General features: G+C 47.7%; 5 protein-coding genes across 13 annotated transcripts; 1 reads left to right on the forward strand and 4 right to left on the reverse strand.

Moving 5' to 3' along the window:
- Window positions 1-12,367: 12,367 nt before the first annotated feature.
- On the reverse strand, window positions 12,368-60,030 carry UBE2G2 (ubiquitin conjugating enzyme E2 G2). 2 transcript variants are annotated; one of them, XM_064279557.1, is made up of 6 exons: window positions 59,909-60,030; window positions 37,607-37,642; window positions 37,470-37,515; window positions 24,520-24,638; window positions 17,172-17,296; window positions 12,368-14,210 (listed from the first exon to the last, which is right to left on the reverse strand). In XM_064279557.1, exons 1-6 carry the CDS (start codon window positions 59,949-59,951, stop codon window positions 13,983-13,985), a joined length of 597 nt encoding a protein of 198 aa, XP_064135627.1. In that variant the 5' UTR covers window positions 59,952-60,030; the 3' UTR covers window positions 12,368-13,982. The 2 variants fall into 2 exon arrangements, with proteins under 2 accessions (XP_064135627.1, XP_010596983.3); XM_010598681.3 differs by having other exon boundaries at window positions 13,989-14,210; window positions 17,156-17,296; window positions 59,909-60,028.
- Window positions 60,031-64,978: 4,948 nt separating this feature from the next.
- SUMO3 (small ubiquitin like modifier 3) lies at window positions 64,979-76,682 on the reverse strand. 2 transcript variants are annotated; one of them, XM_003419007.4, is made up of 4 exons: window positions 76,551-76,682; window positions 72,927-73,055; window positions 67,970-68,041; window positions 64,979-66,400 (listed from the first exon to the last, which is right to left on the reverse strand). In XM_003419007.4, the coding sequence occupies exons 1-4, from the start codon at window positions 76,569-76,571 to the stop codon at window positions 66,308-66,310; spliced, it is 315 nt and encodes a 104-aa protein (XP_003419055.1). In that variant the 5' UTR covers window positions 76,572-76,682; the 3' UTR covers window positions 64,979-66,307. The 2 variants fall into 2 exon arrangements, with proteins under 2 accessions (XP_003419055.1, XP_023414928.1); XM_023559160.2 differs by lacking the exon at window positions 67,970-68,041.
- Window positions 76,683-94,397: 17,715 nt separating this feature from the next.
- Window positions 94,398-130,639, reverse strand: PTTG1IP (PTTG1 interacting protein). 2 transcript variants are annotated; one of them, XM_010598683.3, is made up of 6 exons: window positions 130,450-130,639; window positions 115,572-115,624; window positions 114,086-114,194; window positions 102,981-103,152; window positions 102,008-102,054; window positions 94,398-96,405 (listed from the first exon to the last, which is right to left on the reverse strand). In XM_010598683.3, the coding sequence occupies exons 1-6, from the start codon at window positions 130,562-130,564 to the stop codon at window positions 96,359-96,361; spliced, it is 543 nt and encodes a 180-aa protein (XP_010596985.1). In that variant the 5' UTR covers window positions 130,565-130,639; the 3' UTR covers window positions 94,398-96,358. The 2 variants fall into 2 exon arrangements, with proteins under 2 accessions (XP_010596985.1, XP_064135632.1); XM_064279562.1 differs by lacking the exon at window positions 130,450-130,639 and adding an exon at window positions 127,732-130,237.
- A 10,464-nt stretch (window positions 130,640-141,103) lies between these two features.
- ITGB2 (integrin subunit beta 2) lies at window positions 141,104-190,695 on the reverse strand. 4 transcript variants are annotated; one of them, XM_064279559.1, is made up of 17 exons: window positions 190,562-190,695; window positions 179,878-179,975; window positions 176,411-176,471; window positions 175,257-175,345; window positions 174,933-175,113; window positions 173,853-174,023; window positions 172,071-172,312; window positions 170,715-170,870; window positions 167,838-167,933; window positions 166,078-166,167; window positions 164,782-164,922; window positions 161,200-161,387; window positions 160,099-160,343; window positions 158,606-158,825; window positions 157,982-158,184; window positions 141,949-142,115; window positions 141,104-141,620 (listed from the first exon to the last, which is right to left on the reverse strand). In XM_064279559.1, exons 3-17 carry the CDS (start codon window positions 176,466-176,468, stop codon window positions 141,558-141,560), a joined length of 2,310 nt encoding a protein of 769 aa, XP_064135629.1. In that variant the 5' UTR covers window positions 176,469-176,471; window positions 179,878-179,975; window positions 190,562-190,695; the 3' UTR covers window positions 141,104-141,557. The 4 variants fall into 4 exon arrangements, with proteins under 4 accessions (XP_064135629.1, XP_064135628.1, XP_064135631.1 ...); XM_064279558.1 differs by lacking the exon at window positions 179,878-179,975 and having other exon boundaries at window positions 190,562-190,690; XM_064279560.1 differs by lacking the exons at window positions 141,104-141,620; window positions 141,949-142,115; window positions 179,878-179,975 and adding an exon at window positions 148,392-148,892 and having other exon boundaries at window positions 190,562-190,690.
- Window positions 190,696-206,306: 15,611 nt separating this feature from the next.
- SLX9 (SLX9 ribosome biogenesis factor) lies at window positions 206,307-270,326 on the forward strand. 3 transcript variants are annotated; one of them, XM_064279563.1, is made up of 7 exons: window positions 206,307-207,508; window positions 214,507-214,612; window positions 238,989-239,097; window positions 252,525-252,593; window positions 260,032-260,182; window positions 266,341-266,409; window positions 269,259-270,326. In XM_064279563.1, the coding sequence occupies exons 2-7, from the start codon at window positions 214,604-214,606 to the stop codon at window positions 269,383-269,385; spliced, it is 534 nt and encodes a 177-aa protein (XP_064135633.1). In that variant the 5' UTR covers window positions 206,307-207,508; window positions 214,507-214,603; the 3' UTR covers window positions 269,386-270,326. The 3 variants fall into 3 exon arrangements, with proteins under 3 accessions (XP_064135633.1, XP_023396797.2, XP_010599600.2); XM_023541029.2 differs by lacking the exons at window positions 206,307-207,508; window positions 214,507-214,612 and adding an exon at window positions 214,671-214,995 and having other exon boundaries at window positions 266,344-266,409; XM_010601298.3 differs by lacking the exons at window positions 206,307-207,508; window positions 214,507-214,612 and adding an exon at window positions 214,674-214,995.
- The last annotated feature ends 18,032 nt before the right edge of the window (window positions 270,327-288,358 follow it).

Below are 288,358 nucleotides of genomic sequence, written 5' to 3' on the forward strand. Positions count from 1 at the left end.
GCAAGCAAAAAAGCAGAGATGGGGATAGACGCCATGTCACATGAAAATCACCAAGAAGCCAGGAAACAGAAGCTAAAAAGAGAAAAGGATCTTCCCCCAAAGCCAACAGAAAGAGAAAGACTTCCCCTAGAGCCAGCACCCTAAATTTGCACTTCTAGTCTCCCAACTGTGAGAAAATAAATTTGTTTGTTAAAGCCACCCACTTGTGGTATTTCTGTTATAGCAGCATTAGATAACTGAGAGACAGTCTAAATACACCAATTAAAAGAGACTGTCAGATTGAGTTAAAAAAAAATTAAAAATAGATAAAAACCCAACTACATGCTGTCTCTAAGAAATCTACTTTAAATATAATGTTATACCCACAGACAGTTTAAATGTAAAAAGACATAAAAATCTGTACCACATGGGATAAGTAAGGCTGTGTGTACACTTGGCTGGGCCATGATTTTCAGCGGTTTGGCAGTTATGATGTAGTTTGTATTATGTAGTTGTATAATGATGTGATCACTTCCAAGATGAGATCTGATGAAATGTGATCACCTCTACAATGGGATCTACTATGAGTAGCTAATCAGTTGAAAGGGAGTTTCCTTGGGTATGTGGACTGCATTCAATACAGGTGGACTTTCTGGCAAGGCTCATGGGCTTTTGCTTGCTCTGGATCCTGCAGCTGGCTCCAGTTTGTCTGACTTCCAGTTCTTGGGACTTGAGCTAGCAGCTTACCTGCCACCTTGCCTGCAGATCTTGGGATTCATCAGTCTCCACAGCCTGTAAGCCAGAGGTCTGCTGTCTAACCTGCCAATCTTGGATTCACCAGCCCCTGCAGCTACGTAAGTTGGAAGAAGCCTCCAACCTGATCCAGGCACTTGGGACTTTCCAGCTTCTACAACATGTGAGCCATTTCCTTGATATAAATCTCTCTCTATATATATATTTACACGCTTTACTAGTTTTGCTTCTCTAGAGAACCCAGCCTAAGACATCATACAAATACTAACCAAAAGAAAGTTGGAATGACCATGTCAATATCAGAAAAAGTAGACTTTAAACAAGGAAAATTACCAGGGATAAAGAGGGACATTACATAATGATAAAATGGTCATCAGGGGTATACAATGAACTTTACCCAAAGAATTTGGGTTTTGCCGTTGGTGCTTGAGAGATAACTTCTAAACCCTTACATTTCCCCAGTGCTTGGAGCCTTTGTTATTCATGGAGGGGTCCCAGATCACACTTGACAGGTGATGCTAATGAGATGACTCAGGTGGGGACTGGCCAAGCTTGAAAAACCCACTGCATGCTCTCAGCCCAACCTCAGGGAAAGGGGGCTGGAGGTTGAGTTCAACCATGTGGGCAACGATTCAATCAATCATGCCTACATAATGAAACAAACAAAAAAAACTCTTGACACTATAGCTTGGTGAGCTTCCTGGTTGGTGAAAGACATCAGTGCACATGGAAGGGTAGTGCATACTTTTTTGAGACATGGAAGCTCCACATTGGGGTCCCTCCTAGACTTCACCCTATGTGTCTTTTCATTTGTATCCTTTTTGCTATAATAAAACTGTAATCATAAACAATGCTTTCCCGAGTTCTATGTGCCATTTTAGTGAATTATCAAATTCAGGGAGGGTAATGGGAACCCCTGAATTTGCAGCCAACATGTCAGAAGCCTGGGGACCTCTGAACTTATGGCTGGTATCCTGAAAGGGTAGAGGAAACCCCCAAATTTATAGACTGGAGGTCCTAAGTGAGGGTGTCATGAGGACCCCCAAGCTTGTGGCTGGTGTCTGAAGTCTTGGGCAGACTTTGTAGCCTGGAGGACTGTGTCTTTTAACTTGTGAGCTCTGACCTAGCTCTAGTGATTAATGTCTGAGGAAGTACTGCATTTGCAGTTGGTGTTAGAGTACATATTTAGGTTTAGAGTTGCTGTGTGTCAAAGAAGGCACATGCAAAGAGACACCCAACATAGGGTAAGACACTAAGAAAACATGGCAATCCTAACTGTGTATACGCCTAAAAAGGGGAGTTCCAAAATATATGAATTAAAATTGATTAGACCTGAAAAATAGAAAACCCACAACTGTATATGGAGATACACAAATACATACATATATATGCAACTATAGGAGCCCTTGTGGCACAGTGGTTAAGAACTCTGTTGCTAACCAAAAGGTCAGCAGTTCCAATCTGCCAGTTGCTCCTTGGGAGCTCTATGGGGCAATTCTACTTTATCCTATAGGGTCACTTTGAGTCAGAATTGACTTGACGGCAACAGGTTTGATTTTTTGTTTTTGTATACACAACTATATACCTCCCTTAGTAATTTGTAGAACAAACCAAAAAAAAAAAAAAAAAACCAAACCCGTTGCCATCAAGTCGATTCCAACTCATAGCGACCCTATAGGTCAGAGTAGAACTGCCCCATAGAGTTTCCAAGGAGCGCCTGGTGAATCTGAACTGTCAACCTTTTGATTAGCAGCTCTAGCACTTGACCACTACGCCACCAGGGTTTCCTCTGTAGAGCAAGTAGACAGAAAATCAGCAAGGATATAGATATGAACAACACTGTAAAGCAATTGGCAGTCAACTCCAGTCAACAACAGCAGAATACATAAAAAATATATTTTAAGGTACAAATGGAACATTCACCAAGATGACTCACATGCTGAGAGATTTAAAGAAAAATTTTTTTTAATAGAAATTATACAAAGTATGTTTCCGACCATAAAAATTAAAATTAAAAAGAATAACAAAAAAAATCTGGAAAATTCCCAGATATTTGGAAATTGAAAAAGAAAAAAAAATTCCAAAAAATCCATGGACTAAGAAAGCAGTCTCAAGGGAAATTAGAAAATATTTTTAAATAAATAAAAATAGAATATATCAAAATGTGTGGGATATAGGTAAAGCAATGCCTAGAATAAATTTATAGCATTAAATGCTTGTATTAGAAAAGAAGAAAGGTCTCATATCAATATCTTAAGCTTCCACTTTAAGAAACTCAAAAAAGATCAAATTAAAACCAAAGCAAGCAGAAGAAAACAAAAATAAGCGCAAAAGTCAATATAAATGAAAATAGAAAATCAGTAAAAACCAAAAGCTGGTTCTTTGGGAAGATCGATGAAACTGATCAATCCCTAACCAGAAAAAGAAAAGATACAAATTACCAATTTCAGGAATGAAATAGAAACTATAATGACAGACCTTACAGATATCAAAAGAATAACAAGGGAATTCGATGAACAACTTTGGAGTCCCTGTGTGGTTAATGTACTCAGCTGCTAACGGAAAGGTTCAAAGTTTGAGTCCACCCAGAGGCATCTTGGAAGAAAGGCCTGGAAATCTACTTCTAAAAAATCAACCGCTGAAAACCCCAAGGAGTACATTTCTACTCGGACACACGTGGATTGCCATGAGTCAGAATTAACTCCACGGCAACTGATATAAACAATTTTGAGCCCATAGATTTGACAATTTAGGTGAAATGGGCTAATTTCTTGAAAGACACAAACTACCAAAATTCATTTAAGGAGAAACAAATAACCTGACTAGCCCCATATCAATTAAAAGAAATTGATTAACAACAAAGAAAACTCTAGCCTCAGAGGGTTTCACTGGCAAATTCTGTCAAAATTTAAAGAAATAATACCTATCTCTCCCAGAAAATATAAGGGGAAAAAATTCTTCCCAACTCATTTCATCAGGCCAGCATTACCCTGATACTGAAACCAGACAAAGATATCCTACTCTGTCCACACTCAGCCTCTCAAGAGACCCCACCCAGACCAACGGCGTCCGCCAAAGACCCGTGTTGTGCATTTCCCCGAGCTCAGGGTCAAGACTAGGGTGAGACAGACACAAAATTGAAGGGGACACCAAAAAACTAAGTAATCTGGATAAATAATACTTGATGCCATATTTTTAAAAATCAGGATGAATGCAAAAGATCAATGATGTACAAAATATCAAAATTTTAAATGAAGACTGGTCAGCTATTACTGATTTTTTTTTTTCTTCATCTTTTTTTTTCCAGGCTCCAATAGCGCTCAGCAGAGCACTGCCTGAACTCAGAATCACGGATCCCATGGCCAGGTCAATGTCCTCCTCTGGATGTCCAGTAGGCACCTCAAACTGGAAAACTCCAAAAGGAAGTACCTAGCAAGACTCGTCAGAGAAGAGAGAAAACAAACAACAGTAATTTATATATGTCATCCCATCACCTTCTTGCCTGCATGGTTTCTGCCGAATAATCAGAGTTTAGTCCTACTGTTTTATCCTCTGTGTGTGACTCTTCATTTTTCTTGAACTGCTCTCAGGATTCTTTTTTTGTCTTTGGTTCCAGCCAGTGTGATTATGATACACTTTGGTAATTTTCTTTTGGGGTCTATCCCATACGGGTTCATTGCGCTTGTATGGTCGGCTTCTCATCTTTCATGTTATTAGGGAAGTTTTCTTTCACCAATTCTTCAATGATCCTTTCTGTGTTTTCCATTTTCTCCCTGTTCTGGAACTCCAATCACTTGTAAATTTTTGCTTTTGATTGTATCCCATATAATTCACAGGGTTTATTCATTTTTCTTTGTTACTTTTTTTAATTTTTCCTCAGAGTTGTATCCAAGTGTTTGTTTTCACTTTTGTTGATCCTGTCTTCCATCCTTTCGAACCTGCTCCTCAGCCCTTCTATGACACTGTCCATTTCTGAAATCTTGTTTATCTTTTAGATTTCTAATTGTTGTTTTTGGATGATTTCTAGTTGTTAATTTATTTGGACATTTTGTTCCTGTATTATTTTCCTGAATTCTTTCATTTTTTGTATTTTCCATGAATTTGTCTATTTTTTCCTCATTTTTCTCTGCTTTTTGCTCCAACTCTTGGATAGCTCTGAGTAGTAGAGATTTGAATTCCCTATCAGGTAGTTCTAGTGCCTTTTCTTCTACTGGAAAGTTATCTGGTGTTTTATTTTGGACACCTGCTGGAACCATCCTGTCATGTTATTTTATATGTTTTGATATTGTCGGCTGTCTTCAAGACATTCAGTAGTCATTTTCTTCATTTATTGACTGAAGATTTGTTTTGTCCTGCTTTTTTGTTTTATCTGGTTATGTCTGAGCAGGCGGGCTGTGTGTTCTTTGTTGTTTGTTTGTCTGTGGGCACGATACTTTTCACCTCCTTGTCCAATGGGCAGGGCCAGTTGCTTAGCTACGGTGCAGCAGGGCAGGTCCAGCAGAAGAGGAGGGGCTGGGATGGGTTGTTTGTGGCACATACTATGGCTGACAGGGCAAGCCGGCAATCACTGCAGGGCAGGTTCCAGTAGGCCATGCCTATGCTGCTCAGGAGTGTGATATTTAGTGCATAGTGCAGTAGGCAGGAAGGAGGGGGGAGGCTGTGATATGTGGAGCTAAGATGGATATGAGAAAGAGGAGAGAAAACACAACACTAATTTAAATGGAAAGGAGCAGGGCACAACTGCAGGTAAAAGTGAGATGGATAAGACAATTAAAAATACTAACAACCATACGGGGAAAATTTTTGAAAACCTAGAAGAAATGGACACTTTACAAATATAATGTACCAGAATTGACTGGAGAAGAAATAAAAACACAAATAGTTCTATAACTTTTTTTTTTTTTAAGTTTTTCCACAAAGAGAGCAATAACAGGTCCAGGTAAGTTCTACCTGTCAAGGAACAGGTCACCCTATTAAAAAATAGAATGAACACTCTCCAACTCATTCCATGAGGTCCCTATAACCTTGACACCAAAATCAAACAAAGACATTATAAGAAAGGAAAAGTCAAATCACGAATATAGGTAAAAAAGCCCCTCAACAAAATCCCAGCAAATCAAATTGAGTGACGTAATTTTAAAAAGAATACACCACAACCAAACTGGACTCGTCCTAGAAATACTGGAATGGCTTAATATTAGAAAATCCAGAGATGTGATCTTCTATTAAATGAAAACTCACTTTAATAGATTAGAAGAAAACAAACGACCATTTGGGAGATCCAGGCAGGGTGGACAGGGTGGTGTGATAGGAGAACCGTCTAAGCAACAGGAGCAGGAGTCTGTAGAGTGTCTTGTGCACGGAGCCTGTAGCCAGATGAGACCGGGAGCACCCAGGGCCTCTTCAGAGGAGCACAGGATGCCAGCAGGGATGGTATGAGCTGAGTGAGGAGGAGCAAATGGCACACAAAATTCTGGGCCCCATTCTGGCCTTTGAGTCCACCCTGGGGCCACCAGGAGCCCTTGGAGATGTCACGGCAAGGGAGTGACACAATTATGCTTATATCTGAAAACTCAAATTACTGGGGTGGGGGAGGTGGAGGCTTTACTTACCTGGCAGAGACCAGAAGCTTCCTCTGTGTTTATCCCCCCCGCCCTCGTGTCCTTGGCCCTGGGAAGCCCTGCCCACTCCCCAAGGTGCAGAGTGTCACTGAGCACCCAGTGGCCACCTTGCAGTGGCCAGGCTGTCCTCAGCAACAATCTCAACTGCACAGAGGACATGTCGGTTCCAGCGACGAGGACTTGAACACTGGGCAGTGAGCTCACTTGCAGCACAGGAGACCCCAGCCAGCTGTGCTCTCTGCGGTCAGCTTGGCAGCCTGGATGCCAGATGTATACGGCAGCATGGGCGGCAAGTGTGTAAGAGCCGGGGCGCTGGGAAAGGCACACGTGGTACAGAAATCACGGGGAAGGGCCTTGGCATCACCTGACTGCCCTGGGGCTGGGTGTCCTGCTGGTTATGAATGGGCTTGTCACACTCCCCTTTACGCTCCCCTGGCTGTTCCCTCTTGCTACCCTTCAGGGCATCTCCCCTCTTAAAACCCAAGCCCTGCACTCTCTGGAACAAAAAAGAAGAGTCCTCTGCGGCAGGTTGCCCTGTGCTCCGTCTCCAGCCACTAGACGTCAGTAGTAGCACATCCCCACAGCTGTGACAACCACAAATGTTTCCAAACATTGCCAATGTCCCCTGGGGGCAGAACAGCCATGAGTAAGAACTGCTGTGAATGGCGCCAAAGGGGCTGGACCCCAAGGCTGACTAGTCAGGTGTGGGTACTTTTTTGCCAGTTTCTTGCTGGAAGCCATGGGGAAGGACGGGTGTTAGCTAAGCCAATTCCAGGATTTCTGCGGAGGCACAGCAGTCTCAGGCTCTCTGCCCTATCCCAGTGTGCTAAGCTGTAACCCTAACCAAGGCCCCAGCACTAGTTTGGATCACTTGGCGCTGCTGGGGGCCAACACCTGCGTGAAGCACGTTATTCAGAGTGAAGCATGACAGCTGTGGCCTCAGTGCCCCATTTCACAAAGGAGGGGATGGGCTAGGGTGACTAGGCCATGAGGGAGAGAGGGGCCAGAGTGGGCTTCTACCCCCTACCTGTTCTGCCCTGAAAAACCTGTTCAGGATGAAGCTCCGTGGGCCCTGGGGGACATGGTATTTCCATCTTGGCCTGGGGTCTTCTTAGGCAGACCCAGCAGTGACCCATTAATGGCACATTCTTCTCTCTCATGACCAGGCCCCAGTGGTTTCAGGGGTTGGGATTCTGCACACCCAACCCAGCAGCTGCTGCGGGAGAAGTAGGGTGGCTCCAGGTGCTGGCTACCAGGCTGTGCTGCTCTGGGGCCTGGGAGCAGTGGCTCCTGGCTTCTGTCTCTGCAAACTGGATACAGTGCTGGAACAGTGTGGCTGTGTGGCCCTAGGTCCTAGGATCCACCTCCACAGCAGGTCAGGCTGATCCGGTTTGACATCCTGTCAAGTACTCCATGCAGTGTGATGTCCCCACAACAGCCCTTTTAAAAAAAATTGTGATGAAAATATGCATAAAACATACGCCATCTCAACAATTTCTGCACGTACAGTTTAGTGACGTTGACGACATTCTTCATGTTGTGCAATCATCCTACCACCATTAACATAAACTCACTGCCCCCTAAGCAGAAACTATGCCCAACCCTCTCTTCAACCCCTGGTAACCACTAAAAATGTTGGGTTCCTATGTAAGTGCTCTACTCCCTGGGGAGTATAAGTCCCTGGAGTAGCACAAATAGTTAAGCTCTTGGCTACAAGCCAAAAGATTGGTGGTTCCAACCCATCCAGAGGCACCTCAAAAGACAGGCCTGGCGATCTGCCTCCCAAAGGTCACAGCCCGAAAACCCTACAGAGCAGTTCTACTCTGCACGCATGGAGTCTTCATGAGTCAGAATTGACTTGACAGCAACTAACAACATACCTTTGCTTATTCCATACGAGTGAGGTCAGGCAGTTGTTGTCCTTCTGCAGCTGACTTATTTCACTCAGCAACATGTTTTCAAGGTTCACCCATGTTGTAGCATCCATCAGAACTTCCTCTCTCTTTAAGGCTGAGTTATGTGCCAGTGGATGTATATACCACACTGTGTTTATCCATTCATTTGTTGATGGACACTTGGGTTATCTCTACCTTTTGGCTATCGTGAACAATGCTTCAGTGATATTTGTGTCTATTTGCATTTCTGCCTTCACTTCTTTGGCATAGGTTGGGATTGCTGGGTCATATGGTTACTCTATGTTCAACTTTTGGAGGAACTGCCAAAGTTATTTTCCATAGAGCTGCACCATTTTACATCCCCACCAGCAACGGATGAAGGTCCGGGTCCCACAATTGTTTTTGAGAAACGTGCAAGAGACATGCACAAGGGCCTGGGCTGGTGAGGGAGCTGCCCACTCGCTGGACACCCAGGGGCCAGACCGCACCAGGCTGACCAGGTGTTCACTGCTGGCCAGCATGTGGGGTGCTGAGCCTCCCTCCACTCCCTGCCCCACATTCCCAGGCACCCTGGCCCTCTGGCTCTGCCAGTGGGAGGCCCAGTGTGTCCCTGAGGCCAGGAAGAAGGATAGAGGGGTGTCAGGCTGTTTTGGCAGTGACAACTTCCGCACCCAGGCCTCATTCGCTCAGCTCCAGCTCAGTAGAGCTGGAGACGCCCCCTCCCTTGCCCTTCAGCCTAAGTCCACCCACACCTGTGCCAACAGGCCCCTCAGTTACCCCAGGAGTCCTCCAGCTGCTCTGGCCAACGTCCATCCACCCAGCGGGCTCCTGCCAGGGAGCCGTGGGGTCAGATGCCCACTGCCACTCAACCAGCTCCAAAAGTCACAGGAGCTTCTTACTTGGGAGGAGTGATTATGTGTGTACATGTGTGTGTGTATGTGTTTGTGTAAGCACGTACATGTGAACATGTGGGTGCTCACACGTGTACGTGTGCACATGGGTGAGTATATGTACATGTCAATTTGAATGTGTGCACTGTAAGCATCTGTGAACACTACATGTGTATACATGTGTGAATGTACATTTGACCAGCACACGTTTGTGTACGTGTGTAAGCATGTATGTGAGCACTGTATACAAGTAAGCGTGTGTGCACACTTGTGCACACATGCATGCATGTGCAAGTGTGTCCGCATCTGTGCACCTGGGTCTTGACCAAGGCCAGGAACCTGCTCAATGACGTGGCACCCCGAGGTCTGGCTCGGTTTGGGGTTTTGGGCTGGGGCTGCCATCTCATTCCCCTGCTTAGCAACTCCACCAGGTGGGAACCAGTCGAAGAGGGAGAAACCGATGAGAATCCCCAAGGCTGTTCTGCCCTGAAGCTGCAGCTGTTTCATGTGGTTCCAACTCATTTAGTACATTATCCAGGATTTCAAAGAGCCATTAGCAAAAGACAATTCCTCCACGTCTCCTGTTTCCATCTGAATTGGTTCCAATGTCAGATCCTCTGCCAGAAAATTGAAAACATGTCCACACGCACGCGCACACAAGACTTGAAAGGAACCTGTCCGGCTGTTCCCAGCCCCTCTCCACCAACCTGGGGGCACACAGGAGCCAGCAGGACAGAGGTGGGGCAGAGAGCTGGTGCTGGGGGCAGGCTGGCATGCACAGTACCCCTGTGAGGACTGGCCAGTCACAGTAGCATCCAGAGGGCAGGACCAAGCACATGCCACCCAGGCTGATGGATGACATAGGACCTCACTCCTGGTGCAAAACTTCTCTCCAGGAGGGAAGGCAGGAGATGGGGACCACCCGGCAGAGTCTAAGCTTCGAAGTAGGGGCTGGGCAGCTGGGCCCACCAGGCTTCTCCGGGTGATTTCCTGGAACAGCTGGGTCCAGAGCCACGTGGCCAGTGGCCCAGCACCGACGCCACCTGCCCACAGTCCACACCCACAAAGGAGTGCCTCTAGGACAGGCTGAGGGAGACACAAAGGGCGCAGCGGTCCTGCCCATCCCAGGCCTCATTCGGTAACTGCTCCAAAGGCAGTCTGGGGCAGGCTTGTCCAGGAGGTGGCTCCATGTCCCCTTCCTGCCCACCTGCAGTCACCCTGGGGCTGATGGAGCAAGGAGGACAGTGAGTGGCAGGGCACCCTGACCAACCATGGCTCAGACACATGCTGGCTTGCAGGATGATCGAGGAGCTCCTTGTGGAAATGGGACCAGGGTGGGCCAGGGACAGGGCAGGGCCTCCTGCACTGCGGGGGGGGGGGGCAGGAGCACCTTTGGGAGCAGGAGCACCTGTGGGAGCAGCACCCTTCCTGGGCCATCAGGGTTCTGAGCGCTTTACACACACAGCCTCTAATCCTCAGAGGACCCTGCGAGCTGAGGTCTTCCTGCCAGCATCCTCACTCTACAGATTGGTTGGCACCAGCCCTCTGACCTGCCATGCCCACCTGAGCTGGTATTGCAGCCTCTGCCCAACACACGCACCCTGTTCTCCCTTCCAGACCCAACTTCCCCGAGCCCTCCCTGCCACCCCATGCAGGCACAGCTATAGCCCCTCCTCAGCAAGGCCTCCCTCACAGCCCCCAGTGGTACCACAAGTGGTAATCAGGTCTGTGGCCCCCCACACACACACAACAGGGCCTAGCCCAGGACACACTTGCTGAAGCTGGCTGGAGACCCAAGGGGCTGGTGAGGGGCAGGGCCAGGCGGCAGGAGCAGGGCTCGGCCTTGGCAGTTGCACCCTCCAGCAGGTCACTTGGCCTTTCTGGGTATGTTTCAGCCTGGGGGAACTCCACGATGTGGGGCAGTTGTGCCAGACTGAGGGGTGCAGTGGGGAGAGGCCCTGTGAGCATCTGCAGGAGCCAGGCAGACACGCTTATTAGCCCATGTCTCTGAGGCAGAGGCAGCAATTGCATCCAGGGACTCAAGCAAGTCCTGGGCTGGCAGGCACTGGGAGTCGGCAGCGAGGGATGGGTTGCTAGGCTCCAGGATGGCTCGTGTGGCCCCTATTGCTGTGGGGAGCCCCCCACTCCCCACATCTCTACTCCCCCTTGAACTGACTCCCACCATCCTGCTGCCCAGTCCAGCAGCCTCGGACAGCTAGCAAGTCCCCAAACCTCCAAGACAGGAACCCAGCCTGAGGGAGGTGTCAGAAGGGTCCCTGTGCTGCCAGCCTCACCTGCCCCTAGCTCCATGATGCCGGGGAGGCCGGAAGGAGGGAGAGGGAGACTGTCTAGGCTCCACAGTCCTCCTCTGGACATGTACATCTGTGGGTCCCAGCCAGACCCCCAGGACTCCCGCTGCTGGAAGAGAACAGCTTGGAACTCAGACTCGAGGTGTCCTCCCAGCACCCACAGTGCAGAAGGGAGGAGCTGGAGAGCCCAGGAGGAACTGGGAGATGAGGCCCCAGCTTGTGCAGAGGGCGCCAAGGCTGCTGTGTGTGGAGGGATGTGGTGCCTGGTGATGCCTAGGGACCTGCCTCTGGAAGATATTCTTAAGTGAATAAAATAAAACACATAGGACTACGAAGACCAACCGATTACACCATTACCAAAACAGTAAAAGCCAACGTGTGAAACAAAACATCTGTGCCTCTCCATCAACACGTTAAACAGTAAGGTACAGGAGCGGGTCCCGTAACAGCTGTAATTTCAAAGCCGTGATGAAGATAAACTGTATCTTGAGAAGTATGACTTGGACATTCTGTGGATGTCTGCACTGACAAGTCACACGTGTCACTCATACGACTGTTCCTTGTTGCCCATGTAATAGAAGAAAACGCTAGATGTCAGTTAAAGATTAGTGAAAATGTGATTTATTTCCTCCTGAATCCTGTCACAGACCTCCAACTGAGAAACCCTGAGAATCTAAGAAAGAGAAAAGGGAAGAAGTGAATGAAGGGGACGGAATTTTCCAGAGTGAGCACAAGTCTTCAGAAGAAAGCAGCACTCGATATGAGATACGGAAATCGACGCTTGCCCTGCAGCCTCGGTGCTGTGGTCCCTGGCCCCAGGGGCCCTCCGCAGCAGGCCTCCGTGTGCTCCACAGCAGCCACCTGACTTCCTCTTCCATATGCTTGTGTGAAAATTCAACAAAGAACATGCCACTTCAGAATAGGGGGAAAATAGATAGCTTTATTTTTAACATTGTAATGAAATTCCACCACAGAATAAGGATCTCATGGGATTTGGATTTTTTTTTTCCCTCCAGTTAATAAATACAAACGAACAAAAATACTTTGCTTTGCAAGGAGGCTGCGGCTCTCCTGTCCCGATTGACCAGAAGCCTGGCGGGCACCCTGTGGAGGCCCACCCCTGACGTGGCTCCCACTTCCACACCTGCTCCTCCAGCACAACCACTGCGGCCCTCGTCATGAGCAGCCCACCACACCTTGCCTCACATTTCTGCAAACACTATTTAGGAACAATGCCTCTCCTTCCCCCACCTCTTCTAAATATTGTACTCAACTTCAAATTTTAAACAAGTCCCTTCTGAGAAGGCAACAATCTGGTTTCCACACAAGCCCAACTGGAGGCCCTTTCAGGCAGTAAGTGTTAACGCCATGAAACTGGGTGGGTGGTCTCAGGAAAACAGACCACTGCCACTGGGTGCACCTTGGGAGGGAAGGGAAGGGTAAAGTGAAATCTACCGTGTATCTTGTAGAACACACCTTATTTCAAAAATAAGAGTTCCTATTGTACGCAGCCTGTGCGGCAGGTCAGGCACGTGGTCCTGCAGGCAACAGACCGTTATTGCTGAGTGTGGCCCCGGGCACTGAGGATGCTGGGAGCTCTGAGTGCCAGGCCCCATCCACACCAGGAATGACAGCCAGTGCACTACCCCCTGGGCTGGGACCCTGGGACCACCTTCCACAACCGCAGTCACGGTAAGGCCTACCGCCGTGCTCCACCCGGATAGCACAGCCCCTGCTACCTGAGGGCTGGAGAATGATGTTGTTCCCATCGTTACAGCTTCTGGTGCAACCACAACGTGCAAACCTCACAACTGCCCAGTGTTTAGACTGGAGAAGAAAAGCTCCTGTCGACCCAGAAGAGATGGTTACTGGAGTCCTGCATCCCACCTGCGCCTGCCCTAGGAACCCCCTGGAAGCCGAGACATAAGCATACATGTTTCATAAACGGGTCAGAAAAGAACCGCTGGTCCTTATGCCCAGCAGTGAACTTTTCTTCCATGTACCCCATTTTTCATTAATACAGATTTTTAAAAAGTGCTCATTTCCTGAAAGTATTTCTGTGTGATGGTTTCATAACAAATGAAAATGATTTACCAAGATGATCAGAAAAGCAGCTGCTTCTAAGATATGAAGTAATGAAACAACGCTGTGCTCCTTGTGTGGCACAGAGAGGCAGACGCCGCCTGCCTAGAGCCGCCTGGCCCCTCCCTACAAGGGCCATTTCTTTGCAAGGAGCATTACAGACTCTAACCACTGAGAGTTTGGCACGGAGCCCTCGACATTGGCGAGGGAGGGGGCTCCAGGAGCCCACGCTCTGAGGGGTCATCAGCTGCGGGGATCAGCGGCGCTTGGTTAGGAGAGGTAGTGCTGACAGCTCTGACCACCGGCCTGCACCACCTTGGAGAGGAATACTTTGCAGTGGCAGTAAGTTGTCATTATTCTACATAAATCACAATCGAAGATAAGCCTATCTGGGGCGAAAGAAGTGGGAAATAAAACAGATGCTGTGATTCTACAGCTTTGTCCTTTTTGGTGCTAGCACAGTGTCACTGTCACCGATGTCCCGGAGGAGAAACACGAAGCCTGTCTGGTGGTGGTGTCTGCACACACGCGGGGCGCCCTGGCTGTGTGCCTGCGTGTCCTGTAGGGCTCAGAGCCCCAGAGACTTCTGTACGATCTGCTTGGCGATCTTATAAAACTGTTCTCGATCGTCCCGCCACATTTTGGAAGCATCCACGTTGGCGCCACTCTCATCATTGGGCTCTGAAAGAGACGGGAAGCTTTCTGTGGTCAAGGGAGTTTCAAAAACCAGCAGCTCCACAAGACCTGCCATTTCATCTAAATAAATTCATGGATCTTTCAAGACATGTGTCCCAGAAATAAACAAACAGAAAACAAAGATGTCTGTGATATTGAGGGGGTGGTGTCTGTAATGCTGGGGGGTTGGGGTGGGGCAGTGCTGCCGGCCAGTGTACCAAGTGTTCCTCTGCACACGAAGATCCATTCTCAGGAACCCTTCCTCTGAGCATCTAGAACTGCCAACACAACCTGTCTTCATCCTGCTCTGGAAATGCTAAGACAACCTAAGCAACGTGGTGCGTGGGGCTCCCTACTATGGCCTGCCTGATACAGGGCGTTTCCAGCACCCAGAGAACAAGCCACACACGATCCACCTGCTCATTTCACTGCAGGGGGACATTCTCTGTGAGCTAGTGCTCTGTCCCCTCCGGTCCCCACTGGAAAGACAATCCTGGGTGGACATACAGTCTCACTGTAGATGTTTGGCCTGGGGTGGATGCCTGGCCCGTGACCAAGTAATCCCCAGGCTAGCCAGCTGGGGCCAGCAATCAAGGCCTGGCAGGAAGGGAGACAGGCCTAACGACCCTGAGAAACCAAAATTAAGAAACTCTGAGGCAAAAGCTGCAATTAAGTGGCAGCCATGAAGTGTGGTGGTGACGCAGTCAGACTAAAGTGAAGAGACTGGATTAGCAGAGAGTAAAGGCCAAGAAGCAAGAGGACAGCAGCAGGCCGACCAGACAGCAAGGAGAGTGCCAACACCACCACGGCCCCGGAGGCTGGCAGGTTCCCGCCGCAGTGGGTGGGCTCCAGACAACCCAGGCCTCCTTTCTCAGGCTGCTAGAGAGATTCTCCGATCCTCCAGCCTGCAAGCGGCCCACATACCATTATCATCCCACCTTGCTGCCTGTGCCTGCCTGCCATTTATCCAACAAATACTTGCTTAGTATTCACTAGGCACAGGGCACACGCTGGAGAACAAGAGCTGTGGGCCTGCCGTCAGAGGGGAGGCAGGCAGACATTACACCAATCAGCACTAACACATCACTGTGAACCGTGGCAGGTGCTGTGGAGGGAGGGAGCAGGCAGTAGGGTGAATAGGACAAAGCAGCAGGTGTGGTGCTTGTGGGTGCGGCACAGATACAGGGAGCACAGGAGCACGGACATGGCCGCTGCCACCTCCCTGCAGAGCACCTGACCTCCACCTCACATAGGCCCATGGGATGCAGACTCCTGGAGCAGTGTGGGACGTCGGGTGGGCTGGGTAGGAGAGGCAGCCTGGGCAGGAGGGCCGTGCAGAGCACAAGCCAGGGGCAGGTCTGGGGGCTGTATGTCGGACGAAGGAGGTGTCATGAGGAAGGACAGTAGATAAAGCTGGAAACGTAGCTCAGAGTCAAGAGGATGTACACTATGACAAGAGTGTGTAAAACATACATTAAACTAAAAAAAAAAAAAAAGTACACCAAGAACATCTCTAATGATACCCCACCACTGCCCCTCTCCCAGATCTTCCATTCCCCTCTCTCATTGGATTCCTTCCACTCAGCATGTAGAGTTTTAAGCGTCTGCCATCTGAAAACACAGCCAAGCCCGGACTTCACACTCATCCTCGACTCCACTGCATAGGAGCCATGTGGTCCTGCTAGGACAGCCACGTGCTCCACTGAGCACCTCCTCGCAGTGGCAGCTTCCCGACCGCTCTGCGGCCTCTGTCAGCTCTCCTACAGCACTCTTTCTCTTCCCAGCTTTCCTGACACTCCTCCTCACCATCCCCTCCTCCTTCCGCAAACACCCTTCCTGCATCATCACCTTTTGCTCACCACTGCCTGACGCAGAGACACTGCACAGGCCTTTTCTTCTGGCCGATCCTTGGCCGGGCCGCAGGCCTTGCAGCAGTGGGCTCCTGGACCATGGGGAACACCAGGCCCCTGGTACTAAACACATCCCAAACTTATCTCCCCAAATCCTGCTCCCTCTGCAGGCTCTCATGTCAGAGACGCAGGTCTCCAGATCCAGCTCCCAGGCTCAGGACCACCCCGCCCTGGCCCAGGCCCTCCGCTCTCCTCTCCTGGCTGCTGCACTGTCAGCAGGCCGTGCGGCTCCTCCAGTCACACCACACTGCACAGTGCTGCAAGGACGGTCCTATCAGGCACAACTTCCCTGCTCCAACCTTCCAGGGACTTCCCAGAGTTGCCAGGCTTGGCTCAGCCTTCCGCACACTTCCACAGCGCCCCCCCCCAGCCCTCCTACACACAGCCTGAGCTCCACCCCTCATGAGCGACTGGCAGTGCCCTGTGCCAGCCACGCTGCCTCAGGCCACAGCACAGGCTCTCCCCTTTGCCCCAGATGCCTCTCCCTCCTCCCACACCTTGTGAAGGCCACGCATTCCTCCAGACTTCTCCAGATGTTCTCTGCAGGGCAGGCCAAGACCCTCTGCTCTTCAAGGTCCCCCGCCCCCGAGCTTGCCCTAATCTCAGGACTTCGCACACTGGCCAGACACACTGGCTAAGCTGGACATTCCCCTTGGGTGTGGGTGCCTTAATGTTGGGGTCTGTCACAATGAACTTGACGCAGGGCCTCCATCAATGTCTACAGAGTGAGTGAAATGTCCAACAGTTAGGGGAGGATGGCTCCTTGTGGTCAGCAATGTAAGGTATGACAGTGGGTCATCTTGAACATTTGTAATTATGAAAAACGGGCTTACCTGGGCAAGTGTATGAAAGTGTTATTCCAGGAAAAAGCAGAAAATAAAGCAGTGTATGTCAATGAATTACCGGTGAATGGAGGTAAATCACAGCGCCAGGGGTGAGAGAGGAAAGCAGAGCGGCCAGTACAGCGGTGTTTTTTGTTTACAGGTCCCTCCCTTACCAAGCCCCTAACAGAAAAGGCCAGGGGTTGCTGGGGAGCCATACCTGCCAGCATGCTCACCACTGACAGCAGGATCTTCTCCACACTTTGCACGGGGCTCCACCTCTCAGCGCTGCTCTCATAGCCCATGGGGTCGTCTCCGGGGGCATGCAGGATGGAGATGCAGACCCTTCCATCAGGGTAGACTGAAGGGTCAGAACAGGGCAGGTAAGCTGAGACACACCATGGAGGCGACGCCACGCCATGCCAGGGACAGCAGCTCTGCACACAGACCCCAGGCTGTTTGCACAGCTGAGCCTGGCCAGGGCCCCGAGAACCGAGCGAGCTTCCCCTTCCACACACCCCGGAGAGGCCACGTCCTAGAACCTGGGCCTCTCCGGGCCTCTTGGGTATTGGTAATGCTCGAAGTCCACCCATTTCTAATCAGCTACAGGACAATTTTTTAAAACATTATGTCCAAAGGGAGTAAGTGGAAGGTTATCTGGCAGTCAGACACTGCATGGAAATATCTAATTAGGATCATCCACAGCTTTCAGAGCTAGTTTCTTATGTTTCTAATTCTACCATAAAATACATGAACTGGGCTGCTTACCTGGCTAGGATGAAGGCTACTGGAATTACTTAACTATCCAGAAAAAGAAAGGGACTGAGATTTCCCTTGGTAACTTATTCTAACAGAAAAATTTTCGTCACACTACCTGCAGATGAACTGTGTCTAAATCTAATCCCCCTCTCAGCAGACAGCAACATTAACAAGACACCCGGGTGGCTCAAGATACATTTAGATATCCAGGGAAATCCATTCGGATACACTCAACTGTAAAATCACAATGCTATTAAAATTTATAATAATAGAAATAAACAGATGATTTAAAATTTATTTAATTCACCTTCATTTATGAGCTCAGAATTCATGAAAACTTAGAAATGCTGACCATTATCATTCACCTCCCAAGAGCTTTTCCTTTCCTACCCAGCCCCTCGTTCATCCTTTGTCCCCGTGGGGACTGCCCTCTGGCTAATCCTCTTCTGAGGAAGGAGTTTAAGACACTGCGTGCACAGTGGTCATGGACATCGGGGCATGGGTCTCCAGTCCATTCACGTGGAGTCTGCACGCCTAGAGCCCTGAACCACCCTCTCCCAGAGAAAGGAGAGTGGTGTCAACAGACTTTCTTGTAAGTGGCCCTTCCTTAGAGTGGTGGCACTAGGCAGTGACACTGCACACCCCAGGAGCACCAAAGGGAGATGAGGCTGTTTCTACATCTCTGTCCCCGCGGCCCCTTTCACCTGAACGTCCAGCACCCTTCATCCCTGCCATCAGTTCCCCCCAAGTCCCTCAGCTCCCTGGGGGCTGGGGCAAGAGTGATATGGCTCTGCACTGCTTCCCTCAGTCCTGCTCCTAAAGGGCACCTTGACCCCTCCACTCTCTCCTGCCACATCCATCACCCAGGCCCATCCATCTCAATACACCCACATCTCTTCATCGTCAGCACTGATGAGGTTCAGGAGCCCAGCACTTCCAGGCTCCTCCAGTCTGCTCTCTACACCAACAACCGCTCTGACCAACTCACTCAGAATCCCCTCAATGGCTTTCCGCTGCCCTAGGATAAAGATCAAATCCTCAGCAGTGCCCAAGAGGCCCCTGACTTCTCACATAGGACGTCTGCACACGCTAGATTCACCCTTCCCGCCACACACACACACACACACACAGAGCTCACTCAGGTGACTGCACACTGCTCTTCCTGCAAAAGGTCAGTTCAGGCATCACCTGTGCAGGGTGCCACCCCTCCCTTCCCTCTCTCCTTCTCAGCAGTTACCAAAGCTGTGACATTAACACTTCTCTGTGTGAGTCCTTTACCACTGTCTGGCTCCCCGCAACACTCTGAGCGGCTGAACGTGCCTGACCCCCCTTTTTACTATTTGCTCACCATTGTATCCCAGCAACTTTTAATACAGTGAATTCTTTCTTAAAAACATTCATTCGCTAATAAATTATTATACTGACAGACTAATACAGTAAGTTTACTCAAAATAAAATCTTCACCAAATAAAAATAACATCAATGTATAGAAAGGAATAAAAATCTCTTTATAACAATCACCTGGACATTAAAAGTACCGCGAGCAGACGGACTCTTCTGGTGCACACACGTAACTCCATCAGCTTCTTCGTCAGGCCTTCTCACACCACTGGGAGTCTTCTAAAGCTTCTATTCTCTTCAGTATAATCTTATTATTTTTACTTTTTAAATTGCCTACAATCCTCTGCATGGTTGTGTTTTATGATTAATCAACTTGAGATCGTTGGCCTCTTCAACTGACCCCTATCTAAAAAAACAAAACCCATCGCTGTTGAGGCGAATCCGGCTCACAGTGAACCTACAGGACAGAGTAGAACTGCCCCACAGGGTTTCCGAGCAGCAGCTGGTGGATTTAAACTGCTGACCCTTTGGTTAGCAGCCGAGCTCTTAACCACTGCACTACCAGGGCTCTGATTTTATCTAGCGGCCGTAATATATTTTTTAACTTTCTATTACTGGAAATTTCAAGCACACAACGCAATAGACGACAGCATAATGAATGTCCCTGTACTCATCACCCCGCCTTAACAGCTGTTCCAACTCACAGCCAATCTTCCAGAAAAACTAGCTGTTTCTGACCATCTACTGTGCACATGAAACTGAATAAATACTGAGATGAGAACAAAGTGCAAAGTGCTCTCTAGACAAGGACATCAGCAGGGAATAAGGATTTCCCAGAAGGTTCTGGAAGCAAGCAAAACAGGAAAGCCTCCTGCCAGGTGGGCGGTACCGAAAGCCTCCCTGGACAGGGAGAGAGATTTGATGGAGCTTTGGAGGAAACCCTGGTGGTATAGTGGTTAAGTGCTACGGCTGCTAACCAAGGGGCTGGCAGTTCAAGTCTGCCAGGTGCTCCTTGGAAACTCTATGGAGCAGTTCTACTCTGTCCTATAGGGTCACTATGAGTCGGAATCAGCTGAACGGCATGGGTTTTTTTTTTTTTTTGGAGTATAGACGGTGTTCGTGGGTGGGTCGGGGGATGAGGGGAGGGTATGCCAAGAAGACTTTTTTTTTTTAATTGTGCTTTAGGTGAAAGTTTATAGCTCAAGCTAATTTCTCATAAAAAAAAAAAATTTATACACCTATTGTTCTGTGACACTAGTTGCTCTCCCTATAATGTGACAGCATACTCCTCCTTTCCACCCTGGGTTTTCCTATGTCCCTCCAACCAGCTCCTCTCCCTTCCTGCCTTCTCATTCTGCCTCCAGACAGGAGCCACCTATTTGGTCTAGTGTAGCTGCCTGAACTAAGAGGCACACTCTTCACAAGTATTATTTTATGTTTTATAGTCCAGTATAATCTGTCTGAAGAGTGGGCTTCTGAAAATGGTTTCAGTTCTGAGTTAACAGGGCATCCAGGGGGCCATGGTTCTGGGGGTTCCTCCAGTCTTAGTCAGACCATTAAGTCTGGTTTTTTTACATGAATTTGAGTTCTACTCCATGCTTTTCTCCTGCTCTGTCAGGGACTCTCTGTTGAGTTCCCTGTCAGGGTGGTCATTGGTGGTAGCCAGGTACCATCTAGTTCTTCTGGTCTCAGGCTGATGGACTCTCTGGTTTATGTGGCCCTTCTGTCTCTTGTGCTAATATTTTCCTTGTGTCTTTAGTGTTCTTCATTCTCCTTTGCTCCAGGTGGGTTGGGACCAGTTGATGCATCTTACATGGCCACTTGCTGGCTTTTACATGGCCACTTGCTAGCTTTTAAGACCCCAGATGCCACCCACCAAAGTGGGATGTAGAACATTTTCTTAATAAACTTTGTTATGCCAATTGACCTAGATGTCCCCCAAAACCATGGTTCCCAGACCCCAGCCACTCTGTCCCTCAAAGTGTTTGTGTTCAGGAAACTTCTTAGCTTTTGGTTTAGTCTAGTTGTGCTGACTTCTCCTGTATTGTATGCTGTCCTTCCCTTCACCTAAGATGATTCTTCTCTACTATCTAGTTAGTGAATACCCTTCCCCGTCCCTCTCCATCCTCGTAACTATCAAAGAATGTTTTCTTCTGTGTTTAAGACTTTTCTTGAGTTCTTATAATAGTAGTCTCGTACAATATGTCCTTTTGCAGCTGACTAATTTTTTTTTTTTAATTTTACTCAGCATAATGCCTTCCAGATTCCTCTGTGTTATGAAATGTTTCACAGATTCATCATTGTTCTTTATCAACACGTAATATTCCATTGTGTGAATATCCCATAATTTATTTATCCATTCATCTGTTGATGGGCACCTTGGTTGCTTCCATCTTTTTGCTATTGTAAACGGTGCTGCAGTGAACATGGGTGTGCATGTATCTGTTCATGTTAAGACTCTTATTTCTCTAGGATATATTCCAAGGAGCGGGATGGCTGGATTGTACGGTAGTCCTATTTCTAGCTTTTTAAGGAAGCGTCAAATTGATTTCCAAAGTGATTGTACCATTTTACATCCCCACCAGCAGTGTGTAAGAGTTCCAGTCTCTCCACAACCTCTCCAACATTTATTATTTTGTGTTTTTTGGGTTAGTGCCAGCCTTGTTGGAGTGAGACAGTATCTCACAGTAGTTCTGATTAGCATTTCTCTAATGGCTAATGATCATCAGCGTTTTCTCATGTATCTATCTGTTAGCTACCTGAATGTCTTTGGTGAAGTGTTTGTTCATATTCTTTGCCTATTTTTTAATTGGGTTATTGGTCTTTTCGTTGCTGAGGTGTTACAGTATTTGGTAGATTTTAGATTAGACCCTTATCAGATACGTCATAGTGAAAAATTTTTTCCCAGTCTGTGAGCTGTCTTTTTACTCTTGTCTTTGAATGAGCAGAAGTGTTTGATTTTTAGGAGTTTTCCAGTTATCTAGTTTCTCTTCTGGTGTTTGTGCATTGTTAGCTATGGTCTGTATTCTGTTTATGCTATATATTAGGGCTCCTAGCATTGTCCCTATTTTATCGTTTTAGATTTTACATTTAGGTCTTTGATTCATTTTGAGTTAGTTTTTCTACATGGTGTGAAGTATGAGTCTTGTCTCATTTTTTTAGCACCATTTGTTAAAGAGATTGTCTTTTCCCCATTTAATGGGCTTCAACCTTTGTCAAATATCAGCTGCTCCTAGGTAGATGAATTTACATTTGGATTCTCAATTCTGTTCCATTGCTCTATGCATCTGTTGTTGAAACAGTACCAGGCTGTTTTGAATACCGTGGCAGTATAATAGCTTCTAAAATCAGGTAATGCGAGGCCTCCCACTTTGTTCTTCTTCTTCAGTAATGCTTTACTTATCCGAGGCTTCTTCCCTTTCCATATGAAGTTGGTGATTTATTTCCCCATCTCGTCAAAAAATGCCGTTTGAATTTGGATCAGGATTGCATTGTATCTGCTGATCGCTTTGGGTAGAATTGACATTTTCACAACATTGAGTCTTCCTATCCATAAGCAAGGTATGTTTTTCCACTTATGTAGGTCTCTTTTGGTTTCCTGCAGTAGTGTCTTGCAGTTTTCTTTGTATAGGTCTTTTACGTCTCTGGTTAGATTTATTCCTAAGTATTTTATCTTCTTGGGGGCTATTGTAAATGGTACTGATTTGGTGATTACCTTTTTGAAGTTCTCTTTTTTGGTGTACAGGAATCCAACTGATTTATCTTGTATCCTGATAAAAAAAACTCTGCTGAAATCTTCTATTAGTTTCAGTAATCTTCTTGTGGATTGTTTGGGGTTTTCTGTGTATAAGATCATATCATCTGCTAATAGGGATACTTTTACTTCTTTCTTACCAATTTGGATGCCCTTTATTTCTTTTTCTTGACTTACTGCTCTGGCTAGAACCTCCAGCACAATGTTGAATAAGAGTGGTGATAAAGAGCATACTTGTCTGGTTCCTGTTCTCAAGGGAAATGCCCTCAGACTCTCTCTGTTTAGGATGATGTTGGCTGTTGGCTTGGTATAAACGCCCTTAATTATGTCAAGGAATTTCCCTTATATGCCTATTTTGCTGAAAGTTTTTTATCATGAATGGGTCCAAGTGGACTTATTTTTAAACCAAGAGGGAAGTCAAAGGCTCAGAAAACATATACAGAATAAATTTTCTCATGCTTAAATTAGCCTTTGGCTATTTGATATTTTTTTTATTTGATATGCAAAAAAGTATAGGAAAAGGCTTCAAATAAGTAAATAATAAGTAAAAAAAAAAAAGTAAAACATAAAAAATATTTTACATCTTCAAAATAGCGTATCTTAGTTGTTTTTCTTCTCCACCACTATTAAGATAATTATTGCTGGCAATAACAATCATTTATAGGAAGGAACATTATTCTAAAAACTACCATTGAAAAGACAACACATTTCCTTATTCACTATCTTATCCAAAACCCCCAGCTATAAAAGGAAAAAATAAAAGCTACAGCAATTCAGGAATTCCATTCCCTGCTACTAAATACTTTTTCAACTACAACAAGTACAACTTTTAGAAATGATCTATTTTTTCCTCTTTTTAAAAGAAATACATGTTCACTTTAGGAAAAAGAAAATGATTTACAAAAAGGGAAAAAAAAAAAATCCACCATGGAGAAAATCACTTCTAAGATTTTTGTGCTTACCTTTCCAGATATATATCCATGTACATGTCAATTTTTTTTGCAAAAAAAGAGAATATAACAAACCTATTGATCAGTAACCTATTTTTCAAGCTTGATGTATCCTAAATATCATTCTATATCATCTAATATATCCTAGACAATTTAACATATCTGTATGGCATTTTTTTTTTTTTTTAATATAGCATTATAGGAAACCCTGGTGGTGTAGTGGTTAAGAGCTCTGGCTGCTAACCAAAAGGCTGGCAGTTCGAATCCACCAGGCGCTCCTTGGAAACTCTATGGGCAGTTTTACCCTGTCCTATAGGGTCGCTATGAGTCGGAATTGACTCAATGGCACTGGGTTTGATTTTGATTTTTTGGTATAGCATTATATCACACGGACTAGTGATTTACTTAACTATTTAACAATCTGCTCTACTGTTGAAAACGTAGGTTGTTCCTGATTGTTTCAGCATCCCAAGTGAGAATGGCAAAGAGGCGTGTAGGGCACCAGAGTATACACACACCGACACATGTTCTCGACAACAGCCCCACCAACGGTAGGAAGGCTGGGCCAAGTACACCCACATATTTAGGTTTTTCGTTTTTTTAATCTACATTAAGCTAGCTCTCAAAACTCATAGTAGCAATACCACCACAGTGTAATCTGTTAAAGTTCAAAAGATAGTATTTTTTAAAGTTCAAGTCACTGATATGCTATATTTCATATGATTACATAACCTCTGTGCCACTCCTGACACTATAAAAACTACTTCAAAGAACACTTACTGTTTGGATGAAACATCTCACAGGTAAATCTCATCTTTGGAGGACTTAAGGGATAATCAAGTGGAAAACTCAGGATGGCAGGAAAAACACCAAACTCAAAACAGGTATCTTCTGGGCCCCTAGAAAATACGTATACAAAAGAAATGTAAGGTAGATTTTTCAAAGCCTACCACAAACCAGAAATCAGGAAATTTTTATTGTTTTACAAACTCATGTTTAAAGTTATCTAAATCATAATGATCCGCTGGTATTTTTTTCCAGATGGAAGTTAATATTTTATCCTCCTATTCCAATCTGGTTTAAATTTTAAGTACAGCACAAAGGAGCCCTGATGGCACAGTGGTTAAATGTTTGGCTGCTAACCAAAAGCTCGAGCACAAAGATGGAATTATGGCACAGATCTTATGTTAGTAAAGGTAAGAGTTGGGGTGGCAGAACCTCTTCATAATAAAAAAATAAATAAATAAACTAATGCCAATGGTGTAAGAGCATAGATTTTTTCTTCCCTATATATACAGTACAATTACATCTTAGAATAAAGATCTGAATTATGGCATGTTATAGCAAGAGTCTATTGTGCTTAGATAAATGAGTGGTTAAGCATTGTTATTTCAAAGGCTATTTTTAATTTTTAAGTGTGCCTAAGAAGTCATTTTTGCAACCTTCGAAAAACATATAAAAAGTATGCACATACTCACAGATGGAGGCGCGTGGGCACATACGGCGACGCAAGCCCAGGCCTGCACACCCATGTAACAGCACCGCATCCTATCTGCACCGACATGGACACCTGGGCACCTTACACGCAACCACTACATACACACAGGCCCAGCTCCCAGATCTGCTTTTCCCCCATTGGTAAGTGGTAGGAGCGAACTCAACCATTCAAAGGTCCTGTTCAAATGTTAACCTCCATGCGTTTAAATGGCCGCTGTCCTAACCAGCACACGGCGCAACAGGGCAGCGGCAGAGGTAGGGTGGGGACCATCAGCTTGTATTTTAACATAAGGGAGGAGCTCCTCCCCACCCTAAAAATTTCACTAATAAAGCATGCATTAACAGTAGTTTTTAAAGATCTCAGGCTATCTTCACTATGTGAATTTTTATAATAAAACAGAAGTACTGAATGGTAGCTATAGACACCGAAACAGCAGAAATTGCTTTGGGCATGGCCTGTCAGTCAATAAAGGAGAAAGTAAACCCCATTCGATTTACAGCAGCTGCAAAATGAGTCTCTTTATAAACACTCTGCCTCTCAAAAAATGACTGCCTAACATATTAACTTCGACAACGTAAAGGGCCACCACAGGAGATCTAGATCATGACCAAATCAGTTCAATGTCAAAGACGTGCAGCCTGTCAAAAGGAGTCAAAGGCACGGCATAGGTAACATATGCTTAGAATACATTCATTCTAAAGCAGTCTGCATTTGAAAAAGTTGAGGTTATTTTTTAAAAACACAAATTTGACTTAAAATCCTGATATTGAAATTCTGGTTCAGGGAACTAAACACACAGATTTGCAAATATGAGGAACAATATTCATCTCTACAATTAAAGGAAAAAGACAAAAACTCATAATACTGAACAAAGGAACTTTAATTTCCATTTGGTGACTGACACTCCAGGGTTTCAACGGCACTCAGCAAGGGAGACCGTCAGCAAGGGAGACCGAAGCTGCTTCACAGGCCTGTAGCAAATACAGTCACAATAAGAATAAGGTCACGAGTACTTCATGGAGCCAGGTATTTTTTTGTTTTGTTTTGTGTTGTTTTTTCCCCAAATTTACAAGATGAATCTTGATTCTAAAAACTGTCCTTACTACTTTTTGGGAGACCAACAGTGAACAGCTCCTGAGAGAGGTTCTGTTTAATCCACTTACACAGGTCCACACTCATGAGCCTGAGAGCCATTCACGACAGCCCAGGCCTTGGCACAGACCAGGACAGGGAGCGCCACATAGAGACGAAGCTCATGTGCTGTGCAGTCGCAGCCGCGGGCCGAATATTATGGAAGGGAGGGGCTGGGGCTGCTCTGGGGAGGGCGTCTGTCCCGGTGCGAGGCTGCAGGTGACACGTGGAATGACCAGACTGCCCGAGTCCAGCTCATTCGGCTGCTGCAGGATCTGCCTGCAGGGACAGGGGCCCTCTGAGCCCTTCTCTCAACCCAGGCCGCCCAGACTTCTGGTGAGAGCCCTGAAAACACACCATCTCAAGCCTGGTTTCCAGTGGAAGAGTTCAAAGCAAATCATAAATGTTCCCCCATTAGCAGTCCACACATCCTCCTGATGAAAGGGTGTCGAGAATTACTGTTTTCATCTCACTGTTAAGCAAAACTGGGAAATCCAGGGATTAAACGACTTACTTAGTCAAGGTCCTAAATCAATCCACTAACAGAGCTAAGTATAGAACACAGTTCAAACTGCTCAATGGCAAAGCTGGCCAGGTAGAGATACTATCTTTAAAGGTAACACTGTTCCTATGTCAGGAGTGCTTGCCAGTGCCCAGGTTATTTCTGGCACTACTGAGTCTCCAGTAAGAAAAAAAAGTCTGGATAGTATTTCTAGAAGGAGTCAAATGGTATTTGCTCAATACTGTGATAACAGTTCTTTGTTTCTCATAATAGGACTTTCTCTAAAAAAAAAAAAAAAAATCATCTGGGCACTAGTGGCTCAGAAGCACGATTACACATTCCCTCAAGTGCACCCACATCTTAGGTATCAGAGCTATCTTCAAACGCTCTGGTTCACTACTGGTTTGAAGCTGGAGTTTCCTCCCTGCGCCAGAAGGCCCTGTGCCCAGCGGCCCGCAGGGAGCCTGTGGAGTGCAGGGAAGGTCATGCTGCAGACGCTGGCAGGTGAATCCCTGCAGCGCCAGAAAAGCAGACACTCAGTGTTCTTTCTGGACAAGCTGCACTGCTGTACCTGACAGTCTTGCTTCCCTTTCCCTAACGAAGACCTCGGCTTAGAATCTTCAACAGGACAAAAGAAAGGAACAAAGAATTCGCTTAACTTCTTAGTGCTGCTGTAGTAGAAATATCACAAGTGGGCGGTTTTAACCAACAGAAATTTATTTTCTCACAGTTTAGGAGACAGAAATTTATTTTCTCATAGTTTCAGAGGCTAGAAGTCCGAACTCAGGGCTAGGGGAAGCCTTTCTCCCTCTGTTGGCTCTGGAGGAAGGTCCTTGTCTCTTTTCAGTTTCTGTTCCTGGGTTCCTTGACAATCTTCCTGTGGTGTGGCATCCATCTTCCCCCACTTGTGCTGTCCTGCTTCAGTGTCTAATCTGTCCTACATCTCCAAGTGACTGGCTTACAACACACCCTACACTGATACGGCCTCATTAACACAACAAAGAAAAGCCTATCCCCCTACGGGATTACATCCACAGGTAAAACCAAACCAAACCCATTGTTGTCAGTTGATTCTGACTCATAGCAACTCTATAGGGCAGAGAAGAACTGCCCTATAGAATCTCTAAGGAATGGCTGGTGGTTTCGGACTGCTGACCTTTTGGTTAGCATCCAAGTTCTTAACTACTGTACCACCAGGGGTCCCCACAGGTATAGAAGTTAGGATTTACAACATATATTTTGGGGTGATATAATTCAATTCATAAGATTCACCTGAGGCAATTATAAGCTTTTCAAAGCCTGCAAATTATTTTCCATCTTGTAGATTAAAATGACATAAATTATTTCAGAGCTATGAGGTAAGGACCCACTAACGTTGTTTTCTGAGACAAGCACGAGAGTAAAGGACAACAACCAGGCTGCCCCCTGCAAAAGAAAGCACATTTCACAGAGCTCACTTTGATTTACTGACTTTTAGGGGAATAAAGTGTTAGAGAACAAATACTGCAAGGGCAACACTCAGGGTCTAAAGCTGACCACTGAGGTGCCAAGGCTGGCTCCTCAGAGGATACCTGACAGTTTCTGCCTCCCCCCAGCCATCCCTGCCTGCCAGGGGGAGTTAAATCTCGGGTTCTTAATAGCAGTCATTTATACTGCCGGGGGCGTCTGAGATATGCTCGTTCAGTGCTTCATCACTGAACTCATGTGAAAAATGGCTCTCCTTCACTTTTCATTTCTGGATCTAGACCACAAAGATGATGACACCCCTGCATAGTGGCAGTAGGAGGAAGGTCCCAGCATGCTAACAGCCAGGTGTGTCCGGGGAAACTAACCACCTGCCCAACGGCTTGTTCCTGGCTCTCTGTCTGCACGTCACTCCCTGGCAGCAGACACTGGGAAAGCAGACTATTTCCACCACTGTGCTTCTCTTTACCAAGTTTGTCACAGCATGTGGACAGAATGTCTCAAACATAATACATGTTATAAAGCTTTATATGATGGAGATTATAAATCCATTAACCTGTATACTTAAACCTGAACTGAATTATTAAGGGTCGATTATTCCACAGAAATCATAGCCACCTGCTCAGGGGCAGATTATCCAATAGGCAAGGTAAGCATGGTGCTCACCTTGCTTACAAGGTCATCTGTAGTGAACAATTTCACATGGGTTTCTTTGACATGGTAAAACCCATGTGAAATTGTTTACTACAGATCAGTAAGTAAACACAAGTAAGCCTGTGCTTACCATGCTTACTGAGTCATCTGCCCATCAGGGATTGTAAATTTGAAAGGAGGCTTTGGTTCTGTAGGAAGGTGCTGTGGGGTTGGGAGAAAGATGCTAGCCATACCTAGGAGCAGAATCTCTGATGTAGTGAAAAAACGTGAAGTTGTTCACTACAGACGATCTGGTAAGCAAGGGAAGCACCACGCTTACCTCACCTATCGGATAATCCACACCTCAGACGAGAAAGCCTCCATCCACACTTCTGCTTCCAGGGAGGCATCCCCCACCCTGGTATACAGAGCACCCAGCAGGTATGTGCGGTGAATTAGGGCCCCAGTCAGAGCACAGGCGCGTCTCATTTCTCCCATCAGGAGCCCAGCAAAAGCTTCTTGCAATGCCCACCATCCCCTCAACATACGGCAGTGCCACCGTGCCAGCCTGCCAGCACAATCCTCCCACAGTCCCCCAGCCCCCACAGAGGAGCTTCAGAGGGCCTAACACACCACGCGGTGCACCCAGCCTTGTTCTGAATCCCTCAGTCATGGATGAAGCCTCCCTCATGACCCTGGCTGCTAGCCTAACACGTCTCCTTCCAGGACTGAAGGAGCACTTGCTGCATGAGGTCACCATGCCAGGCCCAATGGGGAAGGCAACAAAAATGGATGAGGCAAGGTTACTGCTCACAGGATCCTAATACCCTAGTCTGAAAGGGGACACGGAATACAGTAAGTTGTGATTCAGGGCAAAGTGCCCTCAAATGCCTGTCCTTTTGGCCTCAAGCACAGTAGGCAGCGGTCTCACTCAACCCCGACCACACGTTTTGCCTCAGCACGGGCCCCACCTCAGCGCCATTAAACAGCCTCTTTGGGGACGGACCCAGGCACCCATTGGTTTTTCTTTTGCTTTGCTCCAAGTGCCCTGCTGGTTTCAATGTAAAGAACCAATGCTGGGAAGGGACAAAGGAGGAAAAGGAGAGATGCTTTTCATTTTCATTTGGAGAATCATAGTAGTAGCTAGCAAATACAGGTTTCTGCCATATAATTATTTTCATGACTTAAAAAAAAAAAAACAGTTGCCACTGAGCAGACCCCCATTCGCGGCGACCCGTGTGTGGCAGAGCAGAACCACGCTCCGCAGGGTCTGCGATGGATGATTTCTCAGAGGTGGAACACCAGACCTTTCTTCTGAAACGCGTGTGGGAGCAGGCACACCTCCACCCTTCAGGTTAGCAGCACGTGTGTTAACCACGTGCACTACCCAGGGACTCCAATCTTAGTGCAGGGTGATGAAGATAACACGGAATTTCTAACACACAGTGGACTATCACTCAGCCATAAGGAGAAAGGAAGCTCCAAAACATGTCATGACGTGGACGAACCTTGAAGACAGCGTGCTGAGTGAAATAAGTCAGATACAAAAGGACAAATAGTGTACGATTCCGCTTGTATGAAGTATCTACAATAGGCAAGAGAGACAAAAGCTTAGGGGTTACCAAGGACATGGGGACGGGGTGAAGGGAAGTTATTGCTGAAGGGGTACGGCGTTTCTGTCAAGGAATGAAAAACCTTTGGAAACGAACGGTGGCGACGTTTGCACAGCACGGTGAATGTAATTAATGTCACTGAACTGCACACTTAAAAACAGTGAAAATAGCAAACGTCTTGTTATATTTTACCACAATAAAAATATGTATACATCCACACAGTCGAGTATGCAAGCGTTCACAGCAGCACATGAAATAGCAGAGTTGAAACGATCCAAACATCCATCACGTAGTTAATGGACAAACAAGAAGTGATAATATCCATACAACGGAACTCTCTGGAGCTTGGATCAAACTCAAAAACATTCTGCTAAGTGAAAGGAGTGAGACACAAAAGATTATATGCTTTCTGATTCCACTTACATGAACTGTCCAGGAAAGGTAAATATACAGTCAGAAAGCATATTAACGGTTACCAGGGGCTGAGGGTGGACATGGAGACTGACCGGCAATGGGCATGAAGGACCTTTTTGAAGACATTCTAAACTTGGTTTGTAGTGATGGTTCTACAATTCTAGAGAGTTACTGAAATCATTGGCTTGTGCTTAAAACAAGTAACACTTATGGTCTGTAAAGTGTATCTCAAAAAAGCTACTTTTAAAATGTACATCAGGGGAAGACGTATCACGCCACAGCAGGGTATCTCAGCCCCAGCACTACCGACGCGTGGGCCAGCTAATTCCGTGCGGGGACTATCCTGTGCACTGCAGAAGGTTGCTTAGCAGCATTCCTGGCCTCTACCCACCAGGGCTTCCAACCAGTTAGTTCCATTCAAACCCCTGCTGAAAATTTGCCTTTGCACCCCAGCTATACGGAATCCACTCGACAGCACCAGGTATACTGAATAAGGAAACCCTGGCGGCGTAGTGGTTAAGTGCTACGGCTGCTAACCATAAGGGTCAGCAGTTCAAAACCGCCAGGTGCTCCTTGGAAACTATGGGGCAGTTCTACTCTGAACTATAGGGTCGCTATGAGTCGGAATCGACTCGACAGCAACGGGTTTGGTTTTTATACTGAATAAGGCTCTGCAATTTAACCAGATCCCCAGGTGAGTCTTCCACATAATAGATTCTGAGAACCCCTGCTCTACTTAGCTGTTCTCAGAATTGGTCCCTAACCAGCAGCATTAGCATCGCCTGGGAACTTGTTAGAAATGCAAATTCTCAGCAGAGTTTGAAGCCCTGCTGCCCAGTGGATGCCAGCAGCACAGTCCCTCCATTGTGAGAACCGAAAGTGTCTCCAGACATTGCCAAATGTCCCTTGGTGAGCAAAACTGTCCCCAGTTAAAAACCACTGGTTTAGACCTAATGTTCTAAAAAAAAAAAAAAAGTTCTAGATTTCCTTTTTTCACTTAATAATAGTGTCCTTGGGTGATACGAGTGGTTGATATGCTTAGCTGCTAACCAAAAGGTTGGAGGTTTGAGTTCACCCAGTGGCACCTCGGAAAAAAGGCCTGGCGATCTACCTCTGAGAAATTCACCACTGAAAACCCTGTGGAGCACAGCTCTACTCTGACATACACGGGGTCGCCATGAGTCGGAGCTGACCCCATAGCAACTGGTTTTGTTTTGTTCCCCACTTAATAATACATTGTGGACATCTTTCCACGTCAGTATGTAGATTTTACCTACATCTTTTTTAGAGCTACGGAGCCCTGGTGGCACAGTGGTTATGAGAGCAGACTGCCAACCAAAAGGTCAGCAGTTAAATCTGCCGGCCACTCCCTGGAAGCCCTATAGAACAGTTCTACCCTGTCTTCTGAGTCGCTATGAATCGGAAACAACTCGAAGGGCTGCATGGCATCCCACTGTATGGAAAAAAGGATGTTCCATTAATTATGCTCGGCAATGATGTTTCCAACTTTTTATTACAACAAATGCTGCAATAAATTTTCTCCTATGTAGCTCTTACAACATTTTTGTTAAAGAAATTCCTAGGATTGGGAATACTAGATCAAAGAATACCAATTATAAACGATTATTTTCGTATCTCAGGTTTACTTTAACAGCGTACCATATTGACAAGAGACACTGCGACACTCTTCTGTAAACTAGAAAGCCTGATATAAAGGGTGGTTACTGCAATCATAACCTTTGCACCTAGCGTAAGCCAAGCAATGTGGTAGGAGGAGAAGCAACAGCCTGGGAGTCCTATAGCTGATGTTGTAAACCAACTGAAGAACCTTGGGAAAATCACCTCACCACCAGGCCTCCAAGGCTCCATCAGTAACATGTGGGCTGGGGTCAATCGAGGGTCCCCAGCCATTCAGTAAGAGGAGGGTCCTTCTCATGTCGCCTCTGCCTCAAGAGCCCACTGGTCTGGAAAGGTGATAGCAGTTAGGCCATGGACCAGGCCAGGAGGTCACCAACACCAGACACTTCAAGCACGCTGAGGCAGGACGGAATGGGATAGCAAGCCTCCAAGGGACTTCCCACCTTTTCCAGCCACTGCCAGTGAACAGCTGTCCTTCACTGCAGGGCTCTTTCCATTCCACAGAAACGCTCCAATCCTACCGTGTGTCTGCTAACTCTGCCGTGAAGGACCACAGCTCAGCAACTGAGTGGCAACAAGCTGACTCAGAGGCATGGGCTGCGGAGCTGGAGAGACCTCAGCCATCTGTCTAAGAGGATGCTGAGCCTCTGTATTTCTGATCTGCGTAAGAGAAGGTAAGAGGGCAGTAGCCAGCCCAAGATCATAAGGCCATGCCAGCAGCACATGCTTGGGCAGCCCCCAGCCCAGAGTCTGACCCTGTGCAGCAATTACAGCCCTTCATCCTGGGTCCCATGCTTACACTCCACTGTGGAAGCTCGGCAAAGACTTAGTTTTCACTGGTTCTGTACCAATCTCTGGCTCCATACAACAGGCTATGTTGCTGGAAAGAGCTGTGTGAAAACTCCACTTTCAATTAGAGATGCCAGCTGCAGTGACCTTCTTATTTAATTCTTGTCCCACTCATTAATTTGTCACATTCCCCATCCTTCTGCCTTACCCCCATCCCTTCACGGTAAAATATAGGGTCGCCCACAGCACACCTGCATCCCCAAGCACTCAGCATTTGTTGCCTGATTATCTGAAAAGATGTTTTCTTCACTGCACAGCCCAAAAGAGATGAAGGCCTTGCAGGCAAGCACCACTGCAAAGGCAACTATGATAGCATCACACTCCAAGAAAATTATACAACCATGGTTTTTAGAAACACTAGGGTATGAAGGAAACCATTAAAGACTAAAACAGACAGAAAAAACCCTATTGCTAAGACAGTGAAAAACTCAGCCAGCTGTCTGCCAAAATAGCAGGGTAGGACAAATCAAGGGGAGGACAGTTAATTCCTTAATAGATGTTTTAAGTACATTTATAAACGGGCTCTTATTTGTGAAAGGATCTGGAACATGACCAAAACCCACAAGCTCACCAGATCTGGCAGCAGGGGAATTCCAGACTCACGCAAAAGCCTAACTCAAATATAAAACTGCTGTTCCTAAAAGGAGCTCGAATTACTTTTTAAGACAGGTCTTCAAAATATTGGTTTAATTTTATGCTGTTTATATAAAATTAGTAATAGTGTGTGTCACTGTATCCTTTCATCGTACTTATTCAATCTCTATGCTGAGCAAATAACCTAAGAAACTAGACTATATGAAGAAGAACATGGCATCAGGATAGGAGGAAAACTCACCGACAACCTGCAATATGCAGATGACACAATCTTGGTTACTGAAAGCCAAGAGAATTTGAAGCACTAACTGCTGAGGATCAAAAACTAAAGCCTTCAGTATGGATTACACCTCACCATAAAGAAACAAAAATCTTCACAACGGGACCAATAAGCAACACCATGATAAACGGAGAAAATACTGAAGTTGTCAAGAATTTTATTTCACTGGATCCACAATCAACACACATGGAAGCAGCAGTCAAGTTGGCTCCAAAAGACCTCTCTGAAGTGTTACAGGCAAAGGTGTCACTGAGGACTAGGGTGCGCCTGACCCAAGCCATGGTGTTTTCAATCACCTCATACGCATGCAAAAGCTGGACACTGATAAGTAGGACCAGAGAAAAACTGATGCGTGTGAATTATGTATTTGAATTATAAACCACGGGCTGCCAGAAGAATGAACAAGTATGTCTTAGAAGAAGCACAACCAGAACGCTCCTTAGACGTGAGGATGGCAAGACTTCGTCTCACGAACTTTGGACATGTTGTCAGGAGGGATCGGTCCCTGGAGAAGGACATCATGCTTGGTAGAGGGTCAGTGAAAAAGAGGAAGACCCTCAACGAGATGGACTGACACAGTGGCTCCAACAGTGGGTTCAGACAGCGCAACGACTGTGAGGATGGCGCAGGACTGGACAGCGTTTTGTTCTGTTGTATATTGGGTCACTATGAGTTGGGACCAGCTTGACAGCACCTAACGACAATAGTAATTTTTAACAATGAACACTTTAAAAAAACATACTCCTGGAGGGCTAAACTGTCCCTTCACTGGGCTTCTAAAATCCTCTACTGTGGATATGTGCATGCCAAGCTCTTAAAATACGGGAAGTTTTCAGGGGCAAACCCTTGCACAATCCCCACAGACCTCTGCACTCAGAAAGGACTGCCAACACTTGGCTTACCTAATAGTGGGCTTGGTGCCCTGGTCGTATGTGAGTATGAATCTGTCTTAATACAAAAAGAATGTACGCGATCTATTAAGTGCAAAAAGCGGGTCACAAATCAGTTCCTGTAATATGATCTCGTGTTTCTTTAAAAACAAAAAGCTGTTACAACACAGGTGAGCAATACCAGCATCCACTAAACGTAGGACACCAGTGATTATGAGAGGCTCCATCAATTCTACCACTGCTTTTGAGGAGACAAAAGATGCAATACCACATGAGACACAAATATAGATTACAAACACGGCCCTATTCCAGAAATAACATGTATCATACCAAAAAAAAACAAACCCGTCGCCATCTCATAGCAACTACCATAGGTTCACGCAAATAGGGTCTTACAAATTATCAGGAAAAATAATGTACCCAAATGTTAGGTATCCTGTGCTTATCTGGATGGTGTTTATTGGTGATTTTTCTAAACCTTTTGCTTATCAAAAATACTCATTTTCACATATTAACCTCCACAGACAATATTTAGCAGCAATGATTTCTCAGACTGACATGTATATCGTTAACTAACAGGATATAAGCACTAGGCACTCAGAAAGGCTGATGATGTTTAAAACTACTTCCTCAAACCAGAGTTCACACTTGCTCCCATGCACAGAAGGAGTCACCCCCACTCACACTCTGGACTCCTCCTCCCTCCTGTCTGCCTCCTTGTGCCATGGCCAGCTCTAATCCAGTGTAACCCTGTTCCTGTTCCTCTCTACCTTCCCCACTGGAATTTAATGTGTCACCTGAAGCATCCCTTCCCCATCTCTGTCTTTTGTTCCTTTTCTGCTCAACACCTCCCCCCGCCTCCCTCCCCCCCCACCGCCCCACGCAGTCATGGGCCAGCCCCTCCCCACTGGAGCACTTCCCAGTCCAACAAAATGTAACACGAGAATTTTCGAGCTAGATGAAACAGCTCATTTTACTGAGCTTTCTAAATTTTACCTAACTGCACTTTGTTGAAGATACTGTTAGTTTAAAAATGTCCAAAAACTGTACATTCTAAGGTGGAAGGAAGAGAAACAAAGGGCCTGGATCACTGGGCCATAGGTCTCTAGAATCAGGGGTTCATTCTCTTCTCTTCGTTTCTCTTTCCAAGTAACACCACTGTAAGTTAGATATCATGAAATCCAGTTACAATCTTTCTAGAACGGCGCCAGGAACCACACTGCTAATCTTGCCAGTGGCACTAAGCCATGTCTCGGTGTTAGGGTTGATGGAAGGCCTAAAAGCCCAGACAGGGGAACAGAGAAAGGGAGAGGAAAGCGAGGAAGAAATGAATGGGAAGGGAAGGAGGACAGAAAGGAAAGAAAAAGCAGCAGTGGCCCAAATGTAGGTCAGGGCCAGTGCTGTGCTACCACACCGAGAGCAGACACCACATCCTGAAGGATCCTTTCCTCACTGTCAAACTTCAGCTCACAGAGACTTCTCAGAGCCAAAGCCACCATGCCACGTGAGGCTAAACCACCATGACCGCTGGCAATGGTTAAGTTCATGTGTCGACTTGGCTAGGCTACAGTTCCCAGTGCTTTGGCCAAACACTAGACTAGCTGCTGTTTCATACTACAATCCAATCCAATGCAATGTAATGTAATCGCCCTCCATAATGTAATGTAATATAATTTAATGTAATGTAATTAATCAGTCAGTTAAAAGAGAAGTTTCCTTAGGGTGTGTTCTGCCTTCAGGCTATAAATAGATATTTTAACAGAACTCTTTCTTCACTCTGTACTCTCTCCATCGTCTGACCTACGGATCATGGAATGTAATCCTACAGAACTCTCCAGCCTGCTGCCTGACCTACGAATTTTGGATTTGACAACCCCACAGTCATAGGAGCCAATTTTTGATGTAAATCTCTCTCTATATATGCGTGTATCTTTCATTGCTTCTGTTTCTCTAGAGAACTCTAAGACACCACACAACACTCAAAAATTATTTTAAAACTCTGCAGACAGATAATATTTACAACTAAACCTTCTATTGGTTGTAAGGTGACATTTTCATATTGCTTTCTGCTTTCAGATCAGCAGGCTAGAAAAGAGCTGAAAGGAGATGCATTTAGCCTTTTTTCTAATTGGCACTTATAAGCATACTCACAGTGCTAAATGCGACTCATAGGTCTAATTTCCAGTAAAGTCTCAAAAACGAGTAACACATATGATTAACTTACATGATCAAAGCCTCCCATTCAAAAAAATTCTCTTCATTCATGGGGCCTGCAGGGGAAGAAAAAAATTCCACAATATTTTCTTTAACTTTGGCAGTTAGAAGTAAACTATAAAGAGTTAGCATCAATACCCTACTTACCTGCCACAATTCCTTCCGGAGGATTCAGTGTTAATTCTGTAAAAATAAGAAGTGCAACCGTTACCAAACAGAGGGAATGTTATATTGGCATTTTAACAGAACATCTTTAAAACGTATACAAGACTATAAATCATATATTACACACATTAACAAATGAAAAATCTGTTTGCTCCAAGTAAATGCCTGTTCCAGTTATGTTTCGGATACACACTATGTGAATAATTCTTTATACCTGAGAGACACATAACTCTAGATTTATTAATCCTCTCATTTTACAAATGAAGAACAAAAGGAGTGACTGTCTTTCCAAAATATTACTGCTAGGTACTTTCACTAAAGCTCATAGATCTAACACAGTATATTATGTTTCAGTTGAATGGTATTTCCTGTGACTTTGAGAGTTGGGAAGACTTTCTGAATGTGGCAAACTAGAGATATAAACCAGAGCTGAGATTTCAAAAGTTTGATACTATTAAACATATCATTTTACAAGTTACATGTCGATGTTCAATACCATTCTACAAAACCTGTGAGCCTCCGCAGATGTGATATTGTAGAGTATCAGACTTCAGCAATGAAAATAATGAACATAATAAGAAATGAGTGCGCAGTATCATTTCTCAGCAGTTTAAGAAGACTAGTTGTTAAAACACTTGAGGCAGAGCACTGCCACTTAGAAGCTGCCATGAAGAAGTGTCATTTCAATTTTGGGGATCAGAGTTATTTGTTCTGTTTTTTAAAATCTGTTGGTATAGAAGGCTCCAAAATAAAACCAAGCCTGTGGATAAATTCTGCTGACAACTCTCAGAAATGAGACGAGAAAAAAAGCTACGGACTAGAGCGGCAGCCACGTAGGTGTAAGGGATCAAGCCAGAAATTCACTCCCTGTTGGGCAGGGTATAGGGAAATTAATAAAACAGGAAGCAAACACACCAAAGAGAAAATCAACAAAATCAAAAGTTGGTTCCTTGGAATGACTAAGAAAATTAATAAATCGCTACCAAGAATGACAAAGGAGAAAAAAAGGAAAGAAAAAGTACAAATAACCAATACCAGGAAAAAAGACGATATCACTACAGACGCTACAGACGTTAAAAAAGTAGTAAGAAGATATTTTGAACATCTTTATGCCAATAAATTTGACAAAGTAGTGAAAATTGACAGATTTCTAGAAAAATACAACTTACCAAAATAGATAAAAGAAGAAACACGGCCTCATAGTCCCGAAACTATCAAAGAAATTTAATTCTATCATTTCAAATCTTTCCACAAAGAAAATTTGGTCCAAAATGGCTTCAGAAAATTCTACCGAACACTTAAAGTGGAACGTAACACTTCTCATGAATGAAGTGGGATTGCTCCATTTTATAAGGCGAACGTAAATTTAATATCAAATCTAACATTACAAGAATGAAAATTTACAGGCCAGTATCACTCATGAACGCAGCTGCAAAAATTCTAAATTAATAGCAAACTGCATCTAGGGACACAGTACAAAAAAAAAAAAAAAAAACACGTCACAACCAAGTTGGGTTTATTCCTGGAATACGGTACTCATTTAACACCAGAACACAAACAAAAAAACAATGTAATTCATCACATTGGTAAAATAAGAAAAATCGTATGGTCATCTCAATTGATCAAAAAAAAAGTACTGGATAAAATTCAATCCATTTGCAATTTAAAAAAAAAAAGAGCTCTTGGAAAACTATGAATAGAAAGCAACTTCCTTCTCAGTATACAATGCCTATAGCAAACATCATTCAGGAGCGAAATGTCAATTGCTCTGAGACTGGAAGCAACAACAACGATATCAACAATCACTCCTATTTCAACACTGTACCTGAAATCTAGCAAGTCCACGGGGCAAGAAAAATAAAAGGCGTAAGATTAGACAGGAATAAATAAAACTGTCATTATTCACGGATGTTATGCTTATATAAAGTCCAAAAGAATTTAAGATAAATTATTAAAAGTACTCAGTTTGGTAAAGTTGTTCAATATGAAGTTTATATATATATATATACACAACTGAGCTGTATTTCTATATATCAGCAAATTAGAAAATGAAAGTCTGAAAAGGATACCAGTTATAATGAAAATGTGTAAAAAATGAATTGTTAAAAGATATGCAAGATCTCTGACAAAACAGAAAACTTATTTTAAAAAACATTACCTTAATAAATGGAGATTTTACCATATTCGTGTACTGTAAAAACTTAATATTATGAAGATGGGGCTCTGGTGGCACAGTGGTTAATAAATAGCTTGGCTGCTAACCAAAAGGTAGGCAGTTCGAATCCACCAGCCACTCCCTAGAAACCCTACAGGGCAGTTCTACTCTGTCCTATAGGGTCACTATGAGTCAGGATCGACTCGACGGCAGTGGGGTTGGTTTTCGTTGTTTTTATTATAAAGCTATCAATGCTCCTCAAATTGAATCTACAGATTCAATGCAACCAAGATTCCAACAGGTTTTCTTGTTTGAAATGGACAAGATGATTCTAAAAGCTATATGGAAATGCAAATAACCAAGAATAGTCAATCTAAGGGCTATCAACACTTATTACCAAGCTATAGTAATGAAGGCAGTATGATAATGGCACAAAGATAAATAGGCCAATGGAACAGAATAGAGAGAGCCAGACCCATGCAGACACAGATCCTCAATTTCCTGAGGGGAGCACTGCAGAACAGAGGCCAAAGGGCAGTCTTTTCCCCAATGGTACTAACTCACGATCACGACAGTAAAACTTTCTCCCACCTCATACCACATACAAGATTTGAACAGACCCTCCAACAAAGAAGATACACGGATGGCAAACATGCACATCTGAAGATGCTCAACACTGTGCATCTTAAGGGAAATGCAAATTAAAACCGCAATAGATATGGCTAAATATCATTATAAATGCAGGTATGCGCCACATGATGTCCATTTGGGCAATGTCTGACCGCATATACATCCATGGGGCAGGGGAGGAGGGGCTTGCTTGGAAGTGCACCAGGAGACGGGGCCAGCACTAAGGTTATGGCTTGATGGTCTCAGGGAACACCCAGCTCAATTGGCATAACATAGTTTATGAAGAAAATGTTCTACATTCTACTTTGGTGAGTAGCATCTGGGGTCTTAAAAGCTTGTGAGCAGCCATCTAAGATATTCCACTGATCTCACCCCATCTAGAGCAAAGGAGAATGAAGAAAACCAAAGACAAAAGAGAAAGATTAGTCCAGAGGACTAACAGGCCACAACTACCACGGCCTCCACCAGACTGAGTCCAGTACAACTAGATGGTGCTCACCCAGCTACCACCATTGACTGCTCTGACAGGGATCACAATAGGGGGTCCCGGACAAAAATGTAGAACAAAATTCTAACTCACGAAAAGTAAGACCTGACTTACTGGTCTGACACAGACTGGAGAAACCCCAAGAGCATGGCCCCCAGACATCCTTATACATCAGTAATGATGTCACTCCTGAGGTTCACCCTTTAGCCAAAGATTAGACAGGCCCATAAAACAAAACGAGACAAATGGACACACCAGCTCAGGGGCTAGGACAAGAAGGCAGGAGGGAACAGGAAAGCTGGTAATGGGGAACCCATGGTCAAGAAGGGGAAAGTGTTGACATTATTGTGGGGTTAGCAACCAATGTCACAAAACAATATGTGTATCAATTGTTTAATGAGAAACCTGTTTGCTTCTGGCTTGACTGCAGCCTTGGCTCTGGTCAGCAGGTGCCCTGCCTGCCACCCCCATGGGGCAGTGCCTGCTGGGAGGCACTGGGCTCTGCTCAGCTCTGTCCCTCGGGGCTTCCAATTCTGACTAGGCTCCCTGGGGCTGCTCAGCGAGCACCGCATGCCCAGAGGCAGCCAAATGCAGGTGCAAGTTTGCAAACCCCTGAGGCTCTGGGCACTCAGGGAGAGCCCAAGTAGCTTGCGCAGGGGTTACTCTGATGTATGTATATCAAATACATACAAACATATATACTACACATAACATGGTGTTGACACAACGTCCGCATCACGTAACATCCTAGTTCACAGAACGTATCACGGACGTTACGCGATGCATACCTTTATCTTTACTTAGTCACAACATCTAAAATCAGAAAGACTGGTAACAGGAAGTGCTGGCAGGTGGAGCGCCTGGGCCTCTCAAGTACCACTGGTGAGAATGCAAGACGGTGCAGGCCCTTTTGGAAAACAGTTTGAGAGTTTCTAATCAAGTTAAACATATGCCCCATGACAGACATATGAAAATGTTCACAGAAGCTTTATATATAATAGCCCCAAACTGAAAACAACCCAGAATCCATCAACTGGTAAATGAACTAATCTACTGATAAAATGAACATACCATGGAATACAAGTCAGCAATAAAAAAGAACAAACTACTGATACACAAAACAACATGGATGAGTCTCAAAAGCAGTAAGCTGCAAGAAGTCAGACACAAAAGACAACACATTGCACGATTCCATTTATATGAAATTCTAGAAATTACAAAACTATCGTAACAGAAAGCAAATCAAATGTTGTCCGAGGCCAGGGGGCACAAGGAAACTTCGGAGGTGAAATACTCTGTATCATGACTGTAATGATGGCTACACAATGGTACACATTTCCCAAAACTCAAAGAAATATATATTTGAAACTGGTAGATTTTATTGTAAATTTTTGGTAATTTTGATAAACTGGTAATTTTACCTCGATAAAGCTGACTCTTGTGATGGGGTTAATTTTATGTGGCAACTTGGCTAGGCTATGGTGTCCAGCTGTTTGGTCAAACACTAATCTAGCTGCTCGAGTGACATGTGACTAAATCAGCTGGCCTCAAGTAAAGGAGAACTCCCTCCATAATGTGAGTGAGCCTCATCCAATCAGTCGAAGGCCGTAAGAGCAAAAAGGGCTTTCTCCCTAGGGTGTGTTCTGTCTCTAGACAATAAGCAGACATTTTGTCAGAATTCGTTCACTCTTCTTGTCTTGCCACCTGACCTACAGATTTCGGGAAGTAAGACTGCAGAAAATCTCCAGCCTGTGGCCTGACCTAAAGACTTTGTATTTACCAGTCCCCCACAACTGCGTGAACCAATTCCTTAAAATCAATTAATCTCCATCTCTCTATTATGTTCTCTCTCACACTCCCTCCCTTTCTCTTTCTCTCCAAACACAGACACACAACTCTCTCTCTCACACACACGCATTTTACTATTTCTCTAGAGAACCCTAAGACACCATCACTCCAGGCAAATCAACTTTTATGTGAAGTACGATGTTTAGAAGACTGACAATGAGAAGTGCTGACAGAGATGTGGAGTGACAGGAATACTCAGCACTACTAGCAGGAGTATAAATTGGCACAACCACTTCGGAAAGAGTTGGGTATTATCTCCCATGACCCTGCAATTCCTCTTAGACGTATACTCACAGAAACGTGTCTACGTGTACACCCAAAGACATGCATAGGAATCTTCACAGAAACACTACTTGTAATAGGCAAAAAATGGAAATAACACAAATGTCTAGCAACAGAAGAGATAAATAAACTGAAAATAAATGGGCCTTAATTACACACAACTAAACAACGTTGTGCACAAGAATCCAGACATAAAAGAGCACACAGAATATAATTACATTTAAACCAAGTTATGAAACAGGCCAAGCTAAACTATAATGTTTAAGAATGCATCCTTTGGTGGAAAAACAAAGAAAAGCAAGGAAGTAACTCTCCTATAGTAAGGACAGTGGTTGCCTTTGTCAAGGGAAGGAGGAAGAAGCACAATAGGGTTTCTCACAAGCTGACACCATTCTTTCTCTTTACCTGGGTGGGGATGTTCTCTGTGATAATTCTCTGAGCTGGACATTTTTCCTACACTTTTCTATGTGTCAGTTATATTTCATGCTAATAAACAGCTTTAAAAGCTGCTACTACAGCAGTCCAGGCAGGAAGAGTGGTGGCTTGGACTAGAGTAGTAACTGTAAAAGTGGTAAGAAATGCTGAACTTGGGGATTTATTCTCTCAGTAGAAACAGCACAGCTTGCTGATGAATGGGATGTGGCATGTGAGGACAGAGAAGAAAAGTCCTGGGTTTTTAGCCCCAACAACAGAGTGAATGATGGTGCTATTCCTGGGACATACAGGGGCAAAGAAAGGGCTTGAGGGGGAAACCGGTTCTATTTTAAGCATATTAAAGGTGAGATCCCCACACATCTGTCAGTTTGTCATACCGTGGGGGCTTGTGTGTTGCTGTGATGCTGGAAGCCATGCCACCAGTATTCAAACACCAGCAGGGACATCCACGGCAGACAGGTTTCAGCTGAATTTCCAGACTATTTCTGTAAAGAATTAGCCAGTGAAAACCTTATGACTAGCAGTGGAAAACTGTCTGATATAGTGCCGGAAGATGAGCCCCTCAGGTTGGAAGGCACTCAAAACGGGACTGGGGAAGAGCTGCCTCCTCAAAGTAAAGTCGACCATAATGATGTGGATGGAGTAAAGCTTTTGGGACCTTCATTTGCTCACGTGGCATGACTTAAAATGAGAAGAAACAGTAGCAAATATCCATTAATAATCAGAACATGGAATATACAAAGTATGAATCTAGGAAAACAGGAATCGTCAAAAATGAAATGGAACACATCAATATCCTAGGCATTTGTCAGCTGAAATGGACAGGTATTGTCCTTTCTGAATCAGAAAATCATAAGGTCTACTGTGCCCATAATGACAACTTGAAGAGGAATGGCGTTGCATTCATCATCAAAAAGAACTTTCAAGACCAATCCTGAAATACAAGGCTGTCAGAGAAAGGATAATATCTATATGCCTGCAAGGAAAACCAGTTAATATGACTATTATTCAAATTTACACACCAAACACTAAGGCGAAAGATAAAGCAATTGAAGATTTTTACCAACTTCTACAGTCTGAAATTGATCAAACATGCAATCAGGATGCACTGATAATTACTGGTGACTAGAATGTGAAAGTTGGAAACAAAGATCAGCAGTTGGAAAATATGGCCTTGGTGACAGAAACGATCCCATACAACCTTCAGCATATCCCACCTGAATTTAGAGACTACCTCAAGAACAGCTCTGACACATTGAACACTAATGACCGAAGACTAGACGAACTGTGCAGGGACATCATGAACAAAGAAAGCAAGAGGTCATTAAAAAGACAGGAAAGAAAGAAAAGACCAAAATGGATGTCAGAAAAGACTCTGAAACTTGCTCTTGAATGTCGAGCAGCTAAAGCAAACGGTAGAACTGGTGAAGTAAAAGAGATGAACAGAAGATTTCAAATGTCCACTCGAGAAAACAAAGTAATATAATGACATATGCAAAGATCAGGAGTTAGAAAACCGAAAGGGAAGAACAGGCTCAGCATTTCTCAAGCTGAAAGAACTGAAGAAAAAATTCAAGCCTCAAGTTGCAATACTGAAGGGTTCTACAGGGAAAACATTAAACGACACAGGAAGCATCAAAAGAAGGTGGAAGGAATACACAGGCACTACACCAAAAAGAACTGGTCAAAGTCCAACCATTAAAGGAGGCAGCATATGATCAAGGACTGAAGGTCCTGAAGGAAGAGGTCTAACCCACACTGAAGGCACTGGTAAAAAACCCAGCCTCCAGCAACGGATGGAATACCAACCGAGATGTTTCAACAAACGGATGCAGTGCTGAAAGTCCTCACTCATCTATGCCAAGAAATCTGGAAGATGGCTACCTGGCCAACCAGCCCGAAGAGATCCATGTTTATGCCTATTCCAAAGAAAGGTGATCCACCAAATGCAGAAATTATCGAAGAGCATCATTAGTATCACACACAAGTAAAATTTTGCTGAAGATCATTCAAAAGCAGTTGCAGCAGTACATCGACGGAGAGCTGCCAGAAATTCAAGTCAGATTCAGAAGAGGATGTGGAACAAGGGATATCGATGCTGATGTCAGATGCATCCTGGCTGAAAGCAGAGAATACCAGAAAGATGTTTACCTGTGTTTTATTCACTATGCAAAGGCATTCGACTCTGTGGATCATAACAAACTATGGATAACATTGTGAGGAACAGGAACTCCAGAACATTTAATTGTGCTCGTGAGGAACCTTTACATAGATCAAGAGGCAGTTGTTCAAAAAGAACAAGAGGATACTGTGTCGTTTAGAGTCAGGAAAAGTGTGCGTCAGCGTTGTATCCTTTCACCATATCTCTTCGATCTGTATGCTGAGCAAATAATTCAAGAAGCTGAGCTATATGAAAAAGAACAGGGCATCTGGATTGGAGGAAGACTCATTATCAACCTGCGTTATACAGATGACACAACCTTGCTTGCTGAAAGTGAAGAGGACTTGAAGCACTTACTAATGAAGATTAAAGACCACAGCCTTCAGTATAAATTATACTTCAACATAAAGAAAATAAAAATCCTCATCACTGGACCAATAAGCAACATCGTGATAAACGAAGAAAAGACTGAAGTTGTCAAGGATGTCATTTTACTTGGATCCACAATCAACACCCATGGAAGCAGCAGTCAAGAAATCAAGAGACACACTGCATTGGGCAAATCTGCTGTGAAAGACCTCTATAAAGCGTTAAAAAGCAAAGATGTCATCTTGAAGACTAAAGTGTGCCTGACCCAAGCCATGGTGTTTTCAATCCCCTCATATGCATGCAAAAGCTGGGCAATGAGTAAGGAAAACCGAAGAAGAACTGATACCTCTGAATTATGGTGTTGACAAAGAATATTGAATATACCATGGACTGCCAAAAGAATGAACAAATCTGTCTTGGAAGAAGTACGGCCAGAATGTTTCTTAGAAGCAAGGATGGCAAGACTAAGTCTCACATACTTTGGACATGTTATCAGGAGGGATTAATCCCTGGAGAAGGACATCATGCTTGGTAAAGAAGAGGGTCAGTGAAAAAGTGGAAGAGCCTCAATGACATGGATTGATACAGTGGCGGCAACAATGGGCTCAAGCATTAAGCAACGATTGTGAGGATAGCACAGGGCTGGGAAGTGTTTTGTTCTATTGTACATACGGTCACTATGCGTCAGAACCAACTCAGTGGCACCTAACAACAAACAACAGAGGTGAGATGTCTAGTAAACAGACAAGCAGAGACGATGGGCAGGCCACTGGAGAAATGAGTCCAAAGCTGAGAAAAGGGACTGAAGTTGGGGATATAAATTTGGGAGTTATAAACATATGTAACCCCTGGGACTCGACAAGATCCTCTAGGGCGGTGGCTCCGCAGGGGGCATTTGGAGAACCATGGTGCTGCACGCTAGTTTTTCCAACGATGAAGAAATACTACTGTGATTCAGTAGGATGGGACCGGGAGTGCTTAACATAAATGAGTTCTACACAAAGAAAAACTGTCTCACTCAAAATGCCAAGGTGAGAAACCCTGATCTAGGGAATGAGTAAAGCTACAAGCCAAGTGCCATAATCAAGGACATATTAACATTTACCAGTGGAAAAAAACAAAACAAAACATTAAGAAGAGTCCAGTGAAGTAGGGCAAATAAGACTGTCCAGTCCCAAAAGCCAAGTGTATTAAATATTTCAAGGAGGGAGTAATCAGGTGCTAATGAGGTCAAGTGGCAGGAAGTCTGATACCCCCAGATTTGGCAGGGCAGGCCCCGACTGCCTCAGTCCCCCTTGCACCTCTACATACAGCAAACTGGGAGAAATAATCGCAGAACCCAACTCACCCAATCATCTGAAATCTAGTCCATGTTTGTGCCTAAAGCAGAGCCACCTTATTACAAGAGAAAAAAAGAAGATTAAAGCAAATGGATTGCAAACTGCTTAAAGGACACGGGGTAGAGGGGCAGAAGGATGAAGGGAGAAATACACTGTTCATGGGAAATGAAGTAGGGTGCCTAAGAGCAAAACACACAAAGAGTTATACCCGTGGTTTTCATGGGACCACCACAAGGAAGGGCTCATACCAAAAATCTGGCTCCATTCTTAGTGTGGAGTTCCCCCTTGGAACTCCCCTATATGGGTGTCCCTATATGACACCCTCCATTTAGGGAGAGGGAAAAGGTGGTCTAAAAACTGCAGCTCCAGACCTGCTCTTCTAAAGATAAAGGCTGTGCTGCCTCAGAGAACCACCAGGTATTAGTTAGGTAGCCTTCCTGGCATCATTGTTACAACAGCGGCATCTACTGTTCAGTAAAGAATTACAGCAAAGGAGCACTACAGAGTGGAGGGAATGTTTCCAGACTATATTCATACTCTTTTTTTGTTTGTTTGTTTCCAAGACATACACGTGCACAGTTTTATGTTTACTGATAAAAGACAACTTCAAAAATAGAAACAAAATCTTAAAAATATCAGAGAAAATTGCAAAGGTCATTCGTTCCACAGAGTGGAGGGAATGTTTCCAGACTATATTCATACTCTTTTTTTGTTTGTTTGTTTCCAAGACATACACGTGCACAGTTTTATGTTTACTGATAAAAGACAACTTCAAAAATAGAAACAAAATCTTAAAAATATCAGAGAAAATTGCAAAGGTCATTCGTTCCCACTAATTCCTTGATAATATTAATTTGCTAAAAATTTATTTAAAATCGTAGCTTAAAAATAATAGCTGCTACCCAAACAAAGCTGGAAACCACCCCATGCCAGAATGGCCCAGTCCATTCTCCCCCACCATCATCACAACATTAAATGACGCCAGCGTCAAAGACCCTGGCAGATCTGGACTCGGCACTATCCCATAGGTTACAGCCTCATTCCACAGAGAGGGAAGCAAAAGCTCAGAGAGAAAAGTGACAACTAGTCACACAGCTCCCAAGGGAGGTGCCAGGATTCCAGCCCAGGCCTGCCTGCATCCCAAAATCCTTTCCACAAGCCCTCCTACTTGACAGCCCTAAGGATTCCATTCACACTTTTTCCAGGAAGATACGATCACCAGTGACATATGCTTTTGATATTAAAAAAAAAAAAAAGCTAGAGAAAAATAAATAATGCAAATTTGATTAGGAAGAAGAAATAGTAACAGTTGCTATACAAAATGAAATATACATTTAACTTTTGACCTAACAATCCCAATTCTAGGAATCTAACCCACAGATACAACGGTAAAAATAAGAAAAGAGACTGACGGCCCACAAGTACTACAAGCCTCCACCAGACTGAGTCAGCAAAACCAGACAGCTCTAACAGGGATTACAAGAGTGGGTCCCAGACAGAGCTGGAGAAAAATGTAGAACAAAATTATAACTCACAAAACAAAACAAAAAAAGACCAGACTTACCGATTTGACAGAGATTGCAGAAAACCTGAGAGTATGGCCTCCCGGACCCCCTTTTAGCTCAGTACTGAAGTCACTCCTCAGGTTCACCCTTCAGACAAAGATTAGACAGGCCCATAAAACGCAACGAGACTAAAGGGGCACACCAGCCCAGAGGCAAGGACTAGAAAGCAGGAGGGGACAGGAAAGCTGGTAATAGGGAACCCAAGGTCTAGAAGAGAGACTGCTGACATGTCGTGGGGTTGTTAACCAATGTCGCAAAACAGTATGTGTACTGTTTAATGAGAAGCTAGTTTGTCCTGCAAACCTCCACCTAAAGTACAATAACAAAATCAATCAATAAATAAAATAAGAAACAATGTAAGTATTAGGCTATTTGTTTCAGGACTCTGTCATATCAAAAACTGCAAACAACCCAAGTATCTATCAATAGCAGACCAGTCAAATTATGATATATCTACCAATGAAATGGAAGCCCTGGTGGCATGCTGATTAAGAGCTACGGCTGCAGTTCAAATCCACCAGGCACTTCTTGGAAACACTATGGGGCAGTTCTACTCTGTCCTATAGGGTCGCTATGAGTCAGAATCGAGCCAACAGCAACAGGCTGCTTGGGTTGTTACCAATGGAATACAGTGCAGCTGTAAAATGGAAGGATGACTATCCCTATATACTAGCACAGAACTGATCTCTCGGATATATTACGTGAAAAAAGCAAGGTGGAGAAAATTGTGTATAACATGCCCTAGTCTTTAAAACCAGGAAGGAAAGGGCATAAATATACACACCAATCTCCTGTGCTTTTTTTAAATGGAAGGATTAGAGGCAGAGCCAGGATGGCAGAGTAGTCAGAAGCTTCCTGTGGTCCCTCTTAGAACAAAGACCTGAAAAAACAAGTGAATCAATTACATATGACAATCTAGGAGCCCTGAACATTAAAGGCAAAGTTAAGGAATAGGACTGAGCAGAAGGGAGAAGGAGAGATGGTTCAGAAGCAGCGAAGAGTTGCCAGACCTGACCCAGTGAGAACCAGAGCACCACAGGCCAGATCCACTAGCGTGAGCGTGATGAAGCAAGCTGTGGCATTTGGCACACATTTTCCACGTCGGGAGAGACCAAATAGCGGAGAGCCCACTCACACCTCCAGAATGAGTGAAAAGTGGCGCTCAATCAGCAGAAGATAAGTACATGCATCTAATCTACCACGCAGATCAAAAAACATCACTCCCCCATTCACCTGACCCCTCCCCGCTCTGCACCAGGTCCTGAACCGGTTTCAGTGATAGCCGCTTTCTCTGGACCGGAAGTAAGACCTGTCGTGAGCCCTGAGCCATCCTCCTGGCCATGGAAAAAGAACAAAATAACAAATGGGAAAAATAACCTGCCAGCTCCCTAAACTGGGAACTCAGGGCAGAAAGAGCTCCTTTGCCTAAGCACTGGCATAAGCAGTCCATGGACTTTGAATGCCTTTCACCCCGGCACGGGCCTGTATGCGCCCATTTCAACAGCATAAGCCCACATTTACACAATACAACAGGGTATATACCTGAAGCCTAACTTAACTGTTTCAGCTATAAAGTGGAAAGGCAGGTTTGTGATGTCTGACACTGCTCTGCCTATTAAGCAGGGTCCTCACCTACCCACATCAGGGACCTGAGTACTGGTGGCTCCACCCACGCCACCTACAACAGAGGTCCAAGAACGAGTGGTACGTCCCAGTTCTTAAAGCCAACGGCATTCGGTGCCCATACTCCAGCTGCAAAACCCACCCGGCTATGTGCTGTAGGGAACAGGGACACACTTTCCTCACAGACACTCAGGGGCAGTTGTCAGCCACCTGGCTTGATCAGCACCTGACCTCCTACTGCAGCCAGATACCTGTGCCTACACCAATCACCCCTGCTCATCTAAGACTGTAGGTGAGAGCCTACACCACCAACTACCTGGACTCCTGAGTTGAATCCATACAAGAAAAGGAAACAGACTCCGGTACTCATATACCTAGTAACAGCTCTAACCACCTGGTAACAGGACATTAAAACTTGATAGGCACCAATAATCAAACTAGCACACTCAAGCAGCCTATTTGGGTATATCAAAACTGAACAAACATAAAAAAAATAACTTACTGATGGCTTGGAGACAACAGTCAATATCAAAGCACATAAAGAGGCAGATCATGATGGCTTCAGCAAGCTCCCAAAACAAATAAAGAAATCTTCCAGATGAAGAGAATTTCCTGGAATTACCAGAGGTAGAATACAAAAGATTAAAATACAGGGCTCTTCCAGAGATCAGGAAGGTCAGGCACAACAGAGAACAAGCTAAGCAGCACACCGACAATGCATTAGAGGAACTTAAGCAGATCAGACAAGAGCATGATGACAAATTTAATAGGCTGTAAGAATCCAGAGACAGACAGCAAACAGAAATTCAGAAGATCAACAACAAAATTTCAGAATTAGAAAACTCAACAGAAAGTCATAAGAGCAGAATTGAGGCAATGGAAGTCAGAATTAGTGAGACTGAAGATAAAGCACATGGCACCAACATATTTGAGGGAAAATCAGATAAAAGGACTTAAAAAATTAAGATACCCTAAGAATTACATGGGACTCTATCAAGAGGAATAAGCTACGATTGGAGCACCAGAACAAGGGGGGATAACAGAAAATACAGAGAGAATTGTTGATGATTTGTTGGCAGAAAACTTCCCTGATATCGTGAAAGATGAGAAGATATCTGTCCAAGATGATCATCGAATCCTACACAAGGCAGATCCCAAAAGAAAGTCACCAAAACATAGTCAAACTTGCCAAAATCAAAGATAAAGAGAAAATTTTAAGAGTGGCTACGGATAAATGAAAAGTCACCTGCAAAGGCAAGTCAATAAGACTAAGCTTGGACTACTTAGCAGAAACCATGCAGGCAAGAAGGCAATGGGATGACATATACAAAGCCTTGAAGGAAAAAAAATTGCCAACCAAGAATTATAGATCCAGTGTAACTGTCTCTCAAATATGATGGCAAAATTAGGACGTTTCTAGACAAACAGAAGTTTAGGAAATTTGCAAAAGCCAAACTAAAATTACAAGAAATACTAAAGGTAGCCTTCTGGTTAGAAAGTCAATAACATCAGATAACAACCCAAAACTAGAACACAGGACAGAGCAACCAGATACCAACCCAGATAGGGAAATCACAAAAATGAATCAAAGCTAAAATACTCAAAACAGGAAAACAGAGACCTCATTATATAAAAGACAACAACATTAAAACAAAAATAGAGGGACTAAAAAATGTAATCGTAGATCTTTCATATTGAGAGAAAGCTAAGGCAACATAAAGAAATAAAAGACCGGTATAAACTTAGAAAAATTGGGGTAAATACTAAGGTAGCCACAAAGGAAACAAACAATCCTACACATCAACAAGGAAAACATAAAGGCTCAGCAAATACAAAATCAACAACAACGAAAAAGAAGAAAACAAAATATATAAAAATGACTCAACACAGAAAATTAAGTGGAAAAAAGAAACTGTCAACAACACACACAAAAAAACACATCAAAATGATAGCAGTAAACTCATACCCATCAATAATGACGCTGAATGTAAATGGACTAAATGCACCAATAAAGATACAGAGAGTGGCAGAATGGATAAAAAAACACGATCCATCTATATGCTGCCTACAGAAGACACACCTTAGACTTAATGACACAAAAAAACTAAACCTCAGAGGATGGAGAAAAAAAATCAAGCAAACAGCTATCAGAAAAGACCAGGAGTGGAAATATTCATTTCTGACAAAATAGACATTAAAGTTAAACCCACCGCAAAGGATAAGGAAGGACACTATATAACGATTAAAGGGTCAATACACCAGGAAGGCATTACCATAATAAATATTTATACACACAATGACAGGGTTCCAAAATACATAAAAGCTCTAACAGTGTTGAAAAGAGAGATAGACAGCTCCACAATAACAGTAGGAGACTTCGACACGCCACTTTCAGTGAAGAACAGAACATCCAGAAAGCTCAATAAGAACACAGAAAACCTAAATGCCACAATCAAACAACTTGACCTCACAGACATATACAGAACACTCCACCCAACAGCAGCCAAGTATACTTTCTTTTCCAACACACATGGAACATTCTCCAGAATAGACCACATATTAGACCATAAAACAAGCCGTAACAGAATCCAAAACATCGAAATACTGCAAAGCATCTTTTCTGACCATAAAGCCATAAAAGTAGAAACCAATAGCAGAAAAAGCAAGGAAAAAAAAAATCAAACACATGAAAACTGAACAACACCTTGCTCGAAAACTACTGAATTAAAGAAGGAATCAAACACAGAATGAAGAAATTCACAGACTCAAATGAGACTGAAAACACATCCTACCAGGACCTTTGGGACACAGCAAAAGCAGTTCTCAAAGGTCAATTTATAGCAATATACGCACACAACCAAAAAGAAGAAAGGTCCAAAATCAAAACATTAACCCTACAACTCAAACAAATAGAAAGTAGCAAAACAAGCCCTCAGCACCAGAAGAAAGCAAATAATAAAAATGAGAGCAGAATTCAATGAAAGAGAATAAAAAAACAATCAGAAGACCTAAGACTAAAAGCTGGTTCTTTGAAAAGATCAATAAAATCGATAAACCACTGGCCAAACTAACAAAAACAGGAAAGGAAGGAAATAGCCCAAGTAAGAAATGACATGGGAGATAACACACCAGACACAACTAAAATTAAAAGAACCATAATAGAATACGATGAAAAACTGTAACAAATTCGAAAACCTAGAGGAAATGGACAAATTTCTAGAAATACACTATCTACCTAAACTAACACAAACAGAGATAGAACAACTAAATAAACCTATAACAAATGAAGAGACGGAAAAGGTAATTTTAAAACTCCCAACCAAAAAAAAAGCTCTGGCCCTGAGGGCTTCACTGGAAAATTCTACCTAACTTTCAAAGAAGGGTTAACACCACTACTATTCAAGGTATTTCAGACCATAGAAAAGGATGGAATACCCCCAAACTCACTGTATGAAGCCAGCATAACGCTGTACCAAAAGCAGGTAAAGACACCACAAAAAAAGAAAATTACAGACCAATATCCCTCATAAACTTAAAACACAAAAATCCTGAACAAAATCCAAGCCAACAGAATTCAATAACATATCAAAAAAATAATTTATCATGACTAAGTGGGATTCATATCAGGTATGCAGGGATGGTTCGACGTCAGAAAATAATCAATGTAATCCACCACATAAATAAAAGACAAGAACCACATGATCCAATCAATTGATCCAGAAAAGGCAGCTGCCAAAGTCCAACACCCATTCATGATAAAAACTCCCAGCAAAACAGGAATAGAAGGGAAATTCCTCGACATAGTAAAGGGCATTTATACAAAGACAACATCATCCTAAATGGAGAGAGTCTGAAAGCGTTTCCCTTGAGAACAGGAACCAAACAAGGACGCTCTTTAACACCACTCTTACTCAACACTGTGCTTGAGGTGCTAGCCGGAGCAATACGACAAGAAAAAGAAATGAAGCGTATCCAAATTTGTAAGGATGAAGTAAAAGTATCCCTATTGGCAGATGATATAATAATCTTATACACAGAAAACCCCAGAGAATCCACAAGAAAACTACTGGAACTAATAGAAGAGTTCGGCAAAGTTTCAGGACACAAGATAAATATACAAAATCAGTTGGATTCCTCCACACCAACAAAGAGAACTTCAAAAAGGAAATCACCAAATCAATACCATTTACAATAGGCCCCAAGAAGATAAAATACTTGGGAATAAATCTAACCAGAGATGTAACAGATCTATACAAAGAAAATTACAAGACACTTTACTGCAAGAAACCAAAAGGGACTTAAATAAGCAGAAAAACATACCTTGCTCATAGATACGAAGACTCAACATTGTGAAAACATCTATTCCACCCAAAGCAATCTACAGATACAATGCAATCCCGATCCAAATTCCAATGGTATTTTTCAATTGAGATGGAGAAACAAATCACCAACTTCATACGGCAAGAGAAAGGGACCTCGGACAAGAAAAGCATTACTGAAAAAGAAGAACAAAGTGGGCGGCCTCACACTATCTGATCTTAGAACCTATTATACTGCCACAATAGTCAAAATAGCCTGGTACTGGTAGAACAACAGCTACATAGACCAATGGAACAGAATTGAGAATCCAGGCATAAATTCATCCACTTATGGGCAGCTGATATTTGGCAAAGGTCCAAAGTCCATTAAATGGGGAAAAGACAGTCTCTTTAACAAGTGGTGCTAGCATAACCGGATATCCATCAGCAAAAAAAAAGAAACAAGACCATACCTCACACCATGGACAAAAATGAACTCAAAATGGACCAAAGACCTAAATATAAAACCTAAAACAATAAAGACCATGGAAGAAAAAATAGGGACAACGCTAGGAGCCCTAATACATGGCATAAACAGCATACAAAACAGTAAAAATACATAAACACCAGAAGAGAAGCTAGATAACTAGGAGCTCCTAAAAATAAAACTTATGCTTATCCAAAAACTTCACCAAATGAGTAAAAAAGAAACCTATAGACTGGGAAAAAGTTTTTGGCTACAACAAATCCTGTCAGTGTCTACTCTCTAAAATCTACAAAATACTGCAAAACCTCAACAACAAAAAGACAGCCCAATTAAAAAATGGGCAAAGGATATGAACAGGCACTTCCCCAAATAAAACATTCAGGCGGCTAACAGATACATGAGGAAATGCTCACGACCATTAGCCATTAGATAAATGTAAATCAAAACTACAATGAGATACCATCTCACCACAACAAGGCTAGCATTGATCCAAACCACACAAAATAATAAATGCTGGAGAGGTTGTGGAGAGACTGGAACACTTATACGCTGCTGATGAGAATGTAAAATGGTACAACCACTTTGGAAATCTATTTGGCACTTCCTTAAAAAGCTAGAAACAGAACTACCACAGGATCCAGCAATCCCACCCCTTGGAACATATCCTAGAGAAACAGGAGCCTTTATAGGAACAGATATATGCACACCCATGTTCACTGCAGCAGTGTTTACAATAGCAAAAAATGGAAACAACAAAGGTGCTCATCAATGGACCAATGGATAAACAAATTATGGTATTCATATAACTGAATACTACACAGCGATAAAGAACAGCGATGAATCTGTGAAACATCTCACAACATGGAGGAATCTGGAAGGCATTCTGCTGAGCGAAATTAGTCAGTCACAAAAAGACAAATATTGTATGATACCACTATAATAAGAACTCAAGAAAAGGTTTAAACACAGAAGAAAACATTCTTTGATGGTTACACAAGGGTGGGGAGGGAGGGAGAAGGGTATTCACTAAAATAGAGAAGAATTGTTTTAGGTAATGGGAAGGACGACACACAATACAGGCTAAGTTAGCACAACTGGACCAAACCAAAAGCTAAGAAGTTTCCCGAATACAACCAAAAACTTCAAGGGACAGAGTAGCACCAGTGGGGGTCTGGGGACCATGGTTTCAGGGGACATCTAGGTCAACAGGCTTAACAAAGTATATTAAGAAAACATTCTGCATCCCACTTTGGTGAGTGGCATCTGGGGTCTTAAAAGCTAGCAAGCGGCCATCAATTGCTCTCAACCCACCTGGAGCAAAGGAGAATGAAGAACACCAAAGACACAAGGAAAACATATGAGCCCAAGAGACAGACAGGGTCACATAAACCAGAGATTCCATCAGCCTGAGACCAGAAAACCTAGATGGTGCCTGGCTACCACCAATGACTGCCCTGCCAGGAACACAACAGAGAGTCCCTGATGGAATAGGAGAAAACTGGGATGCAGACCTCAAAATCTGACTGAGACTGGAGGGACCCCAGAGGTCATGGCCCCCAGACTTTCTGTTAGCCCAAAACTAAAACCATTTCTGAAGCCAACTCTTCAGACAAACATTAGAATGGCGTATAAGACAAAATGATACAGGTGAGGAGTGTGCTTCTTAGCTCAAGTAGACACATGAGACTACGTGGGCAGCTCATGTCTGGACACGAGATGAGAAGGCAGAGGAGGACAGGAGCTGGCTGAATGGACATGGGAAATGCAGGGTGGAGAGGAGAAATATGTTTTTATATTGGAGGGAGAGCAAGTAGGGTAATATAACAATGTGTGTAAGTTTTTGTATGACAAACTGACTTCAATTGTAAACTTCCACTTAAAACACAGCTTAAAAAAAAAAAAAAAAAAACACCCATTTATTATCTCATTTCCTGGGGATCAGGAGTCTGGCCACGGCATAGCTGCTGAGAGTTTCACACCACCACTGTGAGGGCAGGGCTGCGCTCCGAGCTCATCCAGGTTGTTGGCAGGACGCCGTCCCATGAGGTTGTAGGACTGAGGTCCCTGTTTCTTTGCTGGCGGTTGGCCAGGGGTCATTCTCAGCTTCTAAAGGCCACTTGCATTTCTTGGCCCCTTTCCTCCACCTTCAAAGCTAGCCACGGGGGGGGTGAAGTCCTCCTCCCCTTGACTCCGACTCCTCTTCTGTGTCTTACCTCCTGCGTTCCTCTGCTGCTCTTTAGGGTTCTAATTATTGGGCCCATCTGGGCAATTCAGGCTAGTTTCTCTATCATAATTAAGGTCAGATATTTACTAACCTTAACTACCTCTGCAACACCTAGATTATTGTCTGATTGAATAACCAGGGTATCCTTAGATCTTCAGAGTTCTGCCTACAACACATACCCCAAAATTCCATATATGAACATATAAAAACACACAAATACAAGACACTCTGCAACGTAGCATTTGAAGTCAACTGCTATTCAGGTTCTATTCCTGCAAACTAATTAACAATGTGGTTGAAATAATGGATAAGGCTTCCGTAAGTACAGTAAAAAGAAAGAAAAAAAGCTTTGCTAATGTAAATATTCTTAGGAAATACAAGTTCAACACCGCAAAGGCTGGACTGAAGCAAGAAGACTGGCCTACTCCCCCCGCAAAGCAAAATGAATAAGGAAGTGATATCTGCTCACAGCCTAGAAATAGGGCTAAACAGACTAAAACAAATACAGAAACACAGACCACAATGCTTGTAGTCAGTAAATGGTAGGTGATGTGTTCATACCTGTCTGATCCCCCAGCTTGGTTTCCCATGACAAGGTAGAGACAGTAGCCTCCCACCACCATCCTCTGTCCAGAGTGAACCATCTCCTCCACAGTCCCCTAAAAGTCTGCTTTAAATGCAGAAATACATGTTCCTACCGTAATGAACACAAGGTAAGTAGTGGACCTTATTGAAACACTGACTTTAAGGAGCCTGCATTTGACAAGTTTGGTTTGCTCCTGCCAAACATCAACTCTCCCTGTGCAGCACACAAGCATGTGTATTCACCAATTATTTTTATTATTCTTATTTCAGTTTATTTTCAACTTTCTTCCAAAATTATCCTCCATCTAATTATAACAACAGTAACAACTAACGTTACTGAGAGCTATGAATCCGGGATCTTGCTAAGCCCTTCACCTGCAATATCAACTTTGATCTTCACAGATGAGGAAGTTGTAGAGAAGTTAAGGGATTTGCCCGAGGCCAGAGGGAGGGTCTCAATCCAGGTCTGCGGCTGCAGGGGCCACACTCTTAACCACGCTACCACCTTGTCTCCTATCAGTCAATTCAAAGGTTTCTGGCACCTTCAATCACAATGGCATTCCATAACTTCTCATGGCAGCAGGCCTCTGAGTTTTATTCCAAGAGAGCATTTCACTTTAAAAAGGTACAATAGGGTATTCCTAGGCTTCTCACAGGGTCGCTATGAGTTGGAATTGACTCTACGGCAACAGGGTTTAGGCTTCTCATTTCTCCATTTACTTTCCCCAAAATACTGGAAACACTTTATTTACTGCCTAAGAAAGCCTTAACTAGGTTTTCTGAACACTACCTAGGAAGAGTAACAGGTGACACTATTCAAAATCCCTGATCTCTTATTAGAGAGAAATATAAAATCTGATCTTTCAACTACAACTCATCACAACGAGCTTTTTCCCTTTTAGCAGGAAAATAACACTTTTTTAAAAAACTTTTCAGTAGGCAATTTAGGCTTTCCTCCCCAACTTCTTGCACATTTGTAAATCTGCAACTTAAAAAAAAAAAAACATTGCCACCGAGCGGATTCCAATTCCTAGCGACCTCTACAGGGTTTCTAAGGCTGTAAGTCGTTACAGAAGCAGACTGCCACCTGTCTCTTTGGTTAGCAGCCGAGCGCTGAACCACTGCACCACCAGGGCTCCTTAGTCTGCAGTTAAGGGGCCTCTAAATTACTAAAAGGGGCGGGGGGGGAGGTATTTAAGCATTCTAAACTAACACCACCACAGTACTAATGTATTTATTTAAGTATTTCTCTTTGTTTATACACTAAGAAGTAGGGTAGCTAGTAGGCACAAGAGAGTACCCACATCCCAGACCGTTTTATGACAGTCACAGTGTACCAAACCAAATCACATTTGCTTCTAACACGCGAACAAACAAGCATGACTCAGTGGTTTGGAGAGTCCGGGGCTCCCACATGGAAACTAACTGAAACACCTACACAGCTAGCACAGGGGTCATCTGGAACCTTCTCGGGTCCTCTGCATCCTCAGGGCACCGTCCCATCAGGCCTGGGTGGTCCGCTGGCACCCTGATTTGAAGCCGCAACCTCGGCCCACACCCCTGGACCCAGCAGCGCTGGAAGGGGATCCGCCCGACTGTCGCCGGGACGCAATACCGCGAGGCGAGGCGGGCACAGCCGGACGCGTCCCGCCTCGAGGCCTGCGGCCAACCGGCTATCCCGAAGAAGTAAAGGCGAGGGGCGGCCCGGACGGCGTCCGGGGTGGGGCAGGCCCGCGGCAGGGGCTCGAGCGTCGGGCAGCCCCCGAGAAAGGCCGGCGCGGGGCCCCGAACTCACGTTTGTACTCGGCCATCAGCCTCTTGAGCGCCGTCCCCGCCATCGTCCGGGCAACAGCAGCTCCCTGCGGCCTCGCCTCATAAGGGCCCGTCCCTCCCGCCCCGATGCCGGCGGCTGCTTCCGGGTTGCCGTCGCGACCAGAGAAGCCCTTCCGGGTCGCTGGGCCAACCGAGCGCCCAAGCGCCCCCGGACCCCGGGGCTCGGTCTGGAGGAAGGTTCCGGCCGCGCTCCTCGGACCGAGCGGCCCGGTGTGGGTGGCGGGGAGCGGAGCGGACGGGGCCCTTTTGGGATCGATAACGTCCCGACCGCTGGGCTGATCCCAGCGTGATACCGCAGTTTCCGGTTTCTGCAGGACCGAGTCCTGGATCCGTGGGCGCCCCGGTGTTTGTCATTACCGTGTTGTTTTATTCCGGCTGTGCGCAGAAATGACCGGTTTAGACGGATAACGTCAACGACAGCCTTAGTGAGAGCGCAGGTGTTCCGGCTGAGGCCTGGGGGCCGGCGGCGAGGGCTCGGCTCTGGCCCCGAGTTCAGCCGGCCTTGGAGCAGTGCTGGAGTCAAAATTACCGCTAGCGTGTTGGTCCAGTTCACGGAGATGACTTTCTCTTTATTAGGGGTTTTAATTCTTCAGGCCCAACTGAGGCTTAAACTGTTCAGGAAGGAGACATTTGGTGCGCGTTCGGAACAAAACTCCTCAAGCAGGCCTTAGGTTTTTAGGGAGTAGAAGAAGGTCGGTGATTGTGGTGGTTTTATTCTTCATTCGAGGTGGCCAGGCTGGAACTCTGATTCCCAAAGCTCTGGATCAGAGAAGAAGCTGTGGGAAAACAACGGGGAGCAGAGCAGCCACCCTCATGCCGGGTGGGCAGTGGCCCCCATTCTTCCTGCCTGCCAGCTCTGCTGACCAACACTGACCTGGGGTCACCACCCAAAGCAGAGGCAGCAGCCTCCCAGATTTCCCCACAGGTCCCTTCTGGGTCCAACGGGCTGGAGTTGTGCCCACTCCCCGGTGCCACAGGAGGGCTGATGAGTGACTTCACCTTCCTCCAAATCCCACATGGCCTCTGCTTCTCCACCTTCTCCCACAATGGTGCAAGGTTTATCCCTGTAACCAGTGAGACCTTTTTCTATCGTCTGGGTTCTACTCCCGGTTGACCTGCAGGGATTGGGTGATGTATTTATGCTTCTCGGAACCCGCATCCTTAATGACTTCAAGGAAAATGAGCACACTTAGTACCTGGTGGCTGTGCTCAGTATGTGCCTTTTGTATAAACAGCCCTCACCTCCTGCCTGGATTGTTGCAGTCGCCTCTTAATTTGCCCTTCCCTCTTTGTTTTCAACATAGCAGACATGACCCATTTAAAAGATGTCAAGTCATATTGACACCCGGCTGCTCCCATGTTCCTAAGTAAACACTCGTGTCCCTACAGTGGCTATGATGTTCTGCCTCTGCCTCACCTGCAGACCCCAGCACCCTGGCCACCCCCCCAGCCACTCTCATGACTAGTGTCTCTGTGCTGGCTTCTCCATCTTTGGGGAGCACCCATCTCCCAGTAGCCCTTGTGTCCCCCCCTCCCCACCCCCATCTCTTTCAAGTCTGTTCAAATGTTAACCAAATTGGTGTGGCCTGCCTGTCCCCTACCTAAAACTGCAGCCCTACCCACCACTCGCCCACTGGCCTTTACCCCCACCTCACTTTTTTCTCCCCCACACTTGTCCATTCTATATGATTTATTAGCGCACTATATAACTTACCTGTTTCTTCTAAACAGGAGGGTAGGGATTTTGCCTCCGTACCTGGACATGGTGTGCTCTCAATAAGTATTTGTTGAATGAATGAAATTTAACAGTGCAAACATGATTCATTAAGTTTGCATGTTTTAGGGTAGGAGTGTCACCAAATTTCAGTCCAGCCCTGATTTTCAAAGGACCACCTGTGATTCAGAAAAATTATGTGGTAGTTAAGATACTTTTAGACTGTTTCAAAGAGTAATGGATTTGGACAAAAGGTTACAAAGTTTCCTCCCCCCATCCCAGACAGCAGCCCACTCCTCTGTGATCACAAACCCCAGCCAAGCCCCAAAGCAGTCGGCAGACCCGCTCCATTGGTCACAAGGGGGTGGCCTTCCCATGTCTTCTCAAGGAGAACAATTCAGCTTTTGCAGTTAAAGGAAGTGCAGGCGATGAAAACCATCATCGAAAACGTCAGGACGACGCTCAGAACAGCGGCCCAGCACATCCTGGATGCTTTCTGAGTCAATCCCTTCCAGACCTCACTTCCTGACGCACCGCGGAGCACTGTGCCTGTCCTTCAGTAACAATCGTAGGAAATGGGTTTTACAGTTTATGTCAGGATTCACTTCACATTCCCGTGGCAGAAACCCAAAATAGGAGGTGATTAAACAAGATGAGGAACCCTGGTGGTGCGGTGGTTAAGAGCTACAGCTGCTAACCAAGAGGTCGGCAGTTTGAATTCACCAGCTGCTCCTTGGAAACCCTGCGGGGCAGTTCTCCTCTGTCCTACAGGGTCGCCGTGAGTCAGAATCGACTTGTTGGCATTGGGTTAAACCGGATGAACTATTTCTCCCGGGTAGATGCGTAAGGCTGGCTCGAGTATCTTCAGGGAACCAGGCTTCTCTTGTTCCACTGTCCTGAGCACATCTCCTCACGCTCCAGCTACTTGTTCTTTATCCGAAATTCAAATTTAACTGGGATGTATATTTCTATTTAAGGAATCTCGGTGGCGTGGTGGTTAAAGCACTCGGCTGCCAACCAAAAGGTTGGTGGTTCAAACTCACCACTGCTCCATAGGAGAAAGATGTGGCACTCTGCTTCCATAAAGATTACAACCTTGGAAACTCTATGGGACAGTTCTGCTGTGTCCTACAGGGTTTATATGAGTCAGAAGCGACTCAACAGCAACAAGTTTGGTTTTTTGGTATCGTTATGGATTGAATTGTGTACCCCAAAAATGTGTATCAACTTGGCTAGGCCATGATTCCCAGAATTGTGTGGTTATCCATCATTTTGTGGTCTGATGTGATTCTCCTATGTGTTGTAAATCCTACCTCTATGTTAATGAGGCAGGATTAGAGGCATTTATGTTAATGAGGTGGGACCCAATCTATAGGATTAGATTGTATCTTGAGGTATCTTTTATACCTTTTGAGATATAAAAGACAGAATCGAGCAAAGAGACCTCCTACCACCAAGAAAGCAGAGCCAGGAGTGGGGTGTGTCACTTGGACCTGAAGTCCCCGTGCTGAGATGCTCCTAGACCAGGGCAGGATTGATGGCAGGGACCTTCCCCCAGAACTGAGAGAGAGAAAACCTTCCCTGGAAGCTGGCACCCCGATTTCGGACTTCTAGCCTCCTAGACTGTGAGAGAATCAATTTGTTAGTTAAAGCCATCCACTTGTGGTATTTCTGTTATAGCAGTACTAGATGGCTACGGCAAGTATGTATGTATTTATTTATTGCTGTATCTGGCAACTCTAAACCCGGATAAGTTGGTACTGGTTGTCCAAGTGTTCTGAGTAGCAGGCATGTGATAGTTACTGACTTTCCTAAGCAGCACACACTGGGGAGGCAGCAAGTTCAGAACAAAATTATGACTTTGATATTCTCGGCAACTAAATTTCTGAAGGATAAAAAGGACCTCGCGGCTGAACCCGTGTTACATGGTACAGCTTTAATATTGCACTTTAATATTGCACTTCTCAATGTGCTGCTTCACCTGTGCAGCACAGCTCAGGCGACCCATTGTTCCAGTTTGCCTGGACTGAGAGGGTTCCAGGATGTGGGAGTTTCAGTGCTAAAACTGGGAAAGTCTCAGCTGGGACCCTAGGCTACAGATAACAGGATAAATAGGGCCCATCTTCCTGAAACACCAATTTAACCCATAAACCAAACCAAAACAGAAACCCTGATGGCACAGCAGTTAAGTGCTATGGCTGCTAACCAAAGGGTCGGCAGTCTGAATCCACCATAGATGCTGCAAGTTAGCCGTTAGCCATTGCCCTCGAGTCGATCTCCGACTCATAGCGACCCTACGGGACAGAGTAGAACTGCCCCATAGAGTTTCCAAGGAGCACCTGGTGGATTTGAACTGCCCACCTTTCGGTTAGCAGTCGTACCTCTTAATCACTATGCCACCAGGGTTTCCTAATTCTGTAAATTAGGTTTATGGAATTCAATGTTTTTAAAAATACCAGTCCTAACAGATCCATTATTTCAGATGTACCACTTGGTGAGTTTCCAAGATAAAGACAACCTGGAGGGCATTTCCTGCCCTCTCCTCCACTGCCAGGTGTTGAGGGTGGAAATCCACGCAGCACGGCTGTAACGCAGCCAAGTCGACCCTCAGCCATTCTGCTTTTCTAACTGAGGGCATCTTGGGCACACACCTCTCCTCACACAAACTAAGATGCTCCTTCGCTCAGGTTGTAGCCACCCCTCCCCTCCTAGCAGAGAGGACTTGGCAAATCGGTCAAGCTCTGTAATGCGCTCTGATTTAATCCCTACAGTCTTGTGGTGAGTCAAGTGCCAGCCTGGATGTGCTCAGTGTCCCCACTGCCATTGACCTTTCGCCTTGTGCTCACTTCAACTGACGAACAAAACAGCCCTGGCACTGTCAGCCCTGGTGCTGCCACAGCACAGCGTGCTGAGAAACTGTCCGCATCAGATTAGCACCAGTTCACTTCTGCTTCAACACAGGCAATGAGCGGACTGCCCACGGCACAATTTGAAATACTCACATACCAAAAAAAGTGAGAAGCCCGTTGTGAAAAGCCCAGATTTGCCTACTCCAAACCACCCACTCTTGGCATGGAAACCGGGGGAGGAGAAGTCAAGTCTCATGTGAAGCCAGCAGAACCCTTGTGAAGAGAGGGAGTGCCCTTGGCAGGGAGACCGTGGCCCAGCAGGAGGGCTGCAGGTGGCTAGTCACCTCACCTCTAGGCGACAAGCTGTTCCATCGAAGTTTCTGGGCACTCTCGCTGAGTGTCATACAGACACTGAATTGTGACAGGTATGTCCCCAGCCTTCAGATGCAGCGTTTAACAGAAGCCAAGAGACAGAGTACCAAACTATATTTACTGTTTACAGTAGTAAAGGACAACAAATAATGTACAAATTGGTGAATGAACACAACAGAGCCGACAAACACCCCACCCCCCCCCACCCCCGCCCACACAGCAAACTGCAAAGGAAACAAGAAAATTTTCAGCAAGATTTCAAACAACCAATAGATGACGGGTCATGTCACACCGCCAGGTGACTATAAAAAGCAGAGAATGACGGCAAGCAGCAATCCACTCTTACTGAAGGACAACAGGCAGAACGCTGAGACTTTTTAATTGGTAGAAACCCCAGAATAGTTCACAGAACTGAAATCACCATACTAATGCATAAAGTCAATACATATTTGGAAAGCAGCATAGCAAAAATCCATGAGAATAACATGAAGTGATCTTTCCATGGGATTCACTTGTTACCACACCTCAAAGTAGCTCTGGTACACAACAGAACTGCAAATTCAGCAATACTTTATCTCACTTTTTCATATATAGACCATAATTACGTATCAGAAGCAAATACTAGAAGAAATCTGAGGCCACAATACTATTACCAGATGGGAATTGTGGTAATTATTTTCTCCGATACGAGAAAAGGGGAGAAGCCAATTGAGTTATGCAGTTGTTGTTCGCTATACCAATCAACTGGTACTGAGCGGTGGTGGTAGGGACCCTGGGCCGCGGAGCCCCGTGGGGACAGACTCAAGGGGTAGGGATTACAGGGCCACACTAGTGAAGGACTCCGCCATTTCCCTTTAAGAAGCATCCCAATATTTTCCTGCGACTTTACCATATTCTGCCAAAGTTTAAATTTGCAGTATTTAGCTAAAATTTAATAACCTGTGCCTACAACAAATAGCAAGTGAAATTTTATCTTCCATCCCCACCAGGCCCCCAAAGCACGTGTCCAGGAAAAGCCCCCACTGCGGTGCACGTGAACTATCTACATGATTAGATGAAGCAGTAGGGGGACAGAGGTCACCACACGTGGGGGCAAGGTCTCCACCTGGAGACTGAAAATGGACAGTGAGGACACAAGTTTGGAGGAAAAGTGTTACAGCAGGGGAAAAAGTAAAAACAAACTCAAAAAACCTCGCAACTCATTTTACCTAAACAAAGACAGGAATTTGTATTGGCCCAATTTCAGTTTGTAGGTTCATCCCTGCAGAAACAGTGTTGAGTGTCATTCAAAGGACGTCAAAGAAAGAGGAAAGTAATTTGGTGACCGTCCCCGAGTTTCCGCAGACTCTTTTGTGTTGGTGTGTTCACATGTTTACGACTGGATCTCAAATGCAAGGACAGGTGACACAGGTGTGGGATGGTCCCCCTAGACACTGCATCCCAAGAGGCCTCCGGCCGCCCACGTGCCACCCGTCTGCTGCTGGAACACGTCGATCGTGTCTTCATCCTCCATCTCCAGCTGTCAGGGTCGTTGAGACAGGGACAGGGAGAAAAGGAAGCCGTGTTAGTTTTCTCTCGTTAGCCTGTTTACCCAGGAACAGAAAACACTCGGTTGAACACCAAAGTGCGCTGAAACACCTGCCTCACACCGCAGACACCACCTCATCACGCCTCAGCTCTTTTATCCTTCCCTCCTTAGGTAACACGCGGGGAAGCGACGTCTGACTCTGGATTTACAGTAAGCCCTATTTATTCACCAGGTTTCCCCTAACAAAACTCACAAAAGAACCCTCAGAAACTGAGAGCTTTAACTGACAAACAGAAAGACACGGCCTCATTAGCAAATAAACTGAAATGTCTAAAACTTGTACTGAAAATTACACAAAATCAGATGCCACGGCTACGTGACAGGTGGACAGTTAACAGCACACCGCCTCGGACTGTCGCAAGCGTGGCAGGTCTGATAGCCAAGGATGGCGTTTATCTGGAGCGCTTCTGATCACCCCTGTGAAGCCCAAAGCCAACGGAAGCAAGGAAAGGCCCACCACAGTGAGGAGTCCACTGCAGGCCCCCCTCTACCCTGCCCTCTCTTGCAAAGACCAGGGCGTCGCCTTTTCTGATGTGGCAGGGAGCAAAAACACCCACCCTGATCTTTCCCCGTTCTCTGAATCGAAGGAACTCTGCTAGCCCAGATAGGGATGCACTGAGGCTGGCAGCAGCCGTGTTTCCCAGGAACATTCTCAGGTGTAGAGAGCCCTGTGGCTGGGCCATCCATAGGTTGCGTGTGTGGGCTGAACACCCCTTGCCCTTCGACTCCGTTTCCAGACCACCTATTCCCCCACCCCCTGCCTCTCCCCACCCAGCCTCACCCACAGCCCTTACTCTGTACTAGCAGGATTTGATCTGACGGTGGACAGAAATAAAGTCTCTTTACATTTGGCCCTTTAGGGTTTTGCAAATATATTCCCCCCAACTCTGTAAAGGAGAAAAAAACAGATAGGATCGACGTTTCACAGACAGAGAACGGACTCAGAGAGATTCAGTGGTCTAACCACAAGGTTGCCCAGCTGACGGAGGCCAGAGCAGCCATGGAGCTGAAACCCTCTATATCCAGGTCTAAAGCCCCTTTCAGTACACTACATTGCATTAGAACAGGACACGGCACCTCTTACAGGTGTGTGTGTGCTGGAGGCGTGCTTGTAAACACACTGACGGGCACTACTGTGTGGCTGCACGCTCTCCTTTCTACCCCTGCCCCAGCACAAATGCTCAGAGGATATGAGAAGCAAGCAGTAATTTAGCTACAAATAGACAAAGACTGCAAAGTCACTGCCTAGATGACAAGTTGGCAGGGGCTTCTGCTCGTTCCTGACCCTGGACGCCACTCCCAGGAGGCACACAGGACACCGGCAGGCGTCTGCCAAGAGTCTCCAATTTGAAGGGATGACATTTGACAACTTTCAAAATCAAATCATCTCATAATAATTAAAATACTTCTATATGTTCATCAATCAATAATTCTCAAACAAGGGTATTCAAATGAGAATCAGAGGTAGCCCTTGAACATATACAAAGATGGCTCTCATACCTGTGCTGGGGTGTCTGTTTCATTAATTGGCTGCCCATCAAACCTGAATCTAATCTGTCTCATGGATAAGCCCTGAAAAGAGAAAGCCATGATCAGTAAATACTTCCGGTTAGCGTAGCTTAATTCACAACATACTGATTTACAATCCAGTTAATGAGAAATACTTACACGTGGACCTACAGTCTGTCATGTGAGGCCCCAATACAGACAGCTTCAGAAATCATGTTTCTAACATCCTCCAGCCACTCATCTCCTTCCTGCATTCTGCCTTGAGCTTCTTCCAGAAGCTCAGAAGAATTTCTACACTGTTGACACCATCGTTTCCCCCCTTTAAAAAATTCCCAAAGACCAACAGGTCAGGTAACAGGGAGGGTTTGATAAGAAGGCTATACATCCCACTTTGGTGAGTGGTGTCTGGGGTCTTAAATGCTAGCAAGTGGCCATCTAAGATGCATCAATTGATCTCAGCCCACCTGGGGCAAAGGAGAATGAAGAACACCAAATACACAAGGAAAATATGAGCCCAAGAGACAGAAAGGGCCACATAAACCAGAGACTCAATCAGCCTGAGACCAGAAGAACCAAATGGTGCCCAGCTGCCACCAATGACTGCCCTGACAGGGAACACAACAGAGAGTCCGTAATGGAACAGGAGAAAGGTGAGATGCGGGCCTCAGATTCTAGTAAAAAGACCAGACTTAATGGTCTGACTGAGACTGAAGGGACCCCAGAGGTCATGGCCCCCGGACTCTGTTGGCCCAGAACAATTTCCCGAAGCCAACTCTTCAGACAAAAATTAGATTGGACTATAAAACAAAATGATACTGGTGAGGAGTGTGTGTTTCTTAGCTCAGGTAGATACATGAGACTAAATGGGCAGCTCCTGTCTGGAGGCAAGATGAGAAGGCAGAGGAGGACAGGAGCTGGTTGAAGGACACAGGAAATCTGGGGTGGAAAGGAGGAGTGTGCTGACGTATTATAGGGAGAGCAACTAGGGTCACATAACAATGTGTGTGTAAGTTTTTGTATGAGAAACTGACTTGAATTGTAAACTTCCACTTAAAACACAATGAAAAAAAAAAAGGGCTGTACAAATCTGGAAAGCACCAGTGGGGACCTGGGCCTAGAGAGAGCAGCGGGACAAACAGGTGTGCTCCATTCAGAAGGAGCTGCACAGTCCGTTGGCATCCCAAGGAGTGGGTGGCAGTGTTGGGGTCCATGACCATTTCATCAAAAGAGCATCCCGATTTCACTGCAACAGACAGATGGGACTAAAGCTCATATCCCTGCTCCATCCTGAACCCTGCTCACTGACAGTCAAGGAACACAAGAGCACAGACAACAGGGCAGAGGAAACGGGAGAGGAGATGGACAGACAAGGTCAGGCGCCTGGAGCCACAGGGCCGTGGACAAGGTGGCCTGAGGGAAACTGGACCCTGAGGAAGCAGGTCAGGCAGGGGTCTCCATTTGAGAAGCCGAGATGCAGCATGTAGCTGGTTCTGTACAACTGCTTGCAAGTTTCCATGCAGACCCCCAACTCAGGGCCCTCCCCAGCCCCAAGAGGACAGGCAACTGTCCCTCCCATGGGACAGAGGCCCATCTTCTGGAGACGTGGACTCAGGTCTGGGTTAGGAGATGCTGGCACAAGTGAGGCAGTGCTGCCCACTTGGTCACCTCATCTCCCTCCAGCTGTGCCCCCTGGGACACCAGTAGCTGCTGTACAGCCCAGGCAGGAGCCTCAAGGAACCTACCCCCTGAAACTCAGCGACCCCAGCCAGACAGACTCACAGATACCTGGCAGCCCTTCCACACCCACCAATCCTGGCAGGTCACTCCACCTGTGGCCTGCTGACCATCCCCCAGCTTTAGTATGCAGTGCCTCAATACGTACAGCAAGTCAAGGCCCAGAGGTTGGTCAAGGAAAGGCGTGAAGAGGTGAGAGATCAAACCAAAGAAGGAAAGGAAGGTGGAGGAAACAGGAAAAAGGAAGCAATCAAACTCCGTAGGGCAGGAAGAAGCAATACTACATCCAGAAAATAGCAAGTTGTTACTGGGGGAGATAGAGGAACAGCAAAGAACTAAGGCCTTCCGGAAATCAAAAATCATGACAGAAATAGGGGCTCTAGGAAAGACGCTGGGAAAAACCAAACCAAAAGGTGGCAGCGACCAGATGTCCCTGACTCCATGGAAGAGACTTACAGCACAGGACGACATAGGGATGACAGCCTAATGGGCGCCTAGATGACACACAGCAACAGCAGCAGCCAAAGAAAGATAACAACAGGTAAAGAGTCAGGTATGCGTGAAGGCCACTACAGGCCATCGTGAACAGCATCTCCTCAGCCACAAAGCTAGCGTAGTACCAGTGTAAAGGGAGCAAGGAGGACGGCGTGTGCAGACGTGTGCACGGCAGTACCAGAGAGCCAAGTCCTCTTTCACAGATGGTAATAAATAACATCTAAATGCAAAAGAAGCCAGGAAGTGCTATGGATTGAATTGTTGCTGTTGTTGTTAGGTACCACTGAATTGATACCAACTCACGGCAACTCCCATCTGACACGCTGACCTGCCCCACAGGGCTTTCTTGGCTGTAATCTTTACAGAAGGATTACACCTCAGCATAAAGAAAACAAAAATCCTCACAACTAGACCAATAAGCAACACCATGGTAAGTGGAAAAAATACTGAAGTTGTCAAGGATTTCATTTTACTTGGATCCACAATCAACAACCATGAAAGCAGCAGTCAAGAAATCAAAAGACGCATTGCATTGGGCAAATCTGCTGCAAAGGACCTCTTTAAAGTGTCGAAAAGCAAAGTTGTCACCTTGAAGACTAAGGTGCACCTGACCGAAGCCATGGTGTTTTCAATCGCATCATATACATGCGAAAGCGGGACAATGAATAAGGAAGGCCAAAGAAGAGTCGATGCCTTTGAATTACAGTGTTGGCGAAGAATACCGAATATACCGTGGACTGCCAGAAGAACTAACAAACCGGTCTTGGAAGAAGTACAGCCAGAATGCTCTTTAGAGGCAAGGATGGTGAGAGTTCGTCTCATGTACTTTGGACAAGTTATCAGGCGTCTCTGGAGAAGGGCATCGTGCTTGGAAAAGTGGAGGGTCAGCGAAAAAGAGGAAGACTCTCAATGAGATAGATTGACACAATGGCTGCAACAACGGGCTCAAACATAACAAAGGATTGTGAGAACGGCACAGGATGGGGCCATGTTTCCTTCTGTTGCACATAGGGCCGCCCTGAGTCGGAACCGACTCGACAGCACCTAACAACAACAACAACAACCTTTACAGAAGCAGATCGCCAGATCTTTCCCCAGCAGGGCCAACGGATGGGCCTAACCCTGTACATGTGGATGTAATCCCAGCTGTGGATAGCTTTCCAGATCTTTCCCCAGCAGGGCCGAAGGATGGGCCTGACCCCTGTACATGTGGATGCAATCCCAGCTGCAGATAGCTTTCCAGATCTTTCCCCAGCAGGGCCGAAGGATGGGCCTAACCCCTGTACATGTGGATGTAATCCCAGCTGCGGATAGCTTTCCAGATCTTTCCCCAGCAGGGCCGAAGGATGGGCCTAACCCCTGTACATGTGGATGTAATCCCAGCTGCGGATAGCTTTCTTTGTTACGTTAACGAGGATGTACTGGGGTAGGCTGGGTCTTAAACCAATCACTTCTGAGATATTAAAAGACCAGATTAGGTACAAAAACAAGCAAGCACAGATGGGGATGAGAGATGCCACATGGAGATCACCAAGGAACCAAGGAAAAGAAGCTAAAACAAGGATTTTCCCCCAGAGCAGTCAGAGAGAGCCCTTCCCTACAGCTGGCAACCTGAATTCAGTATTCTAGTCTCCGAAACTGAGAGAGAATAAATTTCTGTTCGTTAACGCTGCCCACTTGTGGTATTTCTGTTATAGGGGCACAAAGAGACTATGCAAGGGTTGACAGTGACTGCCCCTGAGGAGAAAGAGGAGAGCATGTAACCGTGACAATGTTTCTTATCAAATAAAAATCCTAAAGCAAGAAAGCTCAAGCTAAGAGGGCAGCGTAAAAGGGCACCTGCCCTTTAACATGGAGCCCTGGTGGCAGAGTGGCCCTTTAACACCTGTAAGCACTTATAGGAAGATCAGTTGAGATGCCGCCTCCCTTCTAAGGAGCAGGGCTCCCTGGGGAAGGGCCTCGGGAGTGCAGGGCTGGGTGAGAAGTACACAAAGGGAGCTGGACGTCACGTCACACAGACAGCAAGAGAGTGACCCAAGACCACTGGAGCCAGAGGATGAAGGAGTGGACTGGGAGGTCCCACCCTCGAGCAGTGAGTCAACTGGAGCATTAATTCACGAGTTCGGAATGACACTAAAAGTAATAATCAGAAATAAGTCTAACCGGTCACTGTGGAGGATGCTGGTCAATCAACTCATTCCTTTGAGAAGTGGTAAATAATGGGGATGAATCAAGCATTTTCCTGCTTTTCCTAAACTGCCACTGAGGGCCGTCTCCTTATTGATGTATTCCAGTTACTCTGTGAAGAGAACTCTAGAGCTGAGCTACAACTCGCCATTCTGTGACCCCTAAGGAACTAACAGATCTAAGCACCTGTCACCAACACCAAAGAAAAATGTTACCAGGCAGAGAAGGCACCGCGCTGTGAAGCAGTCAGGCCAGGGAATGAAACAGAACTCGAGTCTAATCAAGCCTCTAGGTGTAACCACCAGTTTACAGGACACAGGGACCAAAACGGGACATCAGAGGACACTCTGTGGGGACCACCCGTGAGTAATCAGTGGATGCCGGCTCACTGCTCGTGCAGGGCACAAGTCAGCAAGGCCAAGCCCCACCTGGCTGCCTGATGACATGAGTCACTGTCAATCTTTAAGGCAAAGGGCAGGGTCTCTAGCAAGGCCCTGGAAGCAGCTGGTCAGCTGGTGTGTACAACGCTTACCTGTCGCTCACAATAGGCCTTCATCAGCTTGCTCAGTGGCGTGTGCCTCTTGATTTTGAACTGGACGACAGAGCCATCCTGCCCGGCCACTTTCAGGTTGATGTGGTCATTCTCTGTCTTCACTCCCTCCTGAAAGAAACAGGGGCGGTGCCTCAGAACCACCTTGCCAAGGACCCGGGATCCACAAGGCAAGTTCTGAGGTAACTGTTGGGCATTTTTCTAAGTCATTAAAACAGACCTAATCGTTAAAATCCTCCACAGATTCACAGTAGCTCACGTGATTGCTTTATTTTGTGCAGAATTTATTTTTAACTCTACTAGCTAAACATCACCACACAAGAAAGTCCACTAAATGTAATGCAATTCCAGGGTCCTCCTCACAGGGCATTAGCTCAAAGAAACAATCTGCTGAAGAAATCTAGAGAAAATCCATCTTTGCTTTTAAAATTACTCTTAAATGAACCTAGCAAACACACATATTCACAGATTACAGAGACTTATAAGGGACCGGTAAAGTAAAACAAAAGCAGAACAAACGATGTCACGGTTGGCAGGAGCGCTCTGGCACAGTGGAGCTGTTTGCCATGACCCAATCTGTGCAGAAACTTCTACCACTGTCTTCACCAGGTGCCTGCCGGCTGGGCTGGAACCAGAATGCCCAGGGAAAAACCATCCTTTGTGCAGCCTCTCCTTTCAAACAGTTCCATCTCGACAGTGATAATCCGTAATATTTCATCTGCATAACCCACCAAAAACCCAAAGATACTGGGCAGCAACATGCTCTGGGTGTCCGGTTGCCTGGAAACGCACTCAAATGGATTAAAAAAAAAAAGCTCCTGCTAAGGGCAGCAGGCACCTGGGGCTGCTCCATCTGACCAGAAAGTGAGGCCCCAGGACTATCCTTGAGGATGGTGGCACTGCAGCTCTAAAATGACAGGGCCACTTCATTTATCTGCCACTGTTTGTAATAAAGGGGTCCACAAGACGCTTACTTTCTGAAAAAACAACGCTGACCGTCGAGAAGGTGACTCAATGTGGGGCACTGCCCCACGGTACTGGTGGAGGCACAGAATGGCCCAGGGAGGGGATGGCCCAGGGAGGGACGAAGGTGCCCTCTCACAGGGTGGCACTCACAGGGCGGCTTAGCTCTCACCCCGGCCCAGGGTGAGCTGGCTGGCAGCCTCCTCCCGCTCACGGGGTGACGGGGACTGCCATGGCTGCTGAACTGGCGAGCTCAGACAAGGCACCAGTCCCACTCCCGCTCTCGGAAGCTGGACTCGCCTGTGCAGGAAGCTGGGCCGTGGAAGCAAGGGTCACCCAAACAGCTGGCCAGAAAAGGCCGGGAGTGCCTCTGTAAGCCCCCATCTCTTCCCCCAAAGAGTATGGGAGCGTTTTTTTTCTTTAATGAAAAGGCAAGGGTGTATTCAAGACAGACAGATGCAGGGACCAGAAAATAAACAACAGATAAGCAGGGCCGTGGCTCCAGCCAGGCCGAGGGCCAGCAAGAGGCCCTTCCTGGACACTGGGCAGGTCACATCCTCCGAAGGCCTCTTCTCTCTAGCGTAGGAGGAGTGTGTCAGTGAAAAAAAGAAAAAGAAACTCTGAAAAATCCACTGCAGGTCTGCCAGCCAGCAATCCGGGGGCAGGCAGGAACTTCTCTGCCTGGCCAAGCAGCTTCCTTCCCCACCTTGTCCTTCCTCCTCTCCAGGCCCAGGGAGGGAGCGCCACTAAGACATCCAGGGGCAGCAGGAGGAGGCCAGGGAGGCGGCGGCAACTGAACCATCTTGCAAGTACTGAAGAAACAAAAGTCTATTCGCCTGGAAGCGGCCTCAAAGGATGAGTTAAGTCTAAACCTCACTGAAGAAATAAATACCACATGCGTTTCACTGAACTTGAACGTCATCAAGAGGAAAGCATCTACAACATCACTAAGAAAAGGCACTTAAATTTGACCTAGAATAAACAGGTACTCAAACAACCAGGGCTGCGAGAAGCCTTCGTAGAAAAAGCTCTTCTGCTGAGGTGGGATCCTGATGTCAGAGGAAAGCGGCTTGGCGGTTAGTGGACAGAGGATGCTTTTCTGGGCTCTGGTGCGCCCCTCCAACTCTGCAAGGAAAGGGCACATCCACAGAGGCCCTGGTGCCTGGACTTCAGGCGTCCCCACACTGTGGTTTCCTCATCTGTAATCAGGATGGCCATCCCCAGGCCCAGGCTGGTGTCAGAGAAAGTCCAAGCGCAAAGCCTTCAGCTAAACAGCTCTTCTACTCCGCTATGAAAACACCCCAACCGCTTCAGAAATATACATATTTGTTATTATAAGTAGTTCATGTGTCACAGGACCTCTTCCAGGACAATCGACCTCCTGCACCGCACTGGTTAGGCCCACATCCTGGAGAGCTGTGGATAAGTGAGGTGCACACCATGGCTCATGATGGGGAGTGGGGGCCATACACCCTAAGCGCTGTGACGAGGAATGGGGGAAGAGCACGGGGTCGGGGCCGTGATGGGGTTTGGGGGGGCACACATGGGGGGATGGGGGGGTCCGTGATATGAAGTGGAGAGTGCGCACCAAGAGTTCAGGCCTCTAGGAAGAGGCGCGCTCCGAGCTCTGGGCGTGCGCCCCGGCGGTGGCTTCTGCTTGAAGGTCTCCAGCCGGGTCCGGGCCGCCCATTCCCGGAGCGTGCACTGAGCGGACCTGAGACCCGGCCCGGAGGCGACCCCTGGAGAGAGGGAAGATCCATCGCTGGAGTGAGAGAGCTGAGAACTGCACGGAGACCCCCCCGGCGGACAACGCCAGGGCCCGGTCTGCGGACCACGTGCACGTGAGGGGACACAGGGGCTCAGGCGACAATGGGCTTCAGGCTGACGTGGGATCCCGGGGGGGAAGAGGTTCCGAGCAAACGGGACCAAGCGCAGGGAACCCGAGCGGGGGTGGAAAGGTTCTAGTGAGCACGGTCCCGGCGAGGTGGGTCTCGGTTAGGGACAGGCCTGGCACCCGAGGCGGGCAGACCGCTACGCGTCGCCGCGCGCACCGGCCAGCGCGTCCTCCCGGGCGGCCCCAGCCCTACACCCACCCGGGAGGCGGCTCCAGACGGAGCTGAAAGGGCAGGGCGAGGGGCGGAGCTTGAGATAGGGTGCCGCGTCCAACCGCGGAACTAGGGGGTGGGCGTCCAAGGGGCGGGGCTTAAACTGGGCGGGGCGTTAGGGGCGGGGCTTGTGACGGAGCGTCCCGAAGGCGGAGCTGGCAGGAGCACACCGGGGGCGGGGCTTGGGTGGGCACCCCGGGGGCGGGGCTTGGGTGGGCACCCCGGGGGCGGGGCTCGGACGGGGCGGAGAGTCCCGGGGACGCGGCATGAGGCGGGGCGCGCCCCGGGCGCAGCCGGGCGGGGGAGGGGAGCGCCCCGCGCGGGGGAGGGGCGGCGGGCAGGGCCCGCCTGCGCAGGCCTGAGGCTCCGGGCCCGTCGGTGCCGCGTACCCCGTGGGCCCGGGAAGACCGCGCCGCGCGGCACCTGGCCGCAGAAGGCGCCTGAGCTCCCGAGATGGTAGCGGGCGCGGGAGGCCGGCGCAGCAGGCCGAGGCCGGAGCGCGGGAAGCGGCGCCCTCGCCCACCCGCCGGCCGCTTACCTTGGGCTTCTCCTCGGACATGGCTGCGCGACCGGCGGCGGCGAAGGCAGAGGCAGCGCTGGAGCGGGCGAGTCACGCTCTCAGCCCCGCCGCTCTCCCGCCGCAACTGCTCGCGGGGCCGCGCTTTGCCCCCCAAATCCCGGCCCGCCGATAGGCCAGCGCGGGGGTCACGTGGCGTGCGCGCGTGCACGAGGCGCGCGCCCCGGGCCTCGGGCGCGCGCTCGGCCCGAGACGTGGTTCCAGGCGGTTGGAAATGCGTCACGGGGCGGGGCGGCCGCGCGCCCCCGCGGGCCTTCCGCGTCCCCGCTGGGCCTGCGCCTCGCGCCCCGGTTCCCCGTGTTCTCCCGGCCCTGGGCCCTCAGTTTCCTGCTGCCCTCAGGGCCCCGCGCCTCCAGTCGTTTGCGCCCCCGTCCCTCTCGGCCCCAGCGAGGGGACGCGTAGAGGAGCCCTGTACCGAGGGGTCTGGGGCCCCGCGCCAGGGAGTGAGCAGGGTGGGTTCCAGGTTCGCACAAGCCCATTGCTATAGCGGACCCGAGAGCGCAGCGCCGTGCGCCATCGCTCACCTGGCCATTCTCTCGCATGGTGGCGCGCGAACCTGGGCGCCGACACCGGCGGTCCGAGGGGCCCGGCTATCCTATGTGGAGAGAGCATCTCCCAGGTGGGACGGTCAAACAGCTCCTGTCTGGCGAACCGGTTCCAGCGGCTACAGGGGATCTGGGTGAGGGGTGAGTGGACGCCTCAAGAGGCAGAGAGGCCCTTACTGGAAGAGGCTGTACTCGCCCTACTAGAGTCATGTCACCTGGGGAATCGGCCCAAAGGGGAGACTAAGCATACCTCCATCTGGATACCTGCTCGGGGAGTTGCACTCACTAGGGACACAGTGCATTGGCTTAACTTCAGGGCTTTGAACCAATTCGTTCACTTCGAGGCCCTGCTGAGAATTCGCCTTTCCGCCCCAGATATACTGAATCAGAATCTACAGTTTAACAAGATCCCCAGGTGATTCTTATGTGTAATAAAATTTTAGAATCTGCTCTACTAGTTGGAGCTGGGCTGCTAACCAATAGGTGGGCAGTTTGAATCCACTAGCCCATCCTTGGAAACCCTATGGGACAGCTCTTGTAGTGGTTCTCAGAATTGGTCCCTAACCTGCAGTGGGGGCAGTTCCACTCTGTCCTGTAGAGTCGCTATGAGTCGGAATCGACTCGATGGCACTGGGGTTTTTTGCGGGGGGGCTGCAGTGTTAGCATCGTCTGAGAACTTGTTTGTTGCGATTGCAACTCATAGCAACCCTATAAGACATAAGAACTTGTTAGAAATGCAAATTCTCAGCAGGGGTTCCAAACATAAGGAAGACCTGGTTCACTTAGACATCTCACCTGAATTTCTGAGTCCTTTCCCTGGTGATTAGTGGTTGAGAGCTACCACTGCTAACCAAAAGGTCGGTAGTTCTAATCCACCAGGCACTCCTTGGAAACCCTATGGTGCAGTTCTACTCTGTCCTATAGGATCACTATGAGTTGGAATTGACTCGACGGCAATGTTTTTTTTTTTTAACCTTCCTCACCTAGGGCTCAGGTGGATAGAAGCATAGACAGGCCATCCCTAAAGCAGAGAATAGGGTTGGCGGGCATCCTTCTCTCTGTCCACTTGTCACTCTGGCCTGACCCTCTACACTTTCTTGGCTTCGTCTTCTTTCCTTATCTAGTCTCTATCTCGGTGAAAGCTACAAATGGGAGCGGGGGGGAGGGGGACGGAGCTTGGCACAGGAGGCCACTCTCCTGACCCAGTTTGCTACACTTCCTGAAATTCACACTCTGCCAGATGTTGTCCTGGGCCGTCTGCATTGAATCCTCACAAACACCCATTTCAAAGATGGGCAAACCAAGGTACTTAGAGGCCAAGCAGTATGCTCATGATCACACAGCTGGTGAGTGGCATGACTGAGCCGGAGCTTGGGGAGTCGGTCTGTGAGCTTACTTAGCATGCTCTACTGTGCCTCACATGCAAACCCAGGGTCGGACACTGCTGAGAACAGGAGGGCTCCTGTGGAGAAGGCAGGCAGCTGGAGAAGTCAGACACACGGTCAGTATATCCTGTAGTATTCTCCGAGGAATGCATCCTTGGGAGAAGGCACTGGCTCTTCCTGTCCTCTCTGTCTCTAATTCCAGTGGCCTCAGATGAAATGGACCAGGTGTGTCAAGCACAGTGCCCAGCTTGTGTCATCCCATCAAAGCCCCATCACAACACTCTGAAGCAGGGGCCCTCATGATCCTTATTTTTTCAATTAGGAAATGAAGGTTTAGGGGGAGGGTGGATTGCACAAGGTCAAATAGCTACCATGTAGCAAGGTCTAGACTTGAACATGTCTTCACCCTTTCCATCCTGCATGGGTCAAGCATATCCAACTGCATTCCCCTCATTTCCTGTTAATAGCACAAAGCCACTAAGCCAAGTTCTCATGGGCGTTTTTACAAACCATCTTTGACTCTTAAAATTTCACTTTCCTGGTTAGAGCCACCATTTAGGAGAAGGGAAGGAGGCTACCCAAAATTGGGCTGTCATGCCACAATCTGGCAAAGCATCTCCATGAAAGTTGTGGTCAGAGCCAAGGCCCTCATCCCAGCTAGTTTCAAGGATTTGGTCTCTTTCATCCTGGAATCTAGACCGTGGCCAGCCTCTTCCAGAGGATCCCCAAATAGAATGGCCAGCTTGGATTATGCTTCCAGAAGACAGGAAACTGCCAGGAGTCAGCCCCTTCCAAGATGGAGATGGATGTTGGAGATCAGAACCCCCAGATTGCTGAGATGTGATTTATGGTAGGTAATGTTCAAAAAAAAAAAAAATTTTTTTTTTTTTTTTAATGTTCAAAAGCTGTCATACAGCGCCAACCCTAAGGTGCCATCAATTGTAAAACAACATTATCATATGTACCACATACACATTAAACTGCGACCGACATGGCTTCGAAAAGTCCCCATTTCAGAGTTGTTAAAGTGTAAAAATATGTGCAACTTAAACTGTACAACAAAAAGACAATCCAATCCAAAAATGAACAAAGATCATGAACAGTCACTTTACCAAAGAGGACATTCGGGTGGCCAACAAATACATGAAAAGATGCTTGTGATCATTAGCCATTAAAAAAAAAATTTTTTTTTTTTTTACAGAGATGCAAATCAAAACTACAATGAGATACCATCTCAGCCCTGCAAAAATGGCAGTGATCAAAAAATAAAGAGAACAACAAATGCTGGCAAGGAGGTGGGAAGATTGGAACTCTTATACACTGCTAGTGGGGTTGTAAAATGGTACATCCGCTGTGGAAAATGGTATGGCGCTTCCTCAAAAAGCTAGAAATAGAAATATCTTATGATCCAGCCATCCCACTCCTAGGTACATATCCAGGAGATAACAGCAGTGACACAAATAGACATATGCACACCTATGTTCAATGCAGCATTATTCACAGTAGCAAAAAGATGGAAACAACCTAAGTGCCCATCAACAGATGAATGGATAAACAGGTTGTGTCCATACATACAATGGAGTACTACACAACTATAATGAATAATGAGAAGTCCATGAAACAACGTAGATGAATCTGGAGGACATTACGCTGAGTGATACGAGTCGATCACAAAAGGACGAATACTGTATGGACCTATACTATTCTAAAAAGTCAAGAATAGATATTCACACAGAAAGCAACATTCTTTGATGGTTACCAGGGATGAGAAGGGGAATCATTTTCTAGAAAGTAGACACTTGTTATTTTTTGTGATGGGAAAGGCAACACCAAACATGGGCGAAGCCTGCACAACTTGACTGAGGTAAACGAAGATGCTATGCAAGAAAAAGGGACAACTTCGGTAAAATACAACTCTGCAACAACAGTAATAAAAACCAAGAAGTATGTGTGTGGTTACATAGGTAGGTGTGTACATATATATGTGTACAGAAAGGCATATGTGAGTACATGCATGTACATGTATAGGTGTATCCAGACACATGTACATACGTGTTTTTATGTGTTGCGTATATATCTATGTATGTAATAAAGCACATGGGACATACTTACAGAGACTTCCTAGACATATCCAAACAACTTGTGGTATTGGTTTACTGAGTTAAAAGGTTTGAGACCATAGTCTCCTGGGACAGCTCAGCCAATTGGCATAACATAGTTTCTAAAGATAATGTTCTACATCCTCATTTGGTGAGTAGTGTCTGGGGTCTTAAATGCTTGCAAGCAGCCATCTAAGATACAACTATTAGTCTCAACTCATCTGGAGCAAAAGAGAATGAAGGAAACCAAAGACTCAAGAAACTAGTCTACAGGACTAATAGCCCACACAGAACCACGGCTTCTTCTAACCTGAGACCAGAAGAACTAGTTGGTGCTGAGCTACCACTACTCACCATTCTGACCAGGGACACAACAGAAGGTCCTGGATAGAATGGGAGAAAAATGTAGAGCAAAATTCAAATTCCTAACTTTGACCAGACATACTGGACTGACAAGAGACTAAAGGAAACATCCCAGACTATTGCCCTAAGACACTCTTCTAGCTTGGAACTGAAGCCACTCTTGGAAGTCTACTTTCAGCCGAATAATAGACTATCTTATAAGGTAAACAGTATCACCTGTGAAAAATATGCTCCCTTTTACACCAAAGCAAAGAGGAGAAGACAAAGAGGGGCAAGGGAGCTAGATCAATGGAAACAGAACATATAGAATGGACATAATGAGAATGCTGATGACGTTGTGAAAATCGTTGCCAATGTCGCAGAACAATTTTTATAAATTGTTAAATGGGAACTCAATTTGCTGTGTAAACTTTCACCTAAAACACAATAAAAAAAATTTTTTTAAATATGTAATTTAGAATTGATGAAACACAGGACCTAAATGTGTCATGATAGAAAATTAGTTAAATAAACTATGGTACATTCATAAAATTAAAGGCTGTGTCAATATTAAAAGTTATGTGTAAAAAAAGAGCAGTTGATAACAGGAAAAGATGTTTCATAATATATTGATAAGTATTTTAAAGCAAGTTATAAAACTTATGGTATGAATTCAATTTGTATTATGTGTGCATTTGTGAATCAAATGGAATGCTGCTTCCATGTTCCCACCTGCACTAAATCCTTTAAAATGACAGAAAACATACTTAAACATGTTCAGGGTAGCATTGGGAAACGTGAAGCCATCAGTAAACAAAAATCGTGATGAATTTCTGGATGATGGAAACAAATGGGATTGAATTGACAAACTTGTTCTGGCGAGGTGGCGGGGGCGAGGAGATGGGACATAGCCCACAATAAATATAGGGAAAGAGAACACAGAAATGAGAGCCATCCCAGAGAAACTCCCAAGCTCAATGGGTGATCAGAGGGGGCAAGTGATCAGGGTAGCTGATTAAAGGACAGCATGGGAAGTCCAGCCAGGTTTGCCCTGAACCTTTCCCCTCCCCTGAACTGTAGGCTGCTGTAGAATTTGACCACACCAGCTCCAGGCTAGGACCCCAGAGCTCCCTCCAAAGATGAGGAACCACCTGCCAAAGAAGGGCTCCTAGGGTGGGTGTTGGGGCTGAGAGGAGGGCTGAGCAGAGACGGGGGTTATTCTGGGAAAGGAATAACAGCTTGGCTAGCATGGGGCTAGCCTGGCACTGAGTGCCCTCTGCCAGAGAAAAGCGCTTGTTATTTTGGCAGTTGAGGGATCCCCAGCCTGTCCGCTGGCAACAGGTCCAAACACCCAACAACGAAGCCCGAGGCAGCACACACTACCTGCCTGAAGAGACAGTCATGGGAAATGCATGCCCACCCTCAAGAAAAAAGACTCATACAAAGAAAAAGGATTGGAAAACCAAAAATAGGAGTGTCGACGTTCAAATTTTTACTAAAATGCTGAATGATAGACTAGTCATGTCAGAGGACTTAAACAAAAAAAAAGGCAAGATAAAGTCACAGGGGTCTGCCATTACAGAGCGTTAAAAGAAAGAAGGGAAATGTGAGAAAAGTTGAGACATTGAGGATCAATACAAGAAACGTTTTGTCCCTCAAATAGGAGATTCAGGCAGAAAATGAAGAAAAGGAAAGGATACATTCAAAGACATAATTAAAGAAAATGTCCCTGAACTAAAGAAACATTGGACTCTACAAATTGAAAGGGTCACTGAGGATCAAAGGGCTGAATGAGAAAAGACCAACAGGGGATGTACTGAGTGTGAGGAGCAATCCCAAAAGCACCCAGAGAGGTTTCTCCTTACAATTAAGAAGGACTAGCTTGTGTCAAACAAACCCTCCTAACAAGAACAACCATAAAATCTGTCTAAAATATTTTTTTAAACTTTCATTTGAAGACTTCAGCCAGCTACCAAAACAGGGGAGACTCCAGGGCGAAGATCCCAGAAGAAAGGAAGTAACTTTTCCCTTTGAGGCATTTGGTGATAAGCAGTGGATGATAAGTCCAGAAACAGCAGAGCTTTTGAGCCTCATACAATGGGGGAGACGATAATTGGTCAGAGCCTGCCAAGTAGGGGGGTGGCTCTGATAAATAACCCAGACCTTCGGTTGGAAGTGCCAAGGGTACAACATAGGTGTAAGGCTGAGGTTTAAGTAGATCATCCCACACAAAGACTGAAACCCAGCTTTCAAACAGCTCAATCTCAAATTGCACCAAGGTGGCCTGTCCTGAAGCAAAAGGGAATATCTGCAGGAAAATAGAATTATCCAGGACCTCAAACTAACTAAAATTTTCACACACACTGTCCAGAATTAAATACAAAGAACACAGGAGACAAATGACCCAAAGCCAAGAGAAGATATGTGGTAGGAATAAACCCACAAAAGAATAGGATATTGACATTACCAGCCACAGACTTTAAAACAACTGTGGTTAATACGTTTAAGAAAATAGATTATGAGATGAAGTTTCAGCTGAGGATGAGAAGCTGTAAAAAAGAATCAATGGAAATTTGAAAACAGCAAAATGTAACTGAAATTCTGAATTCAAAGAATGTGTTTAACAGCAGATTAGACACAATGGGAGAGATGATTAATGAACTGGAAGGTAGGTCAGAAGAAAATACTCAAACTGAAGCAGAGAGAGAAAATGTATGGAAAATATAGTAAAAGGTCTAAGAGACATATGCACGATGTTAAAAAGGTTTAACATATTTGTGGAGTTGCAGAAGGAGAGAAAGTAAGAGGTCAGAATTAATGTTTGAAGAAATTTTAAAAGTTGAGAAAAACTCTCCAGCAAACTAGCCTCTACCCTAAACCAAACCAAAACCAAACCTACTGCCGTCAACTCAATTCTGACTCAGAGTGACCCGATAGGACAGAGTAGAACTGCCACGTGGGGTTTTCAAAGAGCAGCTGGTGAATTCAAACTGCCAATGTTTTGGTTAGCAGCCAAGGTCTTAACCACTGTGCCATAAGGGCCCTACGCTTGTTGTTGTTAGATGCCATCAAGTTGATTATGACTTATAGCAACCCTATGTACAACAGAACAAAGCACTGCCCAGTCCTGTGCCATCCTCACAATCGTCATGCTGTTTAAGCCTGTTGTTGTAGCCACTGTGTCAATCCATCTCGTCGAGGGTCTTTGATCACCATAAAAAAACATAGCAACAACAAAATCCAAACCGAGATCAATTCCTAACTTGATTGATTCAATGCCCCACAATAACATCCTAATAGAAGGAGATGTCCATTTCAGATATAAATACTATTTTCCTTGGGCTCTGTTGTTCTATACATGTCTGGTTTTTAATAAAAAATTATGACTAAAAAATTATGAGACACACAAAAACAAGAAAAGACAACCCACAATCAGGAGACAAAAAGTCAACAGAACCAGATTCAGATATGACTCACATTCTGGGATTATTAAACGGGGGATTATGTTAAAGGCCCTGGTGGAAAAGATTAACAACACTTATGAACAGATGGGAAATTTCAGAGAGAAATGGAAACTGTTAGAAAGAGTCAAATCAAAGTACTGGAAATAAAAAAAAACATGGTAACAAATATGAAGCATGGCTTTAACAGCTCATGAATAGATTCAACACAGGCAAAGAAAGAATCAGAGAACTTCAAGACACTTCCATAGATACTACCCAAACCGAAACAAAGAAAAAAAAAGTGGGGGGAAAAAAAACAGAGTAAACAAACCAAACCCACTGCCGTCAAGTCAATTCCGACTCATAGCAACCCTATAGGACAGAGTAGAACTGCCCCATAGAGTTAACAAAAGCTATGGGATAATTTCAAACAGCCTAACATATGTGGAGTTGGAGTAACAGAAGGAAAAGAAAGAGAATTAGGCAGAAGAAATATTTGAAAACACAATGGTTAAGAATTTCCCAAAAATAATGAAGTACACCACACGAAGCAGTCCCATACAACTCAAGCTGAATTAAAAATACCTTTAAAAGGTACATTAAGATGACATATACTGCTGAAAACCAAAGATAAAACATCTTGAAGACAGGCAGAGAAAAAAGACACATTACATACAGAGGAACAAAGATAAAAATTACAGCACACTTGTTCTCAGATACCATGCAAACCAATGACTGTTGTTCTTATGAGAAGAGGACAGGACACAGAGAGACACACAGAAGACCACGTGACCGTGGAGGCAGAGATTGGAGTGATGCTGCCACAAGCCAAGGGATACCTGGGGCCACCAGAACCTGGAAGAGGTAAGGAGGATTCTCCTCTAGAGCCCCTAGAGGGAACATGGCCCTGTCAACATTTTTATTTCAGATTTTTGGACTCCAGACTGTGAGAGAATAAATTCCTATTGTTTTAAACCCCCGATTGACAGTTCTTTGTTATTACAGGCACAGGAAACTACCAGGTGTGGTGGATGCTAGGTGGCTAGGTTAGAAACAGTGGGGGAGAAATTTCTACAATAAGCCATGGGATGGAGAGGAAATTGCAGTCTTTTGAACCACAGGGATCATGGTGATGGCGAACCAATTACAGGGTTCCCAGGATTCAAACAGATGCATAGCCTACAAAGGCGCTGCTCGACCTACATAGGCAGGAATATTCCAGGCCTCCTGGGGAAAACCTATCTCGAGCCATGATCATGAGACTCCCTGGTCCCATTAAGGAAGGACTCTGCAATTAGCCTTAAGTGTAGACCATAAATCTTCTCTCAAGCCTTCCTCAGAGGGGCCTGTATCCATCTGAGAGTGTCCCTGTGCCCTGGGAAAGGGAAACACCCTGATCATCTAGGGTCATTAGATACTGGCTCTGCAAGGACCCTGAACAGCCGCTGTGGTCCACTGGTCAGAGTGGGACTTATGGAGGTCAGCTGAGAATGGGGTCTTGGCCTGATCTACCTCACAGTGGGACCAGTGGAACCAGAGACCCCAGAATGTACAGATAGACAGATAGCTGTCATCCAGTCAACTCTGACTCCTGGTGACCTTATGTACAACAGAACGAAATGTTACCGGATCCTGCTTCATCCTTGTGATTGACAGCATATCTGAGTCCATAGTTATGGCTAGTGTGCTAATCCCCAGGAGGATCGTGGAGATAATGCCCATCCAAAGCCTGGACAACATCCCTGCTGAATCCCCTTTATGGCTGTTGCAAAAGCCAGAAGGGTCTGAAAGAATAACTGTGGATCATCAATCCAGTCACCGCTCAGGATTCGAGGAGGTGGCCTCCTGGAGCAAATTAGCACTGCTCCTGGCACCTCATACTCAGCAAGTAGCCCAAGAAATGACTTGCCGTTTTCTTCTAACTCTACCAGCAAAGATGGTCAGTGTCAGTCGCTTTCATGTGGCAGGGAAAGCAGACTCCCTTCACATTTGTCCCAGGGTACTGTGAATTTCCTGGCTTTCTGTTATAGTATAGTCTGTGATTATCTCACTACCGCAAAGAACATCGCCCTGGCTGGTTACAGTCCATGATGCCGACTAGGCCCGATGAACAGGAGGTGGTGAGAAGAAGTCTGGACACCTTAGTTGGATACCTGTGTGCCTGAGGGTGGAAGCTAAACCTCTCCCAGCTCAGGGGCTACACATCAGTGTGTACCCAGGGGTCTGGGTGTCTGGAACATGTTGGGGTACATCCTCAAGTCAGAGATGGCTGCTGCACTGATCACCATGAGAGCTGCCATGCCTGGCAGGCCTCTTTGGATTTGGGAAGTAACTGCCCAGACCAACTTATTAGACGACCCCTGAGTCTGCAAGCACTGAGTGAGGCCTGGAGTATGAAAAGGTCAGGAATGGGTCCAGGTGCAGTGTGAACTGTCCTGCCTGTGGGCCTTCCAACACAGCAGACCAGTGGTAGCAGACATGTCTGGAAACATCTAGAAGCTTCCAGAAGAAGAATCACAGCAGAAAACTTATATAGTCTTTTGGAGCAAGGCGATGCCCAACTCTGTTGGCAACTGTTCTCCACTTGAAAAGCGGCTCCTGGCTGGCTTGTGAGTGCTGGGAGAGGCTGGACACCAAGTGACCACATGGCCCAAATTGCTCATTGTGGACTACGCATCCCAACTCAGGTGTCCTCCTGCCTCACGAAGCCTCCACCTTGGCCACCACTGGTGTTCTTGCCTGGACACCAACCCAATGCAAACCCAGTGTAAAGCGGACTTGGAAATCTTACAAAAGGGGGCGGGGCTCGTAAAGTCCGCAGCTGTGATACAGGGAATAGTCAGTGTCATGGATCAAATCATGTCCTCCAAAAATATCTGTCAACTTGGCTAGGCGATGATTCCCAGTATTGTGTGATTGCCCACCATTATGTCATCTGATGTGATTTTCCCATGTGTTCTAAATCCCATCTCTATGATATCGATGAGATGGGATTAGTGGTAGTTAGGTTAATGGGGCAGGACTCAACCTACAAGACTGGGTTGTGTCTTAAGTCAATTTCTTTTGAGATATAAAAGAGACAAGCAGACGGAGAGACATGGGGACCTCATACCATCAAGAAAGCAGTGCCAGGAAGCACAGCGTGTCCTTTGAACCCGAGATTCCTGCATGGAGAAACTCCTAGACCAGGGGAAGATTGATGACAAGCACCTTCCTCCAGAGGTGACAGAGAGACTTCCCTTGGAGCTGATGCCCTGAATTCAGACTTCTAGCCTACTAGACTGTGAGAGAATAAACTTTTGTTTGTTGACGCCACCCACGTGTGATATTTGTTATAACAGCACTAGATGATTAAGACAGTCAGTGAAGGACTACAGGGTGAGCACTTTGGATTTATAAATGCTTGGATTCTTCTCCCCTTCCAGTGTATTTATTGCTTTTCTAGTTATGGCAATTCCATACCCGTATAGCTGAAGTTCCACTTTTTAATGCCCTCTTCCCTTTACATGGAGCAGACCTGAGACCATGTGTCAGAAGAACTGGGCTTGCCTTTGAGCTCTGAAGATGCCAGGAACAAGCAGGGCCTGTCTGGGTCCCTTGGGCCTACTTTCCATGACACGGCACTGAGCACCAAGAAAGGACCATGGGACAAGGATTCCGAGGAGGACCCTGCCTGGAGGACTGACCAGTTCCCAGCATCTTTGGCTCCTCTGCCCCATAAGGATCATTTGATTTTTGGTCAAAGCCAATTGGTGACACCGACAACATTATTCATGCAGAGTCACCTGCAGGTGTGATGTTGTGAAACAGGTGACTCGGCTGGTACCTGTGGACATCCAGGTGCTTTATCGCATCTGCTCTCCTGGTGCCCTTGGCCTCGAGAGCTCCTTCCAGTGCCCCAGAGGGGATGGAGCCACTGGTTGTCAGTGCCCCTTCTGCCACACACAGGATTGTCCTGAGTGGTAGAGCAACCTTTCCTGCTCCTTAAGGCTCTCCTGTAGGTGCTGATTCCTCCCTTCCCAACCCCCACTGTCTCCAGGGACAAACTCTACAGTTTCTAGCACAAATCCAGGATGCAGCTGGGGCAGGGCGGGAAGGAAGTGCAGGCGTGACCTGCTCAAAAGCTCGGACAGTGTAGCGCCAAGCACCCCCCAGCTCCAACAGTCAATTCTCACTTTTGGGGGCTACTTCTTGGTCTCAGAGGGGCCTTTGCTGTGGGGATCTATGCTGTGTTCCTCCCATGGCAATTTCTTTATGATGACGTCATTCCAGGTGTAACTCCTGGCCACCAGAAGGCAGCAAACCAACTCGAGTCCTATTCCCAACAGCCACAGAGCTGCCAGGTGAGACCAGGTAAGGTGCTTCATGAGCGTCCCAGAGTTTGCCACTTCTGAAGGAGGTCAACACTCCCTGCAAAGCTCCGAACAGAGAGCTCCAGGGAGCTAGGGCACATGCTTCCTGGACACCAGGCACAGCTATGGAACACGCCATACATTCATTGTGGGCAGGTCCTTCCCCTCCCACTTCCCAGATGGGAAAGCAAGGCAGTAACCACGGCAGGAACATCATTTCCTGGACAGAGGCACCATTCCTGTGGGGCCCCACTATTGTGACACCCACACAGCTGAGCGTGACGGCCAGAGAGACCCCTCACCACTGAGGGACAGGCTCTGCAAGTGTCCCACTGCTGTGCTCTCCAACGAGAATGGTCTGCTTCAGCATGTGTGGCCTCTGATGGGGACACCCAGAATGTTCTCTTCACAACCAGCACTTCTCGGCATTGTTTTTCCTACACAGTATGGTACTTACACCAAAACTTTCATCCTAGGCCTCTGTGTGACCACAGAAGTGAGGTTTGAAAATCCTATGTTCTCACTGTAGTGTTATTTAGAATAGAATGACACCCTGTTTGGTGTTTTTCTAAAAAGATATACCCGTATCGTGCCGCGAGACCATTTTCTCTGTTTTCTGCAGTAAATGGCTGTTTCTCAGCTCCATGGCTGCAGTCTCTGGGCACATGTCTCTGTAGCAAACACAGGGCCCCTGGAGCTCCCTGCTCAGTGCTTCTCAGAGGGTGGTGATCCTTTCAGAAGTGGTGAACCTAAGGCACTCTGTTGAGGGCCTCACCTGGCCGCGCTGAGTCCAAGTTGGTTTGTCGCCCCCCCTAGTGGCCAGAAGTTGCATTGCAGGGCTGTGGTGAGAAGGGGTTCATAGTCTCCTTCACTGCACACGTCTTCTCATCTTTGCCACACCCTAAACCACCCTACAGTACTCATTTACCTAATCCTTTTTTCTTTGTCGCTCTTTTTTCAAAAATGGAAAACTTTACATCACTACCTTAAATGACGTTAATAAAGCAAAACTCCGTCGTTGCCCCCAGGCCCCTCCGCCTCCTTCATCAGAATACGGCCTGGAATTAGACCCCGTGACCCCTCCCCTCCGGCCACATGGCCTCCCTTGGGCCCTTTGACCCAAAGAGCCTTTGCAGGTTGCTCCTGCTCAGCTACGCCCCTGTCCCTGCACCATGGTAGCTGCTCCTCACCCTTACCCGCGCCCTCTGGACCTTCCTGCGGAGGTCAAATCCTCCCCCATCCTGGCCCACCAACCCTGGGAACCCACGGCACACTTCTGGAAACAGGATGTTCACACTTATTCCTGGGGTATTTAAATGGTGTCTGTCTCCCCGACCACTCCTGAGAGCAGGGCCCCAACTGTGGGGTTCCCCACCCAGTCTTCTGGGCCCACCTACATACACCTCAGGCCCAACGCTTTGACCAGCACAAAGGCAGGTTCTTGATGGCGTATTTGTGGAAGGAAGGAAGAAAGGAAGAGGAGGGGGAAGGGGAGCAAGGGGAGAGGAGGGGAGGGGAGGAATGGGGAAGAAGACCGTCTGCTCAGGTTTTGATGATGAAACTTTCCAGTGTCCTCTGACCCCTCTGGAAACCCTGGTGATACAGTGGTTAAGAGGTATGGCTGCTAACCAAAAGGTCGGCAGCTCAAGTCTACCAAGCGCTCTTTGGAAACCCTATGGGGCAGCTCTACTCTGTCCTATAGGGTCACTATGAGTTGGAATTGACTGGATGGCAACAACCCATCTAAATACCAATTCTCTTTCCAGTCCAAGTCTGTCTTTGGTGTTCCACCCCTGGAACACCAAAGTGTGAGTTTGTTCTTCAGCTTGAGGGTGGGAGGCGCAATGGGGAGTGTGGGTAGGTCGGAGGCCAGGGTGCTCATATCTATGGGCCAGCCACGTGAGCCAGGCACAGGGCTCTAATCACTCCATGCAGTGCCGCGACCTCAGAGGGGGCACTGGGCTGCAACACTGTGGCATGGCCATCACACAGTGCCTGTAGCCGTGGGCCACGAGGGCTTCTGGGGACACTGTCTTGTCAATTGCCAGACCGATAGCCCCATGGCTCCCTCTGCCTCTAAGACTTCATGGTGGAGCCCTTTTCCCTGGGAGTTGGGCCATGGCTTCTAACACTCTGCAACGACACCTTGTGCACCTCAGTCAGCCCCTCGGCCTCTGTGTGCTTCTGTGAAGATCACTCTTGCCAGCCTGGAGGAGGTGACATTTGTAAATTAGCTGTGAAATCTTAAAGTCCTGGAGCAACATTAGGGAGGAAAAGGGGAACAGGTGGCCACCATAACGCCCTGCTCTGAGCCACTGCTGGTGCTCAAGGAGCTGCTGCCACCTGTCTGGTCCCCCTAGTTTCTTTGAACCTGTTAGCATCCTCAAGCTGGACAATAGGGATGTGATGGTCAAACCACTGGGGAGTTTGCCCAAAGCCAGGGAGGTTCTAAATAAAGCAGTCAGTCCTCAAACTGCAACCCGGACCGCAGAGTCCAGAGTGGGCAGCACCAAGGGTACCCACTATCCCTTGATGCAGAGCTGACCACTGATGCCCCAGAAACAACAGAACTAATGGTTCCCCCCCAGGTCTGCCACCCGCTGGATGTCCCGAGTGTCCTCCACCTTAGCCTCTGACCTCATCCTAGGCTTGTTCTCCTCTGGTTTGTCTCCATCAGAACAGTGCTAGGACTCCACTTACAGGAAACATCCAGGATAGGCAAACGCACAGAGACCAAAGGAGATGAATGGTTACCAGGCAATGAGGGGAGGGGAATGAGGAGTTACTGCTTGCGGGATCCTGAGTTTCTGTTTGGGGTGATGAAGAACGTTTGGAAATAGCGGTGATGGTTGTACAACATGGCACATGTAATTAATGTTGTTGAATTGTACACTTAAAATGATTAAAACGGCATGTTTAATGTTACTGTCAACCCTGCTCACTGTGCTAAGCTGAGCGAGGTCCGAGGTTGCCAAGAAAGACAGGACTCACACAGATACTGGGTGGAACAACACTTTACTCACACACAGAGCAAGGTCAGCCTCAGGAGTGGGCATCGGTCCCCATGGCCATCAGGTCACTCCCACAGCAGCCGACGTAGGAGATGGTCTGCACACACCCCTCTTGGGCTGCAGGTGAGAGACCGCGTTCCCTCCCCACTAGGAACAGATACACTAGAGGGGTTGGCCAGGTGCCGTGTGACACACACACATAAGCAATAAGCAGACTGTGTACCTAGAACAACGAAGGAGTTTCCCCCATAAGGAAGATGAAGAAACTGGGACAGAGGGAGGCTCAGTTCCCAGCCTCCATTATCAGGAAATGTTCTGGACCCAAGGCTTCTGATTAGGTGGCCTGGGTGAGGATTACAAGGCCATATGACATCTATTTTCCCAAAAGTTATACCTATTTTACCACAATAAAATAAAACTGGCAGGGGAAGCAGCAGCCACACTGGTCATCTGGGAAACTTCAGGTGTGAGTTTAGTCATGTCCAGAGAACAAACGGGCATCCACTCTTGCCTGGATGGCCCCTTCCCCTTCCCTTCCCTCTGTTGCTTCCTCCCCGACCTGCCTGTTGACACCTGAGGTGCCACAGCCAGATTCTTTCTCTGACCCCTCACCCTGATCAGGCCTGAGGGCCACTGAGACCCTCTCCTTTGACCCAGTGACTGGCTCAGGTATCTTCCTGCCGTCCCAAGCTGCTCCAGGACTGGGGACAGGCTGAACAGATTGGATAAGAGGTGCCTGCGGAGATAAGGGTGCGGCCAGCATGTCAGGGGCCCATCAGGTTCCCAGTGCCCCGAGTCAGGGTGGTGGTGACCTAACCGTCCTCCCACACCAGTCACTGGCACGCATGTCCCCTTCCCCTCCTTGAGGGGTTGGTTTCCTGGAGGAAGGCACAACTGTGTCACCACGTCCCCAAGGCCATGAGCACAGGGCCCAGCACATTGGGGAACTCAGGCCACATCCAACCAACAGGTGGGCGTGCTCCCACCTGGGGTCTTAGGCGCTTCATTCAAGACTGTTGACTCAGTCATGCTCAGAAACTGGGTAGCCAGCTAGACTTGCACTTCACACCTACACCAACAAATGTCCCCAGGGATAAGGTGCTAGAAAAAACATGGGCAGTATACCTTCATGATTCTGGAATGAGGAAATGCCAAATACAACCCAAAAAGCCATAAAGGAAAAGACTGACATATTTGACTCCAGAAAGATCCAAAGTTTCTGCACGGCAATAGGTACCAGAAGCCACAGATAATGTAACAAACCCTGGGTGGGAGGAGCGGCTTGCACTGTCCTTCTAGAGGCCCACAGGGACCACAGACAAATCAGAATCTGGACTTCACTTGTCCTTCAGCCCCATGCCCTCCTGGGTGAACTTAGAGCTGGGTGGGAGGTAGGGATAGCTCCTGCACCTACCTTCAAATCCTTCTAAACCCCATCCTCCCTCTTTACTCCTCTCCCCCTCCCTCCCTCTCACCCACGCACAAGGTCAGCCAGAGAGCACACCACCAGGATTAGGGAAGATTTTTACTTCTTGATGATTTTATTTGTTGGAGAAACAAACCTACGAACTATCACTGGGCACGTGCTGAAATTGTGTCCGGAGCTGGGCTTGGCCATGGAGTGGATCAGGACTACTTTTGCCTTCTCTGCTGCACTCATCAGTTTCCAAGATGGCCCGCAGGGTGATCCCTGAGGTGTCCTGGTACTTGAACCTGTGTGGGCTCCTCCCACAACCATGTAGGGCTGGTCTGGGTGACCAACAGAATACGGCAGAAGTGAAGGAGTGTGACTTCTGAGGCTAGGTCACCAGAGGCACAGCCGCTCCTGCCTTGGTCCCTTAACAGCTTGCTAGAAGGGAAGCCAGCTACCGTGTTGTGAGGACACTCAAAGCAGCCCTGTGGAGAGGCTGCGTGAAGAACTAAGGCCTCTTGCCAACAGCCAGAACCAACTTGTCAGCCAGCGAGAGACAGCTTGGAAGTGGATCCTTCTGCCCCAGGCAAGCCTTCAGATGGCTGCAACCTGATAAGAAACCCCAAGCTAGAAATGCCCCCCAATCCTGATCCCCCGGAAGTGTGACACACCCTCATCCCTACTACTCCACATCTCAACCTTTCTTGAGAACCCTGGCTTTTCCTCCCAGTGGCCCTGAGAGGCCCAGCTGTTCCTGGGGACCAGGGCTGCACATGAATCCAGAACTGGGGGGGGGGGGGGCGGGGGAGCATGCTGGAGGCAAACACTCAGGCCCAGCACTCTCCTGAGCAAGCTGTCCCACCACAACCCCCTTCCCTCACCCCTGTGATGTCTGCTCTTAAAACCCATTACTATGGAGGCAGCTTCCCAGCAAGCTCAGGATGGTGAGCATGGTTTCCCCAGCTGAGGAGGCTCCAGGACACCAGCACCCGCCAAGGTCAGCACCTCGCACAGGCCAAGATCCAGCTCCGTGGGCCCCGCCCCTCAGTTTCTAGGTGTTAATAATTCCACCCTCTTCCCCCTGCTCACACACCAGACCAGGGGCCCAGGGGTCAACCTTTATCCAGAAAGTCTGACTGCCATCCCATCCCAACTTAACCTTGCTCTCCATGTGAGCATGCTAGTGACACCAAGAAATTAAACACAGGGAACACAAAGTGTACTAAACAAAAGCTTGTATTAAACCATTTCATTGCAAACAGTTAAAAATTAAGGCACTCCGAAGATTACAGATTTCTTTGAGGTTACGGTTTGTGGCTGCTCCTGATAAAAGTGCATGGGCTAGACCACCTCACAGAGGCTCTGGCCTGGGGTTCCACACTGCACAACAGGGTTAGGTACACTCCATCTAACCAGCGGTCGTTCTACCTTCAGCTCAGTAACCTCAACTCAAGAAACAGTGTGATTTACGTATAATCTACTGTATTAATACAAAGTGTGCTAAAGTCTACGAAAAGTTCCTTTCATGGATAGAGTAAAAAGTAAAAATTTGAAGGCTGCCATAAAATACTCAGGCATGTTTCATAATACTTTAAATTGCTATCAAATGCCCAAGAAGTCCGAGAAACGAAACGAAGAATCTGTTAGAGGATTTTAGTGTGCGGCAACACCAGAGCAGAAATGTTAACCCACAATACAGACATGATGCGGTTAAAAAGGCCTATCAAGAGGTTTGATGATTTTTAGTGTCCAGATCACTCTGCTCTCTATGTGAACATTCTTGACTTTATGCTGGACCGCTTCCCCCATAGCGTGACAGTGAGTGTGAAAATGCTACTTGTTTGACGTGCCCACAGACTGATTCTTTCAAAGCGAAGTGCTGAACTCAGAGCGATGTGGCAGCTGGGACTGTCTTAATGGGACTTTTAAGAAAGGCTCTGCACCAGCTACGTCAAGCTTGCCACCAAGCGCCTGTCTGGGTGCTGAAGCCACACATCCTGATTTTAAAGAACGTACGGCACGTGCAGTGGTGATGGCAGAGGTTCCACAGACAGACTTACGCAGGAGCCAATGCTAAAGCCATTCTCAGGGAAGTGAGGCTCGAAGTTTGGAATCATCTGGAAGGCAGGCCTGTGGTCAGTGTCTGCCATGTAGTGTATGGAAAGGCCCTCTTGCCGGCCCTGGACAGAGCTGCATCCCAGTGAGGAGTTATGGCACCTGGGACCCCTAACTCCCCAACTCCCAGCCCCTGCATATGCGGGAGGAGGTGGGCTCAGCTGAGAGGACCTTGGAGCAGGATGACTCTGCAGAGAGCCCGGCACACCCGTCAGCAGGGGAGAAAAGGACAAGCCAGGCAGCTACCGTTCTCATGCCCCATCAGCACATAGTAACAGCCAGCCGTCGCTGCGTTAATAACTAGTTTCCATTGAAAGAAAATCCGGATATTCTATTAAAGACATACACTGAAGAATCCATTGATAAGGGATCTGAACTTTTATATCTAAGTTTTTTTGTGAAATCTTTTAGGTGGTCAAAAAAAAAAAATTTTTTTTTTAAGTGATCTTAACCATTCCTCAAGGCTATTCGACATAGCCGAAGCTAGGAAGAAAACCTTGGTCAGATGTGTGGCGGGTCCTGGGCCATAAGAAAGACCAAGCAGAATGAACATGCGTGTGCAGTGTGAACAGACACAGAGATGCTACCGGCCTGGTGTGGGACAGTGGGTGATGACTCAACTTGTGACGGAGTGAAAAACGACTTTCCCCCTTGCCGTATGATGCTTGTTAGGGGGCAGAAAGGAGCAAGAATCCTGCTCTGAAAGAAAGAATGAACATAGAATGAACATGCTGTCGGTGTGGCAGGGCCACTCGGCAGAAATTCCCTTAGTGATTCAGGAGAGGTGGGATGTGCACATCGCTTCCTCACACAGAACAAACGGTGGGTTAGCGTCTCAAGTAGCTAGATACAGAAATAAAGAGAGGCAGTGAGAGCTCAGTCTGCAGGGACGGGCCAGGATTGTCCTTTCGGGGCAGCCTTGGCGGGGAAGCCCTCCAGGGCGCGGCTCACCTTGGGGGGGCGGGGGTACGGAGGGATGGGAGGGGGTGGCAGGTCCTGTAGGTGAGCTGCTGGGAGGTGCAGCCCCACCTCACCAGGAAGCTCCGGGATTGCTGGCCTGTTGTGTTTAGTTGTTTTCAAATCTGGCGTATGGGTTTTCTTCTTTAAACAAACCTGAAAACAAAATGAACTTATGTTATAAACTCGCTCATCCAACAGGAAACAAAATTCAAGGAAGCAACGTATGTTTTATATGAAGATTTCCAGAGGCCACAGGAAAGCCTGATGTTTCAAGCAGGCTCAAATGCTGTGCATAACATTTTTTGCCAGTGAAAGCCACGTTTACTTCAAAACCGAAATAAAATTTATTGGAAACAAAGATTCAAACAGATCTTAAGAAAAGACTTATTTGCTGATTCTCTCAAGGTGAAATTAAGAAATTTAAGGCTGATTTTTCTTTCCTAAGTGGTTGGCTAAAAAAAACTATTTTAAACATCCTTATAATTGGTGATTAACTTTCAAAATTAAGGCTACAAGAGAACTAAGATGACAATTCAACTCTCAATATTATAACTATATAACAGGAATAAAATACGTATTCAACCATAAAAATAAACCAATCTATGGTACTTATCCAAAGAGCAGGCACTTTCTCCTGGCATTGCAGACACACACACACACACACCTGTACTGTATACCAAGTCTCTAGAGCTGCTGCAAGGACTAAACTTACTGAAGCATGCATTTTTTTTTTTTTTGCAGGGGAGAGGATGAGAAGCAGCCATCCGGGCTTGCTGCCCAGGCACCTGAGGCCTTGCTAGACTCGTACACACCAAGATCTGGACATTTCGATAAGACTGCAGCCTTAGAGTTCCTCCTGTTAGCTTCCTGTCTTGTTCCTGGTTTACTTTTCAAAATATCACTTAGAACTAAGCCCACATAAGCTAGTGGCCACTGCCCCAAAGACCCTTTAAGTAATAGGTGCTCGCTGCTTCTCTCTCTCTCATGACCTGAGGCAAAGGACTGCCCTTCTGGCTCATGTGCGTGCCTGTTTTAGAGCCTATAAGTAATAAATTTCATTTCACTGCCTCTGTGTGCAGGTCCTGAAACTATGCCTTCAAACAACCCAGATTATTTAGGGCGCTTACACCCCACATGCAGGTGGTCCCACCAGCTGACCCCCAAGGATGGCTGCATGCCTCCTCCTCCAGTAGGTCCTCATCTACTTATTTCTGTCCCTAATTTGGAAACCCTGGTGGCGCAGTGGTTAAGAGCTACGGCTGCTAACCAAAAGGTCGCTAATTCCAATCCACCAGCTGCTCCTTGGAAACCCTATGGTGCAGTTCTACTCGGTCCTACAGGGTTGCTGTGAGTTGGAATCAACTTGACGGCAAGGGGTTTTTGGTCTGGTTTTGTGACGAGGAAGCTAAACCTTTCTGAAACCCAAAGAAGGGTTCTGTCTGGGCACCACATGCTGGCATTTCAGTTGTTAACTGAGCCGCGTTAGTGCATGGGGCGGTTCCACTCCTCCCAGGGGAGCTCTCTGGGAATTCTTCCACACAACTGAGCTTTCCAAAGTCCACGTTGTTCCGTGAACTTTAACTTTTCATGCCGTTTTATAATATTTTCATGAGTGTGACTAAAAGGCCAAACTGACACCAAATGGCAGCAATGAGGCCCTGAGTGCACTGTTCCAGAAATGCTCAACTCCGTGGGAGGCCCCTGACCACGCAAGTACCTAGCCCAGGGTGGGCCCTGCACACGGGGAGTCAGCGCTGTACAGGCTGGGCCGTTCCTACAACAGCTTGGGCCGACACAGACCCCACGCCGCTGCCCGCTGTGGGGTGCATGGGCCATCCTTGTCTTATTGACATTAACGTTCATCAGATGCAAAAAAACACTTGGGAGAGCAACTCTGAGTATTTCACTTTCATAGAAACCCATTTGCCCACAGGAAGGGGGATGGGCAGGCACCAAGCCTCAGGAGAGGGGAGGGGAGGGAAGGGAGGCGGCTGCTGGAGGGCTCCTGGCACCTGGACTTCAGCAGGAGCCCAGCAACGGCGCGCGCGCACACACACATGCACACACACACACACACACAGAAAGCTGGGTAAACAAAGGGCCAGGGAGGAGAAAGAAGTCAGAGCTACGAGAAGGCAGTACAAAGATGAATAGCTGGTAAACGGATGACTTCTTTATTAAAGATCAGCACAAAGCTGATTGCTGTGAGGCGGAAGTTAAAGATGTCCCAAATGCCCAGCTTTTCCAAGCTGCTGTCCCACTCCATCACCTCTAAGGCCGACCACTCCTCCTCCCGGCAGGACTTTCCCTTCTGCCCCCAGGTGCAGCAATTCGCTGCAATGTCTCACAGAGCTCATGAACTGCACTTATAGTTAAGTGGTTTACTGGGGAAGTGATGGGTTACAACTCTGGATCAGGATCAACTTAGAAATAATGGGATACAACTTGGAAGACAGGATACAGTTCTTCCATCACGGCAGCTTCCAACTGAAACAGCTCTCAGCCATGCCCACAGGTAGGCCCTTTGCTCGGGCCCACGGCCGCTGGGCTCTGCGTCGCTCTGCCGCTGCTCAGTCCTCAGCGTTACACCTCCTTCTCTCTCTCAATTCCCCAAAATCTCTGTCAGGTAAACTGCTTATGTAGCGAGCTCCTTATCAATTTCAAGGTGTGCCCCTCCCTGCAAGACCACCAATTAGCCAATCCCCTAGGTAGACCACAGGTACCTTATTTGCATAGTCGCTGTCCAATTCCTGCAAGAATTTTATACACCTTATTTGCATAGTCCCACCCAATCATTTTCTGGTAGCCATAAGACCATGGCCAGAAAAGCCACACAGAAGGAGAAACCCACTGCGCCTTGCAGCTGGCAAGGAGTGGAGCGGGCAAGGCCGCAGCTCTGACTCAGATGCAAATACTGCTATAGCCACAGCTAGTGGAGCTGAGCAGCAAAGCCATGAGAAACAGGTTCTATCTAAGCAGGACACCATGCCTTAACGGGGAGTGAGGAGAGCAGCGGCGGAGGGGCAGCCTCACACCACAACCAGCACCTGCACACCCGTGTCAGCACATGCTGCCTTGTGCCTGGAGCTAACCTGTGGGCCTGTAAGGGCACAGATGGCCTGCGTGACTGTGACTCTCGGCAGAGGGCCGCTGGACACAGTACACAGCCCAGAGTGGTGGGGCTCCCACAGCCCCACTCAGAAGAAAACCAAGTCTCGGGTACTTAGTATCCCCAGATCCCGGCACCTGCAGCAGCTGTTGACTGCTTACTGGGGCCTCAGTGTATTGCATAACCCAGATGACTGCAAAAAATCACAGTGACTTAACCATGTCCCTGGTGGGCAGGGTCCTAAAATACAGCTGACATAGCGTATTTCCTCATACAAACAGAGGACTTCCCCAAAAGTACGCTCATCACAAGAAATTTTGAAATTTCCCTGGTCAGATGTGGCCTCTGACACCGCCGCCCGCTCACTGGACCACGTGGGAGTGGCCCATTGTGCAGGGTCCTCGTGGTTGCAGGCACTTCAAAGCCAACGTGGAGGGCTCAGAACCAGAGGTATCACTGCAGCAGCTGTGGCCATGTTACCTGGGACCACTGGCACAAGCTCCAGTGGTCAGCAGGCACCTTGACTTGGACAGGCCGAGGGAGTCAGTTCTCCCCATTTCCAACAATGCTGAACCACACTGAATGCAGGGCGGACAGCTCTGATGATGTTCACAGACTAGAAACCAGCACAGACCAACTAACATGGGAGCCGTATTAATACCTCCAAAGACATCAACATAAGATCCTTTATGCCGATGAGCAGAGTTTAAAATTTAAATAGTTTTTGTTATTCGCTGCCGCAGAGTTGGCTCCAGCTCATGGTGACCTTACGTACAACAGAACAAACAAAACGCCGCCAGGTCTGGTGCCATCTCTGTGATCTTTGATATGTTGGAACCTGTTGTTGCGGTTACTGTGCCATCTCATCTCACTGAGGATTTCTCTCATTTTCCTTGATTCCCTACTTTACCAAACATGATGGCCTTTTCTAGCGATTGGTCTTTCCTGATGACATGTCCAAAGTAAGCGAGACAGTCTCTCTAACCCCGCTTCTAAGGCACACTCTGATTCTATTTCTCCTAAGACTGGTTAGTTCTCCAGCCTGGTTAGTTCTCCAGCCTGGTTAGTTCTCCAGCCTGGTTAGTTCTCCAGCCTGGTTAGTTCTCCAGCCTGGTTAGTTCTCCAGCCTGGTTAGCTCTCCAGTCATGGTATGTTCAATATTCTTCACCAAAACTGCAGCTCGAACGCATCAATTTTTCTTCGTTTTGCCTTTTTCACTGTCCAGCTTTCACACAAATTATACTGACTGGAAAGACCACGGCTTGGCCAGGCACACCTTAGTCACTGAAGTGACATCTTTGCTTTTTAGAGCTTTAAAAAGGTCTTTTGTAGCAGATTTGCCCAATGCAATATGTTGTCTGATTTCCTGACTATTGTTTCTCTAGACAATGACTGTTGATCCGGGTAAAATGAAATCTTTGATGACTTCGATTTTTTTCTCCATTTATCATGTTTTTTATGGGCTCAGGTGTAAGGGTTTTCATCGCATTCAGTAGTAATCCATAGTGAAGGCTGTAGTCTTTGACCTTCGACCAGAAGTAATTCGAATCATCTTCAACAGCCAAGGTTATGTCATCTGCATATCACAGGCTGTTCACGAGTCTCCCTCCAACTCTGACGCCACAGAATTCTTCCTACAGTTCCACTTCTCAGGTTATCCGTTCAGCATACAGATTAAATAAGTCCAGGGAAAGGCTATGACACGCCTCTTCAGATTCTGAACCATGCAGTATCCCCTTGTTCTGTTTCAACACCTGTTTCTTGATCCATGTACAGGTTCCACATGAGCACAATTAAGTGTCCTAGAATTCCCACTCTGCACAATAATTAATAATTAATGTTACGTAATTTGCAGATCTCACACACAATTAAGCGTGTATTTTCCGAATTGTTCCAATGAAATAAAGTGCTCGTACTTTCGCTCCTTCAGTCCCCCTGAATCTCTCCAAAGAAGAAAACCAAACAAGGACACACGCCCAGGAATACGGAAGGGGTGGCATGCCTTCAATGCTGGCTCCTTCTCAGTAAGGACTGTGGTCTGCAGTCCTCACAGATGGGAACAAGTGTACCACGGAGGGACAAACACCGACGAAGGACTACATCAGAAAAGACAAGAACGACACCAGAAGAAAAGAACGACACAAGCCACGCCCCATTTTAAGGCAAACAAGATAATAAGGCAGAAAAGGAGCTACAGAGGGACCATTCTGGAAGCTTCAATGCTACATGAGCCAACAAGCATCAGGGAAGAAGTAGGCTTCATGAAGAAGCTGGGTTGAGGTAAAAATAGTCTAAGGTTTACTCTCTCAGGACATTCAGTGGAGTGAGTTCATCTTCCCACCACCTGGTAGAGAGCTGGTTGCTCTTCTCAGCAGTGCCACCTTCCTGCTCTGATGAACTTACCACCACCTGGTAGACAGCTGGTTGCTCTTCTCAGCAGTGCCACCTTCCTGCTCTGATGAACTTACCACCACCTGGTAGACAGCTGGTTGCTCTTCTCAGCAGTGCCACCTTCCTGCTCTAATGAGGACACTCTTGGAGGAGAACTACCAAGACCCACTACAGTCAGGTCTCCTCTGCAGCATTAACCCAGACGACGGACAGCAATCCCTGTTCAATGGAAAAGGAGCTTTGGTTGACTCTTACCATATTTTTTCCTGATTTCATCGTGTCTTGACTTCATCTCTGCTCTCCTAAAAAATAGAAAGAATTATTCTTTAGCACCAAATTACAATGTACGATGTAATTTCAAAAGATACACCCTTCCATCTTCCTCGGTCAAAGAAGTTGCAGGTGTATTCCAGGGGGTTCCTCTTGTTGCCCAGAAGGGGACCAGGTGGAGAGGAGCTCAGCCAGAGGCCACACCAGACAGCAATGGGACAACAGGCACAGTTTCTGCAGCTGCCCTGATAGCAGATCATTTAGTCTCAGTAAAAACAATTCAGATGCCTACTACCGTGCTTTTTAAAATTCTTTTCTCTGATACAGAAAATGTACTGGTCATAAAACTCTGATCATTGTGTTTAGTGCTCATGACTTGAAGGTGACTGCACAGAACATTTGTCCAGCCTCAGCACTCGCCAGCCATGACAAGTCCCACAGCCTGTCTCCCTGATCAAGTAGGGATGGTGATACCTGCCTCCAAGGGCTGTCCTACAGCTCCCACCAGCACACACTTGTAGAAGTGGTCTGTGATCAGGAAAGGCTATTCTGTCAGCTGCTAGTGGTACAGGGGGACTCTGGTCAAACCCTGCCCCTCGGCCCCCCAGCTTGGTCATTATGAACAGACGGGGCTGGACTGAGCTCTTCTGAAGCCCCTTCGACCTTGGCATTCATGACGTACAGTCACTAAATCGCACGTAGGAAAGCTCTGCAGGTCAGGTCCCACCAGCTGCAGCTCCTACTCCTACTGGAGGAAGCAGAGATGGAAGATGCAGCCCATAACAACAAAGCAAACAGCCACTGGATAGGTGACCGTCACACAGATTCTGACCCTTCATACTGTGACCCACAAAACCCCACGGGCCCTGAGTACACTCATGTTTAAAACAGAGAAAACCTGAGACTTATGAGCTTAACTTTCCACTGTCTTCCCAATCGGAGCCCCGCGGCAACTCACCTCTCTTCCTGCCGGATCCTACGCTCCTCGCGCTCCCGCATGGCCCTCTCCTCGCTCTTGTCTGGCTTGCGGCTCCTCTTCCTTCTGCAGCAGCAGCAGCAGCAAATCGCAACACCGAGGAGGATAGCGCCTCCCACCACCGACATCGCAATGATTAACGCCTCGAAGTTCACTGGTAAATACAAGCGCCAGGTTAAAGTCGCTTCAGTTACGGAACCCACGACTAAAAGCCGCATTTCCCATCCATGGCAAAGGAGCTTAGCACACAGGAGCAGAAGTGGGAAGTCTGCCTCTGACGGGCCCTGGACCACACCCGGGACGGGAGGGCGTCTGACAGCAGGAACTCCAGCCCACGTCTTGTGGCCTGTAACACGTCTGTGGGTGAACACGGTGAGGTTAACTTATAGCACAGGTCTTCTTGCCGCCTGATACTGAAAAGATGTTCTGGTTGGGAAAAATTTAACAGAGAGGAAAAAGGGAATATCAAGCAGTATATTTAGACTCTCCTAGAATATTTGGAGCCCTGGTGGCACAGTGGTTAGGAGCTCAGCGGTTAAACAGAAGGTTCAGTGGCCGCTCCTTGGAAACCCTATAGGGCAGTTCTACTCCGTCCTGTAGGGTCGCTATGAGTCAGAATTGACTCGACGGCAACAGGTAGGACATTTTAAACTTTTAATTTCATGGAACTCACAGAAATGGAAGTTAAGTTTGATGCAGCTTATTTTATTAAGTCAAAGTCAAAAGTATTATATTTGCTTCCAAGAGAAACGAGCTTCCTCTGGGAGACACACTAACCACTAGCTCCAGAAGGAACGCCCCTGGAGGACGAAATGGCAGTTATTTTCAAATGTAACTATCTACCTGGTACCCAGGGGCTAGAGTACAGCTGGCTAATCAGTATCAGAAAGTTTATGATTTCTTGTCAAGACCAACCTTCAGAGACAAATACAAATTTAACACAAGTTTTAAATTCTTTTCGACTTTTCTTAAAGGCTGATTAGTTAAAGCTGGTCAAGACTTTTCTAAACTCATACCACAGCCAAGAACATCTATCGCTGCTCTTACAAACGTGTTTTTTAATCATACGGTTAAGACGCTTCCAAAGCGAACCTTCCCCTGGGCAGGGGTGTTACTCTGCGTGAATGTGTGCGCAGCAGTTCGACTTTGTTAGCTTTTCAGAGCTGAAGTTAAAAATTAGGCTGCTGCCACATAGAGTTGATAACCTCTCATCTTTTGGCTGTGGTGGGGGCGACCCCCCTCCCTCCCAGAGGAGCATTTCTGACATACTGTTAAATCAAGAAAGGTCTCGAAAATGGTCCAGTATGATTCTACTTTTGCTAATAAAAGTGCCTCCACTGAATGTCAACAGGGCTGATTTCTGGGCAGTAGAATGATGGGAAACTGTTTCATTCTACATATTTTTCAGAGTTTAACAGGAAACGCATATAACTTTCAGGGCTCTCTCTCAAAGCAGAAAGCTGCAGGCAAGTAGGGAACGTCTGAGCAAAGGAACAAGTAGAGACCAAGTAGAGACCAAGGCCCGTCCTCTGTGCAGGACGAGCCTAGAACATGGCAGGGCCCTGCTGGGACTGACCACACCTGCCCAACGCCCAAGGCTGGGCTGCTGCCCACTGACCAGGATGATTCCTGCCTACTTGGGGGAACTAGGGGAGCTCAGCAGCCTGGTCCTGCACTGCCGCAGATACCAGCAAGGACCTGGAGAACACTAGCCGGGACCCTACCAGCCTGGTCCTTCAGGTTCAGTCCCATCTGTCATTGTCCAGCACAGGACTGGAAAACTGGGGCAGAGGTGTAGGGCCTCTGGGAATCCCTCATGTATGAAGCACACGCTTCTCCACTGAAGAGTCCCTGCAGAGGTTAAACATCTGCACCCTCCTGCGAAAGACATACAAGCCTGCTCGGCCAGGAGCCAAAGGGACACTGTGCACCCTGGAGAAACACCGCTACAGTGAACAGGTCACTAGTTCCCACTGAGCTGAGACCTGCCATCCCTCGAAGACTTGCCCCGTGAGTCCTGTGGCACTGCTCCCAAATGCCACAAGAACCACAAAGGAACTCAGCAGCACAGGCTCCACCACGGGTGAGCTTAATGTCCATTTGAATTAAAAGGAAGTATGGACTGAATTGCTCCCCAGCCTCCTCCAAAACTGTGTCAGAATCTTAACCCTTATACCTATGGATACAACCCCAACTGAAAAAAATCTCTGTTATTTAATGAGGGCATACCAGCATGGGTGTCTATACTAAACCTAATCACTCAGACAGACGCCATGTAAAGTTGTCTGCAAACAAAGGCACGCCTGGGACTATCTTAAATTCACACAGCTGAGACCCCGATGTGGACTTTTAGTCTCCAGAACTGTGAGAACATAAATTTCTTTTGGTTAAAGCCACCCATCTGTGGTTTGTGGTACAGCAGCACTAGGGAACTGAGGCGCTAGGAAAGAATAAAATGAAGTCAAGGTTATCAATCTTATAAAACGCTGGTATGCTGGACCACATCAAAATGAAGGAGCTCTGCCCATCAAAAGAGCATTCAGCATCAAGAATGAAGAGACAAGCCACACAGACAGAGAAGATATTTGCGAAGCACATATCCAAAGGGTTCGCCCCCAGAATAAGTACACAAACCCTATTAAAATAGAAAAACAAAAAAAAACATACATACCCATGCATATACATATATACATTAAAACAACTCTATTAAAAAGTGGGCACAAAGGGCTGAAAAGGCATTTCATTTCACAAGAGAATTATCACAAGGCCCACCACCTGAAAAGGTGCTCAGCATCCTTAGTCATCAAAAGAATACAATTAAAGCCACAATGACGTAACACTGCACACCCGCCAGTGGACTACACTGTGCCGACGTAGCAGCCCACGTGCTGGCAGGGACGCAGAACAGCTGGAAGGCTTGCATTGCACGGGGGCCACAGGCTGGTACAGCCACTCTGGGAAATACGGTCTGGCAGAGCCTCCTGCGCTAAACGTCAATGCCTGCTGTGACGGCAGCCCCTCCCCTAAGTGCACGCCCAGCAGGGGTGCGTGCTCACACCTGCCCAGACAAGAAGGCTTGCAGCATCACTGGACCAGCCCAGACGGCCACCCGCAGCAGATGGACAGACAACTGTGGACACTGCACTGAGAATGGCCCACTGAAGCAGCACCGTGCATGGCTCTCTGACATGACGCTGGATGAAGTCAGGTAGAACAGTCAAGAGTTCTTTATACAAAGGTCAAGAACGGGCAGAACTAACCTATGATGATGGGAGGCCACGACGGTGGTTACTCATGGTGTCCAGACAAGGCGTGAAGGAACCCTCTGGGGGTGCTGGGAACGCTCCAGGTATTTTGATTTGAATGGTGATTATCTAGCGGTTAGGCACTCAACTGCTAACCTAAAGATCCATGGTTCAAACCCACCCAGTGGCTCTGTGGGACAAAGACCTGGCAACCTACTTCCATAAAGATTACAGCCAAGAAAACCCTACAGGACGGTTCTACTCTGTTACATGGAGTCACTAGGAGTTGAAAACAACTTGACGGCACCCAACAACAAAACGTATAAAAATTCACTGCATTTATGTACGTGTGTATATACCTCTCCTATGCATCATATATACACACACACTCAGCACCCCCAAACTCAACAACCCTCATACTACATAAAAATGAGTTCCATACAGCAAAACTGTAGTCTGTACACACACAGAGAGGGAGACTTAAGATGTGTGTATTTCACGGGAAGTCATACTTCAGTTTAAAAACGTCGTAATAGAAGTTAACGCTCTAAACACCACGAGTGCTCCTGTTTGGGAGCTGTCTCTGTGGAACAGTTAGGAGGTGAAGGCTGCCGGGAGAAGATGGCCTGGGGAAGCCTCCCTAGGGTGAGGGCAGTGCAAAGTGAAGGGCTGGGCAGGGCGCATACAGGAGGAACTGGCATGAGGAACACAACAGATTAGGAACAGAACCACACACAGCCACACCATCCACACACAGCCGGACACCCCATCCAACACACACACACCCCCATGGAACACAGATACACACCCCACTCAACACACACACACCACCCAACACACACACCCCACCCAACATACACACCCCACTCAACACACACACATATCCCACCCAACACACACCCCAATACCACTCCACACACTCAACCTCTGTGCCCTGACTGCATAAAGACGTGTTCCACAGAGCCAAGTACGCCACAAACTGGTTTAAAAGGCAAACTAGGAAACAATGTGGATCTCACAACGGGCAAATTTCCTTAATAAAAGAACGCTCGTACAGTCAACCATAATCAAGTGGGAGGCCCGTAAGAACGAGATAAGAGATGTGCCTACTCATGTTTCCTTCTGAACAGGGATCCCTAATGGTACCTGGCCACTAACCAAAAGGCTGGCAAAAAAAAAAAAAAAATCCACCCAGAGGCACCCTGGCAGAAAGGCCTGGTGATCTACTTCTGAAAGTTCATCACTGAAGACCCCAAGGAGCACGGTTCTACTCGGACACACACGAGGTCACCAGGAGTCAAGGTCAACTCCACACGTCTGGGGCAGTCTCAGCACACTCCATGTAGCCCAACTAGTTAACCTGGGGAAACTGGAACTCTTACTGGAATTCAGAAAGAAGCTGAAACAGTGTCTCGTAGCCCTGGGCACTGTATGCAAGATCATGTGCACGTTATACGTACAACTTTTTTCCTGTGAAAAGGGGCTGCAGTTTTCAAATTCTCAAAATTATCAGTGATATGCTGGCAACGCTTGCTTGCTTGCTCTGGATCCTGCATCCAGCTCGTCATCATCTGACCTCCAGTTCTTGGGGCTCGAGCCAGCTGCCTGCCATATTTCCTGCCAATCTTGGGTTCGTCTGCCTCCACAGCCGGTAAGCTAGCAGTCTGCCACATGACCTGCCAGTCTTGGGTTCATCAGCCCCTGCAGCTGCATGAACCAGAAGAAGCCTCCAGCCTAACCCATGGATTTGGGACTTGCCAGTCTCTACAAACACGTGAGCCATTTCATTGAGATAAATCTCTGTGTGTGTGTGTATATATACATACACATATATACGTATACACACACACATCACTGGTTTTGCTTCTCTAGAGAACCCAGCCTGGACAAGTCTCCTTCCAGGTCCTCAATTTTCCCCTCGCTTCTCCCTCCTCCCCTCTCCTCCAACTCCCAGTGAGGTTCAAGGCGTATCCTTCCACCTGCTGCTCTCTTACCCCTTTCTGATCTACAGGATTCTTTGCCCTGAGTCTGACTTGTCACTCACCAGCTGCAGATATGCTATCCCACTGCCTGTCCTCTGGTCAAAGGGACCCCTGGTGAGTGTTAATCTCTCACTTCTTTCTAAGTCTCCTTCCACATGACTCCAACTCACAAAATGGAAAGGACACTGGCAGACTGGGCTCAGAGAAAACCACACTGGGCCACGGAGTCAGAAGCAGCCACTGAGAGCTGCTCTTTACGGCAGCACATGCCCGGGTCCTGAGACGCTGCCCTCCATGTGAGCACATGCCCAGGTCCTGAGATGCTGCCCTCCATGGGAGCACATGCCCGGGTCCTGAGACGCTGCCCTCTGTGGCAGCAGCGCTCAGGTCCTGAGACGCTACTGTCCCAGTTCATGTTACTATGTTTGAAACTACTACTTCGAACTCGCTTCAAGAATATTCTACAAATCAATCTGGTCTTCTATCAGAAACGCCAAATGAACAAAGCTTTCCTATAGAACACACTGGTTATAAATAGTCAAATAGGACAAAAGACAGTTGCTAAATAGTTGCTAGATTACCTACTGAATGGATTCCTAATGAATTAATAATACACATTATCATGAGTATAAAAGGCATTACTATTACTGTGCTATTGTCGTCAGGTGCCACCCAGTTGGTTCCGACTCATAATGACCCTTTGTACAATAGAACGAAACACAGCCTGATCCCACACCAACCTCACAGTCGTTGCTACATTTGAGCCTATTGTTGCAGCCACTGTGTCAATCCATCTCGCTGAGGGGTTTCCTCTCTTTCGCTGATCTTCACTTTACCAAGCATTATGTCCTCCAGGGACTGGTCCCTCCTGATAACATGTCCAAAGTACATGAGATGAAATTTCGCCATCCTCGCTTCTAACGAGTATTCTAGCTATATTTCTTGCAAGACAGATTTGCTAGTTCTTCTGGTAGTCCATGGTATATTCAATATTATTTGCCAACATCATGATTCAAAGACATCAGTTCTTCTTTGGTGTTCCTTATTCATCGTTCAGTTTTCACATGCACACGAGGTGATTAAAAATTCCATGGCTTAGGTCAGGCACACCTTAGTCCTCAACGTGACATCTTTACTTTCTAACACTTGAAAGAGGTCCTTTGCTGGAGATTTGCCCAATGCAATACATCATTTTCTTTGTTCTTCTTTATTGTACTTTAGATGAAGGTTTACAGAACAAACTAGCTTCTCATTAAGCAGTACACATATTGTTTTCTGACACTGGTTAACAACCCTACAACGTGTCAACACTCTCCTTTCTCGACCTTGGTTTCCCCATTACCAGCTCTCCTGTTCCCTCCTGCCCTCTAGTCTTTGCCCCTGGCTGGTGTGCCCCTTTGGTATTGTTTTATGGGCCTGTTCAATCTTTGGCTAAAAGGTGAACCTCAGGAGTGACTTCATAACTGAGCTAAAAGGGTGTTCAGGGGCCATACTCTCAGGGTTTATCCAGTCTCTGTCAGGCCAGTAAGTCTGATCTTTATTTGTGAGTTAGAATTTTGTTCTACATTTTCTTCCAGCTCTGTCCGGGACCCTCTATTGTGATCCCTGTCAGAGCAATTGGTAGTGGTAGCTGGGCACCATCTAGTTGTACTGCACTCCATGGTAATTGTGATCCATTAGTCCTTTGGTCTAATCTTTTCCTTGTGTCTTCATTCTTCCTTGCTCCCAAAGGAGTGAGACCAGTGGAGTATCTTAAATGGCCGCTCACAGGCTTCTAACACCCCAGACACTACTCAAAGTAGAACGTAGATCATTTTCTTTATAAACCTTGTTATGCCAATTGAGCTAGATGTTCCCCAAGACCATGGTCCCCACAGCCCTTGGCCGAGTAATTTGGTCCACAATACTGGGGAATCCAGCACAATTTGTTGTACGAGGCAAGGTCATGGAAACGCCATATACACATCCAAACCATCATTTTATTTCTTGACTGCTGCTTCCACGGGCGTTCATTGGGAATCCAAGTGATTCGAAATTCTTGACAACTTCAATACTTTCTCCATTTATCATGATGTTGCTTATTGGTCCAGTTGTGAGGATGCTTGTTTTCTTTATGCTGAGGTGTAATCCATACTGATCTTCATCAGTAAGTGCTTCAAGTCCTCTTCACTTTCAACAAGCAAAATTTTAACATCTGCATATAGCACAAGTTATTAATAAGTCTTCTCCCAAACCTGATGCCACATCTTCTTCATATAGTCCAGCTTCTTGGATTATTTGCTCAGCGTACAGACTGAATAAATAGGGTGAAAGGATACAACACTGATGCACACCTTTCCTGATTTTAATCACGCAGTATCACATTGTTCTGTTTGAAAGACTGACTCTTGGACTATGTACATGTTCCTCATGAGCACAATTAAGTGTTCTCAATTCCCATGCTTTGTAATGTTAACCATAATTTGTCACGATACACACAGTTGAATGCCTCCGCATAGTGAATAAAACATAGGTAAACATGTTTCTGGTACTCTCCTGCTTTTAGTCAAGATCCATCTGACATTGGCAATGATATCTCTCATTCCATGGTCTCTTCTGAATCTGGCTTGAGCTTCTGGCAGCGCCCTGTCGATGTACTGCTGCAAACATTTTTGAATGTTCTTCAGCAAAATTTTGCTTGCGTGTGATATTAATGATGTTGTTCAATAATTTCTACATTCTGTTGGATCACCTTTCTTTGGAATGGGCACAAACATGGATCTCTTCCCACCAGTTGGTCAGGTAGCTTTTTTCCTAATTTCTTGGCATAAACGAGTGAGCACTTCCAGCACAGCATCCTGGAATTTGTGGAAACATCTCAATTGATATTCCATCAATTCCTGAAGGCTTGTTTTTCGCCAGTGCCTTCAGTAGTGCAGCTTGGATTTCTTCCTTCAGTACCATCAGTTCTTGATCATAGGCTACCTCCTAAAATGGCTGAACATCAACCAATTCTTTTTGGTATCGTGACTGTATTCCTTCCATCTTTTTTAGATACTTCCTGTGTCATTCAATATTTTGCCCAAAGAATCCCTCAATATTGCAACTCAAGGCTTGAATTTTTTCTTCATTTCTTTCAGCTTGAGAAATGCCAACCGTGTTCTTCCCTTTTGGTTTTCTAACTCCAGGTCTTTGCACATTTCGTTATAATACTCTACTTTGTTTTCTCCAGGCACCCTTTGACATCTTCTGTTCAACATTTATTTCACCATTTCTTCCATTCTCTTTGGCTACTCTACATTCAAAAACAAGTTTCAGAGTCTCTTCTGACATCCACTTTCGTCTTTTTTTCTTACTTGTCTATGATCTTTGGCTTTCTTCATGTATGATGTCCTTGATGTCATCCCACAACTCGTCTGGTCTTTCGTTATTAGTGTTCAATGTGTTAAGTCTATTCTTGAGATGGTCTCCAAATTCAGGTGAGATACGCTCAAGGTTGTACTTTGGCTCTTGTGGACTTGTTTTAATTTTCTTAAGCCTCAACTTCAACTTGCACGAGCCTTGTTCTGACTGATGATATCGAGCTTCTCCATCGACTCTTTCAACACATATAGTCAATTCAGTTTATACATATTCCATGCAGCAAGATTCACATGTCAAGCTGCCATTTATGCTGTTGAATAGAAGGTATTTCTAACAAATAGGTCGTTGGTTTTGCAAAATTCTATCAGGCAATCTCCCATGTCATTTCTATCCCAAAGGCTGTATTTTTCCAACATCTGATCCTCCTCCTTTGTTTCCAACTTTTGCATTCCAATTACCAGGAATTATCAGTGCATCTTGCCTGCATGTTTGATCAATTTCAGACATAGAGGTTGGTAAAAATCTTCAATTTCTTCATCTTTGGCCTCAGTGGATGGTGCATAAATTGAATAATATTTGTATTAACTGGTCCTTGCAGGCATATGGATATTATCCTATCACTGATAGCGCCATACTTCAGGACAGGTCTTGAAATGTTCTTTGATGTGAATGTGACACCATTCCTCTTCAATTTGTCATAGTAGACCATATGATCGTTTGATTCAAAATGGCCAATACCAGTCCATTTCAGCTCACTATATGCCTAGAATATCAATCTTTATGCATTCCATTTTTGGCAACTTCCAATTTTCCTAGATTCATACTTTGTACATTTCACATTCTGATGATTAATGGATGTTTGCAGCTGTTTTTTCTCATTTTGAATTGTGCCACATCAGCAAATGAAGGTCCTGAAAGCTTGACTCCATCCACGTCATTAAGGTCGACTTTACTTTGAGGAGGCAGCTCTTCCCCGATCATATTTTAAGTGACTTCCAACCTGAGGGGCTCATCTTCTGGCACTACATCTGAAAATGTTCTGCTGCTATTCATAAGGTTTTCACTGGTTGATTTTTTTTCTAGAAGTAGATGCCAGGTGCTTCTTCCTAGTCTGCTTTAGCCTGGAAGCTCTGCTGAAACCTGCCCACTATGGGTGAACTTGCTGGTTATTTGAAATACTGGTGGCATAGCTTCCAGCATCACAGTAGCAGGCAAGCCACCACAGTATGACAAACTAACAGATGAGTGGTGGGTTATTACCGTACAGGTGACTAAAGCCTAGCTCCTGAAGGCCTAACTCTGACGTAAGATATCAAATACTAAACTGATACACAGTTTCATTATTCATTAGCATCACACCACATACCATTCCTGTTAGGCTAACTTTACCAATAAAAAAGTGCTCACCGATTTTTGGCTCAAATGTTGGTGTCGTACAGAGGGCACTGTGTGAAGACTGGAGCTCTAACATGCCAGAATCCTTTTATACCATACAATCATATTACTCACAGATCAGGAGAGACTGTACAAATGACTTATAAAGCTGAGGTCAAGATCATTTACTGAAGTTCAGTCAAAATTTCTTCCTACCGTAGGAGCAGTTATTATTATTTTAAAAGAGGCAAAGAAAAACACACCAAGCCTTCACCAGTCTTCATTAATTTTTGAAGAATGACTGAAAGCCACAACTAAAGACTCAGGGAATGATCGCCTGCAGGCACATGGCAAAGATGGCGTTCTGGGGTACCACAGTGCTGGCCAGGCTTGCAAGGCAAGGCAGCCAGTGAGTGCCCTCTGACTCTGAGCCGGGCACAGCCCCCTAGGAGAGAGGGCCTGTCAGCCTTGAGTCAGACATGCTGGTGCATTCTGGCCAGGTCATGTGGAGTGTCAGGGAATTAGTGCTCAGTTAGCATATTAAGCTTCTGAAGAGGTTGAGCACATCACAGCTACCCCCAGCACCACATCCACAGTTACTGTGATGTTGTCTAGAGTAGGAAGAAGTGGGTAGCCACCACAACCTAATGGGCATGGCCTCAGGAGCCGTGAGCACCAACTGCGTGGAATGTGCTCAGACTGCCCGGGACACGGAAAGACTTAGACTTCAGTGCCCAGCCTGATGGCCTAGAAGGCAGTCCTCCAGATCCTGCAGGGCCCCGAGCTGCACTCCTAGGCCCCATGTGCTAACACCAGCTTCCTGAATTCTTGCTGGGAGGGAGTCAAAGAGCTACCAAAACCAACCCGTTGCTGTCGAGTCAACTCCAACCCATAGCGACCCTATAGGACAGAGTAGAACCGCCGATAGAGTTTCCAGGGAGCTCCTGGTGGATTCAAACTGCCATCCTTTTGGTTAGCACCCATGGCACTTAACCACTACACCACCAGGGCTTCCTAGAATTCTTGCTGGGAGTCAAAGATCTATCAGGAAGGTGTTTTCTGGCAACTTATGTTGATTGGGCATACATCAGAATTTCTAAAAAAGCACTGATTTTGCAAGAAGTAAACTAAGACAATGACTTACCCCAGCAAACGCCCCAGCGTGCAGAACTCAACTTACAAAGCGACCCAGGTGGCAAGATTTTTGTAACTGGGTAGTCCAGACATGCCTTGTTGGTGTTGCACCAGAGACACTGAAAGAAATAAGCATTGGATGAGCAACCAAGTGAGATGTAAAAACCACTCCTCACCACCTCACAGCCTCCAAGCACACCACCACCTCCCTGTGAATCGCCTAAACAATCTCAGCCTCCCAACCAGTCTGCTCTTGGTCCTGTTCCTTCTACTCCGTTCTCAGCACAGCGGCTCTCGTCTGCTCCACAACATGCCACTCAGAAGAAAGCCAAGGCCCATGGGAACCTCAGACTCTTCCTCTTTGTGCTGAGCCAGCTCCCTCCCCGGGGCCTTTGCACAGATCGCTCACCCCACCAGGACGCCCATCCCCTGCACATCTGGAGGCTCCCTGACCTTCAAAAATGTCACCTCCTCAGTGAGCCCTACCCTTACCAACTTACCTTCAAACTGTGACCCTCCCCACCCCCTGCTGGATTCTTCTTCACATCGTGGCCGCACCTCTCACCTCCGTGCACTGTGTCTCATGACTAGGCATGAGGGCAGGCATTTGCGTGCCCCTCAGACATCACCCAAGCAGCCAGGACCAAGTCTGGCCCATATTCATTGAACAGACCATTATGACCACAACGAATCTCTGCTTTTGGTCAGGTACCCTGCATCCCACCTTAGATCTCCACAGCTGCACTGAGTGGGGGGTATCATCGTGCCCAGTTCAAAGGTGATGTAACTGAGGCTAAAGGCTGCTGACTCCTAAATGCTGGAGCGAGGCTGGGGCGGTGCACAAAGCCCAGTGCACACACAGCAACAGTTCACAATGCAGCCTCAAGAGTGCTCAACACTCCTCGTGCAGTGGTGGCTAGAACGTGGCCGAACGCGTCCGCAGGCACTGCGGGACACTGATGCCCCATCTGCCCCTCAGGTGAGAGGACACGGGAATTATGCCTGAGGTAGCGCCTATCATGCTGCAAGAGGAAGACCTTGCTTTGTATTTTATATTTTGAAGCTAACAGTTTAAATTTAGTAGGCTGGAAAATCATGAGTTTTTTTTTAGGAGAAAAGACTATTAACCAGAAAAATTCAGAGGAAGCCTGGACTTACCCAGGGCTATTTACGGAGTGTCCACTCTAGCGTCTTGTGTTTACAATGGTTCAGGCTGTACGTGATCAACAGCAGCAAAACTCTGCTTACCGTGGCCACCTGGGTCCCTCTTCCACCTCAGGAGCTAAGTAACGTGTATGGACAACACTCAGGTGGTGCCTGCAGTTTCCCATAGGACAGTTTAATATGCCTGAGAAAGGCCAAAATAACACTTCATGGCTATCTTGAGAAACATTTCCACAAATCCCAGAAAGCAGAACCTTTGAAACACACAAGTGGCCCTGGCTTTAGGAAAGGTGTCCCCATCTAAGGATTACGTGATGATTCATGCTACTTACAGAGACATTTTTCAGGCACTCTTCGCAGGTTCTGTTTGAGTTCTGAGAACAAACTGTGGGCAAAAATGAATAAGTAAATCACTGAGAGTTGTGGGACAGGAACAGCAGATCGCGAGGGGTAGGGGGCACTGACGAAATCACCCTGGCACTGGACTCTGAGCAGAACCACAGGATCAACATCCTCCCGAGGCCCCCTGGGCAACACCCCACCTTCAGGGTGCGCAGACATACGCAGGGCAGACATTTACTGAATGCTGCTGCGAGCGAGGCAGCAACGGGACATAGGTTCTCAGGGGGAAAGGTGACTCAGAACACACAAGGGGGCGTTTTAGGTCGCTGGAACTCAGAAGAGGTACTGAGTGTGTTTGATCACTAGCGGACTGGAACCTGCAGCTGGGTAGCCAATATTCTCTGGAGCCGGAGCCTCTGTCTAGAGCTGCGGCGGTGCCACTGATACTCCCAAGAAGCCCGCCAGGGTTTTCACACCCACGCACAGAGAGCCCGTGACTGACGGCAAGGCCTCAGTCCCCCCAGCCACCCCCACAGCATGGAGTGGGAAGTGCCGTGGAATCGGCTGCTCCAATCATGTTGCGGGGGGGGCCTGGGACTCTAACCAGGACTTGCAGCACTGTCACTACAGGAATGGTCAAACTCCAACCAGCTGACAGCTTTGGAATCCAAGCTAATCAGAAGAGAAGGGCTTTACAAACAAATGATCTCCAGTATGCGGACATGCAGTTGCTGATGGCTTACTCCCCGCTGCTCCTTGAGAACGCGGGTGCATGCACGCACATGCACACACGCACACACACATACACACACAGAAGAGAGCTCTATCCTCAATGCCAATAGTCAGCAGCGAAGTAAAGACTCAAACCCCAACAAGATACCACCATACCCCCCACCAGAACGGCTACAATTACAAAGATGACAGTACCCAGTGTTGGCGAAGATGGAGCTACAGGAACTCCTGCGGTGCTGGTGGGGAGTGAAATGGATCAAATGCTTTGGTACAAGGCTCGGCAGCTGCTCAAAAGACACATACGCACTTATCCTCTGACCCTACAGTCCCACTCAGCCAAGATTAAACAGCACCCTTCGCAGAGTCTCTGAGGATGGTCTGTTAGGTTTCTGTTGAAGCTTATTTTAAACAACTTGAAATTTTCAGAGCCACAGATTCTATTCAGCCCTGAGAAGTTAATGCTGACAACCAGTGATGAGGAGGAAGACAGGGCTGCTGAGGTTTCAGTTCTCCAGTGACGTGGCCTTGGGGGAAGAGATGTGCAACGTGGGGTATGGGGGGCAGAGGCCCTGGCGGGATGGGGCAGACCTGGCATAAATAAAAACTTTCAATGTGAAAGCTCACTTCCTAGCTCTGGCATTGGAAGGGTTTAGGCACAACACCCAGCAGCAGGGGGCGCACTCAGCACCCAAGCCGTGGTCTCTGGATGCTGCTCCCCGCTAATAGGAGCCAGGGCTCCTCAGAGAAAATGGTTAATACCAGCACTGGGGCTGGGACAGGACGAGACCAGCCTTGAACAACTTGTGCCAAAAAGTCAGAAGTACCCACAACTGATGGACAAATGGCAAAACCCAAAAGCCAGCCTGGAGGGGTGCTCCCAGTCACATCTGGGACAATTTATACATCAAAATGAAGGATGACATGAATGGATATCACCCTTGAATAAAACAGTCCATGATTTATACTGACATAAAGTAAGTAAAGAGGAGGCCGACTAGTACACACGGGAGCAATGGTAAGTTTTGCAGCCATCACAGCTAACACTGATGCAGGTTGAGTTACCTGTGGGTGACTGTAGAGTGAGGCGATCTTATAGTCTCAAAGCCCCTCCCACAGATCAGTCATCATCTTGAACAAGGTCAAAGTTATTACCCAGTAACCTATGAACAACACAATAATGGGACAAGGTGGCAGCCGGTACGCCTGTGGGGACACACTGAGAAGGACACAGCGTCAGAGCCAGCCATGGCCTCCCACTGAAGTGCACCTGAATCACATCTTGAGGAAGTAACCACGCGCACCCAAACTGAGGGAGGGGACTTCCACAAGCCAGCAGTGTGAAAAGAGAGGATGAGGAGCTATCCCGCTAAGGGAGAGTCAAGAGACATTACAGCTACATACCACGTGTAATCCTGGACAGGTTAGGGGGAAAAGACCACTCATGGGATACGTGGTCAGATTCGTACATGGACTGTATAGTAAATCAAGCATCAATCAGTGTTAAGCATCTGGGTTTTGTGCATCATACTGCAATGTGTAAGAACGTCCTTGAGGCGGGGCCAAGATGGCTGGCTAGGTAGAAGCTACTTCGGATCCCTCTTGCAACAAAGACTCAGAAAAACAAGTGAATCGATCACATACATGACAATCTACGAACCCTGACCATCAAACACAGATCTAAAGAGTTGACCTGAGTGACAGGTGAGTGAAAAGCCGTGCCCTAAACCAGCAACTGCTTCTGGAACCCGCGACCCGCTCCACAGCCTTGAGCCCTTGCAGTTCCCTGGTGCTGAGAGGCAGGGCTCATAGTGGCTTACTGAGGTGGGGCAGGCATGGGACACAGCCCTAACCCCTAGCCCCCTGGGGTAACCTCCATAGAGACTCAGCCAGTGCAAACAGGCGGCACACTGACGTGGCTAAGGAGAGAACAAACGAGCAACCTCAGGGAAGCAGTGACTGTTTTCGGAGCCTGGAGCCAGCGTCCCAGTCAGAAAACCTTGGTGCCGGGCTTTGGACTGGGCCCAGGGGAGCTGAGCATGGCATCCTGAGACGGCGCAAACACAAGACACAGCCCTAGCCCCCAGAATTGACCTCGGGAGAAGTCCAGCCAGTGCAGGCAGGCAGCACAGTGACGGCTGACAGGAAGAGAAATCACCAGGTGGTAGCAATTGATTTTGGAGCCTGGAGTGCGGTGTCCCAGCCAGGGAACCTTGGCACTGGGCTTTGGACTGGGAGCGGAGGAACTGACCACGGCTTCTGAAACAGCACAAGCACAGGATGAGGGCCTGACCCTCGGGGGCAATCTCGACCCAGCCAACGCACAAAGGCTACACGCCCCTCGGGAATCTCAGATAAAACAGTCATCACCAAGCAATATAAGTAACTTTGTCTATATTCCGGGGTGCTACTCTCTCCTATCTATCTGATCCCTCCTCTCCCCTTCCCAGACAGCTTCATTAACATTGGAATTTCCTGGGCCAGAGAGTGAAGTGCTCTGCGGGTTCTTTTTTTTGTTTTTGTCTTTTCCTAACCCATTCTCCTGGCCTAAGAGAAGCAGCTACAAAAAACCCAGGGACCAAGAATCCTTCCCTGACTTCCCGAAATTGGACTAAAAATATAGAACCAGCTCTAGCCAAGCATATGAGATCCACGGTCTTGGGCTTTCATCCCTACAGGGAACAAGGTGGCTATTATAATGCAAAGGCAATTCTGATAGTGATCTGACTGTAATTGTTTTAGCTGATTACTGGAAAGACAAGTTTCCCAGGTCTGATATCCCCACTATTAAACAGAGCCCTCACTGACCCACAACAGGGAACTGAGGGCTGAAGCTCCACCCAAACCACGCAGCCTCCTGCCATAGGGGTCTGAGGATAGTGACATCTACCAATCTGTAGAGGTACATGCACTGGGTGCCTAAGATACAGCTGCAGAGCCCACCGACCAAACTGCTTTAGGAATAGAGACACACCTACCTCACTGGCACTTGGGGGAAGCCTGTCAGCATCCTGCCCCCCCGGAATGTGACCCTCTGCTGCGACTAGAATCTGGTGCACACAACTAGCACTACTACTCCTCTAAGTAAATAGGTGACAGTCTACCCCACACACTTGGTGACCCAAAATCAGATTCTACTCAAGAATAGTGAATGGACTCTTAGGCTTATATTTCTAGTAACGGCCCAAACCAGCTGGTAAGAGGACATAAGTGATTCAAAGGCTACAACAATCAAGACAGCACAATCTAGTAGCCCCTCTACGTATATTGAAAGAAACCAAAACAAGATAAGACTCAGTGAGCAAATATAAAATAAATCATTACAATATCTTGTAGATGGCTCAGAGACAACAGTCAATATCAAACCACATAAAGAAGCAGACCATGATTGTTTCTACAACTCCCCAAATTAAAGAATCAAAATCTTTCCCAAATGAAGATACAATCCTGGAATTGCCAGATGCAGAATATAAAAAACTAATTTACAGAATGCTTCAAGACATCAGGGATGACCTCAGAAATGAAATAAGGAAATCTACAGAAAAAGCCAAGGAACACACTGATAAAGCAGTTGAGAAATCAGAAAGATTATTCAAGAACACAGTGGAAAAATTAATAAGCTGCAAGAATCCATACAGAGACAGCATTCAGAAACCCAAAAGATTAACAGTAAAATTACAGAATTAGACAACTCAATAGGAAGTCAGAGGAGCAGAATCGAGGAATTGGAATGCAGAGTGGGAGAGTTGGAGGATAAAGCAATTGACACCAATATAGTTGAAGAAAACTCAGATAAAACAATGAAAAAAATGAAGAAACCCTAAGAATTATGTGGGACTCTATCAAGAAGAATAACTTGCGTGTGATTGGAGTTCCAGAACGAGGAGGGATAACAGAAAATACAGAGAGAATAGTTGAAGATCTGTTGGCAGAAAACTTCCCTGACATCATGAAAGACGAAAGGATATCTATCCAAGATGCTCATCAAACCCCATATAAGATTGATCCAAAAAGAAAATCACCAAGACATATTATCATCAAACTTGCCAAAACCAAAGAAAAAGAGAAAATTTTCAAAGCAACCAGGGATACAAGAAAGGTCTCCTACAAAGGAGAATCAATAAGAATAAGTTCAGACTACTCAGCAGAAACCATGCAGTCACGAAGGCAATGGGATGACATATATAGAGCACTGAAGGAGAAAAACTGCCAGCCAAGGATCATATATCCAGCAAAACTCTCTCTCAAATATGAAGGTGAAATTAAAACATTTACAGATAAACACAAGTTTAGAGAATTTGCCAAATCCAAACCAAAGGTACAAGAAATACTAAAGGAAATTGTTTGGTCAGAAAATCAATAACATCAGATAACACCACAACACAAGGTCACAGAACAGAACATCTTGATATCAACTCAAATAAGGAAATCACAAAAACAAATTAAGATTAATTTACAAAGAAAAAAATGCTCAAAACAGGGAATCACTGAAGTCATTATGTAAAAGATCACAATAATCAAAAAGAAGGACTAAATACAGGAGGCATAGAACTGCCATATAGAGAGGAAAACTAGGCGATATACGACGATACAAGTTAGGTTTTTACTTAGAAAAATAAGTGAAAATATTAAGGTAACCGCAAAGAGGTCTAACAATTCCATAACTGAAAATAAACACCAAGAAAAACATAACGACTCAGCAAACATAAACTCGACTACTATGAAAATGAGGAACACACAATTTACGAAGAAAAATGTCTCAGCACTAAATGAAATTGTCAACAACACACACAAAAAGGCATCAAAATGACAGCACTAAACACATACTTATCTATAATTACACTGAATGTAAATGGACTAAATGCACCAATAAAGAGACAGAGAGTCTCAGGCTGGATAAAGAAACACGATCCGTCTATATGCTGCCTACAAGAGACACACCTTAGACTCAGAGACACAAACTAAAACTCAAAGGATGGAAAAAAATATATCAAGCAAACAACAATCAAAAAGGAGCAGGAGTAGCAATATTAATTTCTGACAAAATAGACTTCAAAGTTAAATCCACCACAAAGGATAAAGAAGGACACTACATAATGATTAAAGGGACAATTGATCAGGAAGACATAACCATATTAAATATTTATGCACCCAATGACAGGGCTGCAAGATACATAAAACAAACTTTAGCAGAACTGAAAAGTGAGATAGACACCTCCACAATTATAGTAGGAGACTTCAACACACCACTTTTGGAGAAGGATAGGACTTCCAGTAAGAAGCTCAATAGAGACACGGAAGACCTAATGCTACAATCAACCAATTTGACCTCATAGACCTATACAGAACACTCCACCCAAAAGCTGCAAAGTATACTTTTTTTTCTAGTGCACATGGAACATTCTCTAGAACAGATCACATATTAGGTCATAAAACAAACCTTTGCAGAATCCAAAACATCAAAATATTACAAAGCATCTTCTCAGACCGCAAGGCCATAAAAGTGGAAATCAATAACAGAAAAATTAGGGAAAAGAAATCAAATACTTGGAAACTGAACAATACCCTGCTCAAAAAAGACTGGGTTATAGAAGACATTAAGGAGGCAATAAAGAAATTCATAGAATGCAACGAGAATGAAAACATTTCCTATCAAAACCTCTGGGACACAGCAAAAGCAGTGCTCAGAGGCCAATTTATATCAATAAATGCACACATACAAAAAGAAGAAAGAGCCAAAATCAGAGAACTGTCCCTGCAACTTGAACAAATAGAAAGCGAGCAACAAAAGAATCCATCAGGCACCAGAAGAAAAGAAATAATAAAAATTAGAGCTGAACTAAATGAATTAGAGAACAGAAAAACAATTGAAAGAATTAACAAAGCCAAAAGCTGGTTCTCTGAAAAAATTAACAAAATTGATAAACCATTGGCCAGAATGACTAAAGAAAAACAGGAAAGGAAACAAATAACCCGAACAAGAGACGAGATGGGCCATATCACAACAGACCCAACTGAAATTAAAAGAATCATATCAGATTATTACAAAAAATTGTACTCTAACAAATTTGCAAACCTAGAAGAAATGGATGAATTCCTAGAAAAACACTACCTACCTAAACTAACACAATCAGAAGTAGAACAACTAAATAGACCCATAACAAAAAAAAAGAGATTGAAAAGGTAATCAAAACACTCCCAACAAAAAAAAGCCCTGGCCCGGACGGCTTCACTGCAGAGTTCTACCAACTTTCAGAGAAGAGTTAACACCACTACTACTAAAGGCATTTCAAAGCATAGAAAATGACGGAATACTACCTAACTCATTCTAGGAAGCCACCATATCTCTGATACCAAAACCAGGTAAAGACACCAAAAAAAAAAAAAAAGAAAATTACAGACCTATATCCCTCATGAACATAGATGCCAAAATCCTCAACAAAATTCTAGCCAATAGAATTCAACAACATATCAAAAAAATAATCCACCACGACCAAGTGAGATTTATACCAGGTATGCAAGGTTGGTTTAATATTAGAAAAACCATTAATGTAATCCACCATATAAATAAAACAAAAGACAAAAAAACCACATGATCTTATCAATTGATGCAGAAAAGGCATTTGACAAAGTCCAGCACCCATTCATGATAAAAACTCTCGGCAAAATAGGAACTGAAAGAAAATTCCTCAACACAATAAAGGGCATCTATACAAAGCCAACAGCCAACATCACTCTAAATGGAGAGCCTGAAAGCATTTCCCTTGAGAACGGGAACCAGACAAGGATGCCCTTTATCACCACTCTTATTCAACATTGTGCTAGAGGTCCTAGCCAGGGCAATTAGGCAAAAGAAAGAAATAAAGTGCATCCGGATTGGCAAGGAAGAAGTAAAATTAACTCTATTTGCAGACGAAATGATCTTATACACAGAAAACCCTAAGGAATCCTCCAGAAAACTACTGAAACTAATAGAAGAGTTCGGCAGAGTTTCAGGTTACAAGATAAACATACAAAAATCACTCGGATTCCTCTACATCAACAAAAAGAACATCGAAAAGGAAATCACCAAATCAATACCATTCACAGTAGCCCCCAAGAAGATAAAATACTTAGGAATAAATCTTACCAAAGATGTAAAAGACCTATACAAAGAAAACTACAAAGTACTAGTGCAAGAAAATAAAAGGGACCTACATAAGTGGAAAAACATACCTTGCTCATGGATAGGAAGACTTAACATTGTAAAAATGTGTATTCTACCAAAAGCCATCTATACATACAATGCACTTCCAATCCAAATTCCAATGACATTTTTTAATGTGATGGAGAAACAAATCACCAACTTCGTATGGAAGGGAAAGAAGCCCCGAATAAGTGAAAAAAAAAAAAAAAAAGCATTACTGAAAAAGAACAAAGTGGGAGGCCTCACTCTACCTGATTTCAGAACCTATTATACAGTCACAGTAGTCAAAACAGCCTGGTACTGGTACAACAACAGGCACATAGACCAATGGAACAGAATTGAGAACCCAGATATAAATCCATCCACATATGAGCACCTGATATTTGATAAAGGCCCAGTGTCAGTTAATTGGGGAAAAGATAGTCTTTTTAACAAATGGTGCTGGCATAACTGGATATCCATTTGCAAAAAAATGAAACAGGACCCATATCTCACACCATGCACAAAAACTAACTCCAAGTGGATCAAAGACCTAAACAGAAAGACTAAAATGATAAAGATCATGGAAGAAAAAATAGGGACAATGTTAGGAGCCCTAATACAAGGCATAAACAGAATATAAAATATTACCAAAAATGACAAAGAGAAACCAGATAACTGGGAGCTCCTAAAAATCAAACACCTATGCTCATCTAAAGACTTCACCAAAACAGTAAAAAGACCACCTATAGATTCGGAAAAATTTTTCAGCTATGACATCTCTGACCAGCGCCTGATGTCTAAAATCTACATGATTCTGTTAAAACTCAACCACGAAAAGACAAAGAACCCAATCAAAATATGGGCAAAGTATATGAACATGCACTTCACTAAAGAAGATATTCAGGCAGCTAACAGATACATGAGAGAATGCTCTCGATCATTAACCATTAGAGAAATGCAAATTAAACTATCATGAGATTCCATCTCACTCCAACAAGGCTAGCATTAATCCAAAAAACACAAAATAATAAATGTTGGAGAGGCTGCGGAGAGATTGGAACTCTTACACACTGCTGGTGGGAATGTAAAATGGTACAACCACTTTGGAAATCTATCTGGCGTTTTCTTAAAAAGTTAGAAATAGAACTACCATATAACCCAGAAATCCCACTCCTCAGAATATACCCTAGAGAAATTAGGGCCTTTACATGAACAGATATAGGCACACCCATGTTTACTGCAGCACTGTTTACAATAGCAAAAAGCTGGAAGCAACCAAGGTGTCCATCAACAGATGAATGGTTAAATAAATTATGGTATAGTCACACAATGGAATACTACACATCGATAAAGAACAGTGACGATAAAGAACAGTGACGAACCTGTGAAACATTTCATAACATGGAGGAACCTGGAAGGCATTATGCTGAGCGAAATTAGTCAGAGGCAAAAGGACAAATACTGTATAAGACCACTATTATAAGATCTTGAGAAATAGTATAAACTGAGAAGAACACATTCTTTAGTGGTTACCAGAGCGGGGAGGGAGGGAGGGTGGGAGAGGGTTATTTACTGATTAGTTAGTAGATAAGAACTACTTTAGGTGAAGGGAAGGACAATACTCAACACAGGGAAGGTCAGCTTAACTGGACTGGACCAAAAGCAAAGAAGTTTCCTAGATAAACTGAATGCTTGGGTCAGCGGAGCAAGGGCGGGCGTCTGGGGACTATGGCTTAAGGGGACTTCTAATTGGCAAATTCTATTGTGAAAACATTCTGCATCGCACTTTGAGTTGTGGCATCTGGGGTCTTAAATGCTAACAAGCGGCCATCTAAGATGCATCAATTGGTTTCAACCCACCTGGATCAAAGGAGAATGAAGAACACCAAGGTCACAGGATAACCATGAGCCCGAGACAGAAAGGGCCACATGAACTAGAATAGAGACTTACATCATTCTGAGACCAGAAGAACTAGATGGTGCCCGGCCACAACTGATGACTGCCCTGACAGGGAGCACAACAGAGAACCCCTGAGGGAGCAGGAGAACGGTCGGATGCAGACCCCAAATTCTCATAAAAAGACCAGACTTAATGGTCTGACAGACTAGAAGAATCCCGGTGGTCATGGTCCCCAAACCTTCTGTTGGCCGAGGACACGAACCATTCCCGAAGACAACTCATCAGACGTGGAAGGGACCGGACAATGGGTTGGAGAGAGATGCTGATGAAGAGTGAGCTACTTGTATCAGGTGGACACTTGAGACTGTGTTGGCATCTCCTGTCTGGAGGGGAGATGGGAGGGTAGAGAGGGTTAGAAACTGGCAAAACGGTTAGGAAAGGAGAGACTGGAAGGAGGGAGTGGGCTGACTCATTACGGGGAGAGTAAATGGGAGCACGCAGTAAGATGTATATAAGCTTATATGTGACAGACTGACTTGATTTGTAAACTTTCACTTAAAGCACAATAAAAATTATTAAAAAAAAAAAAAAGAACGTCCTTGTTCCTAGAAATGTCCTCGTTCTAAATACACCCTAAAGAATTTAGGGGTAAAGGGTCACTTATAGCTTACTCTCAAATCCTTTGGTAAAAATAGTAACACGCAGATAGAGAGGGAGTGGCAAAGCAAGTGCGGCATGCTGTGAACCTAGAAGGGGATTCAGGAGCTCCCTGGACTAGACCTTCAACCTTTCGGTAGCTTTGGAATTTTTCTGAGTAGAGAGTTGGGGTGACAGGCCCTGGGGAGATCTGCACAGCTTTTTAAAAATCATTTACAAGAAAGAACACACTTCCTTCTCACCCATCTCAGAGGGTGGCCCTCTTCAAGCCATGTAAGCCTGGGAGGATGGGGAGTAAGCCTCCTGGATGGGGACTTGCCTTTGTAGCCAGGTTTGGATAACTGGTCTTCGGCAAACAAAAAGAATTACACTGCAGGATACACACCACACCCCACAATTCTCCACGGCCTCGCGACTGCAGGCCACCATGAGGCACAGGAGAGCCTGGGGGTACAGAGCCAAGGCCAGTAACCAGGCCTTGACAGGGTAGGCTTGCGATGTAAAGGGGACATCGGTGTTACAGTCTTCACTCAAGGTCGCTACAAAAGCTGGGGGAGGCCATGATGGTCTCTCATCTGGAAACACCATACCACCTCGCACAGGAAGACAGGAAAAGGTGCCACCGTTGATGCCTTCCTCACAGCCAGGCAGAGTGTGATTTCTCCAATAGGTCACTACACTGCTTATCTCATCACGGGGTGTAGAAAACCAAGTGCTTAAAGCCAGAGATAACAAAAAGAGGCCTGTGATTCTTAAGTCCAATGCTGAGGCAAATGTCCTGTGACCGAAAGTTTTCATTTCTATCCTATTTATCAATGGTGAGAAAACCTGAAAGTCTCATTCATGTGGGAAATTAAATAAAAAGACAACAAAGGTCCTTCTGTTAAGACACACTAAACCATGACCCACTTTTGAGTTGTCGCCTAAAGTTTCAGTTAATTCATTAAGTACAAAAGTACACACAGGAACATGTGTAAAGTACACACAGGAACATGTGTAAAGTGGTACATTTAAATAAAGAAAAGATGAAGTGAGCTATTTATGGTGCGTGTGTGTCACACGGCAGGCCAAGGGCCCCAGTCTGCCATGCCCCTTGGGAATAGGACAAGCCCATTGTGAAAGGGGCATCGTGCCAGCCAACCCAAGGACAGAAACATGAAGAGTGTCAACACTGTCCATTTCAGGTAAGAAATGAGGGGAAAATTTATCTAGACAAAAAGTCCCTGTCATCGTGCTATCTCAGTAATGTCAGGGCTGAAGACTGTTCCCTGTGTATAATGTAACATGTCACACAATTTACTGACTGTCCTTGGGGTCAGGCCCCAAGGAGCTTTCTCAGGCCACAGACCCTTCCACACTGGAAGCCTGACTGCAGGAGAAGCAAAGAAAGACCTCCACCAAGGCTCTCCTTTTAGGAGCAGCAAAAGAAGGTCCTCCCAGGGGCCATCTTCCCTGCGGGCAGGCAGATGAAGCTCTCGGATGAGTCCAACCACACATACAATTAAAAACCATCAAGGTTTTTTAATTCCATTAATTTTGCTGTCAAGATCTTCAGTACATCATGGGTTCCTAATGACTCCTCTCCACCAAAACACTCAAGAAGACATTTAAAAGTATTGGTGTGATGCATCCTTTGAACTCACATAGTACCCTTGCAAGGAAAACACGTGGAAAATACTAACAGTCGCATTCCTACCGTGTGACAAGCACCACATCACATCCTGTGTGCAGGAGGAGGGCGGGGCCGGTTGCCGTAAGAGGCACTCCTCTGAGAATGTCATAGGCTGGTACATAGGTTAGTGTCCTCGGAGACTGCGCGACACCATCCCCACCACGTGAAGACTGTTCCTGATGAGAGAAAGAGGCACTTGCCCACCCAGCAACCTGGGGAGTGGCCGGGAGACACAGAGGTGATGCCTATGAATGGAAGCACAGTTGTACAGCTTCCAGCTGGATCAGTGCTAAGAAGGCAGCCCTGTGGCTGACATTGAATTTTTACAATCACAGCTCTGATTTAACTGCCACCTGTCACAGTCCACTTGCATTCACTTCACATGGTCTCTGGACCTTTAGACATCCAGATGCAACACTAAAATCGGAGCAGCCAAATCGTGTTTTCATGAGCCTGGGTCGGCCACTTCAGGGTTGTTTTCCTGACACCTATCCTGTAATAATGCCAGAGCAAACATGCACTGAAGCTATTGATAAAGAGCGGCTGGTGTGATCACTGAGCCCTGGTGGCACAGTGGTTAAGAGCTACGGCTGCTAACCAAAAGGTCAGCAATTCGAATCCACCAGGTACTCCTTGGAAACCCTATGGGGCAGCTCCGTCTATAGAGTTGCTATGTGTCAGAATTGACTCGACAGCAACGGGGTTGGTTTTGGTTTTTCTGGTGGGACCTGACTCTTGGCAGACACCCATTCTGTTTGGTGAAAAGTACTCCTTCCACCCTTGTCCTCTGAAGTCAATTCAGACCAAAGCTCCCTGTGCACTGCCATCTGACTCCTTTACTAACAAATTTCAAGAAGGCTGCATTGCTAACATCTTAAGCACACATGCAAGTAGGTAAGAAGGAACAGATAAGAAGCAACAGTCCGACCCAGAGCAAACATTCAGTAAGAGAAAAAGTGTTTTGCTAGGCTGGTGTTTAACAGACCTCCACAGGGCCCAGGCTAACCTGAGCTAAAAACATTAGCCACTCCAGCTAGGCCCAGGTCAACCTTAACTTTAAAGGTCAGGAAAGTGAACAGCCCACCTGTGGCTCTACTGCTCACAACTAGAAGCCCTGGTGGTGCAATGGTTGAGTGCTTGGCTGCTAACCAAAAGGCTGGCAATTCAAACCCACCCAGCAGCTCTGCAGGAGAAAGACCTGGCGATCTGACTCCGTAAAGATTACAGTAAAGAAATCTCTGTAGGGCAGTTCTACTCTGTCATGGGGTCGCTACGACCGAGTCAGAACTGACCTGACAGCAGCAGAGTTTGGTTTTGGGTTTTATGTTTGGAAAAAAAGTGTCAGCGCTGTTTTCATGAAACTCAAACCTCATTGGGCATCTGTATCAGAATCAACTCAATGGCCCCCAACAACAGGGATCTCAGTGAGGACTCCACACACGGCAGCTTAAATCCTTCCATGATTTTCCCCACCCCTGCTTCTCACTGCTCCCCCTGCCCAATAACACTCACCTTCCCTGGACTTCTTGAACTCTTTGGGCCTTAAACCATGCCGTTCCCTCCACTACAACTGCTCCCCAACACACGCCCAGCATCCCAATTACTTGTTTCTTGGTCAGTCTTCCCAGGAACTCAGCTCCTCAAAGATAGGACCTCTGTCTGCCAGTCACGACAATGGCTCCAGCACCAGGCACAGTGAACAGGTAGGATGAACAAACAGAAAAGCCAGCTGCAGGTCTGCAAACTGCAGACACCGAATCCCTTGCTTCAACAGAACAGACACTGACAGCCTTACTTTGATAAAATCTTCCTTTCCTGCACTTAATTAAGGCACACAACAACCCAAGTTTTCACCACTGCACCTGGAACGCCTTGGGGTCTAAGCTTTGAATGGTGAGCAGTGGAGGGGTGCCCATCACACACCTAGTCCCTCCCAGTTCTCCAGGTGTCTGAGACAGTGCCTGGGAGGCAGAGGAAAGCTGAGGGCGGGCCCGTAGCCAGGAAGACCGGCCTTAAATCCTGGCCCCTCCACCTACCAGCTGTGGAACCTCGAGAAACTTTTTAAGCTCTACTTCCAGACTCCAAATATTATACCCCGAGGATGTAATAGCTCTCTCCTCGAGGGTGGAGGAGAGGTTAAGTGAGACGCAGTCCGCCAGGCGGTGTGCCGAGCCAGGGCGCCATCCGCACAGACAGCACCGAGCACTCCCGCGGACCCCACCCCGCGGCCACTTTACACAACAGCGCTGGCCCCTGGTCCCGGCTAAAAAAAAAAAAAAGCTACCGGGGCCGAATTGTCTTGCAGAGTCATGCGCGAGGGGACAGCAGAAGTCAGACCAAGACCAGGAATTGGCCACCGTGTCCATGTCACTAAGGACCGCCCGCCTGGGTCGTCTCTTCTGCAGATGTCCGGAGCCCCAGGTGGCGGGACTGGGTGTGGCTATCGGAGAGCACCCCAACTCGGGGGCTGTCAGACGCGAGTCTCCCGCAGGACGCGCTCGGGAAGGCCCGGGGCCCCTCGCCGCCTCCGGCGCCCGCCCCGGCGCTCCCCCGCAGCCAGGGGTCGCCGTGTCTGCGGCGGGACGATGCGGGGCAGCTGCGATCTGCGGGACGGGGTCGGCGACTGTGGCGCAGCCGCTCGAGGGGCGCGGCCGGGCAGGGAGGAGAGCGCGTCCCGACCCCGTCACCGACCCTGCCCGCCTCATGACCGACCTCTCCCGCACCCAGCCGGCCGGCCCTCACCTGCCCCGGGCGGTTGCTGCGCAGCTGCCACCGGGAGGAGCAGCAGGAGCAGCGCGAAGCCGCCGAGGGGCAGCGCCCAGCGCAGCGCCGGGCCGCGGGCCCCGCCGAACGCCATGGTCGCTCGGGCCCCGGTCGTCAGTCGTCTGTCGGTCAGTCAGAGCGGAACGGCCCAAGCTCCGACGTCAGCCCAGCGATCTCCGCCCGGAAGAGCAGGGGCGCCGGAAGCTGGCCGGGTGGGCGGGGCTCGCCCCTCACTGCGCAGCCGCAGCTCTGTCCATCCGCCGCCCTCCGCCTCCGGCCCGCCCCCTGGGCGGTATGCGGCTCAATGCGCAAGCGCGTCGGGGGGACGGTCAGGGGAGGGGTTGTGTGATGATAGTGGGCCGCTTGGATTTGTCCTTAAAGTGATGAGGAAGTCGGGAAGGTCACTTTAGCCTGGTTGAGCTACCGTCCTTCCCGATTGGTCCTATACCGCGTAGCGAACACCCCGCGTTGCGGGCACCCTCTTCCTCGATACCCTCCTCCCGGATCCTCCCTTCCCGAGCACCTTCGTTCCAGCTCCCTACCCCCGGGGCACCCCAGTCGGCTAATAGAGCGGGTGGACTCAGCTCAGCGCCCCCACGCAGTGGCGTCACTCGGGGGTTGTGAGCGGTAGGATAGCACCGGGTGACACTGTCAGAGGGCTTGACACCAGAATGACTATAAAATTTTTATGCAGCGTTTAAGCCAAAAATTTTTATAAAAATACCCTTGTATTTAGTTGTAACAACAAAAAGATTTTTCATAAGCCCAGCTTACGTGTATCAATATACGTACAAGGCTGAAACTCTATGCTGATTTACTTTTTGAACCTTCTAATGCAGGACAGAATCCCTGGTGGTGTAGTGGTTAAGAGCTACAGCTGTTAACCAAAAGGTCAGCGGTTCACATCCACCAGGGGCTTCTTGGAAAACTTACGGGACAGTTCTACTCTGTCATGAGTTGGAATTGAGTGGATGGCAACGTGTTTCGTTTGGTAATGCCGGCCAGTCAGGGCCATCGTTGTTACCCAGTTACCATGGTGCTTGGAATCATGTGTTTTTGTCTGCATCTCTGTATTTTTTAGTCTGCATCTCTACGCATGTTCTGTGTTTGTTTCTGCCCGGTGTTTTCATAGTCTCTGATTTTGTCAAATTTTCTGGTTTTTTAGCTACAATATCGTGATAATTAGTGTTTGTGAACCTATATCGATAACTTTTGAGGATGAGCTAGTAATTAAAGGAAAAGGAGTGATATGTGGGAATTACGATTTACGAGTAACATTAGTACAAAAACCTTACTAAGGATTCTGTATGCTCTGGTATGGGATGGCAGCATGAGTTACTGGTAGCACTGGGTGACACCAATGCAGGTGACGCCACTGCTCCCAGGTTTCAGGCTTGGGCCATTTGTACCTGCGCAAGGCCCACACCAGGTCGCTTGGCAGCTGGTCACCCTGGAGCCAGTCCTGGATGCTCCCCCTCCCCCAATCCCCAGACACTTGTGTGCATCTGCTCCAGGCATGCTGCTTGTCACGTGGGCCATTTCAGCCATTTTAACCACCGCTGTGGTGTTCCTTCAGAAATGTCTCAGCTCCCCTTAGAACAACTGGGCAGTGCCTCTGGTGTGGCCTCGAATCCTGCCTGGGAAGTTTCTGGTGTGATTAACTCCTGAAGGTCTCCTTGACCACTGGGGGGTGGGAGCCAGTAGACAAGTTCCCCCACATGGACAGTTCCCTGGCTCCTGGAATAGCCCCCCGGGATGCAGCCCCAGTTGCCTGAAGGAGGAGTGGTGGTGGATGACACATCCTCACGGTGCTCCCTCTCTGTCCCTATCTCACTCTCCAGTCCTTTACCTCCCAGTTATCTACCTGCCTGCCCCCAAGCCTCTGTCTCAGGCTCTGCTATCAGGGAACCCCTGCTGAGATACTGCTAACGCTAAATTTAAAAAGGTTCCTCTTAACAAAGTTATAGATGACCCATAACCTTGATCTTGTCATCCACAATATCAAGGTGACCTTAACCTAGCTTAGGTCACACAATCAAAAGTCAAAATATGCCATATCCAAATAAAGAATTACTCTATTCTTCCTGCCCTTTAACTTTCCTTATCTTCATCAAATGTTCATACTGTAATTTTTGAGAATTTAGTTATTTGTGTACATAAAGAACATTCAAAACAAGCTCAAAATTGCTTTAAACTTTTATTACATTCTCAAGATAAGCTTCGATTCTTTCTCTTTTTTCCTTGTGGATACTGCAATATCTCATGCTCACTTGAGTTAAATGTTCTTTGTTGCCAGGATCAATATTTGGCTTCTAATGAAGAGTCACTCACATTTTTTTCACTTCTCACCCTCCATGACTTAATGCCCTTTTTATATTGGACTGTGTAGTTTAGTGTATTCAAGTTTGGTAGCTTTAAAAAATAATAACTAAAAAAAAAAAAAAAAAAACAGACTGCTACTTTTTAAGGTTACATTACTGTTGGATGACAGATTCTGGAATTGAGTTATAAAAATGTTAAGAAGAATTTTATTTGCAAGTAACCCAAGTTGCTGCAGCAAGAAATCCTGGCACTCAAGAGAAGATACCAAAGACTTCAATCTGAGAAAGATAGTGGCCTTCTTTTATAAGAAGATTTGAGGAAGTTAGGTGAGAAAAAAAGGGGGTGGGAGGACAGGTTCTACAAAGGTATCATTTAAGCTGATTTAGGAAATAATATTGGAGTCTTTGTTCCCTGTCCTTGAGCATAGAGAACGTGACCCAGCTGGAGCTGGCTCACAAGGACTCACAAGGACACTTCAACTGGGTTTTGAGATAAAGACAACAGATAGAATAACCTTGGAAAATATCTTTTAGGGAAGCTTTCATGTAACCCAGAACACAAAGGACTTTCCACTCTTATCTTTTTCTGTTAGCATTTAATGAACAGAAAATTTCTTGGACCAACAAAGAGCCTCCTAACTGTCGGTTACTGAAACATGCACCAATGGTCATTAAGAAAGACAACTCTAAATGTAAGATCACAGTTTCTAGCCAATCTGTGAAAAGGTGAAGCTTTCAATGGTTTTGCCCATTTGTAATGTTAATATATACCGATGTCTCTAGCTTTTCTTGGGCCTGGGCAGACACGGCTGTGGCAGCGTGCTTGTCCGTTTTCCCATTCTTGCTTATTCTGTAATATTTCCTTAGACTCGGGCAGATATGGCTCTAGCAACATGCTTGTCTACTTCCCACTTTTGCCTTTGTGCCAAATAAAACTTCTTTTTTGCTTTACTAAACTTTGTGATGTTTTTTACCCTACAACAAAGCAAAAGGGTGGTCCTTTCAAAGCCAGGGCAAGATTGTGGTTGGGCCATGTCATGGATTGACTTAATGACCCCCTAAAAATGTGTGTATCAACTTGGTTAGTCCATGATTCCCAGTATTGTGTGGTTGTCCTCCATTTTGTGATTTTGATTTTAAGTTAAGAGGATTAGGGTGGGATTGTAACACTGCCCTTACTCAGGTCACCTCCCTGATCCAATGTAAAGGGAGTTTCCCAGGGGTGTGGCCTGCACCACCTTTTATCTCTTAGAGATAAAAGGAAAGAGAAGCAAGCAGAGAGTTGGGGACCTCATACCACCAAGAAAGCAGTGCTGGGAGCAGAGCGCATCCTTTGGACCCAGGGTCCCTGTGCATGAGAAGCTCCCCGACCATGGGGAGATTGAGGACAAGGACCTTTATCCAGAGCCGACAGAGAAAGAAAGCCTTCCCTGGAGCTGATGCCCTGAATTTGGACTTACAGCCTACTTTACTCTTAGAGAATAAACTCTTTGTTAAAGCCATCCACTTGTGGTATTTCTCTTACAGCAGCACTAGATGACTAAGACAGGCCACATGTCCTTTCTTTCCTTTGTAAAAAGTGCAGGGTGTTTTGCTGTACTACGTTGAAGTCTCAAGAGAATGTGGGTCTGGTTAAGTAAGGCTTACAAGGAGAAACTAGTCTAGACTGCTTATGGTCATTTCTGGTTGACAGAACAAATGATAAAAAAAAAAAAATGAGTCCAGTAGAGTGGAAATTTGGGATCTGTTCAGTGGGTTTGGGACTTGTTCAGGGAAAGTTTACTCATATCAATTTTTTGCGTCTGCCTGGAGACTTCCCCTGGCTCAGGAGGAGCAGCGCTGGGATCAATTAGTGGTGCTTGCCGTGGGTGAGGTGTCTGCCATCTTTGGTCTTCCTCAGGCCCTTAAAGTCATGTTTCATTGCTGTCCCATGCCTACCTCCCCTGTTGAATGTAGCAGGGAAGCACTAGGGTGAACTTTGGGGTATAACCTGGGAAGAAGGCTGCTCTTGAGCCAAGACCTGGGAGGCAGGCACAGACCAGACTGATCAAGCATCACTCCTTCCAGTCCAGGACGTGAGAATTCCGCTGTGTGGCCTATACAATCTTCCAGAAATGCTCCAGGAGAGGGCCTCAATGTGGTTAGAACTTAACCTGCCCTTGACCCCCGGGGATAAGAGCGGAAAGCATTCCTTTAACCGAGAGGACACTGTTGGTCACTGTGGATTTTGTTCTTCCTTTGGTGTCCAAGGACCTAAGACAGTGTTAAATTTGTATTTCATTTTCCAGACTTGCTGGAGTTAAAGAAGCTCTTTGAAAGAACTGAAGAGTTAAAAGGGCTTGGATAGTTCCACCTGGAGGTAGAGACGGGAATGCTTGTTTGAAATTCCTATCTGCTTTTGACCTTGTTGGTATCCACAACATTTTGCTTGATCACCTAAATGTTTTAGTTCACACTTAAACAGACTCTTCTGAATAGGTAAATTTGAATGCTTAGGCTTTCTGTACTTCCTGCTTTTATATGACCTAATGGTATGTCAAAATACATGAAAGACCTTTTGTTTCCTCTCTCTCTTTCTGCCTTTTATCTCTTATAAAAACTCCCACCTCTTCTGTGTCCAGTGGACCACATCTCACTACACTGAGGCTGTGATGCTGTTTCATGAACCTTTTCTGAAACCAAAATAAACTCTATCAAATTAACTTTGTCAGAATACTTTTTTTAACAGCGTCGCCTCATCTAGCCCCATCATTACAGCAGTGGCAAGCTGGACCCAGAGGGGAGTGTGACTGCCAAAGATCACAGGGCCAGAGAATGGTGCATCGGGGGCTCAAAACTCAATGCTGCCAGTTCTACTTCTGTGACCTTGATCTAGTTATTCAGCCTCCAGGGGCTTCAGTCAACGCTACTCACCTCATTCTATCGTCAAGAAAGCTAACAGGGATCAAACACAGAAAGTACCCAGGGGTGGTACTTGTCTCCTTTTCCCCTTTGGGGCAGACCTGGAGCCCATACAGGTCCTGAAGAAGCTCCTTGGAGTCTCCTCCGTGGTAAAGGGAAACCATGCCTGCGCAGGTGGACTCCCCTGCACATAAATACAGGCCCTGGGTTGTGCAAACGGTTAATGTGCTTGGCTATAACCGAGAGGTTGGAGGTTCCATTCCACCCAGAGAGAAACAAGGCATATTTCAAGTATCAGCTTTTTTCCATACATTTACTTTTTTCCCATGAAATGGAGATATTGTTTGGAAGCCTGAATTTTTACTTTGTTTTACTATTTTTCTCAAGTCATTAGATAAATATTTAAAAGTACAATTTCTCATTATAATAACCTTCCCTGGTACATAGGAGTGTATACAGTCCTAGGAGTCCCTGGGTGGTGCGAACAGTTGACACACTCAGGTGCTAACTGGAAAGGTCAGAGGTTTGAGTCCACCCAGAGACACCTTGGAAGAAAGGCCTGGTGATCTACTTCCAAAAAAAAAAAAATCACCCACTGAAAACTCTGTGGAGCACTGTTCTATTCTGACACACATGGGGTCGCCATGAGTCGGAGTTGACAGGACAGCAGCTAGTTTAGTTGACCCATAGTGGCAATTTTGAGGCCTTTTAAGGAGCAGTCTTCAGCTTTGTTTTGACTCATCCTAAAATGATAGCATGGAAGCAAAAGGCCCTTCGTGGCAGTAAATTCTGTGACTTTGGCTGACCTTTTCAGCTCAAATACTTTGTATCTTGGTTTGGATTGTCTAACACATAAAAAAAATGTTAAAAAAAAATTCATTTGCCACAGGGAACAGATTAAACACAAGCCTTGTTTAGAACTACGGTCCCTGTAACCAACATTTTTCTGTCCTAACAACAACACAGTCGCACACTATGCTATTCTAATGATAAGTCAATGGATACTGAGAAAAAAAAACAAACCGGTTGCCGTCAAGTCAATTCTGACTCATAGTGACCCTATACGTCAGAGTAGAACCTCCCCATAGGGTTTCCAAGGAACGCTGGGTGGATTCAAATTGCTGACCTTTTGTTTAGAAGCCATAGCTCTTAACCACTACACCACCAGGGTTTCCCAGTGGATACTAAAACCCAAGCCAAACCCAGTGCCTTCGAGTCCATTCCGACTCATAGCGACCCTATAGGACAGAGTAGAACTGCCCCATAGAGTTTCCAAGGAGCGCCTGGTGGATTTGAACTGCTGACCTACAGCCGTAGCACTTAACCACTACATCACCAGGGTTTCCCAGTGGATACTAGGCATTTGTAAATACTGATCAAGATGGAGTAAATGCTACTACATTTTAAACAATGCCATCACCAATGGGTTTTGGGACAATTCAACAACACAAAAGTTCAAAAAATACTTGGTAATTATGGCCCACATCCCGGTGTTGTCCACATGGAAGTCAGGATTTATAAGAAGGGACAGGAGGGGACAACATTATTTAACTTAAAAGAACACATCTGAAGTCCACAGACATGTATTCAATGACACCGATGCTTCAAGTGCATAGGAATGACCAAATGACACCATAATGTGTGTAAGTATAAACTATGTGTATAATGTCTGTAAGTATATACTGTGCATATAATGTGTTTAAGTGTAAATGACGGTGACTTTTTACAAAAACAAAATAATCACTTAGAGCCTTCTGGAATTAAAAGGCCTTATGCTTTCCCAGTAAAAAGATTGTTTAGGAATTAGATTGATGAAGGTGCCCATGTCCTTGAACAAAATCACAATGGTGTCAACTTAGGAAGTGTGAGAGCCAACGCCCAGGGCAATGAGCAGGGCTCTCCAGGAGCTCAGACCAGCAAGGTCAAAGCCCTTTGTGGTCCACTCAAGGGCAAGCCTGCAGCCTCGCCCCGGAATTGTGCAGAAAAACACTCCTCCAGCCACTGAACATACAATCACTGCAGGAAATGTTTTCCCAGAGTTGCGTTTCTTCAGTGGTAGAGTATCTACACTGTCTCATTTTTTCCATCATCACATCTACCATTCTTCAGTAGACCAAAGAATTATTTCTGGAGAGGCCACATAAAAGTAAACCTATTACCTGAGCAGGATAACGCATTAAGCCACCCCAATCATTAACACTGGGGAGGGAGGTTAAATTCACCTTCTCTGAGGACAAAGAGGAAACCCTGGTGGCGTAGTAGTTAAGTCCTACAGCTGCTAACCATAAAGGTCAGCAGTATGAATCCGCCAGGCACTCCTTGGAAACTCTACTGGGCAGTTCTACTCTGTCCTATAGGGTTGCTAAAGGGTCGCCATAAGTTGGAATCAGCTCAACGGCAGTGGGTTTGGTTTTTTGGTTTGAGGACAAAGAAAGTGCTTGGGAGCCTAGGACTTTGGCAGTGAGCTGAAGGATCTGGGCCTGGGATCTTCGGGAACTCTTAGGCAATAGGCAATTGGAAGTGAGCAGAGGACCCTGGTGCTGGGGCAGAGAGAGGGGCTGCACCAACTGGCCAAGCCCCTCTTCCACGGTTGGATTAGGGCATGATCTAAGATGTGCCTTCCCAGTATGTGGGATGACTCCATGGGGGCTGCAAGTGGAAAGGGTTCCCCCAACCCTGCAAGCAGTTACTAGGTTTTAAATGCTCAGCTACTAACCCAAAGAAAGACCTGGTGAGCTACTGAGAAACCAGCCACCGGAAGCCCTGTGGAGCAAGCTTCTACTCTGACACACGGGGGTGGCCAGGAGTCAGGGTCGACTCGACAGCAACAGGTTACCCTTGACCAAGACATGGAACTCCCTTTAACCGTCCCTTGACAAGCAGTCCTGGTTCTCAAAGGCTTCCTGAGCCACCTCTCCAAGTCCTCTGGTGACAGGTGGAACGGGCTTTAGTGACCCTCCTCCCACACTTCTGAGGAAGCAGAAAAGCAGTGTGGTTACTGTCAAGGACTGAATTGTGTCCCCCCCCAAATATTTGTCAACTTGGCTGGGTCATGATTCCCTTGTCTGATTGTATGATTGTCTACCATTTTATCTTCTGATGTGATTTCCCTGTGTGTTGTAACTCCTGTCACTATGATGTAATAAAACAGATTAGCGGCAATTATACTGACGAGGTCTACAAGATTAGGTACTGTCTTAAGCCAATCTCTTTTGAGACATAAAAGAAAGAAGCGCGCAGAGAGACACGGGAACCTCATACCACTGAGAAAGCAGCATCTGAAACAGAGCGTGTCCTTTGGACCTGAGGTTCCTGCGCTGAGATGCTCCCAGACCAAGGGAAGACTGATGACAAGGACCTTTCCCCAGAGCCAACAGAGAGAGAAAGCTTTCACCTGTAGCCAGTGCTCTGAATTCAGACTTCTACCCTACTAGACTGTGAGAGAATAAACTTCTCTTTGTTAAAGCCGTCCGCTTGTGGTATTTCTGTTACAGCAGCCCTAGATGACTACGACAGTTACCTAACAGTTTCTAAGGTCACACAGCCTGGTAAGGGCCCAAACTGGGCTTGGCCAGGGTCTGCCCCTGCAGCCCACTGTTCTACCACTGCCTCATAGCCAACTCACTCAGTTCCACTGGGGTAGTTTGGAAAAACACGAAATGGTTATTTGGAAACTACCAGAAAAATGTCACAAAAACACAAAAGGGGCTGAGTTTCTGGATTGAGGGCAGCTGATTCGACCATTATCATCTCGCTAGAGATTCCTTTGGGGGTCATCCCAGGCCCTCAGCTCGCCACCTCTGTCTGAGATGGGTACCACCAGGGCATGCGGCTCAGCTGATCCGGGTTGGTGCAGGACTCCCGTCTAGCCCTGGAAGGCCCTCCCTCCAGGCCAGGGTCTCTGACTGCCTGGGATCGTCACCTGGGGTGATGCTCCCTCTGTCCATCGCTCCTAAGAGGCATCACCACCCTGTGCACACACAGCATAGGCAGCACCCGCAGGCGACACCTTTATGTTTATGGGCTTTTCCAGGCCTTCATCTTCTGGCCGCGTCCACCCACCACTGGCTGCTGTTGAGTTGACCCTGACTCGGGGCCACGCCACCTGGGTCGGAACAGAACTCTGCTTCACAGGGCTTCCAGGAGCTGATCTTCCAGAAACTGATCACGAGGTCTTTCTTCTGAGGCACCTCTGAGTGGACTTAAACTGCCGACTTTTCAGTTAATAGCTCAGCAGGTACCGTTTGCACCGCCCAGGGTGTCATCTAGTGGCTCTCAAACCGCTTCAGGGATCAGAGTCCCCGGAAGGGCTGTGAAAGCCCAGAGTGCTAGCTAAGCCCACCCTCTCAGTTTGATTCAGCAGTGCTGGGGTGGGCCCAAGAATGTGCATTTTCAACAAGCTCCCAGGGGATGCTGATGCTGCGGCTCCAGAATCAGCCTTTGGGAACTGCTCTTCCAGGTCAGCGGGTCTCAACTGGCTACACAGCAAAGTCACCCAAGGGGCATTTGAACAGTCATGCCAGCCCAGCCCGGAGCAGTCAAACATGCTGAACCACCGGCCGTGGAGAGGAGCAGAACCTGCCGCCCAACTTTGAGAACAGTTCAGTTTTGCTCAATTGGGCTTTAATATTTTGCATAGATCAGATGAAGCAGAATTCTTTCCCTAGCATTGGAAGGATACAGCACTACCAATACAGTTAAGGAAACCCCGGTGGCATAGTGGTTAAGAGCTTGGCTGCTAACCAAAAGGTCAGCCGTTCAAATCCGCCAGCCACTCCTTGGAAACCCTACGGGGCAGTTCTACTTTGTCCTATAGGGTTGCTATGAGTCAGAACTGACTTGACGGTACCTAACAACAATACAGTCAAGGAGTCCCTGGGTGGCCCCAATGGTTAAGCACTGGACTATGTGGCAGTTCAAACCCACCCAGAGGTACCTTGGAAGTAAGGCCTGGCGATCTGGTTCTGAAAGGTCTCAGCCTTGAAAAGCCCATGGTGCACAATTTTGCTACTTGGTTTACATTTTGTCACCCTCTTCCTCCAAGATCCAGACTGCACTGACAGGCAGGAGCAGACCGCTGGAAAGAAAGTGAGAGACACCTGTTTCCCAGCTCCCTTCCCTGCTCAGGCAGACCTTGTGCAGGGCAGCCACTTGGCTTCTGGAAAGCTGCTTAGGATTCCGTTCAGGGGCTGGGAATTGGGGCTCAGAGAGAGGCCATGTAAACCTGAACAGGTATGCACAGGCCAATGGGTAAGGAAGGAGAAAGGACAATCAGGACAATGGCATGCTGCCCGACTGCCCATGAGCCAGGATGCACCCACAGTGAGTGCAAGGAACAGCAGGGGGGACAAAAGCCTTGCTATGTCCTGGTGTCTTCCCTTTGGGGAGGCATGACAGTGACAGAGCCCAGCTCCTAGGACACCTCACGAAAGGTTTATTTCTTTTCTTTACACATGATGGTTAACAGCATAATGAATGGAATGGAGTTTCATGCATTTATAAGTTTTAAATATAAATAAATTTGCACTTTTATCAAGCCCCTGACCCTAACTGGAAAACACGTTATCTAATATTAGAGGACTTAAGTGATTCCTTTTTCAAGTCTCCATCAAAAAGAGCTGTACAGATCATCAAGGGGAGGCTGTCCCTGTTGATGAGTCCATATAAAAACTAGGCTATATCTATAATTTTGAGGGCAGAAAAAAAAAAAAAAACCCAGAAGTTTTGGTTAATTGATGAGATTGTCGAGAGCTGGAAGCCGTGTCCCACGAGGTGGGGCTTGGTGGCTGTGCTGGGGGAGAGACCTGGTGTGAGGCTGGTCCCATCTGGTGGTTTCCGACGGTCATTGTCTTCTCCAAGTGCTCCCTAACTCTCGGCAAACTTGGGGTTCATGACCGTGGTGGTGGCGCTCTTGAAAAGGGGGTTATCCTAGTGAAAAAGGTGAGCGCAGACTGGTTAGTACAGGGGAAGCTTTTGGGGAGTTGACATTTCCCCTTGGAGGCCTCAGGTCAATATCAAAGATATTGTTTTGAGGAAGGGGCTAGAAGCAGGGGTGACTTTCCCGAGGGTCCTAACCAAGTAGCCAAAGCTTTTCTCCAGTAGCTATACTCTGAGAAGGTGTTGCCAGCAGGGCGCGTGGCCAACGTCCACACCTTCTGGAGGGAGACAGTTGAAAGCACAGGAGGTATAGTTTCTTCTCTGCACTTCTGTCACCCCTCGTCCCCCTAGTACAGGCCCCTGAGGGACAGCTACTCACGTTGTTCCACTGGGACTTGAGCTTTTCCTTCTCAAATCGCTTGTACTCCCTGAGGTCGCTCAGGTGGGTCAGGGCCTTCCAGATGACCAGCAGAAGGATGCCGATCAGCACAATGCCTGCCACTGTGCCCCCCACGATGGCGGCCACATTGGGCCCCTCCACGCACTCTGTGGGGAAGCACATGCTCACCATGGTGTTAGTTCCTCAGTTTCCCCAAACCCATGTGTGCCTGTACACCCGTGCTCTCCAGGGGCAGGGTGTGTCTCCCCTGCCCTGTGTCACCGTCGCAGTCACTAGGAAGGGGGCAAAGTGGGGAGCAGGCCAGGCCCCGTGATTTCAAATCTATAGGCTGTTGGCACACTCCCTTGTCATAGATGAAGAGGGCAGGGCCTAGAAGGGCAAGTCCCTCACAAGGTAACCAGGTGACCATGCAGCACCTGGATGAGACCACCACCCCCCTGGAAGAGCCTGACCACCAACATCTACAAGTGCCTGTTAACACTGGGGGAGGCAATGGCAACTGGGGGCCCCAACACAGCCTGTAGCGGATGTTAGGGATGGTGACTTGTGTGGTTTCTCCTGGAGCTTGTGCACCCCCCGGGAAGATGTTCCCGAGAGAGTGAGTAGTAGGAAGCAATGACCTGAGCTCTGGCAGGTGAGGAGCTGCAGGGAGGAGGAGAGCTGGTTTGGGGCCCGGCCCCTGGTGCCTGCAGTGGCTGTGCCTAACCTTGGCCTAAGTGCAGGGCTCTGGGCTGCAGGATGCATCTGCCATCCGTGGCCCACGTGCAGAGGCACTGCCACTTGGTGAAAGCCCCCATCTACCTGGCCCTAGGCACCAGCATGTTTGTGGGCTTCTCCACAGTCCAGTGCTCCTGCCAGAAGTTAGGTAAGTTGGCCAAAGCTGTGCAAAACCAGGTTTGAACCATCTCTGCCCATCAAAGTAACCTGGAGAGAGTCGTCAGCCTCACAGGCCAGTCTGTGCCCTGTGGATGCGCCAGTGAGGCCCGCCTCCATGCTCAGAGGGGCCTGCTCCCACTGCCTGCCTCGGGGTCTCCATTGCGGGCTTGGGGGTGGAGGGGCATGTTCTGCTGGACCTTAGTCCTGAAAGGCTGCAGTCTCTGGCCCTGTGCCTGTGTGGTCACGGGGTCCCTGTGCCTCTCCAGCTGGTGCTCTTGCCCCATCAGTCCTGCTGGGTGGGAATGGGGTACGGTGGGTAGGGTACTGAGAATCTGTGCTCAGCACACTTCCTGGGGTCCACAGGTCTAGAATTGCTAGGACTAAGCCCATCCCCTCATGTGCCTGCTTACTCTAAGTACCAGGGTCTCCAGTAACCCAAAATGCCTCTCCTAGTCTGACCTGACTGCCTTGCCCCTCCCAAGCCCATGTGCAGGCCCTCAGGAACCCTGGGCCTGCCATCCATCCCTCCCACCCCCTAACTCTTTGCTCCATCCAAAGGTGGGCTCTGCTCCTGTGCTCTGTGCCTGCAGCCCTCTAGGAGTCCATCCTGGCCCTGGCCTTGACTCTGGCTCCATCAGGGTCTGGGCTGTGTGGAGGCTCCCAAGTCTCCTGTGCCCACACTACCCAGCAGTCCTTCTCCACTCATCTACCAGGCCAGCTTTGAAAACACAACTCAGACAGGCTGCTGCTATTCTTCAACCCTTCCATGGCTCCTGGGTACCTTTGGAAAGAAACTTGTACACCCTCTCCCTCCAGAACTCTGAAGGACCCAGATAGTGACTTTGGTACCGAGAACGCTGGGCTGCTATCACAGATGCCTAAAATGTGGAAGCGGTTTTGGAATTGGGTAATGGGTAGAGGCTGGAGGAGTTTTAAGGTGCTTCATAGTAAAAGCCTAAATTGCCTTGAAGACACTGCTGGTAGAATTAAGCACATCAAAGGCAATTCTGGTGAGGGCTCAGGAGGAAGTGAGGAGAGCTATGGGGAAGGTCTCTATCATCTTGAAGAATACATATGGCATCAACAACAGAATTTTTCTAGAAATATGAACGTTAAGTATCCTCCTGGTGAGGTTTTAAAAGAAAATGATGAACATGTATCATGGGTTGAATTGTGTCCCCCCCAAAAATCTGTCAACTTGGCTAGGTCATGATTGCCAGTCTTGTGCTATTGTCCACCATTTTATCATCTGATGTGATTTCCCCGTGTGTTGTAAACACTACCACTATGGTGTAATAAGATGGATTAGTGGCAGTTATATTGATGAGGTCTACAAGATTAGGTAGTGTTTTAAGCCAATCTCTTTTGAGATATAAAAGAGAGAAGAGAGCAGAGAGACATGGGACATCATACCACTAAGAAAGCAGTGCTGGGAGCAGAGTGCATCCTTTGGACCTGAGGTTCCTGCGCTGAGATGCTCCCAGATCAAGGGAAGACTGATGACAAGGACCTTCCTCCAGAACAGACAGAGAGAGAAAGCTTTCCCCTGGAGCTGATGCACTGAATTTGGACTTGTAGCCTACTAGACGGTGAGAGAATAAATTTCTCTTTGTTAAAGCCATCTGCTTGTGGTATTTCTGTTATAGCAGCACTAGATGACTACGACAACATGTGATTGAATGATGGAGGAAGAGAAATGCTTTTTACACAGTGGCAAAGAACTTGTCTGAATTCTGTTCAAAGGTTTGGTGGAAAGTAGAACTTGTAAGTGATGAGCTTGGATATCTGGCTGGTGAGATTTCTAAGCAAAATCTTAGAGGGGCCCCACGGTTTTTCCTTGCTGCTTATAGTAAAATGCAAAAGGAAAGAGATGGACTTAAAAATGAACTGTGCGAAATGAAAACAGAACTTAACGACTTGGAAAATTCTGTGTACAAACTAATGACACATGTCCTGGGATGTTCACTGAAGGTGTGGTTACACAAACTTTTGTTAAAGAGATTAAGCCTGTGACTGATGGATCTAACCAACTATCACAGCAGAAAACCCATCAGCTTAGACTGAAGGGGACAAACAAAGAATGAAAGGAAAGAAAGCTGTCTGCCTGTGGAATTCTACAGGCAGGAAACAGACCAAAGGAGGTAATCTGTTCTCCAAGAAAAGAACAGAACTATCCCTGGAGCAGCTCAGAGATCAGCAGAACTGTTGGAAGGAGTGCAGAAAGTAGAGCTGCCTCAGTCTCAAAGGGTGGTGTCATGGCCTCTGGGGTTCCAAGGGGTGGGGCCATGGTCTCCTGGATCTCAAAGTGTGGGACCACAGCCTCCTAGGTTTCAAAGAGTGGTATCTTCACCACCTTGGTTCTGGAGTGTGGGGCTTTCATTAAGATGTTTCAGAAGGACAAGGATGCTGCCCAAAGCAGAGAGGGTGGGGCTGCCATGCCCAAGGGGCAGAAGAACGGGGCCTGCCTGGGCTGAGTGTGTAGAGTTGCCACTCAGATGGGCTAGGAGAAGGGGGCCACCCAAAGCCGAAGGATTCAAGTTGACATCCCAGTGGGCCTGGAAGGTGGAGCTGAAGCCCAGGGCCAAGAAGTCTCCACCCAGAATCCAGAAAATGTGGCCAACACACAGAATCTGGAAGGCAGGATCACTGCCCAGATGATCTCAGAGAACAGAGGATCATTTTCAAGCCTTGAGACCTAATATAGCTTTTGTGCTGAGTTTTGGACTTGCTTGGTACCTGTTATCCCTTCTTTCTTTCCAATTTCTCCCGTTTGTGATGGAAATGTCTACCTTGTGCCTCTTCCACCATTGTACTTTGGAAACAGATAACTTGTATTCTAGATTTCACAGGTTCACAGATGAAGAGGAATTTTGCCCCAGGATGGAATATGATTCAGAAGATGATATTTTTGGACTTGGAGTTAATTTAAGACTTTTTGGATGATGTGATGGGGTAAATATGTTTTACATATGGCAAGGACATGAATTTTTGGGACAAAAAAATTTTTTTTTTTAAGGGTGGAATATTATGGATTGAATTGTGTCACTCAAAAATATGTGTCAACTTGGCTAGCCATGATTTCCAGTTTTGTGTGGTGAATAAGAGCTTCAGAACTAGGTGTCTGGCATATTTAGGGCGGCTGGTGTTGGAGCAGGCCTGACCCCATTTTGTTACAATCTCGTGCTTCTGCATTCCTGAGAATGTAACTTTGACTTCTCACTCATATGCATTTGGACCTGGGCCTCTGGTTGGGTGGAACCAACAGACAATGTGGATATGCCTAGGCAAACATGGGCAAGCCCGGGAAAGTCCAAGGAGGGTCAATCAATCGGCATCCTGCTGGAAGATTTCTGATTTCACCCCGTATCTATCCTCGTGTAACAGCCCCCCTTGGATTGGTTGGTTTTCGCTCTGTGTGAGCTGACATCTCCCCGTTCTAGCAAGGCACTGCCACAGAATGGGCCTGCTCAAAAGTCTATGAGATCCTTTGTAACATCCTTCATCAAGCCAATTTGTGCACTAAAATTCAGGTCAACGTAAAAAGACAAATAGAAACTTATGCTTTCAATAAGTCTCTTTGTTTTATTTTAGCAGAGTCTGAGAGTTTCACTCTACAACATTTTGGCACAATCGACAGAATTTCGAAGGTGTCTTATTTTCAGCAAACCTCGAGATTGTTGAGAACCAGAGCCCTGGCGTCAGCTCGAGCCCCTTGTGCTCAATCTGTCTCCACGAAATCTCAGGGTTGTGAAGGTAAGCCCTCTTGAATATTGAGCCTCCACTTTGTTGTATAGATGTCTCTCTGGGAGATTTATTATCAGTTTTCTGTTTTTGATTGGTATTTAAAAACCTCTAAAAGGCATCAGGACAGTAAATTTGTGTCCTTACAAGGCGCTGTTTCTAAAAAGTCCATATAAATTAAGAAATTGCCATGTCAGAGGTCTGTAACTTCTTTGGCCATTTCTTCTGCTCCTGCCTCTGACCCTGTCTCTGATCCCCGTCTTCTTTCTGCTCCTGCTATGGTTACTCCCCTTTATACACCCTTACCTTCTTATACTCCTGCTGAAATGCCTTTCAGCTCTTTGGGGTTTTTTTCTTGGCCCTGTGTTTTTACTTCTGTTTCTGCTTGTCTTTTTATGTTGACCTGGATTTTGGTGCACACAGTGGCTTGATGAAGGATGTTACAAAGGATGTCATAGTCTTTTGAGCAGCCTCATTCTGTGGCAGTCCATTGCTAGGACTTTGTTTTGTCTCTGAGAAACCAAAAGTAATGCTTCCCTTTCAAATTCAAAAATTTGTAATTACACCTTAGGGTGGGCTCACTAAATCTTGCAAGAAAATAGTTGATGCCAATTTGCAGGGGGAGGCGGCAACTCCTGACCTGCTTTATGATATGTTTCTCAATTAAGAATTACAATGTTAAAGTTAAAATTATCAGTAGCTGCTTTAAAGTATTTTCCAATAGAAGGAACTAGTATATTGAAAGTCTGAAATAAGAGACTGGGTCTCTAGCCAGCAGAACGAATTAAGTTCAAAAAGAAGGAAACCAAAACCTTGAACCTTAGAGCTTAACGTCTTTGATAAATGAGTCTGGATTCCCCTACTTCCCACCAGGATGCTGGTTTGGGGTTCATATTTAAAAACAGTCTAAGCTGAATATCCCAGAAGTAATTTGGAATTTCAGTGATTGCTTTGGGAAAATGAGTTCCTGTCTGCTTTTTTTTTGTTGTTTTTTTTTCCACTTTGGGAAAATGAGCTCCTATTTGTGTTGTCTTTTCTTTCCACTTTGGGGAACTCTTGTTTGGTGCTTGGGTTTGTCAGAGGGTCTGAGAGTCCTCCATCTGAGACTCTGGCAAGTTAATAAGTTTTATCTAAAACCTGGTTTTTCCATTGGAATGAAGTCAATCTTACCAAAAATTGCTACATACGCTATAAAAAACTAGCACCCCATATACTTGTTTTGTGTGGAATGGTATAACCTGTTCTTGAGCCAGCCTCACAGGCAGAAGTGAGTTTATGTGGTTTTTCTGTCTTGTTTTGTTCTGAGAGCTTGCTTCTGGTCTAGAGTGTTGTATCTGAACTTCTGTCTTGTGTCAGATCGGAGGCCATGGCTGACAATTACTGTTTCTTATAAGGCTTAAAACCTCAGATCTTTCCTCAACCAAGAAAAACTGTGTCTTGTGTCTGTCTTATGATTTAGACTTTCAGTAGCTACTTTGAAAAACTTAATATAAATTGATCTATTTGAAAAGTGCACTTAAAAAAAAAAAGGTGAATGATTTGTTTTTGTTGATTCACTAAGGCCTTAAAAGGAGACAATTTATTCTAAATTGCTTCTCCAAAGGATTCTACAAAGAATGCAAGACATAAGGTTATGAAAATATAATAATTTTCTACCTCCAGATGATATTATTAAAATAGATTATACTCTTCCTTCAAAAAAAAAAAAAAAACTTTATTCTGGTCAGTTTAATGACAAACAAGAATTTATATAAATTTAATAGTCTGAATATTTCCGGGAATTAATGAAAGTAAATTCATTCTGACAAAGATTTTTATGTTCTGTACTATGTTAATCTTAAAAGTAAAACCTTTCTAAGTTATTTAACCTAGATATTACACAAAATACAGTTTATTTAAGGAAAAGGAATAATTTTGTCTTAAAGTAAAATTATTAGTTCCGGAGTGGGATAAGGGAGGAACCTAGAGGTAAAAAGAGGGCTAACCAAGAACTAAAGAATTCATTTACAAAATTGATAAACAGCTTTGACATTTACTGGGTAGATAAAAGGTTGTGAAAAAGAGAAAGAAAAACTGCTTACCAAGCAAATAATAAAAGGGAAAGATTGAGTCATCTTTTGTTTTTAAAATACCTAAGCCAACCTAAACATACGTAAATGAATTTGGGGTGACTAATTTTTATCTCTAATCATGAGCCAAAAATAGGGAGGGGGGCAGGATCAGTCCTTCTTGGATTCCAGCCTCTGAGGGCGTATTGCTCCAGGGAAGCTTTTGAAAGACCCCTTCCAACTAAGTTGAAGATCTTTCTAGACAAAAGAAAATAAGAATAATGCTACCTTACTATGATTATAAGAAATTGGTTGGATCCCCACCATAAAAAAGATGTAAACAAGTTTTCCCTATTGTAGATGAATTCTAAGAAGCCAAAAGATAGAAATCACAATTAGACACACCTGAAATGGCCCGGGGCAATGTTTCCACCCCAGCCAGAGGCTTAAGTTTATATCTGTATCAATGAATTGGTGTTGAGCACAGACTTTGTGATTTCCAAAACCAGTTGATAAAATCTGTAAGGGCTAAAATTAGATTGAGGAAAATATGGGTAATAGTAAAATTGAATAAAGACAGAATATTTAAACAAACTTATTTTGACAATAATTATGTTTTGTGGTGTACAGGCTTAAAATAATGTCCAAGATCTTTCAGTAACTTACTGATATTAAATTGAGTTAATAGATATACATCATAATTTAAGTTTATATACTTTTGTTTTTTATGCCACAGAGAAAGGAGTTTCATATCTATATATCTATAGATCTGCTAATGAGGGTGTTCATTTTACCATTTAAAGGGATGTATTATTATAAGAGATACGCAACAAAGACAACGTTTAAAAGGTTTATTAAAAAGTAATTCATTTGACATTATCAAAAGTCTCATGTCTTGCTAAAGTTTAGTGGTTCAGTTTATGAGAATTTTAGGAGCTTCAATGTTAAATAGCATACAAAACAAAGAATTGAGTTTCTCATTGTTAAAATAAAAAATTTTCTTTGATTACTGAGTTGAAGGGTTAATTTTTTCTTCGTGCAATTTACCTCGAAGGCAAGGGTTCACTATCTCATTAGAATAAATTCACAAATCAAAATCAAGCTACATGGCTTTGAAAAAGATTAGTTTTTACCTTTAAGATCTTTGATTAAATGACTCAAGTATTGTTCCTCGGAGACCTATAATAAACTCCCGATGACTTTGAAACTTCATGGAAAGCCACAGAAAATTTTTTATAAAGGAAAAAATGCTAAAAAGGTTTATTTAAGATGTTATGAATTACATGGAACATGTTGTCAAAATCAAGAGAAGTGCCTGATTCCCTTTGGGTTAAAATTTATAGGTTAGTGTTTTCTCTTAAGTTTCTGCTTAATATTACACAACAAATGCATAATATTATGTCAAATTTTTATTATTTTTTAATTGCTAACTTGGTCACAGCTTTATTTCTTTTGAATCTAATATCAAAGCTGATGTTTTAACTGAGGAATTCATGTCGCTTACCCATGGTGTTTTTATTACCATTCGGATATTTAGAGACTTGACAATCTTGGTGTATTCTTGGTATATCCTGACCATGTGGTATCATGTCTCAAGATTATATCTGAAGCTCTTTGAAAATAAGGTTAATCATTATATTTAGAGATATTTTGTCTAAATTTTTTAACTGACTTTGCATTACTTTTATAATTGATTTCTAACAGGTTTTTCAACTTTAATAGTATTTTTTAATAAATTAATCATAGCCATATTAAATTTTGTCATCTGCAGATAAGTTTTTACCTTGCTGATTTGCTAAAAATCTGGCCAAAATATCTCAACAAAAAGATGGACTATACTGGACTCAGGAAAAGAACTGTGATATTTTGAATGTGAATACTAGTAGACTGAATCAAAATTTCCAAGCTCTTACGTAAAAGCCGACAGGTTCACAAACTGGCTGACCCAGAATCACATGGAACAGAAGTTAACTACATAGGACTGAGTGGACTAAAGGATTAAAAAAAATACTATGGGTTTTACGTGGGAGTATTGCTGATGTTTTAAGGCCCTACTCTCTGGACATAAGAAACCAACCTCCTCCTTTCTCCTATATTATCTAACTACTGGGTTTAGACATTGTAACTTTAAAATTAGAAGTTCCTGTTGGTAAACTTAGCAAAGTTGTAAGTATCATAACCAGAGAAGTGTCTGAAGCTCGCACTATGGTTTTACAAAATAGAATAGCATTAGATTTCCTGTTAGTCTCCCAAGGAACAGTTTGTGCCTTAAAAAAAAATGCTGCTGTGTTTATATTAACACAAAATCTGAGGTTCCGCAGAATGTAGTTGGGGCTGAGGCACATAAAAAGCAATTCCTGACACTCCCAGTATCACCGACACTACTCACGTATAAACAAACATCTCGTGGGATTTGTTTCCTTGGTTCAAGGACTTTAGGGTCATGGCTCTATTGGTTATTTCAGACAATTTGCCTAACATTATTATTAGTGTTTCTGTTCCACCTCCTAGTTCGCTGCGTGGTGCCCAACTACCATTGCTGAATGTTTTGATCAAAGACTCTACTGCAGGTTCATGATCAAAAAGAGGGAATGACAAAAGTGTTGTAATTCTCCTGTATCCAGATTTCTGGAAGTTGGGGTAACCCACACAGGCCACTGCCTTTGGGTGTCCTTTTGAACCTTGAGCTATGAGAAAAAACTGGTTCCTGAAGCCAGTTTTGAGGCAAACAGTGGTCCAGATAAACTAGTGAGGCCATTTTGCTCTGGTCGTTGTGCTTTTTTTGAAGAATTCAGCCTGTTTCAGGAAACAGACCCCAAAGATCAGTCTGGGAGCTATGTCAAGGGTAAATTAGTAATTATTTTAATAGGTCCTAAGACGATGTTGTATGAAACACATGTCTAATGTCTGTAATCAGACCGTCACCCCTCTTGCTATGCAGGAAAGTATGTGTCTTGAAGAAACCAGGTTCTCAGAGGAGATCAACCTCACACCTTCAGTCAGCATTTTGGAAAACCAAATAGTTCTTCCAATGTGGCCTTGTCCTGCACTTACCCTAATTTAAAATCACAGAAGCAAGGAATCTGTATGAGAATTCATGATCAGAAGAAGGGAATGTGTGAGGCCACCCTAAAACTGAGGCACTTGGCCTAACTACAATAGCCGATACAAGGTCTAGCTTGGACTCCATTTTGTCTTAGCCTCCACTTCAGCTTCTGAGAAAGTGACCCACTACTGTTGGTGGGTAAATCAAGGAGGAGCAGTTTGCCCTTGGGAAGAACACTTAGTATGTTTTAAATAGATTAAGACCTCCAATGGGAGGAGTCCATCTTGTATTATTTTGCTACTCATGCCTTTTTTTTATATACTTTTTGTTGCGCTTTAACTGAAAGTTTACAAATCAAGTCAGTCTCTCAGACAAAAACCCATATACACCTTGCTACACACTCCCAATTACTCTCCCCCTAATGAGACAGCCCACTCTCTCCCTCCACTCTCTCTTTTCGTGTCCATTTTGCCAGCTTCTAACCTTTACCCTCCACCCTCTCATCTCCCGTCCAGGCAGGAGATGCCAACATAGTCTCAAGTGTCCACCTGATCCAAGAAGCTCACTCCTCACCAGCATCCCTCTCCAACCCATTGCCCAGTGCAATCCATATCTGAAGAGCTGGCTTTGGAAATGGTTCCTGTCCTGGACCAACAGAAGGTCTGGGGGCCATGACCACCGGGGTCCTTCTAGTCTCAGTCAGACCATTAAGTCTGGTCTTTTTGTGAGAATTTGGGGTCTGCATCCCACTGCTCTCCTGCTCCCTCAGGGGTTTTCTCTTGTGTTCCCTGTCAGGGCAATCACTGGTTGTAGCTGGGCACCATCTAGTTCTTCTGGTCTCAGGATGATGTAGTCTCTGGTTCATGTGGCCCTTTCTGTCTCTTGGGCTGGTAATCACCTTGTATCCTTCGTATTCTTCATTCTCCTTTGATCCAGGTGGGTTGAGACCAATTGATGCATCTTAGATGGCTGCTTGCTAGCGTTTAAGACCCCAGATGCCACTCTTCAAAGTGGGGTGCGGAATGTTTTCTTAATAGACTTTATTACGCTAATTGACGTAGATGTCCCCTGAAACCATGGTCCCCAGACCACTGTCCCTGCTACGCTGGCCTTCGAAGCATTCAGTTTATTCAGGAAACTTCTTTGCTTTTGATTTAGTCCAATTATGCTGACCTCCCCTGTATTGTGTGCTGTCTTTCCCTTCACCTAAAGTAGTTCTTATCTACTGTCTAATTAGTCAATTCCCGTCTCCCACCCTCCCTCCCACCCCCCTCTCGTAATCACAAAAGAATGTTTTCTTCTCAGTTTAAACTATTTCTCAAGTTCTTATAATAGTGGTCTTATGCAATATTTGTCCTTTTGCAACTGACTAATTTCACTCAGCATAATGCCTTCCAGGTTCCTCCATGTTATGAAATGTTTCACAGATGCCTCACTGTTCTTTATCGATGCATAGTATTCCATTGCGTGAATATACCATAATTTATTTATCTATCCTTCTGTTGATGGGCACCTTGGTTGCTTCGATCTTTTTGCTATTGTAAACAGTGCTGCAATAAACATGGGTGTGCATATATCTGTTTGTGTAAAGGCCCTTATTTCTCTAGGGTGTATTCCAAGGAGTGGGATTGCTAGATCGTATGGTAGTTCTATTTCTAACTTTTGAAAGGAAGTGCCAAATCGATTTCCAAAGTGCTTGTACCATTTTACATTCCCACCAGCAGTGTATAAGTGTTCCAGTTTCTCCAGAATCTCTCCAACATTTATTATTTTGTGTTTTTTGGACTAATGCCAGTCTTGTTGGAGTGAGATGAAATCTCATTGCAGTTTTGATCTGCATTTCTCTAATGGCTAATGATCATGAACATTTCCTCATATATCTGTTAGCTGCCTGAATGTCTTCTTTAGTGAAGTGTCTATTCATATCTTTTGCCCATTTTTTAATTGGGTTGTCTTTTTGCAATTGAGTTTTTGCAGTATCATGTAGATTTTAGAGATCAGGCACTGATCAGAAATGTCATAGCTAAAAACTTTTTCCCATTCTGTAGGTAGTCTTTTTACTCTTTTGGTGAAGTCTTTGGATGAGCATAAGTGTTTGATTTTTAGGAGCTCCCAGTTATCTAGTTTTTCTTCTACATTCTTTATGTTTTCTATACTGTTTATGCCATGTATTAGGGCTCCTAATGTTGTCCCTATTTTTCCTTCCATGATCTTTATCGTTTTAGATTTTATATTTAGGTCTTTGATCCATTTTGAGTTAGTTTTTGTGCATGGAGTGAGGTATGGGTCTTGTTTCATTTTTTTTGCAGATGGATATCCAGTTATGCCAGCACCATTTGTTAAAAAGACTGTCTTTTCCCCATTTAACTGTATTGGGGCCTTTGTCAAATATCAACTGCTCATATGTAGATGGATTTATGTCTGGATTCTCAATTCGGTTCCATTGGTCCATGTGTCTGTTGTTGTACCAGTACCAGGCTGTTTTCACTACTGTGGCGGTATAATAGGTTCTAAAATCAGCTAAAGTAAGGCCTCCCACTTTGTTCTTCTTTTTCAGGAATGCCTTATTTATCCGGGGCCTCTTTCCCTTCCATATGAAGTTGGTGGTTTGTTTCTCCATCTCATTAAAGAATGTCCTTGGGGTTTGGATTGGAATTTCATTGAATGTACAGATCGCTTTGGGTAGAATAGACATTTTTATAATGTTAAGTCTTCCTATCCATGAGCAAGGTATGTTCTTCCAGTTATGTAAGTCTCTTTTGGTTTCTTGCAGAAGTGTACTGTAGTTTTCTTTGTATAAGTCTTTTACATCTCTGGTAAGATTTATTCCTAAGTATTTTATCTTCTTGGGGGCTGCTGTAAATGGCATTGATTTGATGATTTCCTCTTCGATATTCTTTTTGTTGGTGTAGAGGAATCTGACTGATTTTTGTATGTTTATCTTGTATCCCAATACTCTGCCGAACTCTTCTATTAGTTTCAGTAGTTTTCTGGGGGATTCCTTAGGGTTTTCTGTGTATAAGATCATGTCATCTGCAAATAGAGATACTTGCGCTTCTTTCTTGCCAATCTAGATGCCTTTTATTTCTTTATCTAGCCTAATTGCTCTGGCTAGGACTTCCAGCACAGTGTTGAATAAGAGTGGTGATAAAGGGCATCTTCATGTATTTAAAAAAAAAACTTAACTGAATGCTTTTCTTTTGCTTTTGGTCATTCAGGAGGTCTCATGCCTTAGGCCACCTGGACTTTAGATTGTCTTGCGAAAATGCCAACCAGTAAGTAGTGTCTATCTTTAATCCAATATTATAAAGATGATTTTTCACAGACTACAGAGGCCTTTGATAAATGGAAACTAAGCTCTCTAGGCCTCCTTGATTTCACTCCAAAAGATTATGTATATTGGAGAAGACTCATTAGAACCCTCCTGGAATGGACCAAACTTTCCCTCATCACCAATCCATATGCAGCTGAACTAAGGAAGGTGTTAAACCTTGAATACATTTGTCACCGCTTAAGAGAACTAAAGCACTTGTTTGGACTTGCCAATCACCTGGAAACTTAAAATTGAAGCTGAAACACCCTAGTGGGCAGAAGCAGATGACTGCGCCTGAAGTGGACAGCCTTCCCAAGATCACGGAACAAGACCTTTCACCCATTCTGTCAAATGCAAGCCCCTGAGATCATTAGACTTTGTTAAAATCCTTATTTCTTTTGAGGCTGCTTTACAATGGCAACTTGGGGTTATTGACTGGTAAGAACTTTCCATGTGGACTATCAATACATTTGCTGTTTTCATGTTCATTGTTATCCCTATGCTGGTTGCTGTATTATATATGTATATATCTATATATATGTATACACACATTGTTGGTATTATTCTCCATGCTCATACTATTCTTTTTCCATGCAAATAAGAGAAATACTTATTGTCAGTTTAACCTTTTAGTTGCTATTTTGCTAATCACTCTGTTGTTTTACTAGAGTTATTTGTCGATGCCCTAACCGTCACCTCTTTTCCTTGGATTCCCCATAGTTTCATTCCATGCTTTAAGATCTTAAGCAGATATGCCAAAAGACAAGCTGGCTTCTGTAATCCTTATGTCTGATTCACCTTTGCTTGGGATCTTTACCTGGTTACCTAAAGGTGCTGGATCATGGATTCGATTCATATTATTTATTGGTCTACTAATCAAATGTTGTCATAAGTTGTCTGATTACTCAGAACAGCAATTTGATACCTATAAAGAGAATTGTGTACTCATATTTCAGACGGACTTGAACTCACTCCTTAAACGAGCCCCTTTAAAGCCAGGTTATTCCTTAACACTGCCCACTCTATATTTCATTCCAAGGTTAACACCACAGAAGTAGAGGCTCCAGCTATGGCATGGTGAAGATTTTAGATGGTGCACAGCTATTTTAAATAGTGTCTGGGGTCTTACAGACTTACCATAGTAAGCAGCCATCTGTAAGAGCCTGTGAAAGACAGCAACAAAATAAAGCTCTCTTTCTTCAAACATATTATAAAAATGCTATCCTACTGGGAAATATAAATCCAAGTCCATGCAGAAGAAAACGCTCTCTCCAAAATGGTGGTTGATAATGTGATCAAAGAATATCTCAGAAATTCTTGATCTAAAGGAGGGAATGAATAAGAGCTTCAGAAGAGAGGTGCCTGGCATATTTAGGTGGCTGACCTAGGAGCAGGCCTGACTTTATGTTGTTACAAGCTCCTACTTCTGCATTCCTGAGAATGTAACTTTGCTGTCTTCCCAAACATATGCATATAGATGGGTGGAACAAACAGACAATGGGGCTATGCCTGGGAAGGCTTGGACAAGCCTGGGCAAGTCCAGGAAAGTCTGGGGAAGGTCAGCCAATCAGAATCTCTCTGGGAGATTCCTGATGCCATGCCGTATCTATCCTTGTGAAACACCCGCCCCTTGGATTCATTGGTCTTCATTCTGTGTGTGCTAACTTCTCCCCATTCAAATGTTTCTTATGCTTTCAATAAATCTCTTTGTTTTACTTTAGCAGAGCCTGAGAGTTTCACTCTACAAGAGTGGTTGTCCTCCATTTTGTGATCCGATGTAATTATCCTCCATTTTGTGATGTGCTGTAAATCCTAATCTCTAAATGTTACGGAGACAGGATTACGGTGGGGTGTATCTTGAGTCACCACCTTCCAAGAGGTTGTGATTCAAGTCACGTCCTTACCAAAGTCACACCTTTACCTTTACTCAAGTCACATCTTTACTTGAGACACACTTTTTATCTTACAAGAGATAAAAGGATATAGAAGCAAGCAGAGACAGAGGGTCCCGAATACTACCAAGAAAGAAGAGCCAGGACAGATCAGGGTCCTTGCACTGAGAACATCCTAGACCCAGGGGAAGATGATGCCAAGACACATGGAGATCTCTGAGGAAGTTTGGACCCACAGATGTTGAAAGGAGACAAGGATCTTCCCCTAGAGCTGGTGCCCTGAATTTGGAATTCTAGCCTCCTGAATTGTGAGAGAATAAATTTCTGTTTGTTAAATCCACCTACTTGTGGTACTTATGTTGTAGCAGCGCTAGACAACTAAGGCATTCCCGACACACACCACCTACCCTCAGTCACTTGCACTGGCTACTCAGCCTCCTCCTAGCCTTGTATCTTGGCCCTGGGGCTGTCGGTGCCCTGGCCTGGACACTTACCCTTGCATCTCAAATGGGATCATCCTCTCCTCCCAGAGACCTTTGCCCTTTGACCTTGAGGACCTTGGCTCCCCCCATTGCCTCCTTGGCCTCCCCTGTGACGCTAGCCTCCCTCTGACACTACTGTGGTCATTTGCTTCCTTCCTTGCTGACTGAGAATCCCTTGGCCCCTTGAACTGTGACCCATGGAGACAGGTGTCCTTTCCATAGCCACAGCTGTCGCTGTACCTGGTCTGGAACTGGAGCTGAGTGGATCATCAGACCAAAAACTCTTTGGACAGTGCCCCATCTGAGCCCCTCTCAGGCCCTGGACCTGGTCCAGGGCTGAGGCCAGACTGGATTTGCAAAAAGCCATGTGGTGATCCTGGCACGGCAAGTCTGTGGACCAGCCCCTGGCCTGCCACTGTAAGCCCACCTCCTTGGCTGTGGGGTGGGAGGGTCAGGCTTGGTGGTGCTGCAGTGAGCACTACATCAGGGTCCTGCCCCACGATGCAGCTCAACCCCGCTGTCCTAGGCATCCACTTGGAAGAAAGGCTCAGTTGCAGCAGCCTTGCCTGGTCGCTGGCACAAAGCCTGCTCCTGCCCCTGCGATGCAGACTCACCTCGTGTTTCCTCCACCTGGATGTGGTAGTGGTCTTTTCCATCACGCCGGATCAGCATGTAAGTAATCCAGCAGCCCTCTGAATCTCGTTCTTTGCAAGGCCGGTTCGGGAAGAAGCCGTATTTCAGCTCCATTCCCGGGCACGCCTCGCTGCAGTTCTTTCCAAAGGGGCCCTTTTGGAATTTCAGGCACTCGGCACAGGAGCTACAGGCAGGAGGAGGCTGGTTAGCACGGGTGTGTAAGAGTGTGTTCAGGCACCCCTGGGGTGTGCCAGAGGGTCAGTGAGTATGAGAATGTGTTGATGTGTTGGTGCATGCAGGTCTGCACGAGTGTGCAAGAAAGCGCACAGGTATGCAAAGTGTGTGCAGATTGAGAAGGGCATGCAAACAGTTGTGTGCATGTGTGTGCTCTGGTGTTTGAGAAGGTGCATGGGTGTGTGAAAGTGTGCGGGTGCACATAAGTGTACAAGAGTGTGTGTGCAGGTGTGGGGGCTGGTGTTCTCAGGCAGAGCACCTGCAATGCCTGGCCTTGGATGAAGGGACCCAGCCGTGGGGCGGCTCTGTGCGTGGAGGTGGGCATCTTGGCTCCCATAGGGCAGTCCCCCCACCATCGCCCCCATACTCACACATAGCGGCTGCAGGGCATGGGGCAGCCTGGGCATTCCTCACACAGGGGTGGCTGGTAGCCGGGGTCACACTCACACACGTTGCAGCGGCATCGCCCGCGCCCACTGCACTCAACTCGCCGCACATTCAGGCAGCTTTCGGTGGACTTAGGGCACTGGCAGGCCGAGCCTTCAAACCCCTGTTTGCATTGGCATTTGCCACAGTCACAGATCCCCCTCGCTGCAAGAGAGCAGAGGCTAGCCTCAGCCCCTTCGAAGCCAGATCAGCCATTCCTCTGCCACGCTCCGCCCCTCTGCTATCCCCCCACAACCCCTCAGCCCCTCCAAAATACCCCTTCCCCTGCACCGCGTCCCGCCCCAGTGTCCCACCCACCTTTTATCAATGCCCACGTTCCCCAGTGTTATCACAAAGGTGCCAGTGGGGACCAAGGGTGGGACCTGCATGGCTCGCTTCCTCTTGCTGCCCTGTCTTCAGGCTCTGACTCCCTTCTTCCATTCCCCCACAGCACCTGGAGCTGGGCCAGCAGCCACAGGGCACTGAGACCACCCACCAGGCCCCACTGCCCACCAGCAGTTCAGCCTCTTACCACCTTGTCATCCAGGCCACCCTTGACCAGCCTGGGTCTCCTCCCGGGCACGTGTGCATGGGGTCACCTTGTCTGTCCTTACCCCACGGGGGTGTGTGACCGTTGATATCACTCAGGTTAACAACTACCCTCCCTGATCCCCCATGGTGCAGACTTTGTGGGATCCCTTGCCATGAGGACTCCTGGCCCTCACAGATCAGAGTGGAGGCTGGGAGAGAGGAGAGTCAACCACAGTCCTACTACTGCTGAGTGGCTGAGCCAGACTCACACTGGCCTGCCTGTGTGTCTGTCTGTCTCTGTTACGGATCGAATAGTGTCCCCCAAAATGTATGTTCAAGTCCTAACCCCTATCACTGAAGATGACCTTGTTTGCAAATAGGGTCTATGAAATGTTATCAATTAAGTGAACATGAGGTCATACTGGAGGAGGGTGGGTCCTAACCCAGAATGAGTGGTGTCCTCATAAAAGAGGAGAGAGACACAGACAAGGAGACAGAAGGAAGATGGCATGTGAAGACGGAGGCAGAGATTGGAGTGATGGATCTACAAGCCAAGGATTATAGGAAACCACCAGAAGCTGGAAGAGGCAAGGAAGAACCTTGAGAAGGAACCAACCCTGCAATATCTTGATTTTGGACTTCTGGCCTCCGGAACTGTGAAAGGACGAATTCATGTTGTTTTAAGCCACCCACTTTGTGGTACTTGTTACAGGAGCAATAGGAGGCTCATACAGTCTCCAATATCCCCTCTTTCTGCTCCCACCCACTATCTCCCAGTGCAAATGGACTAGAAAAGCTCCCTCTACCACGACAACGTTTGTTCTGCGAAAGGCAGAAGGCAGCTCTGCAGCGCCCATAATCAGTGCCCCTGGGACTGTGGGGGACGACCCTTGGGCTGTGGGCTCACTCTCGCCACCGCAGATCTGGCCATCGTAGCGCTCACAGTTGAAGTTGTCACACTCGCAGTAGGGCCCATAGATGTGCTTCTTGGGGTCATCGGCCCTGTGGCAGATGCACTCTCCACAGAAGCAGTCACCCAGTCCTGAGCACACAACTGAGCTGTTGTCCTTTCGGCAGTTCCCCTCTAGCTCCTGGCTGCTGCGGCCTTGCGTCTGGCATTCACAGGTCTTCCCAATGTAGCCGGGGTCGCACCTGGGATGAGAGGGACTCTGTGGTCAGGGGTGCTCCCTACAATGCTGGGGAGCCGCTCCTCCCTAACATGGTTGAGAACTTCTGCTGCTACGCCTGTGTTTGCTTCTCCCTCAATCGTCCACTGAGCGCTTGCTATGTGCTAAGCATGCAAGGCCCAGACACGGGAAAGCATGGTTCCACCTCTGACTAGTGGGCCGACGTGTGAATGTAGCACAGAACATGGCAGGTCTGGCACTGACTTGTGCGCTCAGCTCTGAGGTGCTGGCCCTTTCCCCACATCCCTGCTTTCCTGCAGCTTGTTTTCTGCCTGTCCCCTGGCTGCTGACCACACACTCCTGGCCCTCATTACAGCCTCTGTCACCTGCATTGGTGAGATGACTAGGTGGGTAGGCTTGCATCCATCAGAAGAGCACCCAGCTGACTGCCCCCTAAACTGCTCACTGGACAAGACCCCTGCCCTCCACGTTGTGATGCCCACACCTGACTGCATCTGGTGGTGGGGGATTAGAGTGGACAAGTCCAGCGGTGGCCTAGAGGTCCTGGGCTGCCTGGAGCAGTCGCCTGTCCTGGAAGCTCTCTGGCCATGCAGTACCGGCTACCAGCCTGATGGCTTGGGGGCCCCAGAGGCCAGAGAGAGGAGGACCCTTAGAGGCTATGGGGCAGGGGAAAGGAGGTGACCTGCTCAAGGGCCAGGTGCCCGGCAGAGACACAGGCCTCCCCAGCCTTCTTTCCCTGCCCCTTGTACCCTCCTGCGATAAGGCCCTGGTGGCTCAGGGTCCTCTGCCTGCCTGGGGCCTTCCACCCTCCCCGGTGGCAGGAGACCTCGGGCAGCATGGCCCGCCTCCACCTCCCTCACCTGCAGATGCCACACTGCACGACGCCCTTGTTGCCACAGTGGCTGCGGTCAGAGCTGGCATCATGGCAGTTGCACTTGCACTGGGGGTGCACGCGCACTGTCACCGTGTCCGTGAAGCCCAGGGCCCGGATCACAAATGACTGCTCCTGGATACACTCTGTAGCCGTGACCTTCACCTGGAAGGTGACCTGCAGGCGGGGAGGATGCAGGGCTCAGCTGAGGCCACCAGACCCTTCCTGGTCAGCCGTGGGGGTATTCCCATCCAGTTCCCTCTGTCCAGTCTGGTAGCCCGGCTGGCGGGGCGCAGGGACTGGGCCAGGACACCACAGCCCGGCTGGGTCAGGATGAGCTTGGGCGTGGAGGGAGCACCATATGCAGAGGTCCCGGGAAGGGGGAGGCTGGCGGGGAGGGATACGGAATAACAGGAAACACACCAGCCAGATTTCTGCAGGTACTGAGGGTCCTGGGAGGGGGCGGGTAGGGGGAGGGGGGATGGGGAATAACGAGAAACACACCAGGTTTCTGTAGATACAGGGGATGTGAGATGAGAGACAGAAAAGGGAATGAGAGCTGAAACCTCGGAATCTGGGATACCAAGACAATGGCAGCCAGCTTGCCCAGCACCAAGGTCCTCTGCAGGGTTATATTAAGATTTTTTTTTTGTGGGGGGGGAGTGCGGATGGAATGTAACTTTATAATATTTTCCATTATACATAAATTAAAAGGGATTTTAAAATGACTTCAGCATACTGTAAATCCAGTATAGGTGTCCCAGGGTGGTGCAAACAGTTAACGTGCTCAGCTGAACTGAAAGGCTGGAGGCTCCAGTCCACCCAGAGGCACTTTGGAAGAAAGGCTCGGTGATTTATTTCTGAAAAATCAACCATTGAAAACCCTGGGGAGCACAGTTCTACTCTGACATATATGAACGGGGTCCCCAAAAGTTGGGGTTGACTCAACAGCAGCTGGGTTTTTTGTTTGTTTAGGTCCAGTATGCTAAAACACCAGAATCCTGCATGAAGGCCTAGATTCCGGAAATGAAGCAATACTTTAACCCTGAATAAATACAGCTGAAAGGAAATGGATCGGTTGCCACGACATCCGTACGCAAGCACGGGACAGAACAGGCCCTTCCATGACCCAAACTGCACGATCACAGTGGAAGCCAGCCTTGAATTTCAGGGGACATAGGCTTGTCAGGAGCAAGCCACATATAAAACAAATTTAAATGAATTTCATACAGCACCTCAAGATAATGCGAAGGGGGAAAAAAAAAGCCCAGTAAAAATGTGCAAAAAACAACCGGCAAGTTATGAGAAAATTCAATCAGTCCTCATGCAGGTCATCCAGCGTGAGGGGAAATATTTCAGTAAAAATTCACATGCAACATTTAATAAGTAACATATCTGAAGGCATTCCAGTGTCATATTCAAAAACGCAATCAAAGCAAGTTCATAGCAAGCAATGGGAAAAATGGAATAGTCGTGGTTATAATAAATCTAAATCTAAACGATTAGGGAAATTATCCAAGGCCTATTTTTATTAGCTGTGTGACCTGTGGCTTATTGCTTTGAAAAAAAAAAAAAAAGCCAGAAAACTAAACAAAAGCAAATTTGTACTGTTTGAAACGTCCTCCTTTGCCTGGATGCTATGTCAAGGTCGGCCCCCAGGAGGCGCTGGCACCATCATGTTCTTTGTGCCTATGCAACATTCTTCAGCGATTTTCAGGGGAAATTCTTCTGTTGGACTGATAAATACGGTACTATGTGCCACGGAGTGTGCTGAGTGCTCTACCTGTGTCATTGCCTTAAACGGTTGTTGTTAGGTGCTGTCGAGTCGGTTCCAGCGCATAGCGACCCCATGTACAAAAGAATGAAATACTGCCTGCTCCCGCGCCATCCTCAGGATTGTTGCTGTGTTTGAGCCCATCATTGCAGCCACTGTGTCAATCCATCTTGTCGAGGGTATTCCTTTCTTTCGTTGACCCTCTACTTAACCAAGCATGGTGTCTTTCCAGGGACTGGTCCCTCCTGATAACATGTCCAAAGTACATGAGACGAAGTCCCGCCATCCTTGCTTCTAGAGAGTATCCTGGCTGTACTTCTTCCCATACAGATTTATTCATTCTTCTGGCAGTCCGTGGTATATTCAATATTCTTTGTCAACACCAAAATTCAAAGGCATCAATTCTTCTTCAGTCTTCCTTATTCGTTGTCCAGCTTTCGCATGCATATGATGTGATTGAAAATACCACGGCTTGAGTCACGTGTACCTTAGTTCTCAAAGTGATATCTTTGCTTTTTAACACTTTCAAGGGATCTCTTGCAGCACATTTGCCAAAAACAATGCGTCTTTTGATTTCTTGACTGCTGCTTCCATGGGTGTTGATTCCGGACCCAAGTAAAATGAAATCCTTGACAACTTCCATCTTGTCTCCATTTATCATGATGTGGCTTATTGATCCAGTTGTAAGGATTTTTGTTTTTTTTTATGTTGAGGTGCAATCCATTCTGAAGGCTGTGGTCTTTGATCTTCATCAGTAAGTGCTCCAAGTCCTCCTCACTTTCAGCAAATAAGGTTGTGTCATCTGCATATCACAGGTTATTAATGAGTCTTCCTCCAATCCTGATGCCACGTTCTTCTTCATATAGTCCAGCTTCTCAGGTTATTTGCTTAGCATACAGATTAAATAAGTATGGTGAAAGGATACAGCCCTGACGTACACATTCCTTGATTTTGAACTACACAGTATCCCCTTGTTCTGTCTGAACTACTGCCTCTTGGTCTATGTACAGGCTCCACCTGAGCACAATTAAGTGTTTTGGAATTCCCATTCTTCTTAATGTTACCCATAATTTGTTATGATCCACACAGTCGAATGCCTTTGCACTGTTAATAAAACAAAGATAAGCATCTTTCTGGTGTTCTTTGCTTTCAGCCAAGATCTACCTGACATCAGCAATGATACCCCTAGTTCCACTGAATGCAGTTTTAATTTCCAGCAGTTCCCTTGTTGAGGCACTGGTGCTGCTGCTTTTGAATTATTTTCAGCAAAATTTTACTTGCCTGTGATATTAATGATAGTTCAATAATTTCTGAACAATATCATTTAGGACATAAATTTGTCATTAGCAGTTCCCATGGAGTCAACTCCAACTCACGTGACTCCATTCTTATCACTCACACCGTGTCAGAGTGGGACTGCTCCATAGGGTTTTCAAGGCTGTGACCTTTTGGAAGCAGGTCTCCAGGCCTGTCTTTTCAGATGCCTCTGGGTGGGTTTGAACCGCCAACCTTCTGGTTAGTAGTTGAGCACTTAACCATTTGTGCTACCCAGAGACTCTTGACATAAATTTACACAAGTATATTTTTGGCCTCAGCAGAGAGAATATTAATGTGAAGAAAATGGGCCTGGTGGCTGACTACCCCATGGGCTCCAGCCCCAGCTCACCACCTCAGTTTGCCTATGTGCACTTTCCCCCTCTCTCTCACGGGATCCCACTAGAAAAACTCGGTAGATAGTCCCTTCCAGAACGTTGGACTTAGAGACTCAACAGCACCCACAGCATGAACCGTACTCACCGGGACGTTGATTTGCACGCCATCGCAGTCACCTCTATGATGGTCTAGCCGTATGACCCCGTTACTACAGAAGGAGTCGTAGGTGACTTTCAGGGTGTCAGGGAGGGTGCTGTGTTCCAGGAAGACTCTGGAGGAGAGTTTCTGTGGGCAGAGATGGCTGCCACTCAGGGAGGAACGGCCCTGCTGCCCCCTGCCCTCCATCACTCACCTCTCCATTTCCCACCCCGCCCCAGCACCAGTTAATGACCCACAGGCCCACTGAGGACTGGGGGCCAGGGGAGTTATGAGTGCCCCAGTCCTGCCCTCAAGGGCTTCCAGGCCAGCTGAGGAGACCAGCCTGGAGACAGCAACCGCCTCACGGAACAGGGCTCCAACCTTGTCACTCATACTGAGTCTCCAGTGCCCGACAGCAGGGTACGAGCTGTGCAGTGTTTAATGAATGATAGCAAAAGAGAGACAGAAACAGAGAGAGACAGAGAACTAGTAGATGAGAGCCAGTGATGGTCACAGTATTGGTGCAAAGACAGAAATACCAACAGGTAACAGAGGAGCACACGAGGGGGATAGCTTTGGGGGTTTATGTCTCACAAAAGGCTAGAAAAAGAAAATGGAACCTCCTTATTGGGGCTCTAATTCAACTCCCTGAAGGCAGCATCTATTGGACGCTCCCAGCATGTTGTGGGCTGTCACGCCAGCAGAACTTCTGGCCTAGAAGAATCCCAACCACAACGTTCAGAACTTTTCTTCTTTGGGGAAGATTCCCCACTGTGGCCTGGGCTCACTAGATCCTGGGCTCTGAGTGACCGGGGGCACTCACATCCATCACAACTATTGGAGCCTCCGCATAGGGAGCAGCACAGGGGTGCAGTTGGGGGGGGGTCCCCACACTCAGGATAAAGATGAAGGACAAGGGCCACTCTGGGTTCATCCAGGAAGAGGGTAAGAAAACTGATGAACAAGATTGCCAACCCTGAGGGTGTCTTCACACAGGCCAAAATGGACCGTGGGGAATGCAGCTGTGATTCCTAGAGCCCCTAATCTCCATCGGGTGCACTATCTGCCCCGACCATCCAGCCCACACTTTTCTACAGAGACCAGCAGAAAAGAGCCCCTAGAGGTGGTCCCTGCAAGGGCTGCAGGGGGCTGCTGCCCGCCTGATAGGTCAGCTGGTCTCCCCCTCCAGGCCACTCTTTGTTGAACTGCACTGGGGAGGGCGGTTTTGCTGACTACCCCAGGGGCTCCAGCCCCAGATCACCACCTCAGGGTAAGCTCAGCTAACGTTCAAGGGAGACTCACGTTGTAGGCATTCTTGATGAGCTGGACCACGTTGCTAGAGTCCTCAGAGAGCTCTCCGACTGCCGACTTGGGGATGATCTCTGTGAGCTTCTGTGAGGCAGGAGGACCCGACACATGGCTATGAGGACCCTCAGCGTCCATCCAGCTAGACAACACCCAGAGGGCTTCCGCTCCCACAAAGTGGCTCAGAAAACCCTCAACCCAACGTTTTTATTTAGCTGAGAGAGCTCGTGGCCAGTGGTGTGCTGGTAAATGTTCAACAACCGGCTCTCAGGAGGAAAAAGCCCTGCTTTGTAATTTTTGCTCATTGCCCTGGTGTAAACGCTCCCACCTCGATTGACTTCAAGCCACCAATGTGAAGTCACCAAACGCGGAGTTGGGAAGACATGCTTGGAGGCCACCATTAGATAGCATTCCCACCACACAGATGCGATAGACATAACTGACCCAAGGCCCCAGATAACACGGAAATGTAGAAAACCATCAAGAAGTGCTGAGCTCTGAGCATTTTAACGAACTTACATACTTTAATTGTTTAACAATGTTGTGCTAAACGACAATGTGACAATCAATTCTGGCGGGCCGGTACCAGCTGGTTCAGTGGCACCCCCTGGGCAGGGGGCCAGAACACCCTAAAATGCAAACTAGCCATGGTCTGCAGTTGTACCGCTTCCTCCCACACGCCCACCTAGGCATCGGTTCAAAGGCCTCGCCATTCTTCGAGAAGCCTTCATGATCACTTTATCTCACAGAACAATGGATCTGATCATCAGGCCATTTCCACAACAACAATGACAGCAAAGAGAAAAGAAGGAAGGAAGAAAAGCGGCTCTAGGAACAGAAGAAAATTCCCCGCAAGAGCTTTATGCTATAGAAGGTCGTAATAGGAACAGTAATTCGATGACATCAGGATAAACCTGGTTCCTGATGCAGAAAACAAATGAACGGGAAGAAGGAAGTACCCTCAGTATACACAAGTGGTAGTTTCCCTGGCGCAGGTGGCAACAGGGAGGGGCCTGTGGACCCTCTTGATCTACTTATTGGGATGTGTGTCCTTTGTGAAATTCATCAAGCTGTACATATATGAATGATTTGTGAACGTTTCTGTATATATCCCATGTTGTGGTTAGGTGCCATTGAGTTGCTTTTTGACTCACGGTGACCCCATGTGTGCAGAGTAGAACTGCTCCGTAGGGTCTTCTAGACTGTAATGTTTATGGAAGCAAATCGACAGGTCTTTCTTGTGCAGAGCTGCTGGGTAAGTTCAAACTGCCAACCTTTCGGTTAGCAGCTGAGTGCTTAACTGTTGCGCCACCAGGGCTTCATGAAAAATGTTTACATTCGAATGTATATATATATATAAAGTGAACCCTGATGGCACTGGGTTTTTTTATATACAAAAAACAAGAAAGTGTCCTAAAATGAAGAAGTTGATATGCAAGTCCAAAGTACTTGCCAAGTTCTAGCAAAAATGTAAATAATTGACACTAAGACATATGCTTGGTGTTAATATTACCGAATTTCAAGGACAGGAAATAATTCCTTCTTTTATCCGAACATAAATGTTATGCTGCCTATAAGGAAGTTTCAGACTCCTCCGCTGCAAAATTCATACCCAGAGCGCCACGGACATGGGCCAGGCCCACACGCCCAGCAGGCTGACCCAGGACTCAGGCTGTGGCAACACTGGGTGTTGCCATCATTCTGCTGAAATTGCAAAAGTCCCACCCATGTTGCCCAAGTTGCCCGACCCCACTTACCTCATAGGTTGGCACCATTCTCTTGGTCACAGCGAAGATGGGCTGGATGTTGTTCTCAGCCAGTTTGTGTGCCAGCTGCCCCACTGATGGGTAGTCCTGGAGGGATGAGATGCCCAGTCAGACAGTCCGAGGGCCCAGAGACAAGACACTCAGGTGCCCAGTTGGCTCTTGCCCCTTGAGGCTACTGCCCAGGGCCCAGAGGGTGTCAGCAACAGCCCTTTCTTATGCTGTGGATGGGACTTTCTCTGAATAATGTTTATAAATGCATGAAATAAAGACCATCATGCTGTTGTTGTGTGCTGTCAAGTCAATTTTGACTCAGTTACCCAATGTGACAGAGTAGAACTGCCCCCTAGGGTATCTCCTAGGCTTTAGTCTTCACGGGAGCAGGTCACCAGGTCTTTTCTCCTGAGGAGTGGCTGGTAAGTTTGAATGGCCAACCTTCTGGTTAGCAGCTGAGCACTTAGGCATTGCACCACTAGGGCTCCTTTAAAGATGATCATCAAGGAAAACCAATCATCTGGATACAATTAAGAAAATACTAAGAACTGTGATATGTGTCTCAATCACAGCAAAAAGCAAATCTGGCGGCAGTGATGCCTCCCAGACTTTCGAAGTAGAGAAATGTTTAGACCGCGTTCTGAGGAGCCCGTGCTCAGCTGTGCCCTGGAAGCCCCTCAGCTTCCGTCGGGGTCGGGAGCTCTGGCCCCGCCACCACCACAGAGGTCTCCACATTCCACTCATAACTGACTTAATTTCTTTCTGTCCATGTTCACGGACCCCTGAATTCTATCCGCTGACCCCACCCCCATCTCGAGTCTGTCGACCCCAGGTGAAGAAGAGGCCCTGAGTTGCACCATCTCTGAAATTATTTGTGGTGTTCAGAGTTTATGCTTCCAGGACACCAAAGCCTCAGATCCACAGCAGGCTAGAACAGAATACCATTGATTCTCCTTACCCACAGTAGTTGTGTCCTGTAAAAAACCCCACTAAACCAAGCCCAGTGCTGTTGAGTTGATTCTGACTCCTAGCAACCCTACAGAACAGAGCAGAACTGCCTCTATAGGGTTTCCAAGGCTGCAATCTTTATGGGAGCAGATCCCCAGGTCGTTTCTCCTGAGGAGTCACTGGTGGGTTCAAGCCAACAAACTCAGTTAGCAGCCGAGCACTTAACCACTGCACCACCAGGGCTCTTGTGTCTCTAAAGTCACCACAAGTGCTGAATGAATAAGAAACCATTGCTGGGGGAGAAATACACCATGAGGTTCCTGTGAGCCTCTGGTCACAACATTTTCATCCACCGGTCAATACATAACCTTGTTTTATGTGTGTTTCTGTGTAAAGACACCTTATTTAGTATATGCTGTTGATTCATTAACACTGAATTCATGCCCAACAACACTGTAACTCGTGCCAGAACAAGCCGATCTAACACATGGTATTTCCTTCGTAAGGCACATCACAGGATTCTTGCACTTAGGAACACCAGACGGCACTTCAGCACTATGATCGGGGGCCTTTTAAACAGCAAAATCACCAATGAAAAGCTCCCAAAATTTGAAAAAGGTGGCACTAAGTAAACTGTGAAAACGATATTTGTCTACAGTCTGAGAGCTGAAACAAGAAGGCAGAGTGTCTCTTTGTTCAACCTCAGCTGAGAACATCGGGGACTCAAAGCTCTGGCTACTCTGTGCATGTCCATGAATGATCACAAAAGTGCGACAAGTACTGATTTTGGGGTTACAAATAAATTTTAGCAGGTACACAAATTTGCAGTACAGAATCCACTAATAATGAGAACCAACTTGCTGTGTATAGTGGGGTGTTTGGGTAGTGCCTGTACCCCAAGGCAGAGCATTCACTGACTCCCCCCTCCACATGCTATTTGTCATGGATTGAATTGTGTCTCTCCAAAATATCTGTCAACTTGGCTAGGTCAAGATTCCCAGTATTATATGATTGTCTACCGTTTTGTCGTCTGATGTGATTTCCCTACGGGTTGCAAATCCTATCACTATGATGTAACGAGATGGATTAGTGGCAGTTATATTGATGAGCTCTACAAGATTGGATAGTGTCTTAAGCCAATCTCTTTTGTGGTACAAAAGAAAGAAGCGGGCAGGGAGAGTACCCAGAATCAAAGTGCCACCCCTAGGACAGGGCTAGAGTCCAGGAGGGAGTTACTCCTGGCTTGCCTGTGTCTGGGGCTCTCACTACAGCATACCACCAGGCAAGCAGCACCGGAAGCAGACCGTGTCCTTTGGACCCTGTGTCCCTGTGCCTGAGAAGCTCCTCACCAAAGGCTGATTGATGACAAGGACCTTCCTCCAGAGCAGAGAAAGAAAGCCTTCCCCTGGAGCTGATACCCTGAATTTGGACTTGTAGGCTACCAGACTGTGAGAGAATAAATTTCTCTTTGTTAAAGCCATCCACTTGTGGTATTTCTGTTACAGCAGCACCAGACGACTAAAACACTACTATAGCGCCTCCCCAGGGAGGGGAGAATTCTCACACAGTAAGCCTGAGGATGAAGTCTGAGAGACCTAGCACTGCCCACCTCCCAGCTCTGTGCCTGCGGGGTCTCCTCGGTAATTTATCTACATCTGAAGGAAGGGCTCAGGCTTCCCACGTCCTGCGGGTAGCAAGAGAGCCATAATGACCCTGCTGTCATTCCTGTCATCCTGCCCTCTGGCCAGTCCTGGTGCCTGTGCTCAACTCAGGTGTTCGTCCCAGCTGGGCGCTAGGCTGGTGGCGGCCCCGGAAGTTCCTTGAGGAGGCCCCTCCCTTTGCTACCGCTCTGCACCTGGTGGATGGGAAGGGCATATGTGGGGAGCTTCAGCAGGTCACCCCGAAGGATCCGCGAGGGCAAGGACTTACAAATTCATTGCTTTTTTTGTACAAGTTGTCCTCCAGGTGACAGTGGCCGTCGTTGGGAGTCAGGATGGCACCCAGCTTCCCATCTCCGGCAATGTGGAAGCCATCATCCGTGGCGTACACCAGCAGGCGCGTGACGTTGCGCCAGCCAATTTCCTCCTGGGAAAAGAGTAGCTGCAGTTGCCTGACTCGGTTTCCCCAGCTCATCCTCAGGGCTCCCCTTCCCAGTCCTGAGTTTTCACAGCAGGAGGACTGCGAGAGCAAGTGGAGACCGCTGGGTACAGCTCACCAACTGTGGGTTCTCGGTGTCTGCTCCAGAATGGGGCGTGGAAGAGTCAAGAACTGTTTGTCAAGACCACAGACTTTAAATGTCAACTAAACAGATAGAGGAGGATGAGGGAAATTGAAATACGTGCTTATACTTAAAAACAAAACACACACACACATCCTCCATAGCCCCAAAATTTCAGACCTGGGAATAAGAAAATAATTGCAAAGAAGAAAAAAATAAATATAAAAAGAAAAAAATTCGTAAGCAGAAATGTGTATTACAATGTAAAACAGTGTAAATACAAAATAACATACAACCTGGCAATACTACAACAGAGGAGCTAAGTGCCCTGGAACATTCCATAAACCAATATTATACAAACATTTAAAAACATATGTATAATACGATTCCGAAGTGCCCAGGGCCTGGCGGAGAAGCTGGAGAACCCACCACTGGTTTATTACAGTGGCAGCTGCCCTCGCCGTTCGAACACTGGTGGTGGTGTGGGTTATCGCAGCAATGATGTTATAAACACCACAGATAGAATAAAGAGGCTGCTAGAAAGGTCGGTGGGGGGAGCAAGGGAGGAGCATGGAGGGGCCTAAGAGGGGTGTCAAGTGAGAGAGCTACCACTGACCAGCCCAGCAGATGCCCGTCGTCCTTGAGGGGGCACCTGAGGAGGGGTGATTCTACCACTGACCAGCCCAGCAAGATGCCCCTCGTCCTTGAGGGGGCACCTGAGGAGGGGTGATTCTACCTGAAGACCCGCAGGGTCAAGGCCCTCAGTAAGTGGCCTTGCTTCACAAGTGATCATTTGCATGGTATTTAGGCTTCAAGAGACGTTTCCAAGTTTAATTTGTGGTTTATAATAAAATCTGTGGATGATACATGGGTACCCCTCCCACTGCCGCCCTTACTCTCTCACTCTCAGGAGGGGTCCTAGGGCCCAGGCTGGCAGTGGGGGCTGGAGCAGGTGAGGACAATGACCTGAGTTCCTAAAAGGATGCTCTGGGCAGTATGAATGGTCTCACACTGCCGCTGAGGCTCCAGGTTGGAGGGACCAGGGACCCCAGTGGGGGGAGGCTTACCAGGCATGCGGCAACCTGCATCATGGCATCCAGGCCACCCTCGGGGGCATCCAGGTTCCCAGAAATCAACTGCTTCCCGACCTCCTTCTGAAACTGGTTGGAGTTGTCGGTCAGCTTCAGCACATGGCGGAAGGCAAACGGGGCCTGGCACTCCTTCTCCTTGTTGGGGCATGGGTTCTTCAGCTTCTCGGGGTGTGTGTTGACAAAGGGCAGCACCGTCTTGTCCACAAAGGAGCCAAAGCCTGAGGGGCACACAGTGTGAAGGGGCCACGGTGTGAGGGAGGACACACAGTGTGAGGAGGTACATGAAGTGTGAGGAGGATGGGGTGTGAGGTGGAACATGCAGTGTGAGGGGAACACAGTGTAGGGACACATGGTATGAAGGGAGACACAGTGTGAGGGGGAACACGCAGTATGAGGAAGTACATGAAGTGTGAGGGGGACAGGGTGTGAAGGGGGAAACACAACGTGAGGGGAACACAGTGTGGAGCAACACGTGGTATGAAAGGGGACGTGTGGTGTGAGAGGACGCGGTGTAAAGGGGACACATGGTATGAAGGGGGACATGTGGTGTGAGGGGGACACAGTGTGGGGGACATGTGGTATGAAGGGGGACATGGTGCAAGGGGAACACAGTGTGAGGGGGACACTTGGTATGAAGGGGGACATGGTATGAAGGGCACACACAGTGTGAAGGGAACATGGTGTGTGAGGGGGAATATGCGGTGTTAGGGGAACACAGTGTGGGGGGACACATGGTATGAAGGGGGACATGGTGTGAGGGGGACCCACAGTGTGAGGGGGACAGGGTGTGGGGGGATATTAAGGGGATGTGCAGTGTGAGGGGGAAACAAGGTGTGAGGGGGATACACGATGAGAGGGAACACGCCATGTGAGGGGGACACAATGGGACAGGGACACGTGGTGTGAGAGAGTACATGGCACGTGAAGGAGATGCACAGCGTGAGGGGGACACGGTGTATGATGTGGGGACACATGGTCTAAGGGGGATATAGGGCATGATGTAGGGACATGCAGTGTGAGGCAGGGGACTTGGTGAGAGAAGAGGCACACGGTATGAGGTGGGGACACATGGTACAAGGGGACATGTGGTATGAGGCGGGGTGTGCAGTTTGTGGTGGGGACGCATGGGAGGCAGGCTGGGTGGGCAGCCTTGTGGAGGTGAAGGCAAAAAGTGGTGGGCAGCCCTCTTACTAGGGCAAGAGAGAAAGCAAGATGGTGTGTGTGATTGTGTGTGTGCACGCGAGTATGCAAGCACACGTGTGTGACCATATATGCGTGCAAGCATGAGTGTGTGCATTCACGTACATATATATGCAAATGTGTGTGCGTTCTTGTGTGTGAGTGTGCGTTCCTGTCCCTGTAATGGGCCGGTGCTCACAGGCACTCAGTCACCTCAGCTGGGCAGAGACTGGCCAAGCAGAGCTTGGGGTTACTCTTTCTTTAACTCCATGGCTGCTTTGTGAACTATATGCTTTTGTATGCTTTAATGTTTCAATAATTAGCATGGTAACACTTTTGCCTTTTAGCAACATCAAAGATAAAAAAAGGACGGAAAGAGAGAGGGATGAGAAAGCAAAGGGGCTGGGTGATGCCCCCAAGTCTCAGGGAATCGGGACCTGGTGTGGACCTGTGGACACTGCCGTGGATACTATGCCTGGAGGGCCCCCAGTACCCTGCCCCCTGGACAGGTGCACATACAGTGGGCGACTCTGGGGCCACGGAAGGACCAAGCAGGTGGCCCTGGGCAGTTGGCCTCACCAATGCGGCCTGACTCAGTGATGTCGTTCAGGGCCTTGAGCAGGTCGCCCCCCAGCTTCTTGACATTGATGAGATCATCCAGCATGGAGTAGGACAGGTCCATCAGGTAGTAGAGGTCAATGGGGTAGCCCTTGGCCCGCCGGAAGGTCACATTGAACATGGCCGCCTGGCCTGCCGGGGAGAGGGCAGGAGTCAGAAGTGCTGCAAGGCCCAGTGCGCGCGCATCAGGGGCTCCATGCGGCTACGCAGCCACATGGTAGGCTGGCTGGACGCCCACTCTCCAGAAGTCCTGAGATCCTAGGACTGTCTCCTGTCATCACAGCCTGGCACAGGGGTCGCAGGTAGGATACAGATGTCCCATGAGGTTTGAGTTTCACGAGAACAGCACCGACTTTTTTAGCACGAAACCAAAAAAATAAATAAATAAAATATCCAGACTCGTGGCTGTCGAGTCAATTCTGACTTGTGGTGACCCCATGTGTTATAGAATAGAACTGCTCCAGAGGGATTTTTCTTGGCTTTAATCTTTATGGAAGCAGATTGCCAGGCCTTTCTTCCGAGGCACTGCTGTGGGTTCAAACTGCTAACCTTTAGGTTAGTAGTTGAGCACAAACAGTTTGTGTCACCCGCGAACCTTTAGCACAAATATGTCCCAAGTACAAGATCTCTGGGTGTCACAAACAGTTTGCGCTGGGCTACTAATCTAAAGGTTGGTGATTTGAACTCACCCAGGAGTACCATGGAAGAAAGGCCTGGTGATCTGCTTCTGTAAAGATTACAGCCAAGACAACCCTATGCAGCTAAACTCTGTAATACTTGGGGCACCCCTGAGTTGGAATCAACTGAATGGCAACAAGTTTGGTTTTTTGGATTCTGTCCCAAATATAAGCATGTCCATGCAGGTGGACAGGGACATCCACTGGTGGCTGGAGAGGGAGCAGGGCCATGAAGGGACTCAGACTTTGGTCTCAGGTGTGAAGCGGTGGCTTTCTGTGGCCTCACCTGGTCCACCTTGCTGTCCTACCCATCACTGGAACAGCTCACACAAGTGCTGGGCCCAGCCCACTGAGGCCAGCCTACCTGGTCTCAGGTAAAGCGTCACACTCTGTGGGGACAGCTGCTCGCGGCCCCCAGCCTGGTTGTCCTGGGCCTCTGCATGGCTCCTGGGGTCCACGATGTCATCGGCTGCACAGCCCTTCATCAGCAGCTGGTTCCTGGTGTCACAGCGGACAGAGTCTGGCTCCCCGCGTACAGTGAAGTTCTGGGGGACAGAGGGTCAGGAGGAGGGCAGAAAAAATCACCCGGATGCCACACTGCAGACACGGCACAAGCTAACCCTGTTTGATGGGAAACAGGATATTTCCCAGCCTCTGAGTATCTCCCCACAAAATGTGTGGCTCTTACCAGCTTCTGGCACCAGGCGCAGCCGGGCCCCAACTCCACACACTCCCGGCAGGTGCTGACCTTGTACTGGGTGCACTCCTGGGGCAGGACTGGGGGGCAGACAGGCTTGTGAGCAGTGGCTGCAGCCCTGGCCCAAGCCCACGCAGAATGGGAGAAGGAAGGGGGAACCTGGGCCTCCCACTCCCACGACTGGCTGGCCCAATGCATCAGGCCGAGGACTTGGACATCTCTAGGGATAAACCGTCCATAAACCCGTCTACAGAGAAGGATGGAGATGGGCACAGTGGGGCAAGTGTGAGAAGCTGGGGAAGGTGGCCAGAAACAGCAGCAGGTGGACAGGCCCAGGTGGGTGGAGCTCTGGAGTGGGATTTGGGAGAACTGAGGGCTTTAAGCAGGGACATTCTTGACGGTATCTGTGCTTCAAAGAGGGTCCCTCTGGATGCTGGGGGGACATAACGGGGCACTACGGGTATCCAGGGACAGATGGTGATATTTTGGGTCAGGGGGTTAGAGGCAGAGGCAGGAGAAGTCATGGGATGATCAAGGACTTGCCAATGGGATGGATCCAGGACGTGAGGACTGGAGAGGGACCAGGGAGACAAGGGCTGTGGCATGCTGGGGGAGGGGACACTGCTTCCTGGGAGCAGGTGTTTTGGGGTTAAGCACCAAAGCTCTGTCCTGGGCATGGTGATCTGAGATGCCTGGTAGATATTCTAGCAGAGATGCCCATAAGCACTAGGAGATTGGATCGGGCTCAGGGGAGTGTGGGACAGAGGTGGATATTCGAGGTACAAAGGTGGAATTTAAAGCCACGGGGATTGAGGCAGTGGCTGAGGGTGGGTACATGGAGTAAGAGGCTAGGCTGCGTCCAGGGCCACGCCCCCAGCAGAGGGCGGGTGGGCAGGAGGGTTGGCAGGAGACTGAGAAGGAGCGGGCAGAGGGGGAAGAAATGGGTGAGCTCATAGAGAGGGGTCTCAGGAGAGGGGCCTTGAATGCAGATAAGAGCAGGGGCTTGGGAGACATCAAGGCCAATACTCCTGACATGTGGGGAGACTGAGGCCTGCATCTGGGTGGTGCTCCCAGCAGCGCAGTCTTCTTGAGCTGCCCTAGGGAATCAGTTCAGTGGGTCTCATTCTTCCCACTCAAGAACTCACCAGACCCAAAGGAGAGGAGTCCCACCAATGTGAGCAGCAGGGTGTGCCGGCCTGGCATGACCTGTGGAGGGAAGGAGTCTTGGTGACAGTGCTTGGACCCCAGGCCCACAGCACAGGACAGCCATTGGGTCACACCCCACGGCACCCACATGCCCCTCAGGTGGCCTGGGACCCCTGAGGGAGAGCTCATCCCTACCCTGCAGGGGTTCAGACTGGGCTGGGGCAGACATGGACCATCCCCAACCCCATGCAAGGAGATGGGCCTTGAGAAGGTGCACCTGTGATCCGCTCAGCAGTGAGCTGGACCAGCTGTGACCTTGATGTACCTAGCATGGGCTGAGTCCCCAATGAGTCCCAACTCAAGGGACTTGAGCGCTGAGCCCAGGTCCCTCAGCAGGTGGCAGGGCCAGGACTAGGAAGGGAACAAGCCTCAATGAGCATGGTGCTGTGCCTGACAATGCTGGACTGGCATCCCAGATGCCCCACCGAGAGCTCTACAGACCCACTCCGGCCTCCAGCTTCTAGGCCCTGCTATTCTATTCCTCACATCCACACCCATACCATTCTGAGTAACCCCCGGCTCTGTGGATGTGCTAACAGGGCTTTCGCAGCAGAGACCGGTTTAACTGGCACCCACCGCCCACTTGTCCCTAGTGGCAGGATAATGCAGGGCCTGGGCCCAGAAGGGCGTCTTGCTAACATCCCACCCTGCTGGGGTGCAGGAATTGGCCAGGGCTAGCCCCCCTCGGCCTCTGTGTCTCCCACCTAAAAGTGCCTGTGGCCAAGGTGAAGCCTGCCCCCAGTCTAGACCTGTCCAAAATAGCATGGCCCGCCCAGGTCAGCCCCTGGGAAGGGCGCAGGCCATCTAGGTGGGGGCAGGGGTGGGGAGGCCAGCTCTGACTCCCCAGGACTCGCAGCACAGGTGTTCACAGGTGCCAGTGTAAGAGTGCAGCTGGTTGCTGGCCTTTTTATCTGACATTCAGGAAGGAGGAGGTTGCTAAGGGGTGTGCAGGAAGTGACATTTATCTTACAGGGCTGTGTTTCTGCACAGAAAAGAGCCAGCACACGTCACCCAGCAGTGCCAGCTCCTCTGAGGCCAGGCTCCTGGGGTGCCCAGTCCCCTCCCATGGGCCACCCTGGTGGTGGTGGGTTCTACGGGGTTGCCTCAAGGGCCCAAGGCTGGGGGGCCAGGCTAGCAGAGGCCCAGACCCCTTGCTTTGGGGCAGGTCTCTTGGGGGCTCAAGGGGCTCCAGGCCACTGCACTGAACCACCTTTCACTCTTTCTTTCCTGGGACTGATGCATTTGTAGCAGGATGCTGTGGTTGGGGAGGACCAGCCCGAGGCCCCAACCTACTCTCAGTTTTTGTTTGGATATGGCCACTTTCTAGTCCCTGCCCAGATTGCGATCAGGATCCAGAGATGTCAAAATAAAACCCTTGTTCCTTCCCATTTGGGGATTGAAAGCAGAAGCCACTCTGGGGACTCCTTGTACCCTATCTCACTTCCTAGGTCATGCAGGCGAGGGCGGGAGTTGTGCTCTTGGTTCATACCCAGCCCACTCGTTGGCAAAAGCCTGTCTTTGGGGTGTGGGGCTAAGTCCTGTGCCAGCCCCAAATCTCCCTCTGTGCTCTCTCAAGTTCCCTGGCTGGACTGTCCTTGGGTCATGAGTTGGGACAGCCAACCTCATAGCTGACCTAGAGGGGCTGCCTCCTGCCCAGACACCAGCACCGTCCTGGGACCCACACCTGAGCACCTGCTCTGGGCACAAGGTCTGTTGGCTCCTAGTCATGTGTGTGGGCTAACAGGGCCAGTGGCCCTCCAGTTCTGGGTAAAGACCTACAAACACAGCTCATGCTCTCTCCTGGGCCATACAACCACACCGCCCCCTCCCTCCTGTAAACTCTCATAAAGACCAGCAGGTCAAAGGCCTGGCAATCTCCTTCCACAAAAGATTACACCCAAGATAATCCCACAGAGCCCAGTTCTGCTCTGACACACATGGGGTTGCCATGAGTCAGAATCAACTCAACAGCAGCTAACAACAATAAGTCCTCACAGGAGAAACTGAGGCAGAGCAGCAACAGGATGCAGACACAGGCATGTGCTAAGACCACGACACCCCTGCCCACAGAGGGAGGGGGTGCCTTGGTTAGGGTGAGACCAACCACAGACCACAGGCCCTGACCTCGGTCACAGGAAGCAGGCTGGGGGGGGGCCCTATAGCTCCACTTGCAGTGCTGCTCCCTAATTGTTCCGAGGCCCACAATGAGAGACCCCGGGGGGTACAGGGTGGGGGTTGCTGAGAGAAGTAAGCTTCCCCTCCCACTCCACAGCCAGGCAGGGGTCAGAACACCCAGACAAATGGCAGCCCTGGCCTCTGGAGGTGGAGGGCAGTAGGCAGAGCCTGGGCTCCCACAGAGTGGAGGGGCTGGTGCTAAGCTCCCCCCTTCACTGAGCAGCACACCCCCTGAGTGGGAAGTGGGGTGAACAAAGCAAAAGACGTGGTCAGCCAGCCCCTCTTGTCCCAGCCTCAGTGTGCAGGGAGGCTGAGTGGACACAGCCAGCAGCCAGCACTGGTTCTCAGAGCCTCGGAGCCTTCGAAGATCTCGAGAACAAGGCCCTCTGGGTGCTGGCCAAGCAGGGGTCCTGGAGCCTGGGCCCCAGGACAGTACAGGGCAGTGCCCCAGCCCGGGTCCACCTGGGCAATCACTGAACCACTCTGCCTCAGTTTCTCTTCACAAGCTGGAGGTGATCATAGGGCCTGCACACAGCACTTGAGGGTGGATACCCCACATATATGGGGCTCGCTCAGCACCTGGCACCGAACACCCGGTACAAGAGTAGGAAGACTGGGAAGTGCCTGGCTATGGCCAGTCTCTTGCAGCCCCTGAGCTGGCCCCACAGGAATGGGCAGGGCAAGGAGGGAGGGACAGTAGGTACCTGGTCAGGCTCCTCCCAGGGCACCTGAGGCCAGCCCTGCAGAGCTCAGGCCCAGAGGAGGGTGAGTGCCCTCCTGCCACCCTGAAGGTCACCCTGATGGGCCTTCCCTGCTGCCCAGAGCATGGGCACCCTCCCTGCCAACCCCTGGGCTGCTGTAGGGTTTGCTCTCTAAGGGTGGCTCCCCTCATGGAGAAGCAGGAGCCAGGCCCTGACCTTAACCCTGCCCAGGGTAGCTCTGGCAAAACCTAGCACAACCAGGAAGCGGGGTGGAGTGTTACCAAGTCCCCTGCGTCGTGGGTCCAGGTCATCCCCCATCAAGCCGCCCCCCACCCCAGCCAGGATCCAGTCCCCTCCCCTCCAGCACCAAACGCACAAAGCTAACAAGGATCACACTTCACCGGGAATCAAGCTCTTAAACAGCCAGGTTTTAAAACATGAAAGTAACATTAGAATAAAAATAGGCCACGGACAGAGGAGGAAGAAAATGTAGAACAGAATTAAAATTCCCCAAAATAGACCAGACTTACTGTTCTGACAGAGACTGGAGAAACTCTGAGAATTTGGTCCCCGGACACCCTTTCAACTCAAAACTGAAGTTCACCCTTCAGCCAAAGATTAGACGGATCTATAGAACAAACAATAACACACGTGAGGAACGTGCTTCGCAGTTCAATCATGTATGTGAGACTAAATGGGCACACCTGCCCAAGAGCAACAACGAAAAAGCAGGAAGGGACAGAAAAACTAGACGAATGGAAACAGGAACGTCGGGTGGAGAAGGGGAGAGTGTTGACACATCACAGGGTTGACAACCAAATGTCACAAAACAATTTGTGTATTAATTGTTGAAGGAGAAACCAATTTGTTCTGTAAACTTTCACCTAAAGCACAAAAGAAAAAAAAGTTGAATTGGTGAATACTGTCACATATATAGTTTTAACTCAATAGAAAACTAAAATAAAAAAATAGAATGTATGCCTTCTAAGTCACACACACTCACATTCACAAAAAGAAAATATAATCCACATGGTAAAAGGCAGAATGAAAAGAGGAGACATCCAAAAGAAAGAATGTGTTAAACAGAACCCAGAGGCAGGGAAGGTGAACATACGAGTGGCGTGTTAAGTTGATGTCAGATCAGGCCTCCTACCCAAAGACAAGGACAGCCCAGAAGTCAGGAAAGTAAACCCTTCCTTCGGTGCCAATTTGCAAGAGACACTCCTGAATCCAGTGAAAGGCGAACGGTCAGACCGCAAGCCAAGGTACTGACAACCAAAACCAAACCCACTGCCACTGGGTCGAATCCGACTCATCACAAACCTATAGGGTGGAGCAGAACTGCCCCACAGGGTTTCTGAGGAGCGGCCAGTGGATTCAAACTGCTAACATTTTGGTTGGCAGCCGTGCCTTGCCGTAGCTCTTACGCACTGTACCACCAGGGCTCTGGGGTGTCTATCTTGGTTTTTGTTGTTATTGAGCGGATTCTAACCCAGGGTGACTCCACAGTGTTTTTAAGGCTGTGACCTCACTGAAGCAGGTTACCAGGACTTTCTACCGAGGTGCCTCTGGGTGGACTGGAACCTTCAACCTTTCTGTCAGCAGTTGAATGGGTCAACCGTTTGGGACACCCAGGGTATCTTGGAGTGTTTACTTTCCTACATACGGGGGAAGGCTATACAGGCATAAGAAATCACACTTTAAAATATTTATCTAATGACTTGAAAAAGTGTTAAAACCCTAAAGTAAAGCTTCAAAATAATATTTCGGTTTCATGATAGGAAGTAAATATATACTGTGAAGCATCTCACAACATGGATGACTCTGGAGGAGGTGAGATAAGTCAATCACAAAAGGACAAATAGTGTATGAGACCACTATTATAAACACACATGAAAATGTTTATGCACAAAAAGAAACAATCTTTGATGGTTACAAGGGGGGAGGGGTAGGGACGGAAAAACACTAACTAGCCAATAGATAAGTGGTAACTTTGGTGAAAGATAAGACAGTACGCAATACTGGGGAAGCCAGCACAACTTGACAAGGCAATGTCATGGAAGCCCCATAGACACATCCAAACTTCCTGAGGGACCGAATTGCTGGGCTGAGGGCTGTGGAGGCCGTGATCTTTGGGAACATCTAACTCAATTGGCATAATATAGTTTATAAAGAAAATGTTCTACATTCTACTTCGGTGAACAGCATCTGAGGTCTTAAAAGCTTGTGAGGGGCCACCTAAGATACTCCATTGGTCTGACCCCATCTGGAGCAAGGGAGAAGGAAGAAAACTAAAGACAGGGAAAAATTAGTTCAAAGGGCCAATGGACCGCAACTACTACCGCTTCCACCAGACTGAGCCCAGCACAACTAGGTGGTGCCCAAGTACCAACACCAACTGCTCTGACAGGGGTCACAACAGAGGGTCCCGGACAGAGCTGGAGAAAAATGTAGAACAAAATTCTAACACACACACACACAAAAGGCCAGACTCATTGGTCTGACAGAGACCGGAGAAACTCTGAGAGTATGGCCCCTGAACACTCTTTTAGCTCAGAAATGAAGTCACTCCTGAGGCTCACCCTTCAGCCAAAGATTAGACAGGCCCATAAAACAAAACAAGACCAAATGGGTACAGCAGCCCAGGGGGAAGGACAAGGAGTCGGGAGGGGACAGGAAAGCTGGTAACAGGGAACCCAAGGTTGAGAAGGGGAGAGTGTTGACATGTCGTGGGGTTGGCAACCAATGTCACAAAACAAGATGTGTACCAATTGTTTAATGAGAAGCTAGTTTTTTCTGCAAACCTTCATCTAAAGTACAATTAAAAAAAGTAAAGACATGGAAAGAAGTAGAAACATCAAAATAGTCTGTGTTTCTCCCTGGGTGGCAGCATTGTATTTTCAATTTCTTCTTGTATTTTCCCAAACCTTCACCAGTAAACATATATTTTTAAACATATGATATTTAAGAAATGTATACATTAAAAAAAAAAAAATCAGAATTCCATAAGGATTGGTAAATTGCCCTGAATTTTGTTATCCAGGTTTCAAAAACCATCTGTTTTTCTTTGCCTCCTCTGGGTATTTCTGAGTGGTGGTGGAAAGAGATGAGGCTGGTTGACCTCGGGGGACCTCCTCGCTGGGACATTTACTCATAAATCATTCATTCACTCATTGAAGAAGCTTTTGCCGGTCTCTTTTCTGGGCCTGGCACTGGGGGCTGCTCTCTGGCGTTCTTAGAAATTGGCTCTGCCTTTGTCCCTTCCTCCCCTCGCCAACACTGCTGCTCCAAACATCCACCGTATGGTCTTGCTCAATACTATTTTAAAACTCATTGGGTAATATAATGGTGGACATATGACATCATGCATTTGTCAAAACCCACAGGACCTTGCAACACAGAGCGAACTCTATGCAAACTGTGCACTTTAGTTACTAATAGTGTATCAGTACAGTTTCAGTTGTAACAAATGTGTCACACCTGTGCAAGATGTTAACAATGGGGGAAACAGTGTGCAGCAGGCAGAGGGGATATATGAGAACTCAAAGTACTTTTTTTCTGTGTAAACCTAAAACTGCACTAAAAATAAAGTCTGTATTTAAAAATGCGTTGGTGGAGGGGCTACTCAGTGGGGCCACCTCCAGGTTATCCTCTGCCCCTGGAGTGCTGGCACACGAATCCCGATGCTGGGTGGCACCTGGTGGTCTGCTCTCCCACGGCCCCTCTGTGATGGGAGCCTGGGCTCGGGAAGGTCTAAGAGGTCAAGGAAGCCAGCCTCAGCCCTGGCCTTGCTCGCCAGCCAGCCAGTGAGCCCTTAGACTTCCAGCTGCAGCCAATGCCATGGGCCCAGGTGATGGTCTCCTCAGGACCTTCTGGGGCAGTAGATCTCTGGCTCTCAGTTTGGCCAGATCTGAGGATCTGAGAAGCCCGACTCCCCTCAACCCCCACATCCGGTTCCAACGAAACCTGGCTGTCCCAAGCTTTGTGACAACTCACCGTGGAGGCTGTGGTTGTAGAGGGACTGAGATCACGGCAGACATAGCCTCCCTCGCGCCCTGCAGCCGCTCCCTGCCTGAACTCCCACAGGCACAGGACTGGGCACTGCTGCCCTGTGACCTGGGCTACACTTGGCACCCATGGCCTCAGTTCGCCCTCACCCCCCCAGATGTCGGGTAGACGGTGCCAGCCCCCCATTCACAGGGGTGGGGAAGCGGGTCCATTGCCCAAGCCACACAGCCAGGATGTGTGGACACTGTGACTGGAGCCTGAGCCAGCTGGCTCTGGGGTCAGAGCTCTAGGACCCACACCAACTCTTGTACCAGCTGTCACATCCCTGTAACCAAATCATGCCAGCCTCTGGACCTCAGTTTCCTCCTTATCACAAACACTGAAGGATCCCACGAGAAGAGCCTGAGGTTCAAGCGTAGGCTGCAGGGTGGAGCTTTGCAGCACTGTGTGAAGCCAAGGAGGGTGGGCAGGCAGGCTGTGGTTTCCGCCTCAGGATGTTCAGGAGGTATAAGGGTAATGAGTCTGTTTTCTTCCTATCAGGGCCCGTGGGGGTGGCTGCGAAACCTTCCTCCCAAGCCCGCCCATGCTTTTCTCAGCTGGACCAGATCTGAGTAGAGAATGTGCGAGGGTCACATACAGAAGCCTGGGCCTCCTGGCTCCTGACCCCCAGGCCCTGCTAGTCTTGACCATGGAGTAGAGAGCAGCCTGGACCCCTCATCTGCAGAAGAGGGGACCCTGGGCCACAGAAGGTCAGGCCTGGCCAGGGCAACACACCAAGCAAGCCGGGGTGTCGCCTGTGCCCTCAAAGCCTTGGCCCGTGAGCACTCTTGCCACTTAGCCTGGTGCCTACTCACTAAGAAGGGAGTAACTGGAAGCTCCCCACTCTTTTCAAAGATCCTGGCTCAGGCTTGCCCTCTGGAGCGGGTCCAAGAGAAAAGGGGCTAGAGGGATGGGACATCATCTCTGCTAAGTGTCCCCTGAGCACCAAGTGCCCCACCCTCCCATTTCCTGCCCTCTATCCCTGCCAGGTGGGGCACAGAGAGGACCAGGGTTTGAAGGGTACCTGACGCACCCAAGCCATCAGCTGGGAGAAGTGAGGCTGGGGTGCAAACCCCTGCAAGCCTGACCCTGTGCATGGCCAGTGTGTGGAACAAGGCTGTTCCTGGCAACCACAGGTGGCTGAGGAGAGGACCCAGGTCACAGGAGCCCTGCTGGGACTCAGATGGATGCCAGTACCTTTGTCCACTACCCACTGCCAGCCAGACTGCCTGCTCCACTAAATGAGCCTGTTGCCATCAAGTCACCTCTGACTCATGGCGATCCTATGTGTTACTGAGTAGACCTGCTTCATAGGGTTTTCTTGGCTGTAATCTTTATGCAAGCAGATTACCAAGCCTTTCTTCCGTGGCACTGCCAGGTGGGTTCAGACCACCAACCTCATTACAGTGACTCTGCGTTACCGGCGCAGACACCAGAAGTGACAGTGCTTAGGTCCACTTTGGAAAGGAAGCTGGGAGTGGTCAGTGTCAGCATCCCAGCCCCAGCCCAGCCAGTGGGCGGCACCCAGATGTCTCTGAGAGATGGTCACATGCCCAGGAGTGGGCACCTCGGATGGGGTTCCCAACGCAGCCTGGCCCCGCGCCTGCTGGGTGAATGTGAGCATTACTTAACCCCTTCCTGCAGCCAGGATCCTCACCCTGACACTGCTCAGGTGGGACCCTGGGACATTTACTCGGTGACAGGTATGCAGAAAGGTGGGTGGCACAGGACTCGGTCCACAGGGTGGGGTGGTTCTTGGGTCTCTGGTGGGGTGCTCATTGTCCAAGGGCTCACCCCATCCACTCACCCATTACCTCAGCTCTGGCCACCATCAGTAGAGGGCCAGATCACTCAACATCCTCAGGAACACTTTAATCCAACATACACAGAGGAGGGTTTGAGTTAATAAAAGAAGGGGGATTTTCACTAGACCCCAACCAGTCACACGTGTGCTATAAAAACCCTGCAAGAATTACCTGCTTACCACAACTTACAGCATGGAGCATTTTGAGGGCCTTACACAAACCACCCACTGGGGACAGGAGGCCACAACCAGAAGGATTAAGAGGCACTTTGCAGGGAAAACCTCCTTTAGATCATAAAAAAGAATCTATGACCAGGCCCAATGGCTTCACAATTTTAATCAGGGACCAAAAGCTCAGGACGTGTGGCAGACTGTGAAAAGTACACTTCCGTCGCTCACCTGGTTCCTTCCCTTAGCAGGACACGTAGTTGTGATCTTTCCCCTCCTAATCTTTGTACCATGTTTGTTTAAACTCCTTGTTAAGTTCATTTCCTCAAAGCTTAAAAAATTCCACTTTCAAATAATGCTTCAACAAGGCTTCCATCCCACCAGAAGAAGCTGTAAGTAAATTTATGAAGGTCCCATCACTCCAGAACAACTGCCCCGTCCAGCTTGAAGAAGTTTCAGAAGAATGACCTTTGCCCCTATTCCCTTTAAGATTAAAGGGACCAGTATTAGAGGAGGGAATGAAGCAGGCAGTCATGAAACGGTTATTAACCATCCCATAATAGTTGTTTTTCAGAAAAGTCTACTCTTGCTACACTTTTGTTACAACTTTTACAGCACTTCACCACGATTACTCAAATCCCCAGGTTTCTTCTCTTCTCCCGGCAGGAAGTGGAGGCCCAGGAGCACTGACTCAGAATCTACCCGCTATATGACCTTCCTGGGGTGGCAGTTACAAGCTATTGCCATTTTTTTAGGTCTGTGCACAATATTTTTAGAGCCATGTGCAAAAACTCATTCACTAAAATTAGTGGACTGCACACACATCACAAGACTGAAGATCCTCTCCTCACTGCTTGTGCATATGTATGTCACTCCCTATAAAAGGAGCAAATCTGCCCCGGTTCAGGGAGCTGGCAGCCTTAGGTCATGAGACCCTGCCTATCTCCCAGTTTCCAAACTGTGAATAAACCTTTCTGTTCTTCCAACCCTGTGTCTGGCTGACTTCTATTCACTAGTCTGCTTGACAAGAACCTATTAGTTGACAGCTTCAAGTTGAAGTTTAAATAACTGGCCAGCCCTCCTCTCCCACTTCACAGGTGGGGAGGCGGTGTCCTGGGGAGGCTGGCTTCCTGCTGGTCTATGCAAACCCAGAGGGTGCAGACAGGAAGTTGGCAGGGCAGTTCCTCTGCAGAGTTCCCTGCAACCACAGTGGGCCTCAGGTTTCCCTTTCCTTCCCCCCACAGCAGCTCTTTCCATGGCATGCGTGACGCCCCTACCTGGTACATGTCCTGCGTTACATGCTACATTTGCAGCATTTAATTTGGGAGAACTTCAGGGCAGGGATTCCTGCCCCACATTTCAGAGGAGACACCAGAGCTCAGGGGAGAGGCATCAGGTTGCCCAGCTCAGCTATGCCCTCAGGAAATACCTGGCTCCATCTATGGCGATTCACTTGTGCTGGGCAAGGCCCTGGGTTGGCAGTGCATCTCTCCTGCCAGTGCTGGTCCCCAGGATTTGTTTTCAGGCTAGAAACAGCAGTGGCGCGTCCTGAGCTGCAGACTCCCCTCCCTCGCCCCTCACTGTGCTGCCCTGCTGGAGGCCACAGCCCTGAGGCCTGGCATCCCCAGGGGACTTCCGGAGGGGGTGGGCATCTGACCATGTCTGCTCAGAATGTGGTGCCAGCGGGGTCCTGTGTGGTGACCTTGGCTAAAGATCTCAGCCTCTCGTCCCAGAAACACAGCCAGGACCTCCAAACCGTGGTTGCAGGGAGTGAGGTTGTGGTAAGGGGCCCCTTTAAAAAATGAAGCCGTTAGGTCGCTTCTCTATAAAGCTGCTGGGGTGACTGAGCTGCCCAGAAGCTTCTGAGCAGTTTTTTCTCATTAAGGCCCCAGCGCACAGCCTCCTTGCACTTGGACAGACGCCAGGACACGATCCAGGAGGGACATACTGGTGACGCATCCCATCTCCATTTTTCCCACCCCCCATCACAAGGCCCCACATTTCTCCACCAGGTATTCCGGGGCCAGAGGACAGGGTGCACTGCGCTCGAGCGTCTCAGAGCGTGCAGGGAGCCCGGCTGGGGACAGTAGTGGTGGATCCACCCCCAGTCTGGGGAGGAGAAAGAGGAAGGGCAAGGAAAAGAGTTGGCACCAGGATATGGGTGGTGAGAGGGAACGTAGGTGTGTATGGGGGCTGCCCCCAAGAAATTAGTGTCCAGGTGGGGCCCCAGGGGTGTGTCTTCCACCCTACGCTCTACCTCCAGGAGCCTTGTGCCAGGAGGGAGGTCAGGTCCATTTCTGAGCACTTTGCCTGAAACCATTTGGACCAAAATCACAGACCCAACATCAGTTCCCCTAAAACTCAATTTTCCTTGAGTGTTTTTACTTGAATCATCAGGCCAGTGGTCCTAAACTCACCCAGAACATGCATGCATGCACATGCATACCCTATACCACCCACGGTCACTCACACACACCACACAGACCACATGTAAATATTTACCACACAGACTACACACACACGCACACCATACAGACCACACATATTCACCACACAGGCTACACACACGCACACCATACAGACCACACACACACCACACAGATCACACATAAATATTTACCACACAGGCTACACACACACACACCATACAGACCACACACACTGCACAGACTACACACACACACCGCACAGACTACACACACACACCGCACAGACCACGCACACATATTCACCACACAGACTACACAGACCACACATACATTCACCACACAGACCACACACACACGCACACCATACAGACCACACACACACACCATACAGACCACACACACACCACACAGATCACACATAAATATTTACCACACAGACTACACACACACACCATACAGACCACACACACCACACAGACTACACACACACACCCCGCACAGACCACGCACATGTATTCGCCACACAGACTACACAGACCACACACACGTATTCACCACACAGACTACACAGACCACGCACACATATTCACCACACAGACTACATACACACACACCACACAGACCGCACACACATTCACCACATAGGCTACACACACACGCATACGACACAGACCACGCACATATTCACCACACGGACTGCACATACAACACCACACAGACCATACACACGTATTCATCACACATAACACACATACACACAACACCACACAGACCATACATACATATTCACCACACATACTACACACACACTGCACAGACCACACACACATATTCACCACACAGACTACACACACACATAAACCATATACGTACATTTACCACGCATACCACACATACATACACCACCACACAGACCATACACACTGTTTACCACACATACTACTCACACACAACACCACACAGAACATACACACATATTTACCACATATACCACACAGACACACACCACACAGACCACACACACATATCCACCACGCATACTACCCACGCATGCAACACCACACACATATTCAGCACACATGCCACACACAACACCACACCCCACTCACACACATGCGTACACAACACGTGTGCAAACACCACACACAGACCACACACACAACACTTATAGTCACACTCCACACCTGCATACAACATACACACATACAACATACGTAATCCACATATACCATACTACAAACACACCACTCACAATCACACACACACCACGCATATACAAAATTCAAACAGTACATACACACACACCCCACAGGCCACACACACACTTACACACACATCCACCACACATACTACACACACACAGTACCACACACATAACGCGTGTACAAACACCACATAGAGACCACACACACAACCCTTACAGTCATACACCACACACACATACAACACACATACTCCACACATACCATACTGCAAACATACCACTCACAATCACACACACACCATACAGGCCACACACACTTACACACACATATTCACCGTGCATACTACACACACACAACACCACATACCAGTCACACACATGCCATACATACAACACAGGTACGAACACCACACACAGACCACACACGCATTATAGTCACACACCACACACGCATACAGCACACACATTCCACACATACCATTCTACAAACATAGCATTCACATCCACACACAGACCACCATATACATCACAAACACACAACACACACACACACAGTTGACATACCACACATATACACCACACACACACACACACACAAACACACACACCCACTGCAGCAGAAGTGGTCTCACTTTCGACAGCCATCTTCTCTGCCTGAGGAGAGACAAGCAGGCAGGCTGGAAACACAGGATGTAAACACTGCTGTTTCCTTCAGAAGAAAACTCAGGAAATGTGCCAGCCAAACGCACCCTGGGCACCTACCATGGGCATCTGCTTCACAGACTCCATGCCCTCCCTCCTATGTGCCAAGAGTCTTGCTTACAAAGACCCCCTTTCCCAGAGCTCCGGGAACAGCTGAAGGGTCCCAGGCATGCTGCCCACTGCCATCTTCAGATACCTATCTGTACTAGAGCTTGACGCAGAGCTTTGGTTTGGAAACGTAAGTCATCACAGCTAGCAGTGGTGGGCTGAGGAGAGTGGGGGGATCTGTGAGGCAGGAACAGAACAGTACAGCTGGAGACTCCAGGGACGACTCCTGCACAGCCCAGTGGAAGCCACACACACACCAGCCTGGGGGTCTTTCCTGCTCCCATGAGCCTCCTGGCTCTGCTGGGCCTTGAAGCCCCCACATCCCTACTCCCACACCCCCTTGGCAGCTCAGGAAGTGTCTGTGGTGTGTTGAAAGACCTTAGACCCAGGCACCAGAGCCTGTCTTCTGTCTGTGTTCTCCCCGCTGTGCTGGGCCCCAGTTCCTGCTCAGTAAACTGAGGTCCCCAGCACCCTGGGTAGCCCTGCCTGTGGGCTTAGCATTTCCTCTCTCTGGGTCTCAGCTCTCTTTTGGTAAGAGGGGCCAGAGTGGACAATCCCAAGACCCTCCCTGGCCAGTGATGTAGACTGAGGCCACCAGGGTCCACTCCAAGGCTGGGGTCACTTGGAACTACTTTCCTTGAGAAAGGCAGCAGCTGATTCCTCATGGAAACGCCGCAGGACTAAGTATTTCCCCTTAAAAAAAAAAAAACAACAAGCAAACACAGAAACAGAGGCACAGTCCATCCACTCACCCCACTCATGTCCTAGATCCCTGGCACTGCGTGTCCTGGCTTGGTTGGGGCAGGTTGAGCTGTGATCTTCTCAGGCTGGTCCACTGTCACATCGGGGAGAAGACACTGCCCCTGATGCTTCCTGTTCTAAGTCGGGTGCCACAGAGGAAGTTGAACTACATGTGGTTGATTGCACCACACATTGGTGATAATCTCCATCTCCTCTCTGCTCTGCACCTGCTCCCAGTGGAGGGAAGTCAGAGGAGCAACCATGCAAGACAGGATGGGACCTGCAACTCATGTGTACCTGCATAACAAGAAGTAGGTAAGAATATGAAGTGAGGGGCAATTTTGGGGGACAGGAGTCTATGGCAGCAGCAGGAGCCCAACTACTAAGGGACCAGCCTACCATAGAGGAGGTGGTTCATGCTCTGCAGGGAATGGGGAACCACAGGGAGCCATATGCAGGGGAATGACTCCATTGGGTTCTCATTCAGGGACAGGGGATCTGGCCGACAGACTGAGCACATAGGCAGGAGGAGAGTGTTCAAAGAAAAGAACTGTCAATCCAGAATTTTACATACAGCAAAAATATTCCTTACTAACAAAGAGGAAATAGACATTTTCGGATAAAGGAAAACTAAGAAAATTGGTGGCCACAGACATGCTCTAAAGGAAATGCTAGGCAGAAGGGAAATTATCCCAGAGGGAAACAGAAATGAAGGAAGGGCAACAGAAATGGTAAATATTTAGATAAATATATATAGAGTATTTTTTTTTAAGTTCTTTAAAATACGTTGAAAGCAAAAATCATAACATTGGTGGTAGAACTTTCACTCTGTGTGGATGTAAGATATATAACAACTACAACATAAAGGGAGGACAGTAAAGGAATTTATGTAATTGTAAAGCTTCTCTGCAAGTAGTAAAATAGTAAATAAGTAGACAACGAAGTGTTAACTATGTATATTATAATCCCTAGAACAACCACTAAAAAAAAAAACTATTCAAAGAGATACAGTCAAAAAGCTAATTGATAAATTAAAATGTGATACAAAAAAAATGCAAGTAATCCAAAAGAAAGCAGGAGAGGGGGGAACAGAGGAATAAAAAACAAAGGGGAAAAACAGAAAACAAACAAAAAAATGAAATAATAGACCTAAATCCAAGCATTTCAGTAATTACATTAAGTGTAAATGGTCTAAACACACAAATTACAAGACAGATATTGCCAAGTGGATTTTTAAAAAAGGACCCAAACACTTTAAATGTGATAACATAGGCAGGTCAAGAATACAAGGATGGTAAAAAAAATATACTGTACAAACACTAACTCAAAGAAAATTAGAATGACTATATTAATATCGGAACCCTGGTGGCGCAGTTGTTAAGAGCTTGACTGCTAACCAAATGTCAGCAGTTTGAATCGACCAGCTGCTCCTTGAAAACCCTATGGGGCAGTTCTACTCTATCCTGTAGGGTCACTACGAGTCGAAGTCGACTTGACAGCAATGGGCTTTTTTTTTTTTTTTTTTAAATTAATATCAGACTAAGCAGACTTCACAACAAGGAAAATTGCCAGGTATGATAAAACCAAAACCAAACCCATGACCATTGAGTTGATTCCCATTCATAGCAACCCTATAAAACAGGGTAGAACTGCTCCATAGGGTTTGTAAGGAGCAGCTGGTGGGTTCAAACCGACAACCTTTTTGTTAGCAGCCGTAGCTCTTAACCACCGTGCCACCAGGGCTCCACTACATAATGATAAGAGAGTTAACTCAGTAAGAAGGTATAACAATCCTAAATTAGCATATATCTAAACACAGAGTTTCAAAATACATGAAGACAAAGCTGAAAGATCTAAAAGAAGAAATAGGCAAGCCCACAGATATGGCTGGAGTAATCAATAAAAAAAGAAAAAAAAGCAGAAAATCAGCAAAGCGTGTAGCAGACCTAAGCAACAGCATCAAACAATAAGACCTAAAAAAAAAAAAAAAAAAAAAATTATGAAACATTCCACCCAGCAACAGCAGCAGAATATACACTATTTTTAAGTGCACAGGACACATCCCCCAAGATAGACAGTATCTTGGGTGTTATGGATTGAATCATGTCACAAAAAAAGATATGTTCAAGTCTTATCCTCTATACTTGTGAAACAGGGTCTTTACAGATACAATCAGTTAAGATTAGATTGCACTGGAGTAGGGTGAGCCCTAGTCGATATTATTGGTGTCCTTATAAGAGGAAGAGAAGAGACACAGACAGAGACACACAGAGGAAAGATGAGCATATGAAGATGGAGGCAGAGATAGAAATGATGAATCTACAAGCTAAGGATTGTCAGGAACCACCAGAAGCTGGAAGAGGCAAGGAAAGATTCTTCCCTAGAGCCTTCAGAGGAAATATGGCCCTGCAGACATCTTGATTTTGAACTTCTAGATTCTTGAACTGAGAGACAATAAATCTCTGTTGTTAAAGTTACCCACTTTGTGATACTTTGGTATGGCAGGCCTAGAAAACTAGTACACTGGATCATAAAATAAACCTTAACAAGTTTAAAAGAATGTGAATCATACAAAAATATGTTCTCTGTTCATAATTGAGTTAAACCAGAAAGATATTGGTGACATCTCTAACTAAAGAACACATTTCTAGTGGAAGCCTCAAGTGAAAATAGAAAATACTTTGAACAAAATGAAAATACAGCATATTAAATTTAGTGGAATGAAGCCAAAGCAGTGCCTAGAGGGAAATTTATAGTATTAAATTCATATATTAGAAAGACAACCATATGAATGAATCTGTAATGCATCCTGCTAAGTGAAAGAAGCTGTGAGGGAATACAGAGTCCAGCAAAACACAGAGAGAGGCTTCATAGACATGGGGGTTACATCAAACTACAACGAGAAGCGTGAGGTGTTGTTTAATGGGCACAGTGCTTCTGTTTGGGGTGATGCAAAAGTTTTGAAAATATTAGTGATAATTACGCAACATGGTAAATGTACTTAATGCCACTGAATCATACACTTAAAAATGATTAAAATGGTAAATTTTGTTATGCATATTCTTAGTCATCTAGTGGTGCCATAACAGAAATACTGCAAATGGATGGCTTTATCAAAGAGAAATTTATTTTCTTATAGTCTAGTAGGTTACAAGTTCAAATTCAGGGTGTTGGCTCTAGGAGAAGGCTTTCTTTCTGTCATCTCTGGAAGGAGGTCTTTGTCCTCAACCTTCGCATGGTTGAGGAGCTTCTCAGGCGCAGAGACCCCAGGCGCAAAGGACTCGCTGTGTTCCTGGTGCTGCTTTCTTGGTGGTATGAGGTCCCCAACTCTCTGCTTGCTTCCCTTTCCTTTTATCTCTTGAGAGATAAAAGGTGTTGCAGGCTACACCCCAGGGAAAATTATTTTACATTGGATCAGGAATGTGGCCTGAACAAGGGTGTTACATCCCACCCTAATCCTCTTTAACCACAAACAGAGATTATGATTTATAATACATAGGAAAATCACAAAATGGAGGACAACCACACATGGCCTAACCAAGTTGACACGTATTTTTGAGGGGACACAATTCAATCCATGACATATATTTTATACATTAAAAACAAAAAGCAAAACTACGAGTTACCATTTTCCAACTATCATATGTGGAGGGCAATTGGTTTCATGACTGTCAGTGTCTAGCAGGTTTTTGTACTATGGGAGCTGGCATGTTGCTGTGATGCTGGAAGCTATGCCACTGGTATTTCAAATACCAGCATGGTCACGTATGGTGGATAGGTTTCAGCAGAGCTTCCAGACCAAGGCAGACTAAGAAGAAAGGCCTGGCAATCTACACTCAAAAATTAGCCAATGCTAATAAAAATATATATATATTTTTTTAATGTTATGGATCACAATGGAATATTGTCTGACTTGCTTGCTTTGGACATGTCATCAGGAGGATCAATTGCTACAGGAGGATATCACGTTTGTTGAAGCATAGGGCCAGCAAGGGTGAGGGAGCCCCTCGGTAAGATGGATTGGCACGAGAGCAGCAACGATGGACTTGAACATGCCAGTGATTGTGAGAATGATGCAGGACCAGGAAATGTTTTTGTTCTGTTGTACATAAGGTCAACATGAGTCTGAGCTGACAGCAGCTATCAATCTATTCTCAGCCGACCCATTTCCTGCTATCTACCATGAGGAGAAATTAAGTGTTTGTGGATCTTTATTGTGGCATCCTTTGTCTAAATAGTCATTTAAAAGCTCATGTAAAATATATGTCTATCAACAGGCAGATGGCTAAATAAACCATGGTGCCATTCTATGGAACACTATTGAGTAGATGGAAAAAAATGGGGACAGGTGTTTGAGCCGGCAGCAATCCTTAAAGATGCTGTTAAGCAAAACAAAGTCAGCTGCAGAGCAATAAACACAAGACGGTACCATTCATACTGTGAAAAGGTTAAGCACGCTTTATAGTGGTTATGTTTCTCAAAATGGATAGACAGATGTCTGAGAAGATACAGACACATGACAATATGGGTCACTGCTCCAGAGCAGACTGAGAGTTGCTTGCGGGTGAGAAGGGTGGTTAAGAGACCTTGCTCTATGCACATCTGAATCTTTTGGAAAGAGGATGTACTTATGCGTTTCTTTCACCGTGTCAAGAAAAAGATCATTCTGGCAGATACAGATGGGGGCGTCATTATGGATTGAATTGTGTCCCCAAAAAGATGTGTGGAAGTTCTAATCCTCTGTGAACGTGACCTTGTTTGGAAATAGGGTCTTTGAAGATGTCACCATTTAACATGCAGTCATATTGAAGAAGAATGGGCCCTAATCCTATATGACTTTTATCCTTATAAAATTGGAGAAAATACAGAGAGACAAGGAGACAGAGGAAGGGTGCCACGTAACGCTGCAGCTGCAAGTCAAGAACACCTAGGATTACAGTAACCCGACCCTACAAATGCAAAGGATGCAGCAACAGGTGGACCGAATCAGAAGGAAAATCATCACCCAGACCCTATTTCGAAGGAGAGGTCTGACAAGAAGCATGTCACCTCCTGTTTCCTAGATGCCTTCTAGAGTTTCCCCTCCCCAGAACACCTGCGTGGCCACCATCTTGCTGCCAAAATCATATGTAAGCCCTGCCTACCCATAGCTCGGGGAGCCAGATCTGAGGAACTTCCTCCTGGCTCCTTGCTCTGGGCATTGCAATAGTTACTTTCTCTTTCTCAAAGATCAGTGTCCAGATAATTGGCAAGTCTGAGTGCCCTGGACAAGGACCCACCTTCCCGGGTTCAGTACAATTTTGGTGCCCAACTTGGGGCCAGAGGGTCACACAGACCCTTTGTCCGGAGCCCGGCACTCCCTCAACTGTAAACGGAACCTCCACTGACCCTCGGTGTACACCGAACCTCTTGTTCAGGAGGGTCAGGTAGGTCTCCTCACCAGGACTGAGGTGGTGACCAGCCTAAGGTGATTTTACTTTGAGAATTAGACACTAACTCAGGTATAGACGTCCACTAGGTAAGAGCCCCAGGAATTTCTCTTGTTAAGTGTAAGTGCTTGGAATTGGAGTTGGCGGAGGCATGTGGAGGATTGAAATAGGCCTAAGATATCCCCGTTAGGGGACAAAGAGGCTTTGCTAAGATCATCCTTGTTACTTCACCACTCCTCCAGACAGCGGCAGAGAATGGGCACCCTAATTTCTGGTTGACTGCAGTCCTGGTTCTGGTTCTGAGGTAGGGAGGTATCTGGAGGATTGAAGTAGGACTAAGATGTCCTGATTAGGGGGGACTGAAGCCCTACTGAGATCATCCTTATTATCTTGCCCCACCACTCCCCCTAGCCAATCGCAGAGAATGGGCAGCCTAGTTTATGGTTGCTGACTTTGGTTAAGTTCAGGTTCTGGTTCTGTTTCTGAGAAAGTGTATTATGTGTGTGCGTGTGTGTGTGTGTGTGTGAGTGAAATATGGGAAACAAACCTAGGGTCCCTGAATGTTCCCCCTTAGGTTGCATACTTAAAAATTGGTCCTTCTTTAGTTATGAACTTATGGAGAAGGGGAACCTTATTTTCCTTTGTAACACTGCCTGGCCCCGGTACCAGTTGGAGTCAGGCGAAAAGTGGCTTCAGTATGGGTCACTTAGCTATTTAACCATTTTACAGTTAGGTCTGTTTTGCAAAAGAGGGAGAAAATGGGATGAAATTCCCTGCATGCAAACCTTTAAGCCTCTCTGACAGAATAAGAACCTACAAAAACAGTGCAAACTAATGATGCAGGCAGCTGGGAAAAAGGGAATGGGAGATGGGATGTCCCCAGTCCTTCCAGACTCAGACAGTAATCTGCACCCCTTCAGTCTCTTATCTCTACCTGTGCCCCCTCCTCCTCATCCACCTGGAGGTGCAGGCCTGGTTCCTGATCTAGCCCCGGCTCCACTGGCCCTTGTGCCTACTGCAGCAGCAGCTACCGTTTTGGCAGAACCTTTCACCACCCCTCCAGTTAATTGCTGGGCAGCCCCTTATGAGTCAGAAACTCCCAGTCCTGCCTCAGGAATAGTCTCCCCAGTGCACACCCGTAGTGGGGTGCAATTTGGCCGGGGATCCACCCAAATCTCCTCAGGGCATTTTCCACTGAGACAAATGCCTGCTGGACTGGATCATAATGGCCAGCCTAGAGGGTTTATCTGGGCCCATACACCATTCTCCACCTCTGACCTGCATAATTAGAAGCACATATAGAAATGACCCAAGACGCACGGAAGCTTTGTTTGTGTCCATCTTTGCCACACATCACCCTAATTGGGTTGACTGTCAGTCACTCCTAAATATTCTTTTAACTTCAGAGGAATGGAAGATGGTCTTAGAAAGGGCATGCCAAGAGGCTGGCAGATTGCGTAACCTCAACCTTCAGAATGGTACTGGACTCCCAGCTGCCCAAGCTGTACCTGCCATAGATCAACTCTGGGATCCAAATGATCAGCTGGAGGCAGGACAGCTAGAACGCTATACAAACTGTTTGATAGTTGGTTTGCAGCACGGGGCCCCCAAACAGAAGAGCCTTAGAAAAGTTCAGGAGGCACAACAAGACCCCAAGGAAAATCCCTCCTGTTTCCTAGAATGCGTGTATGAAGCGTACCGGCAGTTTACTGATATAAACCCTGAAGACTCAGAGAATGCTAGGTTAGTCAATATGACTTTCATTAGCCAAAGCACCCCTGACATCAGGCAGAAACTTCAAAAGTTAGAAGGAGGTCTAGGAATGAATACTTCACAACTTGTTGAGATTGCCTTTAAAAAAAAAAAAAAAAAAAAAGGCCTTCAATAATCAGGACCAGGTATGAGGAAAAAAAAGGAAAATCAAAAAATGAAACAACAGGTCGTGCTCCTCGTAGCAGCCTGTGGGGTAACCCGCTACCCAGTCAGACTTTGTGGGTAAGTCCTTGTGGGCCCCAAAAGGGCCAGTGGCCAACCCAAAGCCCCCTAAAGCTAGGACCCAGGCAGTGTGCTTACTGCAAACAAGAAGGGCATTGGAAGCAGGAGTGCCCTTCATGGCCAACCCAGTCCACGCAAGAGACTAAGAAATCCATAACCCAGCTCCTCCAACTGTCAGCTGATGACTCGGACTGATGGGGCCCAGGGGCTCCCCTCCAACTCACCCAGCTAATCTTAATCTCCCATGAGAAGCCCTGGGTTGCAATAACAGTGGGAGGACAACTTACTGAATTCTTAGTAGACACAGGTGCAACCTACCCGGTTTTAAATACCCTGAAGGGCCTGCTCTCTAAAAGAAACGTGACCATTATTGAAGTGTTTGGAAAACCTACCAATAAACCATTCCTTCAACCTATGGACTGTCAATTCAGAGGTACAGAATTGACTTACAGTTTCTTGTATGTGCCTGAACGTCCTATCCCCCTTTTGTGGAGAGATTTGTTAACCAAGTTAAATGCTCAAGTCACCTTTTTAGCAGGTCAACTTCAAGTAGGAGTAGAACCAGATAAAGCCTATGCTCTTCAAGTGACCCTTTTGCAGGTGGCTGCGCCTACAGAATCTCTACTCCTACCCCCAACACATTCAGGATCAATTTGACCCCCAGGTCTGAGCCACTGGAATTCCTGGTAAGGCAAAGATGGCAGCCCCAGTTCTGGTTAGGCTTAAACCAAAGCACACCGTTTCCACATCTAAAGCAGTACTGCTTGAAGCAGGAGACTAAACTAGGCCTACAACCCCTAATCAAAACCATCTTGGCACGTGGACTTATCCATCCCTCCAAGTCTGCTTACAACACGCCTATTCTACCTCTAATGAAACCAGGCATTGAAGAGTAACAATTTGTAAAAGACCTATGGCCGTGAATCAGATAGCAGAGGACATTCACCCAGTGGTATACAATCCATACACTCTGCTGACAGTCCTTCCAGGGGATTGTGCGTGGTTTACAGTTTTAGACTTGAAAGATGCTTTGTATTGTGTCCCTCTGGAAGAAAAGTCCCAAAAGTTATTTGCCTTTGAGTGGAAGAATCCCACCTCAGGAACTAAGACTCAATATTGCTGGACAGTTTTACCACAAGGGTTCAAGAATAGCCCAACTGTCTTTGGGGAGGTACTAGCCAGAGACCTCTAGGGCTTACACCTAGAGGAGGGCACAGTCCTTCAGTGTGTAGATGATATTTCAATCACCAGTCCCACCAAAGAGCTTTCTGACAAGAACACAGTCACAATGCTGAACTTCCTAGAAGACTGGGGATACAAGGTCTCACAGAAAAAAAACCCAGATCTCCCTCCACTATTGTGGTAAAATACCTAGGGTTCAAAATATCACAAGGGAAAAGAGAGCTGCTACCTGACTGGAAAGAAGCCATTGCCCGAGTAGCCTCCCCAACCACTAAGAGACAATTACAAGGGTTCCTTGGAATTGCGAGAGTCTGTAGAATCTAGATCCCTAATTTCAGACTCATCGCAAAACCCTTAAACCAGGCTGTCCAAGAGAGCGATTCTGAACCCTTGAAATGGACACCAGAATGTTGAGTAGCCTTCCAACAAAGAAAAGGTAAGGTGATGTCCACCCCCGCCCTAGGGTTACCAGATCTCAAGAAATCTTTTGAGCTGTTCACTCACGAGAGGTGGGGGTGGCACTACAGGTGCTCGCTCAGACCTTGGGGCCATGGAAGCGACCATTGCCTACTTCTTTAGACAGCTAGACCCTGTGGCCCAGGGCTGGCACACCTGCCTCGGGGCAGTTGCAGCAATGTGTGAACTCCCAATGGAGGCGGAGTAAGTTCACTCTTGGCCAGCTTACCACGGTTCTAACCCCCTATTGTGTGGTTCCCCTGCTGGAGCAGAAGGGTGGTCTGTGGATAATGGCAGGACAACTCAGCAAATACAGGCTATCCTACTCGACAATCCCGCTGTAAAGACTGTCTCTACTCTCAATCCTGCAACCTGTTACCCACATTGAAAAACGGAAAACTCAAGTACAACTGTGTCCAGATCATTGAAGAAGTGTATTCCAGCAGGCCTGACCAGTCTACCCAGCCTCAAACTAACCCCAATTTAGAACTGTTCACAAATGGAAGCAGCTTTGTAGAACAAGGAGTCCGAAAAGCTTGCTACATGGTTATCACCTTCCACGAAACCAGAGAGGCCGAGGCACTGCCCCTGGGACCTCTGCCCAAAAGGCAGAACTTACTGCCTTAACCTGAGCCCTCCAATTGAGCTCCAACCAATGGAACAATACATACACAGATTCCAGGTATGCCTTTTCAGTACTTCATGTCCAAGGAGCCATCTGGAAAGAAAGAGGACTCCTAGTTTCAGGTAAAAGGGAAATAAAACATGCAGAGGAGATTTTAGCCCTCCTTTTTTTTTTTAGGAGAAGTAAGTAAGGAAACCCTGGTGGCGTAGTAGTTAAGTGCTATGGCTGCTAACCCAAGGGTTGGCAGTTTGAATTCGCCCGGCGCTCCTTGGAAACCCTATGGGCCAGTTCTACTCTGTCCTATAGGGTTGCTACGAGTCGGAATCGACTCGACGGCACTGGGTTTGGTTTTTTTTGTTCTGTTAGAGGCAGTAAATTTATCAGCAGAAGTGGCAGTTATATACTGCCCTGAACACCAAAAAGGAGACTCTCACGTATTTAAAGGAAATAACCTTCCTGATCAGGCAGCTAAATAGGCCACCAGAACAAAAACCCTTACCACTTGCCTTGCTATAATTCCCAATTGTCGGCTACCAGAAAACCCCAAGTACACTGAATATGATATAAACAGAGCTTATGAATGGAGCTTTCACATTAATAACAGAGCAGAAGATGGGTGGTTGTACAATTCCCAAGGACAGGCGTTAATACCAGAACACCTGCTGCACTCAACAATAAAGGCAGCTAATGACAGCACACATTACAATTGGGATGCTATGTTTCCCTGGCTAGCCAAACTGATTAAAGGGCCTAATCTACAAAAGACTGTTCAGAAAATAGTGCAACAATATGTCACCTGTGTGAAGAACAATCCAAAAACAGGCCCGCCACCTCTTATGCCTGGGGTGTAAGTTTGTGGGACTGGACCCAGAGAGGACTGGCAGGTAGACTTCACTGTTATGCCAACAGCTATAGGAGGTTTCAAATATCTCTTAGTGTTTGTAGACACCTTTACTGGATGGGTATAAGCCTTCGCCTGCTGAACAGAAAGGGCATCAGAGGTAAGCAAAGCTTTTAATGAAATTCTTCCTAGATTTGGTGTACTTCATTCAATTCAAAGTGATAATGGAGGAGCTTTTGTATCTAAGGTTACTCAAGAAGTTTCAGGGTATTTAGGAATCTGGTGAAAGCTGCATGCTTCCTGGAGGCCACGGTTGACTGGAAAAACAGGAAGATGAACCACACCTTAAGGAAGACATTAGCTAAGCTCTGCCAAGAGACCAACATGCCCTGGATCAAATGGCTACACATTGCCCTGTTGGGAGTCCAGATGGCCCCTAGAAGCAGGCTCCAATTGAGCCTCTGTGAAATGCTGTATGGGAGACCTTTCCTTAAGGCAGGCTGGGGATGTAGTGCTTCAGATGATCCTCAAGTAATCCAGGAACTTAGTGTTTCCAGGTATCTGAGGTCACTGTACGTAACTCTGAAAGCTATTAACCATTATGCGTCCAGTTGTATGTTTCTTCCCACAGATACCTGTCTTCATCCTTTTGCCTCAGGAAACCTAGTTCTCATAAAGAAGTGGGACGACCATCACTCTCACAGCCAGCTTCAACACAAGTGAACTGGTCCTTACAAAGTTCTTCTAGTCACCTACTCCTCAGTGAAGGTCCCTAAAAACTCCACCCCATGTCAACAGGAAGTAGGCAGATGAGTTGTAGATCCTTATCCACCCTTAAGTAGGACCCTAATACCTCAAAGCATGTTTTCTCTCTTTCAAAATGGGCAATAGAAAGTTTGACATAGCCAACACCATAATGATACTGTAAGTAATCTGTAGGTTTTTTTCTTGGCATTTTGTACACCCTCACTTTCAATGTCCTTTTTTATTGCACCAGTTGCACTGGTCTCTTTCCAAAGGGGTGTAGGGCCTCCTCGGCTCTCGCGGCCTTGGTCTCCCTTCTTTTCTTTGTTCTCTTGGGAGATGGCCTTCAGCCTGCAATGTGGCAGCTAGAAAGTCTGCCTGGTGCTTTTGGTCTGTAACTTTCTTCTTTGTTCCTTATCTCAGTTAGAGTAAACTGGCAGGACAGTTACACTAGCCTAGAGATTTTTATATAAGTTTTTTTTTGCCTGTTACACACATACAGATTAGAGTCCACATGTCCAGCATACATATCTTTTGTGTAATAAAGAGTTTCTTGTAGTTGTTTTGTGATGTATACTCATTCGGCCACCTGTGGACTATGTGCTTAAAAATACTACTTAATGCTTGCCAAAATGATATATAAGCTCTCATGTAAAAATTGCCTTTCGGGTCTCCATAGAAGACAGCCTGCGTTGCTGCCAGACTCCCTGTTGGTGTCACCTCCTAATAAACTTTCTCTTTCTGATTTGGAGTACGTTTCATTGGTTCAACTGCTCCAGAGCATGGACCCTAATTGGGCAACATTAAGGAATTGCTACAACTCGAGGGGGGTTTGTAACCTAACCCTGTGAATGCAAAGGACGCAGCAACAGGTGGAATGAATCAGAAGGAAAATCATGACCCAGACCCTATTTTGAAGCAAGAGGTCTGTCAACAACCATGTCACCTCCTGTTTCCTGGCTGCCTTCTAGAGTTTTCCCTCCCCAGAACACCTGCACAGCCGCCATCTTGCTGCCCAAATCACAAGTAAGCCCTGCCCACTCATAGCTAGGGGGAGCCGGATCTGAGGAACTTCGTCCTGGCTCCTTGCTTCGCTTCGGGCATTGCAGTAAAGTTAATTTCTCTTTCTCAAAGACCGGTGTCCAGATAATTGGAAAGTCTGAGGGCGCCAGACAAGGACCTACCTTCCTGGGTTCGGTAACGCTACCAGAAGCTGGGAGAGAGGCATACGACAGATTCTCCCTCAGAGTCTCAGAAGGTATAAACACTGCCAACACCCCGATTTGGACTTCTGGCCACCAAAGCTGGGAGACAATAAGCTTCTGTTCTTATAAGTCCCTTTGTGGTATTTTGTTACCACAGCCACAGGAAACTAAGACAGGTGGAAGAACATTTGAGGAAGATTGTATGAATGATGGAGCTACCATCGAAACAGGGGGACCTGCAAGAGGAGAAGGAGCAACTTGAGGTGAGCTGGGGAAGCCGGGTGAGGCTGTGTGAATCCTAGTGAGCACAGCCAGGAGCTCCAGGGGGAAAGATGGGTGTCAGCAGCAAATCAGTGGTAATGAAAACCTCAAGGCTGGGAGAGAAGGTGTACAATTTTGGCCAGTGCTATCATTTAAAGAAAAGGCCTAGAAAGAGGATCTAGCAAGAGAGAGGTATGAGTGGCCTCAGTAGAAGGGAACTGCAGAGGCTGGTACGTGTGGGCTGAAGAGTGTGGAGAATGGGATGGGCCCTGGGGCCTCTCTGGCAGCATCATGACCCTTCAGTTTGCGGAGTTGCTTGGTGACCCTACTTTGACTGGAGATGATGGTTGGTTGTCTGACTGCCAGCCCATTGCCATGAGGCTTCCCTGATTGTCCCTGTTCTGCAAAGCCATTTGTTCCAGGGCCTTTAACACCCCATGTGAACGACCACTCGACACTACTTTTGTTATCTCCCTGTCATTCATTGAATTATGTCTCCCCAAAGTATGTGGTGTAAATCCTAATCTCTATACCTGTGGTTGTAATCCCATCTGGGAATAGGGTTTTCTTTGTCATGTTAATGAGACCATCATATCAACGTAGCATGTGTTTTAAGTCAATCACTTTTGATATACAAGTCGTCCCTGACTTTCAACATATTCAGGTTACTGCACTTACAACTGCCGTTTTTTTTTTTTTTTTTTTTTAGTCTTACATTAGCAATATACTGCAGTGCAGAATTTGCTGATGTTATTCTCAGATGTTCACTCACAGATGTTCAAGGTCATGATTTACTGTTCAAAACCCTGCCAGATTTACAAATATACTGATAACAAAAGTCAATAAGAATGAAAACTAAAATGATAAAGAAAACCTTAAAAAAAAAATGATGTACTTGACTTAGGTCAGAGCTAACTTATGACTGAGTTGTCACAACAGAACCCTGCTGTAAATCGGCGACTTCCCCAGACTAGGCATAGAAGAGCAAACATGGGGAAAACCAACACTATCTCAAGATGATGGAGGCAGATCAGTCTGCAAGCCCAGGAATTCTAATGATGGCCAGTTAGAGAAGCTGAGGCAAGGATTTTCCCCCAGAGCTGACAGAGAGAATGCCTTCCCCTTCTAGATTCCTAAACTGTGTGAAAATAAATTTCTGTTCATTAAAGCCAACACTTGTGATCTTTCTGTTAGAGCAGCACTGAGAAACTAAGACACTCCTACTCCCTGTTTGGTATGTTTCATAATTTTCTGAGTGTGAAAGACAACAAACACTTGATGCATTTAATGGAAAACACCAAATGTGGCCACAGTGGGTGGAAACCACAGGCTCAGAGGAATGAGGTGGTCTCTTGCTCAACCCACTTGCTTTAGAGATGAGGAAATGGCCGCCAAGAAGGAAGTGCCGTGGCATCCCGGGGCAGTGGAATGAAGGTTGGAGCAGTCCCAGACCCCTGCCAGCTTTTGGTCAGAGATCCGATCTTGATCCCAAACTAGGAGTAAGAGATCAATCCCAAAGAGCTAAGGAGTGTTTTTTAAATAAAAATAGACTAAAATAGCAGCACTATCTGAGTACTAGTAGTATTATGGATGGAATTGTGTCCTCCAAAAAATATGTTCAAGTCCTAACACCTGCCTTCCCCATCTGTGAATGTGACCTTGTTTGGAAATAAGGTCTTTGAAGATGTTATCAGTAAGGTTCACAGTAAGGTCATATTGAGTAGGGTAAGTCCTAATTCAACAGGAGTGGTGTCCTATAAAAGAGGAGAAGAGACACAGAGAGAGACACATGGAGGAAGGACACCATGTGAAGATGCCTCTTTACCCCGAGAACACCTGGGACTGCCAGAAGCTGGAAGAAACAAGAAAGGATCTTCCCATAGGGACTTCAGAGGGAGCCTGACCTGGCTGACACCCTGAATTTGGACTTCTGGCCCCTAGAACCATGAGAGAATAAATCTCTGTTCTCACAAGGCTTCCCGTTTGTAGTATTTTGTTAAGGCAGCTCTAGGAGACTGATACAAACAGCCAACGATTTCATATATTCTCAAAGTACACAACTAGGTTCTAAAGCCAGGGATGAGTGAACTTTGGCGTATTTCTAACTGAAAAAATAAACAAAGGCTGTAGCAGGATTCTGGGAATAATCTTTTCCCCTAAGTCAAAAAAGAAATTCCATCTGCCAGTCACTTTCATCTATACCTTCCAGAAAATTGAATTTAATTCATTGGGTGTCCACCAAGGATTTTCCCTGTGCCTGGGCCCAACATTGGGCTAGATGCTCAGAGGCTACACAACCCCTGGCTCCATGGTCTTGTCTGGGAGACAAGAGTGTCAGCACCCAGTCGTGTTACAAGGCAGCAGGAGAGCGGGGCCCTCAAAGTGGAATCCAGACACAAGGGTTTCCAGAACTTTTGTTGAGGAGATGTTCTTGGCACAGGGCTAGAAGGATAGGGAAGAATTTCATGATGGAGCCTGTGAGGCAGGGGTTCCAGGTTAAGTTTAAACTACGATAGGGTAGCCAACATCCAGGGACTGTTGGAGGGCCAGGTACTGCGCCCAGTGAATGCTGTATAGGTGGAATTGGGTGAGAATCAGAAGGTCAGAACCATTCAAGCAGGCACCAGTGTGGTCCAGCCCCAGCAAGAGATAGTCAGAGAAAGAACAACCCATCAACCAAAAACCAGAACGCAATTTCATCTCTTGAGAACACACCAAAGTGTCAACTGGATTCACACCAATAGCAAAACTCCCCAGTGTCACTTTCCCAGCTCTCAGGTCCGTGCTCATGGTTCAGTTATCACATCTTTGCCAACTTCCCTCTCAACTGGCTGCCAAATTCTCCCTCAAGCCCAGCTCTTGTCTTTTCCTAACCCTCTCCCCATCTTTGCTTTTTCTTTCCAATTTCTTCCCCCCAGTAACTTCCTTTTGCAATATTGACTCAGCTTTGCTCCTTTTGTGGGGGAGGTAGGCGTTGGGGAGGGGGGCGGAGCTGACAGGGACAGCGCAGAGGGGAGGGGGGCGCAGGCACACCGTGGAGGTGTGAAGGCAGGGGTGCAGAGCAGGAAGCAGTGATGTCAGGAGCCCAGAACAGTGCTACGAATAGTTCTTTCTCATCTGTTCCCACACAACCCTACAAGGGTGATGTCTTAGTCTCCGCTTTACAGAGAGAGAAACAGAGAGTGGCCGGCGGGTAGTTCCAAGTCACTCAGCAAGGACACAATGTAGAACCTAAAGTTGAATCCGGACTAGGGGGGCGCAGGGAGCAGCAGGTGAGGATAGAAAGGAAGAAATGTGAGGGATTGGGCACTGTTTCCCTCCACTTACTGTCCTGAACCCTAGCTTGGGCTCCCCCACCATTGCCTCACATCCAGCCTCCACCCCCACAACACACAGCTTCTTCCTCCTTTAGCCTTCCTCTTTGGTGCTTGGCCACCTCCGTGAGTCACCCCACGGAGGGGTTAAGAGCAACCCAGGAAGGGGTGGGTGGGGGTGTTGGCCTCTGGCCTGAACAAGGCTGGCCAGACACTTACTCACTTCTCAACCCTCGTCAGAAATGAACGCTGAACTGACAGTTTTGACTGTGTGGAAAGTGATAGTGACAAGCATTTTTCAGGGCGTTTGGAGGGTAAGGGAAGACTTGGCTATAATGTCAAAAGAGGTTAAACGATAAAAAGGTGAGTGATGATCAACCCTGGGAAAAGAATGATAAGTTGTACGAAGGAGAAAATGGAATTATGATGAGGCCACTTGGCTCAGCAATGAGCAGCATCTACATGGTTAGAATAGTCAAAGCATTGAGCACGGATTAAAGACAAACCTCAGACCAACGGGGAGGTGGAGGGGTGTGAGTCAGCTGACACCTTCATCTACCAAAAAGGGAAGGTTATGGTGCCTTCCAAAAACCAAAAAACCAAACCTGTTGCCATCGAGTCGATTCTGACTCATACCGACCCTATACCCCTCAAACCTAATTTCTTCGACCACCGCCAGGGCCAAGCTGACCCGTGGGGCCTGCCTCGCCCAGACTCAGGGTCTCCCCTAGCCCTTGGGACACGTGGCTCCTCTCCTTCCTGGCACTCATCATGAATTTCCTGTTCAACTTGTGCTTTTCACTACTGCCCAAATGAGGCATTTGAGGACATCTCTGGGGAGGCAACACTGCTGAGAGTCTGAGCGCGTTCATCAAAGCAATTTTGAACCTTCCGCCCTGGATTCCTGTGAGTCGGTTTCCATCGGTATTTTCTAAGCTCTTTTTGTGCCCGGGGCCTGGCCGGGGACATGGTGGCTGAGGTTGGGGACAGAGCTTGGACTTGGTTGAATAGCTGGGTCTAGTTTCAGTGGTAGCTCTCGGTCCCTTTCCCCCTCTGGGCCTCAGGTTCCCCTGCCCCTCAGAGGACAAGTGAGAACATGTGGAAGGGTCCCTCAAAGGGCCTGGCACACAGTAAGTGCTCAGTACATGTCAAGATGTAACAATAAAATGCTGTATGAGATGAGGTCCTAGCACTCACGGAGCTTGCAATAAAATTACACCTGATATTTTGTTGTTTCTTTCGAGGAGAGTGTATATCTGGCTTTGCAGAAATGTTTCTTCCCATTGAATTTTCTGCTTCTGTCTTTTAACTTTTAAAACAGGAGAAATAATTCAGTCTTTCTGCGTCGGTTTCTTGGCATGTAATGGGTAGAAATAAAAATCTCCTTAGCTGACAGAAATGGACGTAGTCATAGGAGGATCTGGAGGATTTAAGTAAGAAGGAGGAAGCAGAGGAAGCTTGGGTCATCCAGAGGGCTCGGAGATGTGGGAAGTGCTTGACCCTCCCACCCCTGGGAGAAGGTTGAGATTTTGGAGGACAAAAAGCATGTGACGAACTCTTTCCCCACTTTTTCCAACTCAGATCCCTGGGAGGGTCTGCAGAAGTCAGTCCACAGTCCCCACACCGACTCCCAGGAGCCCCAGGCTTCAATCAAATCTAATTACCTGCCACATCCCAGAACACACCTCTGTTTGTTGTCTTACCGCAGGGACTGCTCTGAATCCCTCACTGCCATCCGAAAAAAAAAAAAAAAAAAAAAAGAACCAAACCCCAGTTGCCTGCTCTCTACCAGCTAGGAGAGGGTTGAAAGGAAAGGAAAAGAAATGGAAGGCTAAAGGAATCGGGTCCTCTGGGACCTGCCCTCCGGGAGGCCGGATGATGCCCCACGGCCCCTAGGGCGGTTCCGTGCCCAGGCTGCATCTCCGACTCCCTTCCTGAGCAAACCACACTTGCAGAACTCACATCTCAGGCCATCTTTTCCCCATTTGCTGCCTCTACCCTCCCCCGCCTCCCCAGCACTCCCAGGGCTGAACCTCTGCCTAGAGCTCTGCAGTCAGCTCTGGACTCACTCCTGCGCTGACTTCACACACTTCCTCAGCATCTCCCTTGGTAGTCACATTATGAGTTTGGCACATTATTTTTAAACTGAGTTTCCATATTTAGGAACCCCATGCCCAAAACTGTTGTCCTCTGAAGTTCATGTCACATTAGTGGGTGTGCAAAGGCAAGGATGGTCCCACCCAGGATCTGACCCTCCCACTCCCCCTGAACGGAGCTGAGGGGGTCCCATCCTCCAGAAGAGCTGGTGCTCTGCACCTGCTCAATCTGGGGTAATACTTCCGGGAGTCGCTCCTCAGCCAGAGATGTCCCTGTGCAGGGACTGTGGCCAAGCTGTGATGCCTCAGGGCACTGTTGGCACAGGAGCTCTGGGGCTAACAAATCCCGGACTCTGCCACCGTCTGCTAACTGCGCGTCCTCATCATGGCCATCTCCCAGGCTGCAGCGGGGCCACTTTGTGGAAAGGTCCTGAGCCCTGCCATCATTGTGGTACTGGTGGGGCCTGTGTCCAAGGCCACCAGGCATCTGACACATTCTCTGTGCTTGCTCAGCAGAGCTCCCGGAGCTCTTGGGCCACTGGTGGGACAGTGAGAACCCACCCCTGTTGCACTGGCTCCTCCCAGCCCCTCACCGGTCCTCTCCTAACTGGAGCTCCCGCTGCCTCCTGGAGCCTTTTGCACTTGCTTGCCCCCTTCTTCCCCTCTCAATGGAAAGGCCCAGAGCTTGGGTGCACCAAGACCCTGGCACTGGTAGAGGTTGGGAGAGCAGCCTGGACATCTGGATAAGGCTCCAGATCTGTGTGGGGAGGAATGGCGGTGGCGGGGGGGGGGGGGGAGCCCTGCCATTGGGGTGGGGGAAGCCCTGCCACTAAGGCTGAACCTTGGATGCAAAGAGAGGGCGGATGACAGGGACAGGGAGGGGGCATCTCAAGGTGTCAGATGGCAGGAGGAAAAGCTAGAGCCTAGGACTGCTGAGATCCTTGCCCTGGAGGAGCCACTACCCTGCCTGCCTGTGTGAGTTGACGACCCCACAGGTCCCTGGCCGCTATAACTACATCTGTCCTCAGCACTGGTCACTGAGTGATGACAGACACCACTGCTGGGGTCTTTCTGCCCGCTCTCTGTGCTCTGAGGCCCCCTATCCCTCACTCTGGGGTAGGGGCAGGGGAGGACTGCTGCCTGCCTGCCTGCCTTTCTATCCGTCCGCCTGCCTGCACAGAGTGGCCCAGCCATTCTGCCCGTTGGCACACATGTGCACCCTCTTCTAACAGCCTTGCTTTCCGGGAGTGGAAGACAGCCCCAAACGCCCCACAGGCAGTCACCTGGTGATCTTGGGGTTTTGCAGGCTCTCTTGCTTGGTGGCAGCTCAGCCATAGGCCACAGAGGAACTCTCTGGCAAGCAACTTTGAAGACCCCTCCTTTCTGAGTGACTGTGAGGGTCAGTCCTGTTTGATCGTTATTTGCCCAACATTAAGGAGAACCGTGGTGGCTTTGCGGTTAAGTGCTATGGCTGCTAACAAAAGGTCAGCAGTTAGAATCCACAAGGCAGTCCTTGGAAATCCTGTGAGGCAGTTCTACTCTGTCCTGTAGGGTCGCTATGAGTCAGAACTGACTTGAGGGCAATGGGTTTGGTTTGATGGTGCAATGGTTAAGTGCTCGCCTTTTAACAGAGATGTTTGCAGTTTGAACCCACTAATGGCTCTGCAAGAGAATACACGTGTTGATCTGCTCCCATAGAGATCACAGCCTAGGAAACCCTACGGGGCAGTTCGGCTCTGTCCTATAGAGTTGCTATGAGTTGAAATTGGCACATAGTGCCCAATATTACGCAGGGCACAAAATCATCAGAGACAAACAGACTAATGAGGAAGCAAATGGGATAGGTTTTAATCCTGAATTCCAGGGTGGTTCAGCAGACTAGGAAAAGGTAGCTCAAATCCACATGAGTTTGATTGGGGTCCCCCGGCCCCTGAGCCCAGCACAGAGCAGGCCTTGGAAGGGTACTTGGCTATTGCTGGTACTGGTAGCTTAGCCATGGAGGGCCCAGGGATGAGGGCACATGCTGTTGAAGGTGGTGGCAAGTGGGTTCTGGTACCCTGATGAGACTGGAGGAAAGCCATGCCACCATTTTGGGGTAATGGGCAGTAAGGGACCAGTTAGACCCGAACTTTACTTGTATAACAATCGCCAAACATTCTACCGTCTCTTCCTGAAACTTTTCTTTGGAAAACTTCTTGCGATATGTGTAAGGACACGTACACCAGGTTTGCATGTTGGAGTGAAAGGCAGAAGACAGTAACTCCATGCTGATAGAACTGTGGCCATGCCAATCTGGCAGCCACGGACCTCTGCGACTGCTGAGGTAAGCCAGTGGTAGTAAGAAGGGTAAGCGTCAAAATATACAGGCATGTGAAAAGGCTGGGTGAGGAATAGTGTGGAGAGTAACACCTGATGTGTGTGACAAAAAGGATCAGTGCAAAATATATTTTCAGAGATAAGACTCTTTATGCATAGAATATTTCTGGAAAGTCACCAGGAATCATTGTTGAGTCTGGGGAGGGAATCAGGGGCTAGAGGCAGAGGAGGGAGAAAGACTTACTTTTCACTGCATATACCCTTTTGATAATGTACCTCTATTACCTTTTCAAAAAGAAAATTTAAAATTATTTAACTAATATTAAAAAGCACCTCATCAGTAAGGACTCCTTATCAGTGAACTTCTCGTTTTGCAACTCCAACCCTTTCCCACACTTGAACTACTTCTTTTGAATCTTCCTCTTTTGTACAGTTGAATACCTTTGCCTCAATACCAGGGGGATCTTGGAAGGAGAAGCTGGGCTTTAGAGAATACAGTCTTTAAAATTAGGACCAAACTCATGACGTCAACTCAGATCTGAATGGTTACTAGCGGTAAGGTGATACGGGTTGATGAAACAATACATGGTCACCTACATGGAAGGTGCATAAACATGTTGCTCCTGAGCATTTTCCCGACAGAAATCAACTGGGCTCAGATGCTGAAGGCAGGTGAAGGCATTCCAAACATGCCAGACCCCCAGCTCTTTACTGTATATGCTTCACCTGTCCAGGTTTCTTGACCATCGGTGCTCCTCAGCAGACTCGTGGAGAAAAGTCTAGTTGGAGAGAAAAAAATGACTTGCAAATACTCAATAAAGACTTGAACATGTCCGCTCACGTGAATTGAAGTCAGTTGTCTGGCCTTGAATAAATTGTTAATCCCACCATCTCCAGCTACAAGGGAAACTTGTGGCCCCTGTCCCATCTTCCCCCTGGGCAGAGCACCCTTATCCTTCCTGAGAAACAGCACCCAGCTCGGCCCGGGACCTGCTATTTCACTGTGGTTCCTGGTATGGAGTTGGCTACCCTGAGTGCTGGTACGCAGGTCTTTCCCAGTGGGGGCAAAAGAGTAAGCCTGGATTTGGCAGCTGTCATGGATTGCTTTGTGTCCCCCAAAAATATGTGTATCAATTTGTCTAGGCCGTGATTCTCAGAATTGTGTGACTGTCCACCATTTTGTCATCTGATGTGATTGTCATCTGATATGATTTTCCTAGTGTTGTAAATCCTATATCTATGATGTTAATGAGATGGGATTAGTGGCAGTTACGATAATGAGGCAGGGCTCAATCTACAAGATTAGATGGTGTTTTAAGCCAATCTCTTTTGAGATATAAAAGATTTAAGCGGGCAGAGAGTCGGGGGACCTCATACCACCAAGAAAGAAGCACTGGGGGCAGAGGGTGTCCCTTGGACCAGGGGTTCCTGTGAGGAGAAGCTCCTAAACCAGGGGAAGATTGATGACAAGGATTTTCCTCCAGAGCCAACAGAGAGAGAAAGGCTTCCCCTGGAGCTGGCACCTTGAATTTGGACTTCTAGCCACCTAAACTGTGAGAGAATAAATTCCTCTTTGTTAAAGCCATCCACTTGTGGTATTGCTGTTATAGCAGCACTAGACGACTAAGACAGCAGCCTTTTCTTGTGGTCTCTTACCATGGCCTGTTTTATACTGTATTTTGTCCAAGATGTATCAGCGTAGTGTGCCCATCAGAACAATAGACCTCTTGAGGGCAGGAATCACATCTGACCCTTCTTTTGTTTTCCCTAATGCAAGGAGGCAGCAGGGCACACGTGGCAGAAATCGAACAGTATACAGGATCAGAAGAGCAGGGTTCGAGTCCTGTCCTGGAACTTTCCAGTGTGAGGATCTGTGGCAAGTTATCCCGTTGTTTTGTGTCCCATTTAAGTGGGAGAGTGATATCCAATTTCAGAGAGGCATTCTGAGGATCAAATAAAAGTATTAAAAACAAATGCTTAACATGAAGTAAAGGATCAATAATAGTTAATTAAAATGGACTAGCTCAGTCAAGGGTTGCTGTGGATCTCTTTCTCCACCGTGGACTTCAGATTTCAACCACATTTCTACAGAGGAATCTAGTATTTCTCACCATGTGACTATCCCACTTTCAAACAGTCCTCTGATTCTGTTTTCTTCTCCCAGAGCCTTGTCGTTAGCTGCCATCTGACACCCCGAACTCATGGTGACCCTGTATACAATGGAACGAGATGCTGCCCGGTCCTGCGCTATCCCCATGATAGGTTTCAGTTTGGACCATGGCGATTCATAGGGTTTTCACTGGCTGATTTTTTCAGAAGCTCTCCAGGCCTTTCTTTCTAGTCCATCTTAGTCCGGAAGCTCTGCTGGAACTTGTTCAGCATCATAGTGAGGAATAGAGTTTTAATTCTCTTGGAATCCAGATTTCTGGTTTCCATGGAAGTTAAAATGACCCACCCAAGCTATCACCTTGAGATAATCTTTGAACATTAAAAAGCAGAAACTGGTCTCCTAAAAGTTATCTTTAAGACAAACAATAATAATAAAAAAAAAGTTTAGCTTAATTTTAAAGAATGTTTGTCTCGCACATTGTGCTCTTTTTTAAGAATTACCTGATTGCAGTTTCCACAAATAAAAACTCCAAAGGTCAGTTTAGAAGCTGTGTCTTAGGTTCACCAGTAATTAATTGTTCTTCAAAACGATGCTGTATGGAATCCAGCATTTACCACAAACCGTTTTATCAGTTTTATTCCAGCCCTTTTCCACGGCAATGTGTAATTTATCAGTGGTAAGATGGAATATAAAAATCTTTGAAAAAATCTTTCTTCTTTTGAACATTCTTGACTCTCCAGTCAGAAGTGTTGCTCTGTTTACAAATCGCATACTAAATAAACCCCAAATCAATTTCTATTATTGGCTTAATATTATTTTTATTTTAACAGTAGCAGCACGCAAGCCTCCACTGATAGAGGGGTACATTGGCCAGGAATCAAATTTGGGTATTCCGCGTGGAAGGCAAGAATTTTACCACTGAACTACCAGTGCCCCCTAGTGTCTTACAGGAAACACTCACAGGTTTGGTCCTAGCCCAGTACTGCCTGGATGGAGTCCCCAGATGATACCCAAACCGTGGAGTCGACTCGTAGTGACCCTGTAGGACAGAGTAGAACTGCCCCATAGAGTTTCCAAGGAGCGCCTGGCGGATTTGAACTGCCGACCTCTTGGTTAGCAGCCGTAGCACTTAACCACTACACCACCAAGGTTTCCGATGATAGAAAACCAAAACACCAAACCACATGCCCAACTCATAACGACCCTATAGGATAGAGTAGAACTGCCCCGTAGGGTTTCCAAGAAGCAGCTGGTGGATTCGAACTGCCGACCTTTCGGTTAGCAGCCGAACTTTTAGCCACTCCAGCTGACATTACTGGAACAATTAGCCCCACGTGGCAGCCCTGGGAGATGGTGCTAACACTCCAACGCTCCCTTTTTAGGAACTGAAAAACTGGCCACAGGAACGTGCCCAGGGTCACCCCCCTCGAACGCCAGGGGCTGGAATGAGACCCAAGACCGCGGACGGCCGCGGGGCATATGCTTAAGGTACTCCACCAGTGCGAGGATCCACTCCCCCATGTCATGGGCGGCACCACGGGCCGCGACCCGAGATAGCGTGCCCCGCCCCGCCCCGCCGCGGACCCTGACTTCCGGGAAGCAGCACAGCCCGGGAAGCGTGCGGATCTCAGCAGCGGCGGCTCTTGTTTCCTGCTGGGATTACAGCGCGGAGGACTGGCTCCCGGCAGGCTCTGCGGCGAGCTTCCACGTGGCTGGGGGTCTTTACCCGGGAGATGGGGAAAGTGAGGGAGCTGCGGTCCCGGGTGCACCGGGCGGCCGTGAGGCCCAACGGGGGGGCAGCGCTTGGCCCCGCGCCTTCGGCCCAGCAGCCGTCCCCGCCACAGCTTTCGAGCGGCGGAGCCGAGGGAAAGGTAATGCCGGTACCGCTCGTGCGTTCCGGGCTGCTCGTGCTCAGTCGGCGGCCCGCGGAGTGGTGAGCGTCGTGGCGTACGGCCTCCGGGAGGCCTGGGGGCGCAGACTAGGAGCGGCCCCCCGCTGCCGCGCCCTGTGTTCTGTGAGGAAACCCTGCATCACAAAGTCTAGGAATGCCTCCCGAAAAATGGCAAGGATGCCTTTGTAGCTGAGGTCCCAAGGAAGGGAAGGAAACTCCCGGGGTTAAAAGAAAAAAAAAAAAAAAAGAAACTGAGAACGGAAAAGAAACCCCCTACCGTTTGTCTGTCATCCCCCGCCCCTCCCTGCCAGCTGTCCCTCAGCCCTGAGCAACTGCCAGTCTACTTTCTGTCTCTATAAATTGCCCTATTTTGGATATTTCATATGAATGGAGTCATACAATATGTGGCTTTTTTTGTGTGTCTGGCTTTTCACTTAGCGTATTGTTTTCAAGTTTAATCCTTGTTGTAGCGCATATTTTTGTTGTGTTGTAAGGACTGTCCACCTCTGTTAAAGAGATTTATTAAAGCCAAGATACTATTTGAATGAGAGAGGGAGCATGAAAGCTTCAGGGTCTGCAGCTGATGAAAACTCTCCGGGAGGGGTACGGAAACCCTGGTGGCATAGTGGTTAAGTGCTACGGCTGCTAAGCAAAGGGTCGGCAGTTCAAATCCACCACGTACTCCTTGGAAACTCTATGGGGTTAGTTCTCCTCTGTCCTATAGGGTCGCTATAAGTCGGAATCGACTTGACGGCATTGGGTTTGGTTTTTTGGTTTGGTTATGAGGAACTACAAGCAGTATTTTGACTGGTGTATAGTAATTGAGGTCAATCAAAGATGGGACAAAACAAAGCATGATTTTTAACATTTTTGATTACATTAATGCAGCTGGAATACATTGATTGGCTAAAAGACATAATTAAAAATGTTTGTAATTGTGGAGAGGGAGTCTTATGACTGTCACAAAACAATGGCATGATGATGGAATGATGGCTGCTGTCGTGTACAGGTTATTAAACATTACCTCACCCAGAGCATAAGCTCTGGGAAGATCTAACACAAACAGCTTGATAAGGCTTAGTAACAGATTTATTGTCTTAGCTTAACCACAAAGCCTTAATAATAGGGTTGGTTCATAAGCAACAGGGTTTGAATCTGTGTGAAAGGTTTCGTTAAGCCATTTTACTTTTAGGTCAGATGTCTCTTTTGATTTTACATCCTATATTATTCCCTCCTTCTGATCAAGGATTTTGAAGAACATCCTTTGATCACACTTATAGGCATACTCTTTTTTTGTATGAGCTTGTCAATATGCTGCTCCCAGGTGGTGGCCTAACCTTTGTAGTTTTTTTGTATTAACCCCATTTTTCCCCACAATCAGGCATCACTGGTACCTTAGTTACCGAGCAGCTCCAATAAGTCCACCATGCTCCAATAAGTCCACCATGCCATGGCTAAGCAGCCATCTTTAGTGATTTTGCTGTGTGGAATGGATCGGGTATGGCCACATTGGAGGAACCACCTGACCTATTTTTAAATGGGAAGAAAAAAAATTTTTTTTTTTTCTTTAAATAAGGATGGTAAAGTTATAGGGGGTATAGAATGTAATCAGATAGCTTTTTGATGAATTTTAGCAATATCCTGTTTAACTTTTCCAGTGGTGTTAATCCAAGAACAACAGGCATTAGCAATGGTGCAAACCTTCCTTGCTGGGATCTAGGGCTGTTTTGTAGTCCAGTACCACTTTTGCCAAGGATTCTAAAAATTTTTGTTGTGTGGCCATTCCATCAGCCACATTATTACCAATTTGGGCTATGGTGGTAGACAAGTTGCTAATGGACTGCTCTAATTGTATGGTTCCAAACCAGGGTATAGTGGCATGCAGAAATGACCATCCCCAACCTGGGTGATCAGCTGTAGGGCTACGCTGCAGCACCACCTCCCTTTTAGAAACTGAAAGATTTTAATGTTACTTGTACATTGATTGCTATTAGCTTGAGTGTGGATACTTAAAGGAACGCCCAGAGTTCTTAAGGTGCATTGGCCTAGCATATTTTAACCATCTAGGGTGGGAGTCATGGCAAAGCCCAAGTATAGGGTGAAATTACTGGACTTTTTCCTTGAATACGCTGATCCTTCACATAAAAAGACATATCCAGGTGGGGTGCACAACATACTTGCCCCAGTTTGAATATTAGGAAATGGAATGGACTCATTGTCCTTTTCAAGCCAGTTAGCAGTTAATGACTTACTACAAATGGATAACTCTCCAAATACTAGGGGGTCCCAGAGTCAGGCACAAACTGAGAAATTTTGATTATTTTTGAAACAGTTATCTGCTACTGTGGAATAATATTTAGCCTTATTAATTTTAAAAGGTCACATGATGTGGACAAAGTAGAACATTCTAACCATGCACAGGTAAGGTCGAAAGGGGGAGCTGATGGATAAGTGGCTAATTCTGGAGTTAGCTGTAATTTAACACTAATAACCTATTTAAACTTTTTTTTAATTAATGGTAAAGTTAGGTGTGCACTTATAATCTAATATTGACACAGCGAAAGGATCAGTATGATCTTGTGTAGACCGAGGGGAACAGTGACATATCCAGCATTCGGTTACATTGCTAATGCTGGCTACTGATTGAGTTAATTTGATAAAAGCATTTTTTTTTTTTCCAAGCAGTAGAAAAAGGAAACAATAAAATGGATTGAAATTATAGTAGGAATTGTGATTGGAACACAAATACTAAAAAGGAACAATATCACAAATATTTAACAACTATGATTACTCCTATTATCACTAGGCTAAGTTTAGAATTTTCTAAAAGTTGGGTAGATAGTAGCTCAAATCCAAGATACAGGCCTGGTCTGGGATCTTGGGAAAGCAAGCCATCTGCTTAGATGCTTCTGCTTCTTGTCCTGGGATCATTTAAACTTTTGAGTCCTTCACTGGATTTAACAGTCTGTTTAGGGACAGGGGCCTTTTTCAGTTGGGTCAGGTGATTCCAAGCTTTGACCCCCTGCAATTTTGCGGCACATGGATTAGTGAGCAAAACTAAAGATCCCTTCCATTGAGGTTTAAGGGAATCTTTTAGATTCCAGGCAAAAGGGATGGAGTAGCAGTTTTGTTTTGTTTTTTTTAACTTGGAATTTTTACCCAAGAATAAGTATGCTTCATACTTAAATATCACATGTAATATAAGTATTAGCATATTGATATTTAATTTCTGAAAGAAATTAAAATCACATTGCAGGTTTAGAAACCTGTTTAGTATTGACTGGTTATGTTCTTCCCCAACACGTGATTCAAGAGTAATAAGAGAAATTACATTTCTAAGTCAATTTAGCTAAATATAAGCAAAACAAACCCATTGTTGGTCGAGTTGATTCCGACTCATAGCAAGCCTATAGGACAGAATAGAACCGTCCCGTAGGGTTTCCAAGGAGCAGTTGGTGGATTCGAATTGCCTTTCTTTTGGTTAGCAACCAAACCCCACCGGACCTCCTAGCTAAGTCAAGTAGGATTTTTCAATACCTTAACTGTCAAAGGCTTTTTCTTTTTTTTTTAAGAAATTCAGCATGTTCTTTAGCACAATGAATTAAAGACTGACAGTACTTTAATACATTTGGTGGTGTTAAATTCGAGTCAGCAATATGGAACATTCATAGCTTGTCCTGTTACAGTTTGTATGGAGTTAGATTATGAAGGCCAAAGTGAGAGGCCCTCAAGTTCATTAAGACTAATGGGAGGGCCTGCTGCCCAGTCAATCTGACGGAAGAGGTAAGCTTTGCTAACTGAATTTTTGCGATACCATTAGTTCCCTTTACACGCCCAGAGGACTGGGTTTGATAATGGCAATGAAGTCTCTGAAAAATGGGAAAGACGTTACACGTGGCATTGATTACTAGTCCAGTGAAATGGGTCCCTCTGTCACTGCAGAGGACAGCTGGAGTTCCCCACGTGGGAGTAGTATTTTCTGGTAACTTTGGCCACGAAAGCTGCTGTGGCCTTAAGGCAAGGGAAAGCTTCAACCCAATGTGAGTATCTACATATTGGAACCAAAACATTTAAAACCATTGGAGGGAGTTAGTTGAATGAAATCCATCTGTCATTTGAGCATCGGTTCACTTGTCAAAGGAGACATTCCAGGTGAAGGCCAGTAAGGCCTGCCAGGATTGAATTCAGAACAAGCAGGACATTGTTGTACTACCTGATCTGCAGCTCTCCAGAAAATATCCCTGGAAGTATTTTTGCAAAATGCCATGATTTTTTTTCTTTCCAAATGTTCCTTCCTATGGAAGGTTATAACCAAAAGGGATGTGTAAGTCCTTGGGAATTCTGGTTTTGAATCTGGCCCTTCCCAAAGAGAAGTAATATCCTTATTAATTTTACAACTTTCTCTTTTCCATTGTTCTTTCTTTTTTTCAGGAGCCTTAATCTGATGACTGTCCACATCATGCTAAACAGCAGTTATTTTTTCTAGGACTTTTAATTAGTAAGCTAGTGGGCATATCTGGAGGACTGTCATTTGTTATGAATAGAGGGGTTATTGGAACAGTATTGATAAGAAGGGCTATAAAGGTCTGAGCCAGAAGCACTCAGCATCATAAAGGTTCTTATTCTGTTGGGAGCCATGGACCTAAAAGATGATATGTGGTTGGCAGCAGACTCAAAATTTCCCCAAAAATGTTGTTTCAAGAAATTAATGATGCTTTTGCTTGGCGTTTTGGGTATCTTGGTTAAACAGGCTTGGAGCAGTGGGACATGAAGGTAAGTCGGCAAAACAGGTCTGTCCCCAGGACCAGTCCACAAATGTATAGTGGGATCCTGATAACATGTATTATATGCCCAGTCTTTAATCTTTTCCATAATGGCCAATTGTTGATACTTTTTTTACTAAGAATTTTTAAAAGGTTGGAAAATTGAGAAGAATTAAACAGAAATGGACTGGGCTTAGCTATACACAATTTAACATGGTCCAAGGGCCTTTAAAAAATTGAAATTTGGCAGTTCAGAAGGGCACAACACTTTTATTCCTTTCTCTTCATTCTGATTGCAGTAAGAATTGTCATGAGAGGAAATGAAAGGTGGAGAGTCAGCTTGTTTGGCAGCCACGTTGGCCAAGACATTTCCCCTGACTTTTTCTGTCTGAGGAAACTTTTTTGGTTGGCGGACCTGAATTTTAACTATTGCAATCTCAGAAGGGAGCATGAGAACCTCCAGGAGGTTGGCTACCAAGGGGCCATTTTTAATCTGTGTCCCAGAGGATGTTAAGAATCCTGTTTGTCTCCAAAGCATCCCAAAATCAAACCTCAGATTCGTGTGGATGGTTACTGACTGTTCAGAGAGCGACATGGAAGCCCTAGTGAGCACTATCAATTCAGCTTGTTGAGCTGATGTAACATCTGGTAAAGGGTTGCTTTCCAAAATCTTCGTTGATGTGGTGACTGAATATCCACCTTGATAATAAGAGCTAGAAGAATCTAATTTTAAATAAGACCCATTAGTGAAAAGAATTACATCAGGGTTAAGGAGGGCAGTCTTCTGCAAGTCCTGTCTGGGGGTAAGTAGCTGATCTGTTAAATCAAGGCAGTTACGAGGTACAGTGTTAACATCACTAAGTGAAGACAGTGTGCAACTGGATATTGGATGCAACCAAATGAAGGACTTCATAAGAGGTTATTCTGCTAGCCGATAAATGTTGGGTAGAATTTAAAATAGCACCCACAGCATATGGAACATACGAGGCTGTGGCGTCAACTAATCGGGCTGTGGCAGCTACTGCCCTGAGGCATGGGGAGTACCCTCTGGCCACAGGGTGTAGTTAAAAGCTGTGATACCCCGCAGGTCACTGTTCACTCCTGTGAGCTTTGTGTGAGCATTCACAAAGTATCACCAGCCATTTCAAGAACATACAAAGACAAAGAAAATTTGTAAGTTATAATTGGGAAACCCTATAGCTGGAGTGGATACCCTGGTGGCATAGTGGTTAAGTGCTACAGCTGCTAACCTAAAGGTCAGCAGTTCAGATCTGCCAGGTGCTCCTTGGAAACTCTATGGGGCAGTTCTGCACCGTCCTATAGGGTTGCAATGAGTCAGAATCAACTCCGACGGCAATGGGTTTGGTTTTTGGTTTTTATAGCTGGGGTAGTGAGAAGAGACCCCTTTCGTTTAGAGAGAGCTTGGATACCCTCCTCAGATAATTGAAATGGGTCAGGTGTAGACTCTTTTAAAATTTGCATTACGTCTGGGCCATTAGTGAAAAATTAGAAATCCACACTCAGTGGTAGCCACAAAGGCTTAAAATCCCCTTAATTGCTTCTTTGTTGTGGAGATAGAAAAGCTACAATGGCATTCTTTTCTTTGGTTATGTAGAAACCCCTTTTGGAGAGAGAATGTGCCCTAAATATTTCACTGCAGGCTAGCTGCAGCTTTTCTTCGGACATTTTTTGCCCTTTAGCAGCCAGGTGTTGTAAAACACTGTCCTCTGTGTAAGCTTGCAATGAATTTGTGCAGACCAGGAGATCATCTACATACTGTAATAAGGTAAATCCCTTAGTGAGCTATAAAAAAAAAAAACAAACAAAAACCCAGTGCCATTGAGTCAATTCTGACTCATATAGTGAGCTAGGGGCTGGGAAAAGTAGGTGGGAGATTCAGTAAATCCCTGGGGCATGACACTTCAGGTATATTGTTGATTATCACGGGTGAATGCAAACAGATACTGATTGTCCAGATGCCCTGGAACAGTGAAAAAAAGCACAACACAAATCTATCACTGAAAAATGAGTTGTATCTGGAGGTACATTAGACAAAAACAAATAGGGATTGGGCACCATGGTTTTCCAATTTTTCTTGGAATGACGTGGTTAAATCTGGTACAAACTTCCAACCCTAGCCATGGGGTTTCTTTACTGGAATTACTATATTGTTGCGTAGACTAATGCAAGAAATGATGGGCCCTTTGGCAGAAAATCTTGAATTATAAGGGCCCATCCATCTCTGGCTTCCCATTTTAAAGTGTATTGAGGGACTTTAGGTAAAGGTTTAGAGGTATTGTTTTAGAGTTTACTAGGTTCTGCTGACAGAGTCTGTGGATGAGTTGGCCTATAAACTTCCTAGCTCCATAGAGAGACAATCCAAATGTGTCATAGCTTTTTGGGATTAAGAAGCCTGTAAAGGGAAGGCGGCATAACACTTCCTCTGAGTCCAAATGTTTGGGAAGTGAAGAGTTATTAGACAGATCTAAGATAATTTCTCCTTGATTAGTAAATTTGATATGACAATTCTATTTTAGATAAAAAGTCTCTGCCTAACAAATTGGGGTATTTAAACTGAGTAAAAATGAGTGTATATTTTTTATAGGACCCAAAGAAATGGAAACAGGGTGGGAGTATACTAAAGTCTATTCGTGATTTGAAACCCCCACTACAGTAGAGGTAGAGGCTTTAGTGGACTTGTGGTGTTAATAGTGGAAAGAGTAGTCCCCATGTCATTTAAGAATTTACATGGTTCTCCATTAATCTGGAGGGTTGTTTCTCCTTGCGAGTTGAGAGCTACTACTGAAAAGGCCTCTGATGTATTGTCGGAGCCCCTTCATTCAGGTTTGGGTGGTGCTGATGGCAGAACACCAAGCTTGTTCTACATTTTAAGACTGTTTTTGTTGAAATGCCCTGGCTCTTTGCAATAATTGCAAATTCCCTGTACCTTGCCTGGATGGAGGGTTCTTAGATCTGGCTCCAGCATCTGATTTAAACTTACCGTATCTGCAGTGTTGGAATTTTTGCAGCTGTAAAGCCATCAATTTACTTTGCGTGAGCTTGGTTTTTTGCTCTGACTCCTTAGCTTTTTGTTCAAGTGTTTCAGCCAATTTGTACGTGAGAGTAATTAATTCTGAGTTGTCAATACTTTTCCAGTTTAGTTGGTGACATTTAACTAAATCTGCTAGTTCTGGATGGAGGCCACCCACAAAAAGAATTAAAGGCGATGGTAGCTCTTTCATATTTTCTAAGTTCAAACCAGAGTGTTCCGTAAATAATTTTGTTAAATGGTCTCTGTAATTATATGCATTCTCATCTCTTTCTTGTTTACAAGCTTGAACCTTGGCCCAATTTATCTTTCTTGGAAACACCTTTAGGAACTAGTCATTTAAGTTTGTAAGAATTTCCTTAGTCTGGGTTATCGTGGCAAACCAGGGATATTTGGTTGAATGAACAATGGTTTTCAGGTTCCTTCCATTTGTCCTCCTGAATCCCCAGGTCCCAACAGCATGTGTAAGAGGTTATACAAGCCCGCTAGCCTGGGATCATATGTTTCTGCCAAGATTTTAAATTTCCGACGACTTAAATGAGGATTTTTGCGAGAGCTAGGAAATTCCTTTATGATTGCATGAAGCTCTGCTTTGGATCATGAGGCTAAGATGACTTTGGGACATGTCTTAGTTATCTAGTGCTGCTATAACAGAAATACCACAAGTGAATGGCTTTAACAAAGAGAAATTTATTCTCTCGTTCTCTAGTAGGCTACAAGTCCAAATTCAGAGGATCAGCTCTAGGGAAATGCTTTCTCTGTCTGCACTGGAGGAAGGTCCTTCTCATCAGTCTCCCCTGGACCAGGGGCTTCTCCATGCAGGAACCCCAGGTCTAAAGGATGCACACTGCTCCCGGTGCTGCTTTCTTGGTGGTATGAGGTCCCCCTGTCTCCCTGCCCACTTCTCGCTTTTATATTCCAAACGAAATTGGCTCAAGACCCAATCCAATCTTGTAAATTGAGTCCTGCCTCATTAACATAACCACTGCCCATTCCCCCTCATTAACATCGTAGAGGCAGGATTTACAACACCTAGGAAGATCACATCAGGTGACAAAATGGTGGACAATCATATAATACTGGGAACCATGGCCTAGCCAAATTGATATACATATTTTTGGGGGACACATTTCAATCCATGACAGGAGGACCTTGTCCTGCCTTTGGTTGTTTAATTTTAAAAGACATCTCAGTTATTGATTTAGTTTCTCCTGTAGGTGCTCGTTTGGTTACTCCTGAGGATTTCCTGGGGTAACAAGGAAGCTTGCACCAAGTATTGTCAGGACAAGAAGGTATAGATGAATATAAAGAAGCAGCTTCTGGAGGAGCAGCAAGAGGAAAGATGCTGTAGTGATAGTAGAGTTTTGGCATTGCAGTTCCTTATTTTGCTTTGTTTTGCCGGGACATTCTGCAGTTAGGCAAATTTGCTGTTATTTTGTTTCTTGGGGGAAACCCTGGTGGTGTAGTGGTTAAGTGCTACAGCTGCTGACCAAGAGGTCGGCAGTTCACATTCACCAGGCGCTCCTTGGAAACTCTATGGGGGAGTTCTGCCCTGTCCTATAGGGTCGCTATGAGTCGAATCGACTCGACGGCAACGGGTTTTTGTTTCTTGGAAGCTTTTAAAACCCAATTAAAATAGGCTTCCCACTGGTTCTAATTGATTCATAAGCCTTTAGCTTCTAGTTTACTGCGTGAAAAGATTAACTTAGTAGCTCAAAACCTCCCCAAAGTGGAAACTCATCCCCTAGGCTCTTTCCAGTAAGTTCATGTCATCGTTCAAGATACTGAACTGCACTGAGGCTGTAATTCTTAATCATATAACAAGTGGGGGCCCCAGAGTGGGGTCTGATATAGCCTTTTGAGACAACATTCCTCATTTTACCAAAGACCTGTACGTGCCAGCAACCAAAGGGTGCGCTAAGCTTGATGTGCCCTTAGAGAAAAAGTTTGTGCTGGTAGTTATACCTTTCATCCACTAGATGGTGGGCTGTCACACTCAAGATTTCTTCAAAATGTAAAAAAAAAAAAAAAAAAAAAGATAAACCTCCAACAAGTGCAAATGAGCAAGAGAAAGTAAAGAACAGCTTCAGTAAATCCCAAAAGAACTGTGCCCAGATGCTTCAGGGTTCAATTCAGGAACACTTACCTCCAGGCAGATCCTGAGTGGTCCAAGAAAGTGGAAGGGCAGAAAGGGGCCCGTGTCGGCCCCTGATTCCAGTTTTTCAGCTCTTTGGGGCCTGCCAGGGAAAGAGGACTCCAAATCCTACTGATTACACCAAATGTAGAGAAAAGACTTTCCACATCTATTAAGGTAAACAGATTTATTGAAGCCAACATACCATTTGAATGAGGGGGGTGATGTGAAAGCCTCAGGATCTGAAGCTCACAACCCCCCCCAGGAGGGGTATAAATCACTCATAGGTTATAGTGCTATATGAGGAACTACAAACACATTCTGATTGGTTTACAGTGATTAAGGTCAGTCAAAGGGGGGGCAAAGCAAAGCATGATTTTTAAATTGGTTGTTAATACAGCTGGGGTACATTGATTGGCTAAAAGACATCATTGCAAATGTTTGTAATCGCAGAGGGGGTCTCGTGACCATCACAAAACAATGGCATGAAGGCTTCTGTGGGGTATATTTGTTAGACATTACCTTGCCTAGAGCATGAAATCTCCTGGGGAGATCTCACAGAGTTGGGTAAGATTGGGCTACAGATTTAATATCTTGGCCTAACCACAAAGCCTTAAGAATAGGGTTGGTTCCTAAGCAACAGGGTTTGCATCTGTGTGAAAGGTTATATTATGCCTTAGCATTGTTGTTGTTAGGTGCTGTTGAGATGGTTCCAACTCATGGCAACCCTGTGTACAACAAATTGAAGCACTGCCTGATCCTGTACTATTCTCACAGTTGTTGCTATGTTGCAGCCCATTGTTGCAGCCAGTGTGTCAATCCATCTTGTTGAGGGTCTCCCTCTTTTTTGCCCACCCTCTCCTTTACCAAGCATGATGTCCTTCTCTAGGGACTGGTCCCTCCTGATAACATGTCCAAGGTACATAAGACGAAGTATCGCCACCCTCACTTCTAAGAAGCATTCTGGGTCTAGTTTTTCCAAGACGGATTTGTTCATTCTTCTGGCAGTCCATGGTATATTCAGTATTCTTCACCAATACCGTAATTCAAAGACATAAATTTTCTTCAGTCTTCCTTATTCGTTGTCCAGCTTTCACATGCGTATGAGGGGATTGACAATACCATGGCTTGGGTTAGGCAGACCTTAGTCCTCAGAGTGACAGTTTTGCTTTTTAACACTTTAAAGTGTATTTACCCAATGCAATATGTTGTTTGATTTCTTTATTGCTGCTTCCACGGGCGTTAATTGTGGATCCAAGTAAAATGAAATCCTTGACAACTTTGGTCTTTTCTCTGTTTATCGTGATGTTGCTTATTGGTCCAGTTGTGAGGATTTTTGTTTTCTTTATGTTGAGGTATAATCCATTTTTGTTTAAATGTAATCCATCCCGAAGGCTGTAGTCTTTGTTTTTCATCGGTAGGTGCTTCAGGTCCTCTTCACTTTCAGCAAGAAAGGTGTGTCATCTGCGTTTCACACGTTGTTAATGAGGCTTCCTCTGATCCTGATGCCGTGTTCTTCTTCATGTAGTCCAGCTTCTTGGAGTATTTGCTCAGCATAGAGATTGAATAGTATGGTGAGAGGATACAACCCTGATGCACACCTTTCTGATTTTAAACCACACAGTATCCCCTTGTTCCATTTGAATGACTGCCTCGTGGTCTACCTATAGGCTCCGCGTGAGCACAGTTACGTGTTCTGGAATTCCTGTTCTTTGCAATGTTATCTATAATTTGTTATGATCCACACTGTCAAATGTCTTTGCATAGTCAGTAAAATGCAGTTAAACATCTGGTATCTTATGCTTTTAGCCAAGATCCATCGGACATCAGCAGTGATGTCCCTCGTTCTACATACTCCTCTGAATCTTGCTTGAATTTCTGGCCGTTCTCTGTCCACATACCACTGCGATGTTTTTGGAATTATCTTCAGGAAAATTTTACTTGAGTATGATATTGTACAATAATTTCTGCATTCTGTGAAGTCATCTTTCATTAATTCAGCCTTAGTATTAGTTCAGCCATTTTACTTTTAGGTCAGACATCTCTTTTGATTTTATATCGCTTATCAGTTGTTAGTTGCCATCTAGTGGCACTGGGTGGGTTCAAAGTGCCATTTCTTCAGCTAGTGGTCCAGTGCTTAACCCCCAGCACCTAACCAGTGCTCCACTCAGGCACTCCTATTAGCCATTGTTGTTGTTAGTTGCTGTTGATTTGATTCTGACTCAAGGAGACCCCACATGTAGAGTTTTCAAAGCTGTGACCTTTCAGAAGCGGATTATCAGGCTTGTCTTCCAAGGTGCTTCATGGTGGGTTCAAGGTTCCAACCACAAACCTTTTAGCTAGTAATTGAGAGGCTTAACTGTTTGTACCACCCACAGACTCCCATTAGCCATTATGGAGATGCAAAGCAAAACCGCAATGAGATGCCACCTTAATATCATTAGAATGGCAGTAATAAAAAATAGAAAAGGACAGGTAGCACATATCAGTACTTTATCCCTTTTTACAGCTGAATGATATTCCATTGTATGGCTGGACATATTTTATCTATTCCTCCAGTGATGGGCACATGGGTTGTTGCCACTTTTTGGCTGTCATGAATAATGCTGCAATGAACATTCAAGTACACATTTTTCTGTAGATGTATGGAGTAAAATTGCTGTGTCATATGGTGGTTCTGTGTTTAACTTTCTGAGGAACTTCCACACTGCTTTCCAAAGAGGCCACACCATTTTACAAGCGCACCAGCAGTGCATGAGGTTCCTGTCATACCAGGGTTCAGGGTCGCCAACAAAAGACACAAACCACAAGCTCTGACAGTGCATTGGATGGCACTTTACTCACATAGAGAAGGGACTCAGAGTCAGTTGTGTGCACTGGTCTCCCATGGCCAGTGAGTCCCCCTTTGCAGATGGTTCAAGGCTGATGTTCCATGCTGACCCCTCTTGTGCTGCAGTCGAGGGAGACCCTGTTCCTTACCACTCCGGGAACAGATACAGAAGTGGGTTGGCCAGGTGCTATATGGTGCCCACACTTGAGCAAGGCAGAAAATGTTGCTTTGTGCCCAGAACAGAGAGGAAGGCTTCTCCTATGAGGAGAAGAGATAGAAACCTAGTTCCTAGCCGCCTTATCCTCCTGGGCCTTTGCTTAGGCCGCTCAGGTGGGAAACGTAGAGGCAGAATGTCCTCCAACAGGCCCCTACCCCCCATCGAGGCACCAGGAAAAAAAAAGTAAAGTGCTCACAAATCCTGGTATGTCCATTGCCCATTTCAGACACTGAACCACACGTCCATAGCATGGTGTACAATTCTGGTGGATGTTACGTCTAGGAACCTTTGGCGCTTAGTGTTTTTAGATGGCATTTAATGAGGGTTACTAGTAGGACAGGTCGCTATGAGTCGGAATCAACTCGATGGCAACAGGTTACGGGTTTAGTAGGACAAGAGTCCTGGTGGCACAGTGATTAAGTGCTTGGGTGCTAACCGAGAGCTTGGCGGTTTGAATACAGCAGCAGTTCCGTGGGAGAAAAGACCTGGCAATCTGCTCTTGTAAAGGTTACAGCCTAGGAATCACCGTGGGGCAGTTTTACCCTGTCATATAGGGTTGCTATAAGTCGGAATTGATGACCCACAGTAACAGTACCTAGGAGGACTGTCCCCAGCAGGGTGATCAGGCCTGCTTGGATGGGAGATTGCAACCAACTGCCCCTAGTCATTGCTTAATCTAAGCCAATTGAACAGGTCAAAAGGCTTTATTTATCTAATCTTAGGGAGAATTTGAACTGCTTTTATGTCATTTATTCATAACATGCTGAATCATTTATGTAAAAACAGCATATTTCTCCCAGTGTAGCACATCATATGAACAGTACACGTTCTGGTACAAGTTGTACAAAAGACTCCTTCTCTTTGTGGCACAATCAAGCAGGGTATCACCATTGCCTGAAAATCTGTTGCTCTCGAGTCGATTCCCACTCGTAATGACCCTACAGGATGGACTAGAATTGCCCCATAGGGTTTCCAAGGAGTGGCGGTGGATTTGAACTGCCAACCTATTGGTCAGCAGCCGAACTTTTAACCGTTGCACCACCAGAGCTCCACCGCCAGACCAGGTTAATCCAGACTTGGTGTAATTAGTGTCCACTTGGTGGCATAGTGGTTAAGTGCTACAGCTGCTAACCAAAAGGTTGGTAGTTCAAATCCAGCAGGCGCACCTTGGAAACTGTGGGGCAGTTCTACTCCGTCCTGTAGGGTTGCTATGAGTTGGAATCAACTCGACAGCAACGGGTTTTTTTTTTTTTTTTTTTTTTTTAATTTCGATCATATTTTGCAAATTTGCTGGTGTCCAGAGTAATGTTCAACTCAGGTTTAGATGTACTGTTCTTAGAGTCAAAACATACCGTTTAGCCAAAGCATATTGTTTAGTTACAATAGTTATTGGGAGCTTCCCCTAGATCTGGTCCTGTGCAGCACAGGTTTTCCACAGAGAGAGACATTGCCTCCCCACAGGCAGCGTTTGTACTTTAAAGATGTTCCCTATGAGTGATGGAGTCTGCTGTATCTCCTGAGTACACCAGGTCATGCATCCAGTTGTTTGACAGATGGGCGGGAATGATGTCGGAGATGGCTCATCATTTTGGTTCAGTTATTGACAGAGCCAGCAGTTGGTCTGATTGGTAGCTCTAGCAAAAGCCTGTGTCGCTGGGGCCCATGAATGAGGGGCCTGTCCGTCACTGTGAGGTAATCTGAGGAGAGAAAGAGATCTTGCCATGGACAGCATGTACCCAAGGCTGAGTCCCTTCTCCTGTTGCCAGCTTGTTGGGGCTGTGGGCCTAGGCTCGGCCAGCAGCATTGCTTTCCTCGGCCTGGGCCAGGCAGCTTCACTCGAGTGCACTATCTTCTGTGTCTGTCTACAGTTCCCTGGAGCAAGCATCCAGGGAGGGGTGCTCCAGGGGCACGCAGTGCCGCCTCCTGCTAGTCTAAGGGGGCTCTGGGGCCGAGTCAGGACACCAGGCGCCCAGACGAGTCCGTTAGCTTCTGACAGATGGCTCTTTTCTCTTTGCAAAGACTTCCCGTGAGAGAGTTGGGTCAGACTCAAGTACCGACAATTGCTGACATTCATTTGGTGTCTGCTGTGCACCAGGGCCTGTGCTGTGCGCTGTATGTGCTTTCCACATTCAGTCATCCAGGAGCCCCATGACGCAGATATTTCTGTCTCCCTTTTACAGACAGTGATACCAAGGGCAGAGAGGAGGTAACTTGGTAAGTGAGTGGCCGGGCCAGTTGTAAATTCAGGCAGGCTGGCTCGGGGTCCATACCCTTGCTTGTGGCTGATCAGCTTTTCCTTTTCACCTTGGCCTCTAGGAAACTCAAAACCAAACACCAAACCCACTGCCATCGAGTCGATTCCGACCCATAGCGACCCTATAGGACAGAGTAGAACTGCTCCGTAGAGTTTCCAGGGAGCACCTGGTGGATTCGAACTGCCGACCATTTGGTTAGCAGCTGTAGCGCTTAACCACTACTCACCAGAGCTACATATATCACATGTATGGCAGCTTCCTGGTTCTACTTTTCATTGTCCTTGTTTTGGTGCTTCTTTCATCCCCTCTTTTAATTTTTTTTTTTAAATTGTGCTTTAAGTGAAAGTTTACAGCTCAAGTTGGTTTCTCATACAAAAATTTATACACACATTGTTATGTAACCCTAGTTGCTTTCTCTATAATGTGACAGCACGCTCCTCCTTTCCACCTCGAATTTCCTGTGTCCATTTAACCAGCCTCTGTCCATTTCTGCTTTCTCATCTTGCCTCCAGGCAGGAGCTGTCCGTTTAGTCTCATTTATCTATTTGAACTAAGAAGCATACTCCTCAGGAGTATCATTTTATGTCTTGTAATCCAGTCTAATCTTTGTCTGAAGAGTTGGTTTCTGGAATTATTTTAGCTCTGGGTTAGCAGAGAGTCTAGGGGCCATGTCATCCAGGGTTCCTCCAGTCTCAGACCATTGAGTCTGGTCTTTTTACTAGAATTTGAGTTCTGCACCCCACTTTTCTCCTGCTATATCAGGGACTCTGTATTGTGTTCCCTGTCAGGGCAGTCGTTGGTGGTAGCCAGGTAACATCTAATTCTTCTGGTCTCCGGCTGATGGAGTCTCTGGTTTATGTGGCCCTTTCTGGAAAGAGACAATATCAACAGTCCCCCCTCCCCCGCTTAGTCCCTCTGAGTGGAGATGTTCTTGTCCTGTGGCTTGAGGAGAGGACTGTCCGGGTATAGCCGCCCAGGCTGGCTGCCCTAGTCCTGAGGCAGCCGCTGCTGGGGGGCGACCCACACCTTCTTGACTCCGAGTTTCTAACGGGCACAGAAGTTACATCCTGAACATACTTACTGCAGCCTGTGATGTCATCCATCTACACCAAGAGGTCTGGGGTCCCAGAGGTGACCAGAGGAACCCAGTGCCCCTGAGTTCTGTCATCCCCTTCACCATATCAAACCACCCCTGGGGAGCGTGCTGAGGGGGGAGAAAGCAGTTGGGTAAACTGAGATGGGGATTTCGTGGGTATAGCCTAATCAGGCAACTGCCTGGTCCTCCTCACCTGCTCCAAGTTCAGTATTGCCCAACGTGTGTGGCAGTGCCATGTTTCCTGTCCAAATGACCCTTGTGAGGCAGGGGCTGAGGTAGTGTCATAATCAGGGTACACACGTAAGTACAACGTCAGAGAGCATATGTGGACACCTGAAAACAAGGTTTACAGTGTTAGGGCACCCCAACAGGACATACAGTAATCAGTTAATTGGGAACAGAGCTCATAATGTAGCCCTCCATCCCGGGACCTCCTGCCCTGGGGTTTTTAGTTCAGGACCAGTGCAGTTTATTCCTTATTTCAGAGGGACTGCCTGAGGCCGTCGGCTATCAGCATCAAGAGTGTGGAGGATGTTTGGAGGTGCTCTGTGTGGACAGTGCAGGAGCCCGAGGTCTTTTCTGTTTTATTGCTTCAGCAGTCCAAATTCACTGGAAAGGCAGAATTGGGAGTTTTTCACCAGGGAGAGGAGGAAAGCTTTCAGGAACATTTTTGAAAAAACAGGTCATTAATGTTTCCCTCTCCCCCATGTTTCCCTGGGTATCAGAGTTCAGATCTGTTTTCCTGATAGTGTTGTATCCTGTTCAGTAATCAAAACCTTATATTATCTTTAATTTATCTCCGATTTTCATCCATATCTTTTGTCAGAAGTGGTTGTATGCAGAAGGAACAAAAGAACAACATTTTCATACAATAGTCTTTAGTGCAGTGAATTACTTAATATGGCCCTTCTAGCCATGAGCTTTGTAACTCCCACCAAATGACTGGGTGGGACTATGCAAATAAGGTACTTGTGACTGGGTGGGACTATGCAAATAAGGTACTTGTGGCTCACCAAGGGGATCGGGCAGCTTGCTAATTATGCAAGTAAAGTACGTGGCACCCTTATGGAGTGGGACCGTGCAAATAAAGCCTATGGAATCCCAGTGAGGGGACTGGTCCATTTTGCCATCCTGCTAGCCTTAAAAGAACCAATCCCCAAACAGATAGGGGGACCTCAAAACCATCAAGGCAGAAGAGCCAGGAGTGGAGCGTGTCCTTTGGATCCAGGGTCCCTGCACTGGGAGCCTCCTGGACCCAGGAGACAAAGAGCTGTAACACCTGAGAGATGGCAGAAAGCTGCAGCAGCAGAACTAGGAGACTGGCGCGAGGTGACGCGGTGGGCTTCCTGGCCCTCGGAACATCCCTGCGTAGGAGGCTTGCGTAGGAGGCTTGCGGCGGAGTAAGATGCCTCCGGCCACTTGGTGGAGCTAGGTTTAGTGACCCACAGAGCTAGAGCTGAGCGTCTTTGGACCGAGGCTTACTGGTGGAGTGGGGTGCCTCTGGGCACTTAGTGGCAGAGCTAAAAGAGCTTTGTAACACTTCCCAGAGCAGGGCAGAGGCCAAGGGGCCAGAGAGAGGTATACCTGCAGGCATGGCTGAGAAGAGGCTGTCCTGATGGAAGAATTGTATCCTTAGCATTTCTGAACCTGAGTTGTAACCTGTTACTTCCCTAATAAACCCTGTAACTGTGTGTATGGACTGTGAGTTCTGTGTGGCCATTGCAACCGAGAAGTAGAGAGTGCCAACGGAGGGACAGCTGGTGTCAGAATTGGTAAAAGGGTTGGAGGGTGGAGTCACGTCTGACCTGGCCTCAGGGGAATCAGCCTTGGGCTGTGGAGGCTGATAAGGATTCTCTCTCCCCCTGGTGGAGTTAGAGGAGGAAGTCTGCTGCTGCCGCTTTAGTCTGATAAATGTAGGATGCAGATGAGAAACACCCCTGCCGGGAATTGCTTCATCTAAACGCCAGACTGCTTGCCTGTGGATGTGTCAGTCAGGCTGGGGCCATCTTGTCTCCTCCCATCAGCCATTAAGCCTGTCCTTTGATTGTCTGGAGCCCTAGTAGCAGAGTGGTTAAGAGCTACTGCCGCTAACCAAAACGTTAGCAGTTTGAATCCACCAGCCACTCCTTGGAAATCCTGCGGGGCAGTTCTACTCTGTCCTTCAGGGTCGCTTTGAGTTGGAATTGACTCAGCGGCAATGGGCTTGGCTTGGGCTTTGATTGTCTATTGAAGTGCTCAGTCACGTCTAGGGCTTGGGGATGATTGGAGTATAAAGAGCCCATTCGAGATTCAGTGGATCGAGATTCAGTGGAAACCTCAGCATAGAGACTCTGGTATGATTTGCCTGCTGAGAACATTCAGGCTCGTTAGCTTGAGAATCTGTCCCTGGTCAGGTTTCTAGCCTTTGCTAGGGTCTCATAGGCAGGACAGCCTTTTTTATGCTGTTCTGGCATTTTCTGATGACAGCGTCAGTCCATGTATGCAGGTTCAGTCTAAGATGGTGTCTGAATCCCTACCAGCCACCCTTCCTTGTGCTCCGGAGCAGAGGAGACTTTGGCCTCTTTTCAGTTGATCATTGTAACTTGTTTTCCCCTCTCGGAATGGGGGCCTTTCTGGTGACCATCCACATGAATAACAAAAGCTTATCAGGAGCAGAACTGATTTTTATCCATGTCTTATCCCCATAGGGGGCTTGCTTTAGGTGTCAGCCAAGACTTTTCAGTGGCCAGATCAAATGGCTGGGTCATGTCACAGGTTTCATGTGCCCCACTAGAGTGGCCCTAACTGTAGCAGTTCCCATCAATCCTTGAAAGCAAAAGCTTACAAAGGTGTACATTAATATATTAACGTCATTAATGCATACAATAGGGACTTGTCAGGGCCCCAAAGGGACTCATCCATAGTCAGATTTGGGCAAGGGTGTGGGTGGTAGTGACCCGAGACCCAGAAATACAGAAAGCATCATCTATTTGTTATTCTTCATCGTGGTGTTACAAAGTTCAAGGTCACCTGTCTCCTGCTACCTAAAAACCCAAGAAATGTAATTTTTTTTCATTTTCCCTATTGAACTTTAGTTTTGCATAAGATCTTAGGCCCTCCCCCTCTCCCTCTCTAGTGGCAAGAGGAACATCAGTTTAGATTTTAGTATTGTTTATTTCTGAAAGTCAAGAGGTCTGGGCAGAAGTTGGCAGGGCCCTCCCAACCCTCTCTAGGCCTATGAGTGGGACAGGGAGCAGAACCCATGTCAGTCATAGGGCCAACACCATGTGGTCCACCACACACCATAGCGCCTGGGGGCTGACTGTTGAGATTTGGCTATAAGCTTTCTGGGGCAAGGGAGCAGAGAGCCAGGTGGGTCAGGGCAGGCTGGTTTGAACAGGCCCTGAGCTTCTCCAAGCTGCAGCTGCACAGGGCAGACACCCCTCTTGACCAGCCTTTTCCATGTTGCTCCTCTTCTGTTGGTCAGTCTTTGAGGCTAGAGGTGCCACCACGCTTGCATGTATCATCAGTCATTTGTGGAACCATGCTGCCTCCATATCAAGTGCGAGCAGCATGGCTTCTACCCGCTTGCTGGGCAATATGGGGAAGACCCCTCCCATTTTACCTTCTTCATCCCCTCCTTACTAGGTATTGCAGCTGTGACACTACGTTGCTATTGGGTTATCTTGGTGGGGCAGCTATCAGAACATTCTGGAGAGGGCCTCCAAGGTCTCTTTAAGGCCACTCAACAAAGGCAGTCTTTTTTTTTTTTTTTTTTTTATTGTGCTTTAAGTGAACGTTTACAAATCAAGTCAGACTCTCATATAAAAATCTATAAATAGCTTGCTATATACTCCTAATTGCTGTCCCCCTAATGAGGCAGCACACTCCTTACCTCCACTCTCTCTCTTCATGTCCATTCCCCAGCTTCTGACCCCCTCTAGCCTCTCATCTCCCCTTCAGACAGGAGATGCCAACATAGTCTCATGTGTCTACTTGATTCCAAAAAGCTCATTCTTTACTAGTATCATTTTCTGTCCCATAGTCCAGTCCAATCCCTGTCTGAAGAGTTGGCTTTGGGAATGGTTCCTGTCTTGGGCTAACAGAAGGTCTGGGGACCATGACCCCCCGAGGTCATTCTAGGCTCAGTCGGACCATTAAGTCTGGTCTTTTTATGAGAATTTGAGGTCTGCACCCCACTGCTCTTCTGCTCCCTCAGGGGTTCTCTCTTGTGCTCCCTGTCAGGGCAGTCATCGGTTGTAGCCGGGCATCATCTAGTTCTTCTGGTCTCAGGATGATGTAGTCTCTGCTTTATGTGGCCCTTTCTGTCTCTTGGGCTCATAATTGCCCTGTGTCCTTGGTGTTCCTCATTCTCCTTTGATGATCCAGGTGGGTTGAGACCAATTGATACATCTTAGATGGCTGCTTGCTAGCGTTTAAGACCCCAGACGCCACTCTCCAAAGTGGGATGCGGAATGTTTGCTTAATAGATATTATTATGCCAATTGACTTAGATGTCCCCTGAAACTGTGGTCCTGAAACCTCCATCTCTGCTGCACTGGCCTTTGAAACGTTGTTTATTCAGGAAACTTCTCTTTTGGTTTAGTCCAGTTGTGCAGACCTCTCATGTATTGTGTGCTGTCTTTCCCTTCACCTAAAATAGTTATTTACTATCTAATTAGTGAAAACCTCTCTCCCTCTCTCCCCCCTCTCATACCCGTCAAAGAATATTCTCTTCTCTGTTTAAACTATGTCTCGAGTTTTTATAATAGTGGTCTTGTACAATATTTGTCAACAAAGGCCATCTTAAATGGCTTTTTATTCTTTTTCCTTTCTCTGTAGTGTTAACTCTTGTTTTGCCGTAGGTGTTAATGGGTGTTTTCAGCACCAGAGACCTAACTTGCTGGAGCCCCCCTACCATCACCGCCCCCATTGTTGGAGGCTCTGATTGTGGTTGGGGAACTGCTTAGTAACTCTTGAATCCCCCAGTTTCAGTAACCAAAACTATATCGTTTTGTGGGGTGATCCCACTCCTTTCTTTGTCTTCTAGTCTTCCAAGTGTGGATTCCTGTTGCCAGGTTTCTGTCTGTCGTGGCCTCTACTGGTAGGAAGTACTGACACCACCTTGTTATTTCCATAGCAAAGCAAGACTTTACAGTGGGGTTTCTCCCACTGTCTTGCCAGGAGACAACAAGGGAGGCAAGGGGTTGCCATTGAGGAGGGCCCTGGTGCGTGGAAGCCTCCATTGCCATCCAGGCAGAACAGTAGTATCATGACCGTCAGATGTGGTGATGGATCATAAAGCCAGATGTCTGTAGCCTTTACCCAGAGTGTCGTGATGCCTTATAAGCACCTTGGAACACAGTTCTCATGCTTTTAGCATTCCATGCCAAGAGCAGCTGTGAAGCCCTCTCATTAAACAGAGGTATTGGCCGGCTTGTGGGAGACTCCCCTGGCTTCTGCTTGTATAGTCCTTCAGCTTTCTTTTCTCACTTCTAGAAAGACAACTCATCTCAACAGCTTCGTATTCAGCAGCACTAAGCCTGCAAGCAGCCTGGACTGGGTGGAGCTCCCTACACAGTGGCTCCAGGTTTCCCTTGGGTGTCATCTGCGACCCCTGAAATTCCATGGGAAGAGGCGGGTGGTATGGGAACATGAGAGCAGTTAGAAGCTGGGGAATAGTTTCCCTGCCCTTCTAGGACCCACTTGTGCATCTCCACTTCACCCACCATACTAATTCATCCCTGGGAGAAGGAGATTAGCCACATCCCCCTTATCCCCATCTGGCCAGAGCGAGGCCACTACTCTTGTCAGGTGACTGTTTCTCAGAGAGCCAACAGCACCTCAGAGTGAATGAGCCCATAAGCCCTTGCGTTTCCACAATGCTGTAATGTCTTTATTGGCTCCCCCGCTCCCTGCACCAGCCTGTCATAGATGCTACCTCCACAGATGCCTTCCTTGCCTGCCCCCTGGTCAAAGACTGCCCACCAGTCTCCTGCTCTGCTCCCTGTGCTCGTGCTTTGTGGTGTCGTGGGGTAAAGGACCTGGTTTTACTTCAGGTAGGGTGACCTTTATCCTTATCTCCAGAGAAATAACCTTTGGGGCAATTGGGTGTCTTGGTCTGGGACTTTCAGGCCACATCTGAGGATTTGTGGTGGTGAGTCGGGACCGGCCAGACCAGAAAAGACTCAGCTGGGAGGCTGATATCAACACCCCTCAGGAAGTAGGATTTAGCCTGTAATGTAGGACTGGCTGATAAAAGCCTGGTACACGGAGGCTCAGAGAACTTCCCGGTCAGCAAAGGGAGGGTGGTGTGCTCTGAAACACGGCGGCTCTGTGCTGGGAACTTCCCAGGCCCCGCCCATACATCATACTCCGCCTTATGATGATCCTGATTTATAGGCTTTTAGTACAGTAAAACCTGTAGTTACAAGTATAATCTCTCCTGTGAGTTCTGTGAGCTGTTCAAGCGCATTAACAAACTCTTGTGATGCTGTTGCAAACCCTGGTGGTGTACAGGTTAAGTGCTACGGCTACTAACCAAAGGGTTGGCAGTTTGAATCCACCAGGTGCTCCTTGGAAACTTTGTGAGGCAGTTCTACTCTGTCCTGGAGGGTCTCTATGAGTCAGAACTGACTCAATGGAATGGGTTTTATGGATGATGCTGTCCTCTTAACTTATGAGGTCTGACCTAGCCACAGGTGGCTAGGGTCAGCGGGGGAGAGTGTCAGGTGGGTGGCTGGTGTCAGAGATGATGGAGAAGTGGAAATACAAGGACATGATTGAGCTCTGCCTTCTGGGAATTGGCTTTATGCTGCTTCTCATCCACAAAGCTATTGTCTTAGGGGTGCTTGTCTCCCCCTGACTTTTCTTGTCTATTGACTTTCTCTCCCCCTACCAGATGCTCTGGGCGGGGCCTCTGGTTGCAGGGTGTGGGGAGCAGAACTCCAACCCAGGCCATCTGGCTGGTATCTGCCCAACTCTATCCTGTCAGTCTGTAACCGCTCCTCTGATTGATGCTGTGTTTGCTTCCAAGGCCGCTAGAAGGTCGTGCAAGAGAAAGCATCCAAGCGCAGACCTCAAACAAGCTGGATGGGGCATGGGGAACGGAGGGGCTCTGGGTCACAGCTGGCACGTCGACATAGTAGACCTGGAGGTCTTTGAAGTCCTGATGTAGGGATGAATATGAGCTGGAAAGAGACTGTTGAGATGGAACAATGGTTCTGAAAATCGGAGAGTGATATAGAAAGAATAAAGAAGCGAGAGAGCTTGGGAAGGAAACTTGGTTCCTGTCACAGGTGTTTGTAAGTGTTGAGGTGTATTTATAATCTGTTCAGGCCGTGACTGTGGTCTAAGCAGTCACCAGACACTAGGAGCCAAGCCCACCTGGCGGTTTGAGGTGGGAGAAGGTAGTGATGTCCCACAGCTCTGGGCCTGAGGGAGGCCTCGGCTCTGGGAGGTGAGCGGTGTGTCCCCAGGGTACCTGTTGTAGGGAAGCCGAGCGGTTGAGTCCGGTACATCTACAGGGCCCTGGTCCTAGGGTGCTCTTGGAGGGGCTCCCCCTGTGTTGTGGCTGTCTCCTATTTGAGTCTGAAATTGCTGAACCAGTCTGATGTCTGCTCTTTTCTTTCCTTTTTGTTGGGGTATTAGGATTGGGCATCCGTGGACACTAACGTCTTTGCCAGGACCAAGATAGACCTCAGCACCTTGGTGCAGAAGCTGGACCTGGTCACAAGGAGCGTCACTTCCCTCAAGAGAGGTGAGAGGGAAGGGGAGGTGACGGGGTGAGGTGTTGAGAATGCTGATGGTGGCCTGGGTTTGGGATTACCAGCGTGCATGGGCCTCAGCAGAGTTCAAGTTAACCTGTAAAGCTTTTTTATTGTGGGAAATTTTAAGCATATACTAAAATAAAAAGAATAGCATAAAGAAACTTCACATACCCATCACCTGCCTTCAACACACACATACTGGGTTCTTTGGAAGCCAATACCAGACTTCATAGTGTTTCACTCATAAAACCTGTAGTATGTGTCTCTACAGGCTCTTAACAAAATAAACACAGACGTGACTACAATACAGTTACCACATCTAAGCGAGTTGACAGCAGTTCCTTAGTATCAATCAAGTAAAGGTCCAAGCGCACAAGTTCATGATGGTCTCATCAGTGTTTCCCTGTAACAATCAGGGTGTACATAAGGGCTACACAGCACTTTTTTTTCCCTGATGTTTTTCATGATGTGGAACCAGGTCGTTTTGCATGTCCCGCGTTTTGGATTTTGCTAATTTAATATGTTTCTCTGCTCCAACTGACACCTTAACCCAAGCTTTCCTCTTGGAACTGGGGGCCTTGGAGGTGGAGTGCAGCACCCACCCACCGCTTTCTGGTGGGAAGCAGATTATAAATGCACGTCTAAAATTAAACATTTAAAGGCAGTGACAGTATATAACTGTAAAAAGCTCTTAGTCCCCATGTCCCCGCAGGGCCAGGTGGTCTCTGTTACCTCTGTAACCCCCTGTGTCTTCGTACATAGCTGTCATCCTTCTCTGCATCCTGGTCTTTACCGTCAGAAGGCCTTGGGGTTTTAGCATTCACTCTTGGCAGCTGTATGATCCTCTGTTGAACTGACGCACATGATTCTCTTTCTGGTTGGATAATTAAGCAGCTTCCAGGTTTTTACTACAGTTCTTCCAGGTTTCCATCTATGTTTCGTAAGCAGCTCTTAGAGCTGTAAGTTATAATTGTTTTCCCGGGCTTGATTTTCTGTCAGGCATTCTCTTTCGGGTTACGTTGTCTGCATCATCGCTTTGAATTCTTACTATTTCACTGGGAAGATGTATTTGCATTCTTTGTGCATTGGATTCCTCCCGTAGACGGTTCCCTAAGACAGGTGCCCAGCAGGCAGCCAGGGTTTGGCTGCTCTCTGCTGAGTCTCGCTGCACGCTCCCCTGGCTGTGCTGCAGAGACCTGCCTGCTCTCAGGGACCCGGGGGCGAGCCACTCTGCCCTCAGCGGCAGCTGGGCAAACTCACGCCTCAAGACAGTGGCCTCAGAAAGTCCCGTTTCTTTGGTTACAAGCACAATTGAACAGTTTTCTGCATAGTCACTTACTTACTCTTCCACGGTTTTTTTTAAGTTACCATAAATCTGAGTAAATTATTCTGCCAGAGAGTGGTAAGCACTGTCCTCAGCCTGTCATCTCTGTCTTCAGGGCTGTGGACGATCACAGGACAGGTGGTCTGTGAGTTCAGGTCTCTGGAAGATCACAGGATGGGTGGTCTGTGTGTTCAGGGCTGTGGACGATCACAGGACAGGTGGTCTGTGTGTTCGGGGCTGTGGACGATCACGGGATGGGTGGTTTGTGTTCAGGGCTGTGGACAATGACTGGATGTGTGGTCTGTGTGTTCAGGGCTGTGGACGATCACAGGACGGGTGGTCTGTGTGTTCAGGGCTGTGGACGATCGGAGCACGGGTGCTCAGGTCTCTGGAAGATCACAGGATGGGTAGTCTGTGTGTTCAGGTCTTTGGAAGATCACAGGATGGGTCGTTAGTGTGCTTAGGTCTCTGGAAGATCGCAGGATGGGTCGTTCGTGTGCTCAGGTCTCTGGAGGATCGCAGGAGGGTTCGTCTGTGTGCTAGGGTCTCTGGAAGATCACAGGATGGGTAGTCTGCGTGTGCAGGTCTGTGGACGATCACAGGATGGGTCATCTCCGTGTTCAGGGGCTTGGACAATTAGTCCTCCCTAGGTCAGGTTTGTTTTAGCTGCTGCCGCTCAGGCGAGCACCCACGCAGTGGTAGCACCTGACTGCGTGGGGACTGGCCTGTGATAGGGGTCCAGGAATTTGTTCTCACTGGAGTCTCTTAATTGCAGAATTCTTGGTGTCGAGAGTCTGGGTGTTCTAGGAGATCCCCAGGCCACCACAGCTGGAACCTGAAGTGTCACATCCAGTCTGGGTGCTGATGGAAAGGGTGCCGAGAGCGCTTCCCAGGGAGTAAACTCAGAGAGGAGTGTCCTTCACTAGCCTGCGGAAGGAAACTGGGGCAGGACAGTGAACACCCTTTAATCTGGGAAAGCACGTGAAGGGGAGCGGCTTCACCATGGCCTGGGTCCTGGGCAGCTGACTTTGTGAAAGGGAGGCAATGTGGTACTGCCCTCATGAGCACTGAGGTTAAAATCAGCTAACTGATGGAAATGTCTAAAATGGGGCTTGGGTGTAGTGCATGCTCAGCCAGTATTTTAGGAGCAGCCTGGACCACATCCTGCTGGATGAGGCTAACCTGGCTACGGGGCTGGTAATGGTACCGTTCAGCTCTTTGGAGGTGTCTCAGGTCTAATTCTATGGCCCACTGCTATGTGACTGTGGGTGCTCTGAACCTCGGTCCCTTTGTCCATAAAATGACGAGAGACCTACTCATAGGTGCTGTGAGGCTGAGCTGCAGTTCTAGAAAGATCCAGGCACACCCTTGTTTAGCAGTTGCTGGTCCCTGCTGCTCCTCTCGTGAAGGGTGAGGAGATGATGGGCAGGGGGTTGTATGTTGCTGGAGAGGAGTCTGCATTCTCCTAGAAGGACATGGTTGGATGTTACCATGATCCACCTGAGCTGTGCTCCATTGGGCACTGCCCAGGGTACCACCCAGGGTTCTGCTCACCTTGGGACCAGGTGGAGGAGGATGACCCTGGCTGGGCTTGAAGACAGTGCCTCCCAGCATAACGTGCCAGCCTGTGTCAGCCCTGTGTCTGTTTTGCACGTGTGTGATGTGCCATCCAGCCTGCTGCATAAGCCCAGCCATTGCATGGAGGCAGCATTGCCCACCCCAGCACCTGGACCTCGAGCCAAACTGCCCTGCTTCCTCCATCTGCATCAGCTTCTCCTGGAGAAGATCTCCTGCCCTCGCCCGTGCAGACCCTGTTAGCGAGCCCAGCCCCGAGCCTACCCGTCCTCCCTTCGGTGCAGGCAGGCAACCCAACGTCTTGAACATCCAAAAGGTGCTTTCAAAATTCAGACAGAAGTTGTGGAAGTTAGCCCAGAAGGGCTTCTTCACAAGATTAAGTCAACAGTCAGTGAAGAATTTGAAGGTCACAATGGATTGAGTCCTTTGGTAATTTTTTTTTTTTTAAATAAATTCATTTGTTGTTGAGAATATACACACAAAACATACATCAGTTTGACAGTTTCTGCATGTACAATTCAGTGACATTGATCACATTCTTCAAGTTGTGCAGCCATTGTCACCCTCCTTTTCTAAATTGTTCCTCCCCCACTGATGTACACTCACTGCCCCCTAAGGGTCCTATCCAGATGATTTATTTTTTAAACTTACTCTTAGTTGTATGTAAAAACCTTAAAAAGTAAGGGTCCGCTCCACCCCTCCACCCACCCTGCATCCTCTCTCAGACAGACCCTGCACTGGAGAGCCGTGTCGGTGGTTCACTGATGTGTGGATGTCTGGGTGTCCAGAAGGGTGACCAGGGACTGGAGCTGTTTCAGCTCTGAGGGTGAAGGGCTTGGTTTTCAGGTGTGACGGAAGAGGGAGGATGACCCCTCTGTTGGGGACCTCCTGCCTCAAGCGTGCCCTGTGGAGTTCGGTGCAGAGCGCGGCTTCAGCCACCCTGGTCCCTGTGGGGATCCTCGAGACTCCTCTCAGCTGGCCCTGGTGGAGCACAGCACTCTCCATGGTTCAGACCCCCCACCTGCACACCATCCTCATCACTTTGTGCCCCTGTTCTCTCCCTCTTGCATCCCGCCCACCATCTCTGGTACGGCCTCTGGCTTCTATGCCCTGGGCTGTGACTCTTGGCCAGGAGTCTGGTGTGTGGCTACCCCCTCTCCAGGAAAGCCTTGGGCTAACACAGAGCCAGTGGGGTGGAGGCCGGAGCTGGCCTCCCCTCCTGCCCCCTGTGGGATGAAGGCCCAGCGTGGTTGAGGGGCCAGAGCACAGATAGGTGCCCAGCCTCCCCAGGTGCTGCATGTGACCCTCAGGTGTGCAGCCCAGGTGTGTTGACAGGCCCGTCTGGTCAAGGGAGCACAGGCCGGAGCCTAAGACTCCCCTCTGCAGGTGGAGGAGGCCCCAATCCTCGGGGTGTTTGTACAGCGCCGCTGCTGTGTTCTTCTGTTTTCAGCCGTTGTTTTTGGATTTGTCAGACTGGACCCCTGATTGACCTGGTGCCCCGGGTCTGGCTGTTAGGAGAATGAGCCTGTGGCCCCTGCGGGCCTGTGTCTGGGTGGCAGCTGGAGTGGCGCAGGTCGTGCGGAAGGCAGTGTCACTTGCCTGTGGGTTGCCTCTCTGCCCAGATTAGCAGATGTGTCACTTCCCAGGCAGGGGTGGCTGTCCTTACCAACCGCAGCTAGTTGTGTGCTGGGCTGATTAGGAAATATAGCTGCTTTCCAGATCCCTGGCCACGTGCTGGCGTGAGGAGCCCAATGGGGATGCCCGCTGAAGGCTCCTGTCACGTGTGTGCTCACCCCTGCAGGCCCAGGCGGGTAGGGGGGTGGCTGAGTGTCTCCGAGGCACTTTGGTGCTGGCATCTTTCCCATGTTGTTTCCACCCTGAGCCTCTGAGAGCCTGGCCTGGAGCCGGAAGCTGACTCAGTCTATGTCCACCCCCCTGCAACACACACACCCCCTGCAGGGTCTCAGCTTTGAGCACAGCCCCTACGGTCCCCTTTAGGCCGTCTGGTGGCAGGTGGGGGCACCGTGCAGTGTGAGGATGGGTGGGTGCTCTGTGAGGATGGTGCAGGGCCACCTGGGGCCTTTGAGGCTTGGCTTCACCTCTTTGTCAGCCACGACTCTCCACCCTGCAAGCAACAACCCCCTCCCCGAGCCAATCTCTGCACAGTCCTGGTGCAGGACCTATGGGCTCTGGGCCTACAGTGTGAGCCACCTCTGCTCCTTGGGTGAGGGGTTGAGGGCTGTGTGGCAGGTGGGTGCAGGGTGAGACCCAGGGCCCCTCTGTCCTCATCCCTTCCACACACGGTGTACTCTGCCCTGCAGCTGGCCTGTTGGGTGCAGTGAGCGGTACACTGGCATGGAGGACTGTGCCCAGTGAGGTGGTCAGCGGTTTGCAGGCTGTCCCTCCTTTTTCTGCTGGTGCACATAGCTGGCCCTTATCACCGTTCTGCTCAGAGGAGATGTCCAGTGAGTACATCTGAGAGTTTTCTTTCTAGTTCTGTGTTCCTTTGTGCCAGAAGGTGGCAGGACATAAGCCACTTCTTTCTAAGACACGTACCGGGAGGGTGTCGGAGCAGCGCGTGATCCTGAGACCTTTTTGGGCCCTAAGGTAAAGGCAGGATTGGGCCCCTGGGCCGGTAGGAGCGCAGACACTCCAGGGGCAGAATTGTGTGAAGGGGACTGGGGTCAGTGCCAGAGACTGGGTCTGAGGTGGACAAAGCATGGGCAGGGACGCTGGTGGGGCTGTGGTGGCCAGCTCAGAACCGGGCCTGCCTTGTCCCACCTGGGATGGCCGATCACCAGCTTTGGTAGACTTCTGGGGGTCATCCAGGAGCTCTTGCAGTGGACATGTTTTGAGAGACAGACATGAGGGAGAAAGGTGATGGGGACCTAACCCCAGGGCGGGTCGTTCTGGAGAACGGGAAACCCACACACGGAGCCAGCAGGTTTGCAGAAGTGCCAGGCAGAGAGATGTGGCAGAGGGACATGGCTGTGTGAGAGGCAGACTGGGCAAGGGGTCATGTGAGTGGAGGGGACTGAGGCCGAGGTGGGGACTGTACTGCAGGGACAGTGGGCACATGTGTCCAGCTCCCTTGATTACCACAAACAGCTTTTCCAGATGCTTATACCAGTTTCTACCCTCCTCTCCAGGCAGAATGAGTGCTCAGTGCAGCCGCGTGCAGACCATCCATAGGGGTCAGTGAAGTGGGGCCCGGAGGGCGTGGACACCATGTTGCTGAGGGTCCCGCCCCCCCACCTCTGGTGTGGCTGAGTCCTCTGTATGATGGCCGGTGGCACCAGGGTTTCTCCCTGGAACCTGGCTCTGTGCGGTACTGGCAAGGGCTGCTCGGTAGAGGGCAGCAGAGGAGCACCTTCTTTCAGGCTTCACCAGATGTGGGAGGATAGGCTGGAGCACAAGGCATTGCTCTCGCTCCTGTGAACAGCCCAGAGTCCAAGCTCCATGCAGATGCGGGAGGTCCTAAGTCCGGAGGTGACAGTGAGTGTAATTAGGGACTTTTTTAAAGATGTCTTTTTGAAAGACCCCACTCCTTTCTCTACATCTCTGAAGTCAGGTGTGACAGAACTCCTTTCAAAGGTGCGGTGGTCATAAGACCCCTGGGGGCCGCTGTGTCTCAGGTGCCTCTGAGCGCTGTGCTGTGGATACCCTCCGTGGGAGAAGACGACGGGGAGGCGTTGTCTGCACACGTGGGCTGCTATTTCTAACCCAGCATTTTGGGCTCGTGGCTGGGAGCTATTTCAGGCTCCCAGCGTATTTCTGCTGTGGAGCTGCTGAGCACCCCGCCGAGGCTGTCTGCTCTGCACTCACGTCATTGGCAGCTGTGGCCGGAGGCCTGGAGAAGCGTGGGCTGAGGTGTTCAAATAGAAGCAGGGGGCACGGGGCAGGCAGAGGCTGGGGGTCAGTATTTGAAAGGTGCTGCCTCGGGACTGACAGGCCCTGAGCACCAGTGTTACGGTCACCGTGCTGCCCCCTAGTCCCCGTGGTGGGGCGCTCAAGCAGGTGTACAGTGGGGGCTCTGTGGAGTACTCAGCATGATGGTGCTCAGATTGGCCTTGTTAGTTGAAATATAACACGGAAGCCGCCCGGGGCTTGAGGGGCCACCATGGGGAGGCCTCTGCCCTCACAGCCTCCTAACCTGCAGGTGTCAGTCACCGTGAAGGTGGTTTGGAGAAGGAGACAAGATGGGCAGGAGGAACGAGTTTTGTTAAAGGCAGCGAGGGAGGGTCCTCCTGTGGTGCTGGAAGCCCAGACACGTCTGCCCTGGCCCTGCAGCCCTTCCTGGGCTTCCCTGTCAGCCCTTCCCGGCTCTGTAGACTGCCTATTGACCATCACCACGGGTGTCTTTGTAAGAGAGAGGCTTTTCATCCACAAAACTGTGTTTTGTGGATGAAAAGCCCCCCACACACAATGAAACCTAACGGGGGTGGGGTGTTTTAGAAAATAAGTAACTGTGGCCTATTTTGTAAAGAATTTTACTAACTTTTCTCTAGCATGTCGTCTCTGATTAGGACAGCTTATCTTCTAGTTTATATTTCTCTGAGGTTTTTGTTTTTATGGCCACCTAACTACAGAGCTCTCGGATGCTAACCAAACAGCTGGCAGCTTGAACCCCCCAGCCACTCAGAGGGAGAAAGATGTGGCAGTCTACTTCCATAAAGATTACAGCCTTGAAAACCCTGTGGGGCAGTTCTACTCTGTCCTATAGGATCACTATGAGTCGGAATGGACTCAACAACAACGGCTTTGGTTTTGTTAACTACAAAGATGCAACATAAGCAACGAAGAAACTTAGAAAACAAAAAATCAAAGGGGAAAAATCGTCCCCGCAACCACGCCCTCCATGGATAGCCACCGCTGGTGTATTTGTATATGGTCACATCCTACAGGTTCTTTCTCGTATGTTCGTTCTTGTCACTTTGTTGTTACCTCTTTAGCTGATGTAGGATAATTCCATGACCCTGCCAAGTAGCTGCCTTCTGAAGCCAGGCAGCCTGCTACAGGGCAGGCGGTGACAGCATCAAGTGTCAGGACGTCATGCCCTGTGCCTCCCTGGTTGTTCGCTGCCCACTCAACAGATGCTGGTAGTGTGGGTGGGCTGCGACAGACCCTCCGGTCCCTGAAGGCAGCACAGGCAGGCTTGCCTGCTCTCCCCCTCCGCCCGGGTATGTGGCCCCTTGTTCTCTCAGTTCAGTTGGTCACCACTGGTCTCATGTGACTTGGTCCTGCAGTTCAGAGCCAGTTACCACTGGCCTCGCGTACATAGCTGGCCAGTACCCAGGCCACACTCCGAGGTACTCTCTGGAGGGGGCACTATGCCTACCTGCTGCATCTGAGCCTGTGCTGGCCCAGGGTCGACCCCCGCTCCTCCTGAAAAACCTGGATGCTTTTTTTAGTTTGTTTTATAAAGAATTTTCTGGAGTACCCCCAGGCAGCGCCCCCTCAGGCAGCGCCCCTCCCCCGCCCCCGAAGTTCTCTGACACTGTAGAGAAGTGCTGTGCTGCTGTGTGCTAGTTCACGTATCCCTGCTCCCCACAGGAGCTCCCCACAGGATGGGAGCCCAAGGCCTGTCTCTCATCTCCTGTGTATACTCTGTGGCGCCCAGGACTGAAACAGGCCAGCTTGGTCTGTGCTCAGAGGCAGAATAGTCTTGATCCTAACCAAGTGCTCCCCGTAAACCTTCTCTCTCCTTCCCCACTGCCCCCCATGCCACGAGCAGGACTCATCTGGTGGTTTCCCTCTCTCTGGGCAAACTCGAGGTGTCGGCATTGAGTGCTTCCAAGTAAGGGTCTGTCTGGGCCGGGCTGGTCACATGCAGCCTGGTCCTGCCTGTGTCTGGCTGCTTCTTTCCTACCTCCATGCTGGACCACCCCTTCTAGAATGTTCACCGGTGGCGCTTGCTCCTGACAGCCCATAGGCAAAGCTGCACCACCTTCCCAGGGCTCGTGGACCACTGCTTCTCATTGCTTAATTGGGAGATGTGGCCACAATGCCAGGAGAAACCCTAGTAGTGCAATGATTGCCTGGGACAGCCCTGTCCAGACCTTGCTGTCTCTGCCCTCTAGTCCTCTGCACAGCAGGGAGGCTCACTTCTCTACCCTACCTGTCCTTTGGAGAGCATCTCCTGTCAGCCCAGTGACCCATCCTTTTTCTAAGCTGTTTCTGTTGTGTGGCGGGGATGGCCTCGTGCGTACATCTCTGAGCGTGTGTAAATGCACGTGGAGATGAGCTATAGCGGTGGGGTGCCGAGTCAGACGTGCCAACGTTTAATGTGTCGGTAGGCCATGTTGCCAAAGTGCTCCTGAAGACTGCCTGTGGGAGCGCTGCTAAGTCCACAAGGGCACCTGGCTCTGCAGCCACCCAGAGGGTCTCCCACTGGTGCATACAGCAGCATGGTGTCTGGCGTGTGAAGTGGGTACTTCTCTGTGGCTTGGTCCTCACTCCCCATCTACAGTCTGTTCCTAGTCTTTTATTAGGTTGTCTTTTATTTTAATTGGTTTGAACGAACTCTTTACATAGGAAGTAAGTTTCTGTTCTCTGCACTGTAGATGTTTCCCCTTGTTGGTAGTTTCTTTAGAGTTTGTTCATGTAATTGTTTTCCCTGCAAGAGGTTTTAAAGTTTGTTTTCTTTGTGTTCTGCATAGTTTTGTAATTCTTCTGTTTTTTGGTAATACTTGCATGGTTTCATTTTTCAAGTATGTGTTCAGTCCATTAGGACCTTGTTTTGGTATACAGAGTAAAGCGGAGGGTTCCAGCTTTGTTTCTTCTGCAGATGACCAGCCCCATAACTGCTCTTCAGATTATGCTTACAAGGACGAGAACGCCGTGAGGAGAAGGTCATTGTTGTGAGCCTGCCCTGGTCTTGTCACCTAAGTTTTGTAAGCTTATGTTAAGCAGCCACATAACCTCAGTTACCTCTTATCAGCTGTGCTGAGACAGTACATAGGAAAAGCTCGGCTTCTTGCTGCTTTTTACAGAAAAGCCGATTACATACTGATTTTCTTTCTTCTCTTATGGTTCCATTAGAACATAGATCATACAATAGCCCATTAACTGCATCCCCCAGCAGCCAACAGCCTTGAAACCACTTTGGTTCCTCCACTTGTCTCGCACTTAGGAGCTCCTGGCAGGTGAGTGATGGAGTTGGGGGAAAAGGTACGCCACTGCAGGTGCAGGATCATGGACGGATGCTGCAGTGAGTGACGGCAGCCTTTGCTGAGGTTTGTTTTCTCAGTTGTCTTGTGTGGGCTTTCCGTTACCAGAATGAAGAGCAGAGGCTTGTCTAGCCCTCACATAGCCTTGGTGTCAGACCCTTTTTGCAGGTGAGAAAACCGAGGCCCAGGCAGGTTAGCTGGTCTGCCTGTCTAGAATCAGAGCTCCAAAGCCAGTGTCCTCGCTGCTGCATGGCACATTTGTACTTCCACCTTCTCTTGTCAGGGCCATACCTAGTGTGTGTCCTGTCCCCACTCCTGGGAACAATGGGAACTGTGTTGGCCGCGTGGCAGGTGACCTCCTGGGCCAGCCAGCACTCTAGAGCATGAAGGGTGGCTGAGGCTATAGCCAGGGCACAGGTCTGTGTAGGGATGGCACAGAGAAGGGCAGCCGTCCTGGGTCAGGAGGACCTGCCGCCAGTCCACGTGTCGCCACTCCTTCCTTCCTTTCCTCTCTGGGGGCTGGACTGGCTGGTTCCAGGGTGACTTGCTGTGCCTTACTGCTTGTTATGGAACAACAAAGAGGGACAGTCGTGGAACCCAACCAGACATGGGGTTCTCCTGCCCCAGACCTCTGTGTCTCTGGAGACCAGTGGGTTTCTCTTCCCCCCTCCCCTCCCATGAGGAGCACTGACCTGGAGTGAGGACCCCTGCAGGTACAGCTCTGCCTCCTCCTGCCCCCTCCCTGAATTGGCCACCGTTCTTACCCTCGATGGGGGGGTGCGCCCCTCAGCAGAGGCTGCCTGGACTGATGCAGGGGTGAGTCTGTCTGGGCTCAAGGTCCGAAACTGGGGTGCCTGCCACCCCAGATATGAGCGCATTCTCCAGATGGGCTCTGCTTGTTTCCTGGGTCTCTACTAGTTTAGAATCTCAGGGGACAGGTGCCAATTACTGGGCTCTCTCAGCTGCCACCCCACACGAGTGCTCACTTAGCCTACTTGGGCTTTGAAACCTGCAGACACTTCCTGCCTCCCCACTGGTGGCTGGGTGCATTGGGCAGGCAGGACACGGGGTGTACATCAGGGGATGGTGTGCTGGGGAGTATAGTAGTGCACTGAGTGGGCACTACACTGGGGGGATATGTTGGGGGCAATTAGGCAGGTGGTATGCTGGGTTGTGTTGGGGGGACATTAGGCAGGTGGTGTGCTGGGTTGTGTTGGCATTAGGCAGGTGGTGTGCTGGGTTATGTTGGCATTAGGCAGGTGGTATGCTGGGTTGTGTTGGGGGGCCATTAGGCAGGTGGCGTGCTGGGTTGTGTTGGGGGGGCATTAGGCAGGTGATGGTGTACTGGATTGTGTTGGGGGGCCATTAGACAGGCGGTGTGCTGGGTTGTGTTGGGCACTGGCCGTCCTGCTCTGGAGCCTGTTCGTTGAGGGCAGGGTGGCCCTGACTTGTCCCCCAGGCCCTTGGCCCTGTGCTGACGGAGGTGATGGCATGGTCTTGCCACTCGCCCTGGGGGCAGCACGAGCACGTGGAGCTCCAGGGGCGGCTCTCGCCGGATGCTTGCTCCTGCAGCGTGGGGCTGTGCACATCCTCTTGGCACTTCGGTTCACGGTTTGTTTTGGTGACTAAACCTTTAGACCTGGTGTCACTAACAACCTCCCACTGCATGGTCCCTGGGATTGCTTGTGAGAGATCAGAGGAGTAGCCTGCTAGCCTGGCCACAGGGGCCCCACTGTCAACCGCATTCCCATCCTGCCCATAGAAAGTCCTGTGACTTTGGGCAGATAACTGCTCTGCCGTGTGTCAGTTTGCTAATCTGTAGAATGGGGCTGATTCATAGGGCTCCTGACTGAAACCTCGTAAGTGCTTCTAAAGGCAGGGTGACTGGCAATGAGTTTACTAGACCTACACTGTCCTTCTGTGACTCCTTGGTGAACAGACCTGTGGGGCCCTGTAATGCACTCCTTGGGGACAGGCAACGTTGCTAACACGGCCTGCCATGCGGGATGGGGGACGGCATGCAGCGCTCTGCTTTGACATGCCATCATAGGGGGTCAGGCGTGGCGGGGGACGTGAATTATGAATTATGGCACCCCTGCGTGACCTTGCCCTCCCCTGGAAACCAGGGCAGGGCTTTTTCCCTGCGTGTTGCTCTCAAGGAATGAACTGCTGTTGCTTCTCGAAGGAGCCCTTGCCCATCGCAGCCTTGCAGGGACTGGGCTGTCAGGACAGAAACCCATTTCCCTGCTTTCAATCTCATGTCCAGCTTTAGTCCTGCCATCTGCTGGGAACACAGATGTTCCCTCCAGACTGCCACCATGGGCTTCAGAAGGCTCCTTCCAGCCCGGAGGATCTGCCTGGCTCAGGGCGGTGCAATGGTGAAAGGTGCCACACCATGGCCCCAGGGAGACAGCTTTCACGGTGGGTGGTGGGCCGCAGCTCGGGGGAAGCCAGGTGTAGCTGTGGGTAAGGAATCAGAGCTGGAGTATGTGTTCAGTTCCAGATGCTTCCTCACCCTCTCCCAGCACCCACTTATCAGTGGGAGGAAGAGGGCCCTGGAGGTCGTGAGACATGGAGGGAAGTGTGAGGTGGTGGGTGCCCAGGTTGGACCACTGTAGAGGTTCCGTGGGGTCTTGGGTGCTGGGTGAAGTATGCTCTCGATGTGCCCTGTGACCAGCCCGGGCAGCAGGCACAGGACAGGAAGCAGGTCTAGTTGTAATTGAAGGTGTCCTGCGGAGACCTGGACAGTCGCCAGTGCTCCACATCTCAGGGGTCCAGGTGATGCCTCCTCTGACCCTTCCTGGCCCTCAGCAGCCCTTGCTGTGGTTCACAGGTGCTCGCATCACGTGCCATTGAGAAATCACTGAGACCAGACACTGGGCCAGGCAAATGGGCCCGGCTCTCAGCCTGCGGCTTAGAGGATGTGCAGACTCAGAGCAGTCCCCAGGAGACTTCACTGCAGTGCCCTGGCATGTTTCTTTTCTGCAGGGTCCAGGTGGGCCTCCTCGTGAGCGGCCTGACCTTCTCTCTGCCTCATTAGTGACGTGGCAGCCCGTGCTCAGGCCAGCCTGGGGCTAGGTGCGCGGGGTAGAGAAGGCTTCACCTGGGGCCTCCCTGTTGGTAAGCACATGCCTTGGGAGTCCTGGGGACTGGCCAGTGGTAGCTGGCTGGGCCGTTACCTCAAGGATACTGGTATCGGGGAGCAATCCAGCATGTGGCCTATATGATGCTATATGGCACCCACTCGGCAAGGCGCTGCCTGCCCATTCCCAGGCTCCCTTGGGGGGAAGGGCCTCGGGCTCCAGCTCTGGGAATGCCTCGCTTACCTGTACATGTTCTCTGTCCTCAGATGCAGAGACGAAGAATCCTTTGCCCAAGAAGGAAAAGCTGAAGCTGAGACGTGAGCAGTGGCTGCAGAGTAAGTCATGACTTTGTCTTAAGTGATGGCAACATTGGCCTCGTCCACAGCTTAGTGGTTGCATGCCAGTCGCACCCCACCCTTTGCCCATTTCGCCCATGCTCTGGTCAGGAACCTGGGGGAGCAGATGCTGGGGTGGGGGATGGGGAACCCCTTTAGAGGCTGCCAGCCAGCAGTGGCTGAGGGCCATTTAGGGAGGCCTCAGCAGCGCCCTGACGAGGTCTTTAATGTGACAAACAGGCTCAGGAGTGGGTGGCTGAAATCTGCAAAGTGCTGACTTCCTCTTCCCAAAGAAAATAGTCTCAAGAAATTGCTAGACTCAGCTCCTTGCTTGTAAAAACTGTTTTGTTTTTTGGTTCCCACGATGGATTTTTAATTCCAAAAGTAATACATGTTTCTTTTGAGTATTTCATGGCACAGAAGTCTCTAAGAGGTGAAATCAGTTTCAGGTTAGGTGTGTGTCCTTCCAGACTGCTTTCCATGCATATAAAAGTACAGCATGTGTATGTGTACATCGGTAGGTCTCAGAGGGTGCTCCGAGGACTCCTGGGATCCCTGAGACCCTTTTCGGGCGCCTGGGGGTCCGTTCTTTTCCAAGCATATGTCTGCGTAAGGTTGGTTTTCCTTCACAGGCTTCCTGCAAAACATGTCACAACAGATTGAATGCCACTTTTCTCAGTATTAATTTTTTTGGAAAATATTATTTTTCATAAGTAATGGGCTACTTATGTTAGCGTGAAGTGTGTTTATCATTGCTATTTTAAAATGAACTAATATTTTAAATTTTTCAGTTTTAATTTTGAATGTGGTTAACAATCAATTGGTATAATCCACAAAAACAAAAGCTCTTTGGGACCCTTAGTAATTTTTAAGTGGGAAAGTGTCTTGATACCAAAAAGTTTGAGAGCCACTGGTATGCAGGCACTTACCAGGGTAGTTGGTAAGGTTACACCAAACAAACTGGGTTTACTCTTTCTCCCTGAACCCAGCTGATGCTCCTGCCTGGTGGATATCACCTTGGCTAGTTCAGACATGGTGGAAAAGCCTGTTGTGCTTTAGTGTTCAGTCTCATTCCAGGAGTTAGTTTGCATTTACATGTTTTTGACATCATTAAGGAAAAGCCATCTTTTCTTAGTTTGCTACATTTTCATCAAAAAGGTGATGTACTTTTTGATGAAAATGTTTTTTTTGTTTGTTTATTTTCCGTGTGCCTGTTAACATGAGGAGTTGCCTGGATAGATTTCTTATTTTTATTCTATAATAGACTTTATGTAACATGTTTGGTTATTTTATTTTTAATATCATGCTGAATATTTGCTAATGTTTTCTGAAAGATTTTCTCATAAAGATTAATAGTTTTTTTTTTTTTCTTAAACTTATTTTTTTTTGTATGGCTTTGCTGACTTCATAAAGTTCATTTGGAATATTTTCTTCTTTATGTTCTTGCATAGTTAAAATATCTGCATAAGAATTCCAAGACTTCTTGTATTTATGAGTTCCTTTTTTTTTTTCCAAAATCACTGGTTTCTATTTTGCTAATTCCCGGTTCTTGCTTTCTATGGGTCTTTTAAGTTAGTTACCCATTTATTTTCATATTTCCACATGAGAATCTTAAAGGCTGTTAATTGTCCTCTAGATACAGCTTTAGCTACATCTCTCAAGTCCATTTTACCTGGCATTCTATTATGAAAAATTTCCTGTAGAAAAGTTGAAAGAGTTCTACAATGAACACCCACATAGACCCCACATAGATTCTGCAGTTAGCACCTTACTTAGTCACGTATCTGTTCATCCATCCATTCCTTTGAATCCACCCATCACCCATGTCACTTTTCATGCCTTCCAAAGTGACCTGCAGGCATCAGTACACTTCCCCTCAAATGATCCAGCTAGAATTCAGTATTTGTCTGTGGTTATTTATTTATTTTAGGTAAAATTTACATACAATGAAATGCAAATCTCAAGTGGGCCTTTCAGTGATTTCTGACAAATACACCTCTGTGATCAAAACCCTTTTCAGGATACAGACCATCCCTCTCTCCCAGAAGCCCCCTGTGCTCCTTCTCCATTGGCTCCTGTCCCACCGTCCCAGAGGTCACACTGCTCTGACTGGCTTGTCCATAGCTTTGTTTGCTGTAGTCTTCACATAAATGGAATCCTGCAGGACTTATTTTTTTGATGTCTGGCTTATGCTCAGCGAAGTGTTTTTGAGGTTCTCCTCCGTGCAGCATGTGGCAGCCATTCATGCCTTTGTATTGCTGAGAAGTATTTCATTGTGTGACTGTACTGTTTGTTAGCCATTTTTCTGTTGATGGACACCTGGGCAGTTACCAACTTTAGCAACTGTGGAAAAGGCTGCTATGACCATTCTTTATGAGTCTTTTTGTGGACATATGTTTTCATTTCTCGTGGGTAAGTACTTGGGAATGGAATGCTGGGTCAGAGGGTAGGTGTATGTTTAGTTTTATCAGCAAATGCCAGACACTTTTCTGAAGTAGTCATATATCTACACTCCCACCAGCACTGGGTGAGGGTCCTTGTAGCTCCACATCTTCACCAGCATGTGGTGGTGTTTGTCTCTTTAAGCTTGGCCATTCTGGTGGATGTGACATGGTGGTTCATTATGGTTTTACTTTAACGGCCATGAAATGAAAGAGCACTTTCATGTGCTTTTTGTACATTTGTATATCATCTTTAGTGAAATATGTAGTCAGATCTTTTACCCATTTTTTAATCAGGCTGTAATTCTTTGATGACTTTTAAATTTTCTTCCACACTGGTTGACTTTTTTTTTTTTACTACTTGAGTTAATTTTGGCTCCCCATATTTTCCCATAAAATAATCCTTTGTTTTTAAGCTGTAGAAATTCTTTATATAGCCCAGATACCAGTTCTTTGTTGGATATACTTTGCAAATATTTTTTTTCCCAGACTATGAATGACTTGTCTGTTTATTTTCCTAGTGATATTTTTTGATGAGCAGAAACTTAATTTTGAGAAGTCTAATTTTTTTGCCTATATAGTTATTGTTTATATGTATCCTGTTTAAGAAAATGTAATAATAACTCTGACTATAAAAATCAGCACCAAGCTAGCTCCTATGAGGCAGAGGTAAAATATACCCCTGTTCTCCAACTTCTCCACCATTTCTGACACGAGCCGTTCCCTCCAATGGCGCTCTTTCTGTTAGGTCTGATAATTCGTTGGAACAGTCCTAGAGCACTCACAGAGGCAGCGTAACTGCAGTAACAACTTTTAACAACAAAGAAGGATATGAACAGAAACAAAGATAAGCAAAGAGCAAGGTTCGGGAGGGGCCTCAGCACAGCACCTGAGTGTCGAAAGGAGACCCCTTACTTCCCAGAGGGGAGCCACTTACCCTTCCTGAAAACCAGGGTGCATTCTGACCCATCAGGAAAATTTCAGACAGGAAACTCTGACCTCACCTGGCAGGCTCGGCTATTGGTCACTCTTCTCAGCTTTCAACCAGGGGTTGGTCCTTACACTGTGCTGCCCCTGTCTGGGTCTGCTCATTGACTCCACTGCTTCTGGTACTGTTAACAGCCGCTGAGTCTGTCACTGCCTGCTCTGGGGGCCAACTCGCCTACCACAGCCGTCTCTCATCTTGTGTTACAGCCTTGACCCATATTACAGCTCTTTTATTTGGGTGTAGGAGGTTCTGAGGGCAGGGACCCCAGGTCCAAAGGACGTGTTCTTCGTCTGGTCCTCATTGGTCAGGAAGCTTCCAGAAACCACTGTGAGATTGGCTACTTATATAGGGACAGTCCTTGTCAGTTTCAGGGATGACTTTCATAAACCTACCAATCCTTTAGGTGGACCATAAACTGATGACCCTATTAGGTGAATTTGCAAGCCCCTTAGGCAGATAGTAAACTGACCTATCACTTGCAGGCTGCTTATATGGATAGTAAACTGACCAATCACTTGGAGGATCACGGCCCAGCCGATTTTGGGAGAATTACAAACTCAGGCCCAGAAAAGCCATGTAAAGAAACTCATTGCACCACAGAAACTTTTATCTAATTCAAAGTCAGGAAGATATTATTCTATGTTTTCTTCTAAAAATTTTATAGTTTAGCTCAGCGGCAGTAGATTTTAGTTTTTTGGTATGGCGTGAGGTCCCTGAGTGGTGCAAACAATTTGCACTTAACAGCTAACCCAGTGATACCGCAGAAGAAAAGGCCTGACAGTCTGTTTCCATTAAGATTACAGCCATGAAAACCCTATGGAGCAGTTCTGCTCTGTAACACATGGGGTCACCGTGAGTTGCAATCCCCTTGTGGAACGACAACAACGTGGTGTGAGGTATTGGCCAAGGTTCATGTGTTTCACCACGGGATATTCATTTGCTCTAGCACTGTCTGTTGTAAAGACTTTTCCTTCTTGATTGGGTTGTCTTGATACCTTTGTCAAAACTCACACGGACTCATGAGTCTGGGTCCCTTCTGGGCTCTCTTCTGTTCCATTGATGTGTTATTGTACCTTATGTCTTGATTACTGTAGCTTTAGAGTAAGTCTTAAAGTTAGATAGTGTAAGTCTTCCATTTTAGTTCTATTTTAAGATTGCTTTGGATATTCTAGGTCCTTGACCTTCCCGTATAAATTTTACTGTTAGCTTGTCCATTTCTTAAAAAAAAAACAAACAATACCCACTCCTAGTGAGGTTATGATTGGGACCCCATTGATCTATACAGATCAGTTTCGGGAGCATTGACACTGAACTTTCAGACCCGTGAACGCGGAGCATCTCCACTCACTTAGTCTTCCTGTGATTTCTGTCAGCACTGCTGTGTAGTTTTCATGTGTGTGTAAAATTACAGTTGGGTTTTATGTTAACACATAATTAGTATCCAGTGATCCTGCTATCATCATGTTAGTTCTCCTAGTTAATTTACAGATCCCTTAGGATTTTCTACGTAAGTGATCATGTCACTTTAAATAGAGACGGCTTTGCTTCTTCGTCTGCAAATTTTATCCTTCTCTGCCTTTTTCTGGTCTTGCTGCGATGGCCCAGATGTTGGTGAAGTCTTGGTAGAGGTGGTGAGAGTGGGTGCCCCCGTCCCAATCCTAAGCCTGGTCGCTTTTCAGGCCACGATGGCACTCAAAGCAACTTACCCACCTAGTCTCTCTACTTCAGGCCCTGTTTACAAGGGGCTTCCCCTCTCGTTTTTATAAAAGATGAGCAAATATGGAAGGGGGTGACAGGGAAGCTCCCGGGCCTTCTGTCTTCTCAGTTCTGCCATCGAGCATGGTTATGCCCTCAGGGGCTGTGTGTGGCCGCCTAATGTTGTATATGAACCAAGTGTCCACCCAGTGATGTTCACACGCCCCTGATTCAGGGCCCCACGTAGCCAGGGTGTCGTGTTTGGAGGCCCAGCTTAACTGTGAAATGTGTTCATGACTATATCGCCAGCTAGTTTAACTAGTGCTCAGTCACAGGCTGCTTCTGAGCCCCTGGGGGAGCAGGGCAGCAGCAGGCCTCCCTGCGGTTTACCCCCAGGGGGTGGGCCCCCCAGCTTGGCCCAGGCCGGGCCACGTTGCAGCGATTCCCACTGCCCCGTAACTCCTCCCTGTCTGCTCTTAGTCAGCAACTTGCTCCTTGTAAACCAGTTTATAGAAGGGAGCTCCCCTGCCCCCCACCTTTTCGCTGTTATCTTTTAGTTTACTTCTTATCTTTTTATTTGCTGGGCAAGCGCTCCTCAGCCTTTATTTTTGGCATCGTGCGCTGGGGGCCAGCCATGACAATCCACCCTCATGCTGGGCGTGCATGCTCAGCACTGTGTGTCACCCAGACCAGCGCCAGGATGGTGGGTCAGTCCCGCCCCGCACCCTCAGAGGAGTTACCTGGAAAGACACGGAACCCAGAGTGACCCAGGCCTGAGGGGCGAACGGGGAATCAAAGCCAGAGTCCCCCGAGGGGCTGTGGAGGGGGCGGCAGGAAAGGAACCAGGCTGCAGGACTTTGTAAAACCTGTAGGGTGCTCCTCCCTGGTAGACAAGTAGTTTGTTTCTGGAAATTACCCACCCACTTAATTTCTTGGAAACGCCGGCTCAACGCTTGTCACTGACCCTTCGAATGGCGGTGCTTGGCCCTCCAAGTAGTTTGCCAGAGACCTGGGCTGTTGAAGCCCGCGGTGCGTGACTCAGTGAGCCGATACTTGGGAGGGGAGTGCTGGGGGCTGTGCTGAGTTTTGCCCTTAGAGGGTACAGTATTTTCGCTTTGGTCCTCCAGCCATGGCCGTTCCTATCTCTGCCACACAGTCCAACATCCCATCTGTCCCTTCTGGTGAGTTCTCTGCACCGTGTCTAGTCATTGTCTCTGCACCCCACTCCAGGAGTGCAGTTGCTCCACCTACCTGTGGTGACTGAGACTGCTCAATCTGACTACGGGCCGCTGGCTTGGTCATTGTGCTTGGGGCAGTCCCAGGCAGGCTCACTGTGTGGCTGGACTGCAGCCGGGGAGGGGCCGCCCCTCTGAGTTCTTCGGTGCTGTCTTCCAGCCGTGTTCGGATGCTGGCCTCATTGCCGGCTTGGTGTCACCCTGGGGCAGAGAGGCTGGTCTGAGACCTGCATCTGGACAGCAAGTATGGGGAAGGAACGTGTTGGAGCACGTGGGCTTCATTCGCAATTTTGAAGGCTAAGTACATTTGTGAGTGCAAATCAAATCCCAAGGCTCTGTCCCAGCCTGGTGCCAGACTCGGGTCCTGAGGCCTTGCAGCCCCGCATTCATGGCACACACTTTGCCCTGGGACCCCGCCAATTTCTACCTCGCATTATCCCCCAGCGTGGGGACTCACTCCCTCCTCTGGGCATCTCCTCTGGGCACACAGGGCAGGGGCCTTCCTGGTGCTTATCTTAACTGTGTGGGAGCAGGAGGCCATGGCTGTCATACCGAGTGACTCGCTGGCTGAAGTTGAGAGCCTACTTTCTGTGCTCTGTCCTTCTGCCAGCTTCTTTGTGCCTTTGTGGGGTTCCCTCCTCCCTCAACCCATCCCACGTGCCCAGGCCACTTTTCAAAAGGGAAAATCTTTAGTGCTCGTAGCTCCAGTCTCATGATCAGCCCTGTAATTAAAACACATGCCGAGCTCCGTGATTAAGGGAAAAAATAACTCGGAGCCAGCCGCCTCCCAGGTTTCCAGGGGCGGGATGTAGGTGACAGTGGGAAAGGAGGACACGACGGTCTGCTTCCAACAGGCTCTTGACAACAGCCAGCACCAGAAAAAGCAGGGCCAGTGTTGGGGCTCAAACGGGGGTGGGACAGGCGGCAGGTACCCTTATTTGGCCCCCCTCCACCTGCTCTGGTCAGGGCTGGGCAGTGTGGCCCCTGTGTACCCGGCTTCACGGCCCACCTCTGACGGGGGCTTGGCCAGTGCACACCATGCAGCTCCTGTTCTTCTCTAACTCCATGCTCCCCCCTAGAGATAGAAGCCATCAAGCTGGCAGAGCAGAAGCGCTGGGAGGCACGGCGGCGGAGGGCCACAAAGGTGGTGGGGGACCTGCGCCCGCTGATGGAGGCCCTACCCGAGTTGGCAGAGCTGGAGAGCAGCAGCAGCTCACGGCAGCGGAGGAGGCAAGTATGGCGGCCCGCCGCCTCCTTTCATGTCAGGAGGCAAGTATAGCTGCACGGCCCAGGACAGGCTGTTCCTCCCCAGGCCTGAGCCGTGCACCAGCTGATCTGTGTTCAGGGGTGAAAGATGGTGGAGGAGGAGGAAGCCACCAAGGTCTTGGCAGTGCTAACCCCAGGGAGGCCACTTCTCATCAGACACCTGCGCTTCTTCACCTGAGTCCTAGCCAATAGCTCTCAGGAGCCAGGAGGGAGCTGGTGGCTCCATCACATGAGACATGGAAGGCTGGATGTGTCGGGAGCACCTGGCCCACTGCTGGTAAACAGGAGAGTGGTCAGGTTGGCAGAGTGGCTAGGGCTGACTCCACTTTCTCTTGCGGCCCTCTTTGGGCACGGCTACCCTGGCCTGGTGTTCTCTAGCTCTCCCTGGATGGCTGTGGCGTACGCAGCTCCTGATGGGTCCTGCTGCTTCTACCTCCGTTGCCACACTGCAGTGCACCCACCGGCTGCTCTGCCCTGGTCGTGGCCTCATGTGCACTTATGGCCGTGGTGTGCTCCTTCCCAGGTGTGTCCCCTGGCTCTGCCCTGGTCACGGCCTCACGTGCACTTCCTGGGCCTGGTGTGCTCCTCCCCAGGTGTGTCCACCAGCTCTCTCCTCTCCCTTCTCAGGCCAAAACTCACATGCGTTCCCTCACTGAGGCGTCCTGTCTGCCTCACCTGGTCCTGCATGCACTTCCTTTCCTGGGGGTCTTCCTCACCGTACACATCCTCTCTGTTCTGGCTCTTGCTCTTGTCCCTGCATGGCAGGGCCTTGTCTGCTCTGTGTCCCCTGCACCCCCACCCAGCATGGCCTATGTACCTTAGGGGCTCCATAAGTAGGTGGACAGCTTGTGCATGCCCACAGGGCCACGAGGGCCAGTCCCCTGAGCTTGTGCTGATCAAGGACAGAGGGGCCAGTTGTGTTCCCTCACTGGGGTGGGATGGTGACAAGGAGCGTGCGTCCGCAGCTGTCCCCCAAGGCTCCTGCAGACTGTGCTCAGGTATTCTTCCTTCCATAGAGGCACATGCCACTCTGGCCAGAGTCTGTCCCTGGTTCATTCTTAAAATGTCTTGGAATGAAAAGGTGACGTCTCCTCACCACTGGATTCTCCCAGCTGCCAAGGCTGGGGTATACCTGGATGTGCCAGTGCATTCCTTTTACCTCGTACTGACAGCTGGTTGTGGAGAGGCCTTGCCCCTCAGTGAGTGAGCGTCAGCCCAGCCAAGGCCAGGCGAGGCCTTCCTCATGGGGCATCTAGAGCACCAGGTGGGCTGCTGGTAGAGGAGTGCCACAGCTTGGTCTGTCCTGAGGCATCATGGTGACACGGGTGGCCTTCTGCAGTGCAGGCTCTAGGAGTGGCCAGCACAAGGACACTTGTGCACAGCCCGTCCGTTTGGCCACACACCGGTGCTTTGGTCCCCACTGAATTCAGGGGCACAATGCGCCTCAGCCTTCTAGCTCTCTCGGAAGGCCTTTCTCAAGGTCTTTTCTGCCTCAGGACCTGCATGTCGCCTCTGGGGTGCTGTCTCCATCAAGGAAAGTGCCTGGGGCCTGGCCCCTGAGGGAGGGGCCTCAGCCAGGTGTGGGCCCAGTCCTCAGCTTTCCGGGAACAAGCAGGACAAACTCTGAGGGGCGCTCCGTTTTGATCACAGTTTCTGGGCCTTCAACATTTATTGCTGTCAATTCTAATCTTTGCTTTTTGAGAAATAATTCTCTCTCTGGCTGAAAGCACCGATCTCATGCAGAGTCGGCTTGGGCCAGAGTCAGCCCCCTCTGCTCCCTGTTCGCCCCCTGTGGTGAGTGACTCCTGCTGGCCACTGGACATTAGAGGAAGGCTGTGGGGGGAGGTGGGGACAGGGACGTGGAACCAGCCAGAATATTTGCGTGCCTGAGGAGGAGTGGCCATTGAGTCGAGATTGACAACTGAACCCGAGCCTGAGATACAGATTCCATTCCGGGTCCTTGAACAAAAATGTGACCCCGGTCAAGCGCCCATATGTGGTTTTCAGTTTTCTCATCTGAAAAATATCCTCGGCTCCCACGGGAGAAAGCTGCGTAAACACCGCCGTCAGCTGGGGCTGGGGCCGGAATGCGTGTGCGGCTCTGGGCTGCTGAGTGCTGGGACTCTGGTCTGCGCTTGCTCAGGCTAATCTCAGGCTCAGGGTGGGGGTGGCTCCGACCTGGTATCACAAACCGTAGTTCCCTGGATGTGGCCGGGTGACACACTAAAAGCTCACCTAGCTGCCCTGGGGCCCAGTCTCTCGTGTATGTGTGTCTCGGGTGCTGGGGAAGCTGGTGGTTGGTTTGGCTTAATAATCACTATCTCCCAGTAATTTTAGTTTACAGAAAGTTGGAAAGATAGTCCAGAGAGTTCTGTACACCCTCACCCAGTTTCCTTTATTATTGTGAATAAAGTTTCAGGTCTTAAAATAGGATGGCATCGCAACTAATGACCCAGTATAGATAAACGTAAAGGATAATAATGAACTTAAAGTAATGATTAGCCAAAGTCCGTGCTTCATCCAGATTTCCTCAGTTTTCCATGATGTCCTTTTTCTGCCCTAGGGTCTCATCCAGGATACCACGTGACAGTTAGTTGTCATGTCTTCTTAGGCTCTAGTTGGCTGTGACAGTTTCTCAGGCATTTCCTTGTCTTTGATGACCTTGACCATATCAAGGAGTGTCGTGCAGATATTTTGTAGGACACCCCTCAATTGAGATTTTGTGATGCCTTTGTCACGATTGGACTGGAGCGATGGAGTTTTGGGAAGAAGATGACGGGGAGTGAAGTGCCGTTTTCATCAGATCACGTCAAGAGTAGTGCATCCCATCAATAGGACTCAGCACTGTTGATGTTGACCCTGACCACCTGGCTGAGGTCATGTTTGTCAGGCTTCTCCACTGAAGGTCCTCTTTTCTCCCCATTCCCACACTGAACTCTTTGGGCCCCGGAAGTCACTGTGTGCAAGCCACACTTAGGGAGTGGGAAGTGGTGCTGCCTCCCCGAGGGCAGAGAATCTACAGAAGATACTTGGGATTCTTCTGCGTGGGAGACTTAGCTCTTCTTCCCATTAGTCAGCTGTTTATGTCAGCTTGGACACAGGAAGATTGGTTCTGTATATTGAGTTGTAATCCATTGACTCCTGTGCCCCCCTGACATACCTACCCCCATCGAGTGTGTGTGTGTGTGGGAGAGAGCACTCCTTTACTTTTTGGCACTACAAGATGCTCCAGGCTTACCTTATATGTTTCCTGCCCCAGTTGCAGATCAAACACTTCTCCAAGAAGCCCTAACCAAAAACGCCAAATAGATTGCCATCGAGTTGATTCCAACTCATAGTGACCCAGCAGGAAAGGATTAGAACTGTCCCATAGGGTTTCCAAGGAGCAGCTGGTGGGTTCAGACTGCCAGCCTTTTGGTTAGCAGCTGAACACTTAACCAGTGTACCTCCCGGGATCGAGGCAAGGAGCCTAGGTTCCCTTTAATGGAGACTGGTATCGGAAACCAAGATCTGGGTGCTTGATATGGTCGTTGTTACTGGGGTATCATTGCTTCTAGGCCCTTTCAACTTACAGAGCAAGGAAGTAGCTGTATGTACGGACTTGATGGTACATTTCTATAATTATTTCTGTGTGTAACCATCTCTATATTAAGCTAAACATGAGTTTACCCTGCTGTCTCCAACTGTAATCCATCGCCACACAGATCATTCTAGGCACCTCCCTTGCTTATCCCACTCCGGTAATGAAAAGCTTGACTCCACCACCTGTGTACGTAATCATTGGATCTGGTATGTGGGCTCCTGTATCAGAACTGTTAACGTGGCCCTGTGAGGCGTGGCAGTAAACAGGGCTTTGTGCAGACGTGCAGTTCCTTTTGCCTTTAGTTCAGACTCTTCTCGTTTCCAGAGTTACTGCACCCTTCACACAGGCCGTGTTTTAGGGAGCAGAGCCGCCCCGGGCTCTGCCACCCTTGCAGGCAGCCTCAGGACCTTCAGCTGGCCTCAGGCTCTGTTACCCTAGCGGAAGGTACAGCTTGCCCACCAAGGTGACAGACCCTGATCCCACTGATCCAGGGTGGGGTCTGGGGTAGGCCTGGGCTTTAGCCTGCATGAGACCTCCGGGAGGCTCCCCTGGGCTGAGCCGATTGGCCTGCGGTGTCCACCCCCCTGCGCTGGCCCATGGCTGAGCACAGTGGACAGCAGAGCAGAGGAGACACATACTGGAAGAGCCCGCCTGCACAGAACAGCCCCATGAGGCCTGTCAGTCCCACCAGCACCCAGGGTGGTAGCTCTGGAAGCTGGCCTGTGCTTTCCTGACAAGGCTTCTCAGGTGTTGGTGCAGCCCAAGAAAAGGGGAGCACTCACAGGTGGCACCACGTGGCAGTGTGCTTCCCCTTCCCCAGTTTAAGCCAAGGTGGGGATGCCTGGCGCTGGGGCCCAGGGGCCCCAGAGACCAAGTGCAGTGTCAGAAACAGCTCCTAGAGAGCCCCATCTCTGAGGCACACTGTGAGTGGTCCTCCTGGAGGCAGAGTTGGCCCACATGCTGCTCTGGCCAGCTCCCACCGGTGTCTGCCAGCCATCCAAGGTCTGGAGGGGAGTCTGGGAGGACATGGCCCCAGCCCTCCTGCCTGAGTAAGTGAGACCCCCAGGGCTGAGGCAGGCTGTGGGACGGCTACGCCCACCCACTGTGCAAGGCTTTGACACACGGTGCTCCGGCCCTCCGTTTTGAGAACCAGAGTCCGACCACCACTGTCACCCTTCACCCACCAGAAGATCACACTACTGGAGAATCCACTCATTCATTCCCTACCACTGACTGCTGGTGGTGGCCTGCTTATTCATGTGCTAACTGCTGCTCCGGGAACCTATGCTCACCAGTCAGAGCCTCTAGGCTGAGACCATGCTACTACTGCCCCGGCCCCAGTAAAGGTCCAGGCCCATGTGGATGAGCCTTCCTTTCCAGGTGGGGAGGAGGCCCATGGAGGAGCCAGGCTCGGAGCAATGGGCTCGCCACACCACCCTGCATGGCAAGAACTCGTGAGCCACTTTACGGACTGGGGCCAGGGGCCTGGAGAGCCTAGGCCCGCAGGGGACCCCCACTCCATCCCTTCTACCTCTGCCCCAGGACACGACTGGTGGGATGGCAGTGACGAAATGCTAGGAAGTTGACCGTCTCGTGTGATGTACATGTGTTAAAAGGCCAGCCCTTGACCATGAGATGACCGTCTCCTCCGATGAGAACTGCCCGAAGAGGGCAGGGAAGGGCCCTGAGCCTGAGTGAGCAGAGGGTCATGAGACAAGAGGGTCAGGTTAGCCTAGGAGAGGCACGGAAGCTGTCGAGGACCGGAGCCTTCCCCAGATAAAGAATGGATGTCAGGGCTGAGGGAAAGTGGGGCTGAGGTGTTATTTCTGGTGCACATGACATTTCTTACATTCATATTTTAAAAAGTAACATGAATAAAGTATCAGGTCTCCAGGTCTGGAGGCTAAATTTAGACATTGGCCTGAGGAGCTCTGAGCAGATTCTCTCGCCCTTCCCGCCCTTCTCTCGGCCCTGTCTCCTGCCATGTGGCAGCTGCTCATGCGCTCGGCCAGATGGCTCCACCAAGAGGAATCCTGGTGTGGCCACCTCTACATGGAGTCCGCTCATTCCTGCTAGAGGTCTGGAGTCGTTTGTCACTTTTTCCTTTGGCCTCTGGCCTCCTTTGTCTCTCAGGAGGAATAGCACCTAGACTAAGGATATGGGTCCACACAGACCACCATAGGACAAGCAGTTTGGTCACTACAGTTGGGCAGAGTGGAAGGATTCAATGTGTGTGTCTGGGTCTGCTTGCTTCCTCCACATTATAAGGGAGCAGTGAGACATTGGGATGGGTCCTAGGTACTGCAGACCCCCACTCCTGTGACTAGTCCACAGTGACCACCTGGCACATCAGGTCAGATGGTTTGGAAGTTGCTCGATTTGTCCGGTCCCAGCCGCTACGGCCAAAGCTCAGCACAGAGCTCATGGCTTTGTGGTGGCTTGGTCACCACAGGCCTCGAGATGGCTGTAGTCTGGGCTCTGAGGAGGTTTTCAGATGGGACACTTGCGTCTGACTGACTGGGCTTCTCTCTGTTCACAGCAGGCTGACCAGCAAGCCCAGGCCCACTGAGCTCAGCCGGATGAGCACGGCGCAGAGGCTTCAGCTCCTGTGAGTGTTCGCCTGGGCGGGCCGCCGGGGTCCTGCACCTTCTCACTCACCTGGCTCTCCCCAGGCCTCACTGAGGCGTCCCACCCCTACCTCCCCAGCCAGTCGTGACTCCACACTGGCTTCTTTGCTTAGTTCCCAGATCTGACTCTAGGTGCAGGCAGCCCGGAGTGCCTGGCCAGCTGCCCACCTGGAGGCTTCTGGAAGACAGTCAAAGCTCCCCTCAGAGAGAGTGCTCCCTCCTGCCGTCTCCCCTTCCTGCTCAGCCTGGTTGGCTGTGACCAGGATGCTGTGGACGTGAAGCGTGTGAACATTTGGTTCTGTGTCCGGACCTTCACTGGCCGCGCCAGGGTGCCCAGTTACCAGGACTGGTGCTCGTCAGCAGTCCTGGTCCTTACTTCTCCCTTCCCTGCTGGACTGAGCTTCTCTTCTACAAGGGTTTGTCTGAAAATAGGCCCACAGCATCTTCACGTGTTCAGAAACATCTGTGGAGATTTATACCCAGATGTCATCTTGGGTGCAGAATTCAGGGGTCATACTTTCTTAGGCTCTTTCTAAGTGTTCATTGCAGGTTGCTGTAGAGAAGTCTGAGCAACCCCAAGTTTTAGACCTTTGTGAGAGATAGCTCATCTTTTTGGTTGGCTGGCCAAAGAGTTGTTTTTTTTTTTTTTTTTCCATTTCTTTGCTGTTGAAGGAACTTTGCTAGGATATTTCTTAGTATTGTATATCCGATACCAGTTTTTACTGGGGCCCATTGTATCCTTTCAATCTATAGACTCAAATCTTTTTTTCTAATTGTTTTTGGAAATTTTTACTGAACTGTATCTTCAAATAGGCTCGGCTGCTAACCAAAAGGCCGGCAGTTTGAATCTACCAGCTGCTCCTTGGAAACCCTGTAGGGCAGTTCTGCTCTGTCCTATTAGGTTGCTGTGAGTTGGAATTGACTAGACAGCAGCCGCTTTCGTTGTTTTTTGGTTTTCTTTAGGGATACCAATTATTCATGTGTTGGACCTTTTGATCTGTCTTCTGTATCTGTTACCCTATATGCTTTTTAGCCCTGAGTTTTCAGTATGTTTGTATAGACTTTGTGCTTGTCTCTTTATTTCTGCTTATCTCTTAATGAACTGAATTCTCCCTTTACCTGCTGTGTGAAGAAAATTTGTGTATGGAAAGAGCCGAGTTATCAGAATTCTCTCGATAGCCCAGAGTTTGTGTGAGTGAGGTCTTTGTCGTCGTCTTCTCCTCCCTGTCTCATGTATGGGTGCCTCCAGCACCTAGAGCTTCTCTGCAAGCCCTCTTCTTCTCCATCCCCCAGCCCTGCCTCTCCTTGGTGCCCAGCCTGGGCCCTGGGGCCCCCATGGGATGTAGCGGACTTTCTCTCCTGGACAGAGCAGTGGATCACCTATCAGCATTCCACACACCAGCTTCATCTGTGGTCTCTGTCGTGGGCCTCCTTTATCCACAGCCCTGGGGACTAATGCCACATTTGGGAGTTCTCGGGTCCTGCTGCATCAAAGATAGAGTTTGGTTTCTTGATGCTTTTGAGCAGTTTCTAAGAGGAGAAACCAGAAGCCATGTATTAACTCTTCCATTTTGAAGCTAGAAGTCTGTGTCCACATTCATGCCCATGGTGCCTAGCAGTGCATGGCAGCAGCTCAGAGGTCTGAGTGAACCAGATCATCAGCTCAGCTTAGTAGCCACCTCCCCTGAGAATCCAGAGGAGGTAGTGTCGTGCTCACCCCACTGCACTCCAGAGACTGGGTCCACTCTGCCATGCCATCAGGACCGCCAGACCTTCTGGTCAAGCCCCAGCCGAGATGATGAGCCCCCAGCCTTGTCCTCTCTGCTCTCCAGCTCCCATGTGGCAGCTGTGAGGTTCCTCATGAATGCCGGGGAGAGGGGCCTGGTGTGGCTTGGAGTTGTGCTAGGTCATGGAGCACAGCTGGGGCCAGTGGCTCAAGTCGGAGCTGTTCCCGCCACAGTGGCACTCTGGCTCTGGGGGGCTTGTCCTGGAGGCACCACTCAGAGTGGCTGCATTTGTCACTAGCTCAGAGACCCTGTGCCTGGTCACCTGTTTTGGCAGCACGTAGGCCCCTCCTCACCAGAGTCTGTGCACTGTGAGTGCCAGGCGAGGTGGCAGGCACCTTGAGGTGGACACTCGGAAGCTGGTGGTGGCAGCAGGGGTCAGGGTGCCAGGCTCTTGGCAGGGCTTGAGCTCCCACAGGATGGAGAGGCCTGCAAGGCCTGTCCATCGGGGCAGCCTGTGCAAGCAGAGCCTGGGCTGGGGGAGGGGTAAAGCTTCTGTGCCTCTGTGGCTGTGCCCTCATGTCCCTGTCCCTGCAGTGTGGCTGCATCTGTGTGCATATCTGTTCTGGTCACTTTGTAGAAGGAGCTTCTTATGCAAGGCCCAGTGTCTCAGGAGAGCACCTGTCTGGTGGATTCTATGGTGTGAGCCCAGAGCCCCTCATAAACCCCAAGAGAGGCAGGGGTGCTGTGAGGCTGTGTTCACATCTCCTGCGGGGTCTCCGTCACGGAGACAGCCTGGTCTCACAGCCACATATGCCTGCCTTCTCACTTCTTGCTTCTCTCTGTCCCTGCCATTGTTCCCCTCCAAGCCCCCTATCCTGCTCAGTGCTGCCCTGTGTTGAGGTCCCTGGACCCAACACTCCCCCGCCTGAACCAAGCCCCTTCCCTCATCCTCGTCCTCTACTGAGGGCCCGCCCACAGGGTGTTGAGAGAAGTGAAAGGGTCTGGGTCCCGGGGCTGCATAACGCTCAGTCTCTGCGTTCCCCTCAAGGACTGGGGGTCCTGAGCTGCCATGTGGTATTGACCTTTGGGTCTTGATCTTTCAGTGAGGAAGAAAGGGCCCGGTTCCAAGCACTGCTGGCCAGCCCGGCCTACCAAGCCAGCCCTCTGCAGGCCATTGGGCAGCAGCTGGCCCACCAGATGCAACTGGAAGGCACCGGCCACCAACTCTGATGGCATGGAGTTCCTCAGACCCAGTACTCCAAGGAGCCCAGTGAAGGCCGGGCACCCAGCCGACTCTGGCAGTTGGCATCCTGCAGCCGGGGACACCCCTCTCTGTTTCTCTTGCTGGGGTGTTAGGGAGGACGACGGTGGGTGTGGGGGCCAAGGAATAAAGTGCTTCTGGCCCGGGCATGGACGGCTTCTTACTGTGTGCTCCAGAGAAAAGCCCTGCAGCTTCCCGGTCATCAGAGGGCTTCTGCCTGACTGGAGGCCAGTGTTCCCCCCATCATGCTCACTCCTTTGCCCCCACCCCACCACCCTGCCCCTCACCATCTGGGCCACAGGGACAGCACCCTCCACCCAGGCCTTTGACTGCTGCTGAAACCAGGGGCCTCAACTTGGAGTCTGACCCAGGAGAGCAGATGGTGGCCACGTGTGGACCGCAGACCAGAAAGAGGGTGTGGAGTAACTTGAAAAGGAAGGCCAGGGGACCACATTGATGGTCTGATAGTCTGAAACAAACCTCAGACTGTCCCAGGATGTTGCCTGACAAGCCACTCGCGTGTGGGGGACACCCCAGCACCCATCAAAGAGCAGAGCACCAGGAAGAGGCTGAGATCCAGCAGTTGGCCACTGTGCAGACAGTGGCAGTGACACAGGGGCCACGGTGCTTCTATGGAAGTAGGTCCTGGAGTGTGGCCCTTCATCCTTCTGAGTGCACACCACGTCCAGACCAGGAACAGCCTACTCCTATTCTGCCCAAAATGAGCAAGCCCCGTGTATTCTCTGCATGGGGGCACTGTATGGGATGGTGCCCACAGCTCAGGACCTGGGCGGTCGCAGGGACACTTCTCCTGCACATGTGTGTTTCCAGTCTCGGTAGCACCAACGTGGGTGTTGTTAGTTGCCATCGAGTTGATTCTGAATCTTGGTAATAAAGTAATGACACAGTTCACTGGTTTCCTTGCTCTTTCAACTCTGGAGCCCTCGCTCCTTTTTTCTGATCTGAAGGTGAACAATGGGTAGAGCCTCTCAGGCCCCAGAGGCTGGCATGGGCTCCCTGCTGCCCTGGGCCCTGCAGGACGCCTTTGGAGGAGCTGCCGTCAGGGACAGGACAGTGTCCTCCTGCACAGAGTTAGAGGTGGAAGCCCTGGAGTGGGTTGGCATTCTGGCTTCTGATGTCCCCATAGTCGTTTTTCCAGCCCATGTTCCTGGGCATCTGCCGGGCACACAGTCCCCAGGCCTTACTCGTGACACACCCTTGTCACCAAGCAGCACCAGGCCAGGGGAGACCAGCCTGTAGGCCAAGGGAGTGGAGAGAGGGAAGAGAAAGCAGGAGGGGCCGGCAAAGGAAAATCCAGGAGGAAGACAGGGCTCCCTGAAGCCCCCCCCACCAGGCCTCCCTGACCCCCACCCCCACCCCAGGCCTGCTGCTGGTGATCCCCTCACTTAGCCCCTGACTCCTTCCCTGAGCAGGAACCCCACTACCCCCCACCGCCCTCAGGCTGAGCTCAGTGCAGGGGGATCGCAGGAGGCTAATCTGAAGGCTGCTGGAAGGGGGCCCAGGGAGTGTCACCTCCACCAGCACTGGCCAGACTTCTGAAGCCCTCCACCCAGCTTCAGCTTGTGCTCCAGCAGCCCACACTGCAGCAGTGTCTGGAACCTGCCTTTCCCCAAGCCCCTCCCCTCCTGTCTCCCCAGTGGCATGGAGCCAGCTGTGTGGTGAACCATGTGATGAATGCTTCAGGGTGCTCCCAGGCTGTGTAGCCCCTGTTGTGCCTCACAGGCGGCTCTGCGACCCCAGGTTGTCATGTCCAGGGTGGTGGCCGTGGTTGGCACGAGGGTCTCTCTTCAGCAAGTGGCCTGTGCGGTTACTTACGGGGCATCACTGCTCACACCCCACGGCCAAGGCAGGTCATGTGGCCCAGGCCAGCTCTGGGTTGGGGAGGACTGGTGACAGGGTAGGTGTGGCTGTGACTGCTGTCCACTTATGGGGAGCCCTAGGTGGGTGAGGAGGGCCGACTGTGAAAACGCTTGTGGTACGTTGTCTGTTCCTATACCTTCTGCGTTGCATCGCGGTGTGTTGGGGACACTGATTACTAACGAGACCCCGGCCAGGGTAAGGGTGGGGCAAGAACGGCACCCACTGTGGGGGCTGACCCTGCACATGGCCTCAGTGCAGTGTAACGGTCTTGGAGGGCCACTGGGGGCATGCCATCCCCCTTAGAGCTCTAATCCTGGTACCTGGGCCTGCCAGCAAGTCAGGGAGCTAGTCCACAGGGGTGCAGTCATGTAGCAAATGAGCGGGTAGAGGTGAGTACCCTCATGGGGGCGGGGTGCTTGGGACACTGAGGAGAGATTGGCTCACAACCCAGAGCTGGGGCGGGAGGGCCTGGAGAGGAGGACGGGGATGGGGTGGGCTCATCCCCTGCTCAGTGTTCCTAGTCCTGATGCTGTCCCTGGGCCCCCTTGAGGTGCACTCCCCTCCTAGGGCCTGCTCAGTGCCACACTCTGAGGTTGTTGTGGGCCACACAGCTCAAAGATGAGGCCCCTTGCACAGTCCTGCAGTTCCCTGCTCGCTCTTGCCCTCCGGCCTGGGGCTGTCCCTGCGTGCACACATTGGTAGTGTGTCTCCTTTTCCCTGCAGAAAGGTCGCTCCCACTCTGGCTTCTGCTGTGCGTGCCTCACGGGGATCGTGCTCAGATGCACTCTATCACGTGGACAAGTGAGTCAGTGGATGAGGTCTGAGCCAGGCACGGGACACTGCCTGACCATGCCCTGTCCTCTGCTCTGTCCCTCAGGGCTGCGTCCACACCAGCCTCACGCCCATGCTCTGTGTTCAGGGAAAGACGGGGCCCCCTCAGAAGCCCACCAGTCTCTCTCAGTTCTGTTGCCGTAACTGGTTTCCGTTCCCATTCCTCTTTCAGACCATCAGGCCAGGTATGGGTCAAGGTGGGTGGGGGCCCTGAGCACATTCAAGGGGACTGAGCAGGGGGCAGGGGTGGCGCAGCCCTCAGGGCCCACTGCCCAAGCCCTAAGAATGCGCCGTGGCTGTGGCAAGCCCTGAGACCGGTTCAGGACTGGCTTTCCTGGTTACAAGTTAGATATCACTGGCTGCCTGTCTAGGGCGGAAGTGGGGAGCTGTGGACATGGACCCCCTGGCCACGTGACGCAGTGTCCAGCAGCGCTGACTGGGCCTGGTGCTCGTTGAGGAAAGCTTCCAGACCTGTGGGTGGCCGGAGGCACCAGTGGGCAGATGTGAGCATATGCAGTGAGTCAGGATTCTTGGACCACTGGAACGCCAAATGTTGTACAGACACCAGGCAAGTTGCTTCTGGAATGTTCCTTGTGCAGTGATAACACAGCGACGGCGGCCTTGGTAATCACACGGAAACGTCCGGAGGCTCTGGCTGCTCAGCCTTGTCTGCCTGGGGCCCTGGCACAGCTCAGTGTCCCAGCTTCCATCTGAGCAGGTACCTACAGGCCGCCACCATTGTGTGGGATCTGGGATGCCAGGAAGAGCTGCCATGGGTGATAAACAGGGTGCATACCCCACCTTCCTCTGGTGCTGTGTCAACCACCACCCCTTCTTGGGAGACCAGCCTGTGAGTAGAACGTGTTGTTTTAAAGTCAGAGACGTGATTTAACTGTGTTTTTCCAGTGACGTTAAAATAATGTAGGATGAAACGATGGTTGCAAGCATTCCTGATGTGTGCACTGTGTTTCTTCTGCTCTGAGTCAGGAGTCAGGCATGTGGCGACTCCTTCCTCTCCCATAGGGAAACCGAGGCCGGGAGGAGCAGAACCCCCCTCAGGGTGTCATAAGGCTGAGCTGACGTTTCCGGAACACCAAGCCTTGGACTCATCTCTCCTGATCTGGCACGACAGGAGGTGCACTTTGCCCCTTGACCTCCCTGACGCATTTGGCCTCCAGCCCTCAGTTTAGGTCATCCTGAGGCCAGCCGGCCAGACACCCTGGAGGGAAATGGGGTGGGGACAGGGCAGCCAGGCTGATGGGCCCACTGCCTCCCTCCCCCCACCCCTCTTGCTGGCTTATCTTCTGGGCCAGCCGCCTGCCCTCAAGCACAGGAAGTGGATTAATCCTGCCCACACCCTCTCCTAGAGCTGAATCCCACCATGGGAGGTCCCCATGGAGGTGATGGCACTCATCAGGTTACAGGGGAGCCCTTGGTGGGGCTGAGCAGGCAGGTGACTGGGTTCCAGCCAAAAGGAGGCCACTTGTTCACTGCCCCACATTGGGGTGTGGCTGGGCTGTGAACTTTGAGCCCCGAGGGAGCTTCCTGGAGGGGTGGCCAAGGGTCCCCGCCCCCTGGTCCGGTGCTGGTACCAGCAACTTGGTCCCTTGCTTGGGGTCAATTTCTGGGTTTTCTGGCACAGCAATAATTATTTCACCCGGAGTTGGGAAATGATCATAATTACATAATGATGTTTAATGAGAGTGTCCCCTGTGCCAGGCACATCCCAGCCTTTCTCAGGAGCGAGAGCACAGTTTTCCTCTCTCCTCAGGATTGGACCCTACCCTATCCTCAAGGCACAGTGGCCCTATCCCACCTGCTCTCCTCTGGTTCTCTTGGCCCCTGGCTCTGGGCTGGGCACGGGGCTTCTTTCCTGTGAGAGCCATGGGCCCGTGGAGCAGTGGTGGGTCCTGGACAGTGTGGGGCATGGGGGAACAAGGACCCCCAGTGCTGCCCATTAGGCCGCTGCCAAGGCGGCCTACCCAGAGCCAGGACACTTCAGCCTGCTCCATTGAGGTGCATTTGGGGCCTTGGGACTGAGGGCTTTGAGGACCTTCCTGACGTGGAATCATTTCACAAGAAAGTGTGGTTTCTGCTGGGTGATAACGGAGGTAACTGCAGAAACGCCAAAGGGGTTGGAGATTTTGAGAAGGCAGGACCTAGGCTCAGTTCCTCTCTCCACGCTACAGAGGAGAAAGCCAGGGGCTGGGAGGGGTGGGACTTGCCCACGATGCGAATTTGGGGACACAGAGGTGTCCAAGCCACAAAACCCCTCCCAGATGTGCAGGGGACCAAGCACTCAACTGAGCCCTTGCCTGCCCAGGCTGGCCATGGCCGTGGGTACTATGTCTGGGGCCAGGTTAGGCCTTCTCTCTGTCTTCTTCCCATCCGTCACAGGTTTCCATTGCCGTGCTTTCAGTGCATGTGTTAGTATAGTGCTGTGTGTATACGACTGGTACACAGGTAAATAAATGTCCATAAATACCAGGAGTTAGCACCTGTGTTAGACAGGGTTCTCTAGAGAAGTAAAACCAGTAAAGCGTATAAATGTATGTAGAGAGAGATTTATATTAAGGAAGTGGCTTATGGGATTGTAGAGGCTGGAAAGTCCCAAGTCCATGGATCAGGATAGAGGCTTCTCCTGATTCACGTAGCTGCAGGGGCTGGCGAGCCCAGGATCGTCAGGTCTGAGAGGAGGGCTCTTGTTCACAGGCTGTGAAGATTGACAAATCCCAAGACTGGTGGGCAAGACTGCAAGGCTTCTCCTGATTCACATAGCGGCAGGTGCTGGCTAACCCAAGATCAGCAGGTCAGAGAGCAGGGCTCTTGCTCACAGGCTGTAAAAATAACAAATCCCAAGATCAGCAGATGAGCTGCTAACCCAACTCCCAAGAACCAGAGGTCAGGTGAACAGGAGGCAGCTGCAGGATCCAAAGGGCAAAAGCCAGAACGTCCACTTATATTCAAATACAGGCCATATATGCAAGGAAACTCCCTTTCAGCTGACTGGCTACTCACAGCAGATCCCATTATGCGGGTGGTCACATACAAACACTGAGAATCACGGCCCAGCCAAGTTGACACACAATCTCAACCATCACAGCACCCAAGAGTCTTCCTCCTCACTGTAACCACATGGGCTTAAAAGAGGTTTAACCCACCTGTTGCTATACCCTCAATTCTGACTCCTAGCGACCCTATAGGACAGAGTAGAACTGCCCCATAAGGTTTCCAAGGAGCTCCTGGTGGATTTGAACTGCTGACCTTTTGATTAGCAGCCAAACTCTTAACCACTGTGCCACCAGGGTTTCCTAAAAGAGGATTAAGAGAGAATAATTTTCTTCATATGTGATTTCCATGTAATTTGGGCCAACTCTTGGCCCCTCACGAGCTGACTTAATTTTTTTTTTTTTACTTTCAGTGTTAGTAAAACATGTAAAAACCTAATACTAGGTGTATACACAGCTCTCAGTAACTAGAATATCATGACTCTATCTTAAGGTTGGCAGATTTGGGGCCTTAACTCCATCTGCAGAGAGTGAATAATGGGGGGTGGTGGGAATCTTAAGGATCCTCTTAGAATTTGCCTTCCACAGTCCACCCTCTGGCCCCCAAGACTCATATCCCTCCCAAATGGAAAACACATTCACCTCCTCCCATACTCCCCCAAAGCCTCAAAGCGTCATCCCATTACAGCATCCATCCCAGAGCCCACCTTTGAAATAGCCTAATCAGGCGAGGGTAATTGTTACACGCAGCTGCGGGGCACAGTTCCTGTCCACTGGGGACTGAAACCAGAGACAGGCGGTGTGCCCCCAGAGCTCCCCTTGTGCGGTGTTGGCCAGGCGTAGGGTAGCGGTTATGGAGATTCTGGGTCAAAGGGGGACCAGATGGTGGCGGACACAGCGTTGAACTCAGGGCCTCTTCTGTGTGTTGCCTCACTGATACACTGTGTACCCTGGGCGTGTCATTGTTTCCATCCACACAAACCAAAGACCTGGGCTCATCTGGCCAGGAAGTGGGACTGGGTGGACCCGGTCTTTCTACCCCCCAGCCCTGGCCCCAGTGGGATCCTTAGCCAGTGGTTAGGGTGCCCTCCCCAGCTTTCAGGGCAGGCCCAATACACTACCAAACCCAGCCTGGGCATTTGCCTTTAAGGTAGTTCTCTGATCATTCCCAATTGTGGCGCACTTTTAACAAGAGGAGACATTGACTTTGATTGAATTTGTTCTTGGCACCTGTTGAGAAAATCATGTGTCTCATTATTTTTCCCATTGTGGGGCGAATTATGTTATTAATTTTCCATGCCTCCCACCAGCTTGGCATCCCGGGACCAGCGTGCTCGGGCAGGGAGGGCTGTTTCTCCTGTGCTGTGTCGCTCACTCAGGCTATACCTCCGAGCTTTCCTCTCAGCTTTCAAGGGAGCTGACCTGTGGCCTTTTGTTCCCCAGTCAACATTCCTGCAGCAGCACAGGTTTCTTCTCAGGCTCGGGCTCCTCCCGGTTAATCCCAGAGGTGACTGCTTGGCCTTTAGAACCTCAGGTTTCTCCCCAGGGCTGTTGGGCAGCCTCCAGGTGCGCCCGAGAGTTGTGGCTTTTCCACCACAAAGTCCCAAAGTGCTGCGCCTGGTCGGGGTCCTGGCCACGGTAACCAGGCAGCCCCTGGAGCACTCAGAGCCGCTCGGTCCAGGACTTGGGCTTTCCTGCTGCAGACCCAGGGCGAGTGTTTGCTCAGCGCCTCCCCAGTGAACACCGTGTCACAGGCTGTTTCACAAGTGCTGTTTCCCAACTTCGAGATCAGGGCTAAGCAGTTCTCAGTTCCCTTTGGCTGCTCTGTCATCAGGCTCAGCCACTCAGGGCAACAGTACAGAGAGGCCTCCGGGTGGGTGCCTGACACCCAGTGGCACCCCTTCCTCCTTGAAAAAGTTGCCGACTCCTTGATTCTGCTTCATGGCATCCCTGTATGTGTCAGAGCGGAACTGTGCTCCCCAGGGTTTTCATGGCGCCCCTGTATGTGCCAGAGCGGAACTGTGCTCCCCAGGGTTTTCATGGCGCCCCTGTATGTGCCAGAGCGGAACTGTGCTCCCCAGGGTTTTCAGTGGCTGATTTTTGGAAGCCGGTCACCAGGACTTCCCTCCAAGGCACCTCTGGGTGGACTAGAACCTCCGGCCTTTCAGTTAGCAGCTGAATATGGTAACTGTTTGCACCACTCAGGGATGCCTTCCTCCTTGGGCTTGTGGAATTATTTAAAATACCTAATCCCCAGGGAACCCAAGAAATCAAGCCAACCCCACCCTGTTTTCAGCCCATAACTTGTCTTCCTGGGCTTCAGTGGCTGTCAGCCCATCCCGGAGCTGTGTGGCCCTGCATGGCATCCTCCCTTTGTTGGGGGCTATGCAGGACAGTGAGCCTACCTTTCATCTCTCCGAGGGTCTTTGTGTGGGTCCCCCCATCCAAGGAACATACAATCACCTCTGATACCATGTGGTTATAAAGCATACCTCTTACCCAAAGCTAGTAGTGCCCACCTAAGGCTGGACCCCCAGCCCATCCCCTCCCACCTGACCAGGGGCTGAGCCCTCAGGCCCTGGAGGGTAGAGATTGCCCTGCCCTCTAGAGCCACAGCTGGGCTGGGGTTGTGCTCAGGGTGCCCAGTCTGTAAGTGGGGTGTCTGCCTGCCTCCTTGGACCTGACTGGTTGTCTGACCACCTTCAGTCTCCATCCTGGAGTTGCTCCTCGGTTGGAAGCCCTGGGTCCTGTGGGATCCCAGCTCCTCCTTCCCCTGCGTAGTAATGGCAGCACATAGTGGTGGTCCATTGGCCCCAGTGGGACTGGGCACTGGACTGCCCCCAATGTTCCATTGCCCCATTGCTGATTCTCTGTTCTGACATTCCAGAAGGGACCTGGTTCCTGTGCCTGGACCACCATGCCCTCTCCGGTGTTGCAGGCTCCCAACACAGGCCTTTTGCTGGAGTTCTAGAGCCAGATCGGCCCCTCTGCCTGCCTGGTCCCTGAAGCCTGCTGATTTCTCTCTGTCATCATCTAACACAATCAGCTTCACCTGGAACATTGCTTTGCCACTGCAGGGATAGCAGACACTCAGCACAGGCCTCTGTCCTACCTCTGCCATGACAGGAATTATTAACCAACCACAGCCCCTTCCAGCTCAGCTTCACCGAGTGCCCCCACTGGTGGTGGGGCTGGCAGGAAGGCCATCCCCATTTGCCGTCTTTGCCCAAAGCCTAAAGTTTCCTCCATCATGAGTAGAAAAGGTGTTGAGAAGCGAGAAGAACTCTACAAGCAGAAGGTATTGGTGAATGCGCGCCCAGGTTGACAGAGCGCCCTGTTCTCAGTCAGTGCTTAGAGGTGAGAGATTATAGGGGGACCAGGCAGCCCTCAGGAATACTATCACATTCCAGGGAGGAGAGAAAAAAGCTGAAGTCCAGACATCAGGTGGTCTGTGGGGACATGACAGACCCGACTTCATCCACACGCCTGGCTCTGAGAAAGGAGAGAATGAGCGGGCTCTTAACTGCTGAAGCCCACTTGGGCCTGGAGCGAAGCAAGCTCCTGGCAAAAGTTTGTTAGACAGGGAGTTTGGGGTCGGAAGGAAGCTTGAGCACATGAATTTATTGCCTGAACTTGATGGTTCTCAACTGGGAGTAACTTCCCCCACAGAGACATCGGGCCATGTCTGGAGACGTTTTGGTCACAACTAGGATGGGGGTGTTGCTGGCATCCAGCATCCAGGGATGCTGCTCAGCACCCTGTGGTACACAGGACAGCCCCTATGAGGAATTATCTGGCCCCCAATGTCCACAGTACTGTGGTGGAGAGACCCTGTCTGACCCCTACTCTGCCCTGTGAGCAGTCTCTGGGCCATTCGCAGATAGCCCAGTTCTTCCGGCACTCCCCTGCTCGCTCTGGAGCCAGGCGTGGCCGTGGACTTGATCTGGCCAACGGAAGTGAGTGTACGTGACACATGCACCTGGTGCATGCTCTTTCCATCCTTCATGGTGACCGGTGACGCTGCAGAAGGTGGCTGCTCCCTCAGCCTGGGCCTAGCGTGAGGACACACAGCAGGCTTGTGTGAGCAAGACATAGGCCTTGCTTACGCCTTTGACAATTTGGGGCTGTTTGATACTGCAGCCGAAGCCAGTCCATCGTGACTGATACAACTTCCTCCCCGATCTCACTGGGAAGTCCAAGGAATAGAAACAGAGAAATTTCTCTGTCCATTCTGAAGTCAGGAGAGAGGACCATCAGCAAGCCAGACCAGAACTACTGAGAAATTCCTGCAAGAAGCCATGTGGACCAGTTTTGATTCCAGCAAATCTTTCCCCATCTACCCCCAGCAGCACTGTGCACCTAGCAGACACCCAGTAAACACTGTTGAGTTCATGATGTATTCTCTGACAGTGTACAAGAAGCTATAAGTTAATATCTAAGTCACATCAAGGAAAGGTAAACAATTTAGAAATGAAGCAATACTCTAAAATAACTCTTGGGTCGAAGAGGAAATAACATCGCGTTGGCAGATGATTTAGAATGCTCTAGTACCAAGAACACTGCATAGCCAAGCTTCCGAAACATGGCCAAAAATGCTCTCCGGGGAAAACTTATACTCTTAAATGTTTTCATTATAAACACGGGAGAAATAGAAGATAAATGGACTGAGCACTCGGTTCCAGAGTACAGAAAAGCAAGATCAACCCCAAAGCCCAGAGAAGCAAGAGGAAGTCATTGGTTTGGCAAAAAGAAAGCAATAGAATGAATAGCCCAAGATTTGAAGAAGCGCCTCCCGGGAATTGTTCATGGAGGAGTCTGGTAGTCTGACATCTCTGTGACACGTCCCTCCGGGAGGAGCCATCCCAGCCCAAGAAAGCATCACAAGCAGCCCTGGGAGCATTGGCCAGTGGATCTGGCTTTTCCTCTTCCTAGCTGGGCGACCTGGGCAAGTCATTTCCCCTCTCTGTGTCCTCTTGATCCTTTGTACCATCACCACCACCAGCTGCCATTGAGTTGGCCCTGACTCATGGCAACCCATGTACGTCAGGGTGCGCCTGTGCTCCTTAGGGCTTTAATGGATGATTTTTTGGAAGTGGATCGCCAGGCCTTTCTTCCAAGACACCTTTGGGTTTGCAGCCTAGCACCTTCATCTTTGCTCTACCCACTTGCTGCTCTGTACATGGGGCAGTGAAGGCTCCACCTCTGAGAGCCGAGTGGATTAACTGAGCCAATGCTGTGGAGCCCTTGGAACAGCCTGGGCAGCCCTCAGCGAGTGGCATCTGTGAGATTTTTGTCTTTATTGGCCATTTGTACATCTTCTTTGGAGAAATGTCTATGCATATGCTTTGCTCAGTTTTTCTTTTTTAGTATGAGCTATTATTGATTCAAGCCTTCCTGTATGTCTGGCACTTTTTCTTTATGAAGGTCTTACAGATTTTATTCCTGGTGATAGAACTGTGTTTGTTGCTGCTGTATGTTGGTGAGTGCTTTTTTCATTGAGCAATGTCAGGATAACGTGATCTTAATAATGGACTTGGTGTCTGTCTCGCTAGGTGTGCCTGGCTGGAGTTTTCTGCTCCCTAGTGAGGCTGCTCGTGTGATGTTGGCAGATGGCAGAGACCAAGGCCTGGTTTCTTGCTTGTCTAGCCCTCACTGCCAAGGAGAGCATTCTGAACTGCGCCGCAGGTACCGAGCTCCCGTAGTGTGAAGGGTGGTCTGGAGTCCTGGCTGCCCCAGAGGGGTTCTTTCTCTTGGCCCAGTGACAGCACAGCACTTTGAGAAGAGAGCTCTGGGCCCTGGCATCTGAGGGCCGTGGCTCAGCCAGGCTGGAGAGGCTGAGGAGCCGCAGAAGGCCCGCAGACCAGGGAGCTGCCAGGTCCACCCACATATAGGGCTGGCAGGAGTAGGAGACTAAGATGAGGGCTGTGCCCAAGAGAACCTACCAGAGGTGGGGAGGGGAGGTCCCAGGAGACCCTGCCAGAGCAGTGGATCCTATCCAGGAGGGCGGACCACAGAATCAGTTGTCCAGGAGCCTCGGGCATCAATAGGTGTCTTGGGTATCTAGTGCTGCTGTAACAGAAACACCACAAGCGGGAGGCTTTAACAAACAGAAATTTATTCTCTTACAGTTTAGGAGGCTAGAAGTCCGAATTCGGGGTGCCAACTCTAGGGGAAGTCTTTCTCTCTCTGTTGGCTCTGAATGAAGGTCTTTGTCTCTTCTGAGCTTCTGCTCCTAGTAATCTTTATGTAGCTTGGCATCAATCTTTCTCCATCTCTGCTTCTTGCATGCTTGTTTAATCTCTTTTATAGATCAAAAGAGATTGGCTCAAGACATACCCTACACTAATCTTGTCTTATTAACATAACAAAGATATCCAATTACCAAGTAGGATTATAACCTCAGGCATAGAGATTAGGGTTTACAACACATATTTTTAGAGGACACAATTAATCCATAACATTCCACACTTTGGCCCCCCAAAATTCATGTCCTTGCCACATGCAAAACACATTCATTCCATCACATCATCCCAAAAGTCTTAAATCAACTCCAAACCCAAAAATCTCATCTTCTGAATCGTCTAAATCAAATATGGGTGAGACTTTAGGCATATTCTACCCTGGAGCAAAATTCCACTTCATCTGTGAACCTGTGAAATCTAGGCTACAAATTTTCTGCTTCCAAAGTACAATGGTGGAACATGCACAAGGTAGACATTTCCATTACAAATGGGAGGGAAAGAAAAGATAATGAGCACCAAGCAAGTCCAAAACTCAGCAGAAGAATTTACATTAGCTCTCAAGGCTTGAAAATAATCCTCTGTTCTCCAGGACCATCTGGGCAATGGTCCTACCCTAAAGACTCTGGGTGTTAGCCTGCCCTCTGGATTCTGGGTGGAGGCCCTTGGCCCTGGGCTTCAGCTCTGCCTCCCGGGCCCACTGTGATGGCACCTCTGCCCCCTCAACTTTGTGGCTCCATTCTCCTAGTCCATTTGAGTGGCGACCCCACCCTCTCGGCCCCAGCAGGCCCTGTTCTGCAGCCCCTTGGGCATGAAAGCCCTGCCCCCTCAGATTTAGGTGATGGCTCCATCCTCCTGGCACACCTTAATGACAACCCCACACTCTGGAACCGAGTCTGTAAAGATCCCACTCTCTGAAACCTGGAGGGCTGTGGCCTGACCCTTTGAGATCCAGGAGACTGGCCCCACCTTTTGAAATGGAGAAGGCCCTGCATCCCATGCTCCTTCCAACAGTTCTGCTGATCTCTGAGCTCCTCCAAATATGGTCCTTTTCTTTTCTTGAAGGACAATAGCTGTAGCTCCTTGGCCTGTTTCTTGCCTAGAATTCCAAGAGGCAAACAGCGTTCTTTCCCTTCATTCTATCTGTGTTCCCTTCAATCTAAGCTGATAGGTTTTCTGCTGTGGTAATTGGTTAGATCTATCAGTCACAGGCTTAATCTCTAACAAAAGATTGTGTAGCCATGTCCTTGGTGAACGTTCTAGGACATGTGTTCTTAGTTTGTACAACAGAATTTTCCAAATCTTTTAAGTTTTGTTTCCATTTTGCATAGTTCATTTTTAAGTCCATCTCTTCCCTCTCACATTTTATTATAAGTGGCAAGGAGAAACCACGTGACCCCCTTCAGATCTTGCTTAGATATCTCATCAGCTAGATATCCAAGTTCATCACTTACAAGTTATACCTTCCAGCAAACATTTGAACGTAAGTCAGAAAAGTTATTTGTCACTGCATGAAAAGCATCACCCATTGTCCAGTCTCGTGCTCATCATTTTCTTTTAAAGCCTCACCAGAAGTACATTTAATGTCCACATTTCTGGCAACATTCTGTTGCTGGTTCCATATATATTCTCTGAGAGGATAGAGACTTTCTCTATAGCTCTCCTCACTTCCTTCTGAGCTTTTGCCAGATTTTTTGTTGATGTCCATGAATCTTCCAACAGTCTCTTGTAGGCAACCTAGGCTTTTACTGTTAGGCACCTTAAAACTCTTCCAGCCTCTACCCATTACCCAATTCCAAAACTGCTTATACATTTTAGGTATCTGTTGGAACAGCATTCCACTCTCGGTACCAAATTCTTAGTTATCTAGTGCTGCTATAACAGAAATACCACAAGTGGGTAGCTTTAACAAATGGAAATTTATTTTCTCACAATTTAGGGGGCTAAAAGTCCAAATTCAGGGTGCTGGCTCTAGGGGAAGGCTTTCTCTCTCTATCAGTTCTGGGGGAAGGCCCTTGTCTCTTCTGAGCTCCTCCTTCTGGACCATCTTCATGTGACTTGGCATCAATCTTCCCCCATTTCTGCTCCTTGCATGCTTGTTTAATCTCTTATATCTCAAAAGAGATTGACTCAAGACACGCCCTACACTAATCCTATCTCATTAACATAGCAAAGACAACCCATTCCCAAATGGAATTTTAGCCACAGGCATAGAGGTTAGGGTTTAGAACACATATTTTGGGGGGACACATTTCAATCCATAACAACGGGCCACACCAAACCAAAAAAAAAAAAAAAGTCAGTTGCCATGGAGTTGACGCCAACTCATGGCAACCCCATGTGTGTCAGCATAGAACCATGCTGCACAGAGTTTTCAATGGCTGATTTTTTGGAAGTAGACTGCCAGACATTCCAGCGTGCTTCTGGGTAGATTAGAACTGCCAACTTTTTAGTCAGTAGCCAAGTGCTTAACCTTTTGTACCACTCAGGGAATCCTATGGGCCACACATGAGCCCTGAAAACACAGGAACCTTGAGTCCTGGGCCGACCCCTCAACACCAAAGGAATCAGTGCACTTTCTCTCTTCTCACCCCAACCCCAAAAACTGGTCCTTGCTCAGCCAGGCCCCCAGGAGAAAGGGGCCCCTCGTGAGATGGAGCCTCTGGCGCATTTTGGGGGAGACACTGTGGCTGAGGCCCCCTAGGACCCACAGGCCGATGTCAGTGTGTGTCTCACCTTTTCCTTGCTGGACAAGTGACCTCTGGCTGCTCCCGTGGCTGCAGCCCAGTCAGAGAAGCGAAGGCAGGGAGATGAGCAGCTGCTGGGGCGACAAGGAAGTTGTTTAGATAAAAGTAAAACAGGCCATATAATATATCAAAGCAGCTGTAAAACAGAACTTAGCCTTGCAATAATATTTTGGTTTTGTTTCCACTATGCGCACCTAGAAAAATGTGAGCACTTTCTTAGCCATTCGTGGGTGAGTACATTCTCCCAGCCTGATGCAAGCGTCTCTGCTGCCATTCAAAAGCACGACTACCTGCACCTGAATGCAAGGAGACTCTGGTTAGTCTCAGGCTAAAAAAAAGGACTGAAATAGCCAGGGGCATCATCTGCTGTCTTGTCCTTCCTCCTTAGCCCTGGCAAGGTTGATTGGTAACATGGCTGACCTCTCATTGGGTGCCGGACCTGGGCTGAGTGCTTCTCATACCGTCTTTCAGATGGGGAAACTGAGGCACAGAAGGGTCAGTGTCCCCACTCACTGGGTGGGAACCTGAAGCACAGAGCCATTGAGTCTCCATCCCCACCCAGGTCACACAGCTTGTAAATTGTTGTTAGTTGCCATCAAAAAACCCAAACCCATTGCCATTACCTCAATTTTGACTCATAGTGACACTATAGGACAGAGTAGAACTGCCCCATAGGGTTTCCAAAGAGCAGCTGGTAGATCCGAACTGCCGACCTTTTGGTTAGCAGCCATAGCATTTAAGCACTGTGCCACCAGGGCTCCAGGTGCCATCAGCTTGTCTCCAATTCATGGCAGTCCTATGTACAACAGAACAAAATGTTGCCTGGTCCTGTGCCATCTTCATGATTGCTATGGATTGAATTATGTTCCCCCAAAATATATATATTGTAAATCCCAATCCCTATACCTGCGGAGGAAACTCTGGTGGCATAGTGGTTAAGAGTTCAGCTGCTAACCAAATGGTTGGCAGTTCGAATCCACCAGGTACTCCTTGGAAACCCTATGGGGGAGTTCTACTCTGTCCTCTAGGGTTGCTATGAGTTGAAATCAGCTTGACGGCAACGGTTATTTTTTTTAGTACCTGTGGAACTGCTGGAAATTCAAGCTGGATTCAGAAGAGGACATCGAATGAGGGGATATCATTGCTGATGTTAGATGGATCTTGGCTGAAAGCAGACAACACCAGAAAGATGTTTACCTGTGTTTTATTGACTGTGGGCCATAACAAATTATAGGTAACATTGTGAAGAATGGAAACCCGAGAACACTTAATTGTGCTTATGAGGAACCTGTACATAGACCAAGAGACAGCTGTTCAAACAGAACAAAGGAATACTGCATGATTTAAAATCAGGGAGAGTGTGTCAGAGTTGTATCCTTTCACCATATTTATTCAATCTATATGCTAAGCAAATAATCCGAGAAGCTGGACTATATGAAGAAGAACATGGCATCAGGATTGGAGGAAGACTCATTAACAACTTGTGATGTGCAAATGACACATCTTGCTTGCTAAAAGTGAAGAGGACTTGAAACACTGGTAAAGATCTAAACTACAGCCTTCGGTATGGATTACACTTGTCCTAGGGTAAAAGCACCACAAAGTTATAGTAAAGCAAGAAGAAAGATTTTATTCGCCATATGTTCCAAAGGCAAAAGTGAGAAATGGACAAGCATGCTGCCGGAGCCATGTCTGCCCGAGTCCGAGGAATGTTACAGAATCATTAGTGTATGTTAACGTTACAAATGGGTAAAATCATTAAAAGCTTCACCTTTTCACAGATTGGCTAAAAACTGTTAAATCACCATGAATCTACATTTTGAATTATCTTTCTTAATAGTCATTGGTACAAGCTTCAGTAACAACAGTCAGGAGGGTCTTCACTGGTCCAAGAAATCTTAATGTTTACTAAATGCTAACGGAAAAAGATGAGTGCAAAATATGTGGGTCCTTTGTGCTCTAAGTATTTGTTTATGCAAAAGGTTCCCTAAAAGATGTTTTCCAAGATTGCCCTAGCTATTGTTTTTATACATCAGGGCCCAGTTGATGTGTCTTGTGAGTTCTTATGAGTCTAGCTCCAGCTGGGTCACATTCTTTATACTTAAAAGACAGGGAATAATGGCTCCAATTTAAACTGCTTAGCTACTCCTTCCTTTTGATCAGAGATTAGAGATAACACATCAATGATGAAAACCTGAACTTAGGCTCTTCGATGGTGGCTATGGCAGTCTCTTTAAACTGTCAGTGCTGGCTTTCCACCGGATATCATCTGGTTCTTCACCAAGATCTTAAGTAAGAGTAACATTTCCATCAATCGCATTACCTTTCCAATATTTGGGACCTTGGTGGTGCAGTGGTTAAGAGCTCAGGCTGCTAACCAAAAGGTCAGCAGTTTGAATCCACCAGCTGCTGCTTGGAAACCCTGTGGGGAAGTTCTACTCTGTCCTATAGAGTCACAGCAACGGGTTCCAATATTTACTAGCATCATTACTGTGAATATCTAAAGGTAATCCCAAAGTTCCTAAAGTGCATTGCCCATGCATTCACCAGGAATCTAAACAAGAGATTGCCCGTGTAAACTCACTGTCAGTTGGGAAGGGATCATCTAAATTAGTATAGTTGGATTCACCACACCACACCAAGTTTTTCCAGAAGAAACAGAAGGTATATAAAAATTTACATGTGACAACTGAGTTTCCATTAGAGAATACATGATTACTGAGCTAATAAAGGGTGGACCCTTCCTGTTGGAGGTTTTTGGTTAATCTATTTAAAACATAACATACTAAGTGTTCTTTCCGAGGGCAAGCTGCCCTTCCCTGGTTTACCTGTTAGCAGTCATGGGTCATTTTCTTAGAAGTAGAAGTGGAGCCTAAGACAAAATGGAGTCCAAGCCAGACCTTGTGTCAGCCATTTTAGTTAGGCCGAGTGCCTCAATTTTAGGTGCTCTCACATATTCTCTTCTTCTGATTATGAATTTTCATACAAATTCTTTGATCACTATCAGTGTGTCTTCTTTTGCTTAGACACTCTGATTCTTTGATTTTTAAGTTAGGGAAAGTGCAGGTCAAGGCCACATTGGAAGAACTACTTGGTTTCCCAAAAGCCTGACTCAAGGGACAAGGACGATCTCCTCTGAGAACTTGGTTTCTTCAAGATACATAATTTTCTGCATAGCCAGGGTGTGAGTTTGATTACAAACATTAGACAGGTATTTCATAAACATTGTCTTGAAGACCAATTAAACTAATTACTGGTTTACCCTAAACATAGCTCCCAGTCTGATCTTTGGAGTCAGTTTCTCAAAACAGATTGAATGCTTCAAAAAAGCACAACACCCAGAGCAAAATGTTCTTACCTGTTTATCTGAACCCTTGTTTGACTCAAAAGTGACTTTAGGAACCAGTTTTTTCTCAAAGCTTAAGGTTAAAAAAGACACTCAAAGGCAATGGGCTGTGTGGGTTGTCCCAACCTCTATGAAATCTGGAAATCTGGATTCTAGGTGTACAACTCTTTTGTCATTTTCCTCCTTTTGATGCTGCTATAGAATCTTTGATAAAAAATGGGCACAATCTGATTTTTAAGATCCCAGGCACCACACAGTGAACTAGGGGGTAGAACAGAAACACTAACAACGTTAGGCCAATTGCCTGAAATAACAAATGAAACCATGACCCTAACATCTTTGAAACAAGGAAACAAATCCCAGGAGGTATTCGTTTATATATAAACAGCACCAGTAATTTCTTTTCACTTACCTGAACAGCAACTACATTCTGCGAAACATCAGACTGCATATTAATATAAACACATCAACATTTACCTTTTAAGGTACAAACTGTTCTCGGGAGACTAATGAGAAATCTAATGCCATTCTATTTTGTAAAATCATAGCTCACATTTCAGACACTTCTCTGGTTAGGATATCTACAACTTTGCTAAGCTTATCAACAGGAACTTCTAAAATTAGAGTTATAATATCTAAACTCATTACTTAGGTAATTTAGGAGAAAGGAGGGAAATGGTTTCTTATATCCAGAAAGCAGGTCCTTGAAACATCAGCAGTACTCCCACATAAAACTCATAGTAATCCTTTAGTTAATCCTATGTAGTTAATTTCTGTTCCATGTGATTCTAGATCAGCTGTAGTCAGTGAATTCATCAGCTTCTACGTAAAAGTTCTGGAAATCTTGATTCAGCCTAGTCATAGTCCTTTACACTAAGTCCAATACAGTC

The sequence above is a fragment of the Loxodonta africana genome, chromosome 2 (genome assembly GCF_030014295.1).
Source record: "Loxodonta africana isolate mLoxAfr1 chromosome 2, mLoxAfr1.hap2, whole genome shotgun sequence".
NCBI classification, from domain to species: domain Eukaryota; kingdom Metazoa; phylum Chordata; class Mammalia; order Proboscidea; family Elephantidae; genus Loxodonta; species Loxodonta africana.

Bases quoted from the DNA above. Each gene is read 5' to 3' on its own strand.
- UBE2G2 (XM_064279557.1), bottom strand. From the start codon at position 59,951: ATGGCGGGGACGGCGCTCAAGAGGCTGATGGCCGAGTACAAAC. The intron at 37,643-59,908 runs GTGAGTTCGGGG...TTATTTTTACAG, and splicing joins GCTGATGGCCGAGTACAAAC to AATTAACACTGAATCCTCCG. The intron at 24,639-37,469 runs GTAAGTTAATCA...CGTATTTTCTAG, and splicing joins GAATGGGAGGCTTTGATCAT to GGGCCCAGAAGATACCTGTT.
- PTTG1IP (XM_010598683.3), bottom strand. From the start codon at position 130,564: ATGGCGTTCGGCGGGGCCCGCGGCCCGGCGCTGCGCTGGGCGCTGCCC. The intron at 103,153-114,085 runs GTAAGTCATTGT...TGTATTTACCAG, and splicing joins ACGCTGGGGCGTTTGCTGGG to TGAACTTCGAGGCGTTAATC. The intron at 102,055-102,980 runs GTGAGTTGCCGC...TCTATTTTTTAG, and splicing joins AGGATCCGGCAGGAAGAGAG to GAGAGCAGAGATGAAGTCAA.
- SUMO3 (XM_003419007.4), bottom strand. From the start codon at position 76,571: ATGTCCGAGGAGAAGCCCAAG. The intron at 68,042-72,926 runs GTAAGCGTTGTA...TTCTCTTTTCAG, and splicing joins AGGCCTATTGTGAGCGACAG to GGCTTATCCATGAGACAGAT. The intron at 66,401-67,969 runs GTATGAGAGCCA...CGACCCTGACAG, and splicing joins AAACAGACACCCCAGCACAG to CTGGAGATGGAGGATGAAGA.
- SLX9 (XM_010601298.3), top strand. From the start codon at position 214,858: ATGGGGAAAGTGAGGGAGCTGCGGTCCCGGGTGCACCGGGCGGCCGTG. The intron at 214,996-238,988 runs GTAATGCCGGTA...TTGGGGTATTAG, and splicing joins GCGGCGGAGCCGAGGGAAAG to GATTGGGCATCCGTGGACAC. The intron at 252,594-260,031 runs GTAAGTCATGAC...GCTCCCCCCTAG, and splicing joins ACGTGAGCAGTGGCTGCAGA to AGATAGAAGCCATCAAGCTG.
- ITGB2 (XM_064279558.1), bottom strand. The intron at 161,388-164,781 runs GTGAGTACGGTT...CCCCGCCTGCAG, and splicing joins GCGTGCAAATCAACGTCCCG to GTCACCTTCCAGGTGAAGGT. The intron at 160,344-161,199 runs GTGAGGGAGGTG...CTCTCATCCCAG, and splicing joins GTGCAGTGTGGCATCTGCAG to GTGCGACCCCGGCTACATTG.